A 286,940-nucleotide genomic window follows, 5' to 3' on the forward strand; every position below is an offset into this window, starting at 1 on the left:
TAGGGCTGGGGGAAAGATAGCACAGCCTACAATCGCTTTTTCAAATAACGTGTGAGGGGAAAAAGGTTTCTGTGCCTCTACCAAACCTCCTGTGTGCAGCCTTGGGCATCTGAGACCGTGCGCATACGCCCACACGCGCGGGCAGGGCTCCCAAACCCTCTGCAGATGTGGGGCCCCAACCTTCTAGACAAGCTTGGGAGAGGACTATCTTGGGAGCAATCCTTATTACAAACCAGCCATGGGATGTGAAAAATCTACCTTTTTTACACCAGGCTTTCCTGGGAACCAGTGATTTCACTAGAAACACCCCAGCTGGCCATGTGAAAGCAGCCCAAGCCCCCGCTCAGAGGCATACCTGGCTCTCCTGCCTCTCCTTGCTGGTGGCAGGACAGGCCTGGGGGAGAGGAAGGCAGGAGAGAGGCAGGTTCCTCCCAGTCCCCACAGGGATGTAGGGCAGAAAGTCCCTCCGCAGTGGGGCCAGGCACGCGGGTGGCTTCTTGTGGCCGGCAAAAGAGTGTGTGAAAGGCTGTGTAACAACACAATGCAATGAGGTGAAGGTGAACACCAGCAGGCACATAGTAAATGGATGATTGCTTCATTAGTGAGCTCTTTGGGGTTGGAGCCTGTGAGAAGGGCAGATATAGGCTCCTCTGTACTTAAGCTGTACCACCTGGGGGGGAGGAAATGATGCCTTGTGATTGAGAAAACCTGATGGGTAAATTATCACCAAATGAGGTGAAAATCAGAAGCTCCCAGAAAGGACTGAGTTACAGGACTTTGAACCAGTCACTGAGAAGTTGAGCTGAGAGCTCGGTGCTGGAGGCCTGGTTAGAGAGGGGAGGGTTTGTCCTGAGGAGGTGGAAAGTCTTATGGCCTCTGGACTTCAGGAAGGTGTGAGCTCTCCTTTCCTTGGAAGGAGAAAGTGCTGGTGCTACCTGGATGTTGCAGCCTGCTTCTCCTGAGAAGACTTTGTATGGGGGAAATGAAAAAGGTGACATCTGGTACTGGAGAGGTAAGCTTTATCTTCTGTAGTCCTAAATATAATGATACAGTGGTTTGGAATGACTGAGAAATATGGTAGTGTGGCTGATGTACGGGCATAGCTGGAGTGGCCAGAAGAAGGGTCTGGAGAAGCCCAGTCTTGGGCAGAGCTGCTACCTTGTGTGGGATGCAGCAGATGAACAGCCTCTTCCACCTTTATCTGTTGGTCTTCAGTCAGCCTGGTTATGAGTCTGGAAGCAGAGGCACCGGGAGGTTGTGGCTGACCACTGAACAGACTGCAGCTTAAAATACTGTGTGAATCCTGTGAGAGGAGTTTCTGTGCAGTGTTTTTTGAGTAATGTTATTTTAATTATCATTCAAGTGCTTGATTTGCTCTGGCTTAACCTTCTTCTTGGTCATGACCAGAGTTGGAGCTGGTTATGTACAGAGGCAAGTTAGGCAGTTGCCTCACTTGCTGTGGCTAGCAAAATCTGTCTGCTGGCCGTATGTTTTGTGCCTTGTTCTGCTGCTACCCTCTCTGCCCTGCTCACCGCCAGAGTACAACACAGAGCAGGGGAAAGGTTCCTGCAAGCTCTTCCCACTCTGCAGACAAAATAATCCTGAACTTTTGAATTTTGCTGCTGTAACATGAGCTTGTCCTCTACGGAAGAGTGGGTGTTGCTTTATCTATGTAGGGGACCAAAAACATTGCTTAGAACAGGGGGGTGCAGGAACAAGAGTAGGCAGTGATGTTCTGCCTTTGAAAGCTGATTTGCTCTTGTCCTCGGGACAGCAGAGCTCAGCCTGCGGTTCTGGCGGCAGCGATACTGCTGGTCTGCGCCCCAACCCTGGGCGGGACGTGGTGAGCTTTATCCCAGAGCGAGCCGATTCCAGTTTTCTGAGTAATGCTGGCTTATTGGAATAAGCTCTCCTTTGATCTTGGAGACAGAAGTCCACAACAGCTGCTCTGCAATAGATAAGGACAGCCGCTCTCCAGGCTGATCGTTTAGAGATTAGTCCTCAGGACGTTGCGCAACGAAGGAGCGCAGCCCATAAAGGCGAGATGGTCCTGTTGGTGGGCGCACCTGCAACTGGGAGAGCGGGGTCAGGGAAGGAAGCTGTCTGCTTGTGTATCGGGGCTGTAGCACGCTAGGTGTGATGTTAATAGATGAACTTCTGCTTTGTCTCTCTCTGCTGTATACCCACAAGTGTTTCCTCTTATGGAGACTGGGGAGAAATGCTATTCTTGCCTGTTAAACCTGGGGCATATACTGTGAATCTGGAAGTTGCTGTAAAGATATATTTTTAATTTTTTTTTTTACCCTTTTTAATGGAAATTACTTGATTACAAACTTTTCTCTTAAAGTTTTTAGTAAGAAGTTCTTAAAATTTGTTATTCCAAATAGACTCACTAAAATGCCTCTTTGTGCATTACTTGGTTTAAACGTTGCTTTGATCTTGCAAGAGAGAATGACAGCGTTCACCTGAGATGGGTGTTTTTGGCAATGTTGATTTTGGGCTTCCTGCAGGGATCGCAAAAACCTGTCAGATGTATGTATTTTCAGTAGGAAAATAGCTCCATATTCTCCTCAAAGCTTTTGGAGGGGATGAAAAATATTCTGTATGGATGATCTCTGTTGAGTGTGGGTCACCATGAGTCCTTACCAGGAATCCACTACACCTCTGGGTGCTGTCCGATAGAGTGAAGGGCACCTGCTTAATGCTTGGTGCTGGGCTGATGTGGCTTGTGTTGCCCCTTGGCCTTTGCGTGTTGCACCTTTCTTGGCACTTGGGAATGTTGTGAGCTGAGATTCCCCTAACAGCGACGCCAGCTCTCCCTGTGAGGAGCAGGACTTGGATTTGGAGGCTGCCAGAAGTGTGGGTGAGACTGTGGAAATAACCTTTGCCTGTAGTCAAAGGTAGTCAGTGGTGGACATGACTTCACCGTGCCCACTGCTCAGCATGAGTAACCAGTTCCATGCATTTCCATGCCAACCATTAATTTCCAGATGCAATGACTAGCACGGTATTTTCCATTTCCAGATCTTGTTTGTACTGGCATGATTTAAAATACTTTGTAATTACAGTAGTTCCTATAGTCAAACGCTAGAGCTATGCATGGTGCTTGGAAGTTTCTCCTTTAGCTAGCAATTTTGGTAATGACAGTAATTCAGATAATCTATCTTCGTGGCCTTGCGGCTTTCAGAAGTATAGGGCTTTTTTTTTTGCTTTTTTAGAAATGTAGCCCTATGTCTATATATAGCTCAGTGGATATCTAGTATTCTAGATGTGTTAAAATAAACTCAACTGTGAAATTCCAGTCCCATTGCCACAAACTTTCTGATGTTACTCTTCGTGCTAATGCAATCAAGTAAATGGGGGAAGAAAACGGAGGGGGCAGAGGGGCGAGCTTGGCAGGCTGCTGTGGGCACCGGCTGGTTATATCGCCAGGCAGCTTTGGGGGTTTGGGTGTGCGCCAGCAGCATCCCCTCCTTAAATTGTTGAGTGATTGTGAATATGCTGGGCTTTTCCTCCGAGCTAAGCAGACTGGGTAGAGGTGAAAGAGGCCAGGGCACAGTGAGAAACCCAGGGTGTGGGCACTGAGGTGTGCAGCCCTGGCTGTGCGGGGTGGGCTGTCCCCAGAGGGACGTGCTGGTGATGCCTGACCAAGCTCTGCGTTGCTCGTGTCTGCTTCCTGCAAGTTAATAGTTGAGGTGAGGTATGGCAGTTTCCTCTCAAAGATGAGGTGGCCTCAATGAATACAACTTCAGACAGCAGTTGAGCTTCAATTTGGCCAACAACTCACAGCAAAATAAGCAGTTTTGGCAGCCAAATGTGACAACATCCTATTGAACAGGGAAAATCCTTCAGTTTTGGGAAGATGGCCGAATCCCAAAGCTGCTCTCATTTGCTGGTTAAGTCTACTACCAACAGAGATGCTCCTAAATTACTTCTGAGAGAAACTGGTCAGACAGATCAGAGGCAGACATCTCCCTCAGTGTGCAATTATGTGTGCTGCTTGCTTTGAGAAGAGGCCAAAGCAAATGGGAAGCAGCAATTAAGGTAGGCACCAGCAATGAAGACCTAAAGTATAGGGCACGGTGTTTATCAGTCGTCACTGTACAGAAAAGGTCTCTCCTTAATTTGACTGAAGAGGGAAGAGCTGTAGCTCAATATTTTGTGTATTGGTTGAGTAACTGTTATTTTTCCCAGAAGATTCTCATAATAGAGAAGGGTGGGAGGGGCAGGTGCTGATTAAATGTAAACTCTTCTGCAAATGTGTATGTGACCTCTGGCAAGTTGCTCATTCTTACCCTCCCTTCAGAGGCAGGGAACAGAGGTGGAAAGGTTTGCCATGCCTCTGTTCAATTAACCCGTATATTTTCAACTAGAGGCTGACAAAACTGGGGGATCCTGAGCCTAGAACAAGCCCGTGAGGTCACTACTGTCATACCGACAATAAATCAACCAAAATCACCTTTCTGAAGTCTTAAGCAGTAAACGCAGTCTGATATTCTGTGATGACGTAGCACATTGAAGATTGCAGGAAAGAGCTGTTGAACACACACATCCAGGATGTGTTTGTGTCCATAGTGTGTATGGGAAGTCGTGTGTTTCCTGTAAAGCAATAAACCCTCATTGAAATCTAGCCGAATTCAGAATCGGTATGTAAATAGAGATTCGGGTATCCACCGTTTTCTTTGTGGTAACCTATGTATAGGGTTGTTTCTGCCACTTTCCAGAGAGCTGAAAGCTAAAACTAAATCAAATGAAATATTGTTGTCACCTGGCTCTAGAACCAGGGAGCCTTAACAGAGGCATCAAAGCCCAGGTGGCAGCAGGACCAGTGAGGGCCACATTGCTTCTGTTTGTGGTACCTGAACATGTATGCAAGGAAGTGCTGTAGAAGGTGTTCTGGAGACGTAACAAAAGAGATGTTGGGTATGTTCCACCTTTCTCCATAAGCGTGTAACCTGAGGTTAGTCCCATCAGCAGAAATACTCAATTTGATCCACAGAAATCTGTTGTCTGGCAAAAAGACAGTGTGCTTATTCCTTTTTTCAAGCCTTGCTTGAAGCTACTGGAGGTTTTGAAGCCTCTTTCAAACCTAAATGGGGGTTCAACTCCTCAGTTCTTAGGGCAGTAGTCAAATTACCTTTTCTTAATTGTATGTACACACATGTATGCATTAGAAACATGTAAACACATATACATATATGGCTGCAAAGGTATCCAAAGCCCAGCAGTGGTGAGGACTTGCCAAAGCAGGCTAAGAGCTGGAAAAAATCGGGCAGTTCAGGAAGATGGCTTGAAATTAGTGCTGTAAAATAAACATCAGAAGGGTTGGAGCTACCTTATTTGCAAGTGCGTTAAGAACCTTCTGTGCCTGCCTCCCCAGTGTTTGGTCCTCCTCTCTGCAATCATCCAGTACAACCAGTGGCTCCCCATCAACCTGTCTTGGATGTATCCTTCCTTGCTTGTGTCCAGTGGACCTCCATGCCATCTGAAATCCCTTCTCTTCTAAACATCATTGCAAGACTCGTTCTCTAACAGCGTGATCCTTGATGCCGTCACAGTTGCTGTCGTCTTGCAATCGAGCCTGTGTTTGATTGATCAGCCAGGGACTGACCTAGATGATGACAATCCTCATGATCTCTTCCAGCTCTCCATTTGCTGAGCATCTTTCAAGAGCAGGTAGGTGAATCATGGCCCTGATACTTCCCTGGTCTTCTATCCCTTTTCATAAAGAGAAGGAGGACACATCTGAGGAGACATCAGAGTATGTGAGACACATGGCCTGGAAATGAAGCAAAAGCAACTCCAGTATCCTGCAGTGTCGGCAGCGATGTTTTTCTTTTCATTTTCTGAGAGGTGCTGCAGCAGTAAACCAGATCTGCTTCCTCAAAGACTGTCGCTCCCATCTGGAGAACATAATATTTGACCTGCGGGCTTAATTTGCTGTCAGTCTTCCACATCTCCCAGGAAGGAGTCTCCATCTCTTTTAACCTGAGGCTGTTATCTCTTACCCAAACAACAGGTTTCCCAAGGCTTGTTCTTGAGCCAGATGAGAAACATGAACTAAATGAATGCAAAATACAATCTTCTTCCTTTTTAACTAATACCAATAATAACGCTTTGAAGAGAGAGTGCTTTGCCAGTGCTAATTAATAGGATTGTCACTGCAACTCCACATTGCCACTGTAGAGGAATCGGGCTGCAAAGTGCAGTGTGTCGCTGAAGACACACGTCTCTCTCTGGTTGTGATATGTTTTTTATTGAGCATCTTGTTCTCAGCTGCTACTAGAAGCAGGAAATCCCTTAAAGCTGGGAAGAGCTGATACAGTTTGTGCCTTGAATTGGTTATGCTTTGCCACCTACTCCTGTGAAGCTGGAGCTATTGCTTCTGAGCAGAAGTCCCTCCAGCAGCTCTCGGAGGGAGCTGGCTGCCATTCCTGACTAAAGGCTGAAATGGTTGCAAGATCATGAGTGAGCGACTGAGGTGGTGGAGGTTGGGGTGGGGGATACCTCAACCTAGAGCCTAGACTTCGCCCCCAAGTACACCAACCTCAGGAAAGTCCTTTACTACCTTGTCTCATCATTTTCTGTGGACCCTGGGACCCCACTGTACTGTCTCTATCAAGTGTGGTCTAAGCACATCCCCACTACTATGGACTATGAAGAGCTTTGTTTTTTCCTGGAAACCAAAAATACCAACTTTTAAAAAATATCTGGAAATAAACAGTTACATGATCCACTGAAATTCATAACAAAGGACAAATTGAATCCTTCATGCTGTGTAAAAGCCATAAATAAAGGCTTTATGGCTGAGAAGTTGAAGGCAATGTTCCAGCAAAATCGGATTTATTCCCTCCCCACCCCCTGCAATATAAATCTCTGGAAATGGAGGTTCCAAGGGCTGTTCTGACACAACGTTAACTGCAGCTTCTTAAACCAGACTCCCTGCCAGTATTTATAGTTCATGTTCTGTGCATGGTATGTGTGTATATAACTGCACCAGCTTTTACAGTTGATTTCTCAGTAGTCATGTGAAACCAAAACAACTGATGGGCTGAACTTGGAATCACTTGTGCATTTCTCTAATTTAAAAAAGAAAAAAAAAAGTCTGTCCTGCTGTTAGGAAAAAGATCTCTTGATTAAAGTTGCTCCAAGTCAATGGTGGCCCAACTTCTGTCAGTGTCGCGTTCCTTCTCCCCAAAACCGCTGGCCCAGTTTCTCGGGGAACGCTGCAAGATGGATTTCAACACCTGGTTGTGGAGTTGCAAAGTGAGCAGCTGCATGCTTTCTTCTTACAAATGCCTGGCCCTACCTCTACTTGCTGTCCACTCCAAAATTAGCCTTGAGGTTTCATGAAATATGTCCTTGGAGTAATTAACCAAGTCCTAAAACTGCAGTCCAGCCAGGTCATTCCCTGTTAAGGAAGAACAACTGAATTCAGTGGCTTTAAAAGCTAGATTCTAGCTTCAGGAGCCAAATATAGGTCAGTAGTCACAGTAGATCATTGTGAGAAATGAATAAACAAATCGGAAGCAAAACTCTTCACGTGTCAGTTTTGGATCAGCTGAGTATGTTGGTTTGTGCTCCTTTCTTGTATGCTTGGTATATAGTGAAAGATAGAAGCCAAAATGAGGAATTTGTTCTCATTAAGCAATTGCCCAAATATCTCTTTTTTTTTTTCCTGAAGAGGCTGACTAGTACTTCTGCCCAAGGCAGACAGATGTAGAGCCATCGACCTCTCTGCTCTTGTCTACAGCTTGTTATAAACGCTGAACAAAATGGCTTAAATTGTTGGGACCTGAGAAATGATATCTTTGAGCTCTGACCCTTCATAACCGAATCCAGACACTGAATGTCTCTGCTTCCACATATTTTATATGAAGCACCTGACACAGCAGCAACAAATAACACAGGAATAAATCCAGCAGCCTGCAACAGTTTGCCTTCATTAGCCGAGCCAAAGGTCACCTTGCTGGTGTCACCATTTGTGTCTGGCCAGGGCCATTGCCTGCTCTAGACCTTAGCAGAGAGATCGTGCAATGGAGGGGAAGATGGGGAGCCAGGTCAAAAGGCTCCCAATGCCTCTCTGGGGCTTTTTGTACCCCACAACCACAGTGACATCCCAAACCTGTATGTGCTGCTTTGGAAATTTGGCATAAACCTGAAGTCCTGGGCTTGAGCTACAGGTGCTGACACGCTAAAGCACAACAGATCTGCTGAGGTCCTGGCATCCCCTCCCTTTTTCTTAAGAGCTGCTTAAAATAAGACCATTAGCCCAAAGTTATCAGCAGCACAGAGCTGCTAACTCAGGAGTCACTTCAGCTTCCCATTCAGAAAGGGTAAGTATGTGTTTTTAATTACGGGCAAGCCCATGGACGTCGCAGTGAATACAGCCACTCGCCCCCTCCCAATTCCAGACACAAATGCTCCATTCCCCAAATTACTGCTGACTGGCCCGGGATTGGGTTTTATTGCAGACAAGCAAGCCAATTCTTTGAGGGCGAGGTTAATTCAAGCAGCCCCATGTAGAGCCTTATTCTGCAAATGGCTAAATGCTTAACCATGCCTGCAAAAATTAGTCAAGTGCAAAGCTCCCTTTCTAAGGGTTTGTGGGACTGAGGCTGTAGCCCCCTTTTCTCCCCTGGTTTCTCCAGTACTTTTCCCTGATGGAAAAAAAGTGAAGTTGGTGAATCTGACTATGGCTTGTCCTGTTTGCCTTTTAAATATAAAACCAAATTCAGGCTGTCTAAAGGTTGTGCTGTCTTCATTTATGGAATTAATTCAAACATCAGGATTCTATTAATTGAAGAAAACAGCAGACTGTGGCAAACCTCACAATATCAAAATAACTTTCAAAACATTAAAATTAAGAAGTCTGCTCCTACTGCCTGGTCAGCAAACAGACCCTAGGAAAACCAGCGTGCATGCTAGGAAACAAATCAGTGCATTAAACTTGTGTTATCCAAAACTTCTGATCTTTCTTAGCTGCTGCTTTAGGAATACAAATTCTACTGCATTAAGCAGAAAAAGGGAATAGATATTTTTATTTAAAACAGAGTAACTCAAAGTGGCCATAATAACCCATTTGTGTTGCTTTTGTACTTGGGTAATGAATGACTGTAGTATAAAGTGCTTCTAGTTTTTGCCTCAAGGTCTTGTCAATCATTACCTGATAAATAAAAACTTCAAACAGGCTCCTTTTAGCTTAATTGGGCAGAATTTCTCTCCAAAGGAACAGCTGAATACAGAGAATTATGTGTTTGTGGCAGCAATGGAAGTCAGCAAGCAGGGGATTTGGATGGAAACATAGAGAGGATGAAAATTCTGAACTCAGAAGATGAGTCTTTTGGGTGTTACTTATCCAGAAAGTGTCTGTTCCCATTGCAGGCAGAGCTGAAAGGATTGAACAGAGCAGCAGAGGAAATCCCGCGGTCCTTGGCAATGCCGCTGAGCTGCGCTTGTGCGAGCTCTGCTCTCCCTCTCTGGTTTTAGGCTTTACAGCTGACGCTTCCATAAAAATCAGAAATCTTAAAATTGCACTAAGGCTTACTTAAATCATTATCTTTTATTATATGAACATTGGCAGCAACGGAGGCAGTTTCCTGCGTAGGGACAAAAGGATCCTATTGTCAGTACTGGAACAGATCTAAAACAGCTCAATTAAGCAAACATAACATCCTCAAAGTTTGGCCTGAAAGGAAGTTAAAATAACTGATCTATAAAATGTTTTAAATGTGCTTTAAAATGTCATTACTCAGATAAATCTAGCTGTTTTGAAGCTGGTTCACTAGAGTTTTATGGCCCTGCCAGTTTATGGCAGCATACGTACTCACGTCAAGAATTCCTCTTCCAGAACAGTAGATGAGGAGACAAAGCCACAGTAGCGCTGCGGACCGAGGGAGGCTGCAACCAGCTCGGGAACGGAGTTTTGGCTCCCAGGCTGGGAAAGCTGCTACGAAGCATATCCAGCGAGTTGTGTGTGTTTGTGGCAGAGCTGGAAACCAACCGATATTTCATGATATAAGGCTGGACGTGTTGAAGTTAGTGGTAAAGCTTCTGTTGGCTGCAAGGCTGGCACTGTAAAGCTGGATGATTTTTCTTTGTTGGTTTTTTTTGGTTGGTTTTTTTTTGGTTTGTTTGGTTTTGTTTTGTTTTTTTAATTTTCCTCCTCTTGCTGGAACCACCTCTGACTTACATTGGGTCTACATGGAGAGAACTGGGACCATACTGAGAAATACCAGAGGACCCTCTTTCTAAAACTAGTCTAGGCATACAAAAGCCGAGTAGGCATCAGTTTAGGTCAATAAAGGTATTTCCACTGATGCTTTGCTGGACTTCAGATCAGTGCATGAAGCAAATTTACTTATGAATTTGTAATCACTTGTGAAAGATGGTAGCTTAACTCCAAAATGCTGATGATTTAAGCTTCTGGATCAGCAAATACATAAAGTGGCACAACTCTGTTCACAAAGTAAACAAGAACCCAAAAATTGCTGCTATGCCCTGAAGATACAATGTTTAGTTAATACAGGGATTTAGACCATTATTTTTTTCAGCTGCCTCCATAGCAATGCGGTGTGGTATCCACAGTAGGAAACCTCATGCCAGCAGCATCTCTGAAATATGCTAAAACAATCTAAATTAGAAAATGTCAGCTTCTTGGCTGATGTTCCTTTGGAGTTTCTTTTTTCCTTTCTTGTGCCTCTATAATTTTATTGGGATGACTAAATCTCTGAACTATGTTAGCAGTAAACAGAACTAATTTACCCCCTGCTTCTTTGAAACAGCTGCTGACAGCTGCACTATAATTCAATCATGGATCTTTGCTGTGCAGGCTGCAAAACATATTCATATTTTTTTGTATTCTTCCCTCTCTGTTGTATTTGGACTGAAGGAGTCGCACCAAATAGCGACGTGTGCCGATTTTGCCCGACCGTAGACATCGATCTACACAAAAACAGGCTCAAGATGAAATATTGCCCAGCCGGAAAGGTTCTTCGAATATAGGGAGAATAACCACACAGATACACAATGTTGTTGGGATATCTTTTGTAAAGTTGCAATGATTTATTTTACTAGTTTGTACAAAAGGCTTCTGACAACTGCTCTATGAAAAGAACCAGAAACGTGTATGCATTTTTGCCAACTGTTAATAAATATCTTCTTAAATAAGGAAACAAATGTGCTTAGGAACCGAGAATCATTTTTCCTGGATGTGATTGAAAAGGAATTCAGAGATGGAAATAAATAATTCTTCTTCCGCTTGTGACAACTATTTACATAAAAATGTACAAACAGTGAAGCTGATGTTGAGCCTAGCAACAGAAATCCTGTTATTATGTTGTTTTTTTTTTAAAAAAAAAACAAACCAGAAACAATCCCCACGTAATATTTAATATATGAATCCTATACAGCAAGATACCGTGGTCCAAGTTAAAAATGCAATACGCCAACACAGTGACCACCAACACTGAAACACCCGCAAGAAAAACTAATCCTTGACTACTAAATAGTGGAAGTTTAGGCATGATTAGCTTTTAACTTTCTAGGCAGCACCTTAACTTCCTTTGGGAGGTTTACAGAAGCACTGGTGTATATACGTATACAATGGCAAAAGACACTTCCAATCTGTGTGATTTCAATACCTCACTCTAAATAAGAGATGCACTGGGGGCAGTTTTGGCTGTTCATCGTAGATGGTCTTGTCTGCAGGCTCTGGGGAGAGATGGTCTTTTGGCTTCAGCGGCTGTCCTGCCATCTGGCTGGCTGTAAGTATTTGGCCAAAGCCTCACCTTGGGGCAGTTAGGAAGTTTGCTGGAGTTGTGCTTGCGGAGCGTGCGTGCCACAGCCAGGCTGGTCCTGCAGATGTTTGAGTCGCCTGGGTGGGAAGCCGGGCACATCTGGCAATGTGGCAACTGCTCACTGAGGCCCCGGTCCAAAACCTACCGATGTCATGGACAGAATTCCACTTTCCCATGAGCCTAATCCTGCTACTGAGGAAAACTGCTGGGAAAACACCAATTGACTTAAATGAGATTAGAATTAGACCATCAGAAACAAGTTTCCAATTTATTTCATAGACAGTAATTTTTTTCTTCCTTTGCTTATTCTTTTTAAAGTGAGGCATCTGGTCCAGATTTGATCTGTGACTTAAAGGAAGAGCAGTGAGTGATTTCCAGAATCAGGCGGTTGCGTTCATTTATCTTCTTTCTCTGGCTCTCCTCTAAGGCAAGACATGGAGCCAAGTTCCCACCGCAGCTGCATTGCCCTGTCCACTCACTGAGCAGAGAGAACCGTCTCCAGGGATCTACTATGTTCTGGACCCATCTGTTGGAGGTTTAGGTGTTTGAGGCTTGGAGGTTTAGAGCTGGGTGTGCTGTGGACCTGGTGTTTTATTGGACTGAATTTTCTTTTTTATCTCCCTGGTGAAATTCATGCCAATCCTACTTTTGTAATTGCAAGGTATGCCAAAGTGTTGAATTGGTTTGTGATTGGTTATTGCTACTTTGTATTCTTATTCACAACAACGTTAATTGAGTTTTAATTATATAAGTGTGATGTTTGTATAACCTGTGACTTTAAAAGAAGGAAAAAGAAAAGCCTTGAGGGGACATTTTCTTGCTCCTGGTTCCAGCTTGTTGGTGTGGCTCTTGAAAGGGATTTTGGTTTTTTTTTTTAAAGGTAAAGCCAGTAATAGAGCAGGGGGTTTATCGTAAACACTGACCCTGGGAAGTAAGGTTTCCCAGCTTGTTTCTAGCTGAGTCTGTGCTGGCTGTACGTCCCAGCTGACAGCACCTTCCGCACTTGAGCCGCCACGTTTTCGAAAAAGCATTGGAACTTGTTCTGTCAGTGAAGTCAATGGACATTTTCCAGACAGGAGCAGGATCTTTAGCTGGCTTTCACAACTCCATAACTGCTTAGGATACCCCAGCTAAACGTTAGGTTTAATCCCTGTTTCTTAACATTCTGCTGCTTTCCTGTTTCAAGTTCATAGCAAATTCAAATTCTTTCTGGTTGCTAGAGGAAATTTCCTTCCCTATTGAAAGAAAAAAGTATACCCAAAAAGTCTTGCTCTTTGGAATTATTTTCTTCAGTTCTTTTGCTTGCCAATTGGAATTTTTTTTTTTTCTTAGACTGATCTGTCCTTTGAATTTGCGTCAATCCAGATATAGTTTTTGCTACTACAGTTTAAAACTGGAAGTTGCATGTAACTAATCTTTGTTTTTGCTTATGAAATTGAAGCAAACAGAGGGATGGAAGTAATAATTCTCTAACAAAATACCTGTTCACTCCAGGTATATTTTGTTCACTTATTTTATTGCAAACTGTGTTACAGGAACTACACATGCTTATTAGTCACAGCACATTCGCACCTTGGATAGATTATTATTTTTTAACTGACAGTCAACACTGAGTTTGCAACCTTCAGAAAGACTCATTTGCAAAAGTATGTATTGTAGGAGCCAATTTTGTAGGCAGATTTGGTTTTAAATGGTTTCTCTGGCTTGTTTCAGTTTACAAGCTCATTGTCTGTAATAAACTAAAACAAAATGTGTTCAAATGCCACTTAGATCCAGAAACTGTTCCATTGTCTGAACTTTCAGAAGCCCGGTCCTAAAAACTGTTTGGGATTTTTTTCAACCCATTGCTGGAGTGCTAACCTTTTCCCCTCCCCCACATAGCCGTACAAAACCACTCTTTACAAATAACTTTTTTTTTTTTTCCTTTCCTACAAATCTAATGACAGCCACATGCTCGTACCACCATGTTCCTGTATTTTTTTAAGATAACATTGGAGCTGTCATCAAAATAGAGCACTGAGATGGCATTGAGTTGTGTAGGAGCACAGCAGGGTTTCGGCACAGTCTCTGGGTTTATAAAGTGAACCTGGGGAATGAAAGGAGAGGCATGTTAAGATTTATTTTTCCCCTCTCCTCCCCCATATTTTTCTTTCCCAGGCAACCTTCTGTCTGTCCCATACACTCACTCAGACATGTTTTGAACACCTGGCTTTGTGTACAAACATCTTGAGATGTCCCCTGCATGTACGGAGGCTGACGCACGCACCCAAGTCAGATCTAGTTGGAAATCTTTCAGTGAGGCAGGTTTTCATTAGAAAATTCCCATTTGTCAGAGCAGTCAGCATTCTGCAGAAGTGCACCAGTTAGGATAAACTCTGTGGGACGTGCCGGTGAGGTTTTGTGAGAAATCCCATCAGCCTGGGACGGGTGCCCCTGTCCCTGCGGCTGCCAGCACCGAGACCCAGCTGGGGCCAAAGGCTCCGGGTCCCCTGCGCTCCCTGCTGCGGGACCTCCGAGGAGAGGGGGGAAAAAGCAAATAAAAAGCCATCTACCAGGAGAAAAACATGCAGAAATTTCATCCCTTGGAAATGTGGATGCTTCTAGCTTCCCTAATACTTTTTGCAATGTTGTCCTTAGGCGTGCACAGGAGATGGGATGTAGAGGAGAAGGTGGAATAAGCCTCCTCGTGCCCTGCTGATGTGTGCAGGGGGCCTGGGCTGTTAAGCTGGACCCGAGCGGGGTAGGGGACCGCATCCAGGCAGGTCAGCTGGGGTGCTGCACAGCCAGGGTACTTGGGACCAGTGTGTCTTCTGGCCCATGCCAAGAGCTGTGGTGCATTGGCTTTGGTGACACAGCTGGGCTGGGGGGCCCCCAGCCAACAGTCCCCCTGAGCACAGGCATTGTCTCATGAGGACACGCCAGCTCGGGGCTCCCATCTGGACGTCTTTGCACAATTTCATAACACAAATACACCCACAGAGCAGCTGGGCTGTGTAATTTTGAGATTCACTGACCCCTTTCGCAGTCTGCCCCCAAACCCGCTTTTGGCGGCAGCCTACCAGGAGGATCCTTACAGGGTTTTTCCAAGAGATGCTGACGGTGGGTCTTGCATCCTGCTCTTCCCTTCCCGTGCAGTGGGACTATAGCAGCATTAAGATGTCTATCATAGGGCCCTTTGAAACTAGAGAGAGCATGTCAATGCTTGCAGCAAAGACAGGCTAATTCCTAGCCAACTATTAATTCAGGCCACTTGGCTAGACATGTTTAGCCAGATGCTGCAGGCATCTTAATGAGCTAATGCAGACCTTCCTTCTCTCGTTAGCTTAGAGATTTTTTTGTGTATAAACTTATTTCTGAGTAGCAACTATCAGAAATAACTCTGTAATAGAAGCTACAGTGCACCTACCAGTGTCTGTACAATGGCATGATTTGTAGCATTCATGTATGAATTCAACGGGAAAGCACATTCTCCTTCACAGTAATATGCAGCATAGCCCTCTGGAGCGATGATCCAGTCCTTGGTTAAATTGAAAATGTTAGATTACGGAGAAAGACAGGAATATGGTGCAGTGAAACAAAAAGTAGAACAGCACATAAATCTAACAATTCGTATGTCTACATACAATTGCAGTAGCCTGCAAAATAAAAATCTGGTACTCTTTCTAATGCTATCTTATACACCTCTGAAGCAGCTGCTTTTCCTGGAGGGACATATCCCACTTTGCAAACATATCCATAATGTTGCTGGGTTTAGCTGTTTATCCATTCAGCAGTGTCCTCCTGGCTGTCCACAAAAATCACTTCACCCGTCGCTGAAATGCAGGTACAAGCTTTCAAAAACGAAAATGTCTTTAACCAGGTCTAAAAGAACTGATAGATGAAAATGGAGAGCCGTATGTGCGTTCAGCACCGCCAGAGGAAATCCAGGGGCCACAGTTTCTCAAAAGGACCTAAGTGTGTTGAATTTCTAGCCAGTCTCACTAAACATTTGTATACCCTAACTTTGCAGAAGCACTTCGTAAGCATGCTAAAAGCAATATACAATTTTTTTCCCCAGAGATAAAAAAAAAAAATATCCAGTTAATGGCTTGTTCTCACTATCGCAGCTCAGTAAGTGATGTGCAACGGCAGCCCAGCTCACACCCCGGTCGTGCACAGCCCTTACCTGCCACCCCAGGTCCCTGAAGCTGACGTAGAGCTCGTGCTTCTTGCAGGCTTGTCGCTGGTCGCTGCTGCTGTTCTCTGCACGGGGGGAAAGGGGGTCTGTAAGGCTGGGCTGCCCCAGCACCCACTGCCCTCAGCAATGCCCCGCAGGGAGTGAGGCATCACTGCTCATCTGTTGCACTTGGTTTTGTTTTTTTTTTTCCCCAAACATTTTCAGTTTTAGTCATAAAATAATGGCTGGCTTCAATACATATGAAATGCCCCTCTGGCTTTTTGTACAAAGCCAAGAAAGGCCTGGGAAAATACCTTTTTTTTTGCCTTTTTTTTTTTCCTGGGCTTCCTCTGACCTTGTATTAGCAAAAAGCCGTTCTCTGATTATTGCCTACTATATAAAATGAGAACCTGTGAAAGGAGTGATAGGGAAAAGCACTGTTTATCTATTTTCTAAATTTCTAACTGTCTTTGAATCACCTGCGTTACTGGTGATAGTTGCACCTTCAGGCCTACAAAGGCAACGTATGACATTAAGGCAATGTGAAATCTGTTCTTCTGTCCAGTGCAGCTGGATCCAGATTACAGGCTTCTCGCAATGGGTGACAATGCTGAAGCCAAAGAATAAAGCATGAGTCTGAATCGTGGATCTGAACAACCATGACTATCAGCGCAGTTTTAAAGTTGTGTCCATCCTGGACATACAGCCTGAGCTGGAGACCCAAGTAGAAGTACCGGAAAATATTTTGCTGAACTCTTGTTGGAAACTAACTCAACATGGGGTCCCCAAGCTGGAAGCAGGACACTGGTTACAGGGACTTTTCTAACCTACTTGCAGAAGTAAGAAATTCTTTTGTCCTTTACCCATCCTTGAATTGATATAGCAAATAGATGATAAAAATGCACAGTTAAACTGCAGACCATCTATGCTTGGGGAACTGAGAAACCCAGAGCTCGGAAACATAAGCCATGGAAAACCATTTTAAGAGACTCTAGGATTTTGGGTGAGAGGTACAGGAATACATATATGTGGGCAGGTCAGAGAAGCCACACCTATCACCAGGGCTGCAGAAAAACATCATTAGTTCTGGGACAGGGATGATCCGATTAAATGTCGGGAAGCTGCAACAAGACTGATGGGAGAGAGGTCTCCCATGGCCTTGCAGGTAACCCCAAGCAACCCAAGGCGAAGGTGAGTTGCGTAAGACGATATTGTTCCCTACGTTGTCCTTTTCCTTCCATCTCTTGCAAGCTCCCCTTCCATTCAGTGAAGCGCTCGCAGAAATAGAGCTGGGATTTGCCACTGCCCTCAGCGGAGCTGGCCCCGCGCTGCGGTTCCTGCTGGGAAGGTCACCAAGGGCCCGTTATTCTGAGGTATCTTGTAATTAAACCACGTTTCTATTTCAAATGCCTGACGGAGTTTTCTTCCGTATTAGGAAGCACAGCTCCCCCCAAAACAGCTGCCGTTATCCTGAGCAACAAATGGGTTTTCCTCTTCCGTGAAAAACTTCTGGGACTACTAAACTTTTTGGGGGCTAAAGTTAAAATCACGAACTCTGAAAATCTACAGCATTTTGATTCGGATCCATGAAATATATTATTGGTTTGATCACTTACTCATTGGTTTAATGTCATTATCTCACATTTCAAAATGAGAATTTATTTCATGTGGGAGAAAAGGAGATTTTCTGGTTAGAGGGCTTCTTTTTTTGTATTGGATTAAGAAATCCCTCAGTTTAACACTGTTTCAAAGAAACATTATTTTTCTAATTTTTTTTTTAACAATCCCTAATCCCAAGTAGTTTCAAACCAGCAAGAGAACACTAGTGGTAGACCAAAGAGACAACAGGCTGAGTATGGGAGAAACCGTTCCCATCCAGTGTCAAGTCCAGCAGAGCATTATCCCACAGAAACACGGACCCGGCAACCCGCGCTGTACCTGCGATGTTCGACACCCGGAAAGCTTCCTGGTTCTTTGGCGTTTTTGATCGATTCTGGCTCCTTTGCTTCCCTCCCGTGGAGCGAATACTGCGAAGATGGACCTCGGTGGCTTTGAAGAAGGCTACCGTGAAGGGCTGCTTGTTCTGCGGGCCGTGCCTTCCAATGAGACCCGCCAGTTTGGGATTGATGCTTTGCCCTTAATAACAGAATGGACTGATAAGAGGGCCTGCAGTAACTTTTCATTTTCAGCAGACATAGTAAGGAGAACAAGGAGGAGAGGTGCTGGCTGGCTGGTGAGGGTGACTCCTAGGCATGTCTGTATGCGTCGATCCACCAAGGGCCTGGACTTAATCGGCAAAGCTGCTTCTGACAAGAGCAGCTCAGCAGAGCTAACTTCATTTTATATCTGCATGTAAAAGTTACATAAAATAGTCCTACATATAATTATTTTACCCTAAATCCGCTTAGCATTAACTTTTCCTGCATTCTTTAGAGGGGTTTCTTTAAGTTCACCAACCTATAATTTGAAGTGATCCTATAAAAGGAACCATAAACCTCAGCCCATAGGAACACTAAATTCCCACTGGAAGGTTATTAACTTAAAATAAAAATGCCTTGTATGAAATGTTGACAGAGTTCCAGATATACTGTAGCTGAGAGAAACAAATAGTTCAGATGTTTAGAGCCGTTTTGCTGATTGCTGTATCTCAGCATTACTGTACCCGATAACTTTGGTCTAAAGCTCTTGATTACTATTCATGCTTCCTTCATCCTGGGCTTTTAAGTTGATTTTTGGTAAAAAAATGATTAGGTGGTTTCTTTATAGAATTAAATCAGTTATTTACAAAGGACGCAAGGAGGGGGTGGCAGTGGGAAATTTAACATTTCTCCCTGTTGCCTGCAAAGGATGCCTGGGCGCTGTTGTGAAATGCAGGGGTGATATCCAGAATTATTCTGTTCCAAGCTACCGAGTACTGCCGCTAAGTCACAGTTATCTTAATGGCTTTTGTGATCCTTTCGCTAAGGACAGAGCTGGGCCTTGTCAGCAACAAAGCAAATATGCCAAAGGACGGCTGACACTTTCCTAGAGAAGCCCTGGAAGGCAGCCTGGCCGGGGAGAGCAGGCGAGGGGCTCTACAGCCCACTGACAAAAATTTCCTTATCTTACTAGTTTCTGACTACTGTGTGAAAAGAAGCTGGTAACCTGAAGTATTTCTAGGTAATATTCTATAACTGCTGGTTTTAAGATCAGTAAAGTAAATGCCAAGGCTTATAAATTATTGGGTTTATGGGATTGTTTCCATCTTGGCTCTTGCACGTGGCCAAAAGATTGGTAAATGTGACAGACCCAGAAAAAAGGGGCTGTGGTCAAAGCTCGAGGCCAAGAATCGGACCGGTCTTGGCTGGAGTCCTCTCTCTATTTTTCTAAAAGCGTGCAGCCCAGCGAGCAAGTCCCAAGCTGCAGTACATGGGATTTGCGGAGAGGACTGGCTTAAGAGGTGTTTAATGGGCAGCAGGAAGACTGCCCAGCGTGGCCAGGCCTTGCAAACTGGACAAAGGAAAACTAATCTCAGGCAGGGCACCAGGAAAGCTCGGGCAAAAATAGTAAATGCAAAAACTCATGTACGTAGATTTATATGTGGACACACATCAACAACTTCTTCACCTTCTGCTTAAGCTCCTTTCCGGAAACTTGTCCAAACAGTTTTCATTTTAAACATTTGAAGCTGAGCCCACAAAGTGCTTAAGCAAGTAGCTAATGCTAAATATATAAGTAGTTCCACTCGTGCTCAGGCTTTGCCAGATCGAAGCCTTATTTCCTGAAAACAAGCTCAGCTGCAGGAGTTAGAGCTCGCTGAATACTGCTATGGCTTTTCCTGCCCCTTCAAAAAAGCCTTTCTGCTTCCCAAAGCTGTTTAAACGAGCAAGTACATCTACGGCTGTGGTTTGTCCAGTGTAAATTATTTTACCTTTACCATGTCTCTGGAGAGTAGGTCAGCGGTAAGCAGGGAGGGGACCCACCTTCACATTGATATGTTTAATGGATTTGCATTAGCGCAGCAATAAGTAGCATTTGGCCAATGAACTCCTCATGTAACACCAACGTATCATGTTCAAGACCATTATGGTGGCAATGTTTCCTTAGGGGAAAAAAAGGCACGTAATGCTCTGTATGCGAAGTGGCGTATTTCTTTTTAATAAAGATGGGAAAAATCCACTTTCTAACTTTCCTATACATCCAGAAAGCAAGGTTAAACACAAGGACATGTGTGTAGTCCCCATTAGACAATGATAAACTTCTCCCAAAAGAACTAAAGCTGTGCTCTTGAACTAGAGGGCACAGCTTTATCTGCTTTTATGAAGCTGCTTTTTTAATACCGTCAAAAATGGGATCTTAAGTAATAAACTAAGTAATCCTAAGTGGGCAGCTGCTGTTCCCACGTGCTACTGCTGAGCAAGGCATATCGGGTGCTGGGCTAAGAGCTCGCTGGAGGCTGCTGAGTCACTCGAACATTTCTTTTGCTAGCTGCTTGAGCTGATCCCCGTTTTCTAAGAGTAGAAAAATACCCTTTGATTCCACCCTAGTTATACATGTTGATAGATTTATTTGGCGAGATTATAAAGGAATACAAAGATCAGTTTAATTAATTAATTTCTTTCGTATAATTTCATCTGGACAGTGCTCGTGATGTCAGAATTTTTTTTACATAGACTGTTTTGGCTTCATGGTTAGAGATCTCTATATGTAATGACAGATACAAAGAAAAGATATTTTTTTTTTTTTTTTCTCCCTAATTCACTTAAAGCTTTGGGGGTTGCCCAAGAATATAATATTGCATCAAAATCCTGCTGTGTTTGCAGCATATGATTTTCATATGAAGTCCAGGTGTAAAAGCAGCTTTCTTGTTAGTGCACACAGTTGGTCTAAATCCAAAATGAAACTTGGGGAGCAAGGAAGGACTTGTCCTTGCCATTCAAAATAGAAAGAAAAATTCACGTGTATGGTGGAGAAATGTGAGTGCAAAGGTGTGCTGCCAGGGGACTTGGTTACAGAAGACAAGCAGACAATCAGCTCCTGTATCTCTGTATTTACTTTTTAAACACTGCTGTTGGCTTTTCTAACTTTAATGACAGGCTGATTAAAGTATTTTGTTAATCTATTTTGAGAAAGCAGCAAGTCACTTTGTGTATGATTTCAACCCTTTACAAGTTCAGCTAGATTTTTCAGGAGTGTAAAAAGAAACCAGATTCCTAATTTTCATTGAGTTGAATAACAGATGAGAATGCACTTATCACTGAACCTGGGACTTTCTGCCTTTGAAAGCTCTCCCTGTGACAGATCTGGCTGGATGCTTTTAAGGGTCCACTCCTGATTGCTCCAGCAGAGCAGACAGAGTTACTGTAAGTGCGTGCAAAGTTGCAGCATTTCCTTGGATGCAAGATCCTGAAAAGTCTCTACTGAAATCTGTAACACATTCATAAATCAGCTGCTTTCCTCCTTAATGCTGAAAAAAGGAACTGACTTTTGCTGTAAAATCACTAGGTGAGGATGGGGAGGACAGAGCAATAAGACGACTTTATTGGTCGAGGAGTGAGAGTGTGATACTGTAGTATCCATAGTGTTCAGCGATATTAAGCCTACTTCTAGCTATCATTTTTCTGTGGACTCTGGGCTGGGTCTTGATGGTTTTCCTATACATGAATCACAATTGAACAAATGTGCCATGATTGCGGACACAACTTCTGTACTTCCAAGTATTTCCTTTAGGAAACTGGAAACTAAAAACAAGGACAAGCGTTTGAAAACGGATTAAGCTTGTCTTGGCTGTTAATTTGCCTTACAGTTTTAGCTTTAAGAGTTAAGATTGACTTGTAAACCAGGTTGAATTTGAATCTTTGTACAAAGGTGGCAAAAGTCATCTGTCATTAAGGACTAGTAACTTCCACGGTGAAGCTCCTGCTTTGTGTTTGGGTTTCTGCATTCACTGATCACTCAGAAAGGGCAGGTTCAAACAAACCCTGTGCACCTCTCCGTGCGCAGGTCTCACATGAGTAAAATTACCCTTGAGTGTAAATGACTCTCCATAGGTTGCCTGTTTCAAAACTGCTTTGCACAGTCTTTATGCAAAATACTACTTACTGGAAATGTTCAGGGTGTTGCATAAAAACCAATAGCAAGTGATATCATAGATGCATATCTGGAGAATGAAAGTATGTTCTTGGATAACTACATTCAGAGTATTTATAATAGTCTTGAGCTGGGTTTTGCTTAACCTCGCCTGTGGAGCAGCCAGGCGGTTCCAGATGGTCCGAGGTCCTGGAACCCCCCAGAACATCCAGGATACTTTGGTTTCCTTGCACAAGGCTCCAAGTGAACATCAGGAATCTTAAATTTAAGCAAAGCAGCATGACTTTTTAGTTAAGACCTGGTTAGGAAAATTCCCCACCTGATTCTAAACACATCCTTTCTGGAGATGTTTCAGAGCCAGGTCTTCCCACCCATTCCCAAACCGCACAGGTTTGTACCATAAGCACGCTGCAGACCTTGGAGTCCGGACCGGGCATGACTCTACTAGTCACTTCTATTGCCACAAAGGAAACTAAAATGATTCCTAGCTGTCTTCTGAATCTGAAAGGACTTTTGTGCCAATTAACACCAGCCTTCTACATCGCTCAGTTGTGTCTTTTTGCACATAGCAAAGTTTCTTCCTCTTGCCTCGACTGGGTTGCGCTACCTGCAAATCAGCCAGCAGCGCACACGTATCTCGACGGGGATGTGTACATAGCTAATGCCGAAATGACTGCAGACAGGTTACCAATCTGTTAAAGCATTTGAGTACATCCTTAACCTGAAATATGTCTATATGGATTATATTTTTATTATTATTATTTGCATCTTAGGCAAATTCAGGAAAAACATGCTTAAGAGATCCTATTCAAAGGAAAGAGTACTGAATGCTTAAGGCTTCCCCTGGCTGGGAATTGTATACCTGAAACGGAGACTCACTGACTGATGTTGGTGTCTGACACTCACCATCGATGCCTTCCACGGAGAGCTGCAGGCCAAGATTGTGTTGGGGATTCACCACCCAGTGGTTACTGGTTGCAGTAATGTCAAACACCAGCCACCCTTCTTCTGCGGCCCAGATTGTTCGAGAGTCGAGCAGGAACAAATCTGAATCCCTGAAAAAAAGCAGCGTAATTCCCAGTTATCAGGCGTCCTACTGGAGTCTCTATAGCCTTTCATGCTTTAAGCAACACACTTGGTTGGCCGTTCAGCGATAGGCAGGTTATGCCAGAGCTGGGCCGGCGTGCTTTCCTGTCTGATCACCTTCGGATGAAGCGCTTTTCTTCTCTTTAAAACAAGGAGGATGGGTTGAAGCAGAGTTGAGGTGGTTTTGGGTTACTTTGCTGTTACAATTAACCTTGGAGCTGCTGATGCAACTTCAGAAAAAACGCTTGCCAGGCACAGATTTGCGAAATTATTGTTTGCATATGCAAACTTGGTAATTGGGCAGACAATGCTGCTCATTATCCTTTCCACACATAATTTCCTGACTTTTATGCATAATTGTAGCATTGGTGCAAGCCAGCTGGAACACTGGTGTGCATATATTAACATATGTAATGGTTTTTTAAATTTGTTCATCTGAGGTTACAGATAATTGATTGAGGCAATAACCCTCTGCACAGTCACAGGTCTGCATTACTTTGGGTGGCAATTTTCTTTCAATTCATTGCTTGAATTTTTTAAAGGCCACTGCTGGGTTATTCTGGTTGAAGAACTAATACCAGAAAATGAGAAAGATCAGCAATAGAGAGGATTTCATGCATTTGAAAAGGGTGAAATCATTCTGGATTTACAAAACATTTCCTGGCAAATTTCTGTAAAATGAAAATTTGAGAAAACACAGGTTCTGTAAAGGAAGGAATCTTCTCTTACCAGAAATTAAGAAAGAGATAAAACTTGGATGAAAAAATTGGATAGTGGTGCAGTTCCTTTATAAAAAATGACTTTACAAGAAGAACAAAGAAACACGGTGGAAGTGTCTAGACAAGTCCCGTAAGAGCTGCTTTCGTACTTACAGTGCACAAACATGATAACTTGTTTAAGTGTAATTATATCCTTTTGAATGAAGAAATATCCTTGGAAAATCCTTTAATCATGTCCTCAAAGCCCAAAGAAGGCCTTATTAATTTTGTCACTATTGATTTGTCAGTGCAAAAAAAATATATAACTTAGTTTACACAGTGCCTCTTGTTTGCACGAAATATCAAGTGATCAAAAATGAATCTGAGAAGTGCTGTCGGCATAGAGGCTTTTGTCTCGTAGCTTTTAGTGATTCTTTTCCCTGTGAGATACCAAGAAATCGGAGGCTTTTGTCCCACACAGCTGACTCAAAACAGAAATGGAGTTTTATTGCAATGTTTTTACTATCTAGCTTTCCTTTCAACCTTTGTGGGTCGGGGCGTATAAGAGATGATGGCTTTCCTCCGTGAGCTAATGGATGTCACCGCCTCTGGCTCTGTGCTGGCTTACATGAAATTAAACTTCTGAAATTAGTTCCTGCAGAGCACGTGAGCACATCGCCCAGCGTGCGTAAAAGGAGGATTCTGTCGTTTCCTCGCCAATGCACGACGCTGTTAACCTTTGGATACGACGCGGCTGAATATGTAGGTACAGCCAATGCTGCTGAGGGTGCAATTAGTGCTGCATGGGACAGCCTGAGGGAACGCAGTGGCTTTCTGTGTCAGCTCAATTCAGAAAGAGGAGGCAAGGTCTGACGCTTGCACGAGATGTTTTGCGGGCGTGGGATTGTAACCATTGCAATTCCTCCCTTCGCCCAGCATGTCCCTGCCGTGGAGGAAGGCACAGGAGAGAGAGTTTTGCTTTCTTTTAAACAAAGTTTTTGTTTGTGGAAGAAGCCCTACATCAGAATTGAACTTGCTGCCACACTTTCTTGCTAACACATAGGGGGTCCTATGGGGGAGCATTTTGGTGATGATTGGGCAGCCGTAGCGGGTGGCTCAGGAAGGGGCCGTGGTGCAGCGATGGAGAGCTCGACCCAGGTGTTGGGAGCTGCTCTCTGAAGCTCACTCAGCTTTGCTGGGTGCACCTAGGACAGCTGAAGATAAACAGTACGAATAACCCCCTCCCTCCACATACACATTAGTTACAGGAATGCAAGATGCTTGAACTCTAACCGGGGGACAAATTTCCTGGGGCTTCATCCCCACCCAGAAGCAATGGCCCTGTTCCCACTGTGCATGACGCAGCCGCGTGGACACCTCCCGCCCTTCCCTGTTTACAACACGCTGAACAAAACGCATCCCAGAGGAGCCGAGGACGAGGGAGTAGTACGGATTGGCCCGTTCCAATGGCTGAGTCCAAGTTTCCAGAAGTAAAGGGTTTTTATATTCACATACTGCATCATTTAAGCATGGCCCCTGACTGGAACTCATGATTCACACAAGGTTTAGTTAATAGGGACTTGGCTTGCTTGGTTTTTCTCCCTTGTACTTTGCAGGTTGAAGATAATAGCAATAATGATAACTTTTTTTGTTTTTAGCTACTGCTCAACTGCAGTATTACTCAGAAAAACCAGCCTTTAAGCTTCCCATGCTGACATGATGCAATCAGGGTAACCAGACAACATGAGGCATCAAGTACCAGGGTGAGTCAGTCTGGGAAATTGTATAATGCGTTTGTTTTCCTGTAGTTACAGCAATGTGCAAACAATAGGCCTGGAGGGGAAGCCTGAAGTGAGAGAGATCAAAGGGACCCACTAAAGGGAAATGTCCTTCCCACACACACTTGGAACATTTGGACCCAAAAAGGCCCCGTGTCAGATGCTCCCTGGAGAAGTTCAAGCACTCCTGGATTAGCACTTTCCACTCTGGCCCACCAGCAGCGGCCAGGGATGGGATGCAAAACCTGACTGGTGTTGCAGGCGAGGCTCCTGAGATTGTGGCGCCTATTCCAATGAAAAGAAATCTCTTGTTCTTTTAAAAAGAACAACCTCCCTTTAAGTGAAATGCCCTGCTCTCCAAAGACTTATGGCAAACAGCATTAAATCACTAGCTAATAGACAACAAGCCCTTTAGACATCATGGTTGGACAAGACATAATAAACACGGTAAAGAAATGTTATTCTGCTTAGACCTAAAATTTGCTCTGAGGGCTCCCATCTAATGAGTTGTCATATGAGACAGTGCTAGTTAAGTCTAACTAATGTGGCTGGTTTGGGTTTTAGGTTGAGATAAAGATCTAAGCACAAAGGGAAAAGGTTTCTAGTGCACATCTCGCCCTCTGGTACCTTATCTACCAACTGTACGCATATTTAGAGCATTCTTGGAGCAATGTGAATAATGGCTGTGCAACCAGGAGGCAGAAAAGCACTTTGGTTCCTTGGCCCTGCATTCGATCCCTTCATTTCAGAACTTCAGAGCATGTGAGAAACTGTACTGAACCTCCCACCAGACCAAGAGATAGGAAGAGGCACGTGATCCTCCTTTTACAGAAAATTAAACAGGGACATGCAAATGTTAATGTCTAGATTAGAGTTACATAAATGATGAAGTCTGGATCCAGACCACAAGTATGTTTTGTTGAGACCACATCAAAATGGCTCAGCGTTCAAAGTACTTACATCAGCGGGAGTGTCAAAGCTTTTAGCAATGATAAAACTCAGGGCTTTCGGCTCAATTTTCTCAAGCATCGGGCTGTCGATGGAGCCTAAGAGGAGGACAGGAGGTTGGCACTTGTCTACTGATTGCTTTGGTAGTCTCTGGTGCTGGATGCCAGAAAGGAGCAGCACCTCCCGCTAGCACTCCCAGAAAGTTGTGTACAGGTCATATAACTGCTGTGTGGTCTACGAAATTTCCGTAGTGAACTTGGTGTTTTCTGGGCTCAAGGGTGAATAACAAGTATCGCAAAGCGAGGGTGGCTGAGGAGGATGCATGTGAGATCGTGTCTGGAAAGCAGCTGGCGTTATGGCGGTGGAAGGGCTGAAGCTGTGTGTCACCAGGGATGCGAGGGTGGGTGGCACGAGTGGGGTAAGGAAGGGAATCACAGGGGATTAGTGGAAGAGAAAAGGACTGGAAGAAGTGAGGTTTGGGGGGGGGAGTGGAGAAATAAGGGGAGACAAAACACAGAAAAGGCAAGAGTATCCTGAAAGGAAACAATGAGGAATAGAATTGCCAGGTTGCAACGCAGTGATTCTAAGATAAGAAAAAGGATTAACAACCAAGAAGCTTCATGAAAATAATATGTATGGGTTCTTTGCCTTTTGCTGGGGTATTTTTTTAGCCTCTAGGATGCACTTTGATTTGTAGCCAAAAATACCAGAAACGTATCTAAAAATCAGAAGTGCAGCATCTCTCCTAATCACCTGCCTTGATGAGTTGGGGCATGAGAAAGAACATGGACTAAGAGAGACTCAGTGAAAATATGAGAGTTGGCAATTCTGCCATAGTAAGGGACAACAGGAGATGAAACTCTGCATTTATAAGCTATAATGCTATAAGGTCTATAGTGCTCTAGGTAGCCCTCTTAGCAAACAGCACCTCCTTTTACGTCTGTTTTCTTCACCCACTTTCCCCATCCACCTCATCAGCTCTGTTATTTCAAGCTGCTGGTTGACAAGTGGTAGTAAACACTAACGAGCACTTCCAAATGGGATAAAAATAAATGGGAAGAAGGACAGGCAGCGGAAGAGAAGGTAACTCTCAGCAACTTTCATTACATTGCAAGCCAAGCTGGTTTCTGTGACATGTTGGTACTCTGGGTTGGGGGCAGACTTGGACCCCTGGCTCACCTGGCCGTGTCCTGGCAGCAGCCAGCCCAGGGCCACTGCCAGCAGGTCCTGCCGTCCCCTGCCCGCGGTCAGGTAACCTGCCAGCCCAAGGCTGCCCGGCAGCTGCACCACTCTAATCCCTACCTGCTAGTTTGAGGAATTACAGATCTAGCAGTGTTTTAAACAGTAACCATACTGTGACACCTTGCAATAGACTTCGAATTGCTTTACAAATATGGGTCAACCCTCCCGCTTCCATTTGAAAGTGGGAAACACTTGAGACACAGATATGTTAAATGTCTTATTGACTCGGCATGTAAACCACAGCCACTAAGCCAGGAGCATAATCCTATCCTCTCGACTGGTATTCTAACCCGAGAGGGGCTGTTTGGGTCACAGGCATGGTGCAACATAGCAAGTTTACTCACAGGCAGCCCAAGGACAGAGCTGGCATGGGGGGATAGGGGCAATTCATGTCCAGGTTTGAGCAGGTGGAGGGAGGAGAAGGCAGAAAGGGCATCCTGAGAGGGTGAGAGGAGATCTGGGGTTAGAAGACATCTGTTTGGATTAAAAAAACTGCAGTATCCAGATTCCAGTTTGCTTGGTGTCATTGCTTAAAGTTGGCTGCAGCTGTCCAAAGACAAGCTTAGGAAAATATTTTTCAGACTTTCCTACTTTGAGAGGGCCCCAGGATCTCCCTGGGCCTCTCCCTGGCACGTTTGCAACACCCTCTGCACACAGACCTGGTGCAGCCCTCCTCCCACACCTTCCCTTCCCCGCGCGCCTGGGATCCCCTGCTTACCCTTCCCTCTCCCTCCCCACCGATGAAAACCCTCCCCATGCCCCCGGGCAGGAGCCGCCAGCCAAAGACAGCCCGGGGTCTGCTCCAGGTGCAGGGGTGGCCGCAGCAGGAATACAGTGTGCTGGAGGTGGTTTCCAGGGACTGGTCTGAAAACTGGCTGTACTGGTAGTGAAACCAATCTGCGTAAATTTTGTTGAATCTTGGGAGAAATTAAATTCACTTTAAAACTGCAGCAGATTCTTAATTCTGTTTTATGTGTTTCTAGTAGTCGTGCTCCCTTTCCTATGTGGTGTTTGAGAAGGGTAAGATCTAGGTTTCAAAGCCTGATTAAAAGTGGCAATGGGAGTTTGTTACAGAGAGATGCAACATGTTTCCTAAATATGAAGCCTCTTGTAAAAGCAGTGCTGAGAGAAATGAGGTTATATACATATCTCTGACACTTTATATACAGCTGTTTCTATTCAGCATTGAATCGCTGTTCATTAGTGCATCACTTAGCTGAGCAAGAGCCCACTGGGGTATGCAAAATGCCTCCTGCGGCTACTCAAGTGCCTGCGAAGAGTTGTGCCTTGCGAAGTGAGTTCAAGATTTGTCAGAGGTTTTGCAGGCTGCAGTGGCTTTTAGGAATAGTCTGAAAGAGATAACTAGATGCAGCTCTGTTCTTGGAGAGCTACAGGGTTTCCATGCTGAAGTTCCCTTGCTACTTGCTAAGAGATGATACAGTTATTAACTGACCCGCAGATACGTCACAAAAAAACCCCAAAGCTATTGTCGGTACCCTTCTAGATGTTGTTAGTACTCGCAGATACCGTCATGGTGCTGGGGCACAACGTTAAAACAAACTATACCCTTCTTTACTGCACCACCCCTAGAACGATCACACTGGTACTTAAAAAAGCTCCAAAAAGAAGGCACATCTGCTTCGCGGGTTGGGTGGGCCTAAGCCTTTCTTAGTTACTAGAATTACATGTTTCAACCCACAACACGGAAACAGACCCCAACGAATGGGAGAAAGGGGTCTGGAGAGGGGCTCAGGTTTGATCTGGGTGCAGAAGTGGTGTAGTTTGAAGCACAAACTAAAGCGTTCCAGCTGCAAGTCAAACCCAGGAATGCATCATGCAAGATCTTATTTTTCTGTAGGGCTGGTAACATGAGCATTCGACTCATTCCCTGCCTTTGAAGCCTGTGAAATCCATAACGGCCACAAAGTGAACATGTAGCAACTACATTTCAATTACCAAAGGCTGGTCAAGTACCTAGCTTTATTCTCTCCAGTAACAAAACTCCCATCGACTTCAAAGGGGTTGGGATTTACTCCACAGTGCAAGTGCTGGGTCCAATGAAATCGGAGATGTAACTCTGGGACAAGGTATTTTAGCTTCTGAAGGTGCAGACAGATGGGCAGGATCGAGCTCTGATGTTGAGGGCATCTATACAGTCTGCATTTTTCTGCAGCTTCAGGTTAATAAATTGAGGATGATGCCCCAACTGATAACCTGCCCCAGAACTGCATGGGTACTTTTTGAAAATACACAAGTTCCTATCAGCTGCAAGAGGAGGTAGGTATCCAACCTGCTTAGCTGCTGTTAGAAATCCCACTACATACCTGCGTGTCTCTTCAGCACTTAGGTCCCTTTGAAATTCTTCCTTTGGCCATTGCTTACAACAATAGCGGAGAGTCTGAGGGTAATGGATATTTCTTTTGCAAAGTAGTTCACAAACTATTTCATGATTCTACTGTAAAAGTATCAAAGTTCATTTTTCTCAGGCTCATACCCATAAGCTTTATTTTGACATGTTCCCTGTGTAGGTGCCTGTGATAAATGACCTTCAACACCTTGTAACAAGCCTTGTGCCCCGAGATGTGCGCTCCCTAGCACTGGAATCTGCTTTGCTTTCCCGCAGCACCCCGGAGGGAGGAGAACGGGGGCTTGAGCAGTGCCCAGCTCCCTGACGGCAACATTTAGTTCCCACTAGCAGGGTTTGTGACCACAAACAGGGACTTGACGTCCTGCTGCTCAGCACCCTTCTCAAGCCAGTCGCTGGCTTTATAAAACTCTTTCCCAGGCTTTTGGGTGAGTGAACCATTAAGACCAAACAGAAGTTGGACATGAGTCACTGGACTTTAAGTTATGCACACGAAAGCTTTGAGACATGTTATATTAGTCAAAACATCAACTGTTTTCACAGTGTTGATGATATTAGAAACATTTTTGTTCATGAATGTACTTGCTTGCTTAAAGTGAATAACTGATGCTTCGTGCCTAAAGAATGCTGTACATGCCTTTTTATAAAGGAGATGTTGCCAGTTTGAAAAGCTTGCCTTGCAATGAATTCACAGTTTTGGAAAGGCCAGAAAGAATATTTGATCATTTAGTCTGCTTTCCTATAAACACCTGTAATAATATCTTCAATTTGACAGAGACATAATTTCAGTTAGTCAAAGTCCGGAGTGGCATATCGTCTGCTACAAAGCATGGGGCTGGGCTCTCATTTTTACTGCCAGGGTCGTTAGGCGTCTATCTGCCCACGACTGAGCAGGCAGATGGAGGAAAGCTTCCACCCTGCGTTCAAATGTTGGTACTATTGAGGGGCAGGGTTTCAGAAATAGTCTGCTGGGGTTGCATCTGTTTGTCTGGAAAGACCTATGCCTGTATTTTTCACGGAGAATAAATTGCAGACAAGAGATGTTGCTGGTTAGATACCTGCCAACCTGTCTGAACTCGTAAAGCAAGTCATTAATTGTTGAACTGCTCGTACTTATGGTTTATTTGAACTGAGGGCACACCATCACACCCTCCGAACTGGAGGCTCATCTGAGGTTTAACTGAAAATCAAGCCTTCAGTGTATCTGATGGTCTCTTCACCCTCAAAGGAAAAAAATCTCCAGTCAGCCTCAGCTTGGGCTTTCCAGCCGCATCCCGTGCTGGTTTTGTGGCCCCCGAAGCTGTCCTGATCTCTGCTGTGTGTTATGAAGGAGAGACGATGCTGCAGCTGCCTCTGGGGAGCCCGGCACCGAGCTGCTCTGCCTTGGTGCACTTAAACAGGAGCGGGGCACGGGCCTGGAGAATACCCGGTGTTTCAGATCCCGAAAGGCAATTCCAGCAACCGCCTGGGAGATCCCACTGCTGTTGTATCACCATAAGAGCACAGGGAGAGGGAAAACCGTTTGGTTTTTCGTTGGCCATTGTACCTGCCGTGCTCTAGGGAGAGGAATCTACAAAGCCAAATGCGAGCAAAGGTTTTCTTGCCTGCGTGGGGGGGAGGGTTTGGCTTTGTTTTGCCCTTGTTGCTAACAACGTCAGATGGGTCTGACTTCCCGCTCAGGATGAGACAAACAGCCAAGGAAGCATCAAAGTGAATGGGTGTTTTTTGATCAACGTTGGAGAGAGTTTGTTTTCTTTCTCCACTTGCCCAATGACACACTGACTTGGATGACTGGTCCGTGACAGAGCCGGTTGGAAAATGTCAGTGGAAAAATGCAGAAAAAGAGCAAATATTTTTACAAATGTTAGTGACAATATTTTTACCTTTGGTCAATCCAAACCAACAGGAATATTTTTTCAGGACAAACTGTTCAAAACTCACCATCGCCTGTGCCAAAATGTATGCAAAGGGTGAATACGCACGAACACTCGTTAAAAATAGTGTTCCTGTGGTGAATATGATGCAGTGAAATTGCATCTAGTCTTGTAGCTGGAACATCTGTATAATTAGCAAGATTCCTCACCTCTTCCAGCCAGTTCATGTATATGCCTGCCCTTTGCATACATTTTTTCCTTTAGGAATAAGAGTTCGTGAAGGAGACAGTTTGCAGAAACACTTGCTGCTCCACACATAACTATCCCCAGTGGGTACCTTGCAGCCCTCTCTAAACGTAGTTTTAACAAACCTGTGGATGTATCATTGTAAAATTAAGTTAATAAGTGTCATCCTAACTCTGTCAGTAAGATTCCTAGTGGGCACCTACCTCGCTCATCAGGATCTGAAGGAGAACTTCCCTGGCATCTGATGAGGAAGGACATTTACTCCAAGAACAGGTTTCTGGCAATCCCCTAATGCCCTGGCACACTGGTTAGGGCCTCTTCATCTGCCAACACGTCTCTTGTCCCTGCTCTTCCCCAGAGTGAAAATTCATCCCTGCAGGCTTGTACCTAAATAATCTACTCAAGAAATACAGCAAAGGGAGCCTTCTATCTCTGGAAGGGCCTAAGATGGAATAAACGTAAATGCTTACGGTAAGCAGGACATCCAATGGGTCCTATGCACATTTGTGGCTTGTTGCCTTCTCCTTTAAGAAAGCCTCGTTAAAATATATATTTTGAATTATCATTGTTTGATAAAAATAGATTAATATTAGCATAGTCCCTGCAAATAATTGTGTCATTAGAAATGCCAGGAGAACCATGAGTTTTAAGCCATAAAATTAGAATTTCAGATGTGGAAGAAAACACACCAGTGGTTAAATACTTCTACCATGCAGCAAAGCCGGTAGAAATTCTCACCATTTAAAAATGTTGATAAGGTTTCCTGTCATATTTCAATTTTTTTCTGCATTTTTATTAGCTCTTATAAAAATATAAAGCAAGAGTCCTGATTACACTTTTTTTTTCTTACCCTTTTGGACTTTCCCCTTTTTAAATCCCTAGTGTTTCTCTTTTCATAAACCTAAATTAGGGCTGTAGTATTATTACCCCATATTTAGTAGTCCTAAAGAATAATTTCTGACTAGCGTGTGACTGTAAATACTTTTCATGTAAATAAATGCAATCTCACTTTTGGTAGGATTTGTATGTAAAAGAAATACGTGCAAATGAAACTAAGTGTCTTTGATAACTGGTTTGGGATTGCTGATTAATTGGAACTAAAAACAGATGAGAAAATTGAACATATGTTCTTATTCAAGTTCCCTGGAGGATTTGTCAGGGAGCTTGGCATACATTAATAATTGCTTGGAATGGATTTAATAGCTCATCTTGTAGTTTTGCACACGCAAAACAATCAGTCAATATAAAAAGCATGGTGTCATCTGTCTTTGTTAATTAGGGATCTTGAACGCCTTCGGTAATAAAGGCTAGTAATTAAGCTACAATTAGAAAGAAAGCATTCGGATGTGGTTTTGCCACCTCAGGATCCATAAGCAGCAGGAGGAAGAGGGTAGGTCTTACAGAAATCTTGAAATACTCTGAGTTTATGATCTTTTCCTGCACTAGCACACGGCCAGGCTTGGTGGCTCCTCAGCTACTGAGTGCTCCCAGGGACAAGAGCGACAGCGCTGGGGATGCTCCTTGGGGCGTTGGAGGCTCACAGGGCACCTTCTCCCCATGCCCTCGGTGGCTGCCCACACAAGGCAGCTACGTGCCCTCCGCATTAGCATTGACTGAGATTTCGCCGTACAACCCTGATGCCTAAACCCAGCTCTTCAGCCAGTTTTGCTGATGGCACCAGTGTTTCTAAAAGTATTGGGCATAACTCTCCGAAGGAACATACTGTGCTTGTGCTTTCATCAGGATTTCCCTGTGGGTCACTCACCTTCCAGGGTGCTCCTGGAGTACCTGGTAGACACTAATCTGGAACGTTTCATTATCGAAGCGTTCGCGGATGTAATCCTTATATATCCTGAACTCGGCAGCCGTCACCGCTTCCCCCTCTGGGATTCTGGAGAGATCAAACCTGAACTCTCGGTAGTGGCAGCGCTGATGGTGAAACTCTCTGTCATGCTCCACTGAAACAGAAAAACAGCCCATTAGCCACCTGCTTTGTTCCCTTTCCCCTTGCCATCAAACAAGCTTGTGAGTTGCCACAACAGAAAAGGGCAAGAATATCTGATTGCAGCATCTCATGCTGTTGTTCGGTTCATTAAAGCACGTAGGAAATACATGACTCTATCTGGGCTATTATAAGCATATATGTGTTTATCAGACTCTCTTTGAAACAGTTTTACAGCTGGCTGGTACAGGGTGTGGGTGACCGTTGTGTTTTAATGATTTTTGGCAGCTTCGTGCTTGACAAGTGACTCTGGACATTTGCCACTGATAACGACCAAGCTGCTGCGGGAAGGAGCTGAAAGAAACAGATGGGGCTTTTCAGGAGTGCTGGTTCTTGGCCGGACTCTGCTTCTGAAAATTACACACGCGCGCGCGCATACCCGCACACATATACACACAAATTCCAGTCCTTGAGGCTTTTCATACTGGTGACCCACATTGGTGCCAGCTGAATTCATCACAGACCCAGAGCCCCGCTTTGAAGGGTTGAAGCTTCTATCTTAAAGCATCTTTAGCGATCAGGGCTGTGAAGCAAATGTTCAAAGCAAGGACCTCCTTCCACCTCCCAACCATGACCACGAAATAACAAGAAGTGCCAGAGTCCTCCCAAGACAGTGTTAGGACGGTGCGTTATCCCACCGAGTGACAGATCCGCTGTCATTCTGACGGACAGCTGATGGTCTGGTGTAACACTGCTTGTGGATATTGAAGCTGAGGGTAAGTGTTGTGAGGACACAAAGATTTCGAGACTGTCCTCCAGCAAGGGGGAGGAGAGGTGTCAGCGCCCCATCCCAGCGCATGAAGTGAAGCACCCTTCTTGGAATAAATTCCAAGTTAAATAGACAAGTTGGACAAAGGAAAATGGGGAAAGAGAGGTATAAGGGATGAACTGACTCGCCAGAGGTCACATCGTACGACATTTTAAGAGCTGAAGTTTGAACCAGGGACTTCCCGTATGTCCCAGTCCCGTCGTCTGTCCACTTGACCTCCCTGCAGCTCGACTGCACAATTCAAGTAGTTAGCTCTGAGATTTTCTTGGCAAAGAATGTGTGTCTTTCTACAGGCCTGATTCTCTTCTGGCAGCAGTAAATCCATTGTGTAAATCCATTGACTTAAATGGAATTACTCCTGAAAAAGAGGAGTTTCAAGCCCGAGTCTGGAAAGTGCTATTTAAATTTACAGCGCTGCACGGTACAAATGTATATCAGCACTTGCGCGGGCCTCCCCCGTGGCAGGGACGGAGCGTGGGGAGCCTCCGGGAACCGGGCTGTGTCCAAGCGCTTCCACGGAGCAGGTTCAGCGCTGCTTTGCTGGCCGAGATTCAGCAGCTGGCCGCGGGCTCTTCCTCCTCTCGCACATTACTTCTGCAAGGAGTCCAGGGCTCACAGTTTGCCACTGTATGATTGCTGTTCAGGGAAATGCTTCAGAGCTCTTACTAATAGCTGGGATTCATCTTAGAGGAGTTGTTTAGGTGTGAAACCCCTAAACTTTCCAAGACAAAGGCGATTAAGGTCAGCAAATGGTTTTATAGGTTGAGCAGTCTTAGCGTGCGCTGAATGAACAAAGTTATAGCTGCACCTCTAGCTATAACATCTCGTACAGCCCCAGGAAGATCACTCGGTCTCTCATACCCTGAAGTGGGGGAATATTGTGAATATTCACCAGTGTTTGTAAAACACTTGGCAGGCTAAAACTGCCCCGTAAGGGCTAGCAACACTATTAAATGTGCCTCAATCCCTTTCCTCCGCAGTATTCTCAGCAGAATAAGATATAAAGAGTATGATTTCAGTCTCAAAGGAATTTGTCTGCACCTAAATTATAGAGGGGAGGGAAAAAAATTTTAATATGGAATAGCTCTTTTAACCACAACTATAGAAGAATGAATATAATGTTGCGTGGTTTTACTTATATTACGGATAACATCACCAGCAGGGTGTATTATAGAGAGGTCTAGCAGTAGGATGTACCAATATGATTTGCTTCCAAAGACATGGGAAGGCTGAATTTTCAAAGGAAGGTGGGTGCAGCTTTTCAGTGTACATATGTGATGACAACCACATCGGCCAACACCGGTCTTTAGCTGCACTTCATACACAAAGTCTGACAACAAACACATGAAGATGAAACTTTTTCGGGTGCTGCTAGAGTTCACAGTGATTCCCACTGCAGAGCCCTAGAAAAAATATGTCATATTAGAATGAAGAATTAACAGCCAGGGTCATAAAATAAAGAGCCCCAAAGTTTGAACTTTCCCATGCTTTGCAGATGTTTGGATATAGGGTTTTGGCCTGAGCCATCTTTAGTGTTAAAGCAAACATTCCTGTGGCTATAGTCATTAAGATCATGAAAATATGTGGATATGTAACTGAAGAAAGAATCCCAAGAAACCCTTCAACTCAGTGTTTATTGTTTTTCCCCTTTTTCTTTGCACTCTGGACCTATCTGCTGACCCAGAAGTAACAAATCCTTTCAGAACTAATTTATGAGAAACACTGACCCTGAATCAACATCTGTTAGATGACTGCAGTAAATCTTATTACATAATTAAACACCAAAATCTATGTTAAAATAACGTTAAGGGTCTGACTTGAACTTATAAAAGCAAGACTCTTCATTATGAAGGCTGAAATCCTATCCTTAATTCATGCTGCTGTGCGTCGGTATTTGTGAACATATGGTACAGTATATAGGATCGTGCACTTTTTGTAGACCCCAGAAATACCTTAAGCACAACAGCACGAGGTAAGCAGGGGAGTGCTCAAGAAGTCTGAGTTTCCTGGGTTTGATGGGTGTTAGTCAGACCTTTAACAATACTGCAACTGGGTCGTTTCCAATTAATTACCTGAGGAGTTTGAACGGGGCGGAGGGGGTGTTTTTAAAAATAAAAAAGGGGGGCAGGGAGAGTGGTATTTTAAGTGTTCACCGAAACATTCAAGAGAATTGCTACAGCTCTTTGAATATGACTGTAGTTTCTCCGTTAGCTCTATAAAATCCGTGATCCCTATTGACACAACATACCATAATGAGAACCTTTTGCTCATTCTTGAAGGACTTAATCTCAGTTTGTCAGCCGTTATGTGTTAAATGTTCCCTTAAAAGTCATCAAGCAATATCAATATTTGCTGGGTATACTTAACAGCCCTTCTGCCCGAAGAACTTGAACTCATGTTTGTCCCAGGTTCATAGTTCTTACAAATCACTACTACCCAAAGGCTTTTGGTGAATGGTTTTAGCCCAGTTCCTAATTTCAAACACTGGAAATTCCAGCTCAGAAACTGCCACAATTCAAATGCCTTGGCAAGGCAGCTGCTTGGAGAGGAAGCCAAAGCTCTGGATGTGCAATCAAAGGTTGTAAAATGTGAAAAGGAAGAACACCCTTGAAAAATAATTCTGCTATGAAACAGACTGTGTGCCTTAGCTGTGGGAAAACAATGGATTTCCTCTCCTAAAGAAACAACCCAAAGTCACTCACAGGTGATGAATGTGTAAATGCGTGCCCCTCCTCATTTCTAGAAGTGGCATCGCATTTTGGAGGCACAACCACTGTAGACAAATTATGACCTAATTTAACACATGGCTCAAAATCTGCTGGTGCAAAATAACTCTTGGGCATGGTGAGTGTGGCACTTAAATCATAGCTATGGTAGATGGAGATCATCGGACTCTCCCTTTGGCACAGTCCTTTGGGAAAGGAAAGGTCGAGACCATGGGACTTCAGGAGCTGTAGGATGGAGGCAGACAACAGATTCATGAGAAAATAAGCAAGACACCAAAAAGTGTGCAGGACAATTAAGGTGATCCAACCAAAACAAGCACGTATCTTAGGTTAGCGGTTATCAGTAAATTTGCCACACCTCTGTTGCAAATATGCAAGTAAGCTCAGCATCTCTGAAAGTCTGGCCTTGACTATCTGTCCACAATCTGAATGCTGCACAGACTGCACTCGTCTATCTGATACAGATAGGGCTCTGATCTCTCTGAAGTCTTTTGTCTCTCCAAACCGACTCTGTTGTGGCATTATGGTGATGCAAGAGGAGGCAGGATGGCATAGTTGTGCAACAACAGGGATGGTTAAAAGAAAACAGGATGGATACATGTGCTCGGGTGTGAAGTAGCCAGGTATCAGATCCAAAAATATGAGAAAGCTGGAGATAAAATGTCAACAAATACTTGGTACTTGTTTTGACGTGCCCTAAAGTGTACTATTCAGATACAAAACTTGAAAACATTAAGATGCAGGGATGAAAAAGTGTAGTTGTTGACATCTAGAACTTAGAGCAATACAATTGAAACCAATACTAAAAAAGTAATGTTGGACAGAAAAGCTTGTGATCCTGGTTTAACACCCCAGGGTACCCAAACTTCTAAAGCAAATGACACATCAGCATAAAGCTGGGAAACTTGAACTGATCCCATGTTTGGTCATTTTCACAAATATGTTGAGACTAGAAATAAGAGCCCCAACTATTTTCAGCTTCTTTGTAAATCACTGCTGGTAAGTGAAAAGCCGACCTGAGCTGATTCTGTAAACACTGGTTGGACCACTGGTTCTGTAACACGGATTGATGGTAGGCAAGGCATGATACATGACAGCAAAGATTATGTTGAGACATAGCTTGCAGTAGTTATTATTTCTCTCTACACATACCAAGAAACCCTCCCTTTTTAGCCTTAGTACCGAGCGCAGTAGCGCAATGTCAATCACTAACTCCATATGTCAAGCAAAGGACCAGTGAATCACAGCAATAATTTTCCAGGAATGACTGTGTTAAAAAATAATTATTACAGAAGCGTTAAAGAGCTAATCCAAACCCCAGCGAAGTCAATAGAAATATTTCCACTAATTTCAATGGATTTTATGAGAGGCCTTACTTTTGCCAATCTACCTACCTAAATATTTTTACGCTCTAGTTATCTGAAGATGTAAAAAATCTCTTTTTCTCAAGCAAAGGAAACACCAGATGAATAGATTCTGTGCTCAGGCTGCCAAACTGGAAAAGCCTTGGTAATTCCATACCTCCTCCTCCCTGGCACATTTGGGTGATGCACTTGGAATATATTTTCAATATTTAAACAAATAAAAACTTAAATTTTCCTGTTAACACTTTCACCTGATAATACATTAATTGTTTTTATAAGGCACTTTAAGAGTAGTTGTCTCATTTATTGTAGTGCTCACAACAATTAAAGTGCTACTTGTCTCATTTACAATGAAAAAAAGCACCAAAAGGAATGTGCAGTAGGATGCCTGTAACTTCTTTACTCCCAAAAAAGGCCAGAAGGGATTTGTAAAGGACTTTAATCTCAAATAGATTAAAGGTCCTGAATTCCTGAGACTGAAAGATAAGTCAAAGGAAAATAGATTCCAAAAGACAACACCCCCTCGCCTCAGCCTCTCGGCCAGGCAGGAGACTCGACTGCAGAGCCATCAGCAGTTGCCTGCGAAACCCCTCAGAGATTTGGATGCCAAAAAAAAATCTGCCACACTCCAGCATCAAGGTCTAACAGGTTTTCAGAGCCTACCTGTGCCTGCCTGGCCCCAGGGACTGAAGAAGTCATGTAGGTGAGTTTAGTGGGTAGGAAAGTCTTTATTTGCTTTGCCTCTGATACCTGCAGAAAATAAGCGCTATTTCTTCAGAGATGGCTGAGGGCCGGCTGGCTTGTCCTTGGATTTAAGCCTAAGTGTTTTCATGAAAGGGCGAACTACACTTTGAGCTACACTGTTTTCACCCAGCAGCGCAAAATCTTGTTTGAATTTTCCTAGAAAAATTACCTTTAATTCTCTCCATCACCGCCCCTAGAGATCCAAGCTAAAACTTCAGAAACTCTCTTGCATCACTTCAGTGTAGAGCACGAGATTCCTAGAAATCGCCTGCCCTGGGACCACCAGCTCCACCTGGGGTCCACGAGCATTTTTAGCTTGCGTACATTACTGCTTTCAAAGGGAAGGTCCTGTCTACTGCTTCACCCTGCTGTCTCCCTTGGGAAATGGAATCAACTGAAAAATAATTTTCCTTTCCCCAGATGAGGTTTCAGGTGGATCCCCTCCTCACCCAGCTCACTGTGGTGGCCCAAGAGCAGCGGTGGCAGGAGGGGGACCGGGGACCTCCCAGCACAGGGCCACCCCTTGGACTCTGGGCTTGCGGCGGTTGTGAAACTGCGCTCTAAATTTTCAGGATGCCAAATTTGAGACCTCTTGATGGGATGCTAATTAAGAGGCATTAAATGTTCCCTCTATAAATTGCACTTCTTTGTCTCTAAATTGGTGGATAAAACCATGTCACTTATGAAATATAAGCCTTTTCTTCTTATGCTAGTGAAGTTCAAGGAGGAGAAAACCAATTAGGGGAAGGATCCAGCGGTCTCCACAGCTGAAAGAGCCTATTGGGCTCAGCGGGATTCCCGATTTAGCAAGAAGTGCAAGGTCAGTCCTTATACTTTTCTGAGGAAGAGGGGGAGTATAATAAAGATTGCAATAATGCCATGCCAGGCCACGGTCTGCTAAGGCACATGTTCCCCTCCTCATTGTGCTTGACAGCGAGAGTTACAGGGGCAGTGGCAGTAAATTTATAATGGCAGGAATTTGGGAATGCGCAGCTCTGTGATTGGTTTTCATTTGCTTCGTCCTCTCGGCTACAAGATTTACATGCTGATATTAGGCAGCTAAAGGAGCAGTTAAAGAAATATTTGAAGAAATAGTTAAAGAATATAAATTGGGAGTCCTATAAATGGAGTAGAGCAAATGTCCTGGGTTGTGTGATGGGATTTTTTTTTTTAAAGAGTGATAAAAACAGCATTTGGAGGGCTTTTTTACATTGGACAGTTGCAGCTCTCCAAATCATCTCTAAGCTACTGCAGGTTTTTGGAGAAACCTAGGGAAAAACAAATGCTCCCATAATTTTGGTCTGCAAGATAAGCTTACTAGAAAAATAGTCTGTGGTTTTTCTATAAGTCATTAATGCATCCTATTGTCAGGGACTGCCGCCATCCTGCCGCTTCTGAAAACCCAGTCTGTCCTTCAGCCACAGGCCCGGGACCCCCAGGCGCTCAGGGGGGTCTGGGCTCACGGACCGAAGCTCTGTCCTGATGGTCTTGTCCCCGTCCGCCCTTTGCAGAAGGGGCTGCTCTGAGCCAAGGCAGCGCTCAGCAGAATGGAACCTGCACCCAGATGCTCGGTGCTCATGTACCCATTTTACAGTCGGGTAAAGGGAGGTGAAGGTGATAAGCTATTTCTTGCATGGTAAGTTCAGTGTGTGGCAGGGCAAAGTCCTGCCCCGTCTATGGGTGGAAAGCAGGACTAATACATTAATTTCACATGAGATGAAAACCAGGCTCCATAAATCCTGATCCCCAACCCCAGAGGTCAGAAACAGGGGGTTCGAAATTCTTTAGTGCTCATTCTGCAAAGCGATCTGGGGTAAGCATTTTTGCTTCGAAAGGGGGAAAAAAAAAAAAGCCCTCTGGAGTTAATATTCTTCCTTTAGCCATCACTTCATTTTTTCAGCTTTCAGCATGAAGGTGGTGTTGCCAGCAAGACCACCTAGCCACAAACCCAGCAGGGAGCTTCCAAAATTCTTCTGAACACTGACTCCTTGTTATAAATTGAAAAGTGGTAATAGCAACAGTGCATATCACATCTGTGCCAGGCTTCGGGCCTGGGAAGGAGCACTCTCCCTACTGCTGAACACAACTTGGAAAGATCCTTTCAGTCCACACATGTATCAGCATTAGCCATTTCTTTGTCAACAAATCCCTTAATACGTACCCTTTCTATCATGTACAGATGTCCAAAAAATAATGGAATACTGTACTACAAGATTAAACACTTTAATGTCAGCATATGTGTTGCATGACTGAACAATGGTATCATTGTGCGTGTACAAACAGCGGGCTGAGGGAAGATGGGTTTAATTATCTCTGAAGCAGCAGCAAGTTCTTCCTGACTAAATTGAACTTCAGCTAGCAAGGACTGCCCAGGGCAGAAATTGGTATTTGTCTAACAAAGTGCCTGCGCCCTTTCTGGTGTTCTCCCGGTGTCGGGGTTAGCGTCGCACCCGCGTCAGGCAGGGCTGCGGAGAGCGGCGCGGAGCCACCTGCGTCCCTGGGAGCCGTCCCAAGGAGCGCGGAGGTGGATGAGAGGATGCTGCGAGTCACCACATCCTCTCGCTCCATGTGTCACCCAGGAGACTTTTAAGTTAAAATTCCTTAGGATGGTAGATGGCAAAGGGGAAACATAATAATTGGGAGGGTAAGGACAGAGAGAAGCGTGCGTGCTGCCTTCTGCATTTAGAGGCAATCCCCTGCCGGGATTTCTTCGCAGGCACTTTAAGGCAATGCTGGATGGTAAAACTATTTCTCCTTAAAGACCATCCGTGAAATATCTGGGCAGGTTATGCACAGGTAATCCATTTTCTTTTCCGAGTGTGCCCTGATCAGTACCTGCTTACGCTGTGGTTTCTCTGCTGAAATCAGAGCCAGACTAGATGAAAGGTATTGTGAAAAATTTACACGTGGGACTGCTCTGTGAACACGAAACTCTCCTAATAGTAAACAGACCGAGCATGGTGCGAATCCTGATGCTGAGTTTGCAGTGTCTGTATGTGTATCTAGGGAGAGCAAAGTTAAATAAGCAGGGAGGAGTTGTGTTTCTTCAGAATACCTTATTCACAGCCTTAGCATGTGAAACACGGCAGCACATAGTGCTGCAATCCATCTGCAGCTGCTGTAACGCACTTAGGATGGCTGTGGGATTTGGGGTGTGCGAAGGAATGGAGAAATGGGGGGCTGACAGGGGAAAGAAATAAATGGGAGTTCATGAAGTTGTTCCTTTAGACAGACTCCCTCTATTTCTACCTTCATCTTCCAGGAATCCGATACAAGGAAATCTCCTGCAGGGCCTCCCCTCATCAGCCTCTCCAATCTTGTTTCTCTTCGCCCCTTCACTGGGAAGGGGGAGCTCAGGACAGTGCTGACCTGGGGATTTGCCCCCAGCAGCTCTCCTTTTCCCAGCACCTCGGGGGTGGCATTTTTCCAGAGAGACAGAGAGGCAAACTGGGGATGCTGCAAAACGTGGCTCCTCCTACGTCCTCCCAACTGGCCAGAGTTGTGGCCATCACGAAATGTCTCAAGCTCCCGTGGGGTCACTGGGAGCGGGGTTAACTGAGGCTGGTATTTGCCCTCGACAGACTGCACCACCGACAGGTCGGGGTGTTGCTTCTCTCTGTGTATCTGAAAGCGCGGGATGCACCTGGACAGCAGCGCGGAGCCGGGGGCTGCACTGGGCAGGCTGAGGCAGCTGCAAAGCTTCCTGCCCACCAAAGGCAATCTTAGCTCTTCACTACACCCTCCTCTAAAAACGTCCCTGTAGTCAAACTGAGCAGTGACCAAAATGACAGGTAGATCATCATCATTACTGCTGATTTCTTTTCTTTGTCTGCACCGTAATGCGTAGCATAGAATAATGCAGCCTAAGAGCAGAGGCGCGCTGCTGTCTAATATATCCCCTAAACCCTAAATCCTCTGGATGCAGCTGTGGGAGGTGTGTGAAGATGCAGGAATACATTTTTCTTTTCCCTCTTTGGACAGAGATGACTGCTACATTACGCTGCTCTCTCTCTCCCTCTGTAATTTGGGGGACAGCAAGGCTGCTTTCCTGGTGCAGTGAAATCGGAGAGTTGTACCTGGTGAGGCTAACTTCACGGGGAAGCTGGGCCAGCGTTAGGTGTGAACTCCAAGTCACACATTCTGCCAGTGCATCCAAGGGACAAGGAGATAGTGGCAGCCAGGGGAGGAGGAATCAGGGACGAGGGTCAGGATGGTGGAGACCGAGGTGGCAGCCACAGCAGAGAAAGGGTCTAGAGGAGAAAGCAGGGTGATGGGTGTCTCAAGGAGGAGGAGGTTGCAGAGCACAAAGAGGGAGAAAAGTTAGTGACAATATGGTTCATTGAGAAAAATAATCCCCCAGTCCAACCAGCAGACAAATGGGGCCCAAGGTGCTTCCTGCAACCTGCTCTGAGGCTGGAGGCCTCTCAGAAAATCACTGATGCAAAAACCAGCAGTCTGCCCTGTCTGCTTGTACACATAGTGCTGAGCAAATGGAAACACATCCCCAGGCCCAAGGAAGGAGAGACAAGTGGCTGAACAGATCTGGTCAGCAATAATGTGTATTCTGCTAGGGAAGATAAGAGGCGGCACGAGAGACTACTACAGGGAAACCTAAAATGGGCTATTTGGGATGAAATGCAAATTTTGGAATAAAAAGATCCAGGTCATCCTTGAAAGCTTCCAAGTGTGAAACAGTTGTTCTTCAGCTTGGACCAAATTTCAGATCGGGGGAAGGCAAGAAGGTTTCCCTGAAATGTTTTTCGCCAGCTCTAACCTAACATCAGGTAAAGGAAGACACCCACTAGTGACTGGTAGCCTGGAAGGGTGCTCATCCTCGGAGGGCGAGGGCAGCAGCACTGCTAGCTTCCCTGCTCTTCTGAGGGTGTCTACTCACACCCCACTATCTGTACAAGGGAAGGAAGCTGGGAGCCTGCAGCACAGGCACCTTGATCTGCAAGAAAGCATGTGCAGAAGACATGCAAAGCAAAACCAAATCGTGATATAATAACTCTTCAACGCAATGATTTGATCAAGCAGAGATGCGACAGCATCAAATGATGCTCTTGCATTCCATGGGGCAGACTAAGAAGGCTTCAAATGTATTTGATAAATTAGATACCGTTCATAATAAACAGCCTGAGTCAGTAATCTTGGGAAGGTCACTGCCCAACTGTCTCTGATGTGTTTATACAAAACAGACAGAAATGGCTAAACGTACCACTAATGCCCTGGAGAGCGCGTTCATCCACCGATTGCAAGGCCGGACTCCTCTGCCTTCCATGGGGCGGCGAGAGAGGATATTGCCTACCAACTTAGTTTCAGTTTTTTCCAAACCTTGCTTCCAGAGCATGAAGAACTTTATGAAAGTTGTGCTCGTAAACTGATGCTTTTCAAGCTTATATGCTGCTAATTATCTTCCTCTACATGATTTTTTCAAGTTCCTTCTGTTCCTTATTACTATTGGTGTATTATTATATAGCATAAAGTTACTTAATACAGCAAAAGATTCAACAACATTTGCAAAACTGATACAGAAAGAAGGACTGGATTCTAGACTGGTACAGCTGGTTTAAGGTATTTTAGAAGTAAATGAAATCAAATGAGAATTTATAATCCTTCCTGAGGTCTGGATTCCATCAGACTAAACTCATTAGGCATTAAGGTGCAGGTGCAGCTAAATAAAGGATTGTTCTGCTTTCCTTAATACCATAGATTCACATCTTGAGTTCAAAATAAAAGTCTTTTAAAAGCACATGTATATATTGTGCATCTACTGGCAACACTTGAAAGAGCAAGTTCAGCTGATGGAATCTTCAAATGCCTCATTTTTGTCAAAGGAATGTGCCCGTTTCTGCACCAGCCGTGCTAAGGGACAGGAGTGGCGAAGTGACTGCACATTGGCCTCTGAAGGCTTATTCATTTCATTTGCATTAGACTTCCTTTCATCTACTGAACAGCTGCCCAAATAAATAACATAAATCTAATTAATCCTCCTTTAATATTGTATTGCCACAACAATACCAGCATCCCCCCCAAATATTCCAGAGTTTGGGTCTACACCTGCACAGGCTTTCTGGGAGGAACAGGGCAGGAGTCACAGGCACAGGGAATTGAGCCTTTTTTGTGGTTTACCGTGATAAAAGGAAATAATTCAAGAACCAGTTTTCCAGGTTTGAAACCATATGACTTGCTGGATTTCTTAGCTGAAATCCCAGATTCTGGTTTTGTTGAGAAAGTAGTTTGTGGGATATTACAAAATAACCAGTCGATATCAGACATGTGGCCATCAGATAAGAATCTCAGCCTTTGATTGTAATCAGCAAAATTTCAACTTGGAATGTATACACTCCGAGCTGTGCCATAAGACCGCAATCGGCTGGACCTTTTGAGCTTGTCTATGCAATAACAAACATCTGCGCCTTTCTCGGTCAGGCAAGCGCTGGGAGATTAGGGGGCAACAGACTATTCAGGGGAAAGGTCCATCTGCCCTGGAGGGGAAATCCCTGCAAGAGCAGAGCTCGTCTTGCATCCTTGCTGTTGCATCTATCGCGTGTTTTTCAGGTGTTCCGTATGTGGGAGGTCCAGTGATAGTAACACAGTTTAAAAGCCAGGATTATTAGATAGAAATAGTGTTTGGAGGAATGGGAGGAAACATTTTGGGAAATAATGATTAGAGACCTCAGTTACTGCCTAAAAAGATACTCCAGGGTGCCCTTTCTCCTGAAAGTGGGACTTCGTGACCTATTTCACATTTTTCTTTGAGATCATCATGTTTCCTCTGTGCTGCCAGAGATCAGGTGGGGCACGGAGCACAGCCTCCTGCGTTGAGACATGGGAACTGGAGAGGAGGTCATTGCCCGGCAGCGACCCTCGCTGCCGACCGCCGCGCAGCCACTCGCTGTCTTTTTGCCTCGTAGCTTGTGCGTACGATCTTCTTGCTTTCTAGGAATGTTCGCTGTGCAAGACATTTATTTTTATGGAGAAACAGGCAGGGGACTGCTTATTCTTTTAATAATTTGGTATATAGGCCTGAGAACTATGAATATTAAAGACCTCTAAGTTGATGACATCCACATGTATTTCTGTTGGTAGATGTAAAATGCTAGTGTCCTAGAATGATGGCAAGTTTAAACTATTATTTCAGAAATGTCCTCAGGAAGACATATATATATATATGTAAATATATATGCACGTATAGAGTGTGTGCATGTGTCCCCTTTACACTTTAAATGTTGGTGGCCAACGCCCCAGGCATAAGAGCATCTGAAGGTTAGGAGAAGATTTATTTTCAGTTTAATTCCCACCCACAATCCCTATTATACAAGAGGAATTCTTTTTTCGGTACGAGATAAGCCCATCGGTGACATCAGCAGCACCTAGCCCTGCATACCACGCTGCGGATCGCAGGGCTGGATTCCTGACTCTGGGCCTCTCGCTAGGGTTGGGCCATCCAGGCCTCCTGAGTCAGCCCCTAACAACAGCATTTTCTGTTTTGTTTTGGGTTTTTTTTGTGTCTTCAAACACAATTTTGCAATTGCAGTTCTGGGGTAAAAGATCAGCTGTTGTAATACACCCTCGTGTCCTCACATCGGTTTTGTATGAATGAAGGGAACGCAGTTCACGTCCTGCTGCGTGCAACCATTAAAAATAGCAGAGAAATGAGAGTATGGCGTTTATGAAAGTGTCCCTCAAGGAGCAGGAACACAGATCGTTCTTCTCCAGCTCGGTCTCTTGCCTTCCAGTCACTACTCTCAGTTGCTGGACTACAACTGCCCATACGGGGAGGAAAGACTTTCAGAGTATTAGACACACTGACTTAGATTTTTCCCCTAGTCTGTAATATTTTCAGTGAAACAGCTCTCATCTCACCGTTGTGGACTAATGAGCAAAACGACAGTTACTGTTTTCTAAAAAAATATTTGAGGTTTGCTTGAACGTGTTCCTGCATCGTTCTGGATTCTTTCATGTATTTCTGTATTCCCTGTGTCGGGTTTTAATGTAGCATAACGGTCAGAGATTTTTGTGGATATGGAGTCTAATATTGCTGTAATTTGATTAGAATGCATGCCACTGAGTTGCAGGAACTGTTGTATGCAGAGGTCAAAGCTGCGTTCACACAACGAGAGAAGTTTTGCACCACATGTCCGATTAGCTGCTCCTTTTCACCTGTCTCGGGAGACAAATGATTCATCACATAGTGCTGAAATATCTTCATCTTCTGATTTGGGCCAAGGTTTAAGAGAGTGGTTACTGAAAAGCTTCTTTTTGAGTTGAAGAGAAAGATCTGTGCTGAATGATTCTTTTTCAGCTCTTCTCTTCTGCAGTTTATTACAAGTATATTTGTGTAATTAGGGGGCCCAGTAGTAATGTTGTTAAAATACAAGTGGGCACATTTATTGTTTCCTCCAAAAGGAAACAACCAATCTCCAGCAGTTCTGGTTTTTCCCTGTCTCAACTGACCATTTACTGCTTTATGTAGCTAGCAGATTGTGAGGCTAAAGTTACTTCTTTTTTTCTTTCTTTCTATTTCTTTTTGTTAAAAAAGAAAAAAAAAATCCCCTCCTTTCTCTTAACAAATGCTGGATTTTTTTAAGGATATGGTCAGAAAGGGAACTTAAACTCAGCATGATGTTTATAGTGCCACACAAGCTTCAGGAAAAGTGATGTGCAGTACTCTTTATTAAACATCTAAAAAGTCTCTGTGGGATTATAATTACTGCACAGTAATAAACAAATAAAAGTGGCAAGATTAAAATGTTCAGAATATTTTGAGCGGTAGAAGCAGTAAGTTTTAACTTTGAGAACCAGGGGAGGAGCAGCTTGGCATCGAGCACGTGGGTAGAACAGACACGATTAGGAACCGACTCCTGTTAGTGGCGAATGATTATCATTCGTGGCATTACAGAATGGAATTGCTGTTAAAACACCGATACAAAAGTAGTTGAACACCACTAAATTGTAAGCACCAGAATTCAGAATTTCTAAACTACAGTAATTTTTAATTTTCCATTTAAATGATAAACCTGAACTCGCTTTCCCTCGGGGTGCCGGAGGACTCATTAAAGCCAGCGGGCGTTTCAGGTACACAAGCAGTGAAATACTGCCAGCCCTGTTCCTAGTCCTTACGCAGTAAGAAACTTGTCTTTCCATCGGAATTATAACTCCCAACTGCTGATGCTGTAGTATTTTATGAGCATTTTTTAGTAGTTCTCCCAGGGTTGTTCTGGTCCCTTTTAAAAAGTTTTACTGCCACTGTGCTGTGGGAAGAACAATTGGTAAAATCAGGGGACCGAGGCAGCCCCACCGGTGCCAACGAAACGAGGTGGCTGAAGGCAGGATTTGGCCCAGCGGCTCTAGTAACAGAGTCAAAGCTGATTTACAGCCCCCCAAACTCGGTACAGACACGGTGCCAGCTCCTCAGATGGCGTCCGTTGTGGTGACTTCACTGCTGGGGTGGCCTTGTGCCAGGTTGCTCCAGCTGAGGATATCGCCTGGTGACATCAGTGGGTTTGCGTGGAGGTGTAATTCAGACCAGCATCGCGCGTTGGGAGGTTGCAGCCTAATGAGAGGAAACTTTTTGCTCATTTGAAAGGCAAGTTGTGCACAACAGGCAAAACTTTAAAAAATGATGCGCTGCGAGATTATCGACCTGATCCGCGCGATAGCGTTCCCTCGTCGTAAAGAGCCTAAGAAGGCACTTGCTCGTTTAATTATTATTTAGAGGGAAGCGGTGCCTTCCCTCTCCCCCTCCCTTTTTTTTTCTAAAAGGAAGGTAGCTTTTAAGAGCTTGCCATGAAGATCTAAGCTGAAGGATTTTCTCTACTACAAAGCCTGCATAGTTTCCCAGGCCAGGTGGACCCGATAGCACTGACTGCACGCTGAAAAATCTCATCCCCACCCTTCAGGCACTTTAATTGTAAGCCTTTCCAGATACACTGGATAAACACTGTCAAAATGAACCTGAAAGGGTTGTTGTTGTTGGTTTAGCCCTTAAATAATTATGAGTTTGTCTGTCTAATTACAACATAATCTTGTTTAAACTTGGATGGCTATTTGCAGTATCTTTTAAGTGAGGCGGAATCAGAAACAGTGAAAAACTGAAAATTTGCAATTCTTCTACTTTAAGGCAAGGCAAAAAGAATTTTTACTCCTGTAAAACTTAATTCAACCTGACAACAAGAGAGTCTAATTTGGAAGCTACTGCAGTAAGATAAAGGTGATGAAGAATAGCGTGGGACCTCCGAGATGCAACAGAAACTTAATACTCTACGGATAAAATTTTTCAAACAGTTTAGAAATAGTTTAAGGTAATTTACGGGAAGACTTGAATGACAAAGCACATTACTTGAAGTGCCTTTCCTTCACTAGGCACTTTCTAAATTCTTTCTCTTTCATTTCTTTACTCTCAGGAGACTTTTAAATCCAGTGAACCAAAACAAGACTTTGTTTGTTGGTATAGCGCAGGGCTGGCACAGATGGCAGGCATTGCACCTGTTCCAATAAAACGGGAAAATTGAGAGATAAACCATAGCAGTCATTAAGATGAATCTACTGAAACATGAACAATTTGTATTTTGAATATCCTCCAGGAATAAAAGGAGAAATACATAAACAGACCTTGTTTTCACCATCATCAGTTTAAAATAAATTTGTTTAAAGGGAACTTCACATTTGTTTTATGTACAGGGACGGTACATACCACTTCAGAAACTATGATTATGCTTGACTTTCTTTAAGGAAGCAAATGATTTTATCTAGCTACTCCTATTCTTCTAAAGAAAAATTATCTGTTGGCAGTTTAATCAAAATCAGTTAATTCCCCTATTCCTTAGTTGCGGCAGCTTTTTTTACTTTTACATTTTCTCATGCTGAGTAATATCACATTCTTACAATCTAGTCCGTAATGATCAGAATAACAACATAAACAAAAGTCCTTCTGTTCATCTATTAATAAATAACTAAAATTATTAGGTGGGGGGAACTGTTTGGAGAGTTAGCAACAAAATTCACTGCAAAATAGTTTTTTTCTAGGCACAAGGAATATGCTATGTAATATCTGATAGATTATTAAAAAATCTTAAATGAGAAGAAACATTAAGTAACAGCTACTCAAAGGATAAATTTCTTCAAACATTTGCCTTGATCATCAGTGGTTGTGCTGTTCAACATCCCATATATCTCTCCCTATTTCTCTCACACATACACACACAAGCATTAAATACAAAATGTCATGAAAATTCCTAAGTATCATTTAATGTTGGCAGCCCTGCACTGTAAAGCCATTTATATAAAACTGTGGTTGGCAGCTCTCACTCTTCCATGGGAACAAATTAACATTGGCATTCCAAACACAGGAAAGTAAGGAAATTAGAAACACAGTTTATATTTGGCCAGTGCTTTGAAATACTGTACCATGCTACTGATGTCAATTAATGAAAAGCAGAATTTTGCGGAGAGGGTCTGGTTTTGAAACACATTAACACACGTTAAACATGTTTGCACAGGAACTGGATTGTAAGCATCTTGGTTCCAAAACAATAAAGCAATTACACTAAAACTTGTAGTCTCAAAGTTGCCATTAATTCAATCCACTCAATCTGGATCACTAAAGGATTTTCACTGACTTCAAGATGTAGTCAACACAAATGTTTAAAAGAACGTGCAAGGCACGGTATTGTGAGGCTTGCACATACGAGCTCGCACCCAAGATCCTCTTACGTTACCTGCTGTAAATCAGGTGAACTTATGTATAAAAATGGAATTGTACAACGTATGCCCAAATAAACGGGGTCTCGGCAAACTTTGTAGTTTTCATCAACAAAATAAGGATTTCCGAAAGAGATATTTGAATTAGAATCGGTTCAAACTTTGCTACCTGCAACCTTAAACACTTCTGGTTTTCCCATGTGCACCAAAAAAATCTAGATGGCAGTTTATCTCCTGGCACAACTCCACTGACTTCAGTGGAATTACTCCAGCACGGAATTTGGCCCCGCAGTCTTTACAACACACTGTTTATTTGTACTGTGATTCAGATATTTTGATACCAGGAATCTTTCATCACTGAAGTTTCTCCATATGAAATATGTCTTGTATTAAGAAATATCAGTTTCACATTTTTGTCAAACACTATTTGTTAAATTCTGTTTGTTGCAAAGATGGGAATTCAGCTGTAGTTCAACAACATGGATTGGGCTAATAATGATAAGCAGTGACTAATAGGAGCTAGTTCATGTTTTGATTTTTTGCAGCAAAGGAAGCCTCCCTCAAAAACAATTTCAAGATTAGGAGAGAAGACTGTCTGAAGCTCGAGCAGAAACAACTGCATGCTCATTATTTCAACACAGGGGCATTTTTTGGCCCGATTCTGTTCTCAGTTGTGCTAGTGTAAATCAAGAGGGAGTTTATGGGAATTACTTTGGACGTACAAGTGTATAAATGAGACATAGGGCCAGCTTCAGTCGAAATTTGACAGTTTACACCAATGAAGACCTAGCCAAGAATTTTCTCTTGGGTTTCCATTCTCCAAACTTATGCGTGTGCAGAACTTTGTCCATGTGATTAGTCCTCAGGAGTAGTCCCATTTACTTCAAACAGTTGTAGAATGAAAATCTTCATCCTGAAACTACACAGCTCACTCATTTCTTTAGAAGTTCCTTCCCTTTAGAGAAGAACTATATACATATAATAGCATATTTTATTTATATATATAAAAAAATATATGGATAGTTAATTCATGTGAGTATTTTGATGCAGGCCCAGAGAGGAGGACTGTACCACGGGAAAGGGCTTAAAATATCGTGGTCTCTTAATGCTGTGTATCCACAGGTAGTCTCTTTATCTGGCATGCTATCAAAATTTGCTTACTTGCGTTCTTGCTCAGATGACTTCATCCATCATTGCAACTTCTCACTGGTATTCATCCAGTTAGGACAATTTAGAGGCATAAAACTAAATGTGTTATCATTTTAACCACAAATTAACAGTTTCCATATAAATATTAGCATTTCCTCACTTGGTTCAAGGATAGAAGCCATAACGGCACTAACAGTATATTTGATTTAAACTAATTAAAAACAGAGGCTCTTGCAATTTAATATATTGATTTTAACAGTGGGACTTAAATCTTTTATAATAAGTGTACACAGCTGCACCACTCACCCACCGCCACTTTTAAACCTAATCCCTGCATTCCTCCTGACAATAACATGACAGGATCCACACATCCCAGTATTAGCCTTAACCCCGGTGACACTGCCAGAATGTATTAAACTAAAACATCGCAGTGTCCTATTTAAAAGGAGCCTGTCAACAGCTCTGACTAGGCTTTAATAGTTATAATCTTTTCTTTTAATTAATGTTTCCAACCACTTGTGTAACCTCCTCTCACACATCCCTCCCCCCCTACCCAAAAATGTGTTTCAAGCTTATTTACAGACGAAAACGTATCGCCTGGTTTCACGCTGCCTGCCCAGAGGCCATTAAACCCCCTTTGCACAGGGAGCGACGGGGGGATGCACACACACCACACAAGCAAAACCGCCGGCAAGCAGAGCCCGGGTGGGAGCCGGTCCTGTACGCTTCACTTGTGCCTAACTCCTGTTACAAGCATCACGAGATCTGGCCATCAAGGCTTGTCTCCTTCAAAGCACTTTACAAGCCGTCGTGTTTTGGCTTTTAAACCACGGTTCCCGGAAGGGGCTTCACCTCCCCAGGACAGCCTGTGTGGGAAGGGAGGAAAGACCCAGCTTCTGGGGTAAATCTGCCGCAGAAGCGTGCGAGCGGATGGGGACAATTTCCATGTCCTTTTTCCTTGCAGGAGGACATCTGTCCTCGGCTGCTCCGTTCTCTGCTACCACCGCACCCGTATGGCGGAGGTAAATAGTTCCTGTTCTGTTCTGCCATTTTGCACCTGAAAATTAGAAAATGAATTAATTTCTCTCTAGAATGGGTCTGTACATTCGAAGCATACCTGCCGGTTACCTGCTGCACGGTCAGTGTACGTCACACCTTCAGTTTGCTGCAAGCTCTCCACCTTAGCTGATCTTATACCACCAAGTGTTGCATATATCCATACTGTCCAAAACAATTACAGGATGTACCTGTTCAGGCTCGAGAGCTTATAACAGCGCTAGGTGGAGGGGGGAAAAAAAAAGCCGAGGGCTTGGCCTAATGTATGGACAAACCATGTGATCATGACCAGGCATCCAGGGCTAACATTTAATCTGCTTTGTTTCAAGTGGGAAATATGTGAAGATCAAATAAGTTCAAATCCAGGTCAAAAATCCTTGAAAATCTTTGATTTATATAAGCAGGAAAATGAGGTTTAAAAGAAGTGATTATGAAAGGGTTACTAAAAACACAGCTGTACGCGTACTCTTATATCTGAGGCTCTCCAAAGAAAAACTGTGTGACATCTATATTAACCTTTGGCTGTACACCAATGAAGGCCTGTAGTGAGCTGGAATGCAAGGCAGCCCCTTCCAAATTTTAACACAAGCCAGGTTACAGCTGCAAATGCCTGCAGCCCGTGCTCACTTTATAAAGTATTCCCCGAAGGAAATTTTTTAACTGTTATAGAATCTTTTTCTAATACCCTACAGTGTTAAAGCCTGTTATTAAAGGGCAAAGAGATGGTTCTCTATGCCAAACACTTGTCAACAAAAAGGATAGCCAGATGGTATGAAATAAAAGGAAACTTGGGGGCTCTTCAGCTTCTTGATTTACATTAACAAAAGCCACTTTCATGTGCTCCTTCCAAGAATGACTAATTCCCCCCCCCCTTATTTTTTGCCAGGATTAAACAATGTTGTTCATTTTATAATCAACCACGAGACAAATTAACAAATTGCATATCACTTGTGCCGACTCTTTTAAAAAAATATTCTAAGCAAATCTGTTTACCAAGGCAAGATTACCCACATAAGGACAACTCAATTATTTTTAGAAGAGAGGGTCTAAGTAATCTAGAGGATGTTTACTCCTTACTTGCTGTTTATAAACTTGAAATTAAACTTGTGCAAAAAACGCTTTGCGTTTTTTCAGTTCCTAAAATGGATCAGTTTGTAAACTGTACTTGGATAGGATCTGAAACGAAATTTCAAATACTGAAATTATAGCAATAAATTGTATAAAATTAGCCAGTAATTAACTGGCTAACTTAGACCACTGTGGCTAAATTCTCTTTTAATTTACATGTAACTTCATTCTTGACACAAATCCATTCCCCATCCATCTTAGCACAGGTGTAAGCTAAGAGAAAATGTAGCCTGTGAATTAACTGGTTATAAATCTAAATCTAATTAATTGTCAAGATTTTACAGTAACATTACGTGCTTAGTACAAAGCTCCCTGCAACATAACCCTGAAATGGAGCACCTGTATTCTGGTTCCTCCCTACCAATACCCTGTATAAATTCTCTGGAATAAATATACACAGTATCTCCATAGAAATCAATGTGTGGGGGTTTTGTTGTTGGTTTTTTTACTATGTAGCCCAGTAAACCTTGCAATGTAAATCTTTATTGGTTTTTTTTCTACATTTTTTCCTCTAAAGTTGTACAACTAGATAGATGAAGAATAAGAATAAAGCAAAAAAGTATACTTGTAGATTATCATTTGGAAGCCTGGAATAGCTTGTTTCATTTATTGAAATTTAAAAGTATTATTTCTTTACTCACTTTTACTTCCTCCATTCTAAGATGAGACTTTATTATGCTGTGACACTTTCTCATTGTGATAACTCTAGTATAGTAATAAAAGCCTACCTGTGAAATGCAATGCTCACAGAGTATCTCTTACAAAACCAGGACACAGTTTACTACAGCCTGCATTTAGCAATTCAGCTCTGCTCTAAAAGGCATCATTGTCGAAAGTCTCAAAAAAAAAATCAGTTCTACAATAGATCTTCTAATTTTCCCTGAATGTCATAGAAAACTGTACATATCAAAGCAGGTGTTGTATTTGACTATATATGGGAGTGAGTGGCTGGTCTAATTCATCAAAACGTCCATAAACAAGCCTGTCTTTGTCCTATAAAGATGAAAGACCGATGACTATAATGGGATGAAAGGTGTGCACAGTGATGAAGAAAGCTATTACAGATCTATGTCCTTTTTAAACTCGTCCTGGCATGCACTGTTGACAAGGGAACAAAACAGTACAGATAAACCGCCGAAATGCGCCTTGCTGGTAATAATTCCACCTGTCCTTCTTAAAACTGTTGGACTCTGCCTGCGCTCTTACTACTCGCTGACCATGCTGACAGCAATTAAATAAAATGACAATTAAGTATTTTGCATAAAGAACACTTTAGATTTCTAAGTAGACTACAAAACCCAGCAGGTCGAAGTGAACGAATATATCCACTGTAGGCATCACGTCGCATTGGGACGTCGATTATTGATTACGTACAGTTTATACAGGTATAACCTGCTCTATAAAAAGTTCTCACGTAGAAACAGACCTACCCAAAATGGAATTTTTATTTCATAGTTTATGGATCGATTCCACTCCTTTTTATTCAAAATAATAATGGATCTGAACATTAATTCCTTTCATGTAAAACTTCCACGGGCTGCAAAGATGACTCTTCCTTACATAGGAAGGATAGGACGGGAGCGCTGCAGTTTCACTGATGAAAGGTATGCAGTAAATAACTACACCCGAGGAGCAGAGCTGCTTCCCCAGAGCGAAACTCCCTTCCATTAGGTACTTATATGTTTCATAAAGGTTCCCTCCTCTCCACCAAAATGGAAACAGAAGTGTGAATTCACTATCATTATTTCAACAGCCTTTGTATTCTGTTCGGGACTCTCCCTGCACTCTGGTTGTACATGGCGTAGGACCCAAGAACCACAGAGAACAATGTTAGCAAGATCACTCTTATCTCTAAAGTCAAATATTTGACCGCCATTGGTACTTTTGGCTGCTCAAATATTTGATTTGAAATGTATCATTGCTGATCGGCTTAAGTGTCTAGCAGCGATTAGACAAACACTGTAATTCCAAATGGAAAGCACCAGCGCTCTCAAAGAGCGCAGCCCCCAGGCCAGATGTAATTCAGAGCTTCCCACTGTGAAGCTTATGGTAGTCAATAAGGAGGTGCAGCTCATGCAAACCAGAGATCTCCCACAGCGTCTCGCGTCTCCCTATCGTGCAAGAATTGTGCCGGGATGGCTACCGTGTCTAATAATTATTAATGCATGCCACAGAGCCTTTACAGCTACTGATGTTTTTCAATTCAAGTGCTGGGATTAGAGAGGTGGTGATTTAGGTGGTGATTTAATCTTTGTTGCCTCTGAAGTTCCAGACAGTGGAAGTGTCCAGAACAGTGACATCTGTAAAGGTGTTAATGGATTTATTGGCAATGGGGGTGTCTGTAACCCCTAGCGGGTTACATGCCAGGGGTGGGCTCCTCTTGCTCTTTACGTGTCCCTTTGTTTGGAACAAAGTTTGAGTTGATCTTGTTTTGGAAATACTATTCAGATTCTGTCTTGAACTTGCAGGCACCCAATCTGTACGTGTGGTGGTTTCAGAGCTGCACATGATGAGGTCTAAAAATGGATAGAGTGAACCAGGTCTATAATTATACATTTAAAATAGAATGCTCAGCCCGACAATGTTTTACTCAAATCCGGCCAAGTCAGTCCACACGGGTGTGCAATCTACAGCAAGCAAATAGAAATCAGATTGGGCCACAGCATCCAATTAGAGAGGCCTAGCGAGCCGCATACAAAGCATGCCAACTTTCGTATCATTTGCATAAACCCATCCACATGTGCTTGTGAAAAGAGGCGAGTTAGCTGCATAAACTGGGGTCAACAGAAAAAGCTGCAGGAGTAAATAAGGATTTACTGTGGAATCCCTCTCAAGCCATTAGGAAAACATGTGCGAGCAGCTCGGCCCCTTCGGCCGAGGGAGCGTGGCGCTGGGGTGCCGCAGGGAACTATCCGTCTAGGCAGCCCTGGTGGCTCTGCATCCTGCAGGAGCGCCAGCCCGGCGCTGGGAGCCGTACCGGGACCCGTGGTCCTGCCTGGGTTTCATGTCTTCCTTGGCTGTGCGGGATGCGGAACAGACCTGCTAATTGTCCCGTTCAACTCCTACCTGCAAATCCAATTTCTGAGGTGCAGCAAGTAACTATCAAAGGGAGAAGATGACGACGAACTTAGTGTGTCGGTGTGCGGGGTGGAGCGTGGCGAGAGCTTGTGGCTGTCCAAATGCTGTGATGGAAAGTCAGAGCCCTCTCCGCGTTGCTGCCATTTAATTACCGCCTTGCAAAGCAGCCGCTTTTCCAAGGGCCGCTACCTGCCCTTCCTCGCCCAAGTGGGCTGCCACCCACCTCACCCGCTGCGGAAACAGCTCCCTACCGGGGCCACCTGCGCCACCAGCCCCTGCCCTCCCGTTGGTGGCCAGGGCCCTGCTCCAGCCTGCCCCCGGCACGGCTCCCCCGCCCGGTCACCCCGGATCCGGCCCCGGGGCCTCGCCGAGGGCAGGCACTCACCCAAGTTGACGAAGCTCATGACCATGTCAGCCTCGGTGAGGAAGTTGCTGTCCTGCAGGCTGGCCAGGGGCGGCCCCTGGGTGCTGAAGATGGGCTTGTAGGGGTAGGAGAAGCCCTCGCCCTCCTCCGCGGCGGCCCCCGCCGCCCCCTCCTCCACGGACATGGCATTGTAGAGGTCCAGCATGAACATGGGGGCCGAGTTGTGCTTGCCGTGGAGGTGGGGCCGCGGGCGGTGCGGCAGGCCGAGGATGGAGAGGATCTCCCGCTGCATCTCGCGGCGCTCGGGGCCGCGCAGCCGCCGGTGGATGAAGCTGGAGTGCACCTCGTTGTCCACCGTGAAGTCGGCGAGGACGCAGCGCAGCCAGAGGGCGGGGGCGGCGGCGCCCAGCACCAGCAGCCAGGAGGCGGGCTGCCCGCGCCCCGCCGCCGGCATCGCGGCGCGGCGGCGGCGGCGGCTGCGGAGGGGCGGCGCGGGGGGCGCGGGGCTGCCCCGCCGCGGGACGCGCCCCACCAGCATGCGCGGCGCGGAGCGGCGCGGAGGGACGGCGCGGCCCCGCGCTCACTGCGGCGGCCGGCAGCCCCCGCGGAGGCGCCGCAGCCCGCTCATGGCCCGCCGGCGGCGGCGGGGGCTGCCTAGCGGCCCCGGCCCATGGACGGAGCGGCGGCGGCGGCGGCGGCCCGAGGCGCTTCCCCCGGCGGCGGCGGCAGCGGGAGCGGCGCGCTCTGCCCGCGTCCCGCACGCCGCGGCGGAGCCGTGTGTGCAGTGCTGCTCGGCGGAGAGGCAGCGGGAGGTTGTCTCTGGTGGGAGGAGCAGGCTGGAAAACCCAAGCGCTCTCGCTCGCCCGCTCCAAACCGCTTGGGAGAGAAAATCCGTGTAACTGCCTAGAGGAGGAACATCTGATCAGGTTGCTTTTCAGGATGTTTGCGGAGGCTGCTGGCTTGGGGGAGAGGGTGAGCCGGTCCCAAGTGCTTCAATTAACGTGCACGTAATTAAGGAGAAGACACCCCAGGAGGGAGGGTGGTTTATGTATAAGGAAGGGGCCCAACTCCCAGAGAGTTCATAGATGCAAGTATATCGTCTGTCTGCACAAACACGCATACACAGGCATGCTTTTTTCTTCCTTTCCACCCTTTTTTTTTAAAAGAAGTACAAATGGGGAGAGACTGTCCAGGACAAAACCAACAGCACTGAATTATTTAAAATGTGATGATTATATATTCACGCACGTAGGCATGTATGTCTGTGCGCATAGAGCCCCAGGTCACTTTTTCCAACTGGCAGCAGGGAGGGTTAATGGAGAAGCATTAGAAATCCGAGGGGGGAGTTATCATGTGAGAGTTGTAAAACCAGCAACATTTACTTGGATTGGAACCATCAACCTGCGCACACGGGTGGTTTATGCCATTACATTATCCTGCTCTCTCGCCTTCCCCTTTCCTTCTGCTCTCTGGTACACGCCTTTGTGGAATACTCTCTTGAGATGGATTGTCAACTTTTTAAAGCAGTGACTTTTTTTTTTTAACTCGGTGGGTGTAACATCTACAGCAATGGAGCCCCAGTCCGGATTATTCCAGGTAGATGTCTACTGCAACAGCAAATAATAATAATAATAATAATAATCTCAGATAACAAATGTAGACTACTGCTTCCCAAATCTTACTTGGAAAGCAAGGGGGAGGCAGGATGGAAGGGTTTATCTGGGTCACTGAATCCAGCCCGAGGTAATTTCAGAAACCACATATATCCACACTAAGTTTATGCTGACATTAAGATTCGTACCTTAGGCAAAGGAGGCAGAAGAGGGGCAGAGGATAAAGGAGGTCAGTGTTGTTTTTTGATAGATTGTTCATCTGATATTTTCAGACCAGCAATATCCAGTAGTATCCAGCACCAGATCCTGCATCTGTTCTGGAAACTAATATTCAGCACTTCTTTTAGCTCTTTATGTTTAAAATCCTTGGGTGAATGGCAGGTAACTAGTAAAAAAAGTTGCATGGGAAACATGTTGAGTGATTTAGTGTGTTTATATGCAGGCATGTGCACCTCTTAATAACAGGGAAACTGAGGCATTACATCAAAATGACTCACGGAGCTATTGAAATAGTGGTGGAACCAGCATTAAACTCCTAGCTCAATCCTAACACATGTTTAGGAACTGCTCAAACTCTGGGAGGATCGGGGGGGGACACAGAGGCCGTGAAGCCACATCCACCTTAAGTAACATCAGAGCACTTGCTAAACTCACTGGTGCTAATGGGGGTGCTCAAACGCCACCCCTGTAGCTGACTTCCCATTGCTCCCCACTAATGAAAACACCAATACCTAAGCAGTTGCATTTTTGGATGCCCAGTTAAGATCAAACTCTCTAGCATCTTTTGTACTTCCTGAGGAGCAGCACTAACCTGCTCTTAACCCGGCAGGTATTTGCCTAAATTTCTCTCTTGCCAAGGGCGTGGTTTCTAGATCAGTTTAAGCTGATCTAAAGCCAGGCTCCTCCTGAGAAAGATGGTTTTTTCTCATCCCACCCCAGCCTGGACCTTCAGCTGTGCAACCCCACCCCTCTCCAACGCCAGTACTAACACATCCACACACAGGTCAGGAAGCTGATTCTGTTTTTAAAAGTAATCTTTTTTTAACCATTTATGTGTTTGTTTTTGCTGAATTAATTTTCTGCTGGATCAGCTCCTTGTTCTGACTGACTACATATTGTGCTGGAACTAGGGAGGCCACAGGAATCAGCTGGGGGCAAGGAGAGGGTGTCTGGGCTGGCTGCCTTAGGTTGGCTTAAACCGGTGGTGGAAGGGCAGACAGATGATTCAGTATCCCTCCGCTCTCCCTTTCAGCTGCAGATAACTTGATTTCCCTCTCTTTTATGTTCCTTGTAGGCAGTTTGTTTTTCCTGAGTTTTGAGTGTTGGCCTTTCATCAAGAAGCAGCGGGGCAAGGAGACTTGCCTTTGTCGTGGACAATGAGATTAAAAAATCTAAGGATGGAACAGTGGACTGGAGAGCAGGTCTCTCTGCTGCTTGAATTACTTACACCTGAATTGCCTGTAGCTCACATTTAAAACCTGTCTAAATTTCAGGTCAGTGTCGTGCTTTGGAATGGCAGCACTCTTTGAGAGAAAGAAAAGAAAAAGATAGTTTGGGAGGTTTGGATCCTGGCTCGTTAACACCTTAGGTAACTACTGTTGAAGCTGTGTGTGTCATTGAAGAAACAGCAGAGGAAGAAAAGTAAACCTTGAAACCTCTTGATCTGACAAATTTCTTGAAAAAGTGATGTTTGAATCTGTTTCCTTCTTGTTTTGTCTGTTCAAGTGGTCTGGATTTTGCCACGTTTAGATACATCCTAATTTAATGCACAATATGTTCTTTAAAGAGGGGGCAATGCTGCAACGGTATCCTATGCTTTCATGGGAATAGTTGTGAGAGTTTAATCTTTTATAGCAGTATTGTCTATAATCCTATTGCACCAGATACAGCATTAAATAAATGCATGATAGTTTGCAATGGTGGTACTGCTTGCATGTATTCTTCAAACAGCATAACAAAAACACTAGGACTGTGCGATGAGAAAGGGAATCTGTTAAAGAATAATTTTTCTGAACGTGAGGTCCTCAGCTCTTGACTTCAGCTTGCTTTGGGACGTAACAAAGAGCAGCATTTATTCTGCTGCATACAATAAAGGCTGATGCAGCTCAAACTGCAATGGTTCAGTCCTCAGATCCGAGCTTGAATATCAAATATCTTTCAAACAGAAAAGGTACAAACTGGATTGCCTTTCTCATGGACGTCTTTCTCTTCCCTCCTTTCTTGCCTGCTGTCTAAACCCCATCCTGCTTCCTGCAGGATCAGTTCCACACAGGTTGCTGAAATATTGGCACCCTCGTGTCATTGTCTTTGTCCTCCTCCTTCCTGGATCAATTAAGAAACCAGTTTTTCCTCTTACTCTTCTCTGCTGCTCTTGTCTGTCCTCTTCTTCTTGAGAGGGAAAACTAAATGCTTATGATGAAGTAATCCCTGTTTGTTGGCACTTGCTGCTTCAGATAATTTCTATAAAAACAAACTCCCAATGTTTCTGAGGTTCTGCGCAAACCACGTGACCAATTGAGTAACTTTTTGATCTCTTTGAGCTTTGCCTGTACGCTCTTATCTGATTTTTGTACCAACTACTGCCATTGTTTTTGTTTGTGTGGAAGTCAGTATAGTTGGAAGCATGTATTTAGGAGATGAAGGGTCTGATTTTAAAACATGAAATGGACAAAAATGTGCAGGTTTGTGCTTGATAAATTTGTATGTGCTGCTGTCATCATCGTGTACCCACATTAGGGCAGAATTTGGCCGTTTGCATTCAGTTTTAGCAAATGGGCAGTAAAAAGTGTGGGTTCTGCTCACAAACTCATTTCATGACTTTTTAAAAATCAGACACAAAGCATTTTTTCCTCTTTTCTGCTGAATCAGTTTCAAGCTCCTTGCCTTCCTACTTTGATGTCCTCTTTTTAACTTTAACCATGTTTCTTTTCCATTCTGTTTTGCATCTTCTCTCATTTGTCTTGAACAAAGTGCAAGTCCTAAATTATAGCAAACTTTTTTCTTCTTCCAAATATTCCCACTAAAATAGCATGTGTTTGGGGAATTTTGAACTGTTCCTCTGGGTCCTGTGCATGCAAAACACTTACATAACAAAAATAATAGCATTATTATTTGTACAAGAATGCATAATTAGCTTGCATATTTAATTACGCTATATTGGATCATTCTTATCAAAAGTTTCTATTCATCTCTTCAGCGTTATTACTGAGAACAAATTCAGCAACATGAAAGTAATCGCATTATGGGTAAGCCATTATATTAGCTCTAATCCAGGAATTTGAACAGATCTGGGTTGAACTGTGCGGGGTTGGACTGTACTGATTATGTTATAAAAATTAAGTATTTATTCTCATTCCTACTGATCAGAGGAGAGTCAGAAATGAAATCTGTGTTTTGGGGTATGAAAGGGCATTATTACTTCTGGAGATGCTAGTGATAACTAAAATAGAAAATTATCTCTGGATTTATGAAATGGGACTATAGTGCTGAATCTAATGTTCATCAACTGAGTAAGGAGGACAAAGTTCAGTCCTTCACAGTTCAGCACTTCAAAGGACTTCACTTGATAAAACTGGATCTTCGAGGGGATTCTTTTGTTATTATTTACTCCAGAGAACATCAGAAATGAGTTCATATCATTGAAACATTTGTAGTATTACATTTATCATACATCTATATACAGCTTCAATATAGGTCTATGTTATATTTTTTATATACGTTTGTATGTCGTTGCTTGTATATTGGTATGAGCCTGTGTATGTGTGCATTCACCAGTATATTTCAATAATGTCTTTAAACTTTATATAAGTAATATATTTCTGTAGCACAGATACATATGTATGAATATTGTTTAACATAGGACCACTTTTAGGTCCATATATGCTAAAGCAGCCCAAACAAAACGGAATTTAATTTTGTACTATTAAATTATTCTGTGGACACTTGATTCGCTTGAAGCCTTTGGCATAAACCCAGGCATTTCCTTCATTGGTAACATTGTAATCTGAACACCTGAAATCTTAGGCTTATATTTGTGAAAAACTATGCTGAGAACGCACTCATATGTCACTGTTAGGAGCGGACTTAAACCGTGCTGCAGCACCTTGGAAGTGTGCCTCTGGAAGTCTGCTTAGTTGTAACGTTTTCGTATAATAAATGGTGATCTTTGCTTCTACAGTCCATCATCAGACATTCAGGATTCTTCTTATTAACATATATTTATGTCTTCTAGAGTATTTTTTAGTTTTCTGCTGTTTGTATTCACTGAAGGTAGAGCTGTTTGATATTTTTACAACGGGCTATGTACAAAAAGCATATAAAACCTATTCATTGTTTTCAAAGGGAACAACAATAACTGGTTCTGACCTGTAAAATGCAATGGGACAAATTTGGATGGCTTTACTTTTTCTCTCCAGGCAGGTGCAGAGTAATACCTCAAAAGAACCATTATTTTGTGCCTTTATTCCAATGTGTACATAAATGCTTGCATAACCCTTGCACAGCTGCTGTACAAACTACTCATGCCACAAGTATTAGTAATCCTAACAGGGGAGGTTGCATGGAAAATTGGGGTGTGTATGCTAAACCATATGTACCATGCCCCTGAATCATAAAACTTCTGTTGCTGGAGCAGAGAGATCTTTGGAGACTGTGGGTTTTACAGGTCTGTAGGAAGCAGGATTATGTACAACAGCTGCACCCCAGAGTTTCTCTTCTGTTGAGGCTTATCTTGGGCATTTAAATAAGCAGGAAACAGAATTTGGTCCAACATTATCTCAATATGGTCTCAGCTTCTACTTTTATTTATATTTCATTTCCATAGGAACAATTATTTTAACAGTTTATTTTGAATACATATTAGAGCCACTCAAATTGGAAGTTCTGAGCTGCCAATTTTGAGCTGCATGGGGCTGCAGAGATACAATGTGCATTTTTTGTCTCTGGTTCCGCCTCTAAAATAACTTTCTTTATATCTGCGATGATTTATAGCAGTGTTTCTGAACTGGTCTGAAACAAGATGGAAGTTGGAAATTCATTTGATTCTCTAAAGCCCTGCCCACAAAAATCCCTTCCCAAGTTGCGCAGCGTAGCACGGTTTGGCCCCGATTCTCCATGGTTTGAGGAACGTTCCAGCTCCCGGTCTGACCGAGGGAGGAGGTTTGCCACATTACAAGTGGCTGCATGAAGCAATCTCCCAGAGCTTTAGCAGCAGAAAATCATTAATGAGAAGTTTATGCAGGAGGATTTTAAAATAACATGAAGGGACTGTTTCCTCTGCTGGTGTAAATTGGCATAGCACCATGTAGCAGAGGGAGGTACGCTGATTTACAGCAACCGAGGAAGTAACCTGGGGCTCTTCCCTGGCTGGGTGCGGGGTGGTTGCTATTACTGCTGCTCTTCCTGTGGAGGATGCTGTAGTTGTAAGGGCAACGCTGTACGAGTTTATCTGTCTGAGACTGGGACTTCTAAGTTTTCAGTCGGAAAATTTTTGCTTCCTAAATAGTGCTTAGCGTGCACTGAGTTTGCTTTGTAAAGTGCATCTTTTCAGCATTCATCCGAAGCCTTTTCTGCTGTTGTCTGAGCCCCATAGGCAAATATATACTGTGAGACTATTAAGATAATTTTTCAGTTAAGACATCGTCAAACTGCAAGCGGGACAATAGAAACAAACCCCCTTTTGTTCTGACTAAACTGTTCCTAATGACCCCCTCTATAAACAGTGGCACCAGCGGAGGTCTCAACAAGGCTCTTCATTGAGACCCCTTTCAAAAGGACAAGCAGAGCAGAACATGGCGCAGAAACTCTCAGAGTTACTGCACTTTACTCCGCTTTGGTGGTCTGACCACAAGAGAGAATCTGTTGTTTTTGTTGTTCAAGGCACCCAAAAAGAATAATTTAAAAGCATGAATTTCCACAATTAGCATCCTATAAAGAGTTCTAAATATTTGGATTGTCGGGAAAAGAGCAGAAGGAAGCACTTTGTTTGTTTGTTTACTTAAATCAAGGGGCTATAAAATAGACTCTTATGAGTTCCATATAAAAGCTTAAATTTTTTTGAAGAGATGAGTTGTTGTCTGTTAAGCTCATATGAAAATAAAAATGTAAAGTCCAAAGAAGTTAAGATTTTTACATTCCAGTAAGGTTCTCGCATTTGTTTTGGGGGGTAAAAATCATCTTTGTGAATAACGTGTGTTTATCATGAGCAAGGGAAAGCTCTGAGCAGGGGAAAGGTTTCAGTTGTTTAGTTTCTAGAGAAATTGGAGATATGGTGACAAACTGAAACCGCTAAGGACCAAACTCTTGTTCTTCCAGATGAGTAACTGTAGGACGCTCTGTACAGATACCTGTAGCATAGACAGTGTGTCTTCACGCAGTTGAGGGCTATGGAGATTATGAATCACTTCCTGATTATTTCTGTCCCTATTTCTGTACCCTGAATACATCAGAAGAACAGCACAGAAGACCTTCCCCTTAAACAAAAACCTATTTACAGAGCATCTTCATCATATGTAATTGGGAAGCGATGATAGGTCAGGCAGCAAAAGTCCGTAATTTGGATGATTTGGGAATTACACTGACTACATTTGCAAATAGAAAAGCCAGTTTCTTCTGAAAGAAGCTGGCGTTTGGCTTCTAGCATCTGATTTACTAGGGATATTTCTAAGTTAAAGCATGGGCTGCTGCTTCATTTGGAAACAGATAGGAGGAGATCATGGAAGGAGAAGAGAGAAGAACATCCATGAAGACAGGAACGACATATTCTGAGTAAAGGCTAAATCATGGAGAAAAGTAACTCCTACAAGATTCAGAACACCTTCAAGTCTCCACGGCGTGATGGGGTCTGAGGGCACTCTGCCATTTGTGGGCAGTGCTCAGCAGTTCGCAGCTTTGGGTTTTTGTTTTTTGATTATGGGTAGTGTCCACGCTCTTCCTTCACAGGAGAGTGGGTTGGAAGGTTTCAGTGTGGCTTGGAAAAGGAGGGATTTGGGTAAGTGCAGGATGAAGGTCTAGCGCCCTGTGACAGGATACGGAGAGAAAGCGAAATGTCAAAGAAATCGTTAAGAGATTTCCAGTAGAAACAAAAGAATCTTTGTGAAAGATACTGTTAGCAGTCTAACGGAAGGAATGGGGACGTAAAATGAATTGAGAGGATTTGCAAGTTGTTTCTAAGCCTTGAGGCAAGAACAAAAAGCTGAGCATTTACTGTTTACTATATTTGGTATGTATGGAAGAGCAGTTTGGACATCAAGGGAGCTAATAAAATGCAGAGCCGAATTCGTCTCTTTACTGCAAGCTGTGTTGTTGCACTAGGGATAGAGAAAATGCTTCTGTTAAAGGACAGTTCCGAGGAAAAGCAGCTGAGACTTGATCTGGCCTTTTGTGAAAATGACTGTTTTCACGGCAGCGTAGCCAAGGTCCATAAGCACACGCCAAGGTTTTCCATGAATGCAATTTTATTTTTCTTATTTGTATGCATGTAAGCATTGTACAGAGTGCTGTAGATCTAGTTTTCAGGATTAAATATGGTAACTGTGTAATATGATAGCATGAAGGTACAGTATTAATTTTGTCACATCTTTCTTCAAAAATCTATGTTTGAGGGTTGTTTTTACTGAAAATTTCTGGAAAAAAACTAATGGTATCTGACTAAAATTTGCTGCCTCAGAGACTTTCTGGTTGAGACATCCAGGTGGATAGGCTGAAAAAACATCTTGTTTTCTGAATCTATCTACAGAAGTTTATGGGAATTAATTTATCAGGATAATGAACAAATGGATTTCTAACTGTGTTTAATGCCATGTAAACCAGATTTTATTTAATGTTTTGACTAGAAATGCTCATGTTTAGGGGTCATAGTAGAGATGTGATAACTGTTAATCATGAAGAACAACAATGTCAAAGAGGATCATTTTCTTCTAGTTTTCGTATGATTACGTTAGGATAAAGATGAGGAAAAAGTAACAACATGAACTTTATATTGACTTTATATTGACATTGACTGATGTGAAATGGCTTTCTCTTGAAAGTGATGGATCTGGTTATACATGAATCTCCTGAGCCAAAGTATTCTTCTTACTGTCTTTCAAACAATCTTGTGATTCTTTTAGATTTTAATAATGTTAGTAGTCATTTATCCCAGTGCAAATAAAAGCTTATTGCAAGCTTTCAACCTATACTAACAACAGTAGGACACAGGTATATTGGTATAAAACAGCGATCTTTAAAATTTTCTGATTTGCAGACTTTGGCGGCAGCCAATTCTTTATGTCATATCAAAGCAATCTGTGTTATTTACCTTTTGGATCCCTGTAAAAGCAGCTCATGGGCCCCAAATGCTTGTGAAGCACACTTTAAAAAGCAGTGATATAGGACAATACAGAATGCACAAATCAAATTAATTTTCCCTATGCAAGAGCTAAATGTCTCTCACTCTTCTAAAGGCCAGCAACTTGGATCAAGTTATAAGAGAAAAAATGAATTGAAGAGTTAAGGGTGGTGCACTGAGAATTAGAGTTGTCCAGAAACAAAAAAAAATCTAGTCTATAAAAAAATTAACGGTTTTGACATTTGTTTTAGATTTGTCACAGAATGATTTAAAAAACAAAACATGAATAGAAAGAATGAGACATCCCAGAATAGCCAACATCCAGTGGCTAGGGTATTTACTTGGGCCATATCCAAGTAGTGCTTTATGGGATTTGGAGCAGACATTTGACATAATGTTTTCAACATTATTTTTGTCAGACTCAAATTTGGGCTCTGAAGTGGGTTGAAAAAGAGCTTGCTTGGAGTCCTGTACTTCATAGGTGAGACTTAGTCACCAGGCTGTTTCATCACTCACTCTCTCTTTGGCCTAGGGAATTTTATTTTTATTTTTTAAAACAAAGTAAAGTAGCTGTATAGAGAATAGACAGACAATTATTCCGTTGCATTTGGTAGGGTGCTGTCATATACTTGGGTATTTTTCTGACTTTGGGAGTGAATAAAGTAACATCCACGTTTCTACTCCATTGTCACTCAACATTTTTCTCATGGAAATATCTGAACCTGCCTAACTATATTTCCATGGAAATCAATATATTACCTTTAAAAATTTTATTTTTGGCAATTTGGCATTTTCTGATGGCAAAAAGCACTTTGTCCAAAAATTCCCAACCAGCTTTTCTGAGCTGAGACTTACCTCTGTATTGTACAAATGTGAGGCATTTACCTCTAGTATTTTTGTAGGTTTAAGAAGAGATCACAAGTGAAATGTGGTCTGGGATGATAAAATCTCTGTGTGTAGATTTGTGGGAACTTCGTAAGGAATATGTAGAGTAAAATATAAAAAGCTGTTGATGACTGTCTCTCAGCTAATACTGAAATTAAGTTAAATTCAGTATGTAAGGGAAAAAAATCAGAAAATTTATTGGGTTGAAATTTCAGCTCTTCTCCTTTGCTTTGCAAACACAGATCTCTCAATCCAATCCTTTCATCCTTGTTCCCAGTCCCACTCTGAATCTCATCAGGCTCCACTGGACACACGTGTTCAGCTTCTCTTTCTGGTTTGGCCTGTGCTCCTGCCAACCTCCCACTATTTTGTATTCCTTCCTCCCTGCTGTCTGTCTTACACCCAGGCCTGATCTCCCACAAATGCACTTCCCTAGCGCTCTGCACCCTTGGGCGTTATTGACTAAGAACTGAGACTTGCAAGTCTCCCGGGGGAATCTACAGGCGTATGCAGAAGTGGAGAGCATGCATTTCAACAGCACGCTCTCCCCGAGCCTCAGCACTCTCAATTCATTAATCAGCATAGTTAATTTTAAAGACGTTTACCATTTCTGTAACTGGTTATTGGAAAGCTGATTACTGGGTTAATGGCCCTACTTGAAAACAGTTGTCCCATTACTGTAGGTGAAGTCAGTCCAGTTCAGCATGCCTTGTAATAAAGCATCGTTACAGATTATGTATGCAGTCAATGCCTTGTCTTCCTAGAAGAACAAAATGGAAATACATTTTGCATCAGATATTAAATGTGGCTTGCCCAATTCCCCAAGCAGTTAAATGATATTGAACAATATTGGGGGTAGCTATGTTTGATGTCACCTGCGGCTCTCAGCTCCATTCCCTTGTGCAGATTCAGTATCGGTAATATTTCACTTTTGACATTCACTGCTGAACAACTGAAGTTTCTAGGAGTGAAAATGAACACCATGCAGGGACAGCAAAACAAAGTCATCTCCAGCCCAGGATTTGGTATAGCTGTGCTAATTCACCTACTGAGAAATAAAATAGTCTAATTACCTACTGAGAAGCAGAATTTATTAGCTCTGGTGCAAGTTTCTCGTTCTGCTCCTAGAACCTGGTCTAGCTTGTTTTGAGCTAACGCAGGTAGTCCCAACAGGTGCTGTACACACTTCCTGTAATTTAGGAAGCGCTGGGTGATGCTCTACTTTAGATGAAATATATAAACAAGATTCTACTGTTTTCTGGTCAGTGGAGATCCTATCACGCCTCTTAGTCTGGTTCCCTAGGGAAACTACTTACACAATCTTATTATTTGTCTGACCCAGTTTCCAATACGCTGACACATTTGTCACAGGTTACTTAGATGTTTCAAGATACACGACGTCCTCACCAGTTTTGCAAGAATTAGCACCTAAGTAGAGGAAGGAACCCTTATTAATGCTCCCATTGAGGAAGAAGGGAGAATTCAGCAATTATTCATTGAGCTCGACAACAGCAAGCCATTTGGCTGATTTGCACATTGCTCTGATATTCCTTGGCGAAAGCACTGCTTTATTCAGCTGCCAAATCAAAAAAGTCAGGGATGGCTAGAGGAAAGATGCCAAGGCATGCTAGGGTACTCCCCAGAGAATAAGAGATACCGCGTGTTCTTGGTGGGGGGGAGAGTCTGGAGGGGTGAAGGGGGCTGGAGGCATTGCAGTGTGATGTGGTAGAGGACAGGAGGACAGCTGGGGTTACCCCAGTAGGGAGGTGTAAGAGACGTAACATAAATCCATAAAGAATCAAGCTTCATTAGTTCCACTTTTCAGGGAATAATTTGTTAGGAAAATATTGAGGTCTTGATTTTGGTATTTTGGATACATTTACAGGCTGATTTAACCCTTCTACAATTCCGTGTATCAGTTGTAGCTGGTATACCTCCTTGCTGTTACACAGCAGGAATCTGCTGTTACTTGACCTGAAAAGATCATTATACTAGCTTTATTTGATGTGCATTTAATAAAGTTGTAGCTGTTGTGACTATAACTCATGACTCCCGTGTCACTCTGCAGTGGTGTAACCAGCGATTCGGCATTCCAGTAACTTCAGTTCAAAGGGAAGTATGAGGACTCAAATGTATGCCAGAGCATTGTGACTTTTATTACTCCTCCCCTCCCGCACTCCTCTGTTAGGGAGATACATTCTCTAGCTGGAGGACTGAGAAGTACAAAGCATCCTTCGACCTTGTAGTGCAAAATGTAAAAAGTGATGTTATCTGCAGAAAGTGGACGTTAGATTCTATCAGCGCACATTTAGCATAAAGCATTTCCTATGGTAATGCCTCTCACTTTCCCAGACTTTTACAGGCTCCAAGTGGCACACAGGCTGCAGACCTCTTTGTAATGTTAATGAATCATCTTAATGGACTGTTTTAGCAGAAACATTCATCACCTTTTGTACCACAATGATTTTTTTTGTTATACTTAAATGGTTAAGTAGGCAATAAATGCCTATCAGACCAACCACTATGGTCTAGTAATCCACCTCACTATAAATCACCAGTGGATTATTATTGTCCTGTTTAATTAACACTCTTAAGGGATTCTATCGTTGGATAGACTTTCACCTTGCACTAAGCAGGCATTAACATTTCAAATAAGAAGTGTGTTTATGTGAAAAGCGTTAATCAGTGTGACCTGGAACTGGTAGTGGTGGGTTGGATGAAATATGTGCATGTGCATATGCCTGTGCGTCCCTGGGTGGTGGTTCCTTACATCAGTTTTCAATGGCAGCTAAAATCAGACCTATGGAATACTTATTTAAGTCATAGCGAATGATAGTTTCAGTATCATTTGTATTAGGTCTTAAAGATATTTGGCTATATTTGGTTGTAAATAGCAGCTTTAAAGATTTTAATTCCAGGAGTTAGGAAGGTGACAGGTTTTGTGAGTGTACATTTTGTGTGTAATATGGGTTTGTTTGTGGTTTAATTCAGTCTGAAGTGTTTTTAGAGGACTGGATCAAACCCTTTTCTTTTTCTGCAACAAAAGGTGAGAGGGGAAGTCTGATCCTGTTGCTCCTCTGTGAACTCTTTTCAGACTTCACAGCCAGAAAGAGTAAGCTAAGCAGCAAGAGTTCCTGGGAAAGGCAGGGGGGTCCGTAGGCTTATATGCTCTTTGCAGAACGATCCCTGCAAAAAGTTCTTTTGCAAACGAAATTCCCACACTGGGACACAAGCGTGATACAGGATGACTCTCAATATACAAACATTTTTGTATGTAGTACAGCTCAATGCTGGTTTTCTCCTCTTGGCAGAATATAAAGATGGCAGCTTTTTTTTCCTCCTGCAATACACTTTAATGCATTTATTAGTAATTTCCTCATCTTTTGTCAGGAGAGAAAGCCATTTGAAAAAGGCTCTTGTTAAGGCAGTGTTTCCCACCCATGAAATCTTATCCTGCTTTCTTTGATTTTGTTACATTCGTAATACTAGTAGCGCGCTTACCAACTGCATGTTCTATGGATACCAACAGTAACAGCAGTTATGTGAGGTAGCCAAGTACTCCATTTCCATTTTACAGACAGAGCAACTAACGTGTAAATGTTCAGAGGTTTTCTGAGGTCTTTAAGAGTCACAACTAGTCACATAGCTCAAGAGACCCTGTTTCTTGTCTGCACACAAACCTGGTATGCACATCCCTTTCCTCTTGGCATTTTTGTTAAATTATTTCCTAGTATGGACTCCTGCACATTAAAGAACAAATAAAACTGCTAAGTGGAATGCAAACACACTACATCTTTTCAATTAAGAGACTGAATCTCTTAGTATAAATTCATTTCCTGAAACAAAACTCCAGTTATGTGAGATTAATTCTTTCCTCTAAGATTGTATGGGTTTATTGACTAACAAAATCTTCTGTTGCATAAATGGAAATGTGCTGTGTAATGTAGTCTGCTGATCAGAGGCAAAACCATAGCATTAGCATTTTCACTGGGTATTTGTGTTTCAGCTGCACACTAATCTGCCCATTTTTATTCTATTTGTAACTGAAAAGGTGTGAAATGGTTCGCTACTGAACATGTGGGAGATAGCACAAAACACTAAAGGAGTTTGAACAAAATGAGAAATTAAACTAAGCTCATAAAGAGTATGTTGTTATTGCATGAAGAACTGCAGTGACAGAAAATAAGAATATCTTATTCTTGCAGGAGAGTATTGTGAGGAGGTATGTGTGCATTGATCATACAACAGTTTTTCAAATCATTTAACAGAGATACACAAAACCCACACAGTTTCAAGTGTAGGCATGTCCTGAGAAGAATCTCCTTCATTCCCTCTAGACACACCCTGCTAATTAAATCCATCATGCCTAGCAGTAAGCCCCAGGGTTCAATCTTTTCTAGAGCACTGTTACTATCCAACATTTTAGCTCATACAGTGGGCAGCCAAGATTTCATGTCTATGCATATAGTAGGACTCCTAGCCAATAGTTCTTACAGTCTCCTCCTCTCCATCCCAATCTGGATATATAATGTATGGGTTTTTTTGGTAAGTAAAACTTCAATGTTCCTTTCAGATTACTTTCTTATATAATAATGCAATAACCTGTATGAGGGTGGCAAGTTAAAGTTCTAATAAAATCAGGAATCTGTGCTCCATGTAGCTAGCTGGCCATGAGAAACTGCAGCAAGGATAGATATTGAATGACTTCTATAGTCCAGCCAGGTTTTATCAGAACAGGTCATCAACCTGTAGGCTGCCCAAACCTGTTCCACTGCTTCTCCATTGATTAAATATCTGGAGACATTTACACATATATCAAATTCTCCACAATCTGTTTTATCTTAATCACACTCAAGTTCTTTTTCAAGCGAGGGCAAAAAGGTTCCCTCCAGTGGTGAGAAAAGATGGTATATCTCCTTAATGTACTTCTGTACATTGAATTTCCTTGGAGCCAAACTATGATCTCAAATTCCCGTGGACTGAAATCAGTGGGACTGCAGGGAGTATACAGGAGGTAAAACCTGCCGATGTACGCCCAAATGTTAAGGAATTTAAAAACTGATTTTTTCATTTGATTGCAGAGCTGACAGGTATGGGGGAAAGAAGGAATAGAGGGGGGGTGTAGCTTCCAGCCAAGTTCAGACGACCAAAACTCCTTCTGAATCTCAATACCTGTATCATCCAAAACAAGACGGAGGGTCTCACCTGGAATTGTCACCTGTTCCTGTCATTTAGGGATTTCCACTCTCCTTCCTGTGTGTTTGTTCCCAGCCTATTTTCCTGCTCTTACTCTCTGCCCCAGGTACCGTCCTGCAAACACCCTGAGCACTGTGTTCCCTCTCCTTGGTTCAGGTTCCTAAGTGGTTCTGTCTTTGCTTTTTACAATTTTCCTCTGCACCTCTTTTCTTTTTTTTTTTTTTTTCCCCTACTCCATGACACTCGGAGTCAGGGGAAGCAGCGTGGGGATATGTTAAAAATCTAAAAAAACCCCCAGCTGAGTGGCATGGGAAAGGTGGACACAGGCTGATTGTTCAACACAGTAAGGGGCACCATAACTAACGAGCAGATAGCAGGTTCAAGGAGACGCATCTTTGACAGTGAGTATAGGACATTTTGTATGTTAAATATGTGCATGTGCAAATACATAGAAGAAAAATTCAATGCATACAAAGACACCACCTCTAGTTCCAGAAGTCCTTGGGTCATAAACAGAAGGAGACTGGGAGAGTATGCTGGGAAAGCATCCCTAGACGCTTCTCTTATACTCTTCTCTTGATGGCCAGTATTGCTTGCAGTCAGAAGCAGAATATTAGGCTAGGTGGACTTTGGATTAACAAGTATAATATGTCTTATGGTTTTTATTAAGAATAGAAGACAGGAGACAATTTAGCCCTTAGTTGTCAAGCAGGACTACAAAGTGTTGTGGTGTTTGCTCTCCTCCTACTTTTCCATCTCTTAGACCAATCCAGGGAAGCATGGGAGATGTTTCTTATATTTTGTTGCCAGCTGCTCTAAAAAGTTAATACAAAAGCTCATCAAGAAAATTTATGTGGCAATTCATGAGTCCTTTCAGCAGTATGTTGAAGCACAGAGACATTATTAAATCAGACTCAAACTGATGAATTCAGTATAACAGGGGTGAACTCTCAGGGATGACTTTCCAAAAAAAAATAGTTGCAAACACTAGTTGATCTGATAAAGCGTAAGTCAATATTTATATACCTCCAGTCATTATCTTTACCATTGCAAATTTTCTGTAGAGACAGAAACCAAATGGTCAGAAAGCCTTGTTTTGCCTGTAGGCGAGTCCATGCCTCAGGTTTTAACATTGTAGAGATAATTATGTCACCCACGTTGTAAACATTTTGTGTTTCTTGAATAGAGAGTCTGTATTGAAAATATTAACCACTGGTCTGTGGAAACTGAAAAGATGCAAAGGAAAGGAAACCAATTTTCTCACTGGGTACTGAAAAGCTGAATGGTTGGAACTGGATTTGGGCAACACTAAAATTAGTAAAAGCTGTCTGAAAAGTGCTAGTGGATTTAAAATCCTAAGGGAAAGGTGAAAACTTGTTGGTGTCACAAAGTATGTGAAATAGAATATCTGCAGTTTAAATGATCAAAATTAACCCCTTTACACTAGCACACATATTCCAATGTGGTGTTCTAAACAGATGATAAGATAAATATCACAGCTGATGTAATAAATACCTGAAAGTGCCTGTAATAAATACAAGAAATAACCTGTCTTGATTATTCAAGCAACTGCTGCTAGTTAATTAGCATGCTCACATTGTTTGGGCCAATGGATTTTTGCAGTTTCTTTTCAATAGTTTTTCTTTTCTTTCCAACTTTTTTCTTTATCCCGTTGGACAAAGTGATGCAATGGTGCCCACACAATTCAATGAATTAATTAGAAAAAGCTAATTTTTGATTCAAGATGATAGTCAATATTACACTGCAAATTAAGCGCTTCTGGTTTTCGCTTGTACAAAAAGAACTCATTCCTCATCAAAAAATGGCATTCTGTCCACTACTAATTGCATACAAAGAATTTTAAACAAAAATGTAGCGTACAGGTAACATATGTAACATATGTATGTAACATACATGTGTGATAAAATATGTGTAACATTGTAATATGTGTAATATTGAAGGTAGCAGATATCTGAAACAGTAAGAAACCAGAGAGTGGTGATTTTTTATTTTATATTCGGTTCTTCAATTGTAGTCATACTGGGGTGTTGTTTTAGTAGTTGTTGAGGGTTTTTTGGTTTTGTTTTCAAAGAATGCCTAAAAAATGAGTAACATTTTTTCTCAATTTTCAACTGAACCTCCCACGCTGCAATTTATGGCCATTGCTCCTTGTTCGGTCATATGACACTACCTACCAAGGAGAACTTGGCTGTCGTCTCTGTAACTACCATTCAGGCAGAGATCAGTCCTTGGCCGCTTTTTCACCGGGATAAGCAAGCCCAGCACCTTCAATCTCTCCATTTAGGTCATGTGCTCTTGGCCCTGAGCATCTCAGTAACCCTCTGCTGAACCTCCTTTTGATTCTCCACACTGCTCGTGAATCGGGGGAGCCAAAACTGGGCGCAGTACAACCAGCCCCTCTCTTTGAGTATGTCCAACTCCACTACGGAGTCCCTGTGCTGCTCCACCACTGCTGACTGCCCTTTTCCTTGCCAAACTGTGCTGGTACACACAGATGTCTGGGAGCATGTTGCAAATCAGTGCAAGAAAGGGTTTAAGCACTTCAGCCTTTTCCTCATTGTCATCTTTAGGTCACCTTCCGCAACTATTAGCAAAGCCGTATTTTTCCATTATACTTGGCTTTAGAGAAGTTGACTTCTGTGCAGGATACTCTATCTCTCTGTTACCACATAGATAGGGGCATGACTAGAAAAAAGGAGAGTATGACAGGTTTTTCCATGGATGAATAACTTCTGCATCTGTGCCCTGGGGACTGTAAATAGCTAGTATAAATCAATGCAAATACGCTATTACTAATCTTGCCAGTAATGATATGAGAATGAATGGAGTACAAAGATGAACTTTACATCTCATTAGCACCAATGCCTCACTGCATTTATAGGCAAGTCTCTTACCTAGGAATTCAATTTGCAAAACTTACAGAACTGTTTTTTCTTTTTAAAATTACGATAAAAATATGCTTTTGTGCTGCAGAGATATGTTTCTCAAATAATAAGTCCATTCTGGGGTTTTACAATTATGAAAACTTGAAAACAGTTATTGATAATCATTTCTCGAACACTCAGCATAAAGTATGTTTATTACAGTGTTTTAGCATGACTGACCTCAGTATATTGTTTAATATATTTATTACAAGTGTGTAATATAAAACACTGAAACAAATGTATCATTTCAAAGTAAAAGTTTTCTCTCAGTTTAACTCTCCAGCAAAAGACTGAATGATCTGTAACACAGAAAAAAAATCAAGGCTGTTTTACTGTTACCCCATGATAGTAGAAAATTAGTATGAATGAGCATGATGACGATATATTCTGCAAGAATTTATCTTGTGAAACAGGCAACATGTAATTTATGAAATGAGAAGTTTTCCACTATGAGTGGAAATCAGTTTGAGTCTCCATAAATATTGGCTTTTGCATCATGTAAATGATTGATTTAGGGTTTGGTTTTTTTGAGTTCTACATTACCAGTGACTAAATCCATCTGATATGAGTTCAGTGACCTCTTTGGTTTGTGTTGTGTTGTTTTTCCCTCCGCACAAGGAGAATAAGTACAATATGAATGTGAAATAAGTTCCCGAGAGATGCATGCTCCCGAAATCAAAAGATGAGCACGGAGTGTTACGAAAACCTTTCGGTCTCTCATCTTTCAGACCTCCAGTCTCTGAGTTTGAAGGCTATGCCCTAGTTTTTCAAAATACATTCCAACAGAAAAAGAGATAATATTTTCTTTCATAATCTGCCTGTTTGTTTAACTGATTTATCCTATTTTGGCCTTTCTTTGTCTTGTTTCTTCCAGTTCTAGCCTGGGAGATGTCTAGATTGGCTTTCCAACTTCTATTTATCATTTCCTTCCTACCAGCCACTCTTTTGGGTCTTTCCAGTGTAACAGTGACATGAAAGGGTTTAGGTAATAATCTTGTAATGGATTGCTGCACCAGAATGAAACCTCATTTCTTTTTTTCCAGGACTCCCTGGGAATCCTTTTGCTCCAGCCTTTTTCTCCCCAAGGAGATTATACAAAGTTGTTCTTGTGGCCATTCATTCTGTCAGTGTGAGTGGACAATCTGATTCCCATCAGTTCCCATGGGTAGAGCCACGATTCCCAGAAAACGTACCGTCAGCACAGCACTTCTTAGAACTGTTAGAGTCGCTTCCAAATGCCAGGCCAGAAGTGCCTGTATTTCAGTAGTGTGTCAGTAATGCCAATACATACACAAATCTGTAGAGATTTGGATCCTTCCAGACAACTGATGTGGTGTAATTGTCTTCCTTCTATTAATTACTCAAATTATCACTTTATTGCTAATATGCTTGTGTGAATCTGAGTATTTATTTCCCTGTGGCAACTATTTTTTTTGTTTGTTGTCAAAAATGGCTTTATATAAAGTTTCGCCTTTTTCTGTCAGAATATATCATATATATGAACATATATATGAATATTTATTTTAGATTGTAAATCTTTATAATTAAGAATCCTTGGAAAACTATAGAAAGTAAAAAATGTTTTTAAAGTATCCAAGAGGCAACGTTTTGTTTTTCTTACTACTTTCCTTACATGTCACGATATAATTTGTTTGGGGAATCCAATTTTCTGGAAGTAAATCTACATTTCAGCTAATGTAGTCTCTATAGAATAAGCATGTTCTACAGGAATTAACTAATTTTAATGGAATAATTCTTTAAATTATTTTAAGTCAAAAATGAAGATTTTGATGTATTGGCCACCATAATATGGCTGAAATATCTAGAAAATCAATTTACTTAAAACTTAAAGGAACAGTTCTCTCCTGCTTGAATCTTTAAGAGCCAATATAGCGTAATAGCAGCTGTTCAGCAACACCTATTATTTGCTTACATTACATCACTAATATGAGGCACCCTGTCGTTAAAATGAGAGTTAGGAATTGGCTTTCCTGATTCGCTTCTTAGCATTTTATAATTTTGCTGAGGATATGATCTCATCCAGCTCTCCACACCAAATAAGAATCTGGATTGGTTGATAAGCATGTTAGTTTTCCTTCGGATGGAGTATCAGACTTTATTAAATGGCTGAAAGAAAACCTTCAGCTTAATTTATAGATAAAGCTTTAAATATCGTTTTCTCAGAACTAACGGATGGACGATAGTATCTTCAGCAATGCCGTTTCTACACCAGTTATTTTTTATTTCTTCTCCTTGACATGGTAGGGTCCCAATCTTGCATTCCTGGCACTCAAAACTCCTAGTGAGTGCATCCAAACATGCATGCCTTCCAGCACAATGCATGAGAGACCCTTTAACATTACAGAGTAGAGGACATGCAGAAAAATACTGAAATAATAAATTAACACTACATCAGATGTTTAGAAAGGAACTGTCTCTCTGATAACAAGTGCTAGACCCACCAGTCATCCACCTGTGCCTACGACAGAAACAGGAATTCTTAACCTAGAAGAGGTACTGCTGACAGCAAGTGGCTATTTATTGTTTATTTATTGTTTATTAAAATTAATGAGCTAACACCAAAAAAGCTTGGCTTTTACAGAGGCATGGAACGGTTGTATATTTCTTTCTAACAACATATATATGATCAGAAGGCTGATGACTGAGATGTGAGATCTGTCAATCAGAGACTACAGCAAATGATTTTGTTAATATTTTTGCACTGACTTAATTAGATACGTTTTTTTTTTTAAATGATTTAGTTAAGCTGATGCAACATCCGGTAATGGACATAGCCTTGCAGATGTAGAGATGTTGTTAACATGTAATCATAGTAAATTATTATAATGTATCTTATATTAGTAAATTCGATAAAGGGTCTTAATCAATTGCATCAGGATGTGATTGAAAGTTCCCTGCCTACTTTACCATTTTGCCACATGTTATATATCAGAAAAAAAGTATTCTTCTGTAAAAAACCCAAGCTTTTTCCTTACTATAGATATGCATGGACATTGTGCATTTATCTGTGTGGGAAAAGTGACCGCAATAGCTATTTCTGAATAAACTATCCATAATAGCTCCCTGTGTGGATATTCTAGTCTGGAAAAGTCATGGGTCAGACAGTAAGTTGTTGCAGAATAGCTTATTCTGCAATAGCAATTCCAGTCAATTTTCCAGTGTAGAAAAGCTCTTAGTCCACAGCTCCAAACTCCTGTTCGTGCCAGAAGATTTTGTTTTTAGAGAATAGTATAAATTTGTTCTATTCAATTCTTTAAGGCCCAAATTCAGCACTGAACTCCCTTTGGGATCAATACATGAGATTCAGCCAGGGAGAGCTTTATATTGTAGAAGTTTGTATTTATGTGCACAGACTCCATAGTTTTATTAACCAAACATTTCATTAACACCTTCTTGTAGCTGTGAGCTGTATACCTTTTCGGTTATGGGACATCCTTGTGATTATTCTGGTCCAGCAGCTTCTAGAGCCCAGTCCTAAACCAGAAGACAGAAAGTTGCCTGGAAGAAGATCCATCAAGCCAGACTCAAGACGGTTGGTAGCTTTCATCGCCAACAGCACTGAAACAAGGCAAAACAGAGCAAAATGTCATACCTTCCTCCATGCCCAAATACAGACGATGGTTAACAGCAGTGACATCCAGCTGAGACATTTGAGTTTGCTCTGAGTACAGAGAAAAGAGTGGTCTATAAATATGCAGAAAGACTTTGCAAAATGTTTGAATGGACTAAAAACGTATCCTGGAAAGGCAGCGCAGAGAAGTCTTCACTGAAGGCAATCTCACTGGATCCAGAACTACTTATACACAACCCGGTAAGACACGTTTTGGGCTGGATTCATGTTTACATTTGAATTATGGTTTTTCTCTTCTCCTCCAGTAAAAAAACCCCAGCAAACCAAGAATAGACATCTATGCTATTTTTTTTATTTGATATACTTTTTACTGAGCCTTAGGACCCTCAAAAGCAAATGTTGCCATTTATCTAAAATTACATCACAGTGCCCCTGGCATTTTTGTGGTGTGGACCAATTAACATTAGTAGTTTAATTAAAATCACCAAATGCATTTTAAAGGATGACATAAAGTTGATTTTAATCTAGGCTTCCAAAAATGAAGTAGAAGTCTGTTAATCAACTGCCTCACCCTTTTCATTATTTATATGGCCCACAGTACTCAGTGTCAGAAAAGACTCCTACGTCATCCTCTTACTTCACTTTCCCCAGGCATTATTAAATAGTTAATAACAAAGGTCTAAAGTCCATCCCAGGTTTTACCTGTTGGCATAAATCTGGGGCCATGACAGCACTGGTGTAGCATTCATATAAGTGAAAGAACAGATTTTGGCTCAAGTATTTTTAATGTACAGCAGCTGGCATTTTTGGGTTTAAAGAGCAAAATCACACCTGAGTTTTCATGCTTTCTAGGATTTTGCCAACAAAAGGAAAACAGAAAATAAACAAGACATTTTGCCTTTTGAAAGCCAGAAGAAATGGTGCAGCTGTTTCCAAGACTGCTATGTTCAAGCTGTCTCATGAACATGGAATGGAAGATATTCTTGCTTTCCAGTTATGTTTTAGCACAAATGTCTTCCATTTGTTTGTTTCAACATATTTTCCCTTTAACACATTTTTTTAATCGGAATTTTTCCTAATAACATGTTTATTCAATATTCAGTTAAAACCAGATTTGGATTTTTACAAGCATATAGATGTTTACAAATCAATTCATTAGATATTATTACTGCTTCTATGGTATGACATGTAGCTACCTGAGAACTTACCACTGTTGACAAGCGGGTTTGGTCAGATTTCTACCGTCTAGACAATAAGAGCAGCTGATTTCTGGGAGCTGCTAGAAAGAGTGGAGGGAATTGGCTGTAACTCACCCGTAGTCCCCTAGCCTTATTATTTATTTAGCTGCTATATGAGGACTTCAGCCCAGATTTTAATTTGATTCGCATTCCTAGCAATGAAAAATGGGGTAATAGGTAAATGATAGGTGTTTCTCTCTCTTAGAAATAGACAGGCATTAGGTGGAGAGAGTGGCATCATGTATTTGCCTGATCTCTTTTATTATTCAGCTGTCATGGGATTTTGATATAGAAGACAGGAGAGAAAGAGTTTATCATTTTGTCCATCATATAGACAATTATATTTATTATTTGTATGTGAGAGAGGTTCTTCAACAGCAAGACAATCTCTTTGGTTTTTTTCAGCAGTCACTTACACTCAAGTACACACACAGTACAAGACATGGACCTGTTGGAGCGGGTCCAGAGGAGGGCCACAAAAATGATCAGGGGGATGGAACACCTCTCCTGTGAAGAAAGGCTGAGAGGGTTGGGGTTGTTCAGCCTGGAGAAGAGAAGGCTCCAGGGAGACCTTATTGCAGCCTTTCAGTACTTAAAGGGGGCTTATAAGAAAGATGGGGACAGACTGTTTAGCAGGGCCTGTTCTGACAGGACAAGGGGAATGGTTTTAAACTAAAAGAGGGGAGATTTAGACTAGATATAAGGAGATTTTTTACACTGAGGATGGTGAAACCCTGGCACAGGTTGCCCAGAGAGGTGGTAGATGCCCCATCCCTGGAAACATTCAAGGTCAGCCTGGACGCGGCTCTGAGCAACCTGATCTAGTTGAAGATGTCCCTGGCCATGGCAAGGGGGTTGGACTAGATGACCTTTAAAGGTCCCTTCCAACCCAAACCATTCTGTGATTCTATGATACATGGCGGCTTGGATGTTTCAAAATGTTTTTTCTATGTTCCTCCACAATATGCTCTTCAAAAGAATAATAAAAGTAGTAGAATGCCCAACTTGCCCATATAAAATCCTATTCTCATTTTTTTCGAACTTTTCCAAGCCTTAGAGCCGCTACAACTGATTTTTTTTTTTTTTTTTCAGGTAGGGTATATGCCTTCAGCCTGCAGTTCCTGCTTTAAAACTGCGGCAAGTATGAGAAGCTGATACAGTAACTGGGACTACAGAGGGTGAATCAGGCTAAAGGAGTGTCCTATCTTAGCATGAGACCAGTTTAGGAATGAGAAATAGTGGCTATGATAGTACTGGGCAAGCTCAAACTTCTCAGCACATAAAAATTATGTCTTCAAATGTTCAGTCACGTAATGCTGCCTGTTTGCAGCTTAGTTATTGTCAATGCACGTGGCATTTATGCTAAATTAGGAAAAAGCATTCTTTTATTTAATTTACTTTGTGTTTGTTTGTCCCAAATATCTGCCTTGCCCTGCCACCCAAAATACTTTACTGCCCCTAAAAGCATTAGAAAATGATGGATCTGAAAATCAGTGTGACAAAGGTTAGATGAAAGTTACTTTTCCTTTTAAGAAAGGCCTGTTAGAGTTTATTTCTGGCTGAAAGATAAAACACAAAAAGGAGGGATGGTAACAAAACCCCACTTCCTCTTATGGTGATTTGGCTCACCGCAGAATAAATATTTTACAGGTGTTTCTCACTCCAGAGCTAGGTAAACTGAAAACATGTATTAGTTTTGTGGTTTTTTTAACCAACCATGTTAGTTGGAAGGAGATATCCCATTTGAAGTTGTTAGCTGTTAGCAGTGAATGACTTTTCATCTCCTATTTCTCTGGGCTTTGCTCATTAGAAAAAGATCAGTAACTTTTCATGTAGCTGGCAGGTGATAGATCTGGCTCCTGTTTCGTCCTAACTTATTTACAGTAAAATCTGTTGGCTCACAAAACGTCTGTCCTTCCAAGGATTGTCCAGATCACAACCAAGGAAGCCAGAAAGAAATTGAAGCTTGCTGGAACACAGAAGCCATATTCCCGAGAAGCTCTTAAATGGCTGGTGGAGATTTTTTTCCCCTGTTCTTACTGTAGTTTTTGAGCCTTCATCTATCTCCTTAACACTCCGATCTGGCCCAAATACTTCTGCTTGCACTGAATCACTACCTTTTACAGAAGTTTCCCTTTTTTTTAGGGTTGAGGGAAAGACTGGATTGCACATGCTATTTGACATTGATTGAAAATAAGCATATCAGGTCCACAGGTGTGCCTACCAGTCTATTAAAAGAATTAAGGACAGACCATTTGGTGAGAAATACTTACCATTGCAATCATGAAAACTTAATGTAAGATACTAACTACATATGAAAAGAGGAAAAATCTTTTGATAAGGTATGCAGTGAAGAAAAGGAAAAAGCATACATATTTTATATATTATTAATTCTACTGATGCAGTTATTTATATATCAGAAATCAGTAACAAGCAGTTTAAAATGTTGGCACTAAGATAAATGCACATTTTTGTTCTGTATAGCTCTTTCATTGTGTAGGATGTAGTGATAGCAACAGGTTTTGGACCAGACAGGTTTTTCTTCAGCAGTTACAGACTGACTTTGAAATTGGCATCAGACAGCTCATACAGACTATTTCATAGCACAGCTTCCTCCAAAAGTGTACTGATAAGAGCATGTGTTTATAATAGGAGACAACCTTAAGGGAACTTTTTGGTAACAGGCTATCTTTTAAAGCAAACAAATCTGAAAATGTTTCATTACGTATCATACTTGTTTTATCAAGGACTAGTGAAATCATAGTGTTAAATTTAACAGCTTCAAAGTAGTAATCTTCTTTTCTCTGCCATCTGTGGTGCCCTCTACTGCACATCTTTGTAGAAGCAAGACAAACGTTGAGATAACTGCATCGGTTATACTGCTTTTTTCACATTTTTCTTTCCATCTTAACATTTAATAATGGTTCATTATTTGTTTTCCTAATAATTTTCCTTCTAATATATATAAAACATGCAGTCAGTATTTGCAATTGAAATTCCCCCCCTGCCCCGCCCCGAGCAGAGTTTTAAAAGGGGAAATAAATAAAGAAGGAAAGAGGGCTTTAGGAAATGAACCTGCCAGTTCATTTATTGATTGTAGTTCATTTACTGGTCATACTCTGGATACTAATTTATGTGGTTATAAATACTTATACATATTTACCTATATGTGTGCAATATTAAGGTTCAAGCATGGAAATTTTTGTTACTGTTGCTTGTTTTCCAATCTCTGTTTTGTTAACTCAGGTATAAGCATTGAGTATTTTGATTGTGCTTTTTTTATAGTTGCTGTTTGCTGCTATGAAGAAGAGACAAGTCATTAAATTAGCTTCTCACAAGTTGATGTATATAGTTTTGTTTGCAATCTGTTGCTAGGGGCATGATATAATTTTGTCAGTTCTATATCAAACAAAAATCTTTTGATTTTGATGTTGAATTGTTGGAAAGAGCTACAGAGATTTTACATAAATATTTCCGGAGTGATCTCAAGGTACCCAAAGGCCAAAGACTTAAGATGAAAGATCTGAAAATTTCAATTTATTAATTCCCCTTTCTTTTGCTCCCCCTCTGTTAATTGAAGCACCTTGTGTTTATATCATCATAGCCTGAGGTTTTCCTTGAATAAATCAATGCATGAATTTTTTAATTACCTACCCAAGCTGGATTTGGACTGCTTACTCTTATGAGTACCAAAGAAGAAAGGTTCAGGGGTAGTAGCTAATGGAACAGCAGGAGAAACCAGCTGCCTCCAACATTTTAAACGATACATCATCTAATTTGCTAACAACAAGTCTAAGCATCGCAACATTTGAAATGCTGTTGGCAGCGAGCTAGATACAGCACAGCTTCCAATATTACTGACTGCTGTGCATAAAAGATGATGTTATCAACAGTGGGCTTTACAAAATTTTCTCTAGAAAGGACAAGCCTTTAAGATATTTATCTCCTAAGTAACTGCTAACACTCTCAGAATGACCACTATGAGGCAGTCAATTATGATGATGTAATTAGAAGTTGAAAATACACTTTGGCATATCATAACTGCAAAGGTAAGAACAGTTTAATTTCCTAGGATTTGCTTTTTTTCACCATCGAGCTGCCAGTCAAGGAGCCCTGATCTCTGCACTCAAAACCCACTGAAGAAACTGAGATGCGGTTCTTCTCCGGGAGAACCCGGGGCTGCAGGGGGGCTGTTTCGGCAATGAAGAGGAACTGGCCATGCACCAGTGCACTCTTCTGGCCTTCACCAGGTCTCCCAGAAGTACTGCATTTTCTCTTTAAAATCACAATGAGTTTAATCTTTCTGAAGTGAAAGAGAAGACTGGAATTTTTGTAGGAAAAGGTGAACATCTAAAGACAACAGGTACGAAATGCACCAAAATGATAATCGCATGTGGGGTTTCTTTTCAGATTTGCAGCCTGTCTCTGGCTGTATAACGTCCTTTTTGAAGTGATGCCCTCTGGCCGAGGACACCATGTGAATCGTAAAAGTCCTGGTTCAGCCATAAGCCTTACAAAACTTAGCATTTTCTTCTGAAATCTCAGCTTCCTTGGAAGCCAGTGATTCATGACTCTTAGAATTGGGGGTTTATTGTTTGTTCAGAACACAAGTTTTTAACAGTGTATTGAGAAAGATTTGAAAACATATCCCAAGTCTATTGTAAAACTTTGGAATGCTGAAGGCAGATGATAAAAATAGTGTTAAATCCTTAATCTCAGTAGAAGTTTGAATTCCATTTTGGGGAAGGAAGCTGATTTTCAACACCTGGAGTTGCACTGGAGCTTTCAGGTTTTTTCAGCTTTCTTCCAGCCACTTAGAACAGTCAGGAAAAGACATTTGATATTAAGGGAAGAAAAAAATTGCTGGTTGTTCAGAAAGGATGAGGAACGTATTGATGAGCCGTTTAGCCGCTTTCTAGCCAGTCTGGCTGGATTTATTCCGGAAACGTGGGTGCTACGGAGTTTGTGGTTAACTATCTGCTCACCCACAGCAGCTCCAGAGACAGTTTTGGGGTTCAGTTCCCAGCAGAGGACGTGGTCAGTCAGGAAGGGCGGGAGAAGGTCCCTGTCAGAGAGGGTGGGCGGGGCCATCTCCTGTCTGTTAGCAAGAGCGGGAAACGCCATTGGTCAGTCAGGAAGAGCCGGAAAAGCCCTCAGTCAGTCAGGAAGGGCAGGGCCAGCTCCCGTCTGTTAGAAAGGGCGGGAAAAGCCCTCGGTCAGTCAGTCAGTCAGGAAGGGCAGGAAAATCTTGACTTTAGTTTCTACAGAAATTTTCTGCTTTTTCTCTCTGGCCCTATGATTTGACCTCAGATCATGAGTTTTAAGTCCAGCGCGCAGAATGAAGGCGCAGAATAGCCTTTTCTAATTTCTTTGGTAATCTCTTTTGCCTCCTTTAACATGGCTTCATCCCTTCCAGAGAAGTTGGATTGGCCTGCACCAACCTTCATGGAGGACCACAGTGTGCGTTCCACTGAAGTGCCAGCTGGGAACAAGGCCAGCTTCAGGGAAACAAGTCTGTCTGGTCATGAGAGCCACGTCCCTAGGTAAAATGTGTGAAAAATAGCACCCATACTCTCTTTCTGTGGTAATACTTAAGCAGGTAGTGCACCATTGCACCTGATGGGCTTGTGCAAAAGTGAAAAACATACTCCCCTACAAAAGCACAGGGGAGAAGGGGCTCTCACACTGCAAACAGCATCTCCATTCCCTCAGACCTCTCCAAAAACTCTGTAGGTACAGACAGAAATACAGAAAACTGTGACAAAACCAATATACTGAATTTCACTAACAAAAAACCCTCATCATTTTTTTAAAGACTTTTTCCGTACACAGTGTATCAGCCTCAGAGGCTAGAACAGACTGGGAGCATCTTAAAAATATTTTAAAAGAAAAAGGAGGAGGAGAATAATAATAATAATAATAATAATAATAATAATAATAATAATAATAATAATAATAATAATAGTAATAATAATAATAATAATAATGATGACTTGGAGAGTTCTTGGTCTTTGTAGCAGGGTATGGGAACCGCATAGCTTTAGCGATTGTACAGTTCTGGGTTTTGGAGTGTGTTGGTTTATTACATTGCAGATTTTTATTTGTAACTGTTTCTCTTGTGTATTTATATTGTTTGCTTGCTAAAGGTGCTATAATATTAATCTTTTATGCTATTAATGTTGAAGATTATTTCTTGTGCTATACAGAAACAAGTACCTACTCATGCTGCAACCTGTTAGAAATGATCAGGCAAACCCTGTGAGATATACAGTGCCTACCCCTTCTCTGCTCAGATTTCGCTCTTAACTAAACCAAACTGAATTTTAAGTAGGCATACTTGGCCAGTATTGTATGTTTGCTTATTAAAATTCAGTTAATCTCTGCAAAAAGAGACAGAATATCAGCAGGGGGTACACAAAGAATTGCTGTCCTCTTCCTCCTATTTTGCCACATTTACAACTTCTGTTGGCCAACAAATTGGGAAATTGGGGTTGGAACAGAAACCTGGACTTTCAAATTCTGCAGCAAACTTTGAAGTACATCTGGAATATTAAGACAGTTACAGTGGACAGAACAAAATGAATAAGTATCAAAGCAATGACATGGTTTAGATTTCCTATCTACCTATCTGTTTTTTCATCCATCTGCCCATACATATTTTTACTGTCTTCAACACTAATTTTTGTTATGTTGGAGGTCTGCACCATAGTCAGCTTTGCTTACCTGTTTTACCACTTGCTGCATTACACATTTAACTCACCAGCCAACCATTTCCTCTGTGCTTACTAGAATTTCTATATTGGATATGGCAGTGAGATGTAGGATTTTAATTGGGAGGAAGAGACTATGAGTCTGAAAGTTAGGGAATCTTGGACTTGATTATGAAGCTATTATAGAGTAGAAAATGAATTTACATATTGGCTGCATGACCAAGCCTTCTTGTATTATCAGCACTGCAAATGCTTCACTGTTTCACTTTGGAAAGCCATTAGTCTCTCTGTGTCCAAGTGTATTCATCTGAAAAACAGAAAAAAATCTTGCATTGTGTTTTTTGAATGGTTTAATATTATTGGACAAAAATGTTAGCAATACTTGTAGGGTTTTTTCATACAGGTACTATTACAAATAACTTTTTAAAATAAAAGGTTAATACGAAACTGCTTTCAAAAAATGATAATCTAGTTTCAACAGAATGAGGAGTAAGTGGAAGCTGAATTACAAAATGGAAGAAACATATTCAGCTGATATAAGAGAGCTTTAGTGAAACTTCATTATTGTTTAAGGAGACTCTTCGCTAGGTTTTAAAGATCATTCTTGCTGATTTTGTAACAGTGGGTTAATTCATTTTGTGTGGTGTGCACTGGTATTGACTCATCTTTTCTTAGTATATTACTTAATGACAAAATTGGACTTTGCTGATAAAACTTTGAGCTAAAATAAGTTTTGTCTATTCTTTTCATTCCTACTAAACTTAAGATGGTATATAGTACACTTCTAATTTTAAGGACAGCTAAAATGTTGGAGTCAGATTGCTTATGAAAATAAAAAGCATCTGTCATAACACTCAAACCAGCCTACAGTTTTGCTGTAAGGGATCTGCTGCAAGGTTACTTAGTCTTTTTAGGTGAAAGATACAGATTTTATTCTTTTCACAGCGCATCTGTTGAGACTAAGCCTTCATATAATTAAAACGCTTAATAGTTTGTTCAGGGCAGCAGATCAAAAGGTTAACGTGCAATGGTACAATAGGAAGTATTTGTACTCTTGAATATTTTTTAAATTTACAGCATTTAAAAACAACTTAGCCCAAATCATAGCCAAAGCCAATATTACATCATTTATAGTAAAACATTAATCATTAGTCACAAACCAGCCAGTTGGTCTAAAAGTTCAGCTGGTGAGAAATTTGATGGTTTCAGGATTGAATAGAAATGTACTTTTAATTCCGTCCTCAGTCATGCATCTGGAATGGAAAGGCAAAGATTTTAGGGAAACCAAACAAAACAAAATTAAAAAACAAAATAGTTCCTCCACATTTTTGAAACAAATATATCCTTAAAGCAGTTTTGGATTACATGATTTTTGTAGGAGTGGAGATAGATGATCAAAACTCAATGTAGAACTAGATTTTATCGTATGAACTGTATAATTAATTTTCTTTGTTTCAGTTCTGAAGTTCTTGAAGCAATAGAAAATGTTATTCAAGATGTACTTAAAAGCTTGGCCCAAAAAAAAGCACCTGTTCTCACACTGGCTAACAGATCCGATTGGAGGAACATAGAGTAAGTATTATGTACTTTGAAGTTCTGCCTTATATTAATATAAATGCCATGAATATAAATATGATTATGTAACTTCCAGAAAAGTTAATGTTATATAATTCTATAAGTATTAGAATCAATAAGTAATCTGACTTCTTAAAAAGTAACAGACAAATAAAAAGTAATGCTTAGTAACCACTCTGCGTGAACAGGTATCATGTATTAAGCAACAGCAGACCATAGCATAAAGGGGAATGTACAACTACTGTAATAGGGGTTAGAAAGGAAAGGGAGGTCCTATAAACAATCATTTTCTGGAAGCAGTAGAAACCAGAAATGATAAGTTGTGTTAGAGTGAAAAAATCTGTTTTAGGCTGGAAACAATTACTAGCAATTTCATCCTCCAACGCCTTTTCTGTGTTTCCTCTTTTATTTTCCTCTGCTTTTCCCCATGGTACCTTACTTTTTTAAATGATAGTGATAAACTTATCTTTTTGTTCTTCAGACAAGATGCATCTTACCTCTTCCTGTTGTATTTCTTGACTCCATGTTGTGTTCTAAGTTCATTACCGGCCAAGTAAAGCAAACCAAGTTTCTAATACGCTATCTAAATTTCAGATCTTACGCCAGCTTATCTAGACAGGATCAGAGAAAAAGCAACCTGTCCTCCTTTGTAACACACTTTGTGATTTGTAGAAGTTGCTTGTGCAACAGTATTTTTCCAAGGAGCTCATTTAAACTCAAAATACCTGAAACTGAGAGATTAATTTCTTTCTATAATACAGAAGCAAAGGATAAACGAAGACACAAATCTGTTTCTTGCCCTGTAATGGCTTTGGACGTCAGTGGGTTAAAGGATATTTAGATTGGTAAGATTGCAGAGGTGCTTGTAAGTGGACACATTACAGACATTTGAGGTTGAGAAAGCATAGCAAACCTTCCACGGGTAACACTTTGGTAGAATACTCATTTAATGAGAACAATAAATTTCTGTCAATCAAAAACCCTGAGGGGCCTGAAGGTAATCAGTTAACTGAAAGGCTTGTATGTTCCAGGGAATTTAATGGTTTGTGTCTTGATAGTTTGACAAAAATGTTTCACTCATATGTCTGTAAAATTAAAATACTATAACAAAGTTTTGCAATTTTTGGCAATCTTCGGGGAAACGGCATTCCAGGCTAGAAAAACAAATGTGAGATGTTATTTGCCATCAGAACACATAGAGGGAAAAATGTTCAAATTAAAACAAGTTAACATCACAGTGTGTTAAAAATAAGACTCATCAATCACATTAAAAAAAGCTGAACTATTATATGTGGTGGAGAAATGTAATCTCAGATATGCGTTTCCATTGAATAGTGACCTATATCCCACTTCAATGCAGCAGTAAGAAGATTAAAATAAAAATAAATAGACAAATAAAAATAAAAATAGAATGCCAAAATATAATATGAATGGAAGAAAATATAGTCAGTGAGGCTTTTTTTTTCTTTTTTAAGCAGCCTTTTCATACCTAGTCTACACAGCTGGAATCTGCTGGGCAGGAACTAGTAGAACAAGAGAATGATTTCATGTTTGAAATGTTCCTTCTAAACATTTGTAGATGCCGAGAGAGGTGTTTACCCGAGAATGATGTCAATCGGTGAGAATGCCAGGCCTAAAGCAGTACAATCAGTTTCCATTGTCCAGCTCTATCTTTCCAGAAAAAAAAAAGAAAAAAAAAAAAAAAAAAAAGAATAGATTTCCCATTAGTGGAAAGAAGATTTTATAGAAAACTCTTCTGCTGGGGTAAATGCAATCCTAGGAAGAATTACTGGATGTCTGATCTAATGCCAGTTTGCAGTTGCCTTTATGAAATATCTGTGGGAGCCACACTGGGGCTGAGGTCCTTCAGCATACTGTTTTCTGAAAGGAGCGATCCTTATTTAACCTGAGAGAGCAATCCTGCAGAGTTTTGATTACTGTTTTCCTCCCGTGCAGTTACAATGTAGGGAGCATGCAAGTGAAACGCACAAATACCTTTTAAATGTTGCAGCACAAAGGCAAGAAGGTTACTGGGAAGCTGGCAGGCAGATGCTGCGCTGTGCTGTTCGTTATTGCTGTCACTTTACGCATGTGCACCGCGGTGTGTTCTGCCACCCAAAGGATGCATGGAGCAAAACCTTTGACAAAGAGATTTAGAAACATTATGTGGTTTTAGATAAAATTATGGCTATTTTACCACCAATAATTTTTAAAAGCACATACAAAACTCTGAAATGAAAAAGAATGCTTTAAAGACAGAACTGTCATATCATAAGGCGCTAAAATAATTTTAAGTAAAATAATGAAGTGTCATTACAAAAAATAACTGACTCTTTTGGTGAAATGTGCACCTTCAGACATGAAATGGTGAAACACAAAATGGTGGAGCTCATTTAGATTAAAAAACTGTTTAGAGAATAGGATGGGCCACATTTTTGTTTCCAAAAGTTAGTAATGGAATATAATTGAGTTATTCTGATAATAATTTAAGCGCATAAATCAGATAATATTATTGTAATATGAAATAATAATGCTTTTTCACACATTCTATGTCAGAAAGTCACTGTGTCAGACTTGATTTGTATTCCAAGAATGATTCGCGTTTTTTCCTGTGTTGGTTATTCCTTTGTTTTCATGCTAAATAATAATTGATGCTGATATATTAACAGCCATAAACATGTATAAAATGTTTTTCTTGTCTCTACTTTTGTCTGGAAACATGTATTTTAGGCTTAAATTCAGTCTTGAAGTATCTTCTTGGGAAACTTTCATGTTTTGAAGCCAATGATCAGATGGGGAGCAGTTCAGTAATGTTTTGAATGGGTCATTTTGGCAGATGATGACTACTGCCTTTTTCTTTCAGCAACTCCAACTCCACCCAAGTTGTTGATTTCTGTACTGAGTCTGAAAATAGCACTAGCATATTTGATTATAGGAAAGGGGTCTGAGTCTGAATTACCTTGCAGAGAACAATTTACATATACTCAAAAAGTTTACAGTTTTATTGTATTTGTTTGCCATGTATCAGATTTAAAGATTCTGTAGGTCTACAGATGATACCACGTTGTACTACAAAACAAATAAGAAGTGACTGCCCTAGATCAGCACCAAAATTCGGTAAGTTAAAAAAGTCCAAAAGCAGAATTCTTGTTTTTTCTTGTATTTTAGTTCAAAACTTTGTAAAAAAGAAAAGAAAACAAAACAAAATCCATAAAAAATATTATGCACTGTGATTTAGAAGTGTATGGTTAATATAACCTGATATTATGACCAGCCCTTCAGCTTTTCTCTTCCCTATTAAATTATAGTGAATGACAGTGAAATTAATACAGCGTTCTTAGAGTTTCTACCCTCCCTGAATGAATATCAGCTGAAGACATGTTCAAAAGGTCTTAATGTAAAAACATCACCCTTCTTCAAAAAGCTAGCTAGTAAAGGAATCTTGGAATATGGACAATATGCTAATTTCTTTTTCTAACTCAGTCATTTAATTTCTTGGCCTGGACAGTAGGGCATACATTCCCTGACTTAACTCCATCGTATTTTTTCTAATTATGCTAGAAGTTATTAAGTCTATTGATTAGAACAGTTTCTCTGTATTTCCACAGCATATTAAAATATATGTTTCAAAGTTTTATTTTATGAGACACAAATATGGGTCAATATAAAGACAAATTATTATATATGCATTTCTGAAAATGGATAAGATTTTTTTTAAATGTATCTTTTCAGCTCTGATGCTCAAAATATTATCTATGATCTATAAGATGGTGCAGAGCAATACTTATGCAACTAAAAGGTAACATACTACATTTCTAGAATTTCAAATAAAGTTGTATTTTAAGAATATTACTGTGAAAAACAGCCTGTAGGATGCAAACCTGTAGGATAATGGATTCCTGTACGTAAAATGCTTTAGCTTGATCTGATTATCCATGCCCTCTATAAAATTCTCATGAGCCTACAGCTGTTTCAGTATTATAATTACAAATACAATATTTTGTCTTGATAGAGATATATATTATTCAGATACACTACTGTTTGGTAGCCAAAGTGTTGTGGACAATATAATCAATGACATTTCTTGCATGCTTAAGATACCTCGGAGAAGTCTACATATAGTAAGTGGCTTATTATGAATGTTTTTATCATTATTTCCAATTCATATAGATTGAACTGAAAGCTGAAATACAAAGAAAAGTTATCAGTAGGAAATACATAGTTAAAATAAAAAGTGTCATTTGTGCAAATGAAACCTAATTATGGTTTATCATAGCCCTCGAAAGATTTCTTTCTTCAGAGAAAATTCATAGAGCTTGCTTGCTCCAAAGAGTTTGGGGCAAAATGCCAGCTAAAATCACAGGGCCTTTTGCTATTATCTAGTGAAGGCAGAGCTTAAACTTCAGAGTGCAAGACATCTGCTTAGCAATTTGTACTCAAATGATTTGCTAACTTCAGGGTTAAATAAAAATTTAAAGTCAGTCAGAGATGTAACAACCTTTCAAATTTACTTGTATCTCATGATTTACAAGAATTCCTTTGTATCTATAAATGCAGTTAGCATTATTTATTGTAAGTATGCCTTTATATCCATGACGACAACAACATTGCTTAGTGTTTAAAAGGTTGATGGCAGTCGATAACTGCTTATTACTGGTCAGAATTCTTTTCAGAAGTTTCTTGTTTCACTTGTGCAATATAGTAACATAACAGCATGTAACTTCCAATTTACTGTATACAACTTACTATTTTTTTCAGCTGTCTACAACTAAAGGTTTTGTTGCTGGTAATTTGAGTTACACTGAGGAAGATGGTACAAAAGTGAATTGTACCTGCGGTGCAACAGTACGTATTATAAAACACTAACAGCAATTCATAGCATCTACCTTTGCATGATATCCTGCACTTCTTGTAGCTCAGGTTACTGTATACATTTATTGGACAGACCTGTGCTTGTGGCAAATTGTGACATTACAACCTGGATGAAAAAAGAGAGATAAAAAGTATTGCTCAACTGTATTGCAAATCTGAAGCTCAGCTATATATTCACCAGGAATATGTCCTTTGGATATGGTTTTTAGCATTACGTTCTACCACGGGAGCCTTGCAGAAGAAGGCGTATATACTGTGTGTCTTAGGCTTTATATTACAATGTTCCATCAAAAAAGTGCTCTGAATCAAAGAATCCTGAGCACTCTGAACATACATCGTTTCTGGTACAATAGATTGATTTCTGGCAGAGTAAGAAAACAAATCTTACAGCACTAGTTAACATACTTATATGGTCCTCAATGAGCTTCTTCAACCACACGGGGCAGACTCCTCTAGTAGCAACAGCACAGATGAGAGACTGAACTGAGCCTCTATAATTAGAAATCTCTTTCTGGACCCAAATTATGTTCTCATTTACAGAAGTTTAATGCTGATACTTCATAAGAGTTGATATTGTCTTCATGTGCCCAGCACTGTATGACCAAGGGTATATAATATCAGGCTGTTTGGTCTCAGGATTATCACTTATACAGGAATTACAGACATTAGAAGGGCTTGTATTGTCAACTAATTTTATCAAAGGTAGCACTGAGCTAAAGAGAAGTTTATAACCATGGTTTCATAAGAGTTAAGAGCCAAAAGTGATTTGAGGAGATGAGATTCAACTAATCTAGCCCTAAAAGATGTCCTATAGCTGTATGTAAGAGTATGAAAGCAGGAACAGAACTCAGACTTGCTGACTGTTGTCATGATTTCCTGGAATATGTGTTCATTGTAAGCCTAAGTTGGTAATTTCAAAATGGAAAGATAACCTTAGCTGCCTACTATACTTGGTTTTTAAGCAGAGTGTAAAGACCCCTGTTATTAATGTTCTTCTACAGCTCTTCATATTTTTTTTTGTTGAATTGTTCGAGCCTGGCACCGGAAGTGATTTAGCAATCAGAAGTAAAAACAGACCACACGCTTCAATATATACATACTCTTTTGCCAAGTTCTTCCTCCAGTTCCTGTTTTCTCACCCATATGCTTGCCAGATTGAGCCAATCCTAATATGAGATGTAAAGTAAACATTACTATGTCTTAAAATTGTTGCTCCAAAATAGTTATAAAATCAGGTTACAGATTAATAAAAGAAAGGATTTAATAGTCTTCCAAAAAGAATACTTAAATGTTTTAAGCCTGTATTAAATTTGCAATCTTCACACTAAGCTGACTTTTTTCTGGCTAAGACAGACAAAAAATTAATCAGGACAATAATTAATAAACAATAATTAATTGTTATCTCTGTAATGCCCATATGATGAACAATCTTCTGTGACAGTAGCACAAACACTTTTGAAAAACATAACAGGAGGACTCCTACACAACCATACAATAGAGCAGGATATGAATGGTTGAATAGGCTTATAAAGAGATGAAAATGTCAAGACTGATCTTCTACATAGAAGATGAATGGTTGTTTCAGGATGTAATTGTGTCCTTCATTACCTAATGTTGTTATTTTTAAATATCTCATTTTCTCTATTTAAAATGATTAATCTCATCTTTGTTGTTTTAGGCAGTCTCTGTGCCATCTAATGTTCAAGGAATTAAAAGTATCCTTTGAGCAAGAACTCTTGTTGTAGACTGACAAAATAAAGTAAAAACAAAGAATATTCCAAGTTAAACAATGTTCTGGTAATTTTTTCTTTGCTTGTTGGCTCTGAAATTGAGTCATGAACACTGCTTTTGGCTCCAGAACAGGTATTTTAGAGCATTTAGTTTTAATTGATTGGTGTGATGGATCATTTTACATGCAGCTAGCCTTAACAGAAAAGATTTAATCTCACATGCCAAATTTATGTTAATTGTAGAAAAAGATGCAACTTTTCAGAGACTCCTGGATGATGACTTCTGCAATAAATTGTCCCCATGTATAATGATTACGGTATGCATCTTACACTTCATATCGTCTAGCTAGACGTAAGAATTTAAATGATACTTTAGCATTGTAGTGGTGCTCAAACTTGGTCAAAAGTCCATAATAAAATTAATATGAAACATGTCTAACGATATTTTTTTTTCACTTTATTATCCTGGTAGAAATACAAAATACACATTCTAAAGACTTATTTCCTCCAAACATCTCCTTAGAGCTTAGTAGCTTATCAACTTCATGTGCTGCTGCAAAGTGGCTGCCCCACTCAGTCTCAGAAAGGCTTAACTGTTGAGTAACCTTTTATCCTTCAGGATCCTAGGTTTGGAAAACCCAAATGAAACAGAATTGGTTGATTTTGGATTGTACTGAAAGAGCTATGGAGCCTGAAGAATTAATAGGAATGTGTAAATGGAATATGCATACCTACTTCTTCTGGGACAAATTTGGCCCACAAGAAGGAAGAAACATATCCCCATACCTAAGAGAGAGAAGCATTTATACTATGCACCATACTGTCCAGTAATAGTCAGTCACAGCAAGAAGTTGTTTTATATTGTTTCATTAGTACCATAAATATTTTTGAGAAGAAAAAAGTGGCCTTTTTATACCAGCTTATACAGATACCAGGGTACACCTATACATCAACTCCCAGACCTTACAAATTATCTCCTTAAATAGAGGAATGTCTACAGTGCCTGTAATCCAGGACATCTGCTGTGCTGTGCCCCAGCCCGTTGTTCCTCCTTCCCCCCCTCACAGAGCCAAAATGGGAGCATACAACTTTCCCTGCAAAATAACTGCTGGAGAAATATTTCTGCCAGCATTTTGTTTGTTTGATTGCTTTCAAATGACAAATGTAAACACATATGTAGCCAGATGTTGTTTTAATTAATTTAAAACTGTTTGCTTTTATTTTATTTCCTTAGGGAAGAGGCATACCAGATCTTAATACACGACTTCTGGTCAGAAAGCTGTGGGATACTTTTCAAATTCCTATTTTCACCCTTATGGATGCAGATCCACATGGTAAATCTGTAGAGGTTCAATGACATAAAAGGAAAGCAAAATTTATTTAGAATATCTTTTCTCACTTTTATGGGAAGGTACTCAGAGCATAGAGATCCAACACAATCAGAAGGTTCCTGTTTTATGCAGAATATATCTAGGAGTATGGAAGGAGTTTAACTGAAACATCAGTACTAGCTTTACATCCCCATTGAATATATCCTTACCCTCTGTGATGATTTGTTGTGCTTTGATTATTAATAAGGATCTTACCTTATACCTAAAAAAGAAAAACAATTTTTATAGAATTCGTAGCTCAGAATAGAGCTAGATTTTGAAAGTACCTGTGGGCCTAAAAATGAGGGTAAGGATAGTGGAATTTTATGATCCATTGCATGATTCCACTGATTTTAATAGGAGTTAGGCACTTGACCACTCCTAAAAGTCTCAGGAGGTCCTAGCTATATCTTTACAGGGTTCAATACCATTGAAAATGTTGCTCTGTCAAGAATTTCAGCTGTTGGCTATACTATTTGTTTTGTAAAATAAAAGGAAATAACAGGAACTTTTGTAAACATTGCTCAGTTTGGTATAAAGCAAAATTTTTAACTATGTTATGATCCTTAGGCCAGACAGACATGAAGAAAACAGTATGAGCAAACTGAGTCTTTCATTAGTTTTAAAGTAGTTCACATACATTAATAATTCAGCACTCATGTCAATAGTTTACAGTAGTGAAAGCTAGAAACTACAAGTCTGATGCCAGCAGGAATAAAGTTAATCCTAAAACAAGTCCATCACATTCTGGATGTGCTGTTCTGTTACATCAGTGGCAGGCCTGAAATTTCCCTCATTTCATGAGGGATTCTGCGTATGTGAGTGTGTATGCCTTTGTCTGAATTCAGAATCTGAATTCATGTACACAAAATGTAGAAAATCTTTCATGTATCTACACTGATACCACCTGAAATTAGGGTGATTACTGCAAAATAAGAAGCAGCTGCTCAAAGTAATAGTACTAAGAGATACAGACTACACAGGATAAAGACAGATACTTTTTGTGATAAATGCTGGACAACGTGTAAAAGAGCTGATTATCCTTGGTTTTGAAATGACTGCACAGACAGCATGAAACATTTAACTATATAAAGGTGATATATTATGCTCAAATTCTCATTATTTTGACAAACTCTAAAAATAATTGTAAACCATAAAGAACCGCACTAATCATAAAGCCATTACTGGTATGCCATAAAATTGAATTCTTAATGCAGTCGTCTTAAACATGCCTAGTGTGCAGATAAACAGACGCTTGACATTTGATATTCTGCAACCTAGGTGTAGAAATAATGTGCATCTACAAATATGGATCTGTGGTGAGTATAATTTTTCCACTTCAAATATATTGTTTTCTAGCCCAGCCTTGAAGCTGGAATGTATGAAATGTTACAGCCTTTGTTAGAATGGTTACTGCCTTTTATCATTTTGTTTCAAAACAAAGACACAGTTTTTAGTATCTGCAGAAATGGCTTCTTCCTGCAACAAAAAGGAACTAGTTAACAATGACAGGTGTTTCATTTAACTATATTTCAGTTTTTCCCTGCTGCACAGGCAGTTTTCAGGAGGTGCAAATAGCAGTGTGTTCTCCATTTTGCTTTGTTTCTGCCTTGGAAGAGAAATGAAGGCTGGAGGGATCTTGGGAGGAGGACATAACTTGTGAGATAGGTGACCTTCCACAAAATCATGTTATGTTGGTAAAGATTTTGTTTTGGGGTGAGAATTCGCTTATGGATACATGTGTTAGTGTGGGACATTATGGAAGAAGAGGCAAAGGGAACAAGAAGACGTTATTATATTACACTGAAGACAATATGGAAGGCAGGCAAACTAAGGTGAAGGCAGAGGGCAGGAGCAGATGGAGAAAAAACATCCAAAGTAGAAAAAACCAAAACAAAACAAAAACCCAAACCACCAAACTTCAGAAAACTGTCAGACATTGATGATGTCAGAGTTCAAATATATGTCATAACATATGCCTCAAGGACATCCAGGGAAACAGAACTCCCAAGTTTTCAAGTGAGCTGTCACGCTTTCAGCTCTCCTACAAAGTTGTGTAAACTGATAAAACACCATCATCCAGGATTAAATTGAATTGTCAGGTTCCTTTGAAAGTTTATTTTGTTCAGTTACAGAGCAACAGGTGTATGAAATGAAACTAGAATATGTCAAGTTCATTACAAACAATGGCACTGTTCCTTTATACAACATGTAATTTGATTGTGATGCTTTGCTGTAGGGTGCTGTAGATGACAAAAGTTTTCATGGATTCTAAAAGCAACCCGACAAAATCAAGTATTACACCACCACCGCTTCTGGCTCAGAAAGCTGGAGTCACAAACCATTGGGAGCAGGGGGAGTATTCTGAGAAGTATCATTAATTGCTTATTTGTTTTTACACTTTTCCCTGAGATATTTACTGTAGCCATGATACCGGACCAGATGAACCTTTGTTTGGGCTATTTTTATATGATGTGGTACTTTCCAGCAGAAAATATCAGAAATTTCCAGATTTGATTGTCATTGCTCATCCTGGCTTTTTTTTTTTTTTGGCAATCAGACTCATATTGACTGTAAAAAACAAAACACAACAAAACAATTCAGACTAGACCAGCCTAATTTGGACTAGTCTAGAATCTGTCATAGGCTGAAGGGTGCAAGTCTTTGCGAAGGAACTGTTTCCAGCAAGGGGATATGGTAAGCTTCGGTTGCACTATTTTCTCCTATACCGTTCTGATAGAAAATACCTAATAGCTTTGTAATAAAATCTGACCATGACCTTGGAAGGCATATATCTCAAATAATTTAAACTAAAAGTCACTGAATGTTATAGTTGACCTTTCTTATTTTAGTCAATGTCTTTTGAGGCCCATCATCTCACCGTTCCATCTATGAAGTGGCTTGGTCTCCTTCCATCTGATCTTGAGAGGTTAGTTATTTCCCCAAAAGAAACAGCAGTATTCTTCTGTTTCATAGACAGGAAATGCAATCTGACTTAATGCACAAAAAGACAACTGACATTTAAATCCATTATTCTTTTCATATATTATTTTGGCTTAATATAAAGAAGTAAGTTGGAATAAATATTTTTAACAAGAAAATTTAACTTTATTTTCTTTTCAGATTAAATATACGCAAAGATGTCCTGATTCCACTTACACAGCAAGATCAAAATAAGTTAGCAAGTATACAAAAGAGACCTTATATTGCTTGTCAGCCAATGTGGAAAAAAGAAGTATGTATAAACCTATTGTTTCCTATTTCTTACTCCCCACAGGACAAATCCTATCATCTGCAATCCTCTTCCTCTTTATGATGACAAACTCTTAGTATAGCAGAACTAGTAAGGTTTTGCAGCCCTAAAAGAAGGCAAGATTGAGAAAGCCCATGCCCACTGTCTCTCTGAATCAGTGGGCCTCAATGTCTCACAGGCCAGAACTGGCAGCATTTTAAGTGTTCCTGCCATTAGTCATCTGATGATAGTATGCTGTACATGGGATTTTACCGCTTTCCAAAATATTACAGAATATATTACGTCTTTACAAGTAGGGGAATGCTTACAGCAGTACTAGCTTACTATACCTACTAGCAGTACTTAGTACTAGACCTCTAATCTCGCCTGTAGCTTTTAAACCACATACCTCAATTCAGGCATATATTGTGTGAAACGGTGAGAAAGGAAGAAAAGGTATTGTGTACCTTCTCCTTCCTGTTTATACTCATCTTAAATTGTTTGTGTTACTGTGAGGTACACGCTAGGGAACACATGGACATACTGTAAAATGAATCTCAGCTCAGTGACAGGGATTTTGCAGCACCGTTTCCAGTAATACTAACTTCACAGTTCTACATGCACATCCAACAAGTGTAATTCATATTTAAATAATTACCTAACCCTGGGTCAGGCTGTTACAGCATCACACATTAATTTGTTCTTTTTTTAGCTGGAAATTATGGCAGCATCTAAACTGAAGGCTGAAATTCAAGTTTTAACTTCTCTTTCATCAGATTATCTTTCCAGAGTCTATTTACCAAACAAACTGCAGTTTGGTGGATGGCTATGAATGCTTGTTTGCAAATGAAATGCTTTTCTTGATATTGATTTATTTTGTTGACTGCTCTCAGAAAAAATGCAGAGAGACAGAGGAGTATGCTTCAGCTTCTTGTTAGGTTTCTTTATCGCTCTATCTGTATTATCATTATTTTCCTCTTTCAAACCATAAGAGAAATTAGGATTCTTTTACAGAATGCTGTTGCTTCCATTCTGTGGCTTCTCCACTGTGAGAATGCCAAATGCAATGGTGCATACATAAAAAGATAATGAGATATGTTCTTTCTGGCCAGAAAATGTTACGTTCAAAAATATACCAAGGAATTGCTTTGCCTTCTGTCTTAAAGCACAAGATGATGCTTACCAACCTTTTTATTTTTGAAGAGAGTAAAAGACTTTGTTAACAATTTATTGCACGTGCCTCCTTTTGCAAATTATTTTAAGTACAGCACTGTGGCATTTTGCGTTTGCTGTAAATTCAGACTGAAAAGTCAGAGATAATTCTTCATTACTGCATATCTCAAGCAGCTATAAATGTTCCAGCAACCAAATTACCATTTGTCTTCAATGAACAAGTAAGGGAGCAGATGTTACTGATTAAGAATTTAATAAACAATCCTGTTAATGATGCACATCATAACAGAATCCCTTATTCTTTATTTAATTGGCTCTAAAACAGTAAAAAGGAGCAGGAAACTATGGTGATTTAAGCGTACAATGAATTTTATGTGAGGAAACCAAACTGACTGCATAGAAAATACTTCCAAAATTGATCTATACAGTCATCAGCACGGATCTTACAGATAGTATTTTCAGTAGACTGATCTAGGTTTTTTTTCTTACTACTGTTCCACCAGTATTAAATTCAAAAGGAATTAAGATTCCTGTTTATTTACTGCACAGCAGCAGTGTTACTACCTACTAGTAACTTCCAGCGTCCCGGTGCACAGGCAGCCTAGCCCAGGACGCATACACGGCTACCCCGCCGCGGGTGCGGAGGCAGCCGGAGGCTCGGGTCACGCGCAGGCAGCGGGCCGGGCGGAGTTCAGCAGCAGCAGGGCACGTCTCTGCGTCCCGCCTTAAGGAAGGCTGCATTTTCGTGAGAGTAAGCGACTTCCCGAAATGCTGGCAGCAGTGTTCTACCACGGGCTAACACTACTGGAATTCGAACGGGTGACGTTCCCCCAGGCTGCAGCAGATGTATTTAGCGCCACTGTAACGCCCAAGGGGAGCTGAATGTGCTTTGACCCGCCTGGCCACTCGAACTCCCTCGACGTCGCAAAAAACCACCTTATTTGCGATGTCCGCTGCAGCGCTACAGACATCGCTGCTCAGCTGACCCCGTTCCTCACGGCGCAGCGAAAGTAATTAATTATTTTTCTCTTTCCTTAGCGGCAGCGCCACGGAGGTCCCCAGCGGGCCGAGCGGAGCAGGACCTGGCACGGCCCCGCCGGGCCGGTTCCTGCCGGCCGGCAGGCAGCGGGCGAGCAGCCTCTGCCTCGGAGCCCCAGCAGCACACCGCCGGGCCTTGCCCCCGGGCCTGGGCCTGCCCGCGCCCGGCCCCTTCCCGCCCTGCCTGGCCAGAGCGCAGGCGCCGCCACCGCCCCGCCGGCCGCGGCGCCTGCGCAGAGAGACGCGGCCTGCCCCCGCGCTGCCGCCGCCTTAGCTGCTGGGCCGCGTCGCTGGAGGCAGCGGGCCGGAGCGGGCCCGCCACACGGGTGAGTGTGGGTCGGCGCTGGGGTCTGCCCCGTGCTCCCGGACGGCGCCGCCCCGCCTGCGGGCGCCCTCAGCCCCGCTCCAACGGCCCCCGCGAACGGCCGCTCCCCGCGCCGGCCGCTGGCCGGTTCTGCTGGCAGGGAAGCGGGACCGCAGCGAAATGGCGTGTCCTCGCCTGCCGGGCATCCTCGCTGCCCCGCCGGGCGGGCTGTAGGCAGAGACACGAGGCTGGGGCGTGTGCCGGAGGGGGAGCGCCTCTGGGGCGGGCTGCGCCGGGCGTGGGGCTCCCTGGGGCGCCGTTGCTCCCGCAGCCCGGCGGTGGCGGGGGAGGGCTGAGGGGCATGAAGGGTTAGCTCTCGCCGGGTGACGACCGGAGAGGGATCCCTGACAGCGGCGGCAGGGTGGCCGACCGGGAAATGTCAGGGATCCAACTGCAAGGAGAAGTGTGGTTTTCTTTTTTAATGTCGTATGTTTTTATATCCCTGGGTGCCTCCCAGGCGGGGTGAGGGGTGTGCTGGTGTAGTGGCTGCGGTGGGGCACCCTAGGGGTGCTTGAGGGCCTTGCAGGTCTCAGTAAGCGTTTTCCTCCTTTGCAGGGTGAGGATGAGTCTGTTTGGATCAACATCAGGGTTTGGTACTGGAGGTACCAGCATGTTCGGCAGCACGACTGCGGATAACCATAATCCAATGAAGGTATGTGCGTTAGTCCCTGTGGGAACCACTGTTCTTCTGCTGTGTTTTCATGTGTCACAGCATGACCTTAGCAATACCTACTAACTGACCCTAGAGAAGTAATAGAATCTCAGTGCACAGTTTTCAAATGTGGCTAATTTTGGTTTGTTTTCTTTATAGGATATTGAAGTAACATCTCCACCTGATGACAGCATATCTTGTTTAGCATTTAGTCCGCCAACATTGCCGGGTAATTTCCTCATTGCAGGATCATGGGCAAATGATGTAAGTAATCGCAGTCAGACCTACAGATGAATAAAGTGGGAGCATTGGTGCCTAAACTGCGATCCTAAAAACTTGTGCCAGGGCACCTAAAAATCTTCCTCTTTGCAGAACTGCAAAATTTGTGTCTGGTGCCAAGGCACTGAGTTTGACACAGCTGAGCTGCTACAACTGAGAAATTCAGTTATGATCTTCAGACAAGTCATTCCTCTGCCTGTGTGTTTTAAGCTTCAGCTCAGAATATGTAGTCAATGTTTTCCCTGTTAGATTTTTATTACTTTGATTTTTCTTTTTCCTGTTTGTTTGGTTTGTGGCTTTATTTTCTTATACAATTAAGCTAACATAATTATGCTTTGCCCAGTGAATAAACCGTGAACACAATGGTAAATCATCCAGTTTGTCAGTGTAGTCTCAAAAAAGATTAAGTTCCTACAACCTTATTGAAGTTTGGATTGAAGGGTGAGATCGCAACTGGCACAAACAGGGAGGGGAAGGCAAATGTGAGCACACTTTTTAACTGCTCTGTGTGGTCTGTTGGCTGGTAGCCTGCAGCAGGCAGCTTCTTCCTAGCTGACGGTTAAGGGTTCTCCAGGAGGGCACTGGGAGATGTTACGTGATTGTAAGGTACTTCTGAGGTGGTGTTGAAGTTGTGGAGTTGAATTGTGGCTGTACAGATAAAAGGAACGTAATCAGAGAAAATAAGGTTTCACTAGTTCTGAAAAAAGCTTGGTGTTTATAATCATACTTTTCGTTGGATAAACTAAGGCTGGAATCTTCAAGAAGAGAAGTCTTTTAAGTTCTTAGTTCATATGTTATGTCTGTACACGCTTCTGTTACAGGTTCGCTGCTGGGAAGTTCAAGATAATGGGCAGACAATTCCGAAGGCTCAGCAGATGCACACAGGGCCTGTACTAGATGGCTGCTGGAGTGATGTATGTTCCTATTTAAAAATAAGTAAAAAATTTTTACCAAAACCCTAAATAAATTGGCATCTAGTTTCCAGACAAACATGAGTGCCACGTGTAGATGCAGCCCATGATTATCGTATAGGCTTATGTTACTGTAAATATGTGCTAAGTATGTTCCAATAGAACAGACTAACATGGGCGTAAGAAGGGTGAAAGTGAGTTTAAAAGTAAGAATGTATTTGAAGCTAGATAATAGCTAGCAGAGATTTCTCTTTTATGACATACAGGTGTAAATAAATTTCCTCTTCTGTGTTTCTTCTTTGTCTTGCAATCCCTGTATATGTTACATTAATGTTACGCTATTACTAGAAGAGAATAAGACTTGACAGTTTTCTAAAGATACTGCATGATAGAGCTATTTAATCTCTTGGCCTTATTCTTGTTTTTTAGGATGGGAGTAAAGTATTTACTGCTTCCTGTGATAAAACTGCCAAAATGTGGGATCTCAACAGTAATCAAGCTATTCAGATTGCACAAGTAAGTAAGCAAGCCCCAAGCTATTAGGTGTTTTTTTTCCTTTTCTATTTTTATTAAAACCTACCTTTATTAGCAAATTAAGGTAATGTTTAGTGCTTCGGAAGTAGATGCTGCTATATGAAGAAGAGGTTGTAGGGTACTTTTTATATTTTTTGAGATGATGAAGTGCACATGAATAGGTAGACCTGCAATCGAAGTGATTTGAATAACCTGTGCAGCTGTTTTCGCTATTTTACTTGAGAGAACTCTCTCCATTACTGCTGTTATCTCACTAAGTCACCTGCTGCATTATAGGGGAAAAAAATTTTAAGAAAACATTGAATTCACTTTCACAAATACCAGCTTTCTGCTGCAGCAGTAACAGGGATTTTAATTTACATTCTCAGTTTAGAAGTTAATGTCTGTTCATAGAATATGTAGTTATGGTGACTAAAATGAGTTATCATTTAAGAAGAGAGTTAGTCCTTTTAGTGATTGCTTCTTGTATCTTATTTAAGGTGATAAAATTCATATTCTCAGCCTTAATTTTAAAATCTTGTTGATGTAATTAACAGGCCTTTCTTCTGTAGCTCTTGTCAGAAGAAGCTGGTTTTTATACTAGTTTGTAATAATGTACTATATTAAAGTGCTGATTTTTAGCATGATGGATAATATCCTTTATAAATAAATAGAAAGTCCTGCTGTTCATAATTTGTATTTCTGCTGTGACCGTCTTCCTATATAGGTGACTTGATTGTAGTTCTTTGTGTCAGGAACGATTTTTTTCTTATGTGGGTGATTTTACAGCACTAAACAGCACAATAAGGTCATGACCAACCTTTATCCTGAGTGCTGTGACTAAAATAATAAATCACTTTTCTTGAATGGATAAAAAGTGTAAACACATACAAAAAATATGAGGAGCATAAACAAGAAATGTGGACTGTTGTCTTAGTTAATGTGTGTGTGTTTGTCCTTTTTTTTCTTCAGCATGATGCTCCTGTGAAGACTATCCATTGGATTAAAGCACCAAATTATAGCTGTGTGATGACAGGAAGCTGGGATAAGACTTTGAAGGTATGATTTTTACCTGAACAAATGGACACAAAGCGTGCTAGTAATCTGTGTATGAAAATATTTTATTAAATGCTAATACAAAAAACAGATTAATGAAATGGCCTCACTTCACAGGGAGTTGCAGCATTCTGACTATAGACAAGAATGAAACAACTTGGTACCAATTGCGTTCTTTTTACTAAAGTAATTTAAATGGTGTATCCTCAACTCCAAGGATAAGTTTGTTCATTTCTCTGTTTCCATCAGTTCTGGGATACCCGTTCACCAACACCTATGATGACATTGCAGCTCCCTGAAAGATGTTATTGTGCGGATGTGGTAAGCCAAGATATATGGTAAACTAGTGTCAGCTAGATGACTGGGAGTATGAATAAACTGGCAGTCTTTGAGGCTTCTGTAGGTTAGCACTAAAAACTGACTGTTCATATAGAATCATAGAATAGTATTTGATCTCTGTGTGATTTTAGCAATAAAACATAAATTGATCTTGATCAGGGTCTGGAAAATAAGTATTTGCATCGTACAAAACATGCTTATTATCCTTTTAACACCACAAAACCAAATCAGCACTAGGACTGACCTACCCTCATTTCTGGATGAGTTTGCATTACCACTATTGCGATTCACATTGGAAGGGTCAGCTAATAATTAGAAGATTTTTGGTATGTTTTATTTCTCAATGGCAGGGAAGAACTGATTTGTTTTGTTTGAAGATATGTCTACAAAAGAACTTTGTTCTTTCTCTTTCCCCCCCTCTCTTCCCCCCAGAAAATAGTCTAATTCCTTTAACTTCTTCAGGGATTTCTGCAAAGTAATAAATAGAATTCTCTGCCATGCTGTTAACACAAGTGCCTCTCTTTCAACCTATTTTACAACCTTATCCAGGTTCATCCTATGGCTGCTGTGGCCACTGCAGAAAGGGGTTTGATAGTTTATCAGTTAGAGAATCAACCTTCTGAATTTAGAAGAATAGAATCTCCTCTTAAACACCAGGTAAATTATTATATTTATTGCAAGTGTATTTATACACACTGTTGAAATTCTGGGCTTGCCAGTTTTTGGTAAAAACAGTGTTTCAAAACCGAAGTACTTTATCTCAGTATGGCACATGTCCTGGTTTGCCATTGATCTATTGCTGATCTTCATAAGGATTTAGAAATGTAAATACTGTGGCCCAGATTCTCAATAGAATTTAACCTATCTTTTGACCTTGTTTGTGGTTTTGCTTTACTTTGCATTGATGTATGTGATCTTTTGTGTCCCCACGGAAAAGAGCATTCAGAAAATCTGGCCCTTGGGCCTCTGTCTAAAATCCTCTGTATCTTTCTCAAATTTAGCATCGCTGTGTTGCTATTTTTAAAGACAAAGTGAACAAACCTACTGGATTTGCCCTTGGAAGTATTGAAGGAAGAGTAGCTATTCATTATATCAACCCCCCAAATCCGTAAGTATCATTTCATAAAACATCCTTTCTTTATTGCTCCGTTTACAAGGAAAGTAAAAAGACTTTTTTTTACCCTCCCCAGTGCAAAAGATAATTTCACTTTTAAATGTCATCGCTCCAATGGAACAAACACATCAGCACCTCAGGATATCTATGCTGTAAGTATTCAGCATATACCACTAGATCATTTGTACAGGGCAATATACACTCTTAACGTAAAATTGGCTATGAATCGTTTCTTCTCCTTGACCTTTTATCTTGCCTAAAGTTACTTAGATGTATGTTTAAAGACCAGGCATAGTCATCCATTAAGGGGAAAGGCAAATTTTTATACTTCCCTTAGAACAAGCACCAGATCAACCATTCATTAAATTGTCTTGGTGGAGATGACACTTGTTAATTTTGCTGATATTGAAGCAATACTTAATATATTTGTGTAATGGGATTATGCATTGAATTTTTAAGTACTACGAAAGGGATGATGTTTTCCTTGTTGCTTCCGTGGGGTTTTTTGGGTTTTTTTGTTTTTCCAGAGAACATACCTGAAAACATTAAAAAAAAATAAGAACTATATCTAGTTGAAAAAAATCTTTCCTGTGTATTTACTCTCTCAGGATTCAGCACATGTGTTGTGAGTGTTCCCGTGTGTGGTGTTTTACATAGTATTTTTTATGATTCTGCAGGTAAATGGGATAGCATTTCACCCTGTCCATGGTACTCTTGCAACAGTAGGATCTGATGGTAGATTCAGCTTTTGGGATAAAGATGCACGAACGAAGCTGAAAACATCAGAACAACTTGACCAGCCGATATCTGCTTGTTGTTTCAACCATAATGGCAATATATTTGCATATGCTTCCAGTTATGATTGGTCAAAGGTAAGAAAAGTTTAGACTTGTATTCATACTTGCAGTTGACAATTAAGACTAAGACTATCATTGTTCTTTATAAATAGTAGCTGAGTCTTTCTAATTTCACAAGCATGCAAAAGAACTTAGAATGGTTGTTTTAGACATCTTTAATTTTTAGCTTCAGTTGGATAAGATTGCTAAACAATGCTATTTTGTAAATGTGGATGAGCAAAATGTAAATTACATGATTCAGAAGTTATTCTGATTGCTCACACGCATTCTGCTGTGGGGAATGTCATGGGGCAATGTGGCACCCTAACAGGTTCCCACAAATCTCTTTGAAATGCACGTCTGCTTCTTCTGCAGATTCTCTTTAACTTTATAACTACAGTCACAGCTTTTTTTTAAACACTTAAACCAGTGTTTGAATGCCATGTACTAAATTTCCAGTACCATTCAGTGCAGCTTGTTGGTGGCACTTATTTATGTATTTCTCTTCCAAACTTGACTCAACAACAAATCATAGATGCAAGAGAATCACAACAAACTATAATATGTGGAGAATCAATACTTCTTAATAGTTTAAGAAGGGGGTAGCAAGGTTGAAATGTAACTGATTTTAATGGAATGGCAACTTCTGTTAAAAGTGTTACTTTGCTGTTACAACTAGTGATCTTAAATTTGAGGATAACATTTCTTGTGGTTTTGACTGAAATGACTGCAGAAATCACACAGATGAACTTGATTGCGTGCCACAAAGAGAGCAAAATTTTAATTTACTTCATTGTATTTAGTCTTCTGGATGCTGCCCAAAGTAAGATAACTAGGGCAGATGAATTCTTCTGTTCTAAATGCTTGGGTAGACTGCAATGGTAGATAGGTACCGAGGTATCTTTCAGATCTATAAACCGATATTAAGTAGTAAAACCTGTGGGTACTACATTTCCTTTCTAGAACCATTTCTGTCAAGCGGAGTTGGTAATTTTCAAGTTGTGTGTTGGTCTTTAATAGCTTTATTAGTGTTTACTCTCCCTGGTTTGAATACTTGTGTTTTGAGTTGGTAATGTATATGCAAATAATGTCAATATGCAAAGTATATATATATTTGCATCTGCAGTTGGGGAACAGAGATATTTTTGCAGTTGCCTGTAGAACTTGGCAAACTTCACTTTGAAAAAATGTGATCTTATTTCATTTAAAATATAGAAAATATAAAGTGAAACTGGGTGGCCAATAAAATTTTAGTTTCTTCTCTACCTAGAATGACATATTAAAAAAAAAAATCATATTGAACTCTTACGCTGCATTTGTAAAGTAGAGCTTAAAGATATGTAGTTATTCTTTCATGAAAAGTTTTTTATACCTTAAAATTTAGGACATTTATCCATTTTTACTTTATATGCACAATTCTTGTAATTACGTGTTATAGTAAGCTGTTTCTAATCCGCCAATGTTGTCCAATATCTATTTTTAAAGACTTTAAGATTAAATTTTAATAAACCAAACTAATGGAATATTCATATTCTTACATTTTAAGATCATGCTGATATTTCTTCTTTGAAGAGAGTAAATCCAGATGATTTTTCTTTTTAGGGTCACGAATTTTACAATCCACAAAAGAAAAATTACATTTTTCTGCGAAATGCAGCAGAAGAATTAAAGCCTAGGAATAAGAAGTAGTGAGTATGAGTCTGACTTGTGTTACTCTACTGTTTTTCTGCCATTCCTGCCTCTACTCCACTGCTCTTCTGCCATTTGTGCCCTATTGCACCACAGTTCAGTCAACTTTGGATCGCTAACATTTAGCAGGAACTGTAAAAATTACATTAAATGTATTCTGACTTGCTGGAGAACATTTTTTCAAATAGATATTCCGATGTGTATAAGAAAGAGAGGCTAATATTCACGTGACTTAACCACTGTCTGTTCCACAGCAATAATGAAATTGCAGCAAAATCTGAATCTGGGTTAGATATTCCTGCTTAGAAGTGCAACCATTTGTATCTATGGATTTATTTTATTAGTACTACATTAAAATATCTTAATTATAATAGTTCTGGAGAAGTTGTATAAATACTGTATTTTTTGTAATTACTTGAAGAATTGCAAGTAATTCTTCTCAAAGCAGGCTTGTTATTACTTACTATTCAGGGGTTCTTTCATTGCTTTCTGATTTTTTTAAAATCGAAATACTGTCTACTGTATGCCAGGAAGAAATGCTTTGCAAATTGTTTTCCCTCATTTTTTGGATGAATTTGGTAGGCATGTAAGTGGCCAACAGCAGTGACAGAAACTCGAGACAGCAGATGGGCACAGTGCAAATTCTACTTTAATTTTTTATTACACTCCAGCAATGGACATGACTTTTGAGACGATACTCATGCTTATTCTAGTCCAAAGGAGAAAGTGTCAGTTGTGCCAAGTGATACATAGTTCAGTTGTTTTGTTCATGACCAAACCAATGTGTGCAAAATACTCGTGGCCTAAACTGCTTTAAAACTGACACCTTTAGAGTTAAAAGTTGGTTCTTTTGCATCTCTCTTAACATGTTTTTGTCCCTTAACAGGGGTTTCTGGACTGAAAAAAAGTACTCATTTTTGTATTAACTAGAAAATAGTGCTGCTGAGTTTCATTCTGGTCAAAAATGCTGTGAAACAAAACAAGTGGGTCTCTTTCTGACTTGAATCTACCACTGTTTACTTTTAACTAGCCAGTTGTACACATGCCAAAGTTTTCTTTTTAGAAGTGAATGCTTATTATTTCTGTTTAACTATTGTTTGTTTGATAATGACTAAATAAAAAGGGGGGGGGGGGGGGCGCATGTATAGAGATACCTGTCATATTGTACAAATTCTCTGTAAAACTGTATGTTGTAACACTTACGGATTCATGCTACATTTAAAATAAAATTTTTACTAAATGCTTTTTTATATTCAAAAGTTCTGTTGTAGTAACATGGGCAAGGTGGTGTGCTTCACTTCTAAAAGCAGCTTCTTATCCTTTCACTGTAATTCAGATACATTTTCTGAAAGTAAAGTACTTTTCCTCCAGCTGCTTGAGCTGGAAATCTAATGCTTTTTCCAGTTGCTATTTCATTATGAATGATTCCTGTGGTTTTGCGTCAAAGACTTAAGAGGACTAGTGTGAAAGGCCTTTGTTTTATGAGAGTGAACCGAGTTCCTTGCTATCTCAACAGCCACACACCTGACAATTTGTCTTAGTACAAATAAATCATACTGTCTTCAAACTCTCTGTAGCCTACTGGTCCTTTAACTTCAGACTCTTCTCTTTACGGTGTTCATCAGGTTTTGTTGGGTGTGTATTTCTTGTTTGATATAGTTGAGGAAAGTCCATGAAATATACTCTGTTGTTTAGAGATGCTCTTTTCTGGGTTTTATTTCTCAAATTAGTTTTTTTCCAGCTACTTCTGTGTTTTACATGTTTTAGATTTCACATTCGTGGACTACTTGTTTTCTTTAAGATAGGGAAGAGTTCCCGGCAGTTACATCAATAGCTGGTCACTTGCTCAAACATTTCTTCTGTTTTTGTTGAATTTTATTTTTAAAGGTTGTGATTGTTATGCTGTAATCTTTGGTTGTTAGCACATTTTTCCAGTCTTCGCAGTCAAATAAATGCCACCAAGCAATTGCAGGCTAAAGGTTAAGTGTGTGTGACCATTGATGGGAGGGGAGGAAAAAAAAAATTCTAATCTCGTGTGTGCAGAACTCCCACTGGTGTAAACAGGGAGGAATGGAATGTATCACGTTTCTTGTTTAAAAAAATCTGTTTTACTTAACAATGTGAATGAGTGATGAGAAAATAGATTCACTGTAGTTCAACAGGTACGTTTCAGCTGGATCCAATGGAGTTGCACCTACTTAAGTGGATACTAAGTTTGGCCAAAATTTATTTTCATTATGAAGCCAGCACTGGCAAGTCTCTTGTTTGGTAATACAGTTCTGTATTAATATGTTAAGTCCTTATTCTCCCGTTGGAATCAATTTCTTTTTATCTGTCAGCAAGGTTTCAGAATTATTTAGTCATCACATTAATTGTTCAGACTAATTTTAGAAGGGCATATTTTCCATTACGTTGCTGTGCACATTAGATATATTCAATTGGGAGGACAGAGTCAAACTTTGAACTGATTTGGTTTTCCATTACCCAAGTTAAGAGAATGCATTGGCAATTTACTCCTCCCTGGAATTATTGTGAGGTTCTCTTGTAAAGTACACACAGCTGTATCCCTTCAAGTATCAAATGTGTAGTGAGAGCTTATTCACACACAAATAAGTGTTAGCGCATGTTCTGGAAATGTGTTAACTTGCTGTTTTATGGCAGTTACCTGTCCAAAAAAACTGAATGAAGTAGAATGCAGGATTCTAATGTGTACACAAAGCTAACCATAGGAATGCTAGAGTTATAAAATAACTAATTTTCATTAATTTTTTGAATGTTTGCTGTCAGTGTTTGTGTGTTATTGCAGAAAAATAATCTTTGGCATAAAGAGCAACTCAGTTAAGCCCCCCCAAAATGGGGACATTTTATAAACATTTTCAGATCAGCTTCTGCTAGTCTCACATGTCAGTGGTCCTGCATGTTGGTTTAATAAAGTGCATTTTGGAAAACGAAGCAATGGACAAAAAGTTTGTCTGCTAAAGCCTTTCACAGATGAAAGCAAGACCTGTTTGCACAATGGCAAGCATTCGGGCAGAGTTTCTTAATTTACCATCTGTCAGATGAAATGCAATAGCTGAATCAGTGAGTATTCCAGCCTAGCTCCCAGGCTAGGAAAACAGGTTGGTTTGAGTCATTCTCCAGAGAAGTATGGATTTGGGATAGTGGTGGGGTTAGGTGTATGTGGGAAATGTCAATAAAACTATTGCTTAGGCCTGGTTCAATGTAATTGTGATTAAGTGCTGTTTGCAGACGAGGTGTTTGGGCAACTGTCCACTATAAGGAATTGTGTCAAACCAGGCTCAAAAGGTTTACGCCATCTGGCTTTTGAAATGATAGAAGCCACTTGTTTCTTGTTTGCTTTCTGCTGTTGCTGTTTGTAGAGATGAACCAGGGCAAAATGAAATGTTAAGGTTTATGCTGTTAGGTTTTCACATCTCCAGATTCGCGAGCTAAGTGTCATTTGCAGTCTGGGGTAAAACTAAACTTGCCTTCTTCCAGAAGTTTTTCATGGAGATTCACTATGTATAACATTTCCCATAGGTTGTTCAGCTTACCAGCCAGGTGAGAATCATCATCTAGTGCTGCAACACAAAATAATGAATGGAACAAACTCAGAAAAAAACAATTCCCTAATAAAACTTTCTACACTAGCAGTTGCAGTGTGCACAAAATGCTCTAAATGCGTCTTTTAAAGCTCTTGCTGTAAATCTCCTGTTGTGCCAGGAGATGGCAGCATTGATGGCTTCTTTACCATAGTTTTCCCCGCAGCACGGGCTGCTGCACACTGGGCTCCACTGAAGTTCTCTAAGGAGCTAGCAGTGCCGTGCAGAGCTGCTCCACGTGTGCTGTAATACAAGATACGGTTATTTGTAATATCAAGCTATCCCAAAATACTCAGAGAATGGATGAAGATACATACAAGATGGAAATACTTTTTAATTTGAGTTTTACAGGAGTGTACATGATATCTATCCATAAGAGACCTTTTTAGAACAAACTATGAGATGCTCTTTTAGCTGCTCAGAGAGACATCTGTGTGGCTGCCTGAGTTTTGGGGACCTAGGTAGTATTAAAGGTGTTGGTAGCATGTTTGGGGACCAGACATTTTAAGAGTTTAGAATTAAGTGAGGGTGGAGCTGAGTGAGTTAGCATATGAGCTGGACTACTGGCTACTAGTGTTCTAATTAACTTCCCTTTCTAAGGCAAATCTTAATAACTTAGACTAGTTTTCATACTGCTATTGTCGGAGACTGTAGGCTTAAAACTGGTAAGTAACTCTAGGGTTTTTTCTAAACTGGATTTCTTGAAGGAAGAAAGAAAAAAGCCAGTAAAAATACTTCACTGAAATCAAACAGGTAAGCTCAGTGATAAGCTACTTAAAAACAAGGGCACTTTTTTCCAAAAATTTGAAATGCAATGTCTTTTTTATTTTCATTTTCAAAGCTGGGAAATGCACCAGATAATGAAAGGGAGAAATAGTCTTGAATTATAAGATTTGAATATGTTTTTAAATTGCTTATTTACCCCATGTAGTTATTTTGTCCCTGGGGCTATGTGACTGGTAGCCCCTGCTCGCCACCCCTGGTAATGTAGTTAGCATAACTAACGCCATTTTATAAGGCAAGCAGCCATTCTCTGTGACCGAGCAGGTCATGTATTCGTTCCCTTTCCCTCATTATCAGGCCCTGAAGGCCCTGTGAACCAAGTAGACAAACCAAACCGATTTCTTCTTCCCCTCCCTGCCAGCCTCAAGATTCCTGGGTGCCAGGCCGATTACTCCCTTCCTTGCTGGCCTTGAAGGTCCCAGGCACCCGGCCAGCCAGGTGGTGTTGATGACCCCATCAACAGAACAGGGAAGCGTAACAGCACGCAGAGCAGGTCTATAAAATCAAGCAGTTAGAAGCCCTAAGTGGGGAACTTGGACTCAAACTGCTGCTGGACAGTGAGACCCGAGACCTCCCGGTGGCCAGGGATGCCTCCGTCCTCGTCTGCTTCCTCCCAGGATTGAGTGAGTGACTTGTATTCTTTTATATGATTTTCGAGTCTAAATTATGATTATGTATTGATACAGCAAACCATATATTAAGATCTGACCTGATCTGCAGAGGGTCCAGGTGATTAGAAATTGTAAGTTAAGTTGTAGTATAAATTCTGTATTACGCTATTTACAGATTGTACTACATTGATTCTGCTTGTAGAAATCCTGTGCCATTTTAATCATAAATTCTGTACTGTACTAATCATAATATCCTGTTAAGAAAATAAAGCTTTAACTGTAACTATAATTTAGTGCCGTCACCGTTCTGCCAAGGGTCCCTAAAAGAACCTGTCTGTCCCCTTAGTGTTGGGTGACAGCCGTAGTTTAAACGAAAAAAACCCAGTAATCTCTGCATTGACAGAATGTCATCTTTGCATACCTCAGGCTGTGAGTTGGAGTTGGTAGAACTGTGTGTTTCGTCCTACAGCTCATGTTCAAACAGCTGAAAGCCATCTATTCTTATTTCCAGGTAAGCTTAGGTTTATATACAGGCAGTACAGAGACCATCCTACTGCTCTCAGCGATAGGACAGCCATTTTAAGTGTGGAAACTGCTACCGTTCTTCCCTTGCCAGGTCAGAATAAACGAGGGAACATCAGCTGGCTGGCTGTGATGGCTTCAGCAGACAGATGCTAGTACTTTCATTGTGCGGTATGTTCTGTGTACACATGGAGTAGCCTGTGTTCTCAAGGATCTGCAGCAGGAAACGAGCTCATGAGAATACAGCCGCTGGAGTGGCACACGGGGGTATCGCAACTACATGCGTTATGAATTAAAAGCGGCAGTGGTCTGTCTGCCCTGCCCCGGGTGGGTCCCACTCGGCACAGCAGCAGAGGCCAGCACAGCACAGGGCTGGAGTCGGGCTTACAGGTATCTATTTCAGTTTGATCAGCCTCGTTCCTCAAATGCAAAGCAAGCCTCCGTTTATTTGTACTATTTACCTGCTTCTGAAATGGGGGTAGTGCCACATTAGGTAAAAGGAATTCACACTGTTTAGGGCTTGCTCGTAAGGTAATATGAGACTGAGGCAATATCACAAAGGGGCCGTGTGCCTCAGGAGCATTTGTGCATTGACAGAGCAATTCCAAATGTTTGTGTTGCATCAGTTCTGCAAATACTTTTTGTTACAGTGCATGAAAGATACAATGCCTGTCAACATTAGCTTTGTAAAGAGAGACCGTTTTCTTCTGTTGACTAATTATCCAGTGAATATATTCAGTCTAAAGAGACACTTCAATAATTTAGCAGGCATGTGCCAGGTAGTATAGGAGCTTTTGTCTTACTAGCGGCATAGATCTTCAATCATGTGTAACTCAATCTCTGGCTTTATGTATTCAAGGAAGTGTTTCGTATAGCTCCTGTATCAAGTGCCACTGAAAAGCGGGCCTAGATAAAAGATTAAGGTAATGCCCCTAACTGTGAATAGGGAAAGTTTACCCTTTACTGTCCAGTATATCTTCTGCAGGCAATAACTGCTTTATACATGTGAAATATGTATACGCTGAGATCCAATCACGAGTTTCTTGTAGTAAAAGAAAAATGCTGGAAACTGCCTGTTAAATACCCGGTTCAGTTAATACACCATAAAGTAAGAAGGAGAGACTTAACAAATGCTTTGTAGTTTAATACTGAATGCTTTCTGTCATTAATATTTCTTAAATGCAAATCATTAGTAGTGCTGCATTCTTTGGTTTGCTGGGCCAGATAAGGAAAATGATGATGTTCAGTTCCTGGGAACACTATGAAGCAAAACTCAAGTAACACATTTTCTCCAAACCCTCCCAAGGTATTTAATCACGGTTGTGCCGTCTCCCAGAACGGTGTAAGTTCAAATGTCCTTTTCTGAGCCACTGTCAGGTGGTTCAGTCATCTTTCTCTGCTAGCCTACAATGCAACAACTAATCTACAACAAAGGGAGATACATTCTGTTTAAAATAGACCATGATTATTGTACTTGGTAAAGTGCAGAAATAATGCAGTAGCTCAAACTATTCTCAAATGGCTAAAATCAGAGTTAAAATACATCTTTTTTTCTTTTCTTTGGAAGGGCAGCTGTCTGCCATGCTCCTGCTGTAACACAGAGTGGGATTTATATGGACTCAAAAGGACAGATATCACTTACTGACAGGTAATTGCTTTCTGCAGACATCTGACTCTTTTCCTTGGAGGTCTCCTTTTTCTACATAATGTTCATTCATGGTCTAAAGCAGCAGGGCTGCAGACAGTAATTGGTTGTTTATGCATTAATGTTTAATTTATGGAACAGTACCTATATATTTGTAAAGAACAACTTTTACATCTGTTGAATGTTGTCAGACTTCAAAAGTTAGTATGTAGCATTTCAGAAACACATTCACTGGACTGAAACAGCTTTTCACAAAAACACAGAAAGATGGGCAATGTCTACTAAAAGAGAACAGCTTAGCAAAACCTTTTTCATTGAGCCCTTCTCCTATTGAGCTTTTGTTCAACCATAGGCTGTGTGATGCAGTTCAAGTCATTCTGTAATGCTGACCTATGTCTTTCACAACGGCTTAGGTCATCCAGTTGATCATCTGAGCACCTTTCTCTGGTGGCGCTGCCAGCAGCAGTGAGGAAATGAAAGAGAAGATGATTGAACTCTCCAAACTATTCTGAACATTGCTTGGTCCAGGGAAAAGTTCCCCAACAGTAACTTTCCTATCACGGAGTCATCTGAGAACCTACTTGCTAGTATCTTGCTCTTACTAAGCCTCCTTATTTTCATGGACAGTGCTGTCAAAGCTGCCCTTCTGGTAAGGAAACGGAAGGGTTTTTTCTTCCTGTACGCTGATGAAAATGTCCTTTGAGGTAGGCCTGGCTTTGGCCCCCCCAGGCTGGCAAAAGGAAAATAATACTCCAAGAAGCAGAATGGATTTCCTAATTTAGTACCAATCCATACGTTTTGTTCACGAACTTGACTTTACTTCAAAAATACAGATCAACTGACCTACTACCCTTTTTTCTGTCTTTCTGAGAATGCATGTAATGTATACCCTCTTTATTGTCTTATGCTCTTCTCTATGTGCTTATCCACTAACTAAAAGCATGCTATAGTAACTGGTCCGTGTGATTTAGCAGGAAATGGCCTGCCTATGTTTCAGTTGTCGTGTTCAGCTGATGTCATTGTCCTGCTGCAATGTTGGGGACATCATGTTGCTGGCAATTGCCTGTTGAGCTGTTGATGGCTTTTCCTCAGCAGCAATGACTGCGATGCTCCAGCCGGTTGGATGTGGGTGTTGTACTGTAAGGAACTGGATGGCATCACCTGAGTGAGCTTTGACCCTTGCAGTCTGTGACTGTGCTGCTCTTCTGTGGCAGTGTGGTAATCGAGTTTTTTGTAAAAGGCACGTTTTGGGCCTTTTGAGATCATGTAGAAGTTGGAATCATTCTGCCCAGATTTCAGTCCAGGTAACTGTGTTTTTCTTCTTAAATACCTCTCCAGGGTCCATGGATATAGCTTTTGTATCCAGTGCTGATATGTTGTTTTGATCTCTTGACAGTTCAATTGTGTTCATACCCTGTTCAGAGCCACTGCAACGAATCTTTGCTGCCTTGTGTTTGAATAGAGTAGACATGGTAACTAAGAGACTCTAAGAGTTTCTAACTAAACCTTTAAAGAAGGTTAATTACATACCATGCCAATCATCTATTTTTTTTTTTTGTGTATGGTATTCTGCACTTGGCCAGGCTCATTGCAGGCATTAAATACCTCCTAAAAGTATCAGAAATTGGAAGGGTGATATCAGAGTAGATGGATTATTTATCTCACTGGGTGTGACAAGACAGAAGAGTCTGCATTAGTAAGGTCTAAAATGCAGCAACCTGCAGAAGAGGACACCACCAGATTAAGGAGGTGATCCAGATGGGTGAGACCTGGGTATACTTGCCTGCGGGAAGTTGGAGAGAAAAGGCCCACCTGAAGTCTGACCCAGTGCTATTGATGTGTTCCAGCTCTGAATTCACATTTCTTTAGCTGTTAAGAATGCCTCTCTTGCCCATACAACTGTGTTGTATGTCCCAGAGCTGAGACATCTTGTTTAATGTTCTTCTGTGTCCTGACCATTCCCTCGTTGGAGTGGCTGGACAGTTCCTGCTCAGTTTGTGCTACTAGTGTCACGTGCAATCCCATGAAAAGGTCATGGGATGTGGCCCTGGCAGCTCTGGCAGAGATTGTTAGGAACCTTCTGGCGTTTTCCTTTCATTTTTTAAATCAGAAAATACCACTTAGTTTTAACATAACAGCTTAACAAAAATTTGAGGGGAAAAAAAAATGATTAAAGCTGTTTCAAAATGCCTGAAATTTTCTGCTTCCTTCCTTTAAAGAACACAAAATGATTTCTTGCTCATGTTAAAATGTAGTTTATGGTTTTCAAAACGCTAACAAAAGTATGAAGTTACAATTAATATTTTCCCAAAGTACAACATAAAATTGAAATAGTGAAAATATTTCTTGAACTATTTTGAGATGTAAGCTTTGCAGTTTGACTCAGATGGAATGTTTTTTCTAAAAAACTTTTTCAGGGAGGAAAACCCTTTTGCTCAATAATTAAATCCCAGCCTGAAAGAGCTGGGACAGTATTTCCATTAAAGAAAGCCAGAATTTCTGTGCAGAAATTCAGGAAAGAACAATACCTTTATTGGAGATTGTATTTAGCAGATGATGACTAGTGGTTTTGTCTCTTTATCTTTCTCTCCCTTCTCCCCATGCCCTGCCCTGCAGATTTGGGGATACCTGAGCCTGTTCCTGAAGAGAGTCTTCCTCCATGGCACTTACCTCACCAAAGGTAACGTTGAGGAAATGGGCAGTATTTTGGCCTACATTTTTAATGTTCTTCTGACATCACCTAATGCTGTCAATAGCAGGAAAATGAACCTCTCTCTCTTACAGCTTCTGTTCACCATTACTTACTATCAATGGAGGAGTTGTGGTAGAAAATCTGGATAGAAACTTCTGGTCCACAAGTTGTTTGCCTTTTGTATTTCTAACCTTTATCATCCCTTTCCTGTCTTCTCCTACAAAGTAAAGAAACTGAAATCAGCTACTGAAGGGTTTCATGGATTTGTTGCATAATTTAGTTGCAATATGAACATCACAGCACTTTTCATTAGTTTATTCACTTATAGGCCAACAAGCAATCATCCCCAAGGTCACAGGAAAGGCAGGGGTTACCATTGCTCTAGGCCAAGACATTACAATACTGATGATGACAAAACTATTTGGTATAGATGCCAAAAATGCCAGAAAACAAGTCGTCATCCTAATCAAGGGCAGTATTTTCATCGCTCAGAAAGCCAGCCCAGCTCCCTGCTGTCAGACTGTGACAATCCCCAGTTGGCAGGCCCCACCAGATCTCCTGCATCCTTGGTGCATTGTCATTCCAGCTCCCCAGCATGCTCTGCCAAGACCGGGTCTGGTTGTCTGGGACATTTACACACACAACTCCCGGGAGGCTACCTGTGATAACACACTGTAGATCATGGAAGAGAAATTCCCCAAGCGCAGAGTAACCACCACCAGTTTGCTGATACCAGCACCGATAAATGCAGGTTCGACCACTCGCGGTGCACTGCAGCACATGGTCACCACTGGTCCACTGAAGCACCTTTCCTTGCTGACCCAATCCTTCCTGCTCCCGAGCAGGTGGTTCATTCTCCCCTGCGATGTGACGGGCATGCTCAGCACAAGAGCGCATGGAAGAAAAAGTGCCAAGCTCCTGTGTTGCAGCTGAGCCTCATCTCTGGGACACTCAGGGGAAATGGTGATGGGGCGGTGTGAGCTGCAGGGAGTCTTACTGCCACAACGCGTGTCCTGGTAGATGGGAGCAAAGGAAGCTCTGGCAGTGGCAGCACCCAGCAGTAGCAATTGGAAGTGGTTTACTGTCCAGTGGACTTTGATTCCTAACATTGTCCATTCATCCTGGGAAGTGCAGGACCAGAGGAGTAGGAGCAAGCTCTGGACACGTACCATCAACAGAGAACAAAGCACAACATTCCTGAATACAGAAGTTCTCCTTGCTGGTAGTTGCAGGTGTATGAGGAATGTGATGGCACAGCCTCTTAGTTTCATTGGCCATTATTCCTCTTATGCCTATATTTTAATTCAGATTTATATCCAAGTCTTGCATTGCAGCTCTGCCTTCTTGTGGCAAGATCCTCCAAGCAGTTATGAGCTCTGCAATTTCTCTCCCTAGCCTCTGTTTTATTTTGGGGGAATCTCGTTAGCTGTTATCATGATTCAGTTTGTCTTTAGTCTTGGCACAGACACACAACTCTCATTTTGCGAAGGGATATCAAGGGAGATCGCCACTCTCTCTCTAAAATGTGTTTGTGGTCCGGTCAGGTGTCCCATTTGTTGCTTCTCTCAATCCCAGAGTTAGCAATGTCCATATCCTTGTGGCACCCTCTTATGTTCTCTTATTGCAGGTTATTTGCATCGTTAAAACGGATCATTCTGTGACCACTAGAGCTGATGGTCTGCTTCTATGTAACTAGCGTAGCCAGCAAAGGAAATAGAGCTTTCTCAGCATCCCAGATCTGAAGTATTTCAGAAGAGTAAACAATCCTATTGGAAGATTCCTACTGAAGCAAAAGCCTATTCAAAAAGGAGTCCTGATTAGGAACATTCTCTACTCCAATATTTTGTTAAAAGTGGCCCAAAGAGGAAGAATTTTTATTTTTTAATTCTTGTTGCAGCAGCAGCTCTGAGTTAAGCAATGGCCATGGTGTGTTCAGGGCATCAAAGCAGAAAATCTGAGACAAAGGGCCTAGATGCAGAATTTCCTGCTATAACCTAAACCAAATGCCGCTGAATGCAGCTTCCCTCAAGATCTCCCAGCTACGCTACTGTTCACAGCCTAGCTGGTGGCCAGCATCCAGACTGAGCATTAGTAAAACTAACAAACCAAACAGTTCCCACAGTAAGTCCCTTGCTCTCCAGCTAACTTATTTAACTGTGGAGCTTCTAAGAGGGATGCTTCATCTACTGTTGTTGCAATAACCAGTAAGCGGGTATCCATGACAAAACCCAAGGGCACTGCCCTACAGCAACGAAGTCTTGGCTAAGCAGCAGCAGAAACTGAAAAAGGTCAGAGCTCCACAGTAGCCCTGCTCCATTTTAAAAATAGAGCCCATCAGTTTTGTAAGAAATGAAGGAGGTTCTTCAATGGCTTTCAAATCAGACCTGGGGTGTCTCAACACAATTCTCTCAAAGACACCAGGGGAAGAAAGGGAAATGCTCAGACAAGTATACAAGGACAGCACCACAGAGCTTCACTGACGTTCATTCTACCCCTCCCTGCCAAGGGAGGGACAAGAACAGAAAAGACTTTGCGGCTTTGCAGAGGGCAAGGAACAGGACTAGCTTTTCCTCTGCATGAATTTGCTACTCTTTCCCCTTCTCTCTCTCCTGTTCTTGTGCTCCCGGAGGTACAACTCCCTCTGCCATAATTTGTTTTTCTTCCTTTAGACAGGGACCACTTCTATGTGGTTCTGTACCTGGCTGGTCTTGCAGTGCCACCTTCTCGAAGATTTTCAGTGGAATCCAGGACACTTGGTTTGGTGATTTGCAGCTGCTCCATTTCACATCTTGGATAATGCTGCTGAAGTCTACCAGAGGAGCCTTTGTGTATCAGTTTTGCATAAGCCTCAAGGAATATATTAACATGTAAGTAAAAAGCCAGTAAGTTCTCTTAACTATGTTGAATTACCATAAAATTAATCTTCCCAATCTGTATGAAAATAGGATGCTCTGGATTTGCAATACAAATCCTACACATTAAGAATGTGGATGGCTGTACACCACTGCTAAAGATTACTTTTCTCTGAGCCTCCTCATTGATTGACCAGTGTAGTTTTATTTCTTAATAAATACAAAGAACTAAATACAGCTCTACAATAGCACGTATCAGATCTGTGTTCCCCTTTTTGCTTGCAGTCTGCTCTCGGATTTGTGCTAAGCATTGCCCAGCATTCCCCAAGGCAGCGTCGTACTTTGAGATACGCCTATCTCTGCAGGAGCTCTCTTTGACCACAGAAACTTGCAACGTAGTCTTCTCAGGTACTCTTATCATTGTAGTAAAAGCACAGGCAAGTGTCAGCAAACTGGGTTTGCCAAGCTCCTGCAGTTTTGATCTGGTGGCTGGATTTAATCTGTTGGTGTTTATCCCAAGAACGAGGGAAAAAACATAAAAAAAGTTAACTCACATAAAGTTGCCCTTACTCGCTTTCTCTTCTCTTTGCCCGCTGTTTGTGGTAACGGCTCATTAGACCCTGTGCTTATAATAGCTGTACCATGAGACAGGAGATTTCATTTCCCGTCCTGCTTTCCAGGGTGTGGCAAAACAAACGCACGCTCCCCGCAGCCACGCCAGCGGTACTGTGGGGTTTGCAGTGTTCACTAAGTACGTGTTTAGCCCTAATTTCTTTCTTGTTCTGTTCTGCCTGTAAAAGAACTTCTGATCCTGCCTCTAGGAAAGAAGAGGAACTGGGATTTCTCCTTTGAGAGATGTGGGGCTCGTGTTTGAAGAGGAAAAAAGTATGTGATGTTTTTCTCCCCCTGACCGGTGTAAGCAGTGAGAACTGAAATACTTCTGGTAGCTTTTGAGAACTGAGAGCCTTGCCTTCCTTGCAGAGGAGCCGGAGTCTATTTGGATGATTTGAACCTTTGCCATCATTTGGAGCAGAATGAAGCTCTGTAAAAGAACAGCAACTAAATGCCAACTGGGTTGTCATTAGCTCAGGCTGCCCAGGAAGCAGCTGATGTGCAGTTTGTGGTGGAAGTCATGCAGACAGAAGGGGTGTGACTCAGTGGTGGAGAGGCCCCGGCCTCTGGCTGTATTCCGACCCTAAAGGTGTATTCTGGGCTTGCTGTTGGGATGGACCAGGGACAGCTAGTGACTGCACATACACACATAGCTGCATAAAACAACACAAAGGCTCCAAGGATTCCCACGTGACTGTCCCTTTTGCAGAAGGCAGTTAATGTTGCAGTGATGCTGGGTGCTGCTGGCCCAGCTCCATCTTTCTTCCACAGTAATCAATGGAAATGTGTCCTAGTCTTGAAGTCTGGTGCTTTAGGAATGAAAACCTTAATGGCTTTCCTTGGCCTTTTTTTTTTTTTAAAGCTCTTTCTTTTATGAAGCATAGGGTGTTTAGAACTATGGAAGCAGTGCAAGAAAAATATTAATGAATAACTATGGAGTGCAGACATTAACGCATTCCTTTCTCTTGAAATAACTGGCTTTTCTCTGTGGGCTCCGTAAAAGAAAAATGTCTGCAGAGTCTGAACCTGCTGTATAGAAGCCAAAGTAGATGGTGATGTAGAACTTCACTGGCTTTTTTGCTAAATTATTACCTCTGCATTTATCATGTGGCAAAAAATCTTCTCTCTTTCTCTGCAAAATGATGACCCTGTAGAGGCAAGATAAACCTAAGGCACAGGGGCAGTTCTTAAGGTTCTAGGTGATGAATATCTGGGTGATGGAAACTGAATGAAAAATGATTTCTAGGACCCCCTCCCACACCCCAGAATCCAACTGATGGTGGAGGGGAGGAATTAAAGCATTGCAAGCATTCCACCATTGGAGTGTTCTCCAAGGGTGGATTTTGAGAAATCAAGTGGCTTTTCAGCTTTTGTTTTCCTGCAGTTATGAATGGAGGAGAACATGAATTGAGTATGGGGCTGCACTACAGCAACTATACTCCCAGCTTTGAATCACACCTTTCCCTGGTCAGGCCTGAAAACTGCAGGTCGGATCAAAGGCAGTGGTGTTTCACAGCCTCCCTTGTACAAGCTTCCTGTCCTTAGAGGGAACATCGGACACTTTTAAGATTTGGCTGGACAGGGTGCTGGGCTATCTTGTCTGGACCGTGCTTTTGCTAAGAAAGGTTAGACCAGGTGATCCTTGAGGTCCCTTCCAACCTGGTATTCTATGATTCTGTGATTTTTTTGAAAATGCAAAAGGGGGACAGTGGAGAAGAACCCCATTGCTGACCACCAGTGGAAATGGGAATAATGCATCCCTGTCCCACAGAGGCAGGCTGCACAGAGAGATGTTGTCCATGTGTCCAGTGGAGAAGCAGGAAGCTTAGGAACCTGCTTAAGAAAGATACTTTTAGACCTCATTCCGTGTTTAAACCCCTGGCTATTCCTCCTTGTTGACTTGGTTCAAGACCACCCCTTCCTCCTGCCTTGGCTTCCTAACGTGCCTTCGCCACCCCGCGAGCCACAAAGGCTGGCAAACTGCTTGATGGCTTTGTCCCTGTGTCCGAACCTGCCAGGGATTAAACACTTGCAGTTGAGATTATTATGCAATTGAAAAGAGGGAAGGAGGCATGAAAAAAAAAACCCTCTTTCGAGGCGGTTTTCTTTGGCGGGCTCCGGCAGCAGCAGTCCGCTTCCCCCCAGCCGCTCCCCCCGTGCCCGCGGGGTTTGTAGCTGCTCCCCGGGCGCCGCCGGGACTTGTAGTCTGCGCCAGGCTCGGGCCGAGGGGCTGCTCGCAAGGGACCCCGTCCCCCCGGGGGTCCGCAGGGCCCAGCGGGGGTGCCGATGCCCGCAGGGGCAGGGGCCGCTCCCTGTGGGGCAGGCCGGCCGCGGCTGGAGGCAGCTCCGCGGCTGGGCCGGGGGCAGCGCCCGGCGCCCGCCGCCGCAGGGGCACTGCCCACCGGGCCCTCGGCCCCCAGGGCCGGGCCGCCCGCCGGCCGGGCCGCGGCGGGTGCCCGGGCGGGCGCGGTGCCGGACTACGCGCCCCGAGCGCCCCTGCGCGGCGGCGGTGGGGCGGGGCGGGGCGGGCGCGGCCCTACAAAGGCGGCGGCGGCGGCGGGCGGCCGCTACTCACCGGCACCGGCGGGAGGGCGCGGCGCCGCCCGCGCTCCCGGGACAAAGCGCGGCCATGAGCCGGCTGTAGGCCCCCGGGACCCAGCCGCCGCTCCGCTCCCTTCAGCCGCCGCGGGGGCTCGGAGCGGGGGGGGGTTTCTTCTCGTCGCCGGCGGCGCGGGGTGGATGCCGGCTGGGGCCGGCCGCGCCCGGCACCATGCACACCGTGCAGAAGGACACCACCTTCACCAAGATCTTCGTCGGGGGGCTGCCCTACCACACCACCGACTCCTCCCTCAGGAAGTACTTCGAGGTCTTCGGGGACATCGAGGAGGCGGTGGTGATCACCGACCGGCAGACCGGCAAATCCCGGGGATACGGCTTTGTAAGTGCCGCTCCGTGCGTCGGTGTCCCCCCGCCCCGCTCCGCTCCCCGGCGGGCCGGGCGCCGCGCTGAGCGGTGGCGGGGCTGCCCCCCACTCCCGCCCCGGGGAAGGGGGCTGCAGCGGTGCCCCGGGGCCGGCGGACCCCCCGGTGGCCGGGCGCTGCCCGCCGCGGAGCGGCTCGCTGCTGCCGCCCGTCCCGGTGGTTGCCGGGGCTGGGGAGGCTGTGCCCGGCGCGGGCGGGAGCGGGGGTGGCCCGGCCAGGACAAAGGCTGGGGTGGGGGCCCCGGGAGGAGAGCCCCCCGGCCGGCCGAGGCCGTGCCGTTCTTTTCAGCACCTCCTTCCCCCGGTCCCGCCGCCTTCCTTCTTTGCGGGCTTCAGCGAGGCGCGACGTGCTGCCCTCGGGCCCTGCACCGCGCGTTTCGGGAGCGCGGGTCCCCGCCTGCTAGCTCCCCTGAGCTGTCTCTGCTGCGGGCAGTTTTGTGACCGGCTCCACCAACTTCTTAAAAAAGCATGGGGGAGGAGGTGGAAAGGCAAGGGAAAACAACTGGCGTAAGCCCAACGGAGTCACTTGGCGAGGGGGGAGCCCTCTTTTCTATCAAGTCCCCAGGAGCCTTTCCCATCTTGCTATGCAAGTGAGACTGCGTGAAGCGGAGTTCAGCTCCCGATTCAAAATAGAACAATAAATAAACTCCACTTAGTGCCGGTTGCTGGAGTGTTTACAAAGTGCCGTTGCTACAAACAAGGCTGTGTTTAATTCCAGGTGACCATGGCAGACAGAGCTGCAGCTGAAAGAGCATGCAAAGACCCAAACCCCATCATTGATGGCAGGAAAGCAAATGTGAACCTGGCATATTTGGGAGCAAAACCAAGGAGTATTCAAACTGGTGAGGCATCCAGGAGATCCCATCTCTCTCTATTAGAATAACTTGTAAGACAAGGAAACAAGTTCCTCAGGCTGGATTCATCTGATCTGATGATGCGTCCTTATCCCTTACTGAGGACACTGTAGTCCAGTTATCTCTCTTCCGTATCTTACTCATACCTGTTACACTGGTGTTATGCACCTAAGTTCTTATAACCGAGTTAAAGCTGTTTTCTTCCATGGCTAATCTTTCCTGTTACACTCTTCGTTGCATCGGTATTAACAGTAAGGTCCATTTCATCATTCTGCCCTTTGGTTTAATGACCACAGTACCCAGTGTGTAAAATAAGGCATTATTCCCCATTGTCTGTTCAATAACAGCACTTTCACACTGTTCTTTAATCTGAATTCCCATCTGGTCCTCGTGCCTATCACATACGCATATTAAAATTAAGTTGCTTCTAAACGGGGCTCTGAATTTGCTCGCGTGCATAGCAGATGAAATACATGTACATGTGGTCTGAGGTGTAATTATGCATGTATATTACGAGTTGAATGTTACAATGGATGCCATTCATTAATATTTCTTTTTTCTGAACGCTTTTTTAGGTTTTACCATAGGTGTGCAGCAGCTACATCCAGCCTTCATTCAGAGACCCTTTGGGTAAGTGGAAATGTTTCTTAATAGTCTGTTTGAAATCAAATTCATGAATCAACTTCCTCATTATTTAAAATGCTGAAAGAAGCCTTAGCCGTCAAGAGTGGACAGTTTCAACAGCTGTTGTTAATGTTCGGAGTACTTTATTTCTGGTGAAGATTTCAGAAGTTTTGTGCATTTGTCAGCTTTAGTGTAATTCCCAAAGATCGTCCTTTATCCTCAGTAAATCTTAGTCATAATAAACCCAATGCATTGCTTGCTGCTTTGCCAGCTTCAAGAATTCACAAGAATTCAAATAAATGGAAAATGGTTTCTCTATTATAGTACTTAAGGTGTCAAAAGAATTAAGCAAATTCTGTTCTCATGTTTCTCAAATAAGATCTTCTACATTGCCCACGTAATAATGCTTAGGATACAGTTTTATCCTAGAAAACAAATTGCATTGGAAACAAAGTCTGTTACTTAATGAAAGTAACATTAGGTCAAAAATTGATTTTGGACAGATGTTATACAAGGCTTGAATAGTCTGCAAAAGTGGGCTTTTGTCTGCTGTTTTCAATAGCTTATACCATCCCTGCTCGGTTAGAAAAGTCCTCTTTTTATACATCTAATAGGATCTGGCAGCTGCTCGGCAAAAGACAAGTGTGCTTCATGAGAACAATAGTGACTGTCATACTGCCTTCATTTAACTGTTTAATGATTGATGCAGTTCTTTTTTTACACCATTTCAGAAAGTGAATATTGATAGGGTTTTTTTATTATTATTTTCTAAGAGCATTAAGAAAGTAGGTGCATTTTTTAAAGCTTTTGAGCACTGCTCTGTTGTGGGTTTTGTGTGACTCTAATATAAATAGATGGGATTTTGGCCTTTGTCAACAGAAATACTTCATGCCTTTCCTGCTCTCTGCTTGTGTTTTTTTGGGGTGCTTTTTTTGTTTTTTTTTTTTTTTTTAAGAAGAAAAATCTGCTAACAACAAAACAGAAACTTTCACTCCTCTGCCCTCATGGCTGCAGTTGCCAACTGCCTGGGTAATCTCATTCCAATGAGTTTATGGATGTAAGAGACTGTGTTGCCACAATAGTGCACACCCAGTGTACGTGTGTTGTGTACGGTTCAAACATGCCAGTTTTCATAAGTGGTTACGGCTCTGTTGGAAAGACTGGAAGAACATCTGTCATGAAATGAAAAGTCTCTTTTTTTTGGTGCAAGAGGCACAGTAGTCTACGTAGACAAGATGCTGCTTTTTAATAGCTCTCCTTGCGTGGGAGCTACAATAGCTTTCTTAGCCCCCAAAGTAGGCAGCAGCGGTGCCTTCAAGATGTGAACCCCAGAGGCTTTCCAAATTGCACAGGAGTGCACAAGAGAAGTTGACAATAAAACTAGCCCTGTTAGGAGTTTTTCCACGCATGCTAACAGAAAAGAACAAAAGAGCGAAGCACGTTAAACTCCTCGTGTTGGCAGGAGAGCTGGCGCACGCCTGTTCCTCTTGCAGATAATCTGCTGTTCCTGTGGGTGCTGTTCCTACCCAGCAGCCGCAGCCCTGCAGCTCTGGAAAGCGTAGTTTTTCTTTTTGAACAGTTGGCTTTTAGTTTCACACACAGAGTGTGGGATCAACTGACTATGTGTTCCTTGTGATCTAGACAGTTCTTAGGCATCGGTTTCATCATTAAACCAGCAGAGCTGCAGTTAGCACATACAGCAGAGAGCACTATAAATTATTTATCAGTTGCCAAGAGATGGGAACCAGGAGACTGAAGGGTTGGAGGAAGGTGATTATATGTCATTATTTGCAAGCATCAGTAAACAAGAATTCCATTGCATTCAGTCATTGCTGGAGCAGAATCACTGAAAATGTGGGTTTGCCAAAATGTGGGGCCGTTTACCTGAGCACCATGACTGGGGCTGCTCTGTGGCTTCTGAGCAAAGCATCAGGTGCTCAGTTGAGCAGTGGAGCTTGGCTGCCGGTTGTCTCGTCAGTAGACCAACAAAATCAAGAGCCTGCCAGGCTCCACTCTTGCATTCCCTTGAACTCACAATTTCCTTGGCCCTTTGTGGGATTTGAGGATAGATGAGGAGTTTATCAGGCTCTGTCTGTCTTTGGGAGCTTCATCGAATTGTTGTTGTCCGTTTGCTCTGCACCGTGCGGAGTGGATCCTGACCTTCCCCAGATGAAGCTCAGTGGCTTGTCTGCTTTGCCCGTGGAGTAGGACGTCGCAGGGTTTTCCCTGCTGCAGTTCCTGTCTCTGCACAGTGTTTGTGCCCAGGGGTTGGCATGCAGTTTCCAAAAGAGGATTGTTATGGGACACGGGGTACTAGGTGTGCAAGCTGGACTTGGCAAGGAAGAAATGAATGAACAACCCATTAACTGCTAGGCAGTTAAATAAGAGAGCGAGCCAGTCATGTTCCAGCTATCAAGCCACAAAATGCAGGTTTTGGTGAAACCTGAAATGAATGGAAACTATGAAAATTACGCAAACATCAGTGAGGATTATTTATAAACTGAAGGCTTCCCCCCAGCCCCAGGCACACAAATGCAGCTGTAAATATTGCCGGGGGTATGCGGAACAGAAAGAGAAACCATGAGGAGCCTCTCTCCTTCCTCCTGCTGTCCTGGCAGGGGAGGTACTCGCACAGCAGACAGCACGGAGTCGGTAGTAAATCCTGTTTTGAAAAGTAGTCTCTAGATTGTCGTAACCAGAGATCTTAACAGTAATGCAAGGCAAAGGATGCGTCTGTGTCAGGGTGACTCGGAGATCTGGCTTCTGAGTTTAGGGAGGCAAAATTAGGCCTGGGGGCTTAGCCCGGAGCTTGCAGACTGCGCTTTTCTTGGAGGCAGCTGGCAATGCCACAGCGTGTCCCTGCAGCTGCCAGCCAGCACAGAGCTGCACTTACGCGATCAGAGGAGGGGGAGACCCTCTCTCTCCAAATGGAGCTGTCTCTGACTGCAGCAGCGTCCCTTTTAAGAAATTTTGAGAAACATAGGAAACTTCTTGGAAGCTTCTAGGAGCAACTGTGTAGACTACTTGACCAGGAGTACATGGTGACATGGCAGAGCTGCTTGGTGCCCCCCTGTTGGTCCTCTCCTCTGGGACTCTGGTGCTCGAGACAGGCTCGAGTCTGTGCAGGGAACGGGGATTCCCTGGTTCCCCTCTTTGCTGCCGTGCTTGCAGCTCCGGACGCAAGCAGCGTACGGCAGATGCATTCCTGTGGCAGTGCCTCAGCGAAGCAGCTATCTGTGTGGGAGATCTACCAGTGACTGAGTAAGTGACTGAGCTCTTGGAAACATAGAGCTGTCTCTTGCAGCGGGATCCAGCTCTTTCCATATCTGCACATTGGATGTCGCTGCCCCAGAGACCCCACTGCCCATCCTTGTGTGGCTGCTTATTTTGGTGGCCCCCTGACTCTGGCCCATGTTGAGTCTCAGGCGACATCAGAAAGAGTTAAATCTCTTTGAGTTTGAGATTTCATGCATTGATGCCGCTGCAGTTGGGAAGTGAAGAAAGTCCCTCTTTGTGTCAGCCCACCCTCTCTCGCAGCTGTTTATCCTTAAAACTTGTCTATTGGGTTAAAAATAAAAGGAAACAAACTTTCATCTTTTCTGTGGTTATGCTTATAAAACGGCGCATGCTGGCCTTGCTCTGCTCAGCCTCTGTCAGTTGGCATCCCCCGTGCTCCGACTTCCTATTGCACCACTTACCAGAAAGCTGGTCCGCTGCAGGAGCCCAGCCTGCTCTGCCGGTCAGAAGCGGCTCCCATGGGGATGGCTCACCCGGCACCTGTTGTTTGTCATGTGCCAATAACATGAAAGCTTTTGGGGGGGATTTCCTAAGAAACATTCAAATCCATTTTCCAAATGGCTTCAGCTGCTAGTTCTCGGGCATGGTTACTGCTATTCAGCCCAAATGCTTGCCAGTCAGAAAGAGCTCCTTTTTTTTCCTCCTCTAAGAGCAGACGTGTATTTATAAGCAGATCAGATGGCTTTGCGAATTTTCTTGAACATCTACTTCAAGGTGGCAAATGCTGGTATCAGACCCAAGGGCTTGGTATACAATTTGTTTTGGTTTTGGGCACAATTTGCTCATGTCCTGCATCTAGTATAGTCCCGTAGAACAATAAAAAGGGAGAGCACGGTCTGATATACTGACCTTACACTTGGCTACATAAATGTTGTGCCAAGCTCGAGGCAGTAGTAGACCTTTTGCAGGGGACAGGCTCTGGGTGAAGGATGCCGTGTGCCGTTCCAGTGCAGTCAGGGCACAGGTCTGCGTGTGATGGAGAGCAAGCCTGAGCGGGCTCTAGCTTTTCTTTACAGCACATGACTCAAGTTGTGCCATCTCCTCTGCGGGATTCCATTGCCTTCGGTGGATTTGCTCTTCACCCTCACCAGTGTGAGAGCAGCCGCCGAGACCCAAGTTGCAGGAGCTGGGGAGCGGTAGTTGCAAAATTCTCCTATTCTGATCTGGCTGGTGCCACTTAGTCCCGATGCGGCAGATTCATGCACACGTCTGAATTTTCAGAGCAGTCCAGCTTGTACTTGATCTCATCTTTCCTTCGCGCAGCTGTTGGCATACTGGTCCCTAACTCTGTAGTATTAAACACATGCCCAGTAATTCAAATGATAAATGCAGCTCTGACCGGCCTGCCTCTGAGCTGAGGACACCAGCGAGGGAGCTAGACAGTTGTTGTGCTGATAATTTGGTAGCAAGGACACTGGGTCACTTCTAAATATGACTTATATGAAGAACTTGTTCCCCACAGATGGGAGCAAGCTACATACCAGAGCTAAATATACGCTATGATCGCAAAAGATGGAAAGTCGTGGACCTCAGAGTTAAAACTGAGTCTCCTATTTCTCGGTCTCTAAATCCTGTAAACAGGACCGGCTGTCCCCTGCAATTTCCCTGTTGCCAGCTTTGAGCGTTTCAGTTCTCCTGTGTCATAGCTGAGCTGCTGCTGGCTCTGCTCCGGCCAAAGCAGCGGAGGCTGGGAAAGCCGTGCTGGGGCAGACTCGCAACCCCGCCGTGATTCCGGCTTGCGGGAAGGTGTGGAGGGAGATGTCTTAGATGCTCCAGGACAAGAAAGGCACAACTGGCAGCAGAGATCACTGGAACTCTTAAAAAATGGAATTTCTTTTTTGGCTGAGAAATGACTTGTTTTATCAGTGTAGGTTTTCTTTTATCAAAAATAGGCATTTCATTTCTTCTTCCATAGCTAAAGCATTCTACTTCAAAATACTTCATCTATCCAAGAAAGAGTTTTTGATAAATCAAATGTGTGGATGATTTTAATTAAAAGTCAGTTGAAGGGATCGTGTGTAAAGAAAGTAAGTCTGTTAAAAAATGGAACCAGTTGAAAGTAGTCAATTTAATATATATTATGCCAAAACTTGTCAGGTATTTGAGAAGACTTCAGAGATGTTTCTGCAGCCTTTGGCTTTCTCCAAATTGCAGAAGAAAATTGGAAAGCTTAGTTAAAGGCAGAATTCCTGGGGCTTCCTGGGTTAATCTGTCAGAGCCTCTGGTTTTCCTCCTGCGTGGACAGGATGAATCTAGCATCCCCTGGGTTTCTCACACTGATGCTGAAGGACTCAGGCTCCTGTAGCGCACTGGTGTGAAGCATTTTCTGTTTCTTCTGTCAGTTCATTTCTGTTTTGGCTGTGCTGATAACTCGAAAGGGGAGGGTTTTTTCCTTCTCTGGATAGCTGACTAGTTGCGGATAAACTTCCATGTGGCTTTTTCCTTGGTGCCAGATGGCTCTTGTTTCAGGCAGATGTTATCTCCTGCTACCTGAGTGTTTTTCAGCTTGCTTCTCCAAAACTATTTTTGGTCTGGCCCAACATGCCTTTCTTGGGGATTTTTTTTTTTTTTCCTTTTTCCTTTGGGCGTGGGGGAAGCAAGATGCAGAGGATAAAGCTGTAAATTGTTGAGCCTGGCTAACTCGTGGTGAAGCTCAGCATGTTGATCTCAGGCTCTTGGTTAAGCTGAGAAGAAGGATTAGATCTTTGTGAGAAGACGTACTCTCATCTTTGGTCTGCAACCTGATTTTTTTATTTCTTTCGTTTTTTTCCCCACGCCTCTGCACCGGCTGTGGGGGAAGGCGTAGATGGTATTTCTTTTTACTTGTTTTTGTGGGATCCATCTTCCTCCACTATGGGCCATTATTTTGTTGCATTGTGAAGTCAAGATGTGCTAACACTGTACAATGAGGACATTGCTGGGCTATGATAGGTTCTCAGCTACTGTGGTGCCTCCTGTTCCTTAAATTTTTTCTTTCCTGCCAAAATAAAAATAAATTGAAATCATGGATTGCTCTTGTACCCTTAAGTTGGCATTTGTATTTCTCGAGCGTTGGTTTTGGTAGGCTTGGCAACCAGCAGAGGTTATCACTGAGTCCTGCAATATACTCACTTTTTCTCTTGTACTGATTCCAGCCTGGGACAGTCTGTTGCGGCAGGTTGTTCCTTGGTGATTGCCACCAGTGTGGTGACGTCTGGTCCCAGTGGGGAAGCAGGAGACCCCGTCGTGTACCTGTTTGCACAGGCCGCTGTGTAAATCCTCCCAGAGGGCCAGAGGAGGACGAGTAGAAGACGGACAGGCAAATTAGTTGCAAGATGAGCAGAAATGGGATTGGTTGGTTTGCTATTTTGTGTTTGTGTCAGTGAGGATAAGTACTGGATCACGGAGCTGCAGAGTTCATCCTTGTCTTACTTTGAGCTGGCTGAGATAGCTGGCTGATGAGGCAGAAGCCATTGACATTTCAATGCATGTTTAAATGGGCTTCAGTAGGGACACCTCAGGATTTGGAGGTTTGTCATGTCAGTGGTTGAAGCCCAGCCTGTGTCAGTGAAAGCTGATGGATGGTGGAGTGGTCGGGGCACAATGAATGTCCTGATCTGCACCAAGGTGTTGATGGATAAACTCTGCGTGATCTCCTCCCGGAGCAAGAGTCCTTCTTGGCAGGCAGGGACGGCCCTGGCCATGCTTCAGCCTGTAGCCCCTCCTCGTCCTGTCTGGATTTGAGAACAGGACCTGAATTTCTCACATTTCTACAGCCTGTCATTGTGGCTGGGGCCCATGTGATACGTATTGCCGAGCCTGCCACCACTCCCCGCAGGTTTACTGAAAGTGTCTCCACGAGGTGAGTGCTTGCTGGCTTGGGAGTGTCCTTCAGGAATGATGTTCTTGGGCATGAGTTACATCAGGATGTGTCTGTGCATCACTGGCACCACGGTGGTGTTGCAGCACTGCTAATGCAAGTGTAGAGCTCCGGGACTGCTGCTGTCTTCCTTGGTGTTGCTGGGGTGTGCTTCCCAGAGCAGCTCCTGTCTGGTGCTCTTACACTCGTGAACTCACTTCAAAATACATCTTCAAATGCATCTGTGGGTCCTGAGGGAGCTGGCGGATGAAGTTGCTAAGCCACTGTCCATCATATCTGAGAAGTCGTGGCAGTCTGGTGAAGTTCCCACTGACTGGAAAAGGAGAAACATAACCCCCATTTTTAAAAAGGGAAAAAAGGAAGACCTGGGGAACTACAGGCCAGTCAGTCTCACCTCTGTGCCCGGCAAGATCATGGAGCAGATCCTCCTGGAAGCTATGCTGAGGCACATGGGAAATAAGGAGGTGATTGGTGACAGCCAACGTGGCTTCACTAAGGGCAAGTCGTGCCTGACAAATTTGGTGGCCTTCTACGACGGGGTTACAGCATTAGTGGGTAAGGGAAGAGCAACTGAAGTCATCTAGCTGGACTTGTGCAAAGCATTTGACACTGTCCCACGTGACACCTTTGTCTCTAAATTGGAGAGACATGGATTTGACAGATGGACCACTTGGTGGATAAGGAATTGGCTGGTACTCAAAGAGTTGCGGTCAACGGCTCAATGTCCAGGTGGAGACCACTGACGAGTGGCGTTCCTCGGGGGTCGGTATTGGGACCGGCGCTGTTTAACATCTTTGTTGGCGACATGGGCAGTGGGGTTGAGTGCACCCTCAGCAAGTTTGCCGACGACACGCTGGAGGGAAGGGATGCCATCCAGAGGGACCTTGACAGGCTTGAGAGGTGGGGCCGTGCGAACCTCATGAAGTTCAACAAGGCCAAGTGCAAGGTCCTGCACATGGGTCAGGGCAATCCCAAGCACAAATACAGGCTGGGCAGAGAATGGATGGAGAGCAGCCCTGAGAAGGACTGGGGGGTGTTGGTCGATGAGAAGCTCAACATGACCCGGCAATGTGCGCTTGCAGCCCAGAAAGCCAAGCGTATCCTGGGCTGCATCAAAAGAAGCGTGACCAGCAGGTCGAGGGAGGTGATTCTCCCCCTCTACTCCGCTCTCGTGAGACTCCACCTGGAGTACTGCGTTCAGCTCTGGGGCCCCCAATATAAGAAGGACATGGACCTGTTGGAGCGGGTCCAGAGGAGGGCCATGAAGATGATCAGAGGGCTGGAGCACCTCTCCTGTGAAGACAGGCTGAGAGAGTTGGGGTTGTTCAGCCTGGAGAAGAGAAGGCTCCAGGGAGACCTTATAGCAGCCTTCCGGTACCTGAAGGGGACCTACAAGAATGCTGGAGAGGGACTTTTTACAAGGGCGTGTAGTGATAGGACAAGGGGTAATGGCTTTAAACTGAAAGAGGGTAGATTTAGATTAGATATAAGGAAGAAATTCTTCACTCTGAGGGTGGTGAGACACTGGTACAGGTTGCCCAGAGCAGTTGTGGATGCCCCATCCCTGGAAGTGTTCAAGGCCAGGTTGGATGGGGCTTTGAGCAACCTGGTCTAGTGGAAGGTGTCCCTGCCTATGGCAGGGGGCTTGGAACTAGATGATCTTTAAGGTCCCTTCCAACCCAAACCATTCTATGATTCAAATCCGTCATCCAGGCTGTGGTTGGAGGTGTCACTTCACCAGAGGTAGTTTTCATGTTGCTGTCATGGACAACTGTGGCTATGCTCAGCTTGTTCTGCAGTACCACCTACCAACTGAAGCCCAGCACCGCCTGCCATCACGTGTTGTGGCAGCGTGGGTGTCCCTGCAGCTAACGGGTCAACTCTAGTGGAAATGGAAGCCAAATTCCTGGGGTCAAATGCCAGAATTTGTGCCTTCACTGGCAGACACAAAGGGCTCTGTTTCTTTTATTCTTCAAGGAATAAAAGGCTGGTCGTGGTGGTGGTGTTTGTGTGCTGATCTCTGTGTGGCTGCCAAGAGCCCTGTGCCCCTCCATGTTTCCCAAGTGTTCGTGTGATGCTGTGTCCCTCTTGACAGAGGATTGCAGTTGTCTCCCACCTCTCTAGAAGCAGCGAAACCAGCTCCCAGTGTGGCTGGCAGAGATCAGGGGGGTCAGGAACTCCTGCTCGGGGCTCTCCCAGACGCGTGCAGCCTGCAGGAGCTGCTCGGGGCTCATGCGTATGAAGTCCTGCAGGATGGGGGAGAGCTGAGAAGGTGCAGCTAAAACACATTTTAGGTGTAAATCTGACCTAAAATAATCAAATATATAAAATGCCTCTGAGATGAGCTCCGCCAGATAGAGCTGCTGATGAGGGAGAGGGCCTCGTTGGCTTCTTCCTCTTCCTTGCCATTTGGGAAGGGGTGTGGGACACATGGCCATCTGACTGGTCTCTTCTTCCTAGCTGGCCTTGGGGCTGCCACTGCCCGACAGCCACCCCTGCCCTGCAGCTCGCCCTGGGCAGCCCTGCCGGTGCGGTGGGGAGACCCGGGTGACGGCAGGTTTGAAAAAGTCCGCTCTTTCAGCAGGCACCACCTCCCAGGAGCCCAGGGCGCTGGTAGCGGCAAGCCTCACCTGATGCATTTGAACATCTCCACCCAGGACTGCACCGAAAACGGGCTGCTTTTGTTCTGTCCTTCGTATTTTGCACAGCAAAAGCAGAAGCCGTCTGCGTCTCCTCTGCCAATGGCTCTGTAACCATCTCTTTTGTTCTGTGTCTTTCAATTTTGGCTGCCGCGGCAGCGTGGCGTCGTGCCACGTAGTTAGGAACGTGGGCTAGCGTGGCGGTCCCGGCTGCCCTCCTGCACCGCGACGGCCCTCCCGAGCCCTCCTGCGGCCGCTGCCGGCTCTAGACTTAGGTTTGACCATGCTTGTTGCGTTTTGTGGCCTTTGCCCGCGATTAATTGTAATGCCATAAGCATCTGGTACGTCTGCTGTTCACGGGATGACTTTGATGTGTGGTGGCGATGGCTGATCACTTGGTTGGCGTTTTATAATCACATTGTGTGTATTCTAGATGAAGTTCTCTTCTGGCTGGCAGGGCCCGTCATGGGGGAGGGAGAAAAACTGCAGGGAGGAAGGGAAAGGCATCTTAAAACACAGATGTGACTCATTCTGTAGAAATTCAGGTTAGAGTTTGCTGATTTTTAGAAAAAAAACTCTAAAAGAGCTTCCCCCCCGAAAGGTCTTCAGAAATAATGGAAGGGGGGGAAATACTTTAAGACCTTCTGTGAACACTGAACGTAGCCAGCAGAGAACTTCATCGTACTGAACTGGTTTTGTTTGGTTTGTAGCTGCAAATCATCAAAGTGACCTTACCTTGGGTTTTGTTTTGACCCTTGAGTTGCCATCTGTCCACCTAATTCAGAAGTCCAAACTGCATATCATGATTGAAATTTCTAGCTAAACTTTTAAAACCTCACAGGCCAAAAGAACCTTCCCTTTCACATAGAAGCAGATTCTGGCGTTGCTGAGTGTGATTTTCTAGTGCAGTAAACTATGGTGTGTGATGTGCGCTTGTATATGTATTGGGCTGGGGTGTATTTCTGGAAACTTACAGGAATACTTACTAATGTCCTCTTAGCTAATGGTGCTTTTTATTCGAAGTAGCATTGAAGAGCTGGAAATTTTCCTTGCTGAGCAAAAAAGTAGTGCAGGATGTCGTGGATTTGCTGTCTCTCTGGAGCAGACCGTGGGAGCTGCGATGGAGGAGCTGTGTACGTGAAAGCAAAGCCGACGTGGAATTTCTCGGGGATGAGTTGGGAGCGTGCGCTGGCCCCGCACATGGCCGCGTCCCCCGCGTGGGTTGTGCCGGCTCCGCAGAGCAGTTGGGGGGCGGCAGGGGACGTCGGGGGTGACCTGCGGAGCTGCTCAAACAGGATGGTGCTCAGGCTGGATTGCTCGGAGGCTCTCGGGCCGTCCTCCTGGTCATTTTGCAGGCGCAGGCTGAATGCCTGTGTGCAGGAGAAGTGCAGGCTCCTCCTCTGCTCCTGCTGGTGGGTGTTTTTTAGTGAGTCCTGAGCATGAGGGTTGTGCATTTGGTTTTTCGTTGTGTTTGTGGGGTGGTTTTAACTTTTTCAAGCCCTGGAGTAGCAGGAAGCCCAGTAGTGGGACACATGTAGGGAGAAGCAACAGGCAGCCAGAGCATCCGTCACCAATCTGGGGTGCAGGCTGTTGTCCCAGCTGCCGATTTACGAGGGGTAGAGCAGGAGGCGTGCGTGGGATCCGCTCGTCTCGCCCCCAATGGTTGCATGGGCCAATGCCTGGGGGTGCCTCTGCGGAGCCTTTCCCCAGACCCCGGCAGGCCAAGAGAGCAGTATTGCACATCTGCATTATTTAAAACAAAAAGAAACAAAAGAAACCCCCGATGACCAAGTGTGAGGAACCTCTGGGTTGGGACTGGGCCCAGCTCCTCGGAAGAGGCGGCTGCTGCCGCCGGCTGATGCGAGTGCGCGACACGAAGAGCTCTTGGTCTGAACTGGCACGTAAGCTCTAGCCCTGGTTCAGCCGTGCCGGCCTCAGTTTAGATCAGAGCTAATCCAAAAGTGATTCAGGGAATTTCTGCCGCCTCATCTCATTCTTGTTAGTCACAGGGTGATATTGGTGCATTTAGGGACTGAAGGGCTGTGAGGTCCCTCTCTGCACTACGCTGGGCATGGGTCTGGCCTCCGGAGATGGTCTTTGGCACTTGATCAGCCAAAGGTTGAGGTGCTGCTCTCCACCATCCATCCTCCCCGGGGCTGCTCTGGGGGAGGCCTCGTTTTACCTAAGGACCCTGATTTCGGAGGCAGTGTTGTTGGGGGGGGAGGAGAACAATCATTCTCTCATCGTGCAAATTGCCTCAAGAAAAACCAAAGTGCGTATGTGAGTGGGAAAACAAGAGAAAACTCGGTTCAGATGAGCACTTGTTTGCAAGAAGCCTTTCTCCTGCCTGAAGAGCGGGTTAAACCATCCAGTGCTGGTTGTAAAGCAAATGGGAACAGCCCCGTAACTGCTGGGTAGGGGGGACCAGCCCCAGGTGGACCCCAGTACGTCGTAGGTGGTGGCTGAGACCTGGGATGGGCACTCGGGTGGAATGAGGGCAGCCAGTGACCCATCCAGCAGAAGTTTCCAGTCCCTGCCTGCGAGTCCCCATGCAGCACCAGAGCCCCGGGTCCCGCTCTGGGCAGCGTGGCGAGTCTGCTGGGGTTTCCGACCCCGGAGACCAGGCGGACGAGGGGGGATCCTTTCCCCGAGCAGCTGAGCTCGGCTTTAGAGAGCCGTTTAGGCACGTACAAGTCTGCATCTTGTGAAAAGCCTGTGGGAGGCTTTTAAAAGTGGTCGTGTTTGAAAATGTGCTGTCACACACATCCACACAAAATTCCCCAAAATATTTGAATCTGCATAAGCTCTTCGCAGAGTTTTACCTTGGGTTTTTTGTTTGCCAAAATGAGTTGGGTTTGGGGGCAGGATGGAACGAGGTCTCTGAAGGATGGCTTTTGGTTCATGCTCTTGCCTTACGTGATTCGGCAAGCAGTCGGCCAAAGGGACCAGCACGTGGCTCTGATCTTTCGGTGGTCACACGCCGTTTGCTGGTGACAGTCTGCACACCCCTATTTGTTAAACAAGCCCCAAATCTGTCAAGCCCGTGCACAAAGGAGCTCTCTGCTGCCGAGGGCTGTGCAGGCAGATCCTGTTTGCGCTCTGCGGTTGCATGTGCTAGTGCCCGTTTTTGTCTGGCCTGTGGCAGTTTGTGTGGATGGACCTAAACCTTCAGGTTTGTGCAGTTTTTGCCCTTGGTTGAGGCCTGACTTGTTGTGGGCCCTTTGGAAAATATAGCCCTTTCATTTTGCTGCTTTTTTTTCCTTTCCTCCTCATTAGCAGTTTCTAGCAAATTAGTGGGCAATCCTGCATTAATCATCTCCAGGTTCTTTCAGTCTGTGGACTTTAATTGACTGTGGCATTGTTAAATTCCCCTCAGCAGCACGGCTACCTCAGGGCACAGGCAAACCGGCTGGTGAAAAGCAACGCTCCAGGACCTGCGTCGGAAGGGCAGAGGAAGCGCCGGGGGCCGGCTGGCCGCAGAGCCTGGGTGTAAAAGCTCCTGGGCACGCGAGCATCGCTGCCAGGCCGGGGGCTGCTGGCTCGGTCGCTACTGAGGAGTGTTACTGAGGGGAAGAAAACCAGAATTAATATCTGGTGTTTTACAACAAACACCCTGTAGCATTGCCCTAAACATCCAGTGTTATGGAAACACTGGCTTAAATGTGCAGTAACTGATGACAGCTGGCGAGCGGGAAGGCCCTCGGCTGTGCCTGGGGACGCTGCCCTGATGGGACGAGCGGAGGAGCGACCCGGTGTCCCCGGTGCCGGGAGGTGCCGGCGGGGGCTGTGGGTCCTCAGGAGCCTCCACCAGCGTTTGGGCAGTAGGGGGGGAGCGTGGACCTGGAGGATACGGGAGGTGGCAAGGCTGCCAGCGCTGGCAGGGACAGGCAGGGCACGTGGGGGCTAGGGAGACATGGCGAGCCAGTCAGGCAGGGGCTGTGTCGCGGCCGTCTAGGGAGGTCATTTTGGGGAGCAGCAGCCTGCATAGTGGGAGATACAAGATGTGGAGACCAGGGGGTGTGTCCGTTCTTGCAGTCCGTGCTTCACCTTGCACTACTTCCACCCTTGGGGTCTAGCAGTGTTCTGCTTTTCATTCCCTCCACCCCGAGCCGCACCCTGACTCGAGGGCAGCACTGCTGGGCAGCGCCGTTTCTGTGGCTGATGCACATGAATTTGGGGGGGAAGGAGGGGGACACGCAGGCTGGAGGGAGCTCAGCCCCTCGCTGACTCTCTCCCTTTGCCTCCACAGACTCACGCCTCACTATGTTTACCCCCAAGCTATCATCCAGCCCAGCGTGGTGATCCCCACCCCTGTGCAGTCCATCACGTCTCCCTACATCGACTACACCGCCGCCAGCCAAGCCTATTCCCAGTACACCACAGCTGCCTACGATCAGTACCCCTACGCTGCCTCCCCCGCTGCCGGCTTTGTGGGATACGGCTACACGGGCGCAGTCCAGCCTCCCATCACCGCCAGCAACCCAGCGGCGCCCGCCACCGCGTTCGTGCAGTACCAGCCCCAACAGCTGCAGCCCGACCGCATGCAGTAAGGGCCCTGCCCGCGCCTTCGCCACCTAGGACAATCTTTTACAGTGGAAGGATACAACTAGGACAACAAAAAAAAAACAATAAAAGAAACAAAACAAAAAAAAAAAAGGAAAAAAAAATCACCCCGCCCCTTTATCCCCTTTACGTAGGTGCATATCAATACCTAAGCTATTTATAGAGTTAAGGGCGAACCCAAACCCTTGCAGTCTGACTGTGCTCATGAAAATGGACTTTTGGTAAGTTGTTTTTCTCAATCTGGACAGATATTGTCTTGAAGATGTTCTAAAAGTGACTGAAATGTTTCACAGGAAAACTACAGATTCTTGCACACATCGCAGTCTGCTTCCATCACCAGTGGTCGTCTTTCCGGCCCTACCCCGTCAGCCCTCCCCTCCTCATCAAACCTGCAATCCTTTTAATTACTGTTGAGGTACAGAGGTACTCGGAGAACATGGAAAAAAGCAATCTTATTTTTTGGTTGTACAAAAACTTTGTAATACTCAGAGATGCCTTACAAAAAAAAAAGCAAAAGAAAAACTATTTTTTAATATTTATTGCGATTTTATTCGCATGAGCTGTGAATTGCAGACAGAAGAATAGTAGTAAGTATCTGCCTTGTTTAATTCTCATTTTACTAAATTATTGTATGTAGGTAAAAGTTCTTAAGTAATTGCTGAATCACTTCAACATGCAAAAGGGAATATTGGCTTGAAGGAGAGCAGAATATTCCTTTAGTCAACGCACTGTACTATTTTCTTATTGTAATTGTTACTCTGTTAAGATTATCTCAAATTTAGGTATATTTTTAAATGCAAAAAACCAACCAAGAATACCGAACATTTTGTCTACTTTGGTAGATCTTTTGTTACAATGCTGCAACCTATGGAGACATTTACAGTATTTATGTAAAAGAGATTTGGGGCTGTTGGCCAGCGAAGCTTAGGAGAATTATCGTGAGTGGAGCAAAAGAGGGAAAGGTATTATGTCATTGAACAAATGGGTAAACGTAACCTTTTTATGCCTATAATCCAACAGCCAAATAAAGGAAGAGAACAGATGATGTAAGTTAAGTGCATTTCTACAAAGAACAGCAATAAACTATTTTAACTTTTAAAATTATTTGATACTGTATGCTACCATGTTTGCTTGGCTAGAGTCCATTAGGGAGTACTTTCAAATTGACCTGATCTGGCTACGCTGGGCTTTCGCCCGCGAGCGTGCCAGGGTGGGTTGGGAGGACGTGTCCTGCGGTGCAGCGGGGCCTGGCGAGAGCCCCTGCTCGCATCCGGCCCCAGCATTGCATCGCACAGGCGTTGCATGGGCGCAGCCGGCCCTCGCAGCGCGTCTCATGCACCGTTGCTCGCTCTGCGTGTGCCAAGCCACCTCTAGCTCTTGGCACCTCGGGGTTTTTGAGCTCCTGCAGTGTCGCGCCGGAGCTGGGCGGTCCCCAACGCTCGTGCCCAGCACCGGGCGCTTGCTCACACCCAGCCTGTGCGGAGCGGAGGGTGTAAAGTGCTGCCATCCTGGTGCAGCGCCAGTGGAAACCGGGACGGCCGAGATCGGATCTTACCCCAGAACCCTCAGGATATCACTTTCCTTCTGTTATTTGCTTAGAATAAATTTTTTTTTCCTAAGTTGAATCCACCCAAAAGCGAGTGGCCTGCCAAAGCCCTGTCCCAGTTAGGGGATCTCTGATCCGGCAGGACATGGGCAGGCTGCGGGCAGCGGTGGGGCTCTGGCGGGGTGCTTGCACCCCTGAGCCTCCTTCGCGTTACCCAGCCACATTGGACTTCCCTTCACCTCCCTACTTGCTTTAGAAATTTGGTTCGCAGATTTTGACCATTAGAAACTGTGAATATAAGCTTTTAAAAGTAAATAAAATTATTCTGTTTGAATGTGCTAGTTACCTAGTTCATATCTCAAGGTTAGAGCAGAACTGGTGCCAGGAAGTCCCTGCATCTTTGGCACCAGTGTATATTGCTGTTCAGAAGGTGATGATGCCTAAAGCCTTCCTGGGGGAAGAGGGTGCCATAGGATGGAAGCAGAGGCAGTTCAGCACTGTGTCTGATCAGCTGCCCTGGTGAACTTAAAGGCACACAGTGGGACACGTCTAACGTTATCAGTAGGCCTCAGAGTAAACAGCCCATCTCAATGAATGGAAACAGCTCATTCCTCCCTTGCTCATATCGCGTGAGAATGCAGATCTTGGTGGGGCTCTTCGTCCTGCCCAGGGTTTTGCTTACAACCATGCGGGTGACATTTATTTCCTTTTTAAGTAATTAGTTTCTGGATACAGCTGTGGGGCTGCCAAAGGAGTAAGAGCTGAGCGCCGCGTCCAGCACGGCACTGGTGAGGAACACAGCCTGGCCCGAGAAACCTGCCTTTGAAGTACTATCGGGGCCAGAGATTATTCAGCAATTCTTCTTTCTCCCTGTCATGAGTTTTTCTGAGGAGGAGGAGGGAGGGGAGGGTTTCGGAGGCGGGTGAGGGTGCCGGGAGCCGTGTTGCGGTGCCCGTCCTCAGGCAGCGCTCCCGCCTGGCTCCAGCACGGCTGAACGTCAGCTTTTGTCTTCACCGAGGACCCGTGTCTCCCCAGGTCAATAGGAGGACCGAGGCCTCCAAAGATTAATTTGTCATTGAAAAAAGAATATGTCCCCGGTGCATTTTAAAGTGAAAAGAGTGATGATTTTCCATTTAGCTGACTCTAATTTCCTGAAAGGTGGCCAAAACTGCCAGGAAGCGAGGGCGCGGGCAGCGCTGAGCAGCAGCACGCCTCCTTCGCCCGGCACCCAGCCTGCCGCTGTCGAATGCCATTCCTGGATCCCGCTCAGTTTTGCTCCGGGCTCGTTTTGAGAAACAACCACATCAAAACAACAGCCCAACCTGCCGCCCTCCTGTTTGCAAAACCCCAACTGTGAAACTGTGGCCTGGCAGGATAATAACGAAGTCCCCTGTCCAGCTTCCCAGCTGGAAGTGGGGTTGTGATGGCAGGTGGCGAGGGAAGCCTGCAGCCCCCGAAAGGGTGTCCAAGCGCTTCCTTGGCCCGGTGCTAGGCAGGGAAAGCGGGAAGAGCCCGACGGGTCGCTGTGTTAGAGGGACAAGAGTTAAACGCAGTGCATGAGCAGTGGGGTGCAGATGAGAGGCAGTGCCTGCGTGGCTCCTGACTGTCAGGGTAGCACAGGACAAGGGCTTAAATCACCTTGCAATTGCTTAAAAGTGTAATTTTGTTGTTTTTTTTTTTTTTTCCATGCACTGCTTGATGGAGCATCCCCTATCACCTGTACCGTGTGCCTTATGTTGTCCTGGGACAAAGTGAGCTCACGCCGGGCAGCTCAGCTCTGCTCCGGGCAGACACGGTGGGCACGGACTGGGGAGTTGCGGTGCTGTTATAAGAGCTTTGGTGCGACGACGTGCGGCCGCAGGGATGCAGGGAGGAGTGGCGAGGGCTGGGTGGTTTTGGCAGGGCAGCCCTGCAGCACTGTCTGCGTGGCACAGGTTCTGGGGATGGGAGCAGCCATGGGGTCCGGACCTTGTCCTGGGCACATCACCGTGGCCATGCTGGCGGCTGACCCAGTCCAGGCCACCTCCCAGCAGCTGTGCCCACATGCCCAGTCATTTGCATCACAAATTCAAATCGTTCTCATAGGAAACCGTCACAGCGGGGCTGTCAGGGTGAGCTTTGGCTTGTGTGGGCTGGAGCACGTGCAGCCCCTCTGCTGCCATGGGGAAGCATCACCATAAATACCAGTGCGGGGTCCTGGTCTTCACCCGGACGCGCCCAGCTGCAGCCCGGCATCGCCTCCCTTCCCACCCCACAGCCCCGTACCGCAGGCTGCCTGCGGAGCTTCGGGGCTGCTGCCAGACCCTCCCCACCGGCCCGCCGTGGGAAGGGGATGGCTCGGGTGAGATTTCGGCCCTTTCCAGGCACTTCCTCACCCCGGGGTGTCCCTGTCACGGAGGCACAGCCAAGGGCTCTGCTGCCAGCGGCCACCCAAACCCGCTGGCGATAAGGGGCAGGGGAGCACCGAGCCCACGTCGCTGCAGCGCTCGCCCCCGCCGCCCCGCGTTATCTGGCCGAGACACTTGGGGAGCCCCGCGGGCTCCCATCGAGGTCCGGAGCTTTGCAGTGGCACCCCCAGCCGGTGGCTGTCCCCGGGAGGGAGGGCTGGGGACACCGGGGGACACTGCCAGCCCCCGCAGCCCAGCTCCCGTGGCTAACGAGCCCCAGTGCCAAAACTTTACAGCTGAGAGGGAAAGGCCGAGCACAGGATTTATTTGCATAGTAACTGGGCTGCATTTGGCACTTACCCTTTAAAATAAAGTTCACAGCAAAATGGTTTTACCCCCTCACATACACAGAATGCTAACAGCATCCCCTTTTTTTCCACCCCCCCCGCCTTCTGGCTGAAACTTGTTTTTCCCTCCTTTGTGCCTCTCTGAATCCTGCCAGCGTAGAGATTCCCTTGTTCAGAGAGAAAAAAAGAAAGAAAACAAAAAAGAAAAAAAGGAAAAGAAAAACTTAAGCCTGGGATTAAAAACCATCACTAAAATAGTTTGAATAACAAAGTCAACTGACTCGCCGGGAGCCCGGTGAATGCCTGTCACGTACCGCCCTTCGGCCGGGGCACGGTCATGTGTTTCACTGGGTAGTTCCTGGAAAAGCTTCTGCTCAGCCCGATAGACCTGCGGCCGCTGATACCGCTGCGCCCGCGCCACGCCGGCCCCGCTCTCCCGGAGGGCTGCGGAAAACTTCCCAAACTTATAGAAGGGGGTGGGAAATAAATAAATCTCCCTTGGGTACCAGAGATACCAGTCCTTCTTGTCACCTAACAACCAGCTGTAAATGGGGATCAGGGCTTCTCCAGCCCCAGTGGTCCCAGCACCAGCACCCCGGGCAGGCAGCCCCCTCCGCCCTTACTGATGTCCTTAGCAATGGAATTTATGGTTTGTTTGTTTCCCCCCCCCCCCCCACTAATTTTTGCATAGTTTTAGCTACATAAATAATAAAAAAAAGGGCGACCTTGCATGAGATAAAAGCAGAGGGTTTGTAAATCCACCCCCAGGCAGAGCCGCCTCGCCGTGTCCGACACATCATGTGGGACCACGCAGCCGTTATTGGGGGGATTTGTACATAAAACCAAAGCCAAATATATCGGTTTTATCCTTTTGCTGACACCAGCAGCACAAACCAGGAAACACAGAGGTGTGACGAGGCACAGCGAGAGGGACGATGGCTCAGATAAGGCCACACTGTGTGGGAGGGCAATTAAAGGCTCAGATTTATTAGCTGTGTGCTCGGGAGGCCAATGGTGATGGAGGGGTTGGAGATGGAGAAGTTGCTGATGGAAAGGTCGGAGATGGAGACGTCAGAGATTACTGTCTGAAAGTGCTGCAATATTTTAGGGTGCTAAAGGCACAGCACGTCCCTGGTGAACCAGACTGCGGGGGGTACAGGCTGTGCCCAGCCTCAGCCGCTACCCCAGGGCCGGGCTGGGGCGTGAGCAGTGCCACCCTGGCAGTGCCACCCTGGCAGTGCCACCCTGGCAGGAGGGACTCAGGGTAGCACTGGCCATGGGCGCAGGGCTTACATGCCTTTCTCTAAAGAGCCCTAAATATATGTGCATGAGTATAGTTATTTGTTTGTGTATATATGTATTTAAACTTATATATAATTTGAATATACAATTATATACAGATATGTTTAAACACACACTATATATAAAAATACATATGCATATACACAAAGTAAGTATTTTTTCCTTTTTCCCGCCAGCACCTTGGAGCTGCAGCCTCTGCAGCAACCCCTGGGCTTGCTGCATTCACGTGCCACGAGCTGCGCATTTAGCGGAGGCGTGACGGTGCCCCGTTATCCGGGTTATGGCCCACGTTGTCCCCCGCGCGGGGGGCTGGCTCCTGGAGCCGCCTGCCCCGGTGTCCGGCAGCAATGGGGGGGCTGCACCACCATCGCACCAAGCCGGTGCGGTACAGCAGAGGAGAGACAAGCGGTATTAACAATGGCACCGGGACACCATCATCTTAGTGGCCTCTTATTAAAGGATGGTTTGCATCTTCTTTCAAGAGCCACCATACTCAGCTTTAAATAGAAATCAGATAAAGAAGCGTAAGGTGAAATAATCTAAAGGACTGACGTGAGAGAAGAGCTCAACTCCCACTTTCGGAAGCGGCTTGGGGAGCCTGATCATTAAGTCCTATCGAATCGATGAGCCCCGAAATCCCAGGAGCCAATTTTTAAAAGCATTTACCCATGTAAAGCTGGAGAGCGTGGCCTTTTGTAAATCAGCCAGGAACACGTCTTGGTTTGAAAATAGCACTAAGCATCTTACTACATGTTTAACACTCAAAAGATCTTTTAAAATCAGACTAAGCATGCTTGAGTGGTTCCCGTTTAACCTCTACCTCCAGATAAACACCGGGGGGGTCAGCGCGCGCACGCAGATACCCAGAGCCGTTTGCTTTCTCCAGGAGCATCAGCTGGTTGTGTTTACGTGAGCTGCTTACATGCTAGCACGTTAAGCAAAGCTTGAGCTGTGCAAAATGAAATGAAATAAATAAATCATACCACTCGTTTTCTGTGAGCTGGCTTTAAAATTAGCAGGTTTATAGACATAAACATGGTAGAATGAGCCCTCAAGGGAAGAAAAACCTTCCAAAAATCACATCCGATCCTTTTCCAGCAGTGTATGCTACTCTATTTCATGCCATTTTAGTAAGGTAAACTGATTTGGTTTCCTGTTTCCAATGAATTTTATATGTATAAAAACATTTATACTATATTTATATATTTATATATTTATACAATATAAAAATATGATTAGAAACATGTAAGTGTGAGCAAACACGTATTTTCTATCAATATCTGCATGTGAGAGAGAGAGAGAGAGAGAGAGAGAGAGAATACATATAAATGCCTTATTTTGACTGATATTTTAACTTTTCTTCCATAAATCCTGACTGCTGAAGATGCCAGAATGAAGTTTAGGTTAGAAGTTAATTTAAAATGAGGAGCATAACATAGCAGCAATACAATAAAACCAATTTAATGGCGGTAGGACCAGTTTACGGGTGCTCAGACACTTCAGGCCGGGAGGTCCATGAACCGTGCTGGGCACAGCCCTCGCCTGCCCGGCACCTGCCCACCGTGTGCTGCGGCTTTTTCCCTTTCCAGGCTCCCCTTTTGCTGAGCCCACCCGAGAGCACCCCAAGGGCTGACCGAGGCTTTGCAGGAGCCCCACCGCCCACGGCCGCCCCAGCCCAGCCCGGCCCTGGCCTGCAGGCTAAACCCGGGACCATGTTGCCAATTTAATTAGGGCTGGAAATGCCACCTCTGTCCCAGTAAGATGCAGCCATTGCTGGCGTGGGTGCAGCCGGTGGGAAGGGTTTGCAGTGGGGCTGGGCAAGGTTGGGCAGGACCCAGCCCTAGAGCTGTGTCCCAGCATCGCTGGGATGAGCATGAGCTGGTCCGCGTCAAAACCATGTCCTGGACTGTGCTCAATTTTCAGCAGGCTGGAAAAAATAGTAAAAAAAATCACCTGCTGGAGCGAGAGCCGTGGCCGGGAGACGGGCACACAGGGTGCGGGGTCGTCCTTGGCTCCTGCTGGAGGGAGCCCTGGGCTAGGCAGTGCCCGGTGGCATTCCCCATCCTCTTGCCCGCTGCTGCTGTACATTCTCAGGCACTTCGCCTGTGGGTGGCTGTCTGTCCGCCTGGACTCCCGTATGCGCTCTTCAATCAGCCAACCATGAGCACTTCTTCAGCCTCAGTCTGCTCAGGCCAGAATACAGATATTTTGGGCATCTGCAATCTGGACGAAAGCTCCAGTCCTGCCAGCAGCTCTGCACGGGCTTGAATGGAAAAAAAAAAAAAATATCCCATCGAGTTGGGTAAATGCTGCCAGGCTGCCCTGGCCGGGCACTGCCAGCCGCCTGCCCCAGCCCCCTTCCCGCGGGCAGAGAGCAGCCCCAGCCCCAGCCCCAGAGCCGCTCTGCAGCCGCCCAGCTGAGACAGAGCCTGCAGAAAAAATAATAAATCGAATCCAAATGTTTATACCATTGGCACTGTCCGGATCATGTGCCTGGTAAAGCTGAAGAGTGCCCGAATATTTTCTTGTAGCTGCCATCTAAACTGCCAGAAATGGTCATTGTGCAGAGCATCCCGGTGCGGTGTGGGAGGAGGCTGGAGGGGTTGAGACCTGCTCGGACAGATGGACGGACACACACAGGAGTTGGGTCCAGGTTCAGAGACCGGACCAAGAGCTTTGTGCACAGGCAGTGGGTTTGGGGGCAGGTATGGAGGTCTCTGTGCAAGTGCGGCACTGCCAGGTTGTTGGCACAGTGAGGACTCTGGATTTCCCTCTCCCCTCTTGCACACACAAGCACACACTCACGCAGCGTTTCCTCTTCCCATCCCCATCAGACGCGGTGGGCTCCGTACGTGCCAGGCACTGAGCTCCAGCACACGCCATTTGCACAGTCCCGGCTTCCGTGGGTGTCTGCAATGCGTCCTGGCTGCTACAGGTTTCTGTGCTGAGATGCTTAAAAAAAAAACCCAAACCACCCCAACCCAAGTGAGCACAGCCCGAGCCTGCTGCCCGAGAGCATCACAGCGACGGTTGCAACAGGCTTACTCATTTTTCCAGTGAGTAAGACCGAAAGAGGAGCCCGGCGGGTGCGGGGCTGGGTGCGGGGCTGGCGGCCGATAAGGAGCAGCTCCCTAATCTCCAGCCCCAGCAGCCGAGAGGGCGAGGGTGATAACTCACAAGCACCTTGGGCTCGCAGCAGTGGTGGGCTGGTGCTGCCGGTTTGGGTGTTTGCAGAGTTGCCCTCACCTCGGGGGGGGGTTGTCTGCAGTGTCCCCCCAGCCCGGCACCCCCTCGCCCCCCCCGGGAGCCAGCGGGAGTTGGTGGTGGTGGCAACCACAGGGCACGCACCCTGGCCCGCTCGTCGTGCCTCTGCGCTCGATGCCCTGTGCTCCCTGGGGCATAACCAGGGGGAAAGGTGGCTACAGCAGGCAGCATTTTTCATCTGATAAATCACCCTGTTCAGGACGATCCAAAGTTTAGAAACTGGAGGTAGGGAAGGTCCCAGCCAAGGTCTGTCCTCGGCCGCCCCGGGGGCTGGGTGACGCTGGGAAGCCGGAAGCACAGCAAAGCCTGGCGCTCCCCTGGCTCAGACCTGGGCTGGGATTTTGGCTCAGATACCTGTTTTTTATCTGCCCCCTTGGAAAGCCGCCAGAAGGGCTGGCTGGGTCAGGCCCGTGCCCGTTCATGCCCATGTCCCGTGGCACGCGCTCACGGCTGCGCCGGCAGCACCCACCGCCGCTGCGCCGCCGGCTTGCCTGCTCTGCATCGCCTGCCCCAGCTCACGGGGATACACTCGGTCACCCCCTCACTGGCCCCCCGTGTGCCAAACTGCACACGATAAGCTCTGCTCCAAAGCACATTTTTGTCAGAGGGCAGCAAGATAAAAATCTTAAAATAGCTCAGCGTGACATTCGCCGGGGTCCGTGCCACCGCTCTTCCCACACGCCGCCGTCCCCCATCTTCCCTCCCCAGCTTCGGACATTCCCCGGGGAATGCTGGTTCCTAAAACCCCTGCTCGGTTCCTAAAAACCAACGCAGGACATGTGCAGAGCTGCTCCTGTCCCCGAGCATCGTGCTCTCTGGCCGGCACGGCACCGAGCGCAACGTGGCACCACCAGTGCTGCCGAGCAAGACCCTGCCTCTGCTTTTGGGGTGCCCCCGCTCGCGCTGCAGGGCCCCCCGCCCCCGGCTTGCTGCAAGGAGCACTGTGCGCTCTTGGCCATCCCTCCTTTGGCTCGGGCCGAATGTCGCTTGGCCAAGTCCCCGGCAAGGGAACAAAAGCGGAGAGCCCCAGGCGCACCGGCAGCTCTCCGAGGCTGGGTGCCATGGGGAAGACTGAGGGAGCTGATGCCAGCATCCTCTCCTGGAAAGGCCAGCTCCAGCTCCCGCTCCAGCTCCAGCTCCCGCTCCAGCTCCAGCTCCAGCTCCAGCTCCCTCCTCGCAGGCTGATCCCACTTCTTTAACCCCTCTGGCGCCAGGGCACTGCCCCGGTCTTGGTCCCCGGGCTCTCGGCAGTGCTGCCAAGCGAGCGTCATAAAAGGCTTTAGCTTTTCACAGATTTTTAGCCCTGATTTTGTGTTTAGTTTTGTGCAGCTATTGGCATGCTGTATTTAAAGGCACAGTTTCAATTCATATCTAGAGCTTTCTTTTTTTTTTTTTTTTAAATGGAAAACAAGATTAAAAATAGTCATCAGAGAAAACAAACATTGCAATGCCCACACAGATTTTTCTAACAATTTCAAAAATGCCCATGAGAGCAACTGCTTTTAAGCAGTGAGGAATTGCAGTGGAGAATTTGCAGCACAGACATGGCACTAAGGAAATGAAGCATCTCCCAGTGTCACCTTCAGTCTCAGCCGGACACTGTTCGGCTCTGAGGACGGGCTGTTGTGGCACACCATGCTTACTCTTTTATTCCTGATATGACTAGTAAAGGCAGCTGAGCTCACTCCAGTTAGCTTGTGGCCCTGGAACGAGCCTTTTTGCTCTCACCCCGTGGTGCGGACGATGGTGAGGGGCTTTGCCCGGACCTCCCCGCGGGGAGGCACAGGCTCCCTCCCCTCCCATGCCCGCGGGCTCCGCGAGACGAGGCAGCAGCAGCAAGGCAGGGCGGTGGCGTGCGACTGGGCACCGCCAGCACGGCGGCTCATCCCCTGCCACGCACGGCACACGTGTGCGGCCACTGCCACACGTAACGGCCAAGGGCCTCTGGTTCCCCTGCAGAGGAGAGCGCTGAGCCGGGGACGAGGCGAGCCGTGAGCTTGCAGCGATGCCACGGGCACCATCGGGATGCCGGGATGCAAGCTCACGCTGGGCTGAGGAGCTGGCAGAGCCCGCACCGGCTTGAACTTAACTCTGCCAAGCTGGCTGGGGTTTTTGGGGGGTTGTTTAGGCTTGTCGAGGGTTTTCCCCAGCCTCCCTGGCCTTGCTCACCTCCCTCAGTGACAGCAGCAAAGCCCTGGGGACCCGGGTGTCTCCGGGCAGCTGCAAAGCCAGAGGCAGGAGCGGTGCAGCGCAGCTCATGCCCCTGACGTGTTCGGGACAGGGGGACGAGGCCACAGGGAAGCCCCACGCAGGAATCATCGGAAGCAACCCCGTGTGACACACTCCCCGTGGAAAAAGCGACGTTCCCCCGTCAATGGCCGCGTTGTGCCAGTGCGGTGCCGGCACCGGTCAGCAGCCGCCCAGCGAGGCAGGCGGCCCCACGGGAAGGGGCTCTTTTGCTACACCCACGTTTGGCCGTGGGGCTGCAGAACCAGCATGACTCTCTGGGGGGCTGAGTGGGTCTGGGGGAAACCCAAACCCCCTCCTCGCCCCCCACTGGCCCGGGCAGGGGAAGAGGCAGGCAGACACCACTGCGGGGGGACGGATTCCCCCTGCTTCCCAGGCAGTGACCGACACGACCAGTCACAGACCCTATATAAGGCTCACGTTAAGCCTTGCATCCTCCTGGCACCTTCTGCTGTGCTGGTATTCCCAAAACACGGGTCTGTCTGTGGGCCCAGCCCTGCATGTCCCCCTTTTTAAAAGCTGATTTATCCCCCGTTTAGCCAGCCCTCTGCACGCCAGAGCTCAGCTGCCCACCTGGGTTTCACACGGTGTGGGGGCACAGGGATGCCGAGGCCAGGGGAGAACTTGGCTCAGGGGAAAACCACTCCGGAGAGGTGCCATCTGTCTGGGAAACAGGTTTTTGCTGTGGCTCCTGGCAGGCAGAGTACGGGCAGTGCCATCCCCTCATGCAGCCGCTGCCCCAGGAGCACATGGCACGGGTTCGGCTGCTCTCCCCACGGGAACAGTGTCCTGCAGCCGGCATGGGAAAGGCTCCGCTTTGTCCCCTCGGCACCCCTCGACGCTATGTAAATACTGACAGGATTTTCTTAGCAGCCATGAAATGCACATCTGCTGATGCAAAGCTGCGGCTTGGTGCCCCGGGCAGGAGCAGGCAGCCGGCAGAGCCCAGCCGCCGGCCGGCGCAGGAAGCTCGCCGCTGCGCACGGGTGGCTTTTCTGCATGAGCCAGGCTGCCAGCTTGAACTTTTGGCCTGCAAGTGCTTCGTGCATCCAAAATAGCCACCCCTGCTCCCCTCCTCACCCGGAGAGCCTGGGCTGAGCCACAGCCTGCCCTCGCCCCAAGTAGGCAGTGGGGAAGTATCTCTGCTGGTCACCCAGCGACAGCCCCTGCAGCATGCCGGTCCCCTGCACGCTCACGGAGATAAGGCTGGAGAATGATTAGTTCGTGCTGTCATCGAGATAAAATAAAGCTCGGCTGCTTCCAATACAGTTTTTTTCTTAATTGTTCTATTTCCATGTGCCTGTGTACTCCCGGCCACCTCGGTCTTGCCAGGAAAGCCGAGTGCTGATCATTGTCAGATGGTTCACACAGAGGTTTCTGTTTTGTTTTGTTTTTACAAGGATTCAAGATGATAGGGGGAGGGAAAGAACTTTTGTCCTCTGCTTAAAATAATTCAAGAGCTTTCCACTGTCTACGCCAGGCTCAAGCAGACATTTGCATAACAAATGAGCTTCTCCCCACTCTTCAGCCCCGGGTGACCCCTGCGGCTCCTGCAGGAGGAGGCTCCATCTCCATCATCTCCACCTCCATCATCTCCATCTCCCATCCCAGCCCTGGGCCTGGGTTGCCTCTGGGGAGGCGAGGGCCTGTGGAAGGTTGTAAGTTTTCAGCACTTTTGTCAATCAAGACTTTGTAAACGGCCTCTGGAACATTTGCTTAGTGACCAACAAATAATCCCAGGCATCTTTCACTTTGCTGTAAAAATGTACAAAGCAAGCTGATTAGTGAAGGTTTCTCTCCACGCTAAAGCCCGTTGACAGCAGGACCAAACACCGACTTTCCCGTTATCAGCACAAGTGGCCGCTCTGTGCCAGGGTTTCTCCGCCACGCAGCGACGCAGAAGCACAAGGCAGAGGCCTAAGAGCCCCATCAGGTGCAGGAAAACCAAGCAAAGCCCCTAGAAGTTTCACAGGATTTTTTTTTGTCCCTGAGGCAGATTAATATCTTTGCTAATTCAGAGATATAAATTATTCCATCGGTTCTGCTGTTGCTATTCAAACAGATTTCACTGCAGAGTGCTTCCAGAGAGCATCTGCTGCAATGGCCAAGGTCACAATTTTTAGCCCAGCAAGCAGATAAAAATGCTGCAAGAGCCCATTGCCAGAGATGTTTTGTGCAGAGCCCCATCGCCTTAACCCCTTTAGTGAGGAACTGGAGGTATTTTCCAGTTCCCATCCTCCTTCTGGGACGGAGAAAGTGGGGAAGTATAGCTTACGTACCTTCACGTAGCTCTGCGAGGCAGCAGGAGGGTTTTCATAAGAAACTGGGTGGAAGCAAATGCTATCAGAGTCCGAATGCCCCATCAATTATATCAGAATGTTGTATTCTGGTGAAAAGAGGTGGGGAAGAAGGGAAGTCCCAGCAATACTGAAACATCCCTTTTAGACAATGACTGAAAAAATGTTGCAGTTATTCATTTTGAAATGAGTTTCTGTAGGGGTTAGATTTTTTTTGCATGACATCACATTATGGGTACACAATTAAAAAATGAGTCCATAATCAGTCAGAAACTATCATCTCTCCACCGCCCACTTTCTTTTAGAGCAAACTCTGAAATCAGGCATTTTTACATAATGAGAATTATAAACCAAACCTCCAGAAACCTTTGCAACATTAAACATCCACCCTCTGCACCAGGTCCTTGCCCTTTCTGGCCAGTCCCCTGAGATCAGCCAGTTTCTCTGCCCTCCCCATAGCTCCAGGCGGGAGGGCACACATCCCTCCTCCAGCCGGCCGCGTCCCGGCGGCGGGAGATGCCGCTCACCACCACCCCGTCCTACCAGGGGCAGGGCTGAGGGCTGAGCCTGGCCCACAGCGTAGGAAGACGGCTCTGCCCCAGAGACCAGACAGTAAATGCTTAATATAAGGTTGGAGATTCAACAGATCTGGGCTGCTTATTTTTCCACAGCAAACTGGAAGCATCGCAAAGTACTGCAGTGAAGTGCGAGGTAAAATCCAGGAGAAATCCTCCGGGGTGATTTTTTTTGCCTCTGTGGATTTGGGACTTGTTTTTGTGGACACCAGCAGGTTAGACACGAGTCCACCTCTCCTTCCGATGTGCTCCAGGACTGTTTATCCCCTCCTGAAAGAGCAGAGCTCAGGTCAGGGATCTCCTGCAATTCACGGTGGCTTGGCAGAGCCAGCCTTGGTCCCGAGAACAGGTTTGAATCGTGGCTTTTATGGCCCAGGTTTAGAGCAAACACTGCGTATCCCCAAGCTCCCCTGACCCACCTTCTGTCTGCTGGCTATTTGAAACCTCAGCCTGAGATGATGTTCTCTCCACTTGCATCACTTGACCACAAAACCATCCTCCTGTACATGCAAACCCCCCGATCCCGCCAGCACCTCCACCGGGCACTGGCAGGAGACCCTAAGACACTTCGTTAACGCCCGGGCTGGCAGCCTGCACGCCCCAAGCAGGGTAGGACAAGCCCCCCCGGGCTCGCCGGGGCTCGCAGTACAACCTGCTGGGCTGCTTTGGGTTTCGTTCAATTCGATCAAAGCCTCAGAGATGCCATATGGCTCCCGAGGATGTTTCGCTGCAGGGAGTTTTGGTTTGCAGCATGGTGGTTATGGCTGGCGGAGGCAGGGGGGCAGCTCCCACCCTTGCTCCTGAGCGCCCAGGGGTGACAAATGGCTTTGATGGCACTAGGGTGTCCCCAGCCCACGTCAGTGCCCAAAGCACGGCGACACATGGGAGGAAAGCGCTGCTGTGCAGCTGCAAGGGGATGCTTTGACGCTGTCTGCATGGTCACTCGGAGGGCTTCAGTTTTGCTCCAGAGCCAAACAAAACTGAACACCGAAAATCCTGAGAAGGGCAGCAGCGCAAAACTGCCCTCCCCTCCCATTCCCCTGCTGCACGGTGCAAGTGGAAACCCTCATGGGGCTGCAAAACGTTCCCCGAAATAGCCTGGAGAGAGGAGGCTGCTGACCCCACCTGGGAGCCGCTCTGCCGGGACAGGAGCGTCAGCAGCCGAGCCTGGCACATGGGTCCCCCCGGCCGGGGCACGCCACCGCGGAGCGGGCAGGCAGCCCCTGCCCCGCCGTCCCGAGGACAGGCGCCCGGGTGAGCGCTCCAGCGTGGCCGTTTGCGAGTCACGCCTGGCTTCTCCCCAGCACTTCTTCATTTTTGTGGTCTATTGAAATAATGGCTTCTAAAGGACGTCAGCTCAGGGTGATTTATTTTCCTTGCCAGCCAGCCATCCCCTCCGTGGCATTAGAGAAGGCCTCCCATTTCAGACATACCCAAGATACCGAGCTGTGATTATGGCAGAGGCATGCCACGAGGAAAACACAACAGTGGGAACAGCAATTACAGTTACCTGGTGGATTTTGCTTCTGCTTCAAGACACAAGACTGAGAAGGCAAAAACTATAAAAAACCCCATTTACGGGGATACGGGGTGTTCACAGCAAAGCAAGTCACAGGCAGTGTTTTTCTACAGCACATAAATTAGGACCCTCTGGGCCATTTTCAAAAATAACTTAAGAGCCTAAATGTCACTTGGAAAATGCATACCTGTTCCTCACAGCTGCTGTCCCGGGGACTGCTGTGTCCCGGTGTGATGGGGCAGGGGAGGCTCTGCCAGGCTCTCGGAGCACCCTTTCGTGGGCTGCAGCTGGAGGGACAGACGGGGATGGGAACGGGAGCTGGGACACTTCTCCTGGTGTCTGCCAGGAATAGACCGCTCCGGGAGCTGCCTTCGCTGCCTGCGCTGCTGCTGCACATGGACGGAGAGCCCAATAAAAGTTTGCCCTCGAGCTAAAAGAGCCTCCAGCTTCCTTCTCTCTCTACCATCTCTCCCTGCCTTCCTTCTCCCAGGTATTTTGCCCAAGCTCATTTCCAAGAACCAGTCTCCTCCTGGCTCAACCCCGTGCAAATATCACCAGACTTCTTGTCTTGGGGCACCGTCTCAAAACAGTGCGCTGAGAACTGGGAAACTGAGGAAAATCCTGCAAGCTATTTTCACGTTCTTCAGGAGGGACAGCAGGGACATCTGTGCCCTGGACCTTTGGTTTGATCTGATACTTCCCATGTGCAGTTCCCTGTCCTCCTCACTGCCTCCACCATGACTGCCCAGTGCCATTTGGTAACAAATCCTGGAACACCAGTATACGCTGCACCACAGGTACCAGTAGCCATTTAAACCGTCACCAGTTCAAAAAGAGAAAAAACCCAACAACAACAGAAGAACAAATAGTTGACTCTGTTCCCAGGCAAATACAAAGAATGGTTTTGGATCGTCACTGCTGTCCCTTTGTTTACTGAATGCAGTAACAGAAAAGGCAAGGAAAGAAAAAAAATATCCCGATAGCGACAAATTATTGTGGGCGAAGCAGGCTGGGGCATGCCCAAGAAAAGGAGGGTCAGGCTCCGTGCGTATCTGCTGGTGACAGGAAATAAATGTGCCCAAAAGCACTCAAAAAAAAATAAAAAGAACCAGACCTGATTGCAGCAGTTAGAAGTGATGTATTCTTGGCATGGAAACAAAAAGCAAATTCATAGCAGGTTTGGAGCTGATCTTACTGGCTTACATGGGATTTTATACTTAGGTAATTCTATTGTTGGCTGGAGCTACCTGATTTATGCCTGAATAAGGTCCTGATCCTGCAAACATTTACTTACGTACTTTAGTTTTACCTTTGCCCCTGGACACCCTATTAATTCCACTGCAGCAAGGATAGTGATTGTCTCAGAGCTGGGGCCTTTGCAAGAAGAAAATCTGTGCCGTAATGCCTGAAACGAAGAAGAAATTTTGCAGTGAGACGTGAACTCCCCCAGGCTGTGGTCGTCCCGCACCCTGAGACACTGCCAGCCCCAGGCACGCACACCCAAAAGTCGAATGATCGCTTGTGTAGCCCCCTCCAGCCCATCAGCTGTAGGAAGCAGCAGGGGCCCAGCCCTAGCACAAGCCTGCAGCTGCGTCGAGCTCCGAGTCAGTCTCTGCAACAAATTGAACATAAGACAGCAGCGTAGCACCACGGTCATTCTGATGACACCCTCTGCCCCGGGCAGACCATCCACATAGCAGAAACCATTTGGATTGGTTGTTTCTTGTCATGAAAGTGGCGTTTATCATTAAAAACATATTTAAAACACCGGGTTTGCCCTGTACCCTCCCCATCAGGCAAGGTAAAAGAGAGGGATTCATCCATCAAACACCATCCTTTGACAACGAAACCTCTGGGTTTGCTTCAAAGAAAGCATGAGAATAAAAACCTGTCAGAGGTGAGAGGAGGAGGACCAGCAGAGAGAAGGTGTGTGCTCACACATGAACGGGGAAGACAGCAGCTTCAGCTGTCCGGCCAGCGAGATGCCCCGGCGGCGGCGTGTCCGGCAGCACCGTCGCTCACATGCCCGTCACATGCTGCTAAAACCAGGCAAATGAAATAAAAAGGGGCTGTGTGTCCAGGAGCAGCTGCTTTCCTCACTGCCACTGCCAAACCTACCCAAGAGCACGGCTATTCCTCAGTGCACGGGAGAATTAATTTGCCTTACAATGGAGTCGTGGGGCTCGGCGGGCAGTTGGGTGTCTGCTGCAGCGGGCACGGAGCTGCCGCAGCCCAGGGGCTGCGCGGGGAGCCAGGAGCACCACCTGGAGCCAGCCCCAAGGATGCTCGAGAGGCTGGAGGAGGGCCCAGAGCAAAACCTCTCCGGCACAAAACCCTGCTGCTTCCCATCTGAGCCGTTTGGCCAAAACGCATCAGTCCCCAGTCCCCAAACCCAGCTATCTCCATCCGCCAAAGCTCGGATCCTGCTTGTGGAGCAGCAAGCGCCTGTGGACCATAGGGCACCGCAGCTCCCGCACAAAAGCCACGGGACCTCTCCCTCCCCGACACGCCTGGCAAAGGGTGCTAGCAGCAAACACGAGCGGCGTAGCCTTTCACTTCAGCATCTCTACAGGCTAACGGCAGCCTTTGGCCCGGCCGCCCAGCTACACCCTGCTTCTGGCAAGCGGAGAAGAGCCATAATGAATGGCACTGCCTGCACCTCCGGGCCAGATGATCTGTGCCAGTCCAGTTCCTTTTGGCCGCTCTAACCCGGGTGTGCTGGCTGCGGCCAGGGCTGGGAGTGTGGGTCAGAGCTGGAGCGTAGCACACAGGGTCCTGAGCCTGCCTTCATCCCACGCTAATCAAACCTGCAGTGGACGGGGGGCAGGCAGAGCCCGACCCAGCACAGGTGGAGAGGGAGGGCTGCGGGCTCAGCCACATCCCCCAGTGCTGGCGCGGACCCCGGAATGCTGGTGCTTACGGTACAGCGAGCCCCCAGACGCTGCCATGACCACTGCACCGAATTTTTGTACGATGAGGCTGCAGGATGGGGCCGGAGACTGCTCCCAAGAGCACCAGTGCGTTTCCAGAGCAACTCCTCTGAATTGGGCTTTGGGCTTTGCTCATGCTGTAGCAGCCTGGAGAACTGAATATTGTCTCCCTAGGAAGATTTAATTATACATAAAATTAGAAGGAGGAAGTGTTAGTTAAAATTTCATACTTCTGGAAGGCAGCCGGTTCGTCAGCATTACTTTAATGAGGCACTAACCTCACTGTAATGCTTTTATTAATGCTCGTTGCTTATTGAGTGCCAACTGCTTGGCTCCTCTCCGACAGGCCGGCTGGTCCACAAAGCGAATGGTTTAGGGGTCCTTTGATGCAAAATGTGAGCACGTTTACACCACAGCCAGGACAAACGACAGTTGGTGAGATGAGACAGACCAAAACTCACCAGATGGTGCCCAGAGCAGGCGATGCAGCGAGAGAGCGAGATCAGGGCAGGAGGGGATGCAGGAGGGAAGAAGCAAAGGGAGAAGAGGAGACGCTGGTTCCACCGATGCTGCCGACACCATTCCTGTTGACTGCAGTAGGGTCAGGATGAGGGCCAGGACAATGAGCAATGACAGTACATCAAGACAAGATGTGCTGGAGATTTGATGACAAGGGAAGACAAGGTGGTACAGGATCCAGGAGGCAGGTTACCGGTGGCTGAGCACTACAGCCTGCCCCCATCTACCACTGCTGCAGATATCTCATGTGCTTTGAGGCCACAGCTGTCTAGCCTGGATCTCACCATAGACCCTCTTTGATCAAATGTGAGTCCTTAATCCAACCAGCTTCCAAACCACTAAGGCACCCGTACCCTCAAAAGCCTCTGCCCCAGTGTGACTGTTGTGGGTTAACCTGTGCCTTTGAGATGCCCCCCAGCACCGCTGTGGAGCTGGTCTGCCTGAAGGAGACCAGGAGAGGATGGAGTCCCTCCTTTGGTCCCTCTGCACTGCACATGCCGTTGCTCATGACCCTGTCGGGCGCAGAGGGAAGGAAGGGACTTTGCCCCCCCAGCCCTGCCCAGCCGGTGGAGCCCACCTGCTTGTGGGGTGACGCCCAGGCACTCTGAGCACACCTTTCGGATGCGGCTGCGGACAGAAGGACAAGGATTACCCCAGCAGCTGCTGGGACACACTCCCCCACGCCTCCTGGGAGCCGAGGTGAGCATATGCCGTATGTTTCTCCTCCTGTTCCTCGAAACACTCTGAATAGAGGGATTAAAAATTACCCATTGCGGCCTGAAACAACAGAGCCAAGGCGCCAGTGCCGGGTGATATTCCAGCACAGTGGAGAGCAGGTGGGCTGCCGCGTCTGCGGTGAGCAGGAATGGGAACAACTTGTTGGAGAGCCTCGCCGTGGCTCTGCCTGCAGGGCCAGCCCTCCAGGAGCTGCTGCTCAATAGAAGCAGAGGCATCAAAGGCAGCTTTGCCACCTCCCTGCTCGGGGCTGGCTGAGGTCCAAGGCTATTTCCCAGCAGCGAGTACCAACCTGCAATTAGGCACTTCCCTCGTCCAAGTGCTCAAAGGTAGATCTCGCCCAGGCTAAGCCAAGGTTTTTCTCTGCACGCGAGGTGGGTAAACAGCAAAGAGCTGAACTGGTGCTGCCTCAGCATGGGCCCACCAGAAAGCCCACCTCACTGCGCAGAGGGTGCCTCTGCACCCAGGACCGTGCCGTACGTGACCCCACGCCAGTCCTGGGTACAAGCGCAGCTGCAGCGCTGTGCCTCGTTTGGCGTCACAGTAGAGAGTCAAGCTCACCCACGGGTTGAGTCTGGTGTTCCACCACCGTCCACGAATGGCTTCAGGGGTAACCACTGAGTCCTGGGCAAAGAAAGGTTCAGCGCCACATCATAATCTTGATTTTTCCTGCAACTGAAATAGAGTGTTTCATGTCATTGTAGTCAACAAAAAGAGGGAAGATTATCCAGAGAAAAAGGGAGGAAGCCAGTTGGCTGCCTGGGCACAGAGCGATGGGCTGGGGCCAGCTGACGAAACACAGGGCAGAGGCAGGAACAACCAGGGAGAAAAGCTCCTCTCCTCCAGTGTATTCTGTCCAAACTGCAAGGCAAGAACACCAAACTGTACAGAGTCACTGAACTGGAAAATTCACAACGTATTTTTTTGTCCAGATAACCTGACAGATTCAAAGCTAAACATGGAAATTTCACAGGGTGCTGATGTGCTTCTTTCCTGTTAAAGTTTCTCTGAAAACTGGACTGGTTCTTGTGAGGAAGAAAAAAAAAAGAGAAAAAAGAAAGAGGATATTTTTAAATAAAACTAGTTAGATGCAGCCACTTTTAAAGTGACTGCTATAGACAACTGGGAAATTGGTAAAAGGAAAATGTTTTGTCAAATATTTTTTCACCAAAATGTGGCATGCCCATAGGTATATGTGACTACGTGTAACCTCTAACCCTAATCCCGCCTCTTTCATGATGTCACTTCTGGTGCGCTCTGATGATGTCCTTCCGGTCCTGCCCCTTCCACCCCATTGGCTGAGCGAATGAACGAACCAACTTGAAGATACACTCAACATTCTGGATTTTAATGGCGTGCTCATTTTGGCTGGGACAGAGTTAATTTTCTTCATAGTAGCTAGCGTGGGGCTACGTTCTGGATTTCTGCTGGAAACAGTGTTGATAACACAGGGATGTTTTCACTGTTGCTGAGCAGTGCTTACACACAGTCAAGGCCTTTTCTGCTCTTCACCCCACCCCACCCGCGAGGAGGCTGGGGGTGCACAAGGAGTTGGGAGGGGACACGGCCGGGACAGCTGACCCCAACCGACCAAAGGGACATTCCATACCATATGGCATCATGCTCAGCATATAGTGCTGGGGGAAGAAGAAGGAAGGAGGGGACGTTTGGAGTGATGGCGTTTGTCTTCCCACGTAACCGTTATGTGTGATGGAGCCCTGCTGTCCTGGCGATGGCTGAACACCTGCCTGCCGGTGGGAAGTAGTGAGTGAATTCCTTGTTTCGCTTTGCTTGTGTGCGCGGCTTTTGCTTTACCTGTTAAACTGTCTTTATCTCAGCCCACGAGTTCTCTCACTTTTACCCTTCCGATTCTCTCCCCCATCCCACCGGGGGAGTGAGCGAGCGGCTGGGTGGGGCTTGGTTGCCGGCTGGGGTTAAACCACAACAAACAGCATTTTATATCTTACAGTCTCGCGAGAACTCCTAGCCACGCCTTGGTGTGAAATTCAAATCCAGAAAGTTGAGTGGATCTTCAAGTTGGTTTGTTCATTCGCTCAGCCAGTCAGAAGTGGGGGGCGGGGACTGGAACCAGAAGCCACGGGGATTGGTAGGGCATCATCAGAGCGCAGCGGAAGTGACATCATGAAAGACTCAGGGTTAGGGGTTACACATAGTCAACATAAACCTATGGGCAAAATAAAATGGCAAATGCTGTGGAATTTTCACCTGGAATTTACAGCGGCGTCTAGAGCCTGCTCGCACCAGACAGCATAGTCTTGTCCCCACCACAATAAAATAGTCCCAGGCTAAATATTTTTAGTTTCTACTGCCCTCATCCAAAGCTTTCCCGCACTGACAGCAAGACCTTGCAGGTCTGCTGAGGCCCAAGTGTAACTTCACACACATGAGCGATGCTGTCCCGGCTTTCTAGTTTCCGATGTGTTAGAAATTTGATATTTTAAATGGCATTTTATGCAGGCCATAAAGCGGAAGCGTGTTCTTCTAGCCAGAAACAGGAAAACACATTAAAAACTCAACACAGCTGTAAACAAGATGCACGTTGGCAGGGTTCATCACCCTGGCAAGGGTAATCGCTCTCAAGTTTAATCAAGGTAGAAGGGGGGATTTGGAAGCATCGCATCCATGGCACACTTCCCTGCTTTGTCACATCACACTAAACACTTGATAAAAGCTCCCTTTGAAGAGGAGCCAAGTCTTTCCTTGCTTGAGTGTAGTGATACTAGACTGGATTTGCTGAGCCAGGTTTCCAGTTGTGCAAAGAATTTGTAAGAGGTAGAAAAAGAGTAGGAGTGAACAGAAAGTGTTGCAGCTCAAAGAAAACTACAAAAGATAGAGCAGTAACTAATTATTGGGCTTTACTTCTTTTTTTTGTTGGCAGTGGGACAAACAGACTACTGTGTTGGTAAAATGTATTATGAGGGGGCTTGCCTTCTCTATAGATTTGGATATATGTCATTAAATATTCAAAAATCACTTGCCATCTCCCCAAAATCATGAGCTTGGTAAGCAAATCATGAGATTAAAAAAAAACTAATAGTAACAAAGGGTTGTCTTTTGTCTCTTAGCTTCTGAGTTGTTAGCCTGCCAAGCTCATTTCAATAGAAACTCGGTTAAAGGAAAATAAAAAAGGGAAGGTGAGACTTTCCCATGATTACACCAGAAGTTTAGTTTCCCAGGAAAGCGAATCCGTAATGCGATGAGATCATTTCCATCTGATGAATCCAAAGTTTGTTTTTAGAAGGCTAAAAACAAAACAAAACAAAAAATTAAGAAAAAACCCAGTACCCAAACACAGATCACTTGGACATTGGGTATGTGGGCCGTGCGTATGCCCAGCCCCAGCACATAAAGAACATACCATCTCCCCTCTTCCCAGTTAGGGCAAAGTGATACTGGTTTCCTTAGCAGAACTCATACTTGGGTAGCGGTGTGAGCAGTGAATGATCTGCCTCCTCTGCCAGATAAGGGACTGTCTACCTTTTTTCTCCCCTGTGACAACCCTGCGATTTGTCCTCTGGTGTGACCCACACACCAGCCAAGAGCAGGACCCGCTCGGGGGGCAGTTCCACTCCAGAGGCTTTCCTCCTGGTGGGCACGGAGGAGCCACTACCCATCGCTCACGAGCCGGGGCACAGGGAAGCAGGGCGCTCACCCATTCTGCCTCTTGCATTAGCATGGCATTAGCATGGGCTGATGGAGATATCATCTTCTTCCCGCTTCTGCCAGCAGCCCCACCCTGGAGACCAACGGCTGCATAAACAGCCTCTGCTCCCTTTTCAGCCCGTGCCCAGTTCCTCCTGGGCAGGTGTTGTTTGCTCTCCCATCACAGCTCTTGTTCGTAGAGAAGCTGACTACAAAAGCTCAGCAGTCGTTGCTATTTATTCTCAGCCCTGGCTCAGTTTTGTTGAGATGACCAGATGAGTAGGCAGGCGGTTGGTTCTTCCACTTATTTTCTAGTGAATTGGGACATCAAATATTTGCCTTCAGAAATATTTGCAGCCGCTCCACCACAATTAACAACATCAACTGAAATGCTCAGAAAGGGTGGGGGAGTGCTTCTGTGCCTTTGCTCTCCCCTGAGCTTTGCTAAAATGACCCAGAAACTCTTGGACTTTGTTGCTTTGCCATTGAGTGTACCTCATGGGCAGCACATTAAAATACATGATGGGCTTCCCTTTGGTTTCACTGGTAGACGCCCTCAGGAGTGGATCTGAGACCTCCTGGTTCCTATTCCATGCCATACAGCTTTGCAGCTCTTCGGGAACAGCTTTCAGTAACACTAGTACAAATGCAGAGCAGCTAATGGACTCACCTAAAGCCAATACTATTGCAGCAGAACACAATTTAGTCCTTGCATTTCAGGAACAACAAAACTGCCTGAGGTTATGTGCTAATTACAGACTACTTGTCTCCTCTACCATTCTAGTTTACATTGCAAGACACCATCCAATCAGCCAACCTGGGGAGAGTGCCTTATCTTTGATGTGAGGAAGCTCCAGCTGTGATCGAGTATGGATGCTGCATTAGAGGTGAATTCAGGGAAGGACTTCTCTTCACACAGGGAAGGCTGAGCCAAGACCTTCTCTGTATGAGCTACACAGCCTGTTGCGTAGCTGGTGTCAGTAACAGAGTCGCCGAGTGAGGTGTCCTCTGAGACCTCCAGAACTGGACTGAATCCCAGACAAGTTTTCCCTCCCTCAAAACACACTCACATAATGGCCACATTTCAAGAGCGGACTAGGAATTTTGGAGACAAAAATCTCCATTGCTGAGATGTGTAAAGGCCTTTGTGCTCTGAGGGACTCGCAATGTCTCCAGACGTGGCGGAGGCAGTGGGAGATTGGTTTTCTTCCAGGCACAAATCGTTGCTCACTGCTGCGATAGGTATTCAAAGCCACAACTCAGCATAAGCTTTGCAAATAGGGAGACACCTACCCAAACCACGGGATTGCTTGGTACTGAGGGTTGCATCCAAAGATCTGCTAGTGAAATGCCACTACCTGCAGGGTGAAACACTGCACAGCGACATCAGGATAGCAGAGGACAGGTCCATCCAACCAGGAAAGTCTGTGACAGAGACTCTGCTCGGTGGGTTCAAGCCATAGCAGTCTCCTCCCTAGCTCTCACTACTTCTCCATCACCTCTCCTGAATGATTGACAACAGGCAATCATTCAGGAGCGGGTTTTTAACTCGGTGCCATCAATCACTAATAGGATCAGACCCACATAGCATGCAGGGTATGACTCGGTGCTAAGTGCCTTTTATTCTACGTTCTTCCTAGGCAGAGAGTATGCTTTTGGCTTCATGTACTCTGCAGTTTCTCTCTTTTCCTTCTTTTATTTTTTTTTAGCCTCTTGTAAAGACTTTGCTATGTCAGAATCTGTCAAACAACTCCTTGTGCCATGTTTTTACAAGAATCCTGCTGGCTGGACGGTGCCAAGCACCCTTTTAAACAGTACTCAGTGAAGTACTGCGTTGCTTGTGCTCTGCTCTTGCATGCCATATTTAGACAAAAGCTAGGGAATTCCCTGCCCTACATGAGGGCTTGAATGAGGGCATTCTTTTCCCACCTCAACTAAAAATGTATGTGTTCACATCAGCCAGGGCTTCTACCCAGCTCTATTTTTAATTGATTCCACACTTTGATTTATCTACCTAGAAATCAGAAGGGAAAAACAAAAAGAAAAGAAAAAGAAAAGGAAATGAAACAAGTGAATGTGACCACAGACACATGCTCAGTCCTGCTGGGTGCATTCCCAAAGAGACCAAAACCCAGGCAGCAGTGGAAGCAAAACACCCAAACCTCACACGGACACACCACCCGAATGCACAGCTAACAGCCAGATCACGGCCAAAGGCGGCTTCTAGTGCTTTGGCCCCGGGTAAGCAAACAGCAAGGCTATGGCCTAGCACTGATGAAGATTATCAAGGGGGTTTCTGGCAATGCACGAGGACCTTGGCAGCCACCTGAGTCACTGGGGCATCAGATTTCCCTGGAGCGAAGGAAAACAGCCCAGGCAGCAGGCATGGGGGGCATGGTGCAGAGTGCCCTGTGAGCAGCCGGAGCAGGGAGCTCTGTGATCGCTGCACGTATTGCCCTGCATGCTCACCCATTCAAATTGGCAAAAGCCGGAGTGCAAGGGCTCTCTCCTGACGCTGCAGAAGTCAATGGGGCTGCAGATCCTTCTGGAGCAGCTATTGAAACGCCACATTCCAGAGCGCTATACTAATCGCTTTTAGCCAGCCCTCTAACATCACTCCCCTTGCTAATGTTTAAATTCTTTGCCATACTTTTGTCCACAGCATGTGGGCCCCCCAGATTTTCTGATATGTGGTTCTTCCACTCTCTGCCAAGTCTGCTGGGAGAGGATGTCAGCCTCACAGGACCAAAACAGATGCCTTCCATGCACTAACTCATGCTTCAGATAAAAGGCCTGTCTTCCCTCCTCCTCTGCCTCACAAGCACTAAAAAATATTCATTATATCTGCCCCGAGAACCTATTTAGGAGAAAATCTGAATCCTGAAATTGAGAGTCAGAGCATTGTCAAGTACAGTGTACATAGCCTGAAATACAGCATGAAATACTCTGAAAAAGAAGGCAGAGTTTGCACTGGATTTTTGTTTTCATATACATACATATATAGATATCAAATCCACTACAGCCATCTCAATAGTATCTGTACTGCTGGTAATGATGATGGGGACCCTACTGCAGACAGGATGCAGACAGGCACCCGCCTCATAACTGCTGTCATTTAATTCTGTTCAGTGCTGCTTGAGCTGACATAATAACTGAGACATCACTCAAGCCTTGACTAGCCTGGTGCTCCTAGTGATGTTGCCACTGCTGGGAGCATTCTGGGGACAGTAAGAGAGGAAAGAAATGATATGGACAGAGCTGTAGTGTTATAAAATGCACCCTTAGGATCATATGTTCAAAAGCACTCAGTTCCCATTTAGGAACCTAAATGAAGTTGGCAGGATTTCAGAAGTGCTCAGCATCTATCAGCTCCTACTGAGAACATGCTGAGCTCTTCTTAAAATTGTTAGAGGAAAACAATTCAAAGATAAAAGCCAGCTTGTGGCTTACAATTAACATCATTGTATGGGTCTTTGGAGCAGTTTGGCAAGAGCAAGAATAGCTGCTTTCACAGAAGATATTGTATATGAATTCACATCTCAAAGCATGGGGCCAGGTCTATAAGCAATCATCCCCACTGACTGCCTCCTGTAAGAGCTGTGCACCCCAAGGAGAATTTTCCACTTTGTGTCAGAGTGATGCCTTTTATAGCACTTAGTAAGGGAGAGTCTGCACCTGATCATGCTAGGAGCAACCACATCAGTGGAGGTGAGAAAGACCGGTATGAGTACCTCACAGCTCAGAACACAACCCATTGTGCTGCAGCCAGGGCAACTGTGAAAACATCTGGAGAAATGCACTAATTTAGTCCTAACCTATATTAGTTTTTGACATATATTAAATGTCAGTTGGTACCTTTTGTCTTTGATCCCCAAAGTGCTCTTTCTCTGGGAATGAGAAGGATGTCTTCTCCCAGCGGTGACAGAAACAACAGTCTGCCTCATGCAGTCATGACTGGGCGAACACCAATGTGCACCTTCAAGAGACAGAAAGATTTGTTAAATCTCTCCAAACACTTCCAGAGGCATCAATCCAGCAAAGAACTTAAAACATTGCAGCAGTCCCACTCACTCTCCTGGAACCACTGATCTATTTAAAAGAAAGGCTGTGAATTCAAATCCTCCTACTGTTGGGAGCTCACAGCTCCTCCAACTCTGAACCAGCTGAACCTTGGTACCACAACAAAAAAACCCAAATCAAGCACAACAGTTTGTGTCAGGCTTTAGCTCACCCAGGGACACATTATGTTTCTTGAAGGGGACGAAGAAAAAATTCTTCTCATCAAGACCCTCTTTTTCACAATGTCCTTCAGCTTATCTTGAGATTCCAGAAGCTATCTTCCAGGTAGGAGTAGCTTGCTTATCCTTACTTCCCAGGTATTTCAAGAGTTACAATGTCTGTCTACCCCTTAGCTTGCTATTTTGCTAGGTCTAATTCCATAGAAAAACTCTGGAGATTCTTCTGGGGACAGTAAAAGCTTGAAGGATCTGATGAGTCTTGCTACCAATAGGTCCCTTGACTCACCTTGGTATGGGAAGTGAATCTATCATGTAATCTACTTCAGTACTTTCCTAGATGAGGGTGCTACACCTCAGTCAGAAGTGCCATGTAACACTACCACTCATAGTATTAGGACAACACAACGTTTTTTTCTCTTTAAGTTTGGAGAAGTTTTGTGTTTTCTCAGTAACAGGTCAAAATCACATTTGTTGAAGGTGGGGGCAAATGTATGGATTCCAGAAGAGCGGCTGCTCCTAGACCAGCTCAAGAACTCGGGAGAGAGATTAAACATTGTGCAATCAAGCATCGCAAGACCTTACAAACTCAGGTCATGTTGATTTACTTCCGGACATCTAGAAATGAAAGCAGAACAACAGAAAAATGCATAGCACTATTTTCCATTCTGACTAAAACAAGTCCAAAACATGCATGAATTTAGCTTGTCACTCCTCAAATGTAACAATTCATTATGATTCATTACTCCCAAGTATTTTAGCTCATTTTCTACAGCTAATTAACCTTGTAGGCAACAATTCGCCCAACAGACACCAACCTTACAGGGGAACACTCCATTCCCAGGAGGAAGGCAGCACTCTCTGCCGCCTTCTCTATGAGAATGTAACTGCTTACCATGGTTTGGCCAAAGAGCACTGCTGCCCTTTCTCTCCTGAATTTGCTGTTTACAGAACAGGGACAGCCTGAGAAGACTCATTTAGCCAAGAAATGGAGAATTCTCCATGCCAGTGAGCAACATGTGCTGAATTCAAACGCAGTCTTCTCGGGAGCAAGGAAGAGCTGGTTGATCATTGCCACGGCCACTGAATGTTAACAAACACTCATCCTTCTCACAGCTGAGCTGAGCTCAACTAGGCGGGAGAGAGGAGGGTAAGAAGAAAGACACTAACGCTCATCCTGGAGCAGTGAGAGAGGAGTGGTGACTCGTGCAGCCCCCTGGGATGATGCCCTATCCTAGGGAAGCCGGTGGCTCACACAATTGTGCAATAGCGTGGAGTTTGGACAAGATCTTTGATTCTTTCTCTTGGTCCCTTTTATCCCTTGCTCAGGTTTACACATCCTCTCAACTTCTCGTGTATATTTAGACCAAAGAAAAACACCATTAAAATGCCAAGGAGGCTTTCAAGACAATTGTTTTGTTACATTAAACCAGTTTCAATCCTAAACTCTTCTGTGAAATTACTCATTGAACCGGACACTTCAAACCTGACTTACTAATTAAGTGCCATGGTCACTGTCAGACGATTGCTGTTTCCCCAGGTCAACCACAGCAGGAAAGAGAATTTTAACAAAACATTGCCTGACCTCAGGGATTTACAGGCAGCCCCTTCTGCATCAGGCACCTTGGTGTAATACAAAGGCACACATGCTTCACTGCAAAAGTCATCTTCATAAAGTACCAGTGCTGAGACCCGAGTATTGCTGCTGGTTTTGAAACACTAAACGCCATTTCACTGGCACGCACTCGCGCCGCTCCCACAGACGCTTCATGGGAGACTCCGTACGAGCGCCGCAGCCTGAGCGTCACCCAGTGAAACCCAAGAGCTGCACCCACTTTTAGAACCAGCCTGCCTGAAGATATGTTGCATTATCTGAGCAACACGTAAGGGAACAAAATGAACTGCAGCTCCCGCTGCCACTTATTTACCTTCTGTTTAAACAGTGTCTCTTCAGCCCGCTCCGTTCCCCTCCTGCGCACCCACTTACTTGGCACCTCTCGCAGGGCTGCCCAGTCTATTTTTAAAAGCATGCTGCTGGCTTTTATCTTAAGCTGCCTGACTTTTTTTTTTTTAGCTCTTGTACTCTTTAAACTTATTTAAAACATGTTGCAGATAAAAGTAGTGAGGGGAGATATAGCAAATGCATCACAGTGGCATTGCAAGTTGAGAAGTAAGGCAAGAGATAAAAACCAAACAGATTAAAAATGAATACCTAAACTCAACAATTAGGGCCAAAGAGCAGTGGTCCTCACTTAGGGGAGTACCTTCCATGTGCTCAAAGGGGGTTTATCTGAATCAAGACTTTAGGGCTTTGTATTGGGTTTGTGTGGCAAGGTTTTAGTAGCGGGGGGGCTACAGGGGTGGCTTCTGTGAGAAGCTGCTAGAAGCTTCCCCCATGTCCAATAGAGCCAACACCAGCCGGCTCCAGGATGGACCCGCCGCTGGCCCAGGCCAAGCCCAGCAGTGACTGTGGTAGCGCCTCTGGGATAACATATTTGAGAAGGGGGAAAAAAACCTGCGCAATCGCAGCCACTTAGAGAAGTGAGAATATGCGAGAGAAACAACCCTGCAGACACCAAGGTCAGTGAAGAAGGAGGGGGAGGAGGTGCTCCAGGCACCGGAGCAGAGATTCCCCTGCAGCCCGTGGAGGTTAATGGTGGGGCAGATACCCACCTGCAGCCCATGGAGGACCCATGCCAGAGGAGGTGGAGGCCCGAAGGAGGCTGTGACCCCGTGGGAAGCCCGCACTGGAGCAGGCTCCTGGCAGGACCTGTGGCCCCGTGGAGAGAGGAGTCCACACTGGAGCAGGTTTGCTGGCAGGACTTGTGACTCCATGGGGGACCCACGCTGGAGCAGTCTGTTCCTGAAGGACTGCACCCTGTGGAAGGGACCCACGCTGGAGCAGTTTGTGAAGAACTGCAGCCCGTGGGAAGGACTCACGTTGGAGAAGTTTGTGGAGGACCGTCTTCCCTGGGAGGGACCCCACGCTGGAGCAGGGGAAGAGTGTGAGGAGTCCTCCCCCTGAGGAGGAAGGAGCGGCAGAGACAACGTGTGATGAACTGACCGCAACCCCCATTCCCGTCCCCGTGTGCCGCTGGCGGGGAGGGGGGAGAGAAAATCGGGAGTGAAGTTAAGGGGAAGGGAGGGGTGGGGGGAAGGCGTTTTTAAGATTTGGTTGTATTTGTCATTATTCTACAATGATTTGACCGGTAATAAACTGAACTAATTCCCCCAAGTCGACTCTGTTTTGCCCGTGACGGTAACTGGTGAGTGATCTCTCCCTGTCCTTACCTCGACCCAGGAGCCTTTCCTTACTTTTTCTCTCCCCTGCCCAGCTGAGGAGGGGAGGGATAGAGCAGCTCTGGGGGGCACCCGGCATCCAGCCAGGGTCAGCCCACCACAGACGACTTCTCACCCAGCTCCTGGCAGCAAACACGCGTGGGTGCTCACAGCGGGGAAGAACAGCAGCCTGGCAGCTGCGAGGAGTCCTGCAAATGGACTTGGTCCCTCAGCTGTAAGCCGTTTTGAAATCATCTGGGGTTTGCCGGGGGGTTAAAGGCTCTGCTGGTTCCGGTTCTGAGCCGACATTGACAGCACTGAAGTCCGTGGACTTGCACAGTCACACAGGTGGAGGAAATACCGGCAGGAGAGTCTCCAGCACTGTTCTCAGCTGTGTGACCCCGTGGGGGGCGGGAGGGTGCCAGAAACACGTGGCTTGAAAATCCAGTGTCCCCACCCGTACCTGCAGTTGTGACCCCAAGCCAGGATGCACTTAGCACCCTTGAACAGGGAGGCCAGTTTCAACTTTGGGCCTAAAACCCTCAGCAACAATCAGCAGTCACCAGAATGAGAGACCTCTGAGGCCACGAACACTGGCATGCCGCTAGGTGCTGTAAACAGGGATGACAGGTTGACTACACCGATACATTACCTAACCATATGAGAAAACCACACTTCCAAAACCTCACATTTTGGTAGCTTGGAGATCTTCTAGCCCATGCCTTAGATCTAGATTTTTCTCAACTAATATTCAGGTGCCAGCCCCTGACAGAGCTGTCCTAAGCGTCCAGCCGGCGTTCCTGTAGTGACCAGGACACACAGCTGCCTCTGTTGCTCTGTGCGTGTCTCAGGCTGAGCTCAGCTCCATTGCAGATTCAGGACATCTCTGAGAACTGGCTGAAACGAGGACTCGCTAACGGTTCCATCAGATGCTGACGGGCCTTTTTGTGCCAGGAAAACGGATGTGTGCAATAACAGCAAAAGTGCCTGGAAGCATCCCAAAGCCTGAGTGAAATGAGGGAATTTTGAGTGGCACCAAACAAAAGGAGCAGTGATTTAATCTCCACAGATGGGGAGGGGGGAGCAGTGTCAGGAAAAGCAGGAGGATGAGATTAGCTAGGCAATAAAATGAAAATGAGCAAGAGGTGGAGCAAACTGTGCTGAGATAAGAGGAGGTGGATTACAGGGCTGGCAGATGGAGGGGGAGCAGGCAGCCAAACAGTGAACATAAAAGCAGGTAATAAATCTGGAAAAAATCGTAATCAACAATTTAAAATACCAGTTTCAACCCAAGGAGGTACATGGTTATGGCAGATGGATGTACAGCGAACACCCTGTGCTATCCGCTCAGGGCGCAGTGACACTGCCCCGTGCTGCTGCGGTGGCCTGCAGCCCAGGCCGCTGCAAATGGCCAGCAAGGTGTGTTTGCTCGGACCCTAAACTCTTGCAAGGCAGCCAGAATCCTTTCTGGCACATGGATAAAGCAGTCCTTTAACACCACAAGGTGAAAGAAATTGCTTCTTTCTGGAGAGCCTGACCGACCATTTGACTCAGCCTAATTCAGGAGGGCCAGACATGGTCTCTCTTGCTGCTGAGAGGAGCGTCTCCTCGAGCCTTGCGGGAGCACATTAGACCGGGTATCTCAGTTCCGGATGATAAGGCAGCTTTTATCAAGGAACTTTCATTAATGCAGTTGAACGGGCGATACGTGATTGATAATAAGCAGACATTTGACCGCTATTTAAGAGTCATTAGGCCCTTGACCACTGAGGTTTTGGAGGATAATCTCTAGAGTATCTTTGGCTGTGTCATTTTAGAAAAGCCATGCTGCAGCTTTCCAGCTCTGTGCATCCCCCACACGAATCCCCCAGTCTTCCATTACCCCAGGCGTCTATCTCGGTTCTCCCTATCTCAGGAGGTTACATGAAATCATTTATTTGTCATTGTATTTTGAGTCTGGGAGAGAAACTATATTATCTGGGTACTGCAAAAAAAGAAAAAGAAAAAGGGAAATTAATGGACGAAGATAAGCAATTACCTTGTGAGCCTGAGACCTCTTTTGCTCTGCACCGGTGAAGTGCCCAGCCCAGGGTTTGTGTCGCGGCACTATTGCAAGGCAAAGGAACAGCAGTGACAGCCCATACATCGTTACAAACATCTGTGTGGAATAATAAACACATGTTTTGAGCTGACAATTTCCCACCCAAATGTAGGGCAAGGTCAGATTAACCCTGCTGCTGCTGAGCTGGGTTAAATGATCCCTGCTTTCAGCCTACCCCTTCCTTATTCCCAAAATGGATACCTCTTCCCCCTCTGCCCCTTTAGCTTATTTAATGTCTCTCTAACCTCCAGCATGACCAGGAGAGGAGGCAGCAGCAGGCAGAGTGCAATCTGGGGAGGATAATGGGGTCAAGCGGAAGGCAGGGAGAGCCTCGGTCACATCTTTGTCAGAGAGCCTTCTTGAAAATCCACATGACTCCTAGCTATTGGCATGTTATTAGGAATAAGAAACATTTCCACCATGCTGAAATGACTGCATTTAAGAGCTTTTTTTTTTTTCCTTAGGAAAGCACTGTGGTCAGTCAGTTCTTGGACAGACTGTGGGAGTTAAGTGCATGAAATTCAATACTCTATGTTATGTACCAGAGGTCAGGCTAAGGGTCCCTTCAGATCTAAAACATAAATTTAGCAAACTGTTACCAAAAAAGCCCCTCTAAAACCCCCTAACGTCTTCCATTCAGCTCCTAGAAAACTCTTAAAGAACAAGACCTGCTCGCAGAAAGTTAGCAAAGTGGCCCAAACCATCGGGACTCTACATCTGACTTCAGTTTTTACAGCACTCGCGCTCCCTGCCCAGCCACGGCCAGTCGGGGAGGCTCGGTAAACAGCATCGTCCTGACGAAGCCCAGGGCCGCAGCCGGAAAGCCCGGGGCTCCCAGCTCCGCAGGCACTTGCTCCTCATTTGATCCCAGAAGCTGCTGTATTTCACATGCCGTTCCTCCCTCGCCCAAGCTGTGATGTGAGATAGCTCATCCTGCTGGAAGCTATAACTAAAAACATTGTCTAAAAACAAATCCTCTTTCTGTGTGCCCGGAGGGGAGGAGCAGTCCTGAACGAACATAGAGAAACGGAGCTTGAATAAATAGCTGAGCTGAAAGCGACCCAGGAGGGCAGCCCAGAACGGCGGCTTTGGAGGAGCTGTTTTACACGGGGAGGCAGGAGGACCTCAGCCCACAGCACAAGTCAGAGAAAGGGCCCGGCATTGACTTCCCGAGCTGGGATATGCCCAAATCCAGCCCACGAGGCTGCATATGCTGTAGCTGAAATCGGTTGTGTCAGGTTCAGGCAAATGGTTGTGTCTTGGCACCAGGTGTTAGGAGGAGCCGATTTCCACCACAGGATTAGCAGCAGGATATACAGCACATACTCGCTGCAAAACTGTGATAATATCAAAGCTCCATCTGTACTCAGGCTGGAACTCGGAGCTATTAATGACTACTGTGGGAGAGCTAGCATTTTTTTCTTATTACCAGTTAAATAAGCTTTCCTATACCTTGAAAACCAACCATTCTGTTTTCTTTAAAGATACGTGTATATACACATACAATTTTTTTTTTTAATATAGATAATATATATACATATAGGGAGAGGGAAAGCTGCACAGATTTTAAAAAAAACAGAATATTTAAAATTTAAAATACTCTTTTCTTTAGAGGAGCTCAACTGTTCTCTGCTCAGATGCAAATAAGGCACATACTTCCACTCTAGGTATTTTTGGTCAGAAGGAAAAGATAAATAGATAGTGTATTTCAAACGTCACACTTTCAGCCAGCTTTATCTAACTTTGGTCAAGAATTTAAAACTTTGCATTGGACACTAGCACATTTCAAGCTTGAACTGTAATTCTCTTCTCCTGAAAAGAATTTGCTGCTAACCGAGCCTATCTGCGACATGGGAACCAATGAGCTAAAGCTGAAACCAAGGCTGTCAAACTCATTTCACTTATTAGTTATGAAATGGGAAAAAACAGTAAGCTTCAGTGTCACATGGAAACATGAGCGCAGTGGTGACACAGCCTTTCATACAGTGTCAGCACTAAAAACAGTGCATAGATTATTTGGAAAGTAACAAACACCAATCTCGTGATTCTATTCTGGGCTGGTCCTATGACAAAAAAGGAAAAAAAAAAAAAAACCAACATCATCAAAACAAAACCAGAAGCTGAAAGCCCAAAGCAATTCGCAGTTGTGCCCGTAACAAGCGGTGAGGGCAGCGCGGCGGTGGCTCTGCTGTTTCAGCGGAGCTGGCCCGGCCGTCGGCAGGGACCCCCGCTCCCCCGGTGCGAGCCACGTGAGCCTTCTGATGGAGGGACAGGATGATTTACAGATGACAACTGCTGAAGTTACCACCCCCAGCTGCCTGCTGCACGGAGAGCTTGGCTGCTCCCAGCCCCCGAACACAACAGCTTAGAGCTGGCTTTTTGCTGCTTTTTTTTTTCTTGGGCAGTCTGTCCAAGACCAACAGCCAGTGCCAGGTTATCCTGCTGGTTTGCCCTCCCAGTTCAGAGATGGCTTTGCAAAGAGGTGAGTTGTCTGGGCAGCATGCAGCGGCGGGCCGTGTCCCATCAGCCATCTCAGGAGAGGACCTCCCAGCCCCGGGACACGCATGTCTCCGTTGAGCCTCCCACCTCCGAGGTCAGGGCAGATGTTTGGAATGGCTCTTTCTAATCTTCAGCACGTCAAACCTTATTAGTTGATTTTATTAAGTCTCTCTCCAAACATCTCTAAAGTAACGCTCGGTGTTGCTTTATCCCAAAATAGCCACTCAGTATGAGCTTTTGGCAGCCAGCACAGAGGCTGGATGAGACCTTGGGCAGCTGGGTTAAGAAGGAAAGTCACACCCCAACCTGCTCGTCCTTTCGATTTGCACAGCTCCTTCCCAGCCCCATACAGCCCCAAAACCTCCTTTACCTTAGGAACTCTGCAAGCATCCCTCTGGCTACCTCGAGCTCAAAACTGGGCCCAGGACAAAATTCTGCTCATGAACAGCTTCAACCGCTGGGGAAGATCTGCATTTGGACCCAGACTGTACCACCACGGGTACCTTCCACCAGCATGCAGCCCTCATGACTCTTCCAGTTACAATAGGCCTTTTCTCTACTGTCAGAGAGATGAGATATCTGTCAGACAAAGGTACAGAGTCCCTGCAACTGTTAATTATTAAAAGCATTTATCAGTAAATCTGGGACTGAAACTATAGCGATGGGTGGGTGACAAATCTTTTGTGAGCCATAAAATTTCCGTGAGAGAACTTTTCAGGGGAAAGAGCTGGAGGAAATCATAGTGTATTTTAAGTGTAATATAAATTCTTATCAGTGACTGTTTTGACACAGTTTTACCCTCTGGCTACAGAGGTTTACAATTTAAAAGACATCTGGTAACTGATGATTTTGCAAGGTAGACAATTTAAAAGACATCTGGTAACTGATGATTTTGCAAAGCTAGAAGTCCATTGCATACATTCAAATGAGCTTAAAAAAAGCACAGGCACATCTGGTTTCATGAATCAGAGCTCAGAAAAAAACCATTCTTTGTTGCAGCGTCGCTGCTGGTACTGGTTTTGCCAACAATGAGGTTGAGGGCGAGTAAAAAGCAGAGCAGACCTCACCTCTGAGGCTGGAGGGACGGGATGTGCAGACACCCCCCTGGGCTGAGCAGTCTGGAGCTGGACTGCAGGGTGCTTTTGCCTCCTCTTCAGCCAAGTCCGAGGTCTGTGATGCCTCCTGCCTTCCTAAGGGAGACCCTGTACTTCTTAGCGCCATGCCAATGTTTTTGGGGTGCCGCCACTGTGCAGTGGCCACCGGCTTGGCAAACCTGGGGGCACGGTATTGCTCCCTGCTGAGAAGACCACGATCAACAGAAAGAGGCCCAGAACATCACAAAATGCCTGTTGCCTGCACCGTGTTAGTGCTTCTGCAGAACTGAGCACAGAGGCAGCCATGTTGCTTTCGGTTATTGTTCACTTTCAGTGAGATAAGAGTAACGTGTGGTAACACAAATGAGCTGCTGTTCATCCACCAGCACAGCCCCAAGCTGCTGTAGCCTCCCTTCAGGTCTGGTGGTCCTTCCCCCACTTCCCATCGGACCTAACAAGCAATGGTGGTCCTGCATTGGTGGTCCTGGTGATACAGCAGGTCTGTGGCTCGGTCCTCAACCCATCCTTCCTCTTAATGCTAGGCCAGCGGCCTCGGCCACCTTTTCTCATCCCAAGTATCACCTTTCTTCATCCACCCACAGAATCGTTTACATCTTTTCCATACAAGAAAAAGGGTCAGATTCAGCCCTGAGCCAAAAGATCCTCATTTGGCCCTGGACGTTTGAGAACGTGGGTCACACACAAGAGCTGGAGCACAGAAAATCCTGGCTGTGTAAGTAACAGGGAATTCTGCCAAAAAGGCCAGGGATTTTTTTCTGTAATTGGCCCTTGGAGAATGCTTTCTTTGACAAAAAAAAAAAGTATATATAAAAAATCCATCCCTTGCAAGCTTACGAAAGCATGGCCATGTGCCATGGAGGCTAATGGGCTTTCTAGCTCCCCAGTAATGTCCCCCATCACAATTCAAATGGCAGGAACATACTCTAAGAAGTCCTCACTCCCTCTTCTCTTTTTTTTTTTTTTTTTTGGTTTGTTTTAAATAAAGCCATTAGATCCTTGGAAAAGCAGCCAGTAAAAACTGTGGAAAGGGTTTTCCGAAGAGCTGCTGGTGCTGAGCAGCCCCACATAGAACCAGAAGGTAAATTTTCCACAGAACCCATGTCCTCCCCTGAACAGAAGAAAACATTGGGAGGGAAAAACTCTGCCTCTGATGGTGTGGGGAAAAAGGCCTGTTCCAGTCTCAGCTGAGCAAGGTATGAGTTTCCTCTTCCCTCCCATCCCTCCCAAGGGGGATAAACTGTCCTCTTTTTTCAGGCAGATTCAGCTTACCTCAAACTTCTCTTAATGACCAGAAGTTTTGCACATCTCTCTTTAACCACCATGCCCGTGCTGAGGGAGATGCCACCAGAGATCTGCATTTCAGAGAGCTGTGATGCTATGAGCACGCTTAATTACAAATGCAACCTCGGTCTTTCCTTCTTCACAGGGAGAAATCTTTCAGCTAGAAAATCAAATTTTCCTCTAACAGTCCATTCCACCACCTGACTGAAAACCTCACCGAATTAAAGAAACTATGACTTGACTCCTGACCAGGCCTTGCCAGGAGAATTACCTGAAGTCCTATTCCCCAGGGTCCAGTTTTCTTCTATTGACTTTGGTGGGAATTCCCTCCAGCCACTGACTCCAGCAAGGGGAGGCTCAGCCCTCAGTTTCTGAGCTGTCACTGTTTTCCAGGGTTTCTGCTATCTGGAGTTTTTCCTGCAGCCAGGCTGGCTCTATTCCAACGGCTGGAAATGAGCTTCCTGAGCCATCCCTCTCTTATCACTCACTGCCTTAAACAAGTTCGACCTTTTGATTGATTTGAACTTTGGCCAGCATTAAAACACTTGTTCTAGCAGATGAGGTCAGTCACTCCGCTTTCTGCTTTGTGTAATGGGGCAGTTAAATGCTACAGTGGTTTTAAATCATGGCATATTCCCAGCCGTGAGGCCAGGGAAGAAACAAAACTCACCAGAGGTTGTCCCCTGACGTTGGGCCAGGCTTGAGTGCTGCAGTTTCAGCTTTCAACTCCTGCCTCGTGGTTACTTCTGGTTGTACACATTTCAAAGAAAAAGAAACCTTTCAAATCATGTAGAAAAAGTTCTTATCCCTTGATCTTCCTCTCCTCTCTATCATCCCCTCATGACTTCCCAAAGCCATCCCTGGACTGTGGAAGATGCCTCCTGCAAAGGATGGTTCGGTCACTGCTGACCTTGAGCATACGTTTAACAATGACAAACAAAACCTTAGGACTAAGAGAACGTTTCCATGGCATTTAAAATAGACTTGAGAGGAAAGAGATTTTGTCTAAACAAATAAACATAGTCCTCAAGCTATCACAGGCCAGAATTTGTAACATCATGCTATATGTCAGACTCGGAAAGAAAAACCCCAACTGGAAATGGATTACAAAGAGCAAGCTGAAAGAAATGCAAAAACCAACCATGCAGGGAAAACCACACTGGAGTGAACCCAAATCTTTTCATCATTGTAAAGGTATTTTATGTTAACGTGAAGAGCAATTTATTATTTTATTAATGCAGGATTTTTTCTCTGCCACCTCTGCAGGATTCAGTATAGACAAATAAAAGTGCTGTCAGTGTCTTCATTGTTCTCCCTTTTATATAAAATGGTTGGGAACTAATGGGCACTTCTTTGAGTCATGTGACAAACAGGAGTGATGATGGGCCATTTTTCTTCTTGCTTGCAGAAGAATGCTCGTGAGTTTAAAAGATCTGATAACGTTTGCTTCTTTACAGTTATAGTTGGAAAAATTACAAAAGGAAATCTTAGAAGGGAAATTTATGTATAAACCTAAGCATTGAGAAACAGTTTTTCTTCAGGGGTTTCCACATCATGAAGCTATGCACTCACAAGCCTCCTCCTTGTTGGTCATTGTGTCATTGCTATAAGAGGTCATGGCTATGAATGTGAAGTGATATCTCAGATTGTTAGGACATAACCAAAGGGAAAGCACCTAGCTATGATCACTTCTAAGGATGGTGTGACCACCATCTAGGTAGGTGGGCTGATGCATCCTCTGTCAGGTAAAACTTTTTTCCTGGTCTGTAGATTGATTCTTAGGTCCAATGAATTCCAATTAAAGTGCATGGAAATCTGGAATAAACTGATCACAGCAGTCCACTTCCGAAGTACAGTCTTGTGGCTAATTTCCTATGGGAACATTTTGCTGCCATGGCTGTTTGGACTTCCCATAGTGTTTGGGAAGAAGAAAGAACTGGAGCATTAGAAAGGACCTCCTAGAAGCAGAGCATTCACAGATCAACATCTCCAGCATCACCTACCCAGCGTCAGCTTCAGCTCATCTCCAGCCAGAGACTGATTCTGGTGCCACAAAAGCAGCTTTCTGTGTCAACAGCAGCTTTGGGCAGGCAGGGCGGAGGGAGGCTTGGCATTGCTCAGCCCATGAACGGGCATCCCTGGGCGCTCGGTCCTCACTGCATGCTGGCCGCATGGCCCTGCTGGGTGGAAAGAAGATCAGGGACAGCCACCTCTACAGTGTCCTCTCCAGCAAGATGGGCTGCCCAGAGTCTCCTAAGGACTGAACTGTGGCCAGGCAGGGTACACAACTTTCAGAGGCTGAGGGGAAACCCGCTCTGTCCCTGCAGTGACTCAGGAAACCAAATTAAGGCTGTGCCGCTTTACTGCTCCCTGGGGGCTGGTTTAAGAAGTACCAGCACCTAGCAAAACCACTTCAACCCTTTGAATAACATCAGTCGTTTCCAGTTTGCAAATCCTACAAGATTTTTCATGTATTCACAAAACCACTTACAGCCAGAAGGCTTGTTAATCTTGGTTAACCCTTGCTGTTTCTTTAGAAGAGATCCACAGAGCCCCAAAGGTCTGCAGTCACCATACTCCTTTATTTCCTGCCGACTCTAGTAAAGAATCTGGTGTTACTTGCCCAAAATACGTCATTTCTTCAAGGGAAAATGGCTAAATCTTGAGTCTGAAGGGTCTGATGGTTGGGGTACGTCAGTGCTTGCCTACAGCAGAGAGAGTGATGCTGTGCACCTCCCAGCAGGGCTGTGCCACAGCACGGTGCTCTCTGCACAAGGCATCCTAAAGCCCTTCCAGGAAGAATACAGCCCTGCGATCCTGACTGCATGAGAATGCAAAAAGACGGAGGAAGGCAGGAAAGCAAGAACGCCACTTTTCAGAGCTCATCACTCAACACACACACACACACACACACACACACACAAAATCCACAGGAGCCACTTCCCTGAACAACTGTCAGCAGAGAAAGAAGAAGAAAAATTTTTGTTTTAAAAAAAATTCATTTTAAAAACAAGCATACAAATGTGAGTGCCTATAGATTTTAAATAGCAACATTCTGTCCTTTGGATCATCTCCCCATATCCAGTCACATTTCAAAAGTTAAATAAAGCTAGTATCTTGTAAAATATTAATTAAAGTTAGCATTATACTGGGTCCCATGAATCATTTTATGTGTGTTCAATATTTGCAAGTGTCACCATGGTGAGGAGTTGCACCTAGCTACAATACATTAGTTATAAAGACCAGTGAGCAATTGCTCAGCCATTGCTACTAGCTTCCCAAACTATAAACCTGTCATCTGGACTATGACAGCTCAGAGATCATAAAATAAGGCTTCCAAGTCAACATCACTATTTGAAGTTAATCCATGGCTCATGTCAGCTGTAAAAGTTAATGTTACAAATACAAAAATACCTACAATAGGAAAGTACTGATCGCTAAATAGGCACATTAACTGAGATAAAATAGAAGTGAAGATAGGGCCTTTCACAGAAACCCGAGCCAATAAAGGAATTGGGATATAATATGAAGTGTGAAAGCTTTAATGATCGCAAGAACAGAAAAAGAAAATGCTCTGAAAGCTCACTAACGTGCCCTCTCAAGAGATTCTGTACAGCCCAGTCTCAAGGCGTAGCTCTAGATCACTAGGGAAAGTGTCTTACTGACTGTATTTTTTGGAAAGAGATTTGCAGAATGTGCCTTTACATTCACAGAGATCTAGTGGCCGCATACAAATATTCAATATCCTATGAAAAAGCAGTGTCTCATGTCTAGCAAAAATTGCATTAGTTGTACTTTTAGCAAATTTGGATCCAAGTACAAGACATTAGCTTTATTTAACTTTCCAAATGTGAGTGAGTATGGGGAGATGATCCATTTACGACGCAATCACTGCCACCTGGTAGCCAAAGCATTTTGTACAAAGTACCTGATGTGGCCACTCAGACACTCATCTGAGTCTTTCTATATTAAATCAATCACAAAAAGAAAAATTTTTTAGAATTGTTGAACACAACATCTGGATCAGACTCTGCCAAAGGCTGTTATTTTATCAGGTTGGCTTCCCCGGGGCTTGTGTTGTGAGGAGGGTTTCGGTACTCTCCCATGCTCTGTCGGGGCTGCAGTAATGAGATCAAGCCATTCCCCAGTGCTAAGCACCTGACCAGATGAACCACCCGGGCAAAGAGAACCTCACACGTCCCTCCTCCTCCCCTGCTCGCAGCCCACTGATTATCTCAGAGCATCAGTGTTTTGGATGACCGAATAAACAGGATTATCCTCTCCCAGTGCCTGTTAAGTCAAAACTGTATGGCGATCCTATTACTGGATTGCAATAGTGTGAGTATATCCAAGCAGGAGATTATCTTTTGCTTGCTCTGTGGAGCTGAAAACAGTACTGGGAAATTTTTAATCTCCATGAAGGGGACACTAGAGCTCACAGAAAGAAAATCAAATTCATGTTTATTATCCTTCTCAATCAGCTGCCTAGCTCAGAAAAATTATCCCGATTGACAAATTCATAACCTTCTTTCATTGATATACTACCGGATTTGGGATGCCAATGAAAAACATCTTACATGCATAGCCTTTTTCATCCAAACTGATCCCAGAATGCTTTACAAGTGCTGCATGCAAACGGCACGTGGGATTAGCAGCACTTTACAGTGGTCTGTCTCTGTTCCCACTGAGGTTAGCGAGAACAGAGTGGGACTTGCCGTGGAGTAAAATCAACCAGGCTGGAACGCAGCCAGGACACTGAGATCAAGACTCGCATTCATTTGGAAACTGCTGCCACAATGGCCCTGTTGATCAGGACTTTGGGTTTACGTCTTGTCCAAAACAATGTAGCAAGATACAATGGGGCATAAAATGATGCCGTTTTAAAAATGTTGGTAATTCATCATTATTTATTTTTCAAGCACTCAAAGATAAAAATATTGAAAGAACAAGCAAAGGAGGAAATACCCATATCTAAATTAAAATCTTCTTAAATAAACTATCTAGATTTTAACACAGAGTAGCATGCAAGCAAAGTCAGCCAGCTCCCAACCCTTTTATATACAAGCATGCAGAAAAATAAATTCCTTCAAAAGAAGCTTTGAAGAGCATAATTAAGCATGCAAGTTACCATATATTAAATTGTACATCTAGTAAAAAAGAATCATTAGCCCAACAAATGGGCTGTTAATGATTTCAGGTTTGCCTAAGGCCATAAGCTAATAAACTAGTGATTAACCAGTATTTCTGGGATGCTGCTGTTGCAAGCTGGCAGCCTGGTGTCACAGCGCTCGCCCACAGCTTAGGAACTGCAGAAAAAATAAAACCAATGAAAAGAGCGCACTGTATTTCAGCCATAGAAACAACCGAACTTTCGGGCGGGTGAAACCCCCGCTCTGAGGCACCACCACTTATCAAGACACCTGATTTCCACTCTGTGTGCTGGGATTGCAAAACACGGGACTTCCCAAGTCCAAGAGGAACCAAGCGGAGTAACCAGGCAAGAGGTTCCAAGGCAAGAGAAACTCTCCACAGATGTGTCCCTGCACAGACCATGCCCAGGAGAGCCCATGTCACGAGTGCCTCGCTGTCTATTTGCAAGTCACTGCTGGTACCCGCCTGGGACACCCCCCTGCTGTTCCTGACCTTGGGAGCTGCCACCTCTCTCCTCTGAGGCCACACCTTGGCGACCCTAGCAGCCATTTATATGTGTGCTTGCCAGCTTCCTTCAGACATTTCTTAGCAACTGGTAATAAAAGGAAAAAACAACAGGCCATTTGGCCAGCCAGCTCTCTCCAAAGCACCCACACTTATTTTCCTCATCACAGTTTGAAGAGCTGAGGATGTGGGAACCGAAACTTGCACAAAATAGTCCTCTCCAAGGCTGGAAACTGCAGAAGCAGGGAGGATGGTGCCCACCCACTGCTGTCAGGACTGCAGATACACGAGAGCTTACATAGGTATTAAGAGTTATTTGCGCAGGGCAAACTTTTTGAAATGAAAACACAAGCATGTGCACAAACCTCACGCCAATACAGCACAATTTCAGACAGTAAAACACTTCTTCACTGAATGAACACAGCGCACTGGGTAACATTATCGGTGCAAAGGATTAGATAAATGTAGCAAAGTTTTTCAAAGGATGTAATTACTCTGTAGTTCAAAACAGAGAAGGGAAGCAATCTGGTAAATTGAAGAAAAGAGTCGTTCATCCCTCAACCAAAGCAGCGTCTTCACCAGCAGGGCCAGCAAAGCCCCTCAATTTGGCTTTACCACGGGCATGGGACCACGGACGAACTCCCAAAACTTTGAAAGAAGAAATGCCCATCCATGTACACATTGCAATCCACAGAATAGTCCAAACCCGGAGAGGGACCCCAGGGATGCAGCCAGCCTGGCCTGCTGGGTGCGTGATCCACACCACACACCGCCTGCCGAAGCTCAGCCCGAGGGTTCCCGGGATGCCCAGAGAGCCCAGCCTGCCTTCCCCAGCGGCTGCGGAACAGCCACCCCGGAGGGCTCAGCTGCTCCCTTCGTTGCCAAATTATCTGCCTCTCGCTGGCTGATTTCTCCTCATCGCTCGCTTCCTGTGGCAAAATGCAAAAGTGTAGAAACTGTATTTCGTCACAGCGGCCCCGAGCCCTGCCGGGCGCTTTGCTGTTTGCTCCCTGGAGAGTTGCTAATGGTTTGATCTGACATAAAGTTCTCACACTTAAAATAAATGGTATAAACAGAGCACTCTCCAGGAAGGTCTAAAAGCAAAATGAGAGATTTGTTTGATTTAAGGAAGCTTTTTCTCGAGTATTTTTTAACACTTTTAACTAACCAGTAGTTCTGACGACTTCTTTTTTAATAAAAAGACACAGTATTTTCCTCCTTAAGTGTTTTTGTGATTAAAGTCCAAGATTTATATTTCCACATAAAAAGAAAAAAAATAAATTGGATCCTGTTTCAGTAGAGACTGACTGCACTGACTGCAGTTACCAATAGAACAAGGCCCACGTGCAAGCTTTGGAAGTAGGTTTTTCTGGAAACTATTTACCAAATACTACAGAGAGTTCACAATTTTTTCCTTTTCTACTCTCCTTACATTTCCTAACATTTAAAGCACAACCTCAGACGGTTTTGTTGAGCTGTTTTTTTAAAATCACATAGCTGTATGTCAGATAAGTTGTATGTGTGGTGCCTGATTCTTCACCTAAATGCTGGGGTTTTTTCTTATTATTCCTACAAAAAGAACACGGCTTGATTTCGGCAGCAGTTGTATAGACTTCAGATTAAATATAGCAGTCATTGACTTTCCCTGAGACTCAGACACTTCTGAAAATAAGCTTTTTGGCACCCACTAAGGAACATACTGAATATCTCCTTTAGTTACAAGCCCTCAAAATAAAAATAACTTATAAAGTTCTTACATGTATCTATAAGAATTTGATCTGAGATCTTATTTAACTCTATAAACATTCAGGGCTGGTCCTATTCTCACTGAAGTCAGAATATCTTCAGTGTAATCAGTGGTGGCATCACAGTGTACAACTGGACAACTAAGTTAATAATTAAATATAAGAATCAAATTATTCCTTTTTAACAGCCTCACCTGTATTTGTATGCTTGTACAATAGAAGTCATCTAAAGGGCACTGGAGATACAACCTGCACTAGATCCTGAATGCCAGCAGCTCAAAACTTCTCCAGCGCACACAGCTCTGCCCTTCAGTCACAGTTCTTAATATTTAAAATGACCTTTCCAAATTTGTTTTGTTTTTAATATGTTAAAAAATCTTTCCCACTGAAGTGAGTAGATTTTCCAGTGAACTCCAGCACTTAACCCTGCAGCATTTTGCTATTTCGAGGTTAAAGCATGAGTTTCAAAATTTGTCCTGAAGAACAAATGTCTGCCTGAAGTTATGATGACGTTGTACCGAGCCTAAGAGTCATCCTGGAATAGAAAACAATCCAAGCAACAATATTTGGCTCTGGATACAAATTTTCCCAGAAGTTCAGGAGTAATTGCCTCTGTTCTGCTAAGGCTACAAATAATCCTCAGTCTGGGCTCCTGTGAGTGGGTCCTGAGGCCGACATACTGTATAATCTGTCAAAATTGAATATTCTGTCATGAATAGTTTATATTATAACTCTTACAATTCTGTTTTGTTCCAAAGATGACTTTCTGAAGGGGGCTAACCCTTAAACATTTTTTACCTCCCAATAGGTAGACATGCCCAAGTATAAATGCAAGCAGACTTTGTGAGGTCTTCAACATTTACCTTCACAAGGAACTACAACAGATTTGCATTATTTCTTATTAAAAGCATTTTGTTTTGCTATAAAAAAAAAAAAAACAGCGGGAGTGCTTTATTACCACAGCTGACCACAAGATGGAAATCCTTTTCCATAAGATGTCTTCTAATTAGGAAAAAAAAAATACAGCCTTTTTCTAGGAAAGTGTTTTAGAAGAAGCAAAGCAGGGTTCCTCATCCCATCAGCAACCTGCTTGGGAGGCTTCATCCATTTCATGTTCTTTCTCCATCCAGGAAAAAAAATTAGAAGGGACTTCAAAGAAGATGGGGAAGCTCCTGGGCCTCCCCCTTTGCAGCCTGTTCTGCCTGGCAGCAGGAGCTGAAGAGAAGATGGGGCTGCGCCCCACTTTCCTCCCTTGCCCCAGGACGCAGCTCCCCGACACAGACACAAGAGGGGTTTTACCAGCAGACACCTTACAGAAATTGATAAGATCCTTTTATCCAGGTGGATAGGCAAGCTGTCATCAATTTCATTTATCTAACAGAAGTTTAATCTTGTTTTGATCAAAACCAAAGTCTTTTCCTGAGAAGTTTTCCCTTTTCCAAGAAGGGCAGTTTCACCCAGAAATCATTCTGATGGCCATCCCTAGCCAGCTCTAGTTGTTACGCCAGCAGCTCAGATACGCCAAGCAGAGGAAAGCACCACCAACGTGTGTTCATTGTTTAATTTGGAAATGCGAAGGATAAACTCAACTCTTTCTTCGTACCATTACAGGTTTTTTTAGAGCTAAAAAGCCCCCTGAGGAACGGTTTCAGCCACCCAACGCCTGGCATGGCAGAGCTCAGGGAGTCCAGCGGGATTTTGTCTGACCTGCTACACTGTACCCTGCACAAACAAAACCACTGGTCTGGGATCTAAACACTAAATGTCATTTATTTTTGTTATTGCTTATTTACAAAAATGTGCAGAGACTTGCACTGGGATGCCACCGGGCATAAACAGAACTAAAAGGCCATTCCTGTCCCCAGGGGCAGGAGAAGGGTTAGCGAACGTGGCGGAGGGGGGGAGACGCGTCCCTTTCCCACCCCAAAGCAGCGCAGGCTGCGGCATCTTCTGCAGCCCAGGAGGGGAGGGCTGGCTGCGATGCTGCAGGGACCCTCACTCGCACTGCCGCTGCATGTAGCCAAGCTCACTCCAGCTTGCTTTTGAACAAACTATTAGTACGTAAGAAATGAAAGAATAGCTTCTCTGTTTTTAATTATCTGATCGAGTTTTCCACTCTAAATCTAATAGACGCAGCAAGCAGGGAGCTACATTTGAAGACAGACAAGACATTTGCATCTGTTTTGCTGATTATAGTAGTTGCACATTTTACTTTAAACATCAATGGGTTGCAACTGCTATTCAAATGATATGGAAATTGCTACTTTATGCTGAAATTTCCCTTAAGCAACAAAGGAAAGGATTAGCACATGGCTCTGGTTTTTTTCTTTTCTCTTCTTCTTTTCATTTTAATAAAACACGGTGGCAGTGAGAAACTCTTTGATGGTTCATGAACAACACCTGTATCTTTTAATATTTTATTCAGACTAAGTTACAGAATATTTGAATCCTTTTGTGTAACTATTATGACAACAATTTCTAACTAAAATATCCTTCTTTATCTGAAACACCGAATTAACTTCATTTTCACAACACCTCTTCGCTACAAAAATATACATACACAGTCTATATGAATAATTATGCAAGGAAATTAAGGTACCAGCAACAATTTATAATTATTTTCAGATTTAGATGAAGCTAGATTCTGTCTTGTTTGCACGTACCCAAGAAACATTTCTCATGTGGTCAGTCCCATTCAAGGCTGAATCCCACCCGTTTCTAGCAGTATATAGCAGAGTCAGTGCAAATGAGAATCAGACCACAGTCAAACCACAGTGTGAATTTTTCCCACTGAAGCTCTCATAAGCAAAATTGGTTGCGTTCCAACAGTTTGCAGGATTGATCCTTTAATCCCTGTCCAGCTCTGCACCTTTTTATGCAATCTTAAAGACAGCAACTTTTTAGTGAATTTTAATGGTAAACTTCACTCCAGGCAATAGAGGTAAAAGATGTAAGGGATATATAAAGACAGCTTTACTATTCTCCCAAAAATCGATTACTTTTACAGAAGACTGATTAAAAACAGTTTACAGATTTTGAATGTTACTGCAAGTTATTGATATGGCAGAGAAACACGAGCAAATGCATGTCACTGGCTTCTTACGTACCTTATACGTACCTACCAAGGAAGAGTTTCGAGAGGACCATCATCCTTTTCCATTGACTCTGTTGTTACAGAACCTTCCTCATCCTCATCATGTGCTTTAATCTGAACATCCCCTCTCAGCATGGCTATCCAGAATCTGCTGAGGAAAGTAGAAGCACATTACAAACAAAATATTTTTAAAATAATCCCATGCAGACACATTGACAGAATTAATTTCTAAAACACTCTGTCTAAAGAGACTGACTCACAACGTTTCTATTTGATGTCAAAGATTTGAGGCTTCAGGGTGCTAGAACAGTGGGAAATTATCAAGTCTTGACCAAATCAGATACTTTCCTGTTCTTGAAATTAGTTAATTAATTTAATTTTTAAAACACTGAACTCAATCACTGGGTTCTTGTGTTCCTTACGCATCTAGCACAGATCTGGTGAGAAACTTTCAATTCTTCATATGCAGGTTCAGAAGAGAAATGCAAACAGAATGATTAAACACAGCAACTTCTTTCTCTCAATAACAAGTTTTAGTGCATCACCCATGACAGACAGCAATGCCGATCTAGAACTGCCTACATTATGCAGGGGCACAAATCCTGCTCTTCCTCACGCACCCCTGCACCCTCGCTACTTTCGGTGGATTTTTTCTCACAAACGTAGAAAGGACAACATTACTTCAAAACATTCGCCCTGCATTCATCACATTAAAATCAACACAACAGGGCCGGCTACAATATATTCATGCAAGAGCTCTGATAACCATACTTGCACTTTTGGTTTTGTTAGTCCCACATGAATATTTATGCACATTTCCATGATATGTCCCCTGGTTTGCATAGGGCACAGGTTGTCAGCAGCTGAAAGCCATTAGCATCTGACAGCTGCTAAAATAGCTTGTTTGAAACAAATAGGTGGTCCCGGCCATTGTCTAGCAGGCAGGTGATTAAGGCGTCATTACAAGCTGCATCTTCTTTGGCAGCTGCACGGACAAGGAGGGCCCTTCTTGCACTGCTCAGACCTGCCTGGTGGAGGGGAGATTTAATTATCATCACTACATAATGGGTGGTTTGTAGAAGACGAAGACCTGACAGAAACAGATAGTGGGCAAACACAGGACACAGATCGCAGCCGATGAAGTAATTACAATCCAAATAAGAGCGTATGAGCTGGCTGGGAGCAGCAGATGTTGCTGTCCATCAGCATCTCCATATAAAACGTATGTTCAAATCTTACTTGGAAAAAAGACAGCAGAGCATTATCTGCACTATTTGCAGAGCTACAGGATGCTGCGGGGGGGATGCTCAGGGAGGAGACTGGATTCTCGCAGGGAAAATCCAGGGAATCTCGTGGGAGCAGAGGTGTAGAAGATATCCAGCGCATGGGGCAGGGACTGCATGGACGGATACCGAGAGGGACCAGGGAGGAAGATATTCCTTGGCCTTCAACCTACCAATGTCCTCCCCTCCCAAACCTGCTTCATGGATCTGATTTTCAGGTAGGGAGTGTGGGAATGAACCGATGAATTGTAATTGTGCTCGGAGGAAGAGAGAGACGAAACCTGTGCCCGGGGGAGACAGGGCTGATGACTTTCCACCTCAAGTGGGCAGCCATGGGAAAGTGGTCCAAGTCCCGCACACATTTAACCTCTCTAGGTGGAAAAGGTTGCATGCACGGCAAGTAAAAGATGCTACTCAATTTCTGTTCAAGTCATGATATCTTGCTGTCTCAAAAACAAAATAAAAGCATGTGTTGGGCAGAAATGAAATGGGGTGGTCAAATACCACAGGAGAGAGGTACAATGCAAGACAGCCCTTCTGAGGTGCTGGAATTGTTTGTCTTCATACCACACTAATAAACACAATTTTTCTACTCAAGGCTATTTCATAAGTTATTTAAAAAAAAAAAAGATGTAAAAGCAGGAAATGTCAACATGTGCACATTAATTCCTTTCAAACCATTTTCTTGGCAACTGCCCCATCTGTTTTACCTCAACCTTTCTTCCAAAAGAGAATTAATATTTATTGTAATAAGCTTAACACTTAAAGAATTTCTGAAATGACTTTACCTACACAGCATCACCTTCCAGGTTTGTGACACTGTCACTTCCACCACACCTCATTCTTTTTCTTTTTTTCTAAATCTGTGTGAATAATTACCTTTGTAAACACATCTATGCACCAGTTTTCAGAAAAGCCATACTCAATAGCAACATAAATTTGGTTTGTAAATTGCCATGCAGCACTTCGTCACATCATAAATGACGACGTACATGTACAGCTTCACTGCCTTTGATGCAAAGCCAGAATCAGACATTTTCAACATTTTCTTATTAAGGATAAATTACAAAACAAACCAAGCATGCTAGAGTGAGATGGCCTTGACAGGAATGGTGTCCAGGTGTAGGGTTTCTTTGTTTAATATTGATATAGTCTTTCAAATATTGCAGTCTTTTCTCTGGAGACATATAAAAGTCTCAGAATCAGGGTTTTTTTAGTAAAAACATCATTCTTAGATAATGTCCACCTGAAGGGAGAATTGTGTCTTTTGATCTTGCCTGGGCTCACAAGAAGGGATGTCAGAAAAGATGAATGTATGTGTGTACTACATTTTGGGAGCTAGTTTTCAATTTCACTTCACCCTGTCCCAGTTGTACCACCCCTGTAAGAAAGAAGATAACCCCCGGGGGCAACCCAGCTGGATCCTCACGCCAGCCCACGGAGCAGCCTGCCGCCTCTGCCTTTTGCGAGCCATTTGCAACATCCGAGGGAGCAGGGGCCGGGAAAGCAGCTGCCGCAGCGTGCACTGCGGGCGCTGAGCCCTCCGGGCAGACGCATCCTTGGGCCGGCAGAGAGGAGCAGGAGGATGTCGATGCTGTAAGTCCACCTCCTCACAGCAGCTCAACTTCTTCCAAGCACATAGGGAATCTGGCCGTCATCTCCCAGCAGATTTTTTCCCATGTTCTGTGTACATAGTTACTATTATAAGCACAATCATGGTGAATGTTTGTGCAAATTATTAGCTCTGAATCTTCTTGGTACTTTATACATCTTTGTTACTATTTTTATTTCACTTACATTTTTGGATACAGTGAGCATGGAAATATACCCCACTTTCCTGGAAGCATATGCACAATATGGCTCTAATTCACAAATGTTGAAGTTAATAAGAACAGCAAATATTTATGCCTAAAATCATCAGTGAAGGACTGACCTCCATTATCCAGTCCCAGGGCTTACAAATGTTCATAGCTGCATGTTTGCGCAGTGTATTTTTAAAACATGCACTGTTTAAAAGATACACAATTAATATTAACAAAGACCTGTAGTTCTCAGAGCAAGTGGCTGGAACAAGCACTGCCTTCTGTCTGATGTGCAATGACCTTTTGCAATATTTTTAGGCACTGTCCTATAAGCGATATGTCTTGCACAAATTACTTCTGCCTAGATATAAAGCAACATTAACCATGGGAAGGAGGGAGCAACATGGGATGAATTTGTATCTTCTAAAATTGAGGGAAAAAGAAAATTACCAGGTGAAGATTTATATGAAGATTTATAAAATGCATAATTTTCTCTCTCATTTAATCCTGACACATAGAGCATCATGTGCCACGGATAAGGACATTCACAATGGACTGAAGTGTTATGTGATTCTCCCATTTTTGAGTAAAGGAAGAAGACTACAGTAATTAGTTCCTTGTAAGAAACAGGATTAATAGAATCCACTATGTATTTAATTAGAAGTGTTTGTGTCTTCCAGGGAGGAGAAAGATTAATTCAGGTAACTACTAAAAGTTTTCAATCTTCATAGCATTAAGCTAAAAACTAAAGTTAGAAGAAACTTGTGTGGAGAAACACTTACCACCCTGTGTGTTGGAAGTGATTGCCTCTCCTAGCCACAGGAGAAGCCAAACTGCATTGTGTACTGTGGTATACAACTGACTCATACAGTTATGTATCAATATATATCAATAATAAAAAAGTCTAGGAAATTACATGAAGGATTAGGAAAAGCTCAGTGAAATAAATAAAATAGAAAGTATAAAGTCAGATATTTTCACCCCTCAAAATTTTTGTCCGAGTCGGAAAGGGAATGTAGAAACAAAGGGAATGCAGATTCAGATTCAGGAAACTTAGCAACTACTAAATACATGCAAAATGTACATCCAAAACACTTTCTGTAATCTATTTCTGTGAAAAAGTGCACAGAAAATAAGTATTTAACTACCAACTGCTACGATCAGCTGCAGGAGGAGCCACCCAACTCACTAACCTGCTTCCAGCAGTGGCCAACAGCAAATCTGTAGAGAGGAGTATTACAAGCAAGGTAAACACAACGCGAATCTACCTGGAATACCCCCTCCGTGCTACAACCAGCACTGCCGGCACTTCCTGACCCAGAGGATGATTTAAACCCGCACTAACACTAACAACTGGACAACTGCAGCAATCAATATCGTCCTTAAAAATTAAACTTAAGGTAGCAGAAAGATTTGGCACAGGCATTAAATATACATATATGCAACTACCATGTATAGAATGGATATAATCTGTATTCAAAGATTCTGAATGTACAGCGTTCATTATACGAAAAACAAAACAAATCCCCCTGTGCGCCGCTCTGCACATACACACAACTGATATGTTTCAAAAATGAGGTCTTGTTTTTAATCCATAGATATTTCACACAAGCATAAGCTTGTGAAGAGAACAGAATCAGCTGTATTTTAGCTGCCAAGAAAAACAAATGGTTGCTGTTACCCCACAGACAAAAGCTAATGTACCTGTGTTCAGTCATTCTGTAGCAAACGAAGAGCTACCAGGAAGCTTTTTATCAATAGATCATACCACAAATCAAACCCTTGTCAAAATTTAGAGAGGAGATACAAGATTAAGGGCCTTGTTCCTACACACTTACAATTAGAAAAGCCAAGTGTCAGAGAATAATCATCAGCATCCAAAAGATGAACCAAATTCCAAGTTGTTTTTTGATTTATTTAGTCAAGATTCCTGAAAGAAAAGAAGGAAATAAAACTCAATGTAGAAATACTTCTGACGCAGGAAGAAAACAGGGTATGATTGCATAAAGGATCATCTGCTTTACGTGAAACTACCAGACAATTTCCTTCCCTGTTACATCACCATTAGGTTCCTTATCAAGCTCATTTCTTTAAAAGTCACCCACAAAGGCCCCATGGCATCAAAATGCCATATTGACAGGAGGTTTTGTTAGTGAGGACAGGGTCCAGGCTCTGCTGCTGTCTATAGGGCGCACTGAGCAGCTCAGAGCGTCGGGGATGGAAGTGAGTGGTGCTTTCAGAGTTAATAGCTCTTGAAGTTCTAAGGCGAGCAGTTTTCACATATGGGTAGAGATAGTCAAAGCCTTGCCAGCTGCTAATGTCCGTCTTTCCAGCTGCCTTGGATGTGGACCTTTTTTGATAGAGTGCTGCAGTTCTTTGTCTGACCTGGTCCTCTCTGAATCTCACTAGTGTAGGCTATGGTCAACCCTGAAACTCTGCTGGATCTAAAAGAGTGAGTCCTGTCCTGACAAGAGAGCCGGAATCTCAAGGCATTAGCTCTTACCAGATTTCAGCAATATCACATGCATCTCGCGTAAAAATCTCAATATCTATGTTCAGCACCACAAGTGTTTGTTCTTCCTTTCCTTATCAACTGTTTGAGCCATGTTGTCATGCTCAGTCCAAAATCTGCTGCAATCACCTGTTTTAATAACATCTGTTGTTGAGAAGGATAGACAACAAGCTAAATAGTCTAACTGACATCAACCTATGAAGAAACAAAAAAAAAAAATTTTTTTCCATTAAATCAGATTGAAAGGTGTAATTTGTGGCATTTTTTCTGTTTAAGACTTGGATATTAAATTCTTTTGGTGTAATGGTGCCACCAGCAGATAATAGTTAGAACTGGTTTTAGCCGAAAAACCTAACAAGAATACAAATTTCTCTAAATAGGTTATTTAAGCTTCCAAAAACGTATTCTTTGATTTTTTAAAACAATATTTTGGTAAGAACATGGAAGCTAAAAATTGGTTCTAAATGTGATCTATCAGTAGATAAAACTTTGAATTCATAATTCTCTATGTAAGTTCCTTATGTGTTCCTCTATGATTTATAAAGACAGGGAAGTGTTTGGGACATTGCAGGGGTTTTTTCCACAGTAGAAACTAGTGATTTTTCATGCCTGAACAATTGACAAACACTGGAGCAGTAACAACAACATTAAACTCTGAGAACTGAATGACTGGAACTCTTCAGTTTTGTTTATATGAATATTGATCTGATAAACACTGAATATCTGAGTGGAGCAACTCCTTTTCTCCAGAGAGACCCAGGACTCTTGTCACTTCTGTTGCAGAGGGAGAATTGAGAGTACGTGTTTCTCCAGCCACCACAGCGTCGACACTCCCAACGTTAGTGTCACCTTTCTATCTATAGCACCTTTATTACATTTAAAATTGGTCACTTCTCATTCATATTTACTTAGCAGTTTTAGGAATTTGGAATATAACACAACACATCCTCAGATAGGTTTGCAAGCATAAAGGACTCCCAAGAAAAAAGTGGAAAAGAAAAGCGGACACTAAGAGATGTCGCTCCTCAATTTGTTAGAAAGCCAGAACAAAACCCGAATGCAGAACTTTGCCACAGTTCACCAGTGCTTTTTTTCCTTTATCAAATTTTTTTTTCCTTTATCAAATTTCCGTACCTCTTGGAATCTACCAGCTCAGACACTGCCTGGTCCATCTTGGGTGAAGTCAGCTAAACTGCTGTCTGATCTGCTTCTGACAACCAGGACAGTCAGAGATGGTACACTCTGCTTCCTCACTGTTAGAAGATTGGTCTTAAAAAGTCACCTCCTTCACCTCCAACCTTCCGGTCTGGAAGATCTCTCAATGGGGAAATAAGGCAAAGCAAGATGTCTGAAGAAAGCTCCTCAAATACATTTGCAGAAACCAGCTGCTTGCGAGGCTTCCCATACGTAATTTGTAGAGTTCTTTCAGGAACAGTTACATTAAAAGCCTTCATGAAGTTAAAACAATGAACAATTAAAAATAACATACTGTGGCATACAAAATTTAAAAGTATGCTAAGAAAGCATGCTCACCATTAGAGTTTGTCTATTCTCCTATAGACAGAAACTACCTCAGTTTTTTTTTTCCCCAGGGCTGAAGCTTGAATTTCTAAAAGGGTGAGAAAAAAAGGGACAGAACATGAAAACCCCTTTGGTCTTTCTTCTTTTAGTATTAAGGAGTAAAAACAGGTCACAAATAAAACTTCCAAAAATGCTTCTCAAGTCACCTTTAAAACAAGGATACATTAAAAATGCATTCTTTATGCTCCTTCTGCTGAAGTGCTGGAAAGCCTTATTATATTATTTCTAACAATGTAAAATATAGTTATTTGCCCTTTCTTTTAAAAGATCAGGCTTAAATTCTACTTTATTGATATGTATAAGCAAAGAATTTTAGAAACCATAACCAAGTAATGATATATTCTTATTTGTTACATAAATTATGAAATTGCTACTTCATTTAAGTAACTAGCATATGGCCCTAAAATGCTTATGTCTGTGACAACAGCTTATCTGAGAATATTTTTTCCTCTTAGACATAAATCATTTAGAATCAAATAACTAGTATTTCTTCAAGGTGCAGAATGTAATAATACAAGCTACACAATAGATTTGTTTAATTTGATACAGTTTAATCTTTAAAACTTGTCTTGCAGAAAAAAAAAAAGCATGATATCCTTCACATAAAAAAGAGACAGCTGACAATTTAGGATGGGCCAAACAACACCGATGCTACAAAGCAAAAATGACACAAAACTTATCCTCCATGCAGAAAGAATCTCATGTGAAACTTGAGCGCAAGGAGCGCAAGGAAACATCAGAATAACAGCTAACCCTTTTTTTCCCTCAAAAATATCACTATATTTTGCTTGCCGTGACAAAGATTTCATGAGAAAAAATGCTTCTGCGTCACCCTACAGCTTGGCATGGCTTTTTCTCCCATAAACTTCTCTAGATAATAAGTCAGTCTTCCACTGCATCAGCTCCAAAACCACACAAAAAAAGGCAATAATGCTTCCCCAATTTCACAGGGTTTTTTTTGTGATGAAAAGCACGTAAAAGATTACGAGCTGCTCAGATATTGCGGTAAAAGGAGCTTTAAAATCTCTTGGTATAAATTTGTCCTGGTTTTCTTCACATACAATCACACTGAGAAGAAGAAGTTGTCCATACCATGCAGGTGTGGATTTCCTTTCACACAAGCAACTGGGAGTTGGATCACGGTTGCAGCAATGTAACTGAGCTAAACTCAACTGCCCTGAGAAGAGTTACTCCAGACTGAAATATGAATAGGGCAATATGAGACTCAGATCAGTTATCAGCAAGTTAATTTAAAACAAGTCTTCCATCGGCTGATTTACAGGTTTTGAATACAAGAATATATGTAGGAAACCCACATATTCTGCAATCCTTTACAGCCATAGTCTCTCACTGTGTTTATCTCAGGTTTAACGGGGCTGATCTGGAGCACCCCTGGCAGCCCTGGGGGGCCCGCAGTGCACAAACCCGCAGCTGAAAGTCACTGTCACCCCTTGTGCATTCACACTATTGCACCTGCATATTTTATTTCGCACACAAAAGGTCAAAAGCTTGCCAGCAGGCTGCCTGCCTCCTCAGACACACAATGCACGGAGAAAAATAACCCCAAGGAGCTGCTTGCTGTAATTTCCTGCAATTTAAGACTATTTATTTTTAAAACTTTTGCTGCCAACCTCCCCATCTGACTGTCACACTTTTGCTGAATTTTATCATCAGAACATAGTAATTTATTAGAGATCAAATCCAACCGGTTATTTGACTGTCTTGGTTTTAAATACTACTCAGCCTTTTAGCTGCTCCGAATCCTTATGGCTCTCTATAATTAATGTTTCTTTAGCAGCGGCAGCAAGGGGACTGCCTGTGCACAGCCCGTGTTAACCCTTTGCTGAGACCAACGTGAATACCTCACCACAGTGAGGGCTGCATTTGCAAAGGGGTCGCGACAAATGATCCACAGAATGATCCACTTTTGGCATTTGAAAATTACTCTTTTATACAAGTGGGCTGAATATAGCCACACACGATTAGAAACTGGTCTGTGCCTGCAAAAGTTAATTAACAGATGGGGGGTTGCACCCACACATACGGCATTTTGGGAGAGACTGGAACTTCTGTAAAGCTTTTGTGGCAGCTGAAGGATTTTGAGATGAGTGGACAGGAATGATCAAGCAAAAGGCTGAATATTCACAGTGTCAGGTCCGTATACATTGGCTGCAATACTGGCACAGCAGGACACATGTATGTGAGAACCAGGGGCAAGCTCGCATGGAATATTTGAGCCAGAAGATGGGGTGGTAGGTGATCATTTCACCTGAGAGAGCACCAGAAGAGAAGAATAAGCATGCCCAGCATCAGGCACACTGATGTTCCCCTCCAAATTTGACCCAAAACACTGAAGCCTAATGGCAGCCAGCGGGCCAAAATGAAGTGCTACATTGAAGAGGTGAAAAAGAGGGGTCAGCCCTTTGCAGCCTGCCAGCACATACCTATCTCAAGCCCAACCTACCTGAACTCCCTGGCAACAGAAGGGTTTGCCCAACCTCACTCACATCAGCCACCTCTAACCCGCTGTCAGAAGTTTCTAAAATTGAGCTCTGATAAGCTTTTACTTGTAACACCAAGCAGCACATCAAAAAGCACTAGGCTGCCCTTGAAAAGCAAAAATGAACCATAGAACCACAGAGCAGTCCGGGTTGGAAGGGACCTCGAACCATCATCTGGTCCAGCCTTTCTTGGGAAAGGGAGCCTAGATGAGATTATCTAGCACCCTGTCTAATTGCATCTTGAAAACTTCCAGATTGCTGCTATCCTCTAGAGATGCTCCTTTGTCCCTAGCACAGGTAAATGTTCAAGCCAACTTCTGTGGCCTCCTGAACAAGCGTGAACTGACTTAATGAACGAGGGCCTACATCTACAGCAGCTTCAACGCTTTCTTGTTCTGCAACTTGCACTGCAACCTCACTCCTCCCCATGTTCCTCACAACCGAACAAGAACGAATACAGAAATATTTATGAGTAAATACTGAATTTTATTCTTACATTGGAAGATAATCTCCTGTGCCCTTTAGGTCAATATTATCATAGCCCAGAGAAGGTCAAATAGCAGGTATTTGGCAAGAAGTAAAAACCATTGGACAGTAAAAGAAGCCCAATCATGAACACATTTTAGCATCTTGTTATCATCCTTTTTTTCCAGCTATGTGACCTATTGCCATGAATAGAAAAAAATATAACCTAGCATAGGAAAACAACGATATTAATCAAGGTCTACTCTCAGCTACATATTTTTGCATTAGTGCGTTTTTCATAGTTACGAGGGCTGAATTTGACCTCAGAACATTCCAATAATCTGCTGTAAAACAAAACCACAGAAAAATTACTATATTTGATATTTACTTATTAAAAATTGTTACTGCAATTGGAATTCTGAAGGGGCTGCCCTAAGAAAGCTTTGTCCTTTTCTGGGTGAACTATTTAAGGCAGTATCCTTGACTGAACTTCCAGCATTCTAGCTAATTTGACCATGTTTGTCTTCTACCCAAAGCACTCCCAGCAAAAATAGCTGCCAGAGCTCCTGTGCAGCAGTTGTCTCAAGAAGACAGCCTCTGATTTTTGCAGTTCTCTTCTACTGTATTTTAAGAAGATTTTTTTCCCAATCTCTCATCAAGTAGTGGCAGATATGTTTGGTGTAAGTCTGTTAGTTTCCCACGAGCAAGAGCTTTGGGGAGACTTTCAAGAGTATATTTGAATTATAGACACTGAATGAATTATAATTAAATATCAAGATCTACGGTGAGCACGAAGTACTGTTATACATTTTGCTGCATAAGCGGCAAAAGGTATAAATTAAACGACCATAATATCAGATTATTGTTCTGTTATTGAACTAATATAAAAAATGTAAAATTCTGTTCTGAACTATACATCCGTTATTTCAAAAGGATTTCTACCAAAGTAAGCAGGGAATCACTGAATTTTACAGATTGCATGCATATTCTACTGTACTAAATGGAGTCTGAAACCTACAAACAATTTGTACCAATCTAATTCTAAATGTACTGATCTATGTTAGCAGAATTTTTCTCATGACTATGTTACTACCTACTTATTTCATAATAATAAAGACAAGTTTAAATTAATACTTGCAGGAGAGTTGTATGATGTAAACCACTATGTCTCTGATACTGCAGCCTTTATCAGTGTGAAAAGTCTCATAGCAATTTAACTGAACAAAAAAGAAACCTGACTGAATAAATTGCAATACGAGAGCAAAGCTTTATTATTAAAATACCTACACTGGCATGTACTTTAGAGACAGGTACTTGTCTTTCTTATCACACTTTCTTGGAGTTTGAGCAGAAAAATCTATGAAGGAGGAAATAACATCAGATTGAAAAAAACAAAGTGGTTTCCAGAAGATGGTATTCTCCCCCTGCCTTTGTATAAGTGTCGGTAGGAAAGGAACATGCCTCGACATGCAAACCAGCCCCAGAGTGCATCAGAGAGGAACAAGCCTTTGTTTAAAGCAGCGCAAGGTTACCTCTGCACTTCTGTATTCTGTCAGCTTCTGGTAACCATAGAAAACTGGTACACGGAACACAGCCTGAACGGCAAATGTAAATGTCTGTTAATAAACAAGATCATACATAATGTTGGATGCTTACTTACCTTCCTCACTAATGGTTGGTTAATCAGGATTCTTTTTGTAGTTTTGGCAGAAAACGAACACTATAACTTCTTCCAAAAACAAACATTTTATTTCCAATCCCTTGGACCTCTGGTAAAAAAAAAAAAGAGAGAGAGAAGAAAAATTGCCCTATGGGCGAAGAAATAATCTATTAAAATAGGAAGCATTCTGTGGTATACACAACATTCAAACATAAACTGTCGTCTGAGGTAAAAAACACAACCTAATTTTTGTATTTGAGTTAGTTCCTGCCATTTTAACTCCTTCTTAGTGAGCACAACCTCTGTTTAAGGTTTCTTATTCTTCATGTAATTAAACCCTAACTGCCAAGGACTGGACTGACAGATAATGGTGTTACTTATTTCCTTAGTTTCACTCAGCAACGCGACCACAAAGCTTTTGGATTTTAGTCCTACCCAGTGAGAAGCATAAGACTGGCTTTGTTTTGTACCACTACAAAATAGCACAAAATGATGTCATTATTTTTGTATCTTTTGTAAGGCATGAATATAAGCTCGGAACAGATAGTTAATCTAAAAAGTCTACGCTGCAAGGAACAGATCGCTGCCTGTGATCAATTCTATTTACAATTTCTTTCTAAGTGCATAGTTATAAAATATTGAGTCATATTCAAAAGGAAAAGACATTCCTAACAGCTGAGTGTTATGGTAAATGTAAATAAATATACTTATGTGCCCAGTTTGTGCTGATTCCCAGGCTAGATGCATGTCCCAGAGAGCGTGGGCTAGAATAGAACAAATTTCATCACTTCCTCACTTCCTTGCTAATAGTCTCTGTATCATGCAGCATGAGGACTTATGTAAGTTACTTCTTTATTAAGCAAGAGTATGCATGTATTCAGGCAAGATACATTTTCTCAGAGCACTTAAAAAACCAAAAATTTTCAGTTTCTAAAAATGGGATTTGATAATGAATCTCATTCTTTGAAAGTCTTGGAGGGACTTTCACTGGTTTCATGAACAATCACGGAACAACCTAAATTCTGAAAAAACTATTAATCTTTGATCAACTATTTCAGTGGACATTACATCAAGCAGCTTTGTCTATACCCATTAAACAGTGGCTGTCGTCAGATTCAGGCTTGCTTTCACACCAAATGCAGTCACAAACACAAGAGCACACAAGATTTTGTTCACCTGGAAACACCATCGGGTACCAGAGCACCACCCACCCCTGCCACAGACTGAGCCGTTGATGCTTCTGAAAGTTACATTTACATTTTAATGCATTTGGAGACACATAAATACCTTTAAAATTACTTGTGTATTTTCTAGGAAATCCAAATGGTTTCACCTTCCTCTCATTTACAAGTTTAAAGAGCTAGGGCTACAATATCTAAAATTGCTACCTAGCTGTTATGAAACTCATTTTTGAGTTCTAGCTCATAATACTTGAGCATTTAACAGCAACTATTGATATGCTGATAAATTTGATGTGCTTTCACTGCCTCTCATTCCCCAACATGAATCCTCATCCTAATGTGTTCGCATTGCTGATTTCTGTGCCTTGTGAAGGGGTGGAATAAAGAGCTAATTTTGTGGCAGGGATGCTGCTTGTGTCCTGTCTGTAACTGTTCACTCCCCAACAGAAAAGCTTTTTGTATTTAATTGTAAAGAAGTCACTGGACAAACTCAAGAAAAATGAACCAATAACTGTAAGAAAAAGATGCATTTTCAAATTAAATACTATGAATTATGTATATTCACTCATTCATGCTGCTTAATGGTATTTGTTGTGAAGTAACAGCAGCTAGTGTATTCATCAAACACTAAATGGTATTTTTATGTCTAAATCACAACTACTTCTCTCTTTCAGAATGGGACTATTTCCTATTCACCTCCTGACAGAAGAAAACATGGTTGGATTAAGAAAAAGTCAAAAGAGAACTTTCTCCATTTATATCTCATAAAGGAACTTTCTTGATTTAACGCACAGGATGAAGTTCACTGTCAAGCATATACTTACAAACAGAATCACTGCCTAAAGCTTTGTGATAGGAGCTGCATCCTCAGGGTGCAATTACAGCAATTATCTGGATGGATCTTCTCATCAGTAACCTTTGACTCATCTCCTACAAACTGTCAGTCTTCATCATCAAATGGGGAAAGCAACGTATTGTTTCTATTCAATCATCTGCTTCTGAGAAAGAGAAAACTCCACTATTAGGACAGCCTGCCTGCCCATACATACGGCCTCCTGTAGCTAGCCTGCATCTGCCAGACGGAGCGGCCAGCCCCCGAATGAACAGCAGTTCACTCCTATACAGTTCTTCTGTCAAGACGCAGCCAGCAGGCACCCTCGCACACTTCTGCATTTCTCTTAGGAATTTCAAGAGAAGCAGAAAAAAATCTTTTTGTATGCAAAGTACAGATGCATCACCTAATCTTAAAAGGTGCTGAGTATCTCAGTCTTCAATGGAATTTGCTGATTATGCATCAATTTTTGGAAGTCAGCCCCAAAAGAAAGAGACCACTGTCTCAGCTCCCATCTAACTGGAATGAATTCATTGAACTAAACTTACACCTATGCAAAGATGGACCATAGTGTCACATTAACATTATTAAGACATTTATTATCACACAATTGTTATTGAAGTAAAACTCCTGCACAGGTTTTGTTGGAAGGCATGACCTGGAGGATATAGCCCATTTAAAATTAAGCAATTTCAATTCACAGTCAGTAATGCTAAATGATGAAGAGATAAATAACTCAGTTCAAAGAGCGGTACGTTTAAAATAGGATGGGAAAATAACTACTATAAACAGTTTTATAATTTTCACTTCACACTGAAACAGCTGGTAAGAACAATGAAAAATCACCTTTGCCTTAAAGGGAGGATAGCTTAGTTCTCTCAGCATACAGTGCTTCCAGAAAAAGGATGGCAGTTCAAAAGCTTAATTATAATCACCATTAGCTTCTACCTACCATTTGATTAGTTGGTAATAAAAGCAAGACTCTTTGTCACCAAAGCAAACAGCAATGTCACTCCTCCTTTGCATTCCTCCCATTAGCTGGAAGTGTTGTTATGTGGATGGGGCAGGGATGAAACCAGTAATAGATCGAATCTGGAAAAAAAAACAAAGCTAAAAATAAACAAAATCATTTACAGAGGTAACTCAAACAGTGAACTACCAAAGAAGAAAGAAACTAAATTCTTCATCGTCAAGTGCCAATTCAAAGTGAAAACAGATTGAACCAAAACTGTCAGAAAATTCTTTACCATTTTGTAAAGATCACACACCCAAAACGCCAGACAGAGTCCAACTGTTTCAGTGACTAACTTCAAACAATAGCTGGACTGTTTAAAAGCACAACAACAGGGAATGATGTTTGCCTGAAGGCATACTGTATAAATGTAAATTGCTTTCAAATGCACATTCAGTTTTTTAAACAAAACAAAAAATAGATATTAAACTGTGCGAGTGGAAGTTACTGTTAGAGCCATATATAACATTGTCAGCCATAATTCAGTCATCCATTAGTGACCGCATGGAGTGAGCTTACATTCAGTGGGGCCTCTACTTGTGTCGAAGGAAAACGTTACACATTTTACTCTTCCTACTTAAGAAAGGTCTGAAGACTATTGAGTCTGCATCTCCTTTATGAACCTTCCCAATTACCACCAGATGAAACTCTCTCCATATTCCTCCTTATGAGATGCTATACCACCACTCACGCCCACGGCCATTAGTCATGCTGCCACAGTGCCTTTATACCACCCTAAGCACTGACCTTTAAGAAGTTCTAAATGTTATTTCAGTTCTAATATTCTGAGTTTAATGTCTCTGGAAGTGATTAACAGCACTGGCTTAATGTCATTAGGTCCTTGCCCATTTGCTCACCTCCTCCTGCTAACGTAACTTAATCATTACATGCTGCAACACCCTGGGTTTCTATTTCTAGTCCACTGAGATTAAACGAGTAATAAGCAGCAGCATACTGTATCATCAGTGGGCTTCATTGCTCCTGAAGGCAAAAGGATTAAATCAGAGATTAATTTTGTTCTGCGTATCATCTTCCTCATCTGCACAATGGAGACAACATGGCTACGGCTGAGAGAGACAGCTTAGGCTTTCTCAAAACAGTAACAAAAATTAAATTCCCATCTGTTAAATTTTTGTCAGTTATATTTGCAGTATAGTTGCGAGATCGTTAAATAACCAAATTCATTTTAACTAACAAAAAAGTAATCATGGCAAAGATCTTCAGTAAATGTACTGACAGACAGCAGACATGTTTCCCTAATCCAGACTCGGTAATCAGCAAAAAGATTTGAAAGACAGGACAAAGATTCGTTTGGGTATGAAGGAGAGGATGGCAGGAATTTAAGATTTGACAGTTCAAGAAAATTTCTTGGAACATTCACAAAAATGCAAATCAGCTGGAAATCCACTATTTTCCTTATCTACTCTACTAGAATCATGCTTAGACGATGAGTAAAGATCACCTCATGGTAAAATCTTACATCACAGCATGCAGAGAAAAGACCTAGTCTTTGTGGTGACACTGACTGTGCACCATTTCCACACTGTTGTGTCAAAGCTTAACTTGGAGAAAAATGAAATCTATAGGAGTTGAGAAGCTCACCTTCTATGAAGGGTCTTATCACCTCTCATGGTCTGTGTGCTCACTTCCCCTCATCTTAAAGGACTTTATAATCTGCCTAACAAATCTGTTGCTTGCTAAAAGCCTTAAAATCTCTTTAACTAAACATTTCTTAGATAAACAGCTTAAATTATCATTAAACAATAGTTTTACATGATATGGTAAAATGATTTATCAGCAACAGAAAATATATTAACATGCTCCTGGTGCACACTCCCTACACCTCCCTTGCACTGGTGGCACTCACCTGACCTTTCACTGAGCCAACTCGGCCAACTAAGCCAGAGCAGAAGACAAACACTGCAAAGGCACCACGTGCGGGGTTGAAGAGGCATCGCAGTCAGTGAACGTGGAGGGACGGGCCGTGCAGCTGGGACTGTGCCAGCTGACCGAGCGCCAATGCCCATTTCAGTAGCCACAAGGCAGCCCCATCCCATCCCATCCGTGCTTCAGTAGAAGACAGGCAGGTACGCGCACCCCATCCTCTTTCCTCGCAGCGACTACACTTTGTAGCGATACTAGGACTTATTAGCCTGCTAAGGAAAAAAGCTACCAAGAACTCTTTTTATATAGCCTTGACATGCATAAAATCATCAGCAAGTGCCTTACTAAGTCAATATTAAGACAAAAAAATCAAACCACCTTTGACATGCGTCATTTGTTCTTCCGCGTTTAATAGATGTGAACGTGTACTGCCATCTACAGGAAGCTCCTCTAATTACCGCTATCAGTCGTCAACGCCCAGCACAATGCTTAATTACACGCTATCATGCAAGCACACGTTCCAACTTACAGCTCCACTCTTGCTGACGCTAGCTACTTTTCTTCATTTCCTTGGCAAATTCTAGGATTTTCTGGGGAACAATTCTTCAACGTTTCAGAAGGCAATTCATTCTAATCAATACATCAAAATGTACTTAGTTTTGCAGCATCATATGCCACATATTAGCATCGTTGAAGTTACTATGCTTCAAGGTCTCAGTTATATTATGGAGCCTAATTAGTAAAAATGTAACCAAAGTACTGTTTTTACTCTTTCTCTGCTTTTATCTACTGGGTATGTGTTACACGTGCCCGTGCAGAAACTGTACTTTTCCTCACACATTAACTATTTGAACCGTAGACAATTTCTGCTTGCAGATGAAACTCAGAATGCATGCTTCCTTTTATGTAGAAATCTTCTTTTCCAAATAACTGAATTATCAGAGAAGATTATTAGTATTATCAGTATTATCTGTTTCATTACACGAAACATTCCTGTATATTTAACAACTCCTCCATAATTAGTAAATTAAAATATTTTAAAATTGGCATCTGTTCAGAATATGTACTGGTTTAAAAGATATTAATACATGTGTACTGGTCTAAAATATATTAATAGTAACATTATATTAGATTCTCTTTGTAAAATAAACATCTGAGAGCCACAGTGATGCAAATTCTTAATCATGAAGAACAATCACTGTGGTTAAAAAGCACGAGACCATTAGGAATGGCTCCTGAAGAGGTCAAAGCATTCTTTCTTGATTTTCAAAGGGACACATTTCCAGCTTCTAACTACTTAAAGAATCATTTTGCAGGTTCAGAGATAACAAGATCTTTTATTATTACATTCACATTCTACTTTACGTAGTCTGATTTTCAGATGTCAGCACAAAATGAGTCAGCTTTGTTATTAACAACAATTCAAATGAACAATATATATTCACAAAATTGATCAAGTAATCTATACAACTTCTAAAATGAATTTTAACACAGAAATCTGTTGCTTAGAATTTATGACACAAATGGAATAAAAAGAATAAAGTCAACAATATTATTTTAGCAATTATCATGGACAAAAGTATTTTTAAGTCCTGTGATTGATAAGGCACCCAGGACAAATCATTAACTTACTAAAACTGGATAAATATTACCATTATGAAAATGGACACAAAACAACAATTATGAATCTTTATTAAACACTCAAATAACACCATTATAATAGAAGGAGGACAAAGCCAATGAGTAATTTTGATAAATTCAAATACACTGACTTCTCAGTGATTGCTAAAAACATAGGCTACAAAACTGAATGAGGTTTCTATTACCAAAGTGGTAATTCCTGTTCATATATTTGATTGAGCTGATTGATTAAGGTCTCGATGAGGCCTTTTAATGTAAAGTGGTCTACATCTTCTAAATCTACTGCCAATACTGACATGCTTAGCTCCTCGCCACGTACGTGGAGATACTTAAGACACTGCATGACAGTTAAAGCTTCTAAGCACGCCATTGTTTTGGGTCTTATTAACAGCAGAACAGTTGCCAAATTTAAAAAGTTATCCTAGTAGAGCAGGCATGTAGACATGTTATCAAGTATATGATTTATAGGATAAATCTGTTCACTTAATATACTAACTGGAAAAAAACCTAAGCTTTCATTTTTAACAGACTTTTCAAAGTAACAGAAGTTAACATTGCCAGTATTTAGATCTCAAACTGCAGTTCATCTGGAATGCACAGCACACAGCAGAATTTACTACCCCTGACCACATCAGCATAACTAGCAAACATAGCTTGCTTAACATGCAAACTCAAACAATTTTATACTGGCCAAGTTCTGTATTATATTTATAATGAAATTAAACATAGATGTTAATCTTTAAATTAGGATAAGGATTTGGCATTTTAATTGAAATTATTTACTTGTTATATCACTTGGTATTATTAAAATTGGTTAGTAATGCTAGGGCTTATTTATAATGAAACATAACGTAAGAATAGCAGCATTAAGGATGAATATTTGAAAAGATAAGTTTTTATGAACAGGCTTCAAAGTATTAATTATAAATGACAAAAAAATGAGCGAACAGTGCATAAATGGCAATTGTGATCATTGTAACTAATCATAAAAATCAACAGTACTTACTGTAATTACTCTAACTATATTAATTATTAATGAAGCAGTAAAACCAGTAGTTCTTATACCTAAAAAAGTTAGAGAATTGTATTTCACAGTTAAAATTTCTCTGATTCTTAAATGTACTATAAACATGAACTTTCCTAAATAATACAAGTGTGCTTTATTGAAGACCCTGTTTTGGATCTAGTGCTAAATGTATGATCACAATCTTACATGGAAACACTTGCAAGAAGGCTATTTAAAGGGGAAGGAGGAGGAAAGAAAACAGCTACCACCTGTACTCAAAAAATAGTCAGCTTAAGGTGATAGAAAGTTATGCATTCTCAGAAAGGGGTGGTCCTGCACACGTTTCTAACACCAGCACACACTGCTGCTGCTCCATTTTTGTCAACTCTAACCGTCATGTAGCTCTATGTCTGTCCAGCTAACTGATCTGACCAAACCTAAGACAAGAGAAAAGATTAGTTTCTAAATAGATTTGTATGCTCATCCAACTCACCCTACAGCCATATGGTTGCTAGAGCTGAAACAGAGAGAAGAAAGAAAATTATGCCTGCAACATGGGGAAAAAGACAGGACGGGCAGCATGACCCAGCTGTGAAACCATACACCAAAGCTTGCAGGAACTCTAACAACAAGCCAAAAAGTAAGGGATATCTGCTTCTGCCACTATTTTCCATGCTGATGTAAAACTAAAGGAACTCTTCTGAAGATAATGACATTATACCTATTGAAAACCACTGGGAAGAGAAAATGGAGCTAATAACATTAAATAATTACTAGAAGTATGGGACATAAAACCCTGCATTTTTTTAGCACAAAATTGTATTTTAGCATCGTGAATTCTGTTAGGAAAAAAGGTATTTACAGAAAGGAGATTTAGTAAATGTTCCTTGCATTAAAAAAGTCATTGCCTTTCATGTGCTCACCTCGGGAAAGTACAAATAGACTGAAGTTCATGCAGCTCTCCATTCTATAGAGCTACTGGGGCATAAATTTGCTTCAGATCAGTATGCAATTCTGTGAGTAAATCTGGAAGAAAAATGAAATGCAAGGTGAAACAAACCTAACTACTTTTCCATAAATTACTCTGAAATGAGCTAATTTTTTCTTCATTCTTTATTACACGTATGTAATAAAACAGGTGAAGGTTCCCTATAACTTTCACACTTTGGCAATGTTATTTAGTTACACAGTAGAAATTGCAACAAGAAGAAAAACGAGCACAGAAGGGCTTCAAAGCTTTCAACCAGTGTCTTTTCTAGCTTTCTAACTGGACGTAGTTAGACACTTGGAACCGGTCAGTTACAACCAGTGAAAACAAGGAAGACCAGAGTCTGTTTGTGCGTTATTTGTCCATCATGTTGAGAATCATTTCACAAGTCATTTCTGTTTTCTGTTCTCTCGGAGTTGCTGTTTCTACTCCATCTAAAACAGGAACAATCTCACTGGCACAATGTCCATTTTTCACTGTGGAGGCATCTTGGAACGATTCCAGGTCAACTTTGCAAAAAAAATTAAACGTTGTGGTCATTAACCAGAAAGACAAATAAGTATTTCAATAAATTTGACAAACGGGCAATGTAATTTAGTGGAGAAAATACTGCCAATATATAACAACAGCATATATTTTATCTTATATTTTATTTGGAGAATGAATATATTTTATGTTGAATATTGCATTATAAGCCATGTTAGTGAGTAGTATCCATGGTGTTCTTATCAGAGGAAAACTAACCATTATTTAACCAGAAATTTAATTCTCATATACGTGCATTTTATTTTTTAATTATTAGTAACAGCAAATCATTGAGAGCACCAGTCACACAAGTAATCTTTTGTAAAGCCACATACAGGATCCCACAGGCCCCTGCAAGTTGTGCAAGAAGTGAACAGTGACATATATTCGCAAATGTCATCTTTGGAAAAAAACCTTCTGGAACCAGCACAGAAATTTCTAATATTTGTGTGAGTCAATTAATGAACTGAGTATTTGCATGAACAACATCTAAAGACACATTATCTTAGCTCTAGAAAATCAAGCTTCCATATGAAAGGATCTGCAAGATATCAAAAAGAAATTGTTTGCACATAGCAAAACATTAATAAACAGCAAAATCTAATTATTGCAAAAACATAAACACTGCAGCTGTAACATTTCTCTTTAACAGCCTTACCAGTGAAAACAGAAGTGTCAATGCTAATGTAAACTCAGCTGCCGATATATATTCATTAGATTCAGAAAAGCTTCAACATTTCTTCTTCTCACTATGTCAAATTTTATCTCGGTGTCATTGGCCACAAATCAGTGTAGATATAATCTGATATACAAAAATTTAAGGTTTTAGGACATCTAGGCCTTATATGTATCTCTATTCTTGCCTCTTACTCCATAAAAATCACCTGAAGAATCCTATCAAGGAGACTACTATGGCTTTCAAACAGCATCCGGGAAGCAGAGAGGCAAAAAATGACAGGATGTTCTGGTCAGGCAAAGCTATTTTTTTGGCCCTGGTGGCCCTGAAGGTGACCTCAGAAATATATGGCCAGCTCTCACCCTGCAACAGTGCAGAGATTCAGCATTAGATCAAACAGACAAGGGGAAGGCAGGATGCATGAGAATACAGGGTTCCTGCCCATGGCCTGACCCAGCTGAATATTGTATGTTGTGCTTTGTCTAACTCAACAGAAATGCACGTCACCACACTACGTATGTGATGACAGGCTAAGGTTTATTTGAGAGAATAAAAAAAATATACTTTGTATGTTTTTAGAGTTGCAAATAAGATAAAACATAAATGATTGTATCAGGAATGTACTAGCATAACCCAGATAGAAAAGGCACTTCACTTATTGCTTGGAGTTTTCACTGACAAGACACTAACTGACCAATTAGTCTACCATTGTGGTCTGCCAAAACCTGAACTCATTCACTTTCTGGGAATCTTAATCTAATGACAAAAGATGAGGAAGCAGAAGAAAGAGAAGGAAAGAGATTAACTATGGACCATCTTTTCATTTATATCGAAGTTTACAGAATAAACGCTCGGTGCTCAAGAGCTATCCACAATGAATAACACCAAGTAATTACAACTGAGTTTCTGATTGCACAGACATGCTGAACCAAGAGCTTTATAAACTGGCCTGATCACCTCTACAGTACGACAGAAGAATGACTCTAGCTATTTAAATCAGTAGCATTTTTATTATTATTTGATCACTATCTGGTCTGAGTATGAGAGAAAAAAGATGAAATCTAAAAGTTTTCAATCCGGTCTGTATTAAAGCAGTATATTCTAAATCATAAGCTCTTAAGAAAACTCACTATGGCTCATCTCAGTAATCATGTGTTTCATCCTCCTTTATAAAGGCAAAGGGAATTTGTAAAAGGGAAAAGAAAAACGCATTTGTAAGTATTGCTAAGCAGGGAGTTTAGGAAGATGTTTGCAGGAGCAGGGGAATAGAAGTCCCAGAATGTCTACCGAAGCAATGACCCAACTCAGATGACAAGAATTTCTGACACACAATAAAGACTATTCTGAAGTATTCTTCCATTATTAGCACTTAAATTAGCTTCATTATGAAACAATAATTAAACAGCAGGGGAGATTCACTGCCTTAGCCTTTTATTCTTGATTCTAATTTACATGATTAAATTCTAACTTATTCGCTGATTACCTTCTTGCTTAACACGCTTTGGTTCCTCATGGGTTTTATTTTTGCCCTTGCTTCTTTTTCTGGGTGTAGCAGTTTTTGCCCTCACCAATCCACAATTTTCAGCATGCTTATGCATATTATTCTGTTAGCATAATGAAGCATAAATATATGAATCAAATATTAATGTATGTAAGCACTTTAACACACATACAAAAAACAAATATGGTTCTGACAGACAAATTTTGGAACACTGAGTAAAAGGGTGATTTAGTTAACAACCTCCATAAAACTCCTGACGGTTTTCCAGAATACATATTAAAATTCTGCTTTAAAGGAACATTGCCATTTAGTGGGTATAAAATCAATTTATCATTTTCTGGTTCCTGGATAAGCAATAAAGTTTTACATGTAAAATCTGTATGTGGAAGAAAGGTTACATTTACTTTAGAAGTGTGCACCACTGCACACAGTGAGATATGTTCTCACTGCATATGGTTTTGAAGATGTGAATAATAATTTCTTACTTTCCTTGCTGAACTGGTCCTAGCACTCTTTCACTTCAATTATCTTTCCAAATTCTTTAATTTGTCTTAGAATTCATACCTCCACACTGCCTTTTTATTTGTTTTAAGAAGACTACCGTGTTAAACATTTGTAGCTTCAATACTGGATTGTACAAACCAGTACCAATCCTGAAAATATGATGCGGCAGATATTTTCTACTTAAAGGAGAATACTATAAAGTTCTTTATTAATTCCCCAATGTAATGTTTGGGAAAGAAAACAAACAAGTTGTGCTGGCTTAGCGTTAAGGAGTTAACATTCCAGCCAGTACACTGCTTTTTACTCTCAGTTCTTTGTGACAATATGATCTGCAATACTTAGCTAAAGATAACTCCACTGAGATTCCTTAAAAGGAAGTATCTTACCCAGAGTGAATAGCCCTTACCACATTTAGGGCATTCATAAACTGTAGGCTTAATATTAGAATCATGGTGCTTCCTAAAGTGAAGAGTGAGAAGCTGCTTCCGTCGAAAGCTTTTGCTGCAGCACAAGCAAGTGAAGGGCTTCTCACCAGTATGGGTTCGTTTATGTACAATTAAGCATCGTTCCTGAAACAAAGACAGTATCTGTAACATAACTGTAACAATCTGTAACAATCCAGCTCTGTGACACAGGTTCAAAAAACCACACAGGCACACAGAAAAATGCAAGGATGTTGCACAGATTCCTCAATTATCCTCCCCTGTAAGCAGATGCTGAAGAACACATTGGGATACTGCCCACTGACTTAGAATCATAGAATCATTAAGGTTGGAAAAGACCTCTAAGATCATTGAGTCCAACCATCAACTCAATGCCTACTAAACCATGCCTACTAAACCGTGTCCCTAAGCGCCTCATCTACACGTCTTTTAAATACTTCCAGGGATGGTGACTCCACCACTTCCCTGGGCAGCCTGTTCCAAGGCCTGACCACTCTTTCAGTAAAGAAATTTTTCCTAATCTCCAATCTAACCCTCCCCTGGCACAACTTGAGGCCACTTCCGCTCGTCCTATCACTTGTTACTTGGGAGAAGAGACCAACCCCCACCTCGCTACAACCTCCTTTCAGGTAGTTGTAGAGCGCGATGAGGTCTCCCCTCAGCCTCCTCTTCTCCAGGCTGAACAACCCCAGTTCCCTCAGCCGCTCCTCACAAGACTTGTGCTCCAGACCCTTCACCAGCTTCGTTGCCCTTCTCTGGACACGCTCCAGCACCTCCATGTTCTTCTTGTAGTGAGGGGCCCAGAACTGAACACAGGATTCGAGGTGCGGCCTCACCAGTGCCCAGTACAGGGCCACGATCACCTCCCTGCTCCTGCTGGCCACACTATTTCTGATACAGGCCAGGATGCCGTTGGCCTTCTTGGCCACCTGGGCACACTGCTGGCTCATGTTCAGCCGGCTGTCAACCAGCACCCCCAGGTCCTTTTCCTCCGGGCAGCTTTCCAGCCTCTCTTCCCCAAGCCTGGAGAAGGTCAGAGGTTTTCCTCCTAACCTTATTAAGGTTAGTGGAGAAAATCATCAGAATGGAGCAATGGTACATTCCAACATATCAAGGCCAAAGCAATGCTATCCTAAATGTATTCTTTAAAATAAAATTTTCAGTTCAGACTGAATTTATTCTGTGACACTGCTGAAAATCACATTTAAGGCGCAAATATTATATTTTATTCTCATCACAATGCCACTGAAAGTGTTTGCTTTTACTTTATACTTCTAAGCAGTTCACAAACAAAAGATTTATCGAGAAGATATCCTCAGACTTTCCAGCATTTCAATTTTACTGTTTATTTGGGAACCATTTATCTTGCAAATAAATCTAACTACACTATTTCAATTAGATGGCAGTAACAAAAGTTTTTATTTTCTTAAGGTAAATATAACCCCAAATCCAACCCTACCTTGCCAAACCATCAATTGAAAAAGCAATAATTTTTCAGTGAATTTAAATACCTGCTTACATGCGTAGCTGCACTGATCACATTTGAATCTTTTTTCATTTCTATGAATCTTCTTGTGCTGAATAAGAGCATAGCGCTCATGAAAAACAGCTTCACAGTAACTGCATTTAATTGGCACTGCCATGTAGGAATGAAGATTTCGCAAGTGGACACCTGAACAGTTATTAAAAGCAATGAATTTTAATGGTAAATTTTTGATTTCCACAATTTTGAACAAGAGTTACACTGTGCATAGGCCTGAGTAACGCATACATTGTAGAGGAAGACACAAAAAAGAACCTTCTGTGTTCTCTGCAGTAGGGTTAAATTGCCAAATAGGCAATTTTTCAAATTAGTTTAAGATAACTAAAGTTGCAGCAAGATGTTGTAACTTTCCAGAGAAATTAAAATCAAATCCTTTCAAAAAATCTGGTAACTGCCTGCTTTTATCTATTCACAAAAATTAATTTGAAAATGCTAGCCAAAGTAGTATTTACAATATTAAAATGAAAAGTGCAAAAATACACTAACAAAGAAATTGTATATATGTAAATAACAATTCCATTTCTACCTTCAAATACTTAATAGACCTCAATGGGATCTTTTTTTGAAAATATAAGTAGATGCTAAAGGCAACTTTGTATGTCTAATTAACACAGCTTTTTCATATATTTCTGGAAACCTAAAATTTTATACAGGTTTATTGGTATTGGTCAGCTATATTGCTTCAAATACAGTAAATATGCTATATTTCTAATACACTGATTTATTAATAAAACTCCCATCTGTACAAAAACATTTTCTTCCTAGAAAAGAAGATGAATTTACCCATGAAATGTATGGATAGGGACAACTTTACTGGTACTTGAAGCAAGTACTGTTCCAAACAAGAGTAGTTAAAAAATTTAGTATAAATTCCCAGAAAATCATGATGGCTTGTATTTCAAGAACTGTGGTTTGTACAAGGAAAAATTTTAATTTGTATTTTCAGTTATAATTATAATTTTAATTTATATTTTCAGTATCAACCTGGATGTCAGTACTGTTTGATACTGATGGCAAAGGAGAAAATCCCATTATCTGCATATAGAACAAAGATGAACTTATGCAGTGGTTTGTTCTTTGCATTCTGGGAAAAGACCCCAACCAGCTAAGAGACATTTGAGTTTATTGTATCACCTTCGATGTTTCATGAGTGTTATATAGTCTGAATATAATCTTTGATATTGATATAATAGAATTTAGAATTCTAAGAATTTTGAGTGCTTGAAGCATAGTAAAACCATTGTCTGCTGGACTGAAGAAGTCAAACTTAAAAGTTAACTTGCACTTTACTAACTAGTGCAATTACAGGTATTTCTTTAAATTATAAGGACAATGCCCTCAGCAACTAAACATGCAGTACAATTTTAGATTAAGAGGTAAAAGCTGATTTGCTATATGCAAAAAGCCACTATATATTATATATATACTATATACTAAAACATTCAATCTATTTTAGTTTCTCATAGAGCTAGACGCATATACACATTTTAACTACAGCTGAGAAAGAAACAGAATGTGAGAACTGAAATGGCTTTATACAGATCTGACTATCTTCTGTGGTTTTGAGAAAAAACTTTTCAATACAACCGGGACATAGATTTTTGTGAAGTACCTTCTTACTGAAAAACAGAAGGTCACAATGCCACAGGTATCGAGCAGAAAAAAAAGGTAAATGTTTGCCACTTTGCATTTTAAACAAATTAAAGCATCAACCACAAGATGTCACCACATCTCCTTGCAGGAGGAACTTACCTGTAAAACAATGAATACATTTTCCATAGAAATATTCTGTAATGATATAAAGTCAAATATAACATATTTGGTATCATTGTAAGCAGTGAAAATTAGAGATTTCACCTCTAATTATCTCGACATTTCTTTTTCAATTTTTTCCTTTAAACTCACCCAAGTCACTTTTTCGTGCAATAAAGGTACTACAATGTGGACACTGGTATTTTGGCACATTTTCTCCATGCTGCTGTAACATATGGATTTTCATGGTACCACTTTGTGTGAATTTGGCCTGGCAAACATAACATTCATGAGGTTTTTCACCTATAAAAAACATATTAAAATAACATACACTTAGAAACCCTCTCTACTTATTTGATACAAATGCAAAAGTCCCACAGATCTCAACACCCATGTTCTAACAGCAACAGTCTCCAGACCAACCAAAATGTTACTATTAGTTGACAATGCACCTAAAACAGTTTACATAGCTGATTACAACGCAAAATCTTGGTTTCCAGAAGCTGCGATGAAGCGTAAAGCCATTAATATAATTCTAAACTATTAATCAGGAATTATTTTAATTAACTTATATTTTGTCTTGGATATTTCACGTACAAAAATGCAGAATTATCAAATGTGCAAAGAGAGAAAGTGAACAGCTGTAACATCATGATAAAAATGATTCAACACCAGCCGTTGGTAATGGCAGAAGAGAAAGCAGTAAATTCTTTTTTTGCCATTCTGCCGCAAAAAGTCACATCAGGTGTGAGTATCATCAAAAATTACATCAACACTGGCAATTAGCGCAGTCTAGTAAGAGGAGAGAGAAACAGCTGGTGCTGAGGACCCAACGTGTACACAGATTTTGAACCAGCTCCAGTCTGGTTCTGTGGACTAACTCCCTACCAGTACTGGATAACACTAGGTGCACTGTTGGACTCTTCTGGTTGACTCTTATTAAAAAAGAATTGAGTTTAATTGCACCAAACTGCCTCGAGATATGAACCAAAGCATGGTAAGTGGGGATATTTGGAAGATTTGATTCAAACCACACTCTGATTCAAACTAAAACACTAATCGTAACATACATTACATATCATAATTGAGCTAAGTTAAACCCTGAAGTATATAATAGATACTAACTGCCTTCTCAGAAGGCATGCACGTTACATGATTGGAACACATTGCTTTCAATATTAAAACAATTTAATTCTTTGCTGACCAAATTAGTTACTAGCAATTTGGGGCCACAACAATGTCCATGTTTTGAACAGACATTTTAAACTCTCCTGTCAGATGCATCTCCATATAAAATTAACTCCTTGAGAAATAAAAGTGACAACTTGATCCACAGAAAACAAGACCACATAAATGAAATATTTTTCCAATATTAAAAAAAGTTTAGGAAGAACAGCGAGACTGTAACTACTAGCACTGTACAGCTAGACTTCCAATAGCCAAATCCAGACAATTTAAAGAGAACGTGTTTTTCAGTCACGTATTTCCTCAAAATCACAAATAAGAAAAGTGCTAATTTTAGAGTCTGAAATTAGATCACTCTAACCCTATGAATGTTAAGGGCCTAAGGACATAGACTTGATCATTACGTCAGAGTCCTACCTGAATGAGTTATCATGTGCCTTTTCAGTTTATATGCATCTTTGCTAGCATAACTGCAAAGGTCACAGGCATAAGGACGCTCTCCTGTGTGTGAGCGAATGTGTCGTTTCATTTTGCTTGCCTAGTATAAAAACCAAAAATTTTCTGCAGTAACATTTACATTAGAGACATAATCAATTAAAATATAAGCAATTTTACGAAATACATCTATTGCAATTTTAAATATTGCATCAATCCCAGATTTAGTGCTCTTCCCCCACCCCTTTTCTGTACAATCAGCCTGTTGTGGTTTTAGGTAACATTTCTGTACTCTTTCCCCAGATGATCCTACTTCCGTATTTACTGCCAACATAAACAAAAGGAGAAACTTCATAATAAGAACATAAAAGCTAGAATTTTTAAATCAGCTGAAGGGGATACCTACTACCTTCAGGCTACTTGGATATGCCAAACATAAAATTCTTTGAAAATACTCAGGAAAATAAATGAAAGACCAAACTCATTAACCAAAGTCTTTATTCATCTTCAAATCCCAATGAAGCACTTCCACTGCAAAAGTTTAATTCATTCTGCTTTTTTATACTGTTCTTCTGATATGTTCTACATAAACATTGTAGGTATACAAGGTAAAATTAGGAGTTATCTAATGTTCAATTCCTCCCTTTACAAGCATACTCAATGAATTCACTGCTGTGTCCAGTCAAATCTACAACACTATTCACTTAAATAAAATTAAACATGATTGCCAATCTTTGCTATACAAAAGTCAAATCATTTGCATGGTATTACTAGGGGGCTCCTTCAGCTCTCCTTATTCAGGTAAAGCTTACAGCAATATTAGTGGGAGTTCTGCAACAGCAATCAGTGCTGAATACCTCCTTATTGAAACAAGGGAAAGAATAGGACACTAACATAAGCTGACAAGGTTTTTAAAGATGCAAGCTACCCAAAATCTAATTAATAAGATAAGGTGCATGGAATAAAATTCAGGCTTGCTTACAGCTTTAGATCTGGACACAGCACATAAAAAATTTAGATACTGAATATCCACTAAACTGTGACAGTGATTCAATCATAGGTGACTATGACTGTGATTCAATCATAGCTGCATGACTGAAAGCCTATTTTTTCCAAGTGAACCCTTAGGCAGTCTCTAATTTTTTTTATTTCCAGATTAAGAAAATTTCAATCCTGTAAAACCAAACATCGTCAAGCGTATAAACACATTACATGAGCTTCATTTTAGACATTAGCCAGTCTTGTCCTACAGTATATGGAATGAAGTGTAAAGGAGGACCAAGTATGCTGTTGTAGGACCAAATTCACAAACACATTGTCTAGCAGCAATTTTAGTATAATAAAAAAGAAAACACCCTTAAAATGTAACTAGTTTTAAAAAGCTAAATAATTGTACAGATATTAATTTGAAGCAACTCATTTATAAATTCTACTACATGGACAAAGTAAGGATCCAAAGAACTCCGATTACTTGTTCCTTTTTTGTGGGGCGATGGGGATGAAAGGATGTGCATGCAAATAAAATGCATGGCACCACAAAGGTTTAGTAATCAGCTATCTTGCAGTAATACTGCAGTAATATAGCAGACAAATGAAATTCAACCCACCATTGTGGTCCAAGGCCATAAGCGGAGCCTGGTGGTCTTTGCTTGGATGCTATTATACATGGGCCACTGATTCCTGGGATCCAGCAGATCTCCCTACCTCTATGGTCTCTACAGTCCTCTTTCACAGTATTGAAGTATTACAGCAACCACAAGTTTGGCCATTCCTCCCAATTCAGAATGCATATATACATCCGCATTACAAACAAAGTATTAATACTGTAGCTTGACATCTGCAACTACCTCTGTAATGTATTGACTTGATCTCATATAGAAATCTGACAATAACCAAGGATGATATAGACAGTACGATATATGCGCAGCTAGGTCCCAATTTAGCGGAAACATCTCAAGATTAAAAATTTGTGCAAAAATGTTGTAATTTTAGAGTACATTAAAATCTTAGCATGTGAAAGCCTACAAACCCTCCCAAAAGATTCAGTACTGTACTTACTTCTACACTAGAATATTTACACACTGAACACTTGAAAGGTTTTTCTAAAGTATGCTTGTAGCGCCTGTGTCGTGAAAGCTCACCACTGGTCACAAATGCCATATCACAGTCACTGCATTTATGGGGTCTGGTCCCTGTAAGAATACACCGTTTCTTAGAATTTTATTTAACACCACAATGGTATGATTAGTCTGCCTTAAATAAACATGCACGATTTTTTAACAGAACCTTTTCTGAGATTCTGAATTTTTATATACAATAAATGTACACCAAAAGTTCATTATAAACACAATTTATTGATTTACTTCATATGGTTATATAGCAAAATGAAAACATCACCAAAAATTCTATTATGCACATAGGAATCAGACACAACTGAAGTCAATTCAGTTGACAAAAATTTTCAGAATGGTATTTAACAAAATAAATGAATACATACATAGAGAATTACTAACTACAGACCATGTCTTTTCTGCGTGGAATTCCAAATGAAATGAGAGAAACTTCTAAGCACAAAATGATCGCGAATACAACTCTAAGACAAAGTCATTTGCCTGTTAATTAAATTTTGCAGACAATATGTAAAATGAAGTATTTTCACACGTTAGATACCTGTATGTACATTCACATGATTATGCAGGAGGGTAGCTGTACGAAAAGCCTTAAGGCAGAGGTGACACACATGGCGTTTCTCATCAGAATGGGTTTTCACATGACGATTAAGACTTGATATTCTGAGTGAGGTGAATGTGCACAAACCACAGCTGAAGACTGCTTTTTCTCCTGTGGGAACAAAGACACATTTAGATCGTAAGAGCCACAAAACGATGACTTCACTTTTTCAAAAAATAGTACCAATTTCAATATAGTTCCTCTATTTTGGGTAAAACTACTTCATACTTCTACATAAAAGAACTTCAAAATATATTAAAAAAAATCAAGCTGTCAGATAGAAATTATTGTATCTATTTAAGACTTAAGTGATTTGCCCAAAAAATAGTGCCATGTGATACAGTTTAGAACCTAATCCCAAAAAAACGAACTCCTAGCCTAGCTCACTCCTCCAAGACAGGATGAAACTTCCTCTCTTGACAGCATCATTAAGATGTGGTTCATCAAGGCACTTAAAACCTGTGCAACGCACTTCTTGATGACAACTGTATAATCAGTACTGAGTAAACTTGTTCAGAGATTTGGAAATGGCAGGTTAGGCTACTCTCAGCTTTCTGGTAGTCCTAAATCCGTAAAGTGTATGTAAAAAAAATCATGACGTAAAAGCCTCTTTACAATTATTAGTTGAATTTGAGGAAAAAAAGATGAATTCCTTGAAGAAGTCATAGAATAAAGTTATGCTTTCTGGACATTTACATAACATTTCCAAGTTCATAGCACAGCAGTTATGAATTTCTTTTGAGCTTAACAAGTTAAGAGTAAATGTGCAACACTTTCAGTTTGGAAGATTTGAAACGGCGAAATGGCAAATACGTCATATTTGAAGAGCCTTTCCAGAACAGTTGTCTCAGCTCCCAAGTGCACTCTCTGTAATGATTTTCTTGCTGAGACCAAAATATATTTTATACAATGCTTTATACCACACAGAGATGTGCAGCTAACATTTCACTTCAATAACAGCAAACAAAACCACTTTATTGTTATTTATTCATTGTGGATTCATGCCCACACAAAAGAACATTGTTAGCTTTGTTAAAGCTGCTCAAATGTGCTTCCTATAAACACAGTAACTAAAACAAGGGACATTAACAATTGGTACAATAGCCATACTTTAAACCTCAGCCAAGATACCTTAATATCCAGATACGATGACACACACGTTTACAGACTCTTCAACATTACTGATGTCATTCAACTTTTACAGTACAGACATACAGTTTCTAGGGAAACAGTTGCTTATCCATTCCCTTGTAAGTCAGTCCTTAACTTCCGCAACATACTTTTACGTTCCTAAAATCTTAAATCAGCCATTTTCTGTTACTTTTACTTAGGTTCTGGGAGCTACCTTGCTGACAGGCATTGACACTTGCCCACCACCCTCAGCCAGTAACTTGGAACCACTCTAAGCTCCTCCATAAACCCCCGAACAGCACATTTTGAAGCTGAATGAGGGAACTAAGAAAGACTAAGTAAATTACTGGGGTTAGTCAAAGACATTTATACACAATATTAACTTTGAAATCTCCCTGGAGGTTTCAAATACCACATGCTGTTCAAAAGACCATTAATTTCTAAATGCCATCCAAAATGTCTCTCCTGAATGCAACACAGATGACATCAGCCTGAAGAAGTATCTTTTATCACTTAAGGCTGAAGGGTATTATTCTTTCTTCCAAATTTCCACAGAATGTTAGATTTAACATAATTTAAACTTAACAATTAACACTGTGAATATTTAATATAAAATTTCAACCTCACTTCAAAACCTACCTTAACAGATGTTATCTAAAAATGAACTACAAAGATTATTAACTTTTTACCTTTTTTCTGATGCGGAGCACAAATCTGAAATTTTAGATTCTTGGGATTTCTTATAACTGTTTGTTCTGATGGAGTTGCATATTCCTGCTCTTTACCTTCATCACGTGAGTCTGACAAATCATCACTGGCTTTGCAGCTCTGACTCTTTTTTTCCCCAAGAGTGAAAAAAAGTTCCTTTCCTCCCCCCTCTTCAGATGGGGTCAGTTGCTGAACCTTATTTTCAAATGCAATGACATCATTATCTCCATCAATCTATTTAAAAAAGAAAACGTTTTACAACTTCCCTAATCAAAGGTAGTCGCTAGTGGCAAAACAAATGAGCTATCAACAAGAGGCAAGCTACTAATTCATTTTGATTTTCAGCCTTAAATGTGATGGACAAAACTGCAACAAAAAATTTGCATTTAACATACAGCAGCCTAACTGGGAGGTGAACAATTACTAAAATTGAGCCCTAGCTCTTCAAAATTTTATATAAAATTTCAGAGTATCATTTTAAGATTACAGCACTCAGAACACAGAAACTTGTATCCTCATTTTTTTAAAACATTTTAATTTCAGTACATTTACCTTTGAAAAGAAAATGACAAGAAAGTACGCTCTCAATTTTTTACCAAACTAATATAGAACTTTTGCAGTCTAATTGTAATGCTTATGTATTTTTGTCATATGGCAATTAACAAGGTTGTGATACTTTTTGCATTAAATAAAACTTAAATATGACCATACCTCAGAAATTATCTAGGGTGGCACATGAGTTTTAAAAGAAAAAAAAAATTTATTATAAAACCAATAGCTAGCACAGGATAAATACCAATGTTTGCATGTCTTTTTAATAAAATCCATTTCAAATGAGACCATATTACACATCCAGCTTTAACGATGACTGCTGTATTGTATTAATGTAGGAGAAGGGAAATTGTCTAATGCTACTTAAGAGATCCAGGCTGTCAAACCAAATAGCACCAAACTGGCGAATTGAATTAAAAACTTGGCTGAACTTCAACAGATTAGTCATCTAGAAAGGCTAAATTTTTAGTCTGCCTTTTTAAACATAGGATGAAATTATAAAAAGCTATACAAAGGCTTAGATACCCAAGTCCAACAAATCTGAACACCTAGAAAAAATAGTATTGAAGTCAGAATCGAATCCGTGTGATAGTACAAGCTAACAGCTAACGTACTGACATCTTCACCACATCCGGAACTTGTACCTCAGTCAGTAGCATGTCTGGTGGTTTCTCTGTTGGCTTGCTTTCTGAACTCTTTGCTTGCCCTTTTTCTTGCAAAACATTAATCTGCATCAGCCCTAAGTCATAAAAAATACAGACACCTTCCCGCACACTTACAGCCATGCCTGCTGGCACGTTGTGCAGCACACCCTGCCCCTGCTGCACCACCGTCTGCACCACAACTGCCCCGGCCAGCGCTGCCATCGCCACCCCCTTCTGCGGGTGGGCAGTTATCTGGCAGACTCCCTCCAAGTCCTCCTCCTCTGCCTGCAGACACACTGTCTGTAGTGTCAGCAAGTGTTTTTCACCCTCTTCAGGGGACAGGGACCACTCTGGGGGGTCACTTGCCCCCGTCCCCATGTTGAGTCCCGCGCTGTGGTCACTGGCACTGCTCCTCTCCGTCACTCGGGTTATCCTGTCCCCGTCACGCTCCTCTCCTCTTCTGTCCCTTTTTTTGTCGGTACCCCCGATTTTGATGAAAGGCTCCAGCAGCTCTAAGGCCACGTACGCTGCTGAGTGAACCTGTTCAAAAGGCAAGTTAAAAACGAGGGCAAATCACAGGCTTTCAGGACAAGCCCCTGGCCCTGCCTCGCACTCCAGCCCTTGAACCACCTTGAACTGCCTGCTCACCCGCAGACCTCCCGCACACTGGCTACCACAGCACGCCTGCCACCCCCTGCGCCCCCCGCCGCCTCACTGACCACCCCTGCCCGCGGGCCCACTCCCAAGGCCTCCCGGCCGGCCCTCACCCCCCCCAGCCCCACCCCCTCAGCTCCCCCTGCTCCTCGGCCAGGGCTCCCCCCACCCCAACCCACCTCACGGCCCCGCAGCGGGAAGGCTCCCACCTCCGGACCGCCGCCCTCCTCCCCCCTCCCGCGGCGACGGCGGGCCCAGCCCCCAGGCTGCCGGGCAGCTTTGGCGGCCTGTCGGCAGCGGGCGTGCCCCGTGCCCTGGTGCTTCCCCTCAGTGAAGGGCGGGCGGAGAAGGGGCTCTGTGCTGAGGGGCCCCTTCCCTGTTGTGCACCTTGGCATGGGCGGCCCCGCGCCCCCACGGGGGAGTCCGCCCCCTCAGCGGCAGCCGTGGGGGAGAAGCCCACTCGTGGGCAGCGTCTCCTGTGGGGCAGAGCTGGTTCCTCACCCGTTAATTCCTCAAGAGGTGCAAGGGCTTGACATGGGCAAACCTCCAAAGGCCTCCCCGTGCAAGGCCCATGCCTGATGCTCAGCAAAGAGCCCTTCTCCTCACAGTGAAAGCACAGCAAATCCACGCTGCTAGGCAGCAAGGCGCCCGTAAAAGCAGCCTGCCATTTTGTCACGCTCAAACCCTAGATGTAGGCCGTTAACCTTCTGCTCCCACTTGGTCGGAGACCAGGGGGCTGAGCTCAGTTGGTTTCCCCGTGTTGTGGTTTAAACCCAGCCGTCAACCAGGCCCCACCCAGCCGCTCGCTCACTCCCCCGGTGGGAAGGGGGAGAGAATCGGAAGGGTAAAAGTGAGAGAACTCGTGGGCTGAGATAAAGACAGTTTAACAGGTAAAGCAAAAGCCGCGCACACAAGCAAAGCGAAACAAGGAATTCACTCACTACTTCCCACCGGCAGGCAGCTGTTCAGCCATCGCCAGGACAGCAGGGCTCCATCACGCATAACGGTTACTTGGGAAGACAAACGCCATCACTCCGAACGTCCCCTCCTTCCTTCTTCTTCTCCCAGCACTATATGCTGAGCATGATGCCATATGGTATGGAATGTCCCTTTGGTCGGTTGGGTCAGCTGTCCCGGCCGTGTCCCCTCCCAACTCCTTGTGCACCCCCAGCCTCCTCGCGGGTGGGGTGGGGTGAGGAGCAGAAAAGGCCTTGACTGTGTGTAAGCACTGCTCAGCAACAGCGAAAACATCCCTGTGTTATCAACACTGTTTCCAGCACAAATCCAGAACATAGCCCCACACTAGCTACTATGAAGAAAATTAACTCTATCCCAGCCAAAACCAGTACACCCCGCTTGCAAAATATTTGAAGTACTTCCCATGTTTCTCTCATGGAAACACTTCAGCCTGGGTGCCATGTCGCTGGAGTGCTGCTGAAGAGCTGGCTGACTGCTAGTGCCGCAGCATCTCTTACCCTGGGAGCTGAAGTGTTTTACAAAATTGGCTGAAGTACATTTGCAGAGGCAGTAGAGCAATATATAAGCATCATTACACTATACTTTAGGCCAGGATTGGTTATTCAATGAGAACAAGAAGTTTTAGACTTAAGAGTTCTCCAAAGGTATTGTAAAAATGTCTTTGAGGTAAACTTGTACGATTTGAGAGACTTGACATTTAATCTTGTGTACCCTTCTAGACTAGCAATTTCCAATTGTCAGACATTTTATAAGGCCCATTTACTATTAATACTCTATTATATACTAGTGCATAGGACGGATTTGGAGCTTTATCTCTATTAGTTCAGAGCATTGCAAAGTACAGTACATTGCAAAGGGACTATAGCCCAGCGTGGTCCAGATCCTACTAAACCACGTACTGAACTTTAAACAGAACAAAACCCTTAACCAATTCATGGCTTTCCTTGCCTGTGTAAGTAACTCATTAAAACTGTCATTTGTGAAATAACCTTAGCACAAAATAGCAGCAAATACCGCTGGCCTGTTTAGCTGTACTATTCCATCAGACGAGGTGGTGTTTTGCACAAAGCCAATGTTACACGGTGTGTTTCTGAGTACATTTAACACTGCTGGGTACCCAGGAACCACGTGTCCCTTTTTCCACTGAATTTGGCAGGAACATTATTACTATTTCTGTGTTTTGGGTGCCTGAGGTAGCAGGTGCTATACAGCACCATTGGAAAAGCCAGTGATTTTGACTACTGCAAAGGATGTAGCCGTGAAAAGTACATCAGCAGAGCCACTGTAACAAGTTGTAAAAATGAAAAATTAAAACCTTCACATCTTGAAAAACGAATCTCATGACAAGCCTGATTTTAGGTCATTGACCTTACTGGGCCTTATCCTTAGAGATCGCAAGTTCCTGTAACTCCCATAAATACCCTTGACAACAACTACTCCTATCCACAAATCTACAGAATCCTAAATGCAAAAGTAATATAAGTTTTTTACATTTGATAACTGCAAATTAGTCATAACTATTATGTTACTTGGAATCAACACAAATCCAAAGCAATTATTTAAGGTTGAATATGTATTCTGGCTGATATTTTAGTTAGATACCACATTATTCATCATCTGCAGAACCTGTGGGCTCTCAAAACCAAAGAACAGGATGCAGAATACACAATATATTCATATAATTACGCTGCTGGTGACTGTAGCCAGAGATTATACTTACACATTTCTGAATCTTTTCAAGTTGCTACGTATACTGTGCAATTATGATAGTTGAAGGGCACTGAGGAAAAAGGTTGTTATAATAATATATCCTCCTTTAGGTCATTTTAATGAGTTTTTCTGCACTTGAACAGTCATCAGCATCCAAGAGCTGTCCTGTCTTGTACTTCTGTGTTATTAATACCAGCACCATGCACGCAGCTACAGTTAAAGGTCTGTCATTATTTCCATTATAAACTGATATTTTCCAGGATTTATAACTCAAATGCAGAATAGCCCTTCAGTTCATTTTTGTTGAATTTAAAGGAACCACTTGGATCAGCAATCTACAAATTCAGCCGCTTTCTAATTACATTTTGACACAATAGACGTTAACAGCTCCATAATGGCCGTTATGGTCTATTGTGTGTACAATCTCTAGTTACCAATACTGCCTACTGCATCATCTATCTCTAACTGCAATCAAGCTTCAACCCACTCCTCTAAAGGGTCTATTTCTTTCTAACAGATCAACAGACTGCATGAAAAATCTATCACTAAAAGAATAGAGGACCTTTTTTATTTTTTAAATCATAATTATATTTTTGGGGGTAAACATACTCAATATGAATTACTGTTTGTTAGGAGTATTTTATAAGGAATATAAGGAATTTAATGTAGGCACATTCTCTTGTGCTAAAGTAATCTTACATAAAGAAGCAAAATTCAGCCACAAAATTGCAGATAAATTGCTGATAAGAATCTACCAGTGCATGAAAGTGAATACACGGACAACTAAATCCTAAATCAGCAGAGTAAATTCTGCCCTTGGCTGCACTAAGGAAACACAGCAAACTTTGTTCTGATCTGCGTTTGTCCTCTGAGTATAAACAGCACAGCTGACTTTTTTGATGAGTAAAATATTGGATTATCTGTTCAGATTGTCAGTCTTAAATCTGAATAATGTCTTTTATAATATTTAAGATGCTTAATGCTTGTTAGATGGAGCTGACTTTTTGAAAAGCATAAAGCATATTTGACCTTCAAGGTAGTTCGAAGTCTTCAGTTTCATTCCCTTCCTGTGTTTTAGAAAATCACTTTGGATGACTGCAGAGGCTGTATAACCAGCCTTTACTGTGTATCCTTTGCACCTCCATCTTCCTATCATAGGTCCTAAACTACAATCCTCTGATGCCAACAGAAGGATTGCCATCGATTTAAATGGGTTTGGAATTAGACCCAGAATAGATAACTATGTGAAGCAATAGTGGTGTGATTTATTTACACATTTTTGTTCTGTCCACAAAACTCAGAGTAAATCAGGACTGTTGCAGTACACTTAAAAGAGAAAAAAAAAAAAAGGAAAAAAAAAAGAAAAAAAAAGAGAGAGACCAAAGCAAAAAGCCAAACAAATAAGCCCCAGTTTAACCTCCAATGCTCATAATTGTTTCATTTATGTTATTCCATCTTGTAGTTGAAAACTCCATTCTTCTCCAGAACATGACTCCTGTTAGTCTACGAGAAAACCCAGTCCTTGTTGTGACTTATTTTGACAGCTTTAATATCATTTTCCACCTGGCATCTGGAAAGTTTTCCATTTTCACTTTCCTCCAATGTCTCACTTTTGTTTCCAAGTGTATGTCGTATTCACACTGCACTTGTCATAGTGGTATCTATGTGCCTTAACACCGGTCTGAAAACATACCCGCCTTTACTTCTGCTCTTAACACCAGGGACAATTGCTACCTTCATCACCTGTTTTGCAGTGAGATATTGCCCCTCTTAATAATGACAGCAGTAGATAACCTCCGTCACACCATCACCTGTTTCAGAGAAAGCGAGTATACTTTTATAATCTTCTAATTCATGTGGCTCCTTTAAATATTGTTCAGTTTATGAAGTTGTAGTCACTAAATGGTTGAAATCTTTTCGCTGTACTTTCTGGTGCTGTTGTCAACTTGTTCTTTTAGCGTCCTACTTTCACACAGATGAAGCACTTCTTCAGAGACCACCAAAAACCTTAATTAAAAAAAATGAAAACATGTCAGCCAATGAGTGAGATTTAAAAAAAAAAAAAAAAGGATTATTTTTTTTTGGATGCTGTTCGAAGCAACTGAAAATTACCGATTCAGAATTAACCTAATGCTTCAGTGCTGGCCTGGAAGATTCTCAGGAGAAATTAGACAGTCTGAATTTCAGAAAAGATACTGGTCACTTGGAAAGAAGAGTATTATTAAAATATTTTCGCTTTTTTTTTCTTTTTTGTTTTTCCCCCGGACATCTGGTTCTGAGATGGGAGTTGCTGTTTATTCTAGCAGACATCATTTAGGATTCAGATCTGACTTGGATTTCTTGTCTGCCCGAAAGACGACAATTCTCTGGTCCCTGTCTCTATAGTCATATAAAAGCTAGTCACACCTCAGATCCAGGAACTTTAGAATATACAGTCCTACTTGTTTCCTTACTTATTCCCCAAAGCAAAGGGAAGATGGGAGCATAGCAAAGCAAAGACAGATGGAAGTCATCCTGGAGGGTATTGATTGACTGGTGTCTAGCCCGGCTATAAATTACCACTTCTCTTTCTCGGTGCAAAGAGGAGGGTGGGGAGAGCTGCAGAGCTCTCTTGGAGGCACAGTGCTTGCTTGGACTGTGCCGTTCATGCACAATCAGCTAGATGTGGCTGTGCCTGAGGCACGGGGAAAGCCTTGCTTTGCTCTCTCTCCAGTGCTAATCTCGACTTTGAGAAGACAAATCGTCTCTTTAAATATGAGTGGTTCTTGTAGAAGAACCAAAGCAACTTCTATTAAGTTAAAGGACTTAATGCTTTTAAGTATTGCCTATGCTTTTAAAATCCTGCTCCATACTGTTAATGATTATAATTATATAGCATGACAAAAAAACCCAGGGCATAATAGCATACAGATGTGGAATATATAAAAGGGGAAGTGTTTAACATAAGCTTATTGGAGCTGAAAGTACCAGGGATGATTGATTGCTCAGACACAAGTCAGGGAAGTGGTCTAAAAAATATTAACCATAATTGCAATTTATCTATTAACCATTTCATCTAACATCATGATATATTTAGAAACAATTCTGCCATCCAGTAATGCTCCATTTGCTGCTTGTGGCAAACAGCAGATCTACGTGCCTGGGTTTGTTTGGAAGAAGGATGTTTACTCGAGAAGCATATTACTTCTTCCATTTCAAAAGACATTAGCATGATTATACAGTTAACTACACCTCAGTGACTTCCACTGTTTTTACAGAATACTCTTTAATCCGAGAGATAGCAAAGAAAGTTTTAAAGACAACTCCTCTTAGTTAGTTAGTTAGTAAAGGTTTCTGCTGCTGTTTGTGCAAGGGTCAAAGAGTTAAAAGTTTAAAAGGCAGAAAGTTTTCCTCTTGTTTTGACTAAACTGGAGGAAACGTGCTAGAGCTGTGCAGAATTTGATTGCCAAACACAAAGTGAAGATACACAGTGAGAAAAGATAGCAAAGGTTTAACCCAACTGATGTAAGAAACAAACTCCAAGGATGCCCATGTTTCCTTGCTTTTATCACATTGTTAATCTTTAATCAGGAAAACAGTTCTGAGAACAGCTCTTTGTGCACAGCTAAACAGGCACCATTGCTTGGAAGTTAATAGGATCACCAGAGAACGGGACTATTAAATCATTGTCCTAATAAATCAATGAGTGAGATGTACAGCGCAAAGGAGTTCAAATTCTGCTTCCACGTGGATATGCAGCAAGTGCACATTAAACCTTGCAAAATCAGCAGTAAGGAGCTGGTTGGTGGGTTCAGAAGAGCAGTGGCTTCCCGTGTGATTTTTTTCCAGCTCAGATCACAAATCAGCATGGGCGCTAAAGTTTCTGAGGAGCCTGAATCAAGCTTCTCGATTCAAAAATCCAAAGAAATCTAGAATAAGCCACAACATTTAAGGGCATATTTAAAGGCACGTATATTAGTGTGACTTCACTGACAGCAGGTGATTTACTCCTTGATATTTATCAGCAGAGATACCTTAAATCTTAGAGTCTTCCTCCCTGCTACAGTGACGAATCATCACCTAAAGACCAAAACTAGATAGCCCTGTGCCTCTCCATCAGGAACAGGTAACAGAAATATGCAGGCATAATTGTACATCTTTTATGCTCCTATAAGAATAAACAAAGTCAGCCTTATAGTCCTCCTCTGCATAATCTTTTTAAACAGCAAGATGAGGAAGTGCCTAGAAAGCAAATGAGAATAGCTAAGTGACTTGTGTTTTGTGAATAATGGTTATTACTCTGTTCAGAGCTGCCTCTACAAACTTACAGTCTCTTGATCTGTCATTCATACCTTTCTTTTGTTCTGTCTTAAACAATAAGATCTCCTGGGCAGAGCGCATTTATGCTTTCACCCAAAATAACAAGGTACTGCCTTAGTGCTATTGCAACCCAAATACCTGAACTATACAAGGTTAACAAGTGGGTTACTTGTTTTATTTTATTTGCAGAATGCAAGCTGATTGCTACTCATTTGTACATATTAGTTTAAGCTCATGTATAAGAGGTTTCTCTTTAAGTAAACAGTATTCATATGCATATGAATCATCCTGAATCAGTCTTCCTAAAAGCATAAAAAAAAAAGTATGATCTCCAGGCTCCAGTTGAACCCTTGACCTCTTTACCGAGTGTTGTTTGTAGCAATAATCATACTCGGTACTTGTCTGGTAGGAACCATTTACTTTGACAAAACAAAAATGCTTTTACATTGAAAAAAATCTCATTGTGGTCCACCCCCGTTGCCTTCTTCCTATTAGAAATGTGCTAAGCATAAGCGTACAGGATGTAGGATTTCACCTGGCCTGTTAACACTTACATCAGGGTTTTCCAGTAAACACAGGATCTATTACAAAGGTAATTGGTTTTTTGTAATGTTGATTTTCCTACAGCAGTTAGGTTCAAGAACCAAAAGGTATGTAGTGCTTGACATAGGCACATTTGCCTTCTCACCTTTAGATGTAGCCTGGCTTTTATTTCTGCACAATCAGCTTCTCTATCCTGTTGTTGTTGCTTCCAGTGTTACAAAATGCTTGAAATATTCATCAAAGCTATTTTCCTGGGAAAAATATAGAACAAATCTCACTTGAAACAGAAAACACAGTTCAGCCCAAGTTGGTGCTTTTGTGTTCAAAGGAGAAAAAAGGTTATAGTAGATGTTTTTCATTTCAAATAAGAACATACTATTTGCATTACAATAATCTAGAGAGGACCCAGCAGGGACTATCCCTGGCACAGATATAAAGATGAGAAGAGATAATGATCTTGTCTAATTAGGTTTTAAACCCCTCTGGCCGGGAACTATCTACCAAACTAGAAAGAATGCACCAGAACAGAGAGAAATTGGCATTAGCACCTCCCAACCCCCTTTCCATGGAGAGGATAAAGGCTTGGGGATGTAAAGTTACATCCAAAGTCAAATGGGAAATCCATAGCAGAGGAAGAAACAGAACCTAAACCTTCTGAATCTGCACCCGTGCTTACTGGTTAGAGCCATCCTTCTTTAAAGAAGTTAGCTCATGAAGGACATATAGAACTGTGTCCGGTGGGTCAGACTGCATGTAATGAGGGATAAAAGTGACAAGAGAGACAAAAGGTAAATGGAAGTATTTAAATAAATGAGAAGAAACACATTGCCAGTCAGGTAGACAGAGCTGCGTAACCCTGAAATGACAACTGACAACAGAGTGCTGTTAGCAAGTGAAGGATCGCAGAGAAATAACCAACGGCATGCAAAAGGAAGAAGCAAGAGGAGACAGGGTTGTCTCATCCTAGAAAAAAATAAACCCATTTGAATTTTAACAGGTGCTGCCATGCATTACTTAAGGCCTGAGGAGGTGAAGTCTCTGTAAAAGGGCACAGTTAGCAGGACCCTAGTTATCAGCAGGGAAGCCAGAAGACTGCTCTTTAACAAGAAGTTGAAACATCTCCCGCTGTTTGAACTTGTGTGCAAGGATTTGTCATTTACCCCCTCCGCAGGTAGGAAGCAGGGAGCCCTTGACAGCTGCGAACACACACCTCTCTGGTAAACAGATTTCGCTCCAGCAAGGGTTACCATTTTTATTTGCAAAGCTGAATCTCGGTGCCATCTGGGCTTTGTATGACTGAGCAGAGCAGATGCTACATAGGTGAAGGGAAACACACAACCTTATGCTGACTGTTTTCCACTCTGTTTAGTACAGTTTGTCCCCTTCTCTCCTGGCTGTGGTTCTGCTGTGCATCCAGCCAAAAAAATGCAGTAACCATGCAAAAATCATAGTCATGTTCTTATCAACCTTGTGCGGCTAAGATAAAGTCAGTTGAATTCTTGGTGGGCCCAAACTCTCCGTGTGCCTATTAGACCTTCTACAATAGACGAGAAGAGTTCCTGAGCTCACACTTGACAGGGTTACACATACCCGGCCACTGGTCAGATACCAGTGGCTACAGAGCCCATTACTTACATTCACTGATCCATGATACGGGTTTTACGAAAGAGAGGACAGTGTTCCTACGGGAAGAGTCCTCTGATTAGAGTCACAGCTCGAGAAAGAGCTCCAAAAGGGCAACTACTTATCAAGGTTACGACTACATGAATCAATCCCATTTCCAGAGCTAACGAGCTGGTGAGAGAGAATGATGAACAGTGAATAACATGCTGCTCAGAGCCACTAATTGAGCAAACACCATTAATGGGGAGCCGCTTGCTGCTCTGCATGTGGGGTGCTGTCTCCCACCTGAGATTCAGGTGCGAAATCAGAGTCCAAGCTAAGTGTCTTGTGTTGCTGAGAAGAGTCACCAGTGTGACAGGAGGGAAATAAACCTCCAGTATCCTTCACAGGCAATGTGTCGATGTGCCACAGTACCATCCTAGCCAATGCTCCAGTTTTTATTCCTTACAAGAGCAAATGGAAAAGAGAACCAAAAAGAATAAATAGTTTCTCTGCCAAAGCAGAACAATAACAAGCAAGAAACCAGTCTGCTTGTGGTATAATGTCAGCCTTGGCATGGACTGTGCCGCAGCCAGGACTTTCCCTAAAATACAGCCCAGGATTGATCACTCAAGCCGATACTAAACTAAGCATCAAAGGTTGATGACTTTCATCAGAGCCCATAAACACGCACTAATGCATAAACACGCACCTCTGCTGAGATTTACTTCCATTTGTTTTGAGAAGTTTTAGCATGTCTGTTGTCAAGATGAAAATGCTGGACAGGCTAATGAAAGTGCAGGCTAATCATGATAAATCTGGGTATTTTGTCCCCTTTTCTCATTCCTCTGCCATCAGAACAAGCCACTTGAAGACAGGTAAAAAAGTTACGTTACCTTAGGGATCCACAAATGTTATATCTTACAATCTGACCAAGACAAATACTGTATCATTTAGGGTTGGAGAGAGAGGTCAGAAGGGAAGCACTGGGAAGCTCCCAGTTTGCTGCTACCTGTTCTGCCTGGTCCCAGAGGCTCAGTCTCACGGTTCACGCGGCGCACGAGGAGAGGAGTGTGCAGCACGTGTGGCCAGAGCCCCCAGACCTCCTGCAGCTGGGTCAGTGCCGAAGAACTGCCTGTAAGAAAAGGGGCTGTGAGGCGGAAATATCACACAGGGCTGTGCAGGGTCCGGAATAAACACTTGGCTCAGTCACAGGCTCTTTTGCAACTGCAGGCAGTTTGCACGGTTCACGTTTTCTTCTGGAAATTGAGGGAGCAGTCCCTGCCCTGGTTTCTGTGATCTGTACGCTTGCAAGGGCTGCTCTTGGATCTGGGCTCATGCAGCATCCAGTCCAGCAGCACAGTATGCTCAGTATCAGCTGAGCACAACTTCACAGCAAAAATAACAATCAAGAAGCAATGTTCTTCCATTAGTAGAATAGCTCAGAGAATCTTTTAAAAAAGCTACAATTTTATAACAAAAAACCCAAGTGACAAACTCTTTGGAGGTGACAATAAGTAGGATAATTGGCAATGGGAGGGTAGTAGAATTTCTGAGTATTATTATATGTCATTAACAACTTTCAGATCTCATTGAGAGTGCTTTGTTGCACCTCAGTTTGTAGTGATGAGTTAAGCTTTCTTATGACACTTTTTCTGAGCATCTAAGAACCTTTGCATTTATTGCATCGAGTTCCAGTAAGTCAGTAAAAGCTGAAGTGCTCAAAACCTCTATTTTGAGCAGCCTGAATAGTGTCCATCAAAGCAAACATCCTGAAAACACTCCTTTCGAGGCACTTGTTGAACACTATCATCTCAAAATGTCAGATTTACACTCATTTAAATAATTTGACAGCTTCCAAGAAGACACCTGATGAGCATCACATTCAAGTGTCAAGAAGCACAGAGAAAAAGTGCCAAAAAAAGTTCAATCCGAAGAAATGGTATCAGCTATTAGATGAGTGTTACAATACAGTTACTACTAAAAAAGTTTTCTCATTTAAATGGAAAATAAACTTTACCTTCAAGACAATTTTTTTTTAAAAAGACCTTACATTGTCCCCATACCACCTTCCGTGTTTCTCACTAGTGAGATCTCCCAGGCCACTGAATCCAGAAGGCAGACACGTACAAACAGCAGTACACACTGGTGTTGGGTGAACACCTCAAGACCACTGTAACTGAGCCATTGGAGATGCTACTTCTGGGGTTTTTTTGTGGGAGCTACTGGGAGTTATGAGAATTCAGTATCTTCAGATTAAACCTTTAATGCCTTCTGTTCGCTATCTAAAAGCTGAATCTCTAAATGACATGATCCTTGGAAAAAGATCTTGGCCCTGATTTGCATATGCTCCAGTTATTTCATTGCACCAAATACTATGCATGTTTTATATATGGGCTTGAGGCTTACTGTGTGTTTGTGATATGCTTTGAGATCCTCTGATGGGAGGTGTTACCTAAATACAAGTAATTTGATGCTTAAGTGTCTAGAATTCCCAGTGGACATCTGCACTCAAGCCCTGCTGCCATCACAAATGAAAAACATTTGGAATCCTTAATATGATTTTTAATGGACATATGTTCATAACACAGTGCCACCAATTTGGCATATTTAGTGTCTTCTCAAGAGAAGCCCACAGTTTGTATAGCAAGATTGTGGGAGGTTAGGATTGCAGTGTGAGAAAATTTGCACAACACCTGCCTGACTATAATTTAATTGGCAGAAACTAATGCTCTGGGTTTGGGGATTTTTTCCTCCGCTCAAAACTGAAAAGATACTAGGACTAATCCTGCTGTCTTACACTGTCAATTTTAAGCTTTTATTCTGACTTTACTTGTGCTGAGATATGATCGTTTTCTGGTTCACTCTTCTGACAACTGAAGCATTGCTGTTTTACTCTCAGTTGTTATTTCTATGTATAATGACTTATCTGGCCAGCGGGAAGGACTCGGAATTTTTGTACTTCACTGAAAAAAGGGGTCTGCTTAGTATTACTGAAGATTATGCCCCATTTTATTTTTAATGAAGTACTTAATGATATGTTTTAAAAGCAAAACAGTTGGCCAAAATATTTCTGATCAGCTCCACCAGCAACACAATATGTGGGCTCCAAAGACAAACACCACTGTTGTTATTATTAAATTGTCTTTGATTTACCTTTACTTATGGCAGAGCCCCATCTGGAGCTGTCTTTAGCACCTCTTATCCTACCAGATTTTTGTTTTCCTTTTGAGGAATGTTTGGCCTTGCAATGCATCAAGGACAGCCCCTCTTACTTCACTATTTTCTTCCCTTCACGTTTACAAAACATAATAAAAAGCTTTGCAGGAGAGATAGAGGATACAGTCCCAGGGGAAGCGTTCCCGCAGTGTGAGATTCAGCTCCGCGGTATTTTAGACTTGCAGGGCAGGAAGGCGAGCTGCAATCCTGATCCGTGCTGCTCTGCCAGACCTGGCTGTTCAGGGCTTGCAAATCACTGCTGGCTGCCTCGGCAAAAGCCTTGCTGGAAACATCTCACTGACTGCACAAAGCTGAGCAGGTGGCGGGTTATGAACATCCTTTAGATAGGATACTTACATCAATTCTGTTGCTTTAAAGAACTCCCTGAAACTTAGCTGGGATTCCTAGATTTCCTGTTCTGCAAACTACCGTTGGCAATATTTTACATGCATGGTGGAAGCCCCATCAATATAAGAAGTGACAGGTTGGCATGAAAGCATCGCCTCATTCAGGCCCCAGATGCTTTGCTGGGACTGGGTGTGATCAGAGCGAGGTGAAATGGCAGCAGGATTATTCCTACAGTTTTATTTGTCTGAAATACTTCAGCCTTCAGACACCTAGACTGCATGGACAAATGGACGTGAAGATCAGCCTGTCTTTGTGGGTGAGATGGTCTAAAATGGAGTAGGGGAAGATAAAGAGCTGAAAGACAAGACAGACAGGAACAGTTAGAGGCAAGACCTCAAAACCTCTGAGGTCACACTCTCACCCTCAGAATTCTAAGAGTAGTAGTGGCTGTTGGTATCATATACTGCCACAACAGATACAGGTATGTACACGTCTGTATATGTACATATGCACACAGTGCACTTCACACATATAAAAAGTGTGCAGCCACATTCCTGAGCAGTTTTGTGCCTTTTCTTTGAGTACTAATTTAAAGATGGGTTAATATTTTATGACCCCCATAGGACTCCCAGTAAAATAAAACATAACGTTTGAAGGAGGGGGTTAATTACTGAGGCAGTTGCTGATCTGTCTCTTCTGAGCTTGTAGCAATAGAAAATAATTGTTCAGTTTGCAAGAGCCTAAAGCAAGCCATAAGCAAAAACTTTTTCTCCTGCACTGAAAGAAACCCAAGATTTAGATTTACATTGCTTGGTTTTTTCAGAATTGCATGGACAAAAATAAGGCCTCCAGGCAGGTGTCTGTAGTGGTTGTTCAGGGTGTCAGTGCTCACTGTTGAGCTTTATCCCCGGATCAGGCAATGATGTTCCCAAGGTGAGTGAGCACACCTTGGACGAGCCTCCACTTCACAGCCAACTAGCGAGCATCTACCTACCAAATGTGCCAACCGCGCTTTGCCTGGACGACCCCCATGTTCCCGGTTCCAGATACGCTTTGTACTCAACCTTTCCCACACATCGAGAAGTTATGACGCTTTTGCTTTCAAAGCCAAATTGGATCAAAGTTTGGTTAAACTGCTAAATTTTGTAACTGCTTCAAAACAGCAAACCTAGGGGCTAAGAATCACCGCTTTCAACATTCATTAATCAAACCTGTTAAATGATTACCTCGTCAGGACTGCTTTGTTGACAACTCTGCATGATGACAATGTCAGTGGCACTGTCCCAAGACACATCCAGTGGTGACATAAAGGACAAGCCTCCCTCACCTCACCTAGTGGGATGGACACCACCACGAAGAATATTTAAGGAAGGAGGATGCTTCCTTGGAAAGCAGTGATCACAAGAGTACTCCAACGCAAGTGAAACAGGATCAACTGAAAGGGACAGCAGAATCCTCTCTGACATCCAACTCAATCTTATAAAGACAGTAAGTAGAATGGCCTCTATTTTTTCCAGCTTGAAATTACCAGTGATCCAAGTTCTCTATATTGATTTTAAAGCAGAAGTACATGATCAAGTCTATTACAAATTCTACCTTTGCGTTATACGTTATTAGGAAGGCTTATTGACTCTGGTTAGAATGTCATAGTATGCTAACACACGCAATATATTTGATTTTAGATTGTGGTCAGTATTTCAAAGCCATCAGCAAGATCCACCACAGGTTCAATAATGCCCCCACAGTTGAAAGCAGAGGTAAACGTCATGCCCAAGGTTGTCCAGGGGGATTTGCAGAGCCTGCCTCCAGAAGCGAGAGATTTCATTGAAAGTAATGCCAAGCTGTGCCAACCTGAGAGCATTCATATCTGCGATGGCTCGGAAGAAGAAAACAAAAAAATTCTGGACATCATGGTGGAACAAGGCATGATCAAGAAGCTGAGCAAGTATGAGAACTGGTAAGTAGCCTGAAGGAAGTATCAAGTCAGAATTGCAATATGCATTTTCTATCCTGTTTACTTTTAAAACTGCTTATAACCCTTCAATATTTGCTTTCCATGAACATTTTGGCACTGTAGCTTACATAGGTGAAATACTCAGGAAAAGCAAACTTTTTCCTGTAAAAATTAACATAAAGCATATTATTCAATTGGACTATCAACTGTACATTGTCTCTATTGATTAGTTATATCAGGGAACTGAAATAATGTCAGGAGACTTACGTAACTAATCATTAGCAATGGCTAAATATTATTTAGCAAATACATCTTTTGAAGAATTCTGCTATTTTAGTCAATTAGTTTATTCATCAAATACTTTTTTGTGGCATTCAAATAGCTCTGTGGGTGTTCAAATATTATTCAGTACAGGCATTATTCATATCGTGCCGATGAGCTTTGACTGTAATGTATTCAGCAAATACTTTTTTCAAATATTTCATCATCTCTCCCAACTAACCCAACATGAAAGGAGAATATTAACAACAAGTACATAATCAGAAATTACGTGCCGACCAAGAGATCTTCATGGAAGAAATCTGCAAAGACTTTTGAATAACTAAGTGCAGGAATTTGGCAATCTGTTTGCAGACTATTTGGGAGAGAAAAGGGCAAGATTCACCAGATAAATTATTCATTGTTAATTATATGCTTAGCTGTAGTGATGATGGTTATGACAGCCCAACTAGAACATTTTTATACTCGTGGAAAATTTCTATGCACAGAGGTGAAAATGTAAAACAATCCTCTCTATTGTAAATAGATGGCAAAAATTCTTTAGAGGGGAAAAAGAATCCCCTTTAATAAACTCCTTCACTTTTTATAATCATGCTTATACTCAGTATTTCTTTTGTGATGCCTCTAACTTAAAGGGCTATGCAAATCCACTAAGCTGGATTCTGATCCCACAGGCACTTATACCGACACTTAAAGTACTTACTTGGTATCTACTTTGCTTGAGGCATCATTTTGTGGTCCCCATGCAAAACAACTTCACACTGATGAGAATGAGAATTAAATGAGATTAATTTTTCCCTGGAAGTTAGCAACAGAGAATAAGACTGAGATACGAGGCGAAGGAGTATTAACGTGTAACCAGAATTTCCTAGGCCATATAATTTGTTATTCGTACTGGAAAGTCTTGAAACAATTTGTATGAGGAAATGTATCTGACTGATTTTTGAGATTATCTATAATACTGGCTCTGTCACTGTAGTTTTGGCCTTACACAGCTTTTTGTGCTAAACCAGTCCCACATAAGGGTAAAAAGTGCTATATTTATAATTACAGTCTAATTTCATGATTTTTGGTGAAATGCAGCTGGTTGGCTCTCACTGATCCCAGAGATGTCGCGAGAATTGAGAGCAAAACCGTCATCATCACTCAAGAACAGAGAGATACCACTCCGATCCCAAAAACTGGAACTAGCCAGCTGGGTCGCTGGATGTCTGAAGAAGATTTTGAGAAAGCCTTCAATACCAGGTTCCCAGGCTGCATGCAAGGTAGGCAAGAAAAGGACGGTTGACATTGAACTTCTAGGATTACAGAGACACTACTACTACTGGTTACTGTAATCTTTAAAGAAAGATTTTAGCTGAAGGTTTAGGTTTATACCCCTGATCTTAGTCACTGTTGGTTTCATCCAGATCTTTACCATAGATCCAAATGCTTGTGCATGGATAGTCCTCAGTCTCGTTCCAGCATTCTTCTCTTCATAAAGAGGGGCAAACTAAGGTAGGAAAATTTGGGTGATTTTTTTCAGGAAGTCGCAAGCAACTGAGCAGCAGATAGGAAGTGAGAATGGAGGACCCCCATCCCCAGCAATAATTTCAGGTTCAGTGATTTACACCAACAGAGAACTTGGCCTCTGCCCACCTTTACTACTGGCTAGACGATTTGTCTGAACAGCTGCTTTCAGCATTTAAGATAAAATTTCTTGCTACATAATTAGACAAACAAAGCTACAGCTCTTTAAACATCATCAGAAACACCCACAAGACAAACAGCTTTTAAGGGAGTGAGAAACAACCTCCATGTTAGGAAAGATTATTTCAGAAGTTCCTTGTTTTGCTCTTTGCCACATCTTGCTACTCCCTGTTTTCCAGGACGTACAATGTATGTCATCCCCTTCAGCATGGGGCCTATTGGGTCTCCTTTGTCCAAGATTGGGATTGAGCTGACAGACTCACCGTATGTAGTGGCCAGCATGAGGATCATGACACGGATGGGAACAGCTGCTTTGAAAGCCCTGAGTAATGGGGAGTTTGTAAAATGCCTTCACTCAGTTGGATGTCCTCTACCGCTAAAAGGTAAGAGACATTAAAAACTGGAAATTCCCAGGGGCATGTTTTAGAGCTGACTGCGTGTTCTCAGCACATGGGAGACACTCACCATAGAAGACAGGGTGGTTTGTGCAACAGCACTAGGTTCCGAACTCAATTAAAGGAATTAAAGCTCCATGAGAGTTTCATGGAAAGGAGATTATTATCCCTAGTACTTACCAGGGGGTTTCCTTTAAAGCATCTGGTATGGGTTGCTGTCAGAGGCTTGATGCTGATAAAACAACAGTGTGATCCAGCATGGAAATTGCTGCATTCATGAGTACAACATTCTGTTCTGCAGAACCATTAATCAACAACTGGCCGTGCAACCCGGAGTTAACGCTGATTGCCCATCTCCCGGATCGCAGAGAGATCATTTCATTTGGCAGTGGTTATGGAGGAAACTCCTTACTGGGGAAAAAATGCTTTGCTCTCAGAATTGCCAGCAGAATCGCCAAAGAGGAGGGCTGGCTAGCTGAGCACATGCTGGTAAGAGCTATTAAATCATGTGTGTTTGAACAGCCTAAATTAGCTCAACATAAATACATCACATCTTGCTATCAATGAAATTAGTCTCATATGGATAGTCCTGTAACATTAGATATTAATTTATCACATGGCAGGCTTATGAGAAATAGGAAACTGCTTGCAAGGTTAAGTACCAAACATTTTAAAATAGTACCTGTAAAATCAGAAACCAAGAAAGATGTGGAACTTCTGACAGTGGCTACTTGTAGGCAGACCCCTGTACTTGAGCAGAGCCTAAACATCATCACTGGGCATCCACATTGCCCCTACAAGTCTAATAGTAAAAGATTAATGCAAGTTTTGAAAATTGTCTTTCATATTATAAAGAGGTCTATGCACTCAAAAATCTGCAAATATTAGATTTTCTAAATCAGTTCTGCTTTGTACTTTCTTTTACTTTCTGCTGTCATTTAAACATTCTACTACCATAAAATACCACTGAAAAAGAGTCTCAAAGTACATAAGAGAACAGTCTCAGAAAAAATATCTGAACTCTGAGAAGTGCAGAAGTATCCGTATATGAAGTGCTTTCACTTCAATCGTGCAGCCAAAAGAATATTGCCTGGTTTTCTTCTGTCTCAGCTGAGAAACACAGCTGTATACAGTCTGTGTATCTTTAATCAGCAAAATAAAAATAAACGTTTGAATTATATACATACCTGGCATTTTTTAAAAATATAAGAACTCCTTGCAGATATTCTAAGGGCAGGAAGAGTAGACTTTTTGATTATAAAGTACAGTTTGAGTTATTTGTCAACTATATTATATTGTGCTTCTTCTGTAGGAACAAATTTGCATAATTAAATATTTTATCATTACCACTTGCTGGGAGACAATCTTCAAAACGAAAAGTGCAAGAAAAAAAGACCGAGTTTAACAGTTGCATTAATTTTTCAATAGATCCTGGGCATTACCAATCCAGAAGGTGAAAAGAAGTATTTTGCTGCAGCATTCCCTAGTGCATGTGGAAAAACTAACCTGGCCATGATGAACCCAAGCCTGCCAGGATGGAAAATTGAATGTGTGGGTGATGATATTGCCTGGATGAAGTTTGATGAACAAGGTGTGGAACTGAAATTGGATTGGTTTACAGTCCAGTCCAGGTTGCTTTTAGGTGCAGCAAGACATGCTACAAAATTCTGGATAGAATTAAAACAGTTTGATTTACTTACATTTTGTCATTTAACTTCCAGGCAACTTAAGGGCAATTAATCCAGAAAATGGTTTTTTTGGTGTTGCCCCTGGAACCTCAGTCAAAACAAACCCCAATGCTATTAAAACCATATTCAAGAACACCATCTTTACCAATGTGGCAGAAACCAGTGACGGAGGTGTCTATTGGGAAGGCATTGATGAGCCCTTACCACCAGGAGTAACACTGACTTCATGGAAGAACAGGGATTGGACCCCAGATAATGGTAACCTGGCCCACTCCACAGTCTCTCTTTGCTTTCTCTGCTGAATTCAAGTTAATTCTGCCATTTTGACCTTTTCATTGTATTCTGTACAGGGGAACCTTGTGCTCATCCCAATTCACGATTCTGCACTCCAGCCAGCCAGTGCCCCATCATGGACCCCGCATGGGAATCACCCGAAGGCGTGCCCATTGAAGGGATAATATTTGGAGGCCGCAGACCTGCTGGTAAGAGATGCAGCAGCCACGTATCAAGGCTGAAGTGCTGACCGCAGAAGGGTTGAAACACAGCTGGGCGTAAACACAGGTTTTGCTTTCACAGCTGCAAAAGCAAGGAAATAACCATGTTGGTCTAACTTCTCCATGTTAGCCGTTGACACACACACTTACAGCCACTGATATTTCAATGTCTGAATTGTTAGGTGTTAACACAAAATGGGTAATAATAATAAAGGACCGGAGAGAGATCAGGACCCACGAACCTGGGTAATACATAGACACATAGCAAATTGCTGTACTTGTCTCAGTTTGCTTGCAGTTTAACTAGTTCAGATAGGAAATGGTTAGAGAAATGAACCAGTTGTAGACAGTTTACAGAAAAGGAAGTAAAATAAATTGATCTGTTAAAGATCACCTAAAGTTGGAAAAGAAATAGAAGTAATGCTAGGTCTGAGTCTAACATCATGACTACAGGACAAGATTCTACTTCCAGAAAATCTGCTGGGGATTCTAAGGTCCCAGATATCTCCCACTGAGCAACTAAACATGGATGTGTTCAGTAATCAGTAGCCAGTTTTGAAAACATTTGTTTAAACTTCTTCGCTATAAGAGGGCAGGAAATGAACTGATTAAAAAAACAGGAAAAATTAGAATACATTATACAGGAACATGCATTTGGCAGTATCTCAGGTAGCAAAACCTGTTATAAAAATGTTTCTGGACCTCTAATTACTGAAGTGATTTTGTTCTTTACAGGTGTGCCTCTCGTATATGAGGCCTTTAACTGGCAGCATGGAGTATTTATAGGAGCAGCTATGAGATCTGAAGCAACAGCAGCTGCTGAGCACAAAGGTAAATCAAAATTTAATCTGCCTACCTGTATTAAAAACAATCCTCTCTGGACTGCCTGCTCTGTCCTCCTCCCCTGCTCTTTTGCATTTCAGTCTTGGCAGCTAATTTTGCAACCTGTGCATTTTCACAATAGAAAATATTTGTACTGGAATTAAAAGCCAAATTCTCTGTAAAAGTCAAATTAAGCAAAATAATCCCCTAGGTGGCAAGCACACAGAACAGGGTGCAGGCATGGGGTTGCCAGAAGCCTTGATATGGAGTTCTTGTTACAGTCTGCGATAAACAAACTTAAACTTTCTTTTCTGCTAGAACTTAACGTAAATACATGAATGATGAAAGCCAGCTCTTGAGGATCTTCATTTAGGCTGCTTGGCGTGAGATTTAAGAAATTAATTTCTACTGATTACAAAAATTAATCTAATTTGTACTTTTTTTGTATATGAAGGATAATGCTTGCATTGTTTCTCAAAGCTCTTTGGTTCAGATGCAGAAGGGTGGTTAAGGGACCATAGGTACTAAATCCTGGGAGGATCTGAATCTTTGTGGTTTAGAATAAATGTGCTATTTATTACCTTACATTCTCCATTTGTGTTTTGGACAGGCAAAATCATTATGCACGATCCGTTTGCCATGAGACCTTTCTTTGGCTACAACTTTGGCAAATACTTGGCCCACTGGCTCAGCATGGCACATCGTCCAGCTGCAAAACTACCAAGGATCTTTCACGTTAACTGGTTCCGGAAAGACAGCCAAGGGAAATTCCTGTGGCCTGGCTATGGAGAGAATTCCCGTGTGCTGGAGTGGATGTTCAACAGAATTGAAGGGAAAGCCTCTGCCAAGCCAACTGCCATAGGTTACATCCCTGCTAACACTGCTTTGAACCTGAAGGGTTTAGAAGATGTCAACTTGACCGAACTGTTTGATATCTCCAAAGAGTTCTGGGAAAGGGAGGTAGAAGAAATCAAACAATACTTTGAAGTGCAAGTTAATGCTGACCTTCCCTATGAAATAGAAAGGGAAATGCTTGCCTTAGCGATGAGAATAAAACAGTTGTAGCTGATCAAACCCACAATTATTTATCAACCTACACAGGACAAACACATCTTACCAAATCACCACTGGAAGCGTAACAGCACACTGATGGGCAGGGAGTTATAATGAAAAGTAGGTCTTAGTTTAGTTAGAATATAGGTAGGGGCATTCTAGAAGTAACTCCAGACCTAATGATTTATAACTACATCAGTTGTTGTGAATAGGAGAGCAGCTGTGGGAATGTATGTGCACATGATCTTCAAAACCCTGATCTGTCACTTACACGCACATGTAGCCATGACGTGTGTAAATTACTTGCCTAGTTCTGCATATACAATCCAAAGCAATCCAGCCTTCAAGGTGTAGCACATTGTTTCTATCACACAGACCACTAGTGTCTCAGACTCTACAGGAAGGAAGGAACTTAGATGCTGTATATACATTACCTAAACATATTTCATGGCTTAAATATTTTTTAGAAAAATGTAGTTGTAACTTTTATCATAGTGAAATACGACTTTGTATTACTCACGCGTATTTAAGATATTGCTATTATATATGCCTCATGTTCCTGTGATTTCCAGATGTTTTGAATGGCTTGTTCTTTAAACTGTTGAAATAAATGTTTATACAAAATATGACCTCATTTCCAGTATTCTCACTGTTTATAAACTACATGCATATAAATTGGGCCTCCTGTCAATACCACAGCACAGAGAGAAATTCACATGTGGAAGTTAGATGTTGACTAGCATTGATCTGCTACTCCTAAGCCAACTAGTTAAGCCACATACTGTCTTTGCCACTTCTATTCAAGCCAAAGGAATGATCCAGGAATTACGATACCAGCTGCGAGAAATCATCCAGCTAGTGACGTGCTCTCCATAACTGGGCATTGTTAGTTACTTCAGGCATTTATAGAATAAACTACCCTCTAGGAAAGTCCTATATTAGGACCTTGCTCATTTGCTGAAGTCATAGGATTTGTCTCTGTTCCACAGTACCTTGGCTTTTGCAAGAATAACTAGTGGAGCTGTTAAAGTAAAGACAATTTGGGAAGAGTTTTCCGGATTTGTTAAGATGCCTAAAGCCTTAGAGCTCAATGAAAATAGGGGTAGGAGCCTGCGTTGGCTTCCTTGTAGATCGAAGATACTAAAACCAACCCATGTTCTCCCAATTAAAGGTGTCCTTTACATGCTTCCCACATCCCTGGCAGGTATCCTGCTTTTTCACTTTGAATGCTTGGTCTCCCAAAATATATTGCAAATATTTGCTTAGCAAAAAGAAAATCACTTACATTGTGTAACAAGCCTTTTTATAGACCCTGCTTCCTTGCAAAACAAACAGTACCAGGGCTGGTCAACAGATGCCCTTCGAAGTTTGCTAGGAGAGGTCACATAGCCTGAAAAGCCTCTAACTACCTCCTGACTCCATGTTTAGGACTTAACGCAAACATTATCAATTCTGAAGTGAATAATACAGCATAAGTCAATAGATAGATCACACAAAAAACAGACAATAGAAAGCTGTGACAAAAGCAGAGGAGAGCAGTGCAGCCTCTGTAGAGATGATCATCGGTTGACCTGCTTGCTGGTCAAAAACCACATCTGCATGGATGCATATCTCCTGTAGGGTCATCTTTAGCCTGTGTACTCTTGAGTGAGCTCCAAATTAAAAGAAAAATCAAGGTGGAAAACAGTAAATAAGTCAGAGGAAGTGAGCCAAGAGAGACTAGTATATGCACTCCTCAGATTCAAGGACTACTATCACATGTATGAAATGAAGTTGTTTATAAAGTAATCCTATAAATAGTTGATGAAAAGCTTGGGCCATTCCCAAACTGATATGACAGTATTGGACCTAGGATTTGGATAAGTCTAAGGAAGAACAAGGAGATCTAAGAAAATCTGTCATGCTAACATCAGAGAGTTATGGCCAGTTACAGTCTCAGAGTCTCTTATGGGCCTCATGAGAGGATCCCAGCCCTCAGCAGTGCAAACATGTTCCAAGCGCATTTTGAAATGCTGCCCAGGAGATGTACAGAAGCTCGGGGCTTTCCAGAGTGCTCTGAGCAGCTCCAGTGTGCTGTTCTGCCTTTTCAAACAAAACCAGGCTTGACATTCTGCATATTACAAAAGAAATGACTTGTACTTCATGTCAGAGGAACCTGTGCCAAAGGCCCAAGCCCAGCAGGCATATGGACATGGGAGAACCAAGTGACACTTGCCCCATAAAATGCTGCTTAATGAGGAGATAGGTACCATCACTGTGGGCCAACACAACTGTGATCTTGTAGCACACACCCAGCTAGCCAGATTGGTGTTATAAGGTGCTAACTGCCTTGAGAACACCATGCCCCTGCCCAAACCACTGGATTTCGTACTCTGACTAAACCTTCGCTTTGTCATTCTCACCCCAAGAGGTTGGCAGACTTTCCTTCCCTTGACCGCCGCTGCCCTCGGGGTTCTCCTCTGGGTCTTCTTTCCATATAATATAACACAACTCATGGAAAGTGGCTATCACGAGCACTTCTGGCAAAAATATTTAAACCATTTGCGGTTCTCCGGCTCCACACATTTTAACCACATGCACCTTTTCAAACACTGCTCAGAGACTGACGGGCATGCAAATCATTCCAGAAACTACAGAAAATGGGGGGTGGGGGGAAATGCTGTACTGTTAAGGCTGAGAACAAGAAAATAACTTTTTGCATGAGTCATTCAACAGCTCCTTTGTATGTAAATATATCCGCAACCCATCAGCATCTATGGGGAGTACAATTTACACTTTGAATGATCAAAATGTTTAGTATTGGCAGAGAAAATGTTTAAAAAGAGAGAAGGCGGCGGTTTAAAATTTAGAAACTTAGTCAACCGTGCCAGATTATGATCTCAACTTCTCTCCCTCCAACAAATACTATGCTCCATAAAAACAAAATGAATTAGAACAAAATGCTTTAAAATTGAAATTTGGAAGTTCCCCTGATTTTCAAAAGAAAGAGGGGAAGGCAACAAATGCAATAAATTTCAACAAATTAGTAGAGAAATATAAAACTTAGCCTATTAAATGCGATTCAGAGAAGGGAAGCACAGGAAAGACTAACACATGAAGTGTACGGAGCCATAACATTTGCAACAGCTGTGTTATGAAATGCACTTGGTATTCTGGGAAGCGCAAAACAGAATACTTTCTTAAAACACTTGTGGATGTACCGGTGGCTGAAAAGAAGAGAGACAAAATCAAAATCACAGTTTAACCATTAGTGCTATTGAGGATACAGCCTCTGGTACCTTCGTTATGCCATGATTCACCGAACAAGACAACACAGTGATGGATGCACCACATCCAGGGGAGGCTGTGCGGGACTCCCTCAAAGTTAGTGCAGTCCCTCTAAATGACCTTTATCTACTTGGGCAAAAAGTCTGGCTTCAGTGCCAAGTACTTCTATTAGCACAGATAAATCCATAGAGCTCAGACCCAGACCTTGGTCCAATCTTTGCTCAGGTTGAGAAGTCTCCAAGCCTGATGCCATCCTTTGGGCTCATTTCTAATGTTTCAAGGTCAAATTTTGACTGTGTTTTGTCTTGTTCCTTCAAATCCCTTTCTCAGATGTCAGTCTCAGTAGTAATTAGCTTGAGTACATGAGATATCCACACACCTGTATTCTGTCAACACGATGAAGGTTAAACCAAATAAATAAAACTGAAAAGCAACATCCAGCTCGCTGCAGAACTCTTATTGGAAAAAAGTGAAACCCAACTTCAAATCTCTCACAATTCTGTGATGATAGGGCTATTTTCAGGGAAAGAAGTAAAATTCAGAGAAATAACATTTGTGCTCTGGGAAATACTGATTTCCAGAAACCTTGGCTACCATAGTAACATGATTTATTCCATACTTGCTGCAGTATAGTCAATTAGCTCCCTAACTGAAAGACAATTATCGTAACTAGAGATGTACCTGGCTGGAAGACTACTGAAATGCTGCTTACGAATGGCAAAGCAGAGCGCTCTAAATTCCAAATTAGTAATCATTATTGTTGATCATGGAGGACATTTCTGGCAGTGGTTTCACCTCAGCGATACAAAAGGGCACATTTGTCAAATGGGTGCTGGCAAACCCCAGTCACCGAGATTCCAAAACACGTCCTGCCACATCTGTGAATCTGTATGCAAAACAGCTAGGTGGAAAAAAAGAGAAAGAAAACCGGATTGCTATTGTATGCCTTTACTGCATTCTGCAGCCATCACAGATATAACTTTTGGCTGCAAAACTTTAACAGGGAAGGATTTTGTGAACAAATTGTGGAAATCCACGTATATTAATATGCAAAATTCAGGCTGTATCTGACCCTCGCAAACACAAACATTGTTACGGTGCCTTTGTTGTAAGGGGCCATGCAGAAGACCTCTGAGCTGTCCCTACCCAGCCTGAAGGGCTTTATGCTGCCTTCGTTACCACCAGTGACACTGGTCACCTCGGAATTCATTTTGCTCCTCCTTACATTGGCGCCATTGGACTTGCTGTGGCTTTTCTCCAGCGTAAGTGTGACCAGATGTAGATTCTGAGATGATCTGACTTCAGCTTTCATTCAAGTGGATAAGCTGCTAGCAGAACTTTTTCTAACACACATCCCAGAAATGTTCTTTGTGTCTTCTTTGGAAATGTCAGATACTGGCCACTGGAAAAGAGAAAACATCTGTTTTAATCCTCCCAAAGGAACATATCAAAGTTTTTGTGCTGTTTTTATGCAGCCTCAAGGCCTTTTATTCAGCTAAAAAAATCCCTTTGTAAAACTGCTGCGGGTTTTTGTTGTTGTTGTTGTTCTTTTTTTAAACCAAGCTACTAGTTTTTGTTCTTTTTCTTGTAAAGCATCACAACACCATTTCCCAGGTTGAGATGGCCAAGGAACAGCCCTTCCCAGAAACTTGCTCCTGATAAACAGCTGTTCTCCAGAACAAACTAAGCTCATCCTCCATGGAAAATAGCTTCTAGGCTCACAGTTAATAGATCTTACCCCCCTTTGTATAGTTTTGGGGACTTTAAACTAAACTAATAGTCTGAACTCTTTCCCCTCCTCATCTCGTCCGTGAAATCCTAGGAAGGCCCCATCACCATGATGGAGGCTGGCACAGCAACAGCATGTGCGTACGAATGCCATCTCAGCTATGAATGTGAAGAGCACAACAAAACCTCGTTTTACCCACCGGAAACCATCACTATATTTATCTGTGTCTTTCTGAACAGATGAGAAACTTCCCGTGGTGTTCTGGAGCTCCAGATCCTGAGAGCAGCTAGGAATAGCAGCTTTAAATTTAACCAAGGTTGGAAAGAGAGTGAAGCCTAAATGCTACAAGATTATGCCAGTTCAACTGGCTCAGAAGCTAACAGAGCCTTGCTTGCAAGTGGCATGGAGATAAATTCTAGCCCACAGGGCGAACAACATCGCCATCAGGATCCAGTAACGCTGCAAAAGTCTATGACTTTGCACGGCTTACGCACCGCTAAGCCTAGAGCGGTACAACTCTCCCAGGAGTTATTCCTGCTGGCAGAAGCCAGAAGGGTGGTGAGACCCAAGTGAACCTTCTGGGGTGACACTGCGTTGCACTGACTCTCACTGAGCAATTTGACTCCTGTCTTCCTTTTCCTATAGCTCGTTCAAGTATGACCAGGCTAAGGTAAGTGTGCCTCAACTTTTGTTCCACCGCAGTCACTGGATTGCCTTAGTGCTAAATAGCAAGTTCATGAAGAGCCACATGGCAGTGACAGTGGAGCTGGACGGCAGAGCTCTCGCTGGCTTCGGCGGTGACAAGAAGAATCTGTGGGTTCTTTGCTGAGGTTTGTTTTTGTACATTTGGTCTGGTTTTGCCTTTCAGTTTGGGAAAGTACCAACAGTTACTTGAAGCTCCAGAGGTAGCCAGTAGGAAAAAAAAAAAGATGCTATGAATTTAACTAGGACAGCAGTTGGGAAAGGGAGGGGGAGGCTGTTTGAGAACTGTGGGTTGACTGGTGGTCTTACAGTATAAAAACAATATCCTTCCGACACCTGTAAGTAGAAGCAGGCCTCGGATTCTGTGGAGTTTTCTTGGTCTTTATTCTATAAGACAGAAATTTGGCTCTATTTCATCATAGTTATCTACGCTCAGGCACCCCTCCACCCTTGAAGGAGATTAGTAGTGATAATGCATCTGGTACCTGCCCCAGCAATAACAGATCTATGTGGAGAAGATTACAAGAAATTGCTTGGACTTCTGCCCAGTCCTAGAAGTCCCACCAACCATTTCCAAAAGTCCCATCAGTTTTTATGGCTTGTCTCTCAGGAAGGCTGCTGAAACCTACATGAAGGAGAGACTTTAAAAAGAATTTTGCAGACATTTATTTCTGGCCAAATTATGATTGCTTGGAGGAAAAAGAAGCCACCATACAAATCTTGTTAGAGACTTCAGCAGGAACTCACAAACCCATGCAGAACTGAGATAAGCTAAAAAAAGCAATAGCATCCAGGAAGGAAAGACAGACCAGCCAGCCAAATGCAACTCTAATTCCAACCCGTGACAGACCCCTGGGGCAGCTCCAAAGCCACTTAGCAGAAGTGTGGAGCTGGGCCAGGAGGAGACGCTGGCACCAGAAGAGCAGCTCTAGCAAGTCCAGACTGCAGTTTGGTGATCTGCTGAGAGGGACAGACTCGGACAGGCTTGTCACCCCCAGTACCGCAAACGCCCAGCTCCCCACCTCCGAACCCCTCCAAGTCAGATAGCTCCAGGGACACTGTGATCCCGGAGCTCCCTGTACGGCAAAGCGTGCGGCGTGTGCGTGCGTAGGAAAACAGGGGAACAGCACATCTGTTAACGACACAAAAACACGCTGGCAATGCTCGGTGCGGCTTGGCAGGGGAACCTCTATCAACTGTCTGCAGTCCAAGGTCTAAAGGGCAATCTGCCTTCGGAGACGCCTGCAACTTCAAGGAACTGTGTCCTGGAGGGAAATGGGTGCCTCTGCAGCACACAGCCTGCACCGGGCCCCCGACACGTGCCCAGCGAGCACTGTACCCGCTTTGTGCCACACAGGAGGTGAATTTCCCAGGAGAGCTAGGGGGAAAAAAGCACACAGAGCATCTCGAGAGGCTAAAGGCTAATCCCTGTGCCTCCCGGACCCCTCCAACAGACCTCACCGGAGGGATTGCTCTGCCAGCGCAGGCAAAGTACGTGGGACACCAGCTCAGGGTTACCAGGTGCTGGGAATATTGACTGCAGCAGGGACTGGAAAATGCCTTTTTTTTTTTTTTGCAGAGATATAGTGCATAGAGCTGCCAGGAAGGTGACTGTACTGGTTAGTCTTGTGCAGGACTGTGGGACTGCTGACAACTGCCTGGCCTGGGGGTCCCCAAGCAGCACTGTTCAGTGCTGTAGGAGGAAGGTAAAGGGGGGGACCAGATACCTGGGGACCAGAGGGTTTCTAGCAATGACAGCTGGAGAACTCCCCGCAGGCTGTGTCACACTGCTGCGGTATCTCCAAACAAGCGGCTCCCTCCCATGTGGCTATACCCTTAGAAAGTAGAAGCTGGAAGCTTCTTCTGTTCCAGCTGCTGAAGAGCAGCTCCCAACCTCCCGGTCCAGGTGACCGTGTTTGCTGGATGCTGTCCCAGCGGGAAGACCAGGGAGGGCATCTGTTCCCAAGACATTTGTGATGGTGCCGGGTTTTTTGAACCATGAATTTGAACAGAAACCATGTTGCACCTTAAATGTCACTGCTAGGCAGAAGGAAAGTTATGAATCTCTACCAATCTTCCCAACGTCATGATTTTCAAGCAGAAAATGAATATACATTAGAAGAAACACTACAGCTGTGACTGCCTCAGTGAAGCCATTAACAAATGCAGTGTAACACGTCCAAGTGCAGTCAGCCCTGTCTGGGGGCTGCTGGGTCTTTCTCCCATCCTTCTCTCCCCGTCGCTCTGCTTATTGTTTGCTTCATTGTTAATCCCACCTAATTTAAAAATAGGAAATTGATTTCTTATGTATCCATTACAAACCAAATCATTTCTTTATTACAGTGAGGATCATATTTCATAAGCAAGTCATGGAAAATTAAAACCATGCCTGTTGCTTTGATGAAATAATGGAGAGAAATGCTGGAGGGGAAGGCACAGACAGCTGGGGGCTGTCATGCAACCAGCGGTGCAAGTTAACTCTTTGCAGGCACCCGAGGCTCCTGCAGCTGCCAGTTTTCCTCCCTCAAACTTCTGGTTATAGTGCTAAGTACTCCCTTATCGCTAAACCTCAAAAGCACCTAAGAGAAGGAATGCATCCCCTCTGAACAAAGTAGGGCAATGATTTTGGTGGCTGGAGATTACGTTGTTAACAGGAGGTTTGCAGCCTGCCTGTGCGCAGAACCGGATACCTTTCAATATTAACACTACTGAAATTAGGTGCCTGACAGTTGCTGTTGCACAGCGTACACAGCACAGGAACCCACAATACCAGCCACACCTTAGCCCAGAAGTCCTTGTAGCATAAATATTTCCAGGCCTTGGGTATATTACACCATCATGCTTTGCTACCAGGTAGGGAGATTTAGACTGAAGGGGAACCACGTTTGTCTGGAGAGATACTCAGTGCACATCGTACAGCAGGCACCCCAGCTGGATCAACAACTAGTGAGCAGTGTGCTGTGACTTGGAGCAGATTATAAATTAAAACAAAATCCATTGTGTGCATTACCGAGGATTTATGGACTGCTCTGTGAACCTCCCTGTGGAGCAGACAGGACATGGGTCCTCTGAAAAGTAATCCAGATAAGTACTACAGCTCGCGGGACATTGCAACATCCAACACAAAGTTCATCGACTACTTCATTAACAAGCTGATCTCTAGGAATTACAGCCAAACAAAACCTCTTCAATTTCCCTATCAGAAGCAAAAACATCCGTGAGTTATCACTGTGCAGAATTTTTTTTATAATGTATTACTTATAGATGTATCCATATAAAAATACCATGTCTGAGGACAAAGAATAAGCAAAGCTATCGCAACAGACCACAAGCAGAGTCCACAAAAGTGAAGGGTAGCAGAAGAGATCGTTTCAGAGCAGTAATTCATGTCTAGTCTGTTCATCTCTCTAAGCACACCCTTTCGAGCAGGAAACTATTTGCCTTTGCTTCTTTGGGATAAGAGTCTTCCAGTTTTTAAAAAGAGCCCATGCAGTATCTTGGAAATCTGTGTTACTCAAAGTCTGCCATGGCTCAGGGACTTGCTGTTCTTTTTGGAAGTTAGGGCCAGAGACATTATCATACTAAAGTAACTCTTACACCAGCTAAGAGGACTGCAAACACAGCCACCTTACCTAATCCTTCCCCTGCTCTGGGAGGAGGCCAGCCAGCGAGCAGCAGGCATTTGCCAGTTCGCTGCAAAGAGCTTCCTAACAAACGAGCCAAAGAAAGTCCTCTCAAAACTCTTTATGGTCCTTTTGCGCTGATGATTCTCAGAATTGGAAAACAAGTTTTGTAACTCAGTGGGAGCGAAGGAAACGGGCTCCTTCCAGGAACACCCTGCGTGGTCTCTCCTGCCCCCACCTCCAAAGGGCTTGTCTAAAGCTGTGTCGCTGGGAAATACCGTGCTCCTTTCTGCTAGTTTCTCTATTGGCTGCTACTCTATTGAACCAACTTATTTATGCAATAAAGATCCCAAGAAACAGTGTGTAAACTACTACAAGTTACCACCAAGCAGCTCCGAGATCAGCTAAAATGGCCAAAGGTCTCAGCCTCTGTAAAGTTCTCCTACGTAAGAGGCATTTCAATTCCCTGTTACGGGAGGTCCTTTACGCTGCTCTCTGGTCTGCCATGTTGCTCCCTCATCCAACTTTGCCAGAAACTCAGTCATCGGTAGTTTTACTAGCATTTTAATGATTATCAAATATATTATAGAATTATTTTCAAGAAGTTTCTCCTTTGGAAAATATCCTCCAGGCATCCTAACAAGTATTTGTTTTGATGATACATTTGATAAGACAGTCACCAAAAAATTTCAGAAACATTCATTTGCACTTGCACAACAGAGCCGACTCACCACACTAATATTTTAATGGAACCACTGGATGTTTTCATTAGCTGCATTTGCCACTATGACAGCAACAATAACTCCCAGACAGAAGTCGAGACAAGACATAGTAATTAGGTCAAACCTTGGGGATAGAGCTGTCATCGCAAAACATAAATGTAAGTTACTCTCCCACTGCCCAAGCTCCGTGAGCTGTGCTATTGCACTGGGTTGTCCACGCAGGATAAAGAAGTGGAAGAAACGAGGGTCATTCTGCCTTTTGCTGTTCTCTGCAATTACCCTCTGTTTAATTGATCTTGATTAATTATTTAAGGTAAATGGAGCTTTCCTGACCTAATGGCAACATGTAAACTGATTAACTTTACAAAGCCAGCAAAATGATCTGCACAGCGAGATCGGCTCTGGTAATGTATTATTTAGGCCAAGTTGTCCTCTGTCACTGCTGCCAAACACAAGACAGCGATCGCGAGGTGTGATGCGGCTCCCCTCGGGGTGAGGGTCAGACTCGCCCAGTCCCTTGGCACCAGTGGGAAGGGAGGAGGAGGAGGAGGAGAAACTGTCCTGTGCTACGGTAGCTTGTGGTACCTCCTGGGACGGCATCCATGTGGGCTTGGGGGGAGGAGGGAAAAGGAGAAGGTAACCACCTTCCCGCCGGGGTGGGACGAGGGCTGGGAGCTTGGGGGAGGCAGCAGAGCAGCGACGAGGAAGGCGGCGCCGTCGAAGGCGGGTTTGAGCAGCCCAGAGGGACCAGGCTGCGGTTTGGCTGTTGGAGCGCGGCCCAACCCCGGGAAGCAAACGCAAACTGGCCCTTTGGCCGGCTCCGTTTTGGCAGTCCTGTCACACACAGTCTGCCATCTGTAACATCGCTGGCGCTTACAGGACAAAGAAGTTTATTTTGTGCAGATAATGGCTATCTTTGCTAGAAATCAAAACCTAGATAAAAGCTTTCCAAGAGATTCTGCCTAGATTCAGGTCTGAGCTTTGCTCATCAGCCCGGACAGGGCCCTGCTGCTCCCGTTGCAATGCAGTAAGGTTGGTTCCTGGCGTAACGTACATCGGAAGAAAGTGATTTGTTTAGATATCTACAGTATTCCCCATCTCTTCTGGCCAATCGCTAAGGCATGTACACAGATAAATGAGAAGAAAACACTCGTCACCACCCTGGCTTCAGGGGAGAAGCAGATAAGGCTGATAAGGCAGTAAGTGAAATTCTCCTGCGGGCTCCCCTGCAAATAGGGACTTGGGCAAAGGCTGCTCAGCTACAGCAGAAATGCTGCTCTGGTTACTTGAAATAACGGCACTCCCGGGCACAAACAGGACAAAAACCTCCGGTCTCCATCAAAAGCTCTTGTCCAGAGAACTTACGGTCAAAATAGGTGAGACAGAGCAGCTGGGAGGAAAAAGAGGCACCCAGAGTCCTCCTCGGAGGCACCGGGATGGGTGGGAGACCCAGCAGGATCTTTAGACACAAGCCAAGACCACCACCCCTGGGGAAGCAGCTCCCCCCAGGCTGGTTCTGTGTAAGGGTGAGGATGCTGTTAGCTTACAAGATAGAGAGGCAAGAGAGGAGCGGGCACCAGAAGTCAGCTCACAGGCCAGCACCGCCAGCAAGGCCTCCCCATCACCACAAGTTGGAAGGAGACAACACCCCGTCAAAACTGTCCCATGCTGCTGCCACCGGCCAGGAGGAAAAGTACAGAAGACAGGAATATCCCCAACCCACAGGATGGGTTAACCCCCATCAGCCGTGCTCAGAAACCCAAAATCCTTCAGTCAGTGAGAACTTTCTTAATGACCTGGCCATGCCACCAGAGGGTTTGAAACCATCTCCCTCCTTTTTAAGCAGAGATTCATAAAGTCTCATGAGCCATATTACAAAGAAATGATAGAGGCTTTTTGCCAAACTGCTGAGACTTCAGGGTTTTTCCCCCCCAGTTTCTTTTCCATCCCAACAATTCCTTCTCTGTATTTATTTCTACTCGGTTTTCTACCTCTGGGACCAGAGCAAGCCATCAAACCTGGATTAAACATGCCACAAAAGAATTCAAGCCTTGACATGGCCAAAATATTGGTTTCCAATGAAACAAAACAAAAGGCTAGGATGAAGTAACTATTTCAGCAGCTTGTGCAGCCATGTAAATAGATGTTGCCAAGGGAGACTGAAGAGAGATAAGACTCCACCACCCCTCTGGAGCTCACAGAGGAAACATGCAGATCCAAACCCCATTTCCCAGCAGCGTTCACCAGTCCGACTTCAGCTGAAATGGTGGATAAGTCACCATTTAAAAGATAAATGTTTTAAAAAGGGACAGAAAAATTCAGGCTTCCCAGCTGGGCACCAGGAAGGCATTTCCTCTCGGGGCGGGTTTCATTTCCGAGCCGTGGGACACCTGCAGTCTCCTGCCCATGAGGAAGGGACTGAGCAGACCTCAGGACTGACCCAGGCCAGCAGCAAGAACAAGAGCACGTGATGGTTTTGTTGAAAAATATGTATTTCTTTGAATGATAATCTCCACTGGCAACCCCCAGACCTACCAGGCTGCCTCACTCCAACTACTTCAAAGGTGGAAATCAGGAAGAAGGGGCTGGCAAGATTGGAAGAGCTGAGCCTCAGGTCCTGCAATGCTGGGGATGTGCTGAGGGGCCATGGGCTGCACCTGGGGAGGTTCAGGTTGAACACCAGGAAAGTTTCTCCTGGAGGGTTGGTAAAATGCCGTGAGGCTGCCCGAGAGGCCAAGGAGTCTCTGTCCTTGGAGGTTTCCAAGCCAAGACACAGCTAACCCAAACTAGCTCTGGCAACATCTCAGGGACCAAACTCAAGCCCTTCCAAGGTCCTTCTCACCCAACACTTCCATGAACACAAAAGGAATCAGTGCAAAAGCAGATGAATACAAGATTGACCACAAAAATACAACCAGCAGGTACAGGAAAGAGGCAGCTCTAAAATAAGTGGATTTATCCCTGTGTGTTAATTAACGCTGAACCTGATAAAGCCTCACTACACATTTGTTTTAAATAAGAGAAGGGGCCACTTGGCAGCTCCCCAATCGGCTCCTCTATCACAGGGACACCCACGCTGGGCAAAAACACTCAGGAATGCAGCTCCAGCTCACCCGCTGGCGTAACGTGTTTGTTCTCCGACGTGTTGGATTCCTGCTTGCAGCCGGCTGTATTGGCTGTACGGCTGTACTTTGGTCCAGAACATTTCACCTGAATGTATGAACCCAGCACTACAGCCATCAGGGTAAACATTGTATTTTCAGAGGGCAACGCACACGCTGCTTTAAGTAAACCAATGGACATATCGACTTTATTTATATTCAGCCTTTTCGGCAAATTACCAGGGCAGACTGTGCCAGTTTTGCAGAAATCACAGGGATCGTGCTGGCCTGGGGGACTTCACTTTCCAAGGAGGGGGCTGGTGGAGCAGTTATGGGGAAGCTGGAGCCCCGAAGCATCGCAGCAGCCCAGGCCACCGGGCTCATGGACTCCCACTCCCGCAGAAGCAAAACCAGTTGGTTTTTATGGTGGTCTGGGTTTGGAGGGGGCAGGGGAGAAGGAAGAGGCAGGGCTGCTGGGTGGCTCGGGCTGTGGTTAGCAGGGGCAGGCAGCCTGGGCTGCAAGCGTGGTTTGGTTCTTGGGAAGAAAGAAATCTAACCAGAGCCTGCAAGTGTGTATTAGTCTATACGCTTAAGACACATTGGGAAATAATTCCTACCCCACTGCAGCCCTCCCCAGGGTTGTTGCCTATGGGCAGAGGGGTAGTACAGACCTTGGGGAGGGCAGCCCCAAAGAAGACTGACCCAAATACCTGCACACCGCTGCCAGGGGTGCGTTTGGTGGTACAGAAGAGCATGCAGGATTTCAGAAAGGCTGCAAGGAGACGTGTGCCTCAAAAGAGACCAAAACCACCCCACGTTTCAGCCCAGCAGTTCAGGGCTGGGATCAGGACAGTGAGGTTAACGCACCAGCTGCCTCGCTGGCTGGTTCACATCTCCCAGTTACCGCAGGCTGTATTACCCATGGGATGCCTCCTTCTCTGCCCAAACCACCTCCTTTGTCCTAAGGAAATCAGTCCTTAAGAGCCAGGCTGCTCTCTCCTCCACAGGACCCCACATCAGCCCTGGGGTGGGCTTGACGCAGACTCCATCCTGCACAAAGCAGCACAAAGTCCCTTCACACAAGGCTGGGTGCCCACCCAGCCGGGACAGGCTGTCGCACGACCAGAGGGCGGGCTGTCTTGGGTCACTTAATCTCGGCGCTGCATGAAAGAAAGCAGGACTTGGGGTTTCTGTAACTGGATGTTTTGTTTGTTTTAAAAGTACATCTTGTTTCAGAGGTGTTTCAGGTGACCACTGAAGGGAGGTTTACATTAATGGTGCAAAAAGTCCCCCAATGAATACACAAGCGTGCACTGGTTTAGGAGGGAACATTCTGCCGGGACTTAGGTTGCCCCCTCTCAGCTGAACAGCGGTCCCAGACCACAAATGCTCTTAGCACAGACTGCGTTCACCTAAACCTCTTTCACAGGAGGCTGAACTACCCCAGCACACATGCTGAGGACCAACAGGCCGGTTTCTGTGGCTCAGCTAACATTACCACTAAGCTATAGTGCCTTGCCCATGCGTTGGAGCCCTTCACTGCAATCAATGTTTAACCCCAGTAACCTAAAATGACCCAGCAGAGAGGTGCCTCACGTCTGGATACGTGCCAAAAAGTTTAGAGCAAGCCTGAACAAACTTCACCTCCAATGGCACGGTGAAGCTGGCAGCATCTGCACTCATTCCAGCCAAGGATCTCCCCCAACCCAGGCACCCTCCCAAGGTAAAGCTTCTGTCCCAACTAGGACCAATAGTTCCAGTTTCTCACATATTCTCTGATTGTTAATGCAATACGGTGCTTATCTCTCAATACACAAAGAGAGAGAGTGGGGTGAAATAACCCATGCCTCTCTACTCACCTCCTATCTTAAAAGGACAAAGTAGCCAGAAGTTTCTGTGCACTAAAAATAAAAAAAAAAACACCAAAAAAAATCAGGATACTCTGGACTGCCACAAATTGTAGCTACTCAAACAGGTCTGCAGGTCAAAGCACTACTGGAGGAGTGCTAGCTGTGTGTCTATTAGATTACTAATTCCCATTACAAAATGGCTGTCATAACCACCCTCATTTGTCTCAATAGGGTGGTAAATTAATTGCTCTGATACTGAAAGACAAGGGGACACCGATGCCCATTCAGCGCTGCACCGCCAGGATTCGGTTCTGGAGGTTACGGTGCTGAACGTGCTCCTGGTCCTTCCACAGCAGCCAGATCAAGTCTCACTTCTAAATGGCAGTCGTGCGAATGCCCACCCCAGTCAGCAGCACTGGGGAAGTGCTTAGACAGCTCACGTACAAATTCCACGTGTGCACATATTTAACAAAAAGCCCTTTCTGTTCCTGCAGACATCCTTTCCAGTGAAGGTGTGAGCTGGTTTCCACAGGAAGCTTTTCCAGCAGAAATATCCAGGGGGAAGTAGCTTGGCTGCCCCTTTTGCAAACTGGGGCAGAGAGGGACCACTGCCAGCCTGCATCACAGGGGACAGGCTGCCTTGGGGATGGCCCAAGCCCTCCTGCCAGGTCAGAGCCCCCAGGCAAGCACCAGGAGAAGATGCATAGCCCAGCAAAGGATGGGACTCATGTGCATGCACTGGAGCAGAGCACCCAGAAGGCAGGACAGGAGGCAGCCACAGAGATCGGGCAACATCAGAGGAAAGCATCAGCTGGGCAAGACTTCAGTCCTGCAGCTCATCATCACCATCACCCTACTGCAGGGCTCACCCAGAGCCTCCCCACCCCTGGCAGAGCCAGCCCCCAACACCCACCACTTGCCTTCATGCAGCCACACATTTCCCCTCTTCCATTGCACCCAGGAAAGGGCCTTTCTGCTCCTCCCCAGGCAGCACCTCCAAGCAGGGCTCCTGCTCCTCCACCCCTTCTTGGAGGGTCTCCCCACCCTCCAGGTGCCCCTCATCAGCACTAACGGGACTGCCATTAACCTCCTCCTGCCCCGGCTCTGCTCCTGCTCATCCCGGCTGCTGGGGAGGTGGGGAAGCAATGGGTTATCCTGGCAGTAACGGGGATGGAGAGGGGAAGCAGGGAGGCAGCCCTTCCCGTGGAGATCCAGCGTGTCAGAAAAGGCGGGTAGTCAGGCGGTACGAATGGCCACGGGACACACGGCCATGTACTCCCAAATTCTGCTCGGATCATTTCAAACATCATTATTCTTACCCAGCCTGGCCATGGGTGTCCCCGAACTTGGTCCCCACCCTCCTCTCATCCCTTGCTACGGAAAATCACGCTGAGATATCCCATGCAGCCGAGAGCCGAGCACCTTTCCCTAGGACAGCCCGCAAAGAGGCTCCTTCGCTCGCCATCTCGTGGTGGCAGCAGGCAGCCTGCCACGTCCCATGTCCCACATCCCACCTCCCCTTGCCGGGGGCCCAGGGCGCGCTGGGGACGGGGCAGGGTCTGAGGCACCGCTGTGCCATGGGGTGCTGGGGACCCGCAGCACCCATCTGCAGCGGATGCCAGTCAGGTCCCCCTTGCTCGGCCCGGAGCAAGTGTGACCCAGCGGTGTCGGTGGGGTTACACCTGTGTAACCGGGGCACAGATTTGGCCCCACGCCTGCAGGTCCTCTCTGCAGCGTCGCTCACGCTCAGGGCTCAGCCATACCCCAGGAATTTCCCCCGACTTCGACGGGAGATGCACCAGGAGATTAAAACGATGGGGGCGATGATGTGTCAGCCATGGTCCCAGTCTTGTAACGCATTTTATAAGTTTGGCTCTTCACACCCCAGCACGCCAGGTTTGGGGTGCCCACCCTCAGGGAGCCCAAAACTGCTGTAGGTGTCATGGGTTGGGCACCCTCGCAAGTGCCCGCAATGGGAAGGGACGTGCCACGAGAGCCCCTCCGTGACGGAGGGGCTGCCAGGGCAGCGGGTGGGCAGCTTTACACTGGCACAGCTTTGCAGCCGCCCAGCAGCGTGGTTGCAAAGCTCCAAAGGCAAAGCTCCTGCCTCAAATCCTTTTAGCATTTTTTTTCCAGGCTGCCAGTGCGGGACCCTGTATCGTCCCTTCAGCCTGCACAGCCCTGGGGCTGGCGGCCGAGCCTCGGCGAGCTCTGCCATGGTGCCACCCCGCGCCAGGCTGCGGGGCTGGGCCCTGCACCACCACTGTGCATGCACTCGAATTGCAGGCTTGGCCAAATGGTTTTCATTAAACCTACAAAGGGAAATTCGCCCCAGAAAGAGCCAATGCCTGGAAGCTCTTCCAAGCCTGGATACCAAAGCCACGGCTTCTGCAATGTGCCCCCTCGGGCAGGGTCCTCCAGGACCTGCTGTGCGGCCCCAGCATCCCTCGCCCTTCCCGCCCCTGCAGCACTCTCAGTCCCCACCAGACTTTTTCTGGTTTTCCCCTCTAATTTGGGATGAACGGCACAAAAGGACCAATTTTGCTCCCCACCCCCTTCCCATCCTCCCTCCTCCCCTGTCTGGCAGGTCTGTGTTATTATTAAGACACTTGAGATTATGGTTGTCTGAAAGTCGAAGAATGACAGCAAAGAACCAGATGCTGTACACTGATAAATTATGAGGGCATTATGCAGAGGCAGCTGTACCATATAAAAGCCTAGTTTTTATACCACGCCATGATTTTCCATGTGGCATCGTATGGTTCCAGCATCTGGGCGTCACCGTCAATGTCTCCCGTATATTTTGCTGAGCACTGTCATTATGATAATGAAGAAATTGCAGCAGACGTTAATTGCAGTTCCCGCTGGCTATTGCGAGAACTCGAAGGCATCGGAGCGGTCTGGCAGGGCCTCTCTCATCTCACGGGGGGTTTCTTCACTGTGTTGGCAGCGGACGAGAGGGGTCTGGATGGCTCCGGGTGCTCTGAGCAGCATCCCAGCCCTGCTTTCCCAGTGGCCGGCCCCAGTCAGGACTGGCCGGCACTGGTCAGCCCGCAGAGATGAAGTTGGCAGGTCTCTGTTCAGTTCCTGCTGCAGAGATTTGTAAATTCTTCCCCCACTTGGTTCTCTCAGTAGTCTAAGCAGAGAGTGGCCACGGACTGCGTGCGGGAAAGAGGTCCCCATGTCCTTGCCTCGATCCCCCTTCCCATCCTGGCCGGGCAGAGCACAGCGGGGAGGCACCGTGGAGGAACGGGGCTCTTGGTTTGTGTCTGGATACGGCTCTGCAGCAGCTAATCGGTTCAGAGCCTGGAGGGAAGGCAAGAAGGACTTTTTAAAGTTTATTCTCTGTCTCTCTGTCGTGCATTTAGGGATGTTAAGGCCCTGGGCTAGAGCTGCTGCAGCACGAGCTGCCCCAGGGCGGGCAGCGCTGCAGGAAGGGATTCCCCGGCGGTGCAGATCCCGCTGCAGCAGTGGGCTTGTGGTGGCAGCAGCTTGGTTGCTTATTGTGGGGAGGTGGGTGCCTTGCTTAGAAAACGCAGCTGTAAGGTACACATGTATCTGGGAATCTACTGGCGGGACAAAACATCTTCATTTTGCTAATTAGGTCTGAATTTGGAAACGTTCAAATTAGGTTCCTCTTTGGACATAAATATCAAGGCTCACCTCTGTGTTTGTCTTTTCTAACCCCCCTCCAATCCAGGGAACTCCAGTTGCTTGCAAAGCTACTCATTTCCAGACATTGCTATAGGATGGATGGAAACAGTACGTCCAGAAATGCTCGTGACATAACAGGGGCTTCAACAGGGACCAGGAACATTTGCCGCTTTGATGAGCAATTGCCTTTGTACCTGCGTAAATCCCTTTGCAGGACTGGCCTTGCCTGCCGGTGCTCGCCAAGGGCCAGGAGACCTGCCTTGGCTTGGGCTATGGTCTTCAGGCACCACGGCGATTGCTCAAACCGCGCGGGATCTTAGTGCCGTAACCACACCGCAGGTGACACCGGTGGCACGTTGGAGGGCAGCTACCGGCAGGCGCAGGGAGCACAGGGGCAGGAAGATTTGAGCCTCTGGTTTGTCACCCTTCACTCAGCTCTCTGCACGCAGCAGTGGTGGTCCAGCCCTGGGCATGGGGACACGGGACACCGTGACAAGCCCTCACGCCCTGGGCTGATTCGCAGCGCTATCTGAGAACCATCTCTGGGGGATGGTTTCGGTGTCATGCGGGGAGGGGCCACGGGGAGGGTGGCACGCAAAGCCTCAGGAATCCACCATGGCTATGTCCTCGTTCAGCAGCAGCCAGGTGAGGATGGGTAGAATTGCTGCCCTGTGAGTCACTGCGCTAACCACTGTCAGACACGAAACCTTCCTGCTTTCACGTGCTCCACCGCCCAGCGGAACAGGGGCTTGTGTCGGCGGCGTGACTCACGGCGGGGAGCGGGTGCGCAGGGTTGATTGCACCAGTCTCACGGGCTCTGGTAACCACCTCCCGTTTGCTCTGGTGGACACCGAGGGCAAGTAAAGCATCGCGTCCACCAAAAAGAGCTGCAGCAAGGCAGGGGGAGGAGGCAGCCTCCGCACCCCGCAGCCAGCGGGTTGGACCAGGTCGGCCTCAAAGCCTTCCCCCAGAACTCCACCAAAGCTTTTACGAGTTTCCAAAGCCCATAAAAGCAGGTACCTCCACTTTCCCCTTCTCGACCCCTGCCAGACACAGACATTTCTTTCCAAACAGCTCTGTAAAGTCACAGGTGGGATTGATGCTCTGCCAGGGCATTGCTGGTCTGACCAGCAGCAGCAAAGCCTGGGAAATCCTCACGTGTTTCCTTTCCAGCCCTCGGCTGAGCAGCAGGAGCTGTGGCAGAGGTGTGCGCGGGTGCTGTGCCTCCTGCCAGGGCCCCAGGGTGGCCCAGGGTTCCTCCGGCACCCCCGCGATGTCACCATCAACTGGGAGAGGTGGCCTCTCTGTCATGCACTTGAAGAGCTGACTTGAGAAATGAGCTCATTCCCTTCCTCATCACTCGCCGTGGCCCATGGCTTCATAAACCAACCCTTGGGGCAGCCCTGGGGCAGGAGGATCTTCATGCAACACCCTCCACCTTGCCTGCACCTGGGAAGACCTTTGCTTGAAGGCAACGGCCGGACGCACCAACACAGCATTAAACGTCTCCCTCTCCAAGGGCAGCGCTGGCAGTCATAACACTAACCTCTTTTTTTCCGATGGGCAGCGGAAAATATGATGAGTAAATGTATATGGTTGCAGCTTCAATGGAAAACTACTTTGGGTGCCTGTGCCTGGTCGGCGAGCTGTCCCACGAGGTGCAATGTGCCAGACTTCAACATAAACAAGGAGGATGTGGAGTGACTCAAGCAAGTTGTAAAAAGGGGTGATTTTTTTCCCCTGCAAGGGGATGTTTTAGCTGCCTGCCAGCCAGAGCGTGTGGCTGTGGGTGCGTGCGCAGATGGGGGTGGCAGGGCGGCGAGTCGGGGGGCTGGTATCAGCACCTGCACTGCACAGCCGCTGCCTGCGGATGGGAATCACCTTCCTGCCGGGGGCGGGATGCCAGGCTCCTGATGGAGGTGGTCCTGGGGTGCAGTTTTCAGCAGGGAGGTGTTCCAGTCAGGGGCAGCCTGGAGAGCTGATTCAGGGAGCACAAAATTAAAAGGGATCCAAGAGGTGCCGTGAGTTTGTCAGGAAAAGGGCACAGGACTGTCATGTGCTAATGCTGCTGACAGTGCCATGCAACGAGAGGAGGGAAGCCCCATGGAGCTCAAGCGAGCAGGGCACTTTGTTCACTAGACTCAAAAGCATTTAATATTACACTGAAACAAAAAAAATAAAAGCATTTGTTAAGATCAAACAGCATTCATGCCAGTTATTGTCAAACCTCCAGCTATCAGGAAAGAAGCAAAGAAACGAGACGACCACCGGGCATGAAGCCCATGGAGAGTCGGAGCAGGACAGGCGGGGACCCTCCGGCAGGGGAATGACGCTGCCCCCGCGCTGCTGGGGAATTAGCTCACTGCTCAGGTATGGCTCAGCCACAAACCTTCCCCCGGCTGCCGCGGGCTGGGAGCCACAATTAGCAGCGATGCTCCAGCAGCTGCGTTGGGCATGTCTCCTCGGGGTGGGACGAGGGACTCGGTAAGGCAGGGTCTGACCACCCGGCCCTGCCTCTGCCCCTCGGCACGCGGGGCCTTTGGAGGTGCCACGGGGTGGTCCTCGGTGACTGAGCACAGCTCCTGCCCCTGGGCTGGATACAGCCCGTCCCAGGGAGAGTCCTCACGGAACTTTCTCTGAAATTTGCTTTTTATCTCTTTGCTTTAGGTCACAACAGGCTCTCAGCAGAAACCCACCATTCAGCGGCACTGGCAGTGTTAGAAATGGGCAGCACTATAGATGTTCACCTTTAAAATCTCCCCCGCCCACTTTAAAATAAATAAGGCAGCCCCTCACTCCGGTTTCCCTTTCCCCGGAGAGGAACCCTTGCCAGGAGAGGGGCAGCATCCCGCCCTTCGAGCCCCCAGAGCAGCGGCTGTGGGGTCACCCGCGGTGCCAGTGCTGCCTGCGTGCCTCTGCACGCTTGGGGAGGGCAGAGCAGCCCCATGGCACGGCTTCCCGCGTTAGCCCTGGGCACGCACAGAGGTGCCGCAGGCCGCCCCGCGTGGGCTGGCACTGCCGGGCGTGGGGAGCTCGAGCCGTGCCAGGCCGGCAGCCCTGCGCTGGGGCTCGGTGCACGGCGGTGCCAGGGGCCGGCCCCATTGCCCATCGTGTGGGGCAGGCACTTCCCGCAGGCCCCGAGAGACCCCGCCGCGGAAGCGTCGGCACGAGCCCCTTCTCGTTCCCGGCAGATGTCTTCAGTGGAAAGAAAAGGCCTGGGGGACACAGGGGAGATTTTCCTGCAGGGGGAAAAAAAAAAAAAAAAAAAAAAGAAAAAAAGGCGAAAGAAGAAAGAGGGAGGCTGCCCATCTCGGCTCATTGCTGCCTGGCACCTGTGTCCCAGGGCAGGCGTCCAAGCGCGCCGAGAGCAGGCGCGGTGCCATCGCAGCAGATGGGCACGAAGGCAGGCAGCCCCGAGCCCGCAATCCTGCCGCAGCCTGGGGAGGGGGGCGGCTGTTTAGGGCAAATTTCCCAGCTGAGAATGTCAAAACAGCTGCCAGTCTGGAGTTTATACACCTATAATTAAGGGGGTATGTGATTTCTAATCCAGCTCAAACGGAGCTGGATTAATTGGCAAACCTAAAAATAGTATCCGTGACCATGTAAGGCAAGCTTTTGTGTGCGGTTTAAATTAGGAAAGTGGGCTCTGGCTGTTTGGAGTGAGCTGGGAGAGACAGCGGCATCCTTCTGCCTCCAGACAGCCTGCGAGGGCCTGATCCTGAGGAGGAGCCCGCCGAGCACCGTGCTATCCAAAAAGAAGGAGCCAGGGCAGGAAGGCAGCACCCTCACCCCCGCGGAGATGCGTCCCCGGGGAGTGGGAGACCGCTGCCCTCGGAGGTGACCCCTCAGCTGGAGCTGCTCTGCTTCCCCTCCCCGCGCGCCAGAGACCCCGCTGCTCACCGTTGTACCCTACCATGACATTTATGAGAGTCCACAGCGAGTTTGCCCACTCTGTTTGCGATGCCCAGCAGCTTTACATGGTGGAAAGGGACTTTCTGAATTACTGGAGCCTCCCTGCCCCCCCAGGAGACACCTCCGCTTTCCCACACCGCTCCCGGCCGGCTTTGCACCGACGCAGCCAACGGCAGAAGAACTCCCGTTGAGTTGTGCTCTGTGATCCACTCCCTTTCTCGAACACTCCTCTACCCAAAGCCAGACTGCAAGGTTAAATTGCTTTTAATTTTTGTTTAATTATCTGCAGTGGCACAAATAACTAACAGCATCGATTTGAACTTGGCACACAAAGGCAGGTTCCAAATGGCAAAGCATATTATGAGATCGAATTATTAAACGTAGTTAATGAGCAAAATAATGATGTGGTGCCAAGCTATAAAAGGTTAGACTTTAAAGTTGTCACAGTTCATGAGCAAGAAAGATTTAATAGCATTCTTAATCAAATATTTATATGATAATGTGTTTTAATCAAAATAATAGCAATTAACTTGGAAAGGAATATATTGTACACTTCCTGTTCTTGCCTTACAGAGGCTTTTTGCGGTGGGGTTACAGAGCACATATTTCCTTACTCAATAATAAATCCACCCCAGTTGTAAGGTATTCCAGCTGCCTGGGGACGCGCTGGTGGGGCAACAAACTGCAGGAGCAATTCAAGACCTGCAGGTGCCCTTCACCCCGCACGGAGCCTCGTGCCCTCCCGGGTGCCGTCCTGGGGTCGGTGCTGGGTCCTGCTCCGTCCCGCCGTGGGGCTGGGCAGCCCAGGCTGTGCGAAGTACGGGACAGCGGGACCCACGCTGGCACCCACCGGTGAGCCAGGGCCCCTCGCTATGTCTTTGAAGCACTTTCTATTCACAAATGGTTTAGCTGCTACCTCTTTCCCTCTGAATCCTGCCAAATCTCATAACTCTCCTTGGCAGCTGATGCTATCGCAATGATTTCCAGCTGTGCAAGAAGCAGCTTAAAATGGCTGCTGTGCTGGAGCAGCGATCCTCTCCTTCCCCCTCCTCCTCTTCTGGGCAGGGAGGCAAGGGGACGCACGGCCAGCGCTCGCCTGCTCCCATCCCTTCTCCGGGGCCCGCAGCCCCTCCTGCCCTGCTTGGCAGAGCTCAGGTCTGCAACTGGATGCTGAGCAGCGAGACGCAGTGAGTTTTGTCCTGGGCTTTTAGTCTGGTGTGTTAAAAATATAAAAATGGGCAGTTTAAAGAAGCAACTGCCCCCACCAACAGCAGGGTTCGATTCCAAGTGCCTGCAAAGCGCAGAGGTGGCTGTGCTGTCCACCCCTGCTGAGATACCACGTGTGAACGCCAGGAAGGAAGGGCCATGGAGGCTGAAGAGGTTGGGCATGTGTAAACCTGCCAGTTTGAATAAAAAAACATATCTAAATCTTTGCCCGAAAACTCAAAATGAAACTTCTTTGAAATTTAAAAAAGCCTGAAGGACCCTTTCTAGCAGGCGCTGCAACAGCCAGAACGCCATGAGAAAACACCACCTCTTAAGGAACACATCAACGTCCTTCCAACGCAATTAGCTGAGGGAAGCAGCCACACAATTCTGGTATTTCTTTTAATGGAGCCTCCAAACAAGCAGCATTCACTAAATGTGGGGAAAGATCTTCAAAACACCATGCCAAGAGAAACAGAGCCTGCTGAGAGGGACCATCACTCACCCAAAATCCCTGATAAAGATACTCCATTCCTCTGTGCATAGCTCCGATGAAGCTTTTGAAAAGGAGGAACGAGACAAGGGCTGTCAGGACTGCAGGAACCTCCCAGCCGGCTCCTGCAGACCAGCCACGAACGGCCGGCACGAGCCTCGCCTGTCCTATGGTGCCCATAGGGAGGGGCGCGCGGAGCCGCCAGCGCAGGAGGCGCCGCTGGAAGCGGGTACCAGGGACTTGCAAGGCACCCTTCGGTAATGGACCTTTGCAATAACGTGTCAGTCTTGGAGCCACGCGGCTGCTGGGAATTAGATCAAAAACACCGCGACAGTGTCGAAACGCTGGCCCTGCCTCTGGGCCCTTGGCACACACCTCCGCATCTGCACAGCCCAATATTTTCTCTCCTCCTCCATTAGCCTCGTGTGCTGGGTGGATGTATATGCACTTTTCGCTGTCTGACTTTTTAACACTTCATCAGAAAGCTGGAATTTTTTTTTTTTAAGTGCTAAGTTTGCCGTTTCTGTTGGAGTCGAGATGAAAAGCTTTCAATGAACCACCTTTGATTGGAATCACTTCTGTTGCCTTCGGTTTGGCCAGATGTTTCCTAATTACTTATCTGTCAAAACCTTTTTTTTTTTTAAACGCACAGACATTTCCTCTAAGTGCGAAATAGTGTAAGGTTCTTGTTTAGTGTCTTTGCCTGAGTGAAATAAGCCAGGCTAAGCTTCATCATCAAGGCTGGATTTTATGCTTGAACATGCAACTTAACATCAAAAGCTTGATCTTTTTTATTATTCAGTGCAGCCTTTTTAGACTAACTTCAGCAGGAGCCAAATGGCACATCATAACTTGGGATTTAAAACTTTTATTTTTAAAGCTAGATCTGAGTCACGCAGCTTTCTCCTGAGCTCGAGATGGTTTCGTGTAATAACTCAGGGCCAGAATCTGCCACCATTACTCACGTCAGTGAAGGCTTACTTACATGAATAGACTTATTGAATAGTGCTACTTGGGGTGAGTAATGGTTACAGAATCAGGTCTGATCCTTCTCCCATCAAAAAATATTCCCCCTGATTTGAGTCAGTCGCTGGGTCCTGCAAGGATGTCCTGTCCATGACTCACGCAGCAATTACTCTGGAGGTAGAAAGATAAAGGAGGAAACCTTGAAGACTTTAATTCCCCAAACTGACCACCGCTGGCAGTGCAAGCCCGCCTGGCAGGGAGCAGTGATCTGATCTAACGAGGCAGATGTCGTTACGTGTCAGTCGTTTGAGACAGTCGGCATCGATTTGCTATTTGGCTGCTGTCAGAAATCTTTTACTTCGGGGAAGCGTCCCAAGGACCCCGACGTTACTGCAAAAGGGAAGGGGAAAACCAGCAGAACCGAGCCCTGAACAACTCTGTGGGCGCTTTAATGGTTTCGTTCTCTTCCCTCTCCATTAAGAGAAAACAAAAATCCAGTGCCTGTCAAAGTGTCAGTGGATAATATACCAGTACACCAGAAGGGAACTGAATTAACCAAAAATAAATCCATATAACAATTTTTCAATAGCTTTAGCTGTCTTCAAAGCCAAGTAGCATTCTTTAATGAAAGCAGGATCAGGCCAGTAAAGCTGTAAGAGTTTAAAGTTATTTGATAGCTAGTTATTTTTCTTCAAAAGACACTAAGTAGACCTCTGCCTGTAGCCTTCATCACTCCACCAGAAATGCTTTGTCAGTGTATTTGTGACAAATTAATTCTAGCCATAGAAAATCTCAGTAGAAATGAATATTCAGAAAAAATTTTTTTTTAGGCTGTTGACTTCAGGGAATGCACTTCTGTTTCTAAAGCTGTGTGTTTTCCTCATTAGCTCTTCCCTCCCCCCAGTTCTTTTCAGAAACTTTCAGAAGAGATTAGAAATGGTTTTATTTTCAGCTCGCCTGGGGAATGGCATTAGCAGTGGAACAAACCAGTGACGTTAGAGTCTTGCTGGCAACAAGAAATGGCCCATCAGCAAACTTTTCAGAGAAAACATCCTGAAATTACCGTATCAGTCCTGACTACCTGATGCTAATCTGCAGTAAGATGCTTGCATGGGGTTATCTCACAAAGCTTTAACACTAAGGATCTTGTCCTCACAGCTCCGGGGAGACATAGGAGCACAGCTCAGCGGCTCCATCCTCTAATGGGTCCTGGCCTGATCCTGCAAACAGAAGAAGGAGCAGAGCTGGGGCAGACCACAGGTAGCTCTAACTTACCAGAGATATGTGGCCCTTGCTCGCTGCAAAGGCTCCGGCGAAGCAGAGGACTCCTGTTTGTCTCTTGCTCTAGTTATTGCCTGTAAATTGCAGATCTTTCTCATCTTGGGGAAAAGTCATTTCAAGGAGCACAATTCCCATTTGTGAATCTCATTAAGGCTGTCAAAAGCAGGTGGCCACCACGGCCCATCACCTCCCACACCTCCAAGTCATTCATCCCAAGGTCACCCTGGTCCTGTCCCAGTGCTTACACAGCTTAGCCCTGCGAGAAGCACCGAAATATTGGCCTGCAAGTCCTGGAGTCTCTTCTTGACAGGTTGCCTTGGGATGACAACAGGAATACACACGAATAAAGCTTCTCCCAAGCTGCAAGTGCACGACCCAGCTCCGGAAGCTTCCACGACTGATGGCCCCACAAGGAGCCACATTCCTGGCTCTGCCACAGGAACCAGGCAGAGATCCTCCTCGCCATCCTCACCTCCCCTTGACAACTCAATTAACAAGCTGCCTCATTAGCGTCCTATACTTAATTAACAAGTTGAATTAAAAAGTAGCCTGGGCTGCTTAATTAATAATTAATTAATCCTTGGTTAATAAGGACACCAGGAACTAGTTCATAAGGGAATAATGTCAATAGATTAAGACGAAATAAGGATCTAAGGAGAAGGTATTAAATGTCTGCATGGAGCTGCTGCAGGACCCCACCCCGAGACCAGGCGTCCCTCCCTGAGTCCAGCTGTGGGGTGCCACCTCACCTTCAAAGCTCTTGCCTGCCTCCTTCAGCCCCAAATCCAGGTTGGAAGTGTCCAAAATGCTCATTTGGTTCTCTCTTCCACTGGTGATGCTCTCTAGAGCTACTGCTCGGTGGCTTCTCCCCAGGAGGTCCCTGTCCCTGCTGGAAAGGAGGAGCTGGGGCAGGTGTCTCAGCCAACGGCACCGCAGCAATGCAAAAGGGTGGTGTTACTTGAAATGAGCAATAAAAAAGGGAGGAATAAGTGCAAAATACAATCCAAACCGTCCTTTCCCTGCCCAGGTATATTATTTTCCAGGGAAGAACTGTGAATGCATTTTAGTTGTTGAAGTTTAAAGCTGCTCTGGACCAACCAACCAAAATTTGCCTGGGCCGGGCAAGAGACGTCACCAAGCCCCTGCCCATGGTCCCTGAGCACAAGGCAGGTGTGAGTGGTGCTGAGGGTCCTGGTTCCAGGAGGAAACACTGTTCCCCTGGGCTCGGGCAGTGCTCAACTCAGTCATACCCAACTCCGTAAGTTGCCCGCGGTTTGACAACATACAACGTTTGGCATTTTTCAGTAGGGAAGTGTGAAGAATTATGTTGATGTTTCCTTCTCATTTTGATATAGTAAGTGTCTTGTTTCCATATTAATATTGATCTCAAGGTGTACATCCATATATATACATACACACGCTGCATTAAAAAACACTCATCATATAGCATTTCAAATTTAGCTAAATAGAAGCGGTTGATTTTTCCTTATGGTATTGGTTTGAAATCTCCCATCACAAACCATTTTGAAATCCCAAACAAAACAAAAATCAGAGCTATTTCCCACACAACAGATGCAGTGCAATAATCTCTAGAAAAATGAATTTTTAGTTTATTGTTGGTTATCGTGACTTCTGATCATGGCTGGTTTCAAAGAAGGTATTGAGTGTAGCAACAAAACACCTTTGCAGAGAGATAATTACTATTATTTTCAATTATAATGTTGTCATTTCCAATCCAAGTATTTCAAGAATAGGAAATACAAACATTATTGTTATTGCCACATTGATAAATTATGTTGTTCGTTTATTCTGAGCAGAACAATTAATGGTGATCAGTTTTGTTCCAGTATTTGTTGGACAACCTGAATTTGTTGGACGACCTGAAATAAAACACAACATAAATTTGTTACTAACAATCACAGCAAGGAGGGGGTGGGTTGGGGGGAAGGTATTTATTGACAAAACACTCTAGAATCTATACGCAAAATTGAACTGGAAATTCAGCTTCCTAGTAGAAAGATGTGAGATGGTATTGCACTACTTTACGTAGTGGAAATCAGTGCTCCTCACACCTCTTACTTAGCTCTTTCTGGTACCTAGTGTTTCTCTAACGTCGCAGACTGCCGTTTGCCCAAGCGTCAGTAGGGAGGAGCTGAAAGCAAGTGCAACTTACCTGATGACAGACGGAAGTTCTAGTTAATTTTAGATTCTTTTTTCTGACATAAATCTGTATTTTCGTAATGTCTCATCCCTATATAGAGCCAAAAATGCATGGTGTCTCAGACTTAGCCCTGTTTTACAAAAGGTGGAAAGGAGGAGGAGCTCAGTGGTTTTTCCATCTCCTTTCACCCGCTGCCCTCTTCCCTGTCACAGCACAGGCAGCTCGGACCCAACCTCCCCACCCCTGACCATAAAGGTTAAAGATAAATCCAGCGATAACCATTAGCATCAGTAACTCAAGAAAAGCATCAGAAAATTGAAGAGCAGTCAGTGGTCTCTAACCCAAAGAGAACTGGGAGGGAACTTTTTGTTGGATCAATAATCAAAAAGACAAAGTTCCTTTAAGTGTTACCCAACACCTGATGTAACAAAAAAATAAATCTCAGAACAATACCTGCTGCACGGTCATTAACCGACTGCTTTGTGTTTGGTCAGAGTTCAAGACTCTTTCTCTGCAGTTTGTATAACATGGATTGACATCCTTCTGCATTGACTTTCCAACATGCAGCCCCTAAAGCCCTCTGAGGTCTGTTTTGATGGGAATTATTTTACCTGAGAAACAACGTGAATGTTTTTGACTTCCAGAGCTTGACAATACAGCATAGACCTTGTTCCAGCAGATACAGGTCGTGGTGTACTAGTGTTCTAGTGGTTTGAAACCATTCAGGGTTGACAACAGTTTTTATAGATGGTAACTGAGCTGTTATCCCTAATGAGCTTCCTGTGACTGGGACCTAGCGCAGGAATGTCTTCCATCGCTTTCAAAACATATGAGAAAGAGACCCATGAAGCTTCTTGCTCGAGGCTTCTAGCAGGCCAGTAGCAAAGCAGATGTGCAGCCTATCCAGCAGGACATTTCTAATGTAGAAGTCCCCTCTGTTGGCTGTGGCTCTACAGAGCCAAAGGTTCCTCTGCCTCTTCTGCAGATCCCCCAGGACGCTGTTAGGGCAAAACCCATCAAGTGCTGAATGGGATTTGTGCCTTAGCCAAGTTTCAGCTCTGTCATACACCAAGCAAGAAAGGATGGGAAGAAAGAAGAGAAAGAAAGAGGCAATTGACTTCATCCCCACTGGACTCCAAATAACAAACGCAACTAATTGAGGTCAAGGACTTGTCGAGTCAACAGCACGGTTATAGTCTTGAGAACAAAAGCCTGCTTCCAAATGCTTCCCACGGTCAATGTTGCAGTAACAACTTGGAAAGGTTTTTAAAGTATTTACCAGTTGCTGCGTCTGTCGCCTGGCATGGAAGTTCCCACTCTGTTGTCTGCACAAATCCACTTGCGTTTCTCCGCTTGCTTTACCTGCTTTTCATTACATAGCGTGTATAACACTGTGGGTTCTGGCTTTGCAATGCAAAGAGCAGTAGCAATCTGGATGGCCTTTGGGGCAGTTTTGACTATTCTCAGATGGTCCAAAATCCAGCAGTGATGCTAAAGACAAGCAAAAAGCCATCTACCCCCCAAGGCAACTTAACAATATTTTCTGTAGAGATTATTGCAGCCAGAGATTCCCCTGTTTCCTAACCACCGTCATCCTAAATTTTGCCTTCGTGTAGCCATATAACAATGATCACAGATTTGGGAGGGAGCTGCAGTCAGAAGAGGCACAAGTAGAGAGTACGCACCACTCCCATCCCTCTGAGCAGCTGGGAATTGCAAACATAACTACAAATTCCTGTCCAGAGAAAACTGTATTTACTCATCCAAAACAAATCCACGTACGTCACCATTGCCAAGGGCTCTAGGTCCTATTTTGGACCACAACGGACCACACTGATTCCTATGCCTCCTAGATGCCTTGCCAGAAGACTGGGCTTGCTGTGGGTGACTGGCTCTGGCCTTGCAAAGGCACAAGCTCACTTAATTTCAACAAGCAAGCAGGAAACTTTGCACGTGTCCAGGAGGGAAGCCCTGAGCCTCCTGCTCAGGTCAGCACCGTCACGGCTAACGAATCGGCACTACCACGCGAAAACAAACCAGGAAAGGAGCAGATCTCCCAAAACGTCTCTTCCAGAACATGATACCCGGTGTGGTCACACTATCTTGCGCAAGCTAAATCAGCTTCGAAGCTGGGGACACGCAGAAGAAGATCCTACCCTGTTGCTCATAGCTGATCTCTGTTCCCTGTGGCAGCGGATGGACCCGTTTGGAGCTGCCAGCTCTTCTCCCGCAGCTGGATTTCATGTGATCAACACCCGGGAACTTTTGCTAATGAATCCCTGGATCAAGACATCATCCCCTCTGAGGCTGGAGTCCCTGATCCCAAGAGTCCTGTCTTTGGGCCAGACATGTCGTGTTTTACCTGAACTTTACCTCCCACTGGTGCAGCAGGGCATGCAATAAGGCCTGCAGGTTGATTTTAACCTTCTTGTTCTTCCCAGGCCTGTCGACATTTTTTTCCCTCCTATTTCTCATGAAATCCAGGCCAGCAAGGAGGAGAGAGTTCAGTGCATCTGATCACCACTAACATTGACAAACAGCACAGAAAAGCTTTGCTAACCTGAAATGTATTGACATATCTAACCAAAACCCACTTGATTTCCCCTGGAAAGAAAAGCTGTGAAAGGCCATTCCTAGCAGGTTGCCCTTGCATGTGAAGTAATTGAATCAGGAAATGGGAAATGTGAGGCAGGAGAGCTTAGCTGTCATTTTACAAAAACAATTAAATGCATGAAATGTATCTTAATGATATCATTAAGGCAAAATTCCAATCCGCCATTAGCAGTGGCATTAATTATTGCAAGCACATTACATTCAGTATCACTGGAATGATGAAATCCTTTGTTATGCAGCTTTATTAACAAAAAAAACCCCAACCAACCAGATTATCTGCTCCTCAAGAGAAGCTCTAACGCAAAATTACTTTTGAACAAACCTTGATTACTTTTGTCTGCTCAGGCTGATAGTAAGAGAGGTCAAAGCAACACGGGGAAACTTCTGTAAAATACCAAGGACCCGTCATGGGCTGTTACTGAAGGTGTGCGGTGAGAAAGTTGTATGAAGCAAAGCTGACCATCATGGACATGGTAAGCTGTTGCCATACACTTGCGAGAGGTATATCCATCCTACGTATAGCCCGGGATGCTGGACAGCTGTCAGCACAATGTGCAGCCCAGTTTGCAAGCCCTCCCTGCCTGCGGCCACCAGGTAGCTGGGACACTCGCCCTGAGCTGCCCCAGGCTGTGGTCTCGCTTTCCTCCGCACTCTTGGATTTCAGCATTTCCAAAGCTCAGACTTCAGGGATCAATCAATGGCTGGGAAGTTGCTCCATGTAATCCCCAGCTTTCACAGGGACCAAAAACTGCGTTTGTGTAGTCACTCCTGGTGCAAGCCGAGTCCTGTAATCTCATGGCCACTTACAAGTCTCGTACGGGTAGAGTTTGGCCCTCAAGCAACCACTAAATATAACCACGTCATCCAATGCTCCATCCCATCTAAGTACGCTTTCAGCAACCTCTTAATTTCTGGATTTCACAGCACCTTTCACAAAGAGCCCCAAACATCTTGTAACCTTTCCCATCACACGAGAAGTTAAACCCAGCTCATGTAAACAGCTGACTTCCCCACGTGCAAACCCTGCTTTCCAAATTGCGCCGGCCAGGTGCCATTCTGGTGGGGTCTTTTTTGCCACAAGCCCCTTTCGAAGGGGCCGAGCCATCCACTCAGCTCCCCGGGAGCTGCTGCTCCCCTCCTGCAGGTGCACGTCAAAGCCAATTTGCACCTTTTGCCTCAGCTCTCTCCTCAGTCGGGCGCTCCTGCCTTCCCCTTGGCACCTACAGACTGCAAAATGAAGCATAGCTGTTGCATTTTGACCATTTCCTAGGCTTCCTAGAGGAAAGCCCTCTCCACTGGCAGGAGAGCTTCATGCACTGCTGGGCTAAGGCACCCAAAACAGCCACGGGAGGGGAGGGATGCTCCCGGGCAGGACACTGACCCTGCAGCTCCTCTTTATGCGCTGATTTACGCACCAGCTATGTGCAGGACTTGTTTTTACCCTCCTAAAGCAACCAAAATTTGTTGTCACCTTCGAGACCTGCTTCGCAGCAGGGCAAGATCTCACCTGCCTTATATGAGAGGCAATGAATCACAGCTTTTCAGTTTTACAACTTATTTTACACTTACTTTTATACTCTGCTCCCACTCCCTCAGACTCAGTTCGCTATGTTAGGTTTCTGGGGTTTTGAGGTAGTTGGTCTGGCACGGCAGAGACAAGGGCTTTGGAGCCGAGTACCTTCACTACGGAGGAACCATCGATCAGCTGCTAAAAGGCCCTTGGATGTTGCTCAAAACTGTTTTACATATTGGGACAAATGGTGGAATTACCGATCTCAGAAGTGTGAAGACATCAAATATACTTTTCCAACCAAGGGAGGAAGCCATCAATAACATTCCCCCTATGGGTACAGTTATTTGGGACTATAAGCAAACTTATTAGACATGGAAGCCTGTTTATAGTGATTTTCAACACTTAATTCAGCTCAAGAAACAAAAATTAGAAAAATTAACCCCCTCCAGACAACCATGCGACTCCTAGGTGATAACTGCCAGAGGACAAGCAAACGCATCAGTTGAGTGATTATGTGGATACCTGCTGAAAGAGGGGGATTTTCAATTATGCGTCGCTGATTTTCTACATGTACATCTCCCATTATATGGAGAAAATCAATTACCAAGAATCATTTGTTTCCGAACGCACTGGTTGGAGAGAAACATTAGTTCAGAAACATTAATTTCTGGACAAATGTTTACAATTAAAATGCAATTTTGATTCCACTCAAGTCCTACACTACCCCCCTGTATCTCAGCCAGATCTGGAGAAGAAACGAGAGTCTCCAGGAAAGGCAGATCAGGGGTCGCAGCGGTGGGAAGTGCCGCCGTCGGTTTGCCCTGAGGAGGTTGAGATGCATCGAAGGACAGGGCTGGGGACTGGGCTGTTTCTGCAGCGGAACCTTGTTCCTCAAGCCATGAACAAGTCCTGGGTTAACAGGAACCCAGAAGCTGAGAGGAGGACAGCACACCCAGCTAGCACATGGGGATGGAGGACAACATAATGCACTCCCTGATGGTTTTGGGGTTTTTTCCTACGTAGGCCTGATAATGCAGAATTTCTTTAAAAGCAACATGTACCTGCGTTGGATGATATTTGTGCTGTTTGCCCAAGTCCTAAAGTCAGCTTCCAGAAGCTGAAGACCAAGACAGAAAGTGAGCGATGGGCATAGTCTCCTGGGGGTATCAGAAACCCCCACGCACGGGCAGCACACGCAGAAGCAGGGACCCGTGGCTGTGCTTTTACCCACACACGGCGCTGAAAGCCGGAGCGGGAAAGCGAAACCAATGCCTTTTCCCATAAACCAAAACTTTAAGAGAAAAGACAAAGCCCATTTTCCAAACTCACATTTGGTTCCAGCAATTACTCACAACTAGTTACATTTGCTCATGACTCAGTCTGAGAAGACCTCGATTCAGGGCAGAAACCTCACCGAGGAGTCGGGCATCTTCTGACAAATCGGAAGAGCTGAGTAAACCTGAACGAATTTTTAAGAGTTGGTCTACTTCCTTAAAGCTTTGCTTCACACTGTGCTTTTCTACACCACAGGGAGTCTCGATTATATTCCTTGATACTGTCCCTTTGTTCTCTGACACAGTTACTCAAACACCATGCACCCCGAAACGGAAGAGTTTCCTTTGAAGCATCGCCAGGCTATAGGCGGCGGCGACCACATCCTTATGTGGACATAAAGAGCGAGTGTGCTGAATGTGCCTCGCCTTCCTCGAGATCCGTTGCACGTAAAGCACCTGCCTGCATCGCCTTCCGTAGGGGGTTTCTGCAATAAAAATTGCTCTTCTGCCGCAGGTTACTCATCGGATCTAAGTTCTCAGCAGCAGGGTGCAAGTGCGTCCAGGCACTGTGCAAATTTGCAGAAATTGTTTTTATAAATAGTTTATTTGGGCATTTACAGTAAAATCTGGCTTGGAGAGGGTAAACAGAGTTCCAGTTTCATGCCACTCTTACAACATTACTATAAATCTAGTCATATTTAGTATTTTTTCCTTCAAGTGCAGGAATTATGCACCCAGCTGACCTTGCACTGGCGCAGGAGGAAAGGAAGCTTTCCAGACCTCCTGTTTGCAAAGCAATAAAACATAACAGGGCTCAGAGATCAGAAGGAAAATGAACAGATCCTCTCGCTCACCTCCTCCACTCCCCCCTTTTTTTTTTCCCCCTCCCCAGCTTATATTTAGCTCCAGCTCCTCCATGCCCACGGGAGGGCTGCCCTGGGAGCGGGGAGGCAGGGCACCAGGGCCAGGCTCTTGAGGAACCTCAAGCTTTCCACCTCAGAACAGAAAATCGACAGACCTGCTCAGCAGAGCAAACAGCAGCTCTCACAAGAGAAAAATAGGCATGAGAAAAAGAAAGTAGTGGGGTCGTGCATCATTTGGTTTTTAACCTGATTCTGCTCATCTGAATGTTGCAGAGCCTTGGTTTGAGATTCAAGGAGAAATCTGTGTGCGCTGTGGTGGACAAGTACATTAATAAGTTGTCTGGAGCGAACACATGCTTACAGCTCGTCATCTTCCCCAAGAAAGCCATCGGCGCGCACTCACCCCGAGGTAAAACCCAACCCAGCTCCCTCCTCGCACTCACACCAGCTCCGCTGACTACCCCAGACCTACACAGACTCTCCTCAAAACACCCCAAAGCACCCCGAAGGGGTTGGTCTTGCATGACTGCATGCTTGCATGACTATTTTAGAGCTCCTGCAGTGTTTTGGATGCCTAATTCTAACCCATCTTAACGGGCCCAAGTACTGCAAACACCCCTTGCAATACGGTAGCTGACTGCATTGGTACTGGAGACACTAACTCAACCCTACAGTATCGGAGCAGGAGCTGTGGCCACAGCCCATCCTCCGTCGGTGACACCAAGGGGACAGCATGGCAAACTGAGAATACCCAACCGTGACACCACAGTGGCTGCCTGGGCCTGACGGCCACCGCCACGTCCTGCTGACGAGCGACTCAGCGGAGCTGCTGTGATCCCCAGAACAGCACAGTCCCCTCCCTGGGGCAGGGATATCCATCTTGAAGGTCTTTTGAAGTAGCCCAGTACCTTCCGCAGTATTGGGAAACAAGATATGACATCTGTGCCAAGCTTCTAATGCAGCAAAAGCCACCTTTTCCTCTCCATTTATGCCTGACAATAGCAAGGCCACAGCAGAAAGGAGAAGGTGGGCGCCTGGTGCAAAGCCACCTGCCTCGGTGCAGCGCGTCGCTTAGCGAGCAATGCAGCGGAGGTGCGTTATACTCAAGCCTCCAGTTTCTTTTTTTAAAGCCAGGCTGCTATTAGCAGTGCACATCAACACCAAAGCAATAGCTTTGTACTTCAGAGTTACTCTCTTAATCAAATGCAACTTCACAGCGCCAGGCTGATCTAATCGGTCAATGCCCAGGTTCTCTGCCTTCGCAAGAGATAAATACTCCAAGGAGCTGCATTTTGACTGGCATCCAAAACTCACCACTGGCTGCTGTGATTGTGATTTATTGCTGCTGCTAACAGTCAGTCTCAAGGCAATCATGTGCATTTGAACTGAGAGTCAGGACTGTGCGAGGGGGCGAGAGCGAACACCCACCCAGAGCTGACAACTAACGAACCCTGACCAGCAGTCAACGCTCTCCCGCATTTCTGCGTTGCAAAACCCACTCCAAGTACGCTGCACGGACTGCTTCATGTCACCTCTCCTCCGCCCAGTCCAGGGCCATCACTCTGGTCAGCCAGAGCCCTAAATTTCATTTATGCACCTTTTAACCCTACCTGACAACAGGCTCTCCATAGAGCCAGGGGGGCAGCTGGGGAGCGGTGCAGCCACCCACCCGGCCTGCTGGGCAACACCCCCCAGCAGAGAGGGCTGCTCCCCAGCAGGCAGCAAGCCCCGCTCACGCGGGGAGCAGCGGGTCCTGCTCCCCGGGGGGGAAGGCAGCCAGGGAGGAGGCCCCAGAGCTGCGGTGATCCGTGCGCTTTCAGCCACGGAGGAAGAAAAAGCACATCTACAGCTCCTGAAGCCCAGTTTTGGGTACTCTAAAAAAAAAAAATCATGAATCTCAATCTCATCTCAAAAAGAGTAAGCACTGGAGCGGCTGCTGTTTCAGAGGATTTGTCTTTCCTTCGCACCACCAAGGCAGCTTCAGAAACGCAGGGCATCACTGAACCAAAACCGAGTCCCACCTCATGCAGCTGCAAAGGGCGGTCAGGAAACACCCTCTTCAAAACCTCCTTTAGCTCCTGCTCAGCAGAAGAGCAGAGAATCCCTGGAGCTGCTTAAATTTGCCTCCTGGGCCATGGCAGGATTGTGCCCACCTGGGTCAAAGCCCCCAGCTGCCCTGCCTGCCCCTGCCTGCCCCCTCACCCAGCAAAACCCCTGAGTCTGCCTGCACTGGGCTCGAAGGAGAGGGCTGAGCTGTCTGCAGGGCTCCTGAGAAGGGGAAAGAGGGAGGGGGAAGCAGTTTTGACCCCACCAGACCTTAAATGAAGTGAATTTTCAGTAGTGCTTTTCCAGCCTGATCATGTCTCGGAGCACAAGGCAGGAATTATTTCCTCTTTTCTCCTGTCCGGTCTTTCGCTTTTGCTACTAACGCTGTTACACAGTCCTGTTTTATGTCAAAGCAGTGGGAATTTCTAGTCTCTTTTTTTAAAGAAAAAAAAAAAGGATAGCAGCAAGTGTTTGGAGTAAATTCCCATTACAGTCAGGACAGTCAACAGCAAGGATTCCTGTGAGAGCACGTTGCTTTCTTAATAAATCTCAGTGTAACCCATCACTGGGACACTCGCCATGAGGGAGAATTTGTGTTTCCAGCCACCTTACGCGGGGGTTTCTGTCCCTGGGCAAGGCTTCCCCTCCCTCGGCAGGTCTCAGCCTGCGCAGGGCCTTCGGGGCCAGCAGCACGGAGGGAAAAAACCTCCGCTAAATCAATATCTGAGGGAAAAGCAGCCTGAACAGGTTAAAAAGCAAGAGGCTGACTCCCGGTTTCACACCTTCCCCACTCAAAGCACCCCAAGCCATCTCCTCCGTCTTTACTGGGAGGGAGTCACTGGCGGGGACCATCCCCGAGCACCGGGACTGGAGCTGAACAAGCCCTGGGGGGGGGGTTTGCTTCGTCCCCCCCGGGCGCAAACCGGATTAAATGCAGGCGCAGGCAGCGACGTGGCGCGAGCGGCCGCCGAGACCGCACGAGAAATGAATCATCTGCCGGGGAGAGCAGGGGGGTAACGCGGCTCCCGAGGAGGGCGATGGCAGAGAGGAGGTGCCGGCAGACAGAGGGGAAGAGTTTGGGTTGGGACAGGCAGATAAAATATGGAGACAAAAAGCGAAAAAAAAAAAAAAAGCTGCTGTGAAGTTCAGATACTTTGAAGTCGGAATTTACACCTTCAGCCAGCGCAGCCAGGGAGGGCCAGAAGCGCTGCAAAATGGGTTTCGGTGCTGGAAGCACAGGGGAAAGCTGAATCTGATTTCTTAAGTCCTATTCAATTTGCAGCACAGAAATCTGTTTAAAATCAAAGGCTTTGCCACTTGTGGTTTCCATAAGTCACAAAATTGTTTCTTTCACTGAATTGCAAAAAAAAGAAAAAGAAAAAAGGGTTAAAAATAATCTTTTGCCAATCAGCCGTGCTGCAGTGTCCCCAGATCACCTCATCAGCCGCAGAAAGGTAGCTTAGTAACAATATTTCTCTGCCCATTCCCACGCACTG

At 44.0% G+C, this 286,940-nt stretch overlaps 7 protein-coding genes and 5 long non-coding RNA genes across 18 annotated transcripts; 5 read left to right on the forward strand and 7 right to left on the reverse strand.

Annotated features, from left to right (window-relative positions):
- Positions 1 to 11,045: 11,045 nt before the first annotated feature.
- Positions 11,046 to 58,884, reverse strand: BMP7 (bone morphogenetic protein 7). The gene is made up of 7 exons (XM_075166582.1): positions 58,368 to 58,884; positions 34,026 to 34,218; positions 22,930 to 23,078; positions 17,893 to 18,090; positions 15,964 to 16,040; positions 15,205 to 15,315; positions 11,046 to 13,884 (listed from the first exon to the last, which is right to left on the reverse strand). Exons 1-7 carry the CDS (start codon positions 58,882 to 58,884, stop codon positions 13,735 to 13,737), a joined length of 1,395 nt encoding a protein of 464 aa, XP_075022683.1. The 3' UTR covers positions 11,046 to 13,734.
- Positions 58,885 to 77,029: 18,145 nt separating this feature from the next.
- On the reverse strand, positions 77,030 to 103,418 carry LOC142089753 (uncharacterized). Of its 2 annotated transcripts, XR_012676294.1 has the most exons (13): positions 103,372 to 103,418; positions 101,280 to 101,392; positions 98,276 to 98,368; positions 97,760 to 97,814; positions 96,399 to 96,464; positions 95,313 to 95,404; positions 92,422 to 92,564; positions 91,916 to 92,097; positions 90,924 to 91,580; positions 90,012 to 90,104; positions 89,056 to 89,158; positions 80,747 to 80,890; positions 77,030 to 77,072 (listed from the first exon to the last, which is right to left on the reverse strand). It is a non-coding gene; the product is annotated as an uncharacterized LOC142089753 (long non-coding RNA). The 2 variants fall into 2 exon arrangements; XR_012676295.1 differs by lacking the exons at positions 90,012 to 90,104; positions 97,760 to 97,814.
- SPO11 (SPO11 initiator of meiotic double strand breaks) lies at positions 87,587 to 102,462 on the forward strand. Its single transcript, XM_075166602.1, has 13 exons — positions 87,587 to 87,684; positions 90,310 to 90,423; positions 93,455 to 93,543; positions 94,159 to 94,225; positions 94,439 to 94,547; positions 95,185 to 95,271; positions 96,977 to 97,013; positions 97,236 to 97,345; positions 98,263 to 98,362; positions 99,680 to 99,717; positions 101,251 to 101,327; positions 101,522 to 101,633; positions 102,343 to 102,462. Exons 1-13 carry the CDS (start codon positions 87,587 to 87,589, stop codon positions 102,460 to 102,462), a joined length of 1,158 nt encoding a protein of 385 aa, XP_075022703.1.
- A 663-nt stretch (positions 103,419 to 104,081) lies between the features above and the next one.
- Positions 104,082 to 112,839, forward strand: RAE1 (ribonucleic acid export 1). Its single transcript, XM_075166605.1, has 12 exons — positions 104,082 to 104,167; positions 104,761 to 104,857; positions 105,017 to 105,121; positions 105,958 to 106,050; positions 106,477 to 106,563; positions 107,533 to 107,619; positions 107,866 to 107,937; positions 108,505 to 108,612; positions 108,957 to 109,063; positions 109,146 to 109,221; positions 109,747 to 109,941; positions 111,508 to 112,839. The coding sequence occupies exons 2-12, from the start codon at positions 104,768 to 104,770 to the stop codon at positions 111,592 to 111,594; spliced, it is 1,107 nt and encodes a 368-aa protein (XP_075022706.1). The 5' UTR covers positions 104,082 to 104,167; positions 104,761 to 104,767; the 3' UTR covers positions 111,595 to 112,839.
- A 5,948-nt stretch (positions 112,840 to 118,787) lies between these two features.
- LOC142089752 (uncharacterized) lies at positions 118,788 to 127,301 on the forward strand. 2 transcript variants are annotated; one of them, XR_012676292.1, is made up of 4 exons: positions 118,788 to 120,061; positions 121,374 to 121,437; positions 124,119 to 124,316; positions 124,587 to 127,300. It is a non-coding gene; the product is annotated as an uncharacterized LOC142089752 (long non-coding RNA). The 2 variants fall into 2 exon arrangements; XR_012676293.1 differs by lacking the exon at positions 118,788 to 120,061 and adding an exon at positions 120,068 to 120,229 and having other exon boundaries at positions 124,587 to 127,301.
- Positions 127,302 to 127,439: 138 nt separating this feature from the next.
- Positions 127,440 to 144,833, forward strand: RBM38 (RNA binding motif protein 38). 2 transcript variants are annotated; one of them, XM_075166583.1, is made up of 4 exons: positions 127,440 to 127,851; positions 128,612 to 128,735; positions 129,323 to 129,377; positions 143,416 to 144,833. In XM_075166583.1, exons 1-4 carry the CDS (start codon positions 127,684 to 127,686, stop codon positions 143,714 to 143,716), a joined length of 648 nt encoding a protein of 215 aa, XP_075022684.1. In that variant the 5' UTR covers positions 127,440 to 127,683; the 3' UTR covers positions 143,717 to 144,833. The 2 variants fall into 2 exon arrangements, with proteins under 2 accessions (XP_075022684.1, XP_075022685.1); XM_075166584.1 differs by lacking the exon at positions 143,416 to 144,833 and adding an exon at positions 139,109 to 139,295 and having other exon boundaries at positions 127,477 to 127,851.
- LOC142089739 (uncharacterized) lies at positions 144,255 to 150,593 on the reverse strand. The gene is made up of 2 exons (XR_012676288.1): positions 148,291 to 150,593; positions 144,255 to 148,176 (listed from the first exon to the last, which is right to left on the reverse strand). It is a non-coding gene; the product is annotated as an uncharacterized LOC142089739 (long non-coding RNA).
- A 163-nt stretch (positions 150,594 to 150,756) lies between these two features.
- LOC142089737 (uncharacterized) lies at positions 150,757 to 152,653 on the reverse strand. 2 transcript variants are annotated; one of them, XR_012676284.1, is made up of 3 exons: positions 152,117 to 152,632; positions 151,780 to 151,921; positions 150,757 to 151,574 (listed from the first exon to the last, which is right to left on the reverse strand). It is a non-coding gene; the product is annotated as an uncharacterized LOC142089737 (long non-coding RNA). The 2 variants fall into 2 exon arrangements; XR_012676283.1 differs by having other exon boundaries at positions 151,780 to 152,653.
- A 3,283-nt stretch (positions 152,654 to 155,936) lies between these two features.
- Positions 155,937 to 160,612, reverse strand: LOC142089738 (uncharacterized). Of its 3 annotated transcripts, none has more exons than XR_012676287.1 (3): positions 159,401 to 159,713; positions 157,102 to 157,964; positions 155,937 to 156,577 (listed from the first exon to the last, which is right to left on the reverse strand). It is a non-coding gene; the product is annotated as an uncharacterized LOC142089738 (long non-coding RNA). The 3 variants fall into 3 exon arrangements; XR_012676286.1 differs by lacking the exon at positions 155,937 to 156,577 and adding an exon at positions 160,523 to 160,612 and having other exon boundaries at positions 159,401 to 159,602; XR_012676285.1 differs by lacking the exon at positions 155,937 to 156,577 and having other exon boundaries at positions 159,401 to 159,733.
- A 2,698-nt stretch (positions 160,613 to 163,310) lies between these two features.
- LOC142089918 (uncharacterized) lies at positions 163,311 to 198,833 on the reverse strand. Its single transcript, XM_075167062.1, has 9 exons — positions 198,796 to 198,833; positions 192,093 to 192,212; positions 189,054 to 189,111; positions 187,996 to 188,154; positions 181,842 to 181,971; positions 176,613 to 176,732; positions 170,916 to 171,036; positions 163,963 to 164,072; positions 163,311 to 163,405 (listed from the first exon to the last, which is right to left on the reverse strand). The coding sequence occupies exons 1-9, from the start codon at positions 198,831 to 198,833 to the stop codon at positions 163,311 to 163,313; spliced, it is 951 nt and encodes a 316-aa protein (XP_075023163.1).
- A 13,933-nt stretch (positions 198,834 to 212,766) lies between these two features.
- Positions 212,767 to 226,963, reverse strand: CTCFL (CCCTC-binding factor like). Its single transcript, XM_075167064.1, has 10 exons — positions 226,742 to 226,963; positions 225,527 to 225,740; positions 223,647 to 223,817; positions 223,035 to 223,168; positions 220,959 to 221,079; positions 219,510 to 219,659; positions 217,573 to 217,733; positions 216,005 to 216,187; positions 215,097 to 215,217; positions 212,767 to 212,921 (listed from the first exon to the last, which is right to left on the reverse strand). Exons 1-10 carry the CDS (start codon positions 226,961 to 226,963, stop codon positions 212,767 to 212,769), a joined length of 1,632 nt encoding a protein of 543 aa, XP_075023165.1.
- A 14,864-nt stretch (positions 226,964 to 241,827) lies between these two features.
- Positions 241,828 to 248,581, forward strand: PCK1 (phosphoenolpyruvate carboxykinase 1). The gene is made up of 9 exons (XM_075166599.1): positions 241,828 to 242,051; positions 243,411 to 243,592; positions 244,196 to 244,399; positions 244,713 to 244,900; positions 245,840 to 246,002; positions 246,133 to 246,357; positions 246,450 to 246,581; positions 247,329 to 247,424; positions 248,026 to 248,581. Exons 1-9 carry the CDS (start codon positions 241,828 to 241,830, stop codon positions 248,478 to 248,480), a joined length of 1,869 nt encoding a protein of 622 aa, XP_075022700.1. The 3' UTR covers positions 248,481 to 248,581.
- Positions 248,582 to 286,940: the final 38,359 nt, after the last annotated feature.

This window comes from Calonectris borealis, chromosome 17, assembly GCF_964195595.1.
Source record: "Calonectris borealis chromosome 17, bCalBor7.hap1.2, whole genome shotgun sequence".
NCBI lineage: Eukaryota > Metazoa > Chordata > Aves > Procellariiformes > Procellariidae > Calonectris > Calonectris borealis.

Bases quoted from the DNA above. Each gene is read 5' to 3' on its own strand.
- BMP7 (XM_075166582.1), bottom strand. From the start codon at position 58,884: ATGCTGGTGGGGCGCGTCCCGCGGCGGGGCAGCCCCGCGCCCCCCGCG. The intron at 23,079-34,025 runs GTGAGTGACCCA...GCTTTTTTTCAG, and splicing joins CTCCAGGAGCACCCTGGAAG to GGATTCAGATTTGTTCCTGC. The intron at 16,041-17,892 runs GTACAGCGCGGG...CCCCCCGTGCAG, and splicing joins CCGGGTGTCGAACATCGCAG to AGAACAGCAGCAGCGACCAG.
- SPO11 (XM_075166602.1), top strand. From the start codon at position 87,587: ATGGAGGACCACAGTGTGCGTTCCACTGAAGTGCCAGCTGGGAACAAG. The intron at 90,424-93,454 runs GTAAGTATTATG...GCCATGTATCAG, and splicing joins TCCGATTGGAGGAACATAGA to ATTTAAAGATTCTGTAGGTC. The intron at 95,272-96,976 runs GTACGTATTATA...TTGTTGTTTTAG, and splicing joins ATTGTACCTGCGGTGCAACA to GCAGTCTCTGTGCCATCTAA.
- RAE1 (XM_075166605.1), top strand. From the start codon at position 104,768: ATGAGTCTGTTTGGATCAACATCAGGGTTTGGTACTGGAGGTACCAGC. The intron at 107,620-107,865 runs GTATGATTTTTA...TGTTTCCATCAG, and splicing joins GCTGGGATAAGACTTTGAAG to TTCTGGGATACCCGTTCACC. The intron at 109,222-109,746 runs GTAAGTATTCAG...ATGATTCTGCAG, and splicing joins CACCTCAGGATATCTATGCT to GTAAATGGGATAGCATTTCA.
- RBM38 (XM_075166583.1), top strand. From the start codon at position 127,684: ATGCACACCGTGCAGAAGGACACCACCTTCACCAAGATCTTCGTCGGG. The intron at 128,736-129,322 runs GTGAGGCATCCA...ACGCTTTTTTAG, and splicing joins ACCAAGGAGTATTCAAACTG to GTTTTACCATAGGTGTGCAG. The intron at 129,378-143,415 runs GTAAGTGGAAAT...TTGCCTCCACAG, and splicing joins TTCATTCAGAGACCCTTTGG to ACTCACGCCTCACTATGTTT.
- LOC142089918 (XM_075167062.1), bottom strand. From the start codon at position 198,833: ATGGACCAGGCAGTGTCTGAGCTGGTAGATTCCAAGAG. The intron at 192,213-198,795 runs GTACGGAAATTT...TTTCCTCAGCAG, and splicing joins GAGCTGGTAGATTCCAAGAG to ATTCTGGATAGCCATGCTGA. The intron at 189,112-192,092 runs GTAGGTACGTAT...TTATTAACTTAG, and splicing joins CCTCTCGAAACTCTTCCTTG to TTGTCCAGTTGTACACTGTG.
- CTCFL (XM_075167064.1), bottom strand. From the start codon at position 226,963: ATGGCAGCGCTGGCCGGGGCAGTTGTGGTGCAGACGGTGGTGCAGCAG. The intron at 219,660-220,958 runs GTAGGACTCTGA...TGTTTTTTATAG, and splicing joins GCACATGATAACTCATTCAG to GTGAAAAACCTCATGAATGT. The intron at 212,922-215,096 runs GTAATCAGCGAA...TTTTTTGCAAAG, and splicing joins AAAGCGTGTTAAGCAAGAAG to TTGACCTGGAATCGTTCCAA.
- PCK1 (XM_075166599.1), top strand. From the start codon at position 241,828: ATGCCCCCACAGTTGAAAGCAGAGGTAAACGTCATGCCCAAGGTTGTC. The intron at 243,593-244,195 runs GTAGGCAAGAAA...CCTGTTTTCCAG, and splicing joins GTTCCCAGGCTGCATGCAAG to GACGTACAATGTATGTCATC. The intron at 244,400-244,712 runs GTAAGAGACATT...TCTGTTCTGCAG, and splicing joins ATGTCCTCTACCGCTAAAAG to AACCATTAATCAACAACTGG.